The 288,358-nt window shown below is 35.5% G+C and overlaps 2 protein-coding genes across 3 annotated transcripts; both read right to left on the bottom strand.

The window, feature by feature from the left end:
- Window positions 1–21,917: 21,917 nt before the first annotated feature.
- Window positions 21,918–95,861, bottom strand: LOC145671151 (zinc finger matrin-type protein 3-like). The gene is made up of 7 exons (XM_081739975.1): window positions 95,448–95,861; window positions 76,393–76,767; window positions 69,466–69,578; window positions 62,872–63,018; window positions 42,880–43,049; window positions 34,263–34,376; window positions 21,918–23,168 (listed from the first exon to the last, which is right to left on the bottom strand). Exons 1-7 carry the CDS (start codon window positions 95,464–95,466, stop codon window positions 23,042–23,044), a joined length of 1,065 nt encoding a protein of 354 aa, XP_081596101.1. The 5' UTR covers window positions 95,467–95,861; the 3' UTR covers window positions 21,918–23,041.
- A 37,609-nt stretch (window positions 95,862–133,470) lies between these two features.
- Window positions 133,471–286,077, bottom strand: LOC145671150 (polyamine-transporting ATPase 13A3-like). 2 transcript variants are annotated; one of them, XM_081739974.1, is made up of 24 exons: window positions 285,863–286,077; window positions 283,429–283,555; window positions 255,797–255,858; window positions 253,292–253,539; window positions 250,220–250,494; window positions 232,321–232,525; window positions 230,829–230,901; window positions 229,069–229,200; window positions 224,642–224,772; window positions 210,235–210,417; window positions 207,234–207,422; window positions 203,705–203,914; window positions 201,261–201,347; window positions 198,843–198,932; window positions 194,541–194,694; window positions 187,830–187,957; window positions 174,179–174,296; window positions 166,244–166,413; window positions 157,095–157,325; window positions 154,620–154,826; window positions 152,997–153,220; window positions 146,884–147,032; window positions 145,996–146,180; window positions 133,471–144,737 (listed from the first exon to the last, which is right to left on the bottom strand). In XM_081739974.1, the coding sequence occupies exons 3-24, from the start codon at window positions 255,828–255,830 to the stop codon at window positions 144,579–144,581; spliced, it is 3,582 nt and encodes a 1,193-aa protein (XP_081596100.1). In that variant the 5' UTR covers window positions 255,831–255,858; window positions 283,429–283,555; window positions 285,863–286,077; the 3' UTR covers window positions 133,471–144,578. The 2 variants fall into 2 exon arrangements, with proteins under 2 accessions (XP_081596100.1, XP_081596099.1); XM_081739973.1 differs by lacking the exon at window positions 283,429–283,555.
- Window positions 286,078–288,358: the final 2,281 nt, after the last annotated feature.

The raw sequence follows: 288,358 nt of genomic DNA, 5'->3' as shown, positions 1-288,358 counted from the left end.
AAATTCATTAAATAGTGAAACATTCAGTAAAGATGATGTTTTGGGGATGTTTTTCCCTACAGTGGGCCAAGAGCATTTGTCTCTATGGAAGAGATTATTAACAGTAACAAATACACCAATGTGCTATAATCAAGAGTGGTTCCAGAACTCAAATAATCAACGGGATGGATCTGCCATTTCCCAGCAAGACTGAGCGAAACAATTTTTCGAAGAGGAGGAGGTAGAAGTTCTGGACTAGCCTGGAAACTCACTGGATAGAAATCCGATCGAAAATTTGTCGTCTGTTTGCAATAAAATCAGGAGAGGATTGAACAAAATAAAATAAAAATCCGTTCTAAATAAAGTTTGGTGTCATAATGATGCACCAAGAGAAACGTGCAAAAAATTTGTAGATTCAGTACCACAGAGATTACAAATGTTAATTCATGGCAAAGCTGTACATAAAAAATGATAAAACTCTGCTAAGTACATGTTAATATGTGTTATGTATATGATCCTCAGCATAAAATGTAGTTGATTTCACTAATTCGCACAATGATGTATGTACTTGCATAGCATCAACAATAATTTTTCTAATTGTATTTTCTTCTTTACAACAACCAATCGTTTTTTTTTTATTTACATTGTCGTCGCTCTGAAGTTAGGAAGAAGTATCACCAGATGTACATTTAAGTGTAACATACCGTACATTTATGAAGTACAAAATCCATGACGCGATTCCACATTCTTCGTGAATGTGTCAGAAAATGTTGCAATTCTCTACGAATAGATAAACGAAACGAGAAAAATATCTTTTCTCTTACCTACATCTAAATAGAACATGATGTAACAAAACATAAATAAATAATAAATAAAATAGTTTCCTCAATTTTTCTTACAATATCTAGTTCAACATCACAGGCTGATTTGTAATTTAACGTTCCTTTTAAGCACCAAAGTTATATAAGGCGTAGATTGGGGCCGCGATGGCTCGGTGGTAGAGCATTCACTTCTGGTGTGTGGGGTCCCTGGTTCGATTCTAGCTCCTGCAAAGTGGGCTTTGTAGTGAACAAACACTGCGTGCATGGGTTTTCTCGAGGTTATCCCACTCTCTTCATTCCACCATTATCAGTCTTCCTTCGTCTCGGTGCATAACCGTCGGACGTTAAACTATATATATAAGAGACACGTAGATTGACAGCTTAATGTGAAATCCGACCACGTACATCTACGAGGAATCGAACCTGTCTCTCGCACCAAAGGTGTGTATACTTAACAAAAAGCCACTAGAGAGCTAGCAACCGTTATAAGTGTTCATTACTATAATATAACAAAAAAAGGGATAGAAATAATAGACAGTAAAGAAGGGGAAAGAAAGAAAGACAGAAAAGTTTCATAGTTTACTAGTGCAGATGGATACAATAGATCGAAGTTGAAGGAGGGGGACAAGAAAGAAAGAAAGTAAAACAAGAAATAGAAGAAAGGAAAAGGCGATCTGGAATAGAAAGAATAGGAGAAAAAACAAGTCTTGAAGAAGCTATTGAAGAAAGGAGGAGTAAGAACATACAGGAAAGGGAGTAGGAGAATATTAGATTTATTGAAAAGGACGAGAAGAGAAATCGAGATTCAACTAAGTGACGAAGGAGTAGTACATGCAAAGAATGCGAAATGAATTATATAGGAGAAACAAGGACAATAAGTTAGAAGAAAGGATTAAACAATACAAGGACAACGTTAGATTAGAGAGTGGCAATAACACAGTGTATAAGCATGTGAGAGAAACAGGACGAGAAATAGATTGAGAAGGTGTGAAGGAATTGGAAAGGGAAAGAATTAGCATTATAAGGAAATAGAAAGAGGCGGAATAAACGACGAGGAAAGAAACTGATGAGTTGGAATAATGGGCTAAATACCCATGTTTTATGGAGAATAAAAAAAGATAACACAGGAGTGTTAAAGTGTAGGCCCTACGTGGAGTAGCATAGGCGTCCAAGTAAAAATGTACATTTTTAAAAGTAAAAGTTACATCATTAAGAATCGAGCTCTGTATGCAATTAAAGTCGTTACGAAAGAAAGAATGGATCTCATTGGTTGAAAAATATAAGGCAAAATAAACAATAATTGTACAGTGTGTCCAATATACAATGCAACCCGGAGTTTGGGATAGTAGAACTTTTGAACCGAAAGCAGTACACAAATAATACTTATACCAAAATGAAGCCTTGTTCATGCATATATTTTTAAACTAGGAAGCAACGATTGAAGAACACTAGGAACCACACAGTATTGCCAGATGTAACCAAAGGTGTAAATCATTTTTTTTTTTTTAAGTCACGTAAATTGACTCATAACTCATACGTATAGATGTTCTGTCGTTAATTTTCAGTTTGTATAGTTGGAGTAGCTTGGAAACTATGGAATGGAAAAAAGAATTTTTCATTTCCACCGATAACTAATCGGATGAGGCCTCTGTAAGGGATTACTAGGGAAAACTTGGTTTTCATGAATTAACATTCTGAATTGGCAATAGTGCTGATGTTTCAGTGCATCAAAAGGTGAGTTAAGATCTGTCTACATTATGCAATTCCTGAAAACAATGAAAAAGAAACTTTGAAATTATCATGATAAAACTTTTACTTACATGCACCCGGCAACATTGCTATTCATCATGAACTGAATTGTCAGTTCTACAGCAGATTCTGGAAGTGCCCCCGTTTTGATTCAGGGACATTCCATGTGAAATCAACCAATGAAATAGCAAAATCTGACCTGACGATCTTAAATTTTTGTAAAAATTGGTGCACAGCTTTATTACAATAAGAGATGAAAAAATCCCAAATATTACCTCTCTCCTCCTGAAAGTGTCTCCATACAGGGTGTTCAAAAATGAAAAAAAAAACAAAAAAAAACCGGCATTTTTTCAGTTACAGTGATTATTAAAAATTGTCATAAAATGGTTAATATGTGCACTAGAGACGTAGAACAAACACCATTGGAAAGCTTAAAGATTGCTCTACAAGTTGTACTATATTGAAAAAAGCCTGTAAAATAAAAATAACATTTCAAAAATTCAAATTAAGATTTGAATTTTGAATTTCGCATAGAAATGTCCCTCTGAATTTGTTCAAAATTGTTCACATTGTAGTCTCATATGTGTACTAAAACACCACAAAGTTGCATTTTGGGCACAATTGGTCTCTTGATTTCACCTTGCATTGTTATAACGATTCACCTCTCATACTCCATAACTGCTAATCACCTTTTAACTATTTCTGTGATGGCGAATGTGCATTTGAGAGAATAGTAGACGCCTATGGCATCTCACTTACTGGAGCAATGGTTGGTGCGAAAGAGAAACCAATATAGAATTAATTTCCAACAATATATATATTATATTATGTATACCCTATGTATTATTAGTATCTCATTTCGTAGTTTTAAGTATTATTTTCATTTAGGTATCGATATATATACGTTTTATTATTCCAAAATACACATGGAATACTGATGTTCACCTCTTGGTTCATAACAATTGTTATAATATCTGTTTCAATTCCAACAAATCTCACGTTGACTAAAGTGTTTCCAAGCTTCTAATAATGTTAAGGATTATGTGACGTTGTTGTTTTAATACTTCTAATGTTATATTTTAGACTATGTGGTTGAATAATCTAAATCTTCCATACCATTTGTCTATTTTACGATTTACGTAATTTTGTGTTATGTAACTTGGTACCATTAATGACACACAGTCTTTCACTTCCATTCTTTCGTGTTCTCTGTCTGGCATCTTACCCATATGCCGTGACGATCACTCTTCACTTCCCCCTTGCTTTAGTGCTTCCCTGGATCTGTGAGTGTTTACCAGTGTTTCAATATACAGGGTGTTCCGAAAAGACTAGCCTGAAATTAATTATTGGTGTCCATTTCAGGATCACTCAGTAGCATGTTTTTAAGTGGAGGAGTGTAACGTGAATAGAGACTAGAATGAAATTTTTTTATTGTTTATTAAAAACAATTGATTGAAAATATACCTAGAAAGAATTCACGGAAACAATCCTCTTAATTTCAACAAACATAGTGTAGTGAAAGGGAAAGCAAGAACTATTTCTGACAATAGAAAGGTAGACCTGTGACGAGATAAACAAGGACTTCCTGATTGACGTCACAGAGAATAACAATTTTGTGGTTAAGAAAGTCCAAGAATAGAGAACAGGAAGATAGAAGAGAAAAACAAACTGTGTATAAAAACACTAGTAAAAATTTACTAGGGGTTCAGTTCGTTCAGTTGGTCAGTAAATCATTATCGGACGAAGATATACGAGTCGCGGTATCCGTACGCTGTACACGCGTAGACTTTGTCCGTCTATCCTTTCAACTGTTGGATGTACTTGGAAACATGTAAGTTGGGATTGCTCTTTATTTGTTTCTTGTCATGCATAAGATTAATACCAGAGGTAACATAGATCCTAAACTAATTCCTCAAGCACCTTAGGCCCATGTGCCAGGACTGTAATTTTAATTTAACATTGTTATCTAATTAATTTGCATATGAAATTAATCCAAGGTTTTGAATACTCATGTCCAAAACTATTTTGACTTAATGGTTCAAACTAATGTTATTTATTTAGATAATGGACTGGAGAAATAGATATAATTTCATTGTAAATGATTGTCAATGTTTAATGAGCTTGTTGGTCCAAGGTATTGTGCCGACATTCGCGTCGTGCCTTATGTAGAAATTGATTTTAGTTGTGAGGGCCAACTAAGCTCACCCTTTCAATTCATTATAAATAAATGATAGACTAGATTCCTAGTATCTTTATTTACCAGTAGTAATAATGAAAATCCCCGCTCTCTCTCGCGTGACATGGTAATTCACTTAATATAGTGATCTATTCACCAGTAATGATCACATTTATATTTATATCCATGTTAATAGTATTTATTTTTATGTAATAAAGCATTGCACGATATTGACCATGTGAATATCTGGGTTCAAATCGATAACCATTTGCCTGGAGCTATTTACCTGCAGCATTAAAGGAATTTATATTTAATTTCATTTGTTTCTAGATGTATTCATTTGAATTTACACAATTATCCACCTTTTGAGTTATTTAGAGAGATATTACGTTTCCAAACAGTACTTAATACAGGTCATTATTCTTGTTAGTCAGTATGGATGTTTCTAAATTTATGTTGGCTAAATTGATACATGTTATTTTCATTTCTTTGTTTCAGGATTGCTATTACAGAACATATTATGAAAGGGAGGGATATATGTTCCTCCCTTTCACAATATTTGTATCAAATGTGTTATGAAACACATTGACACTGCTCACAATCACTTTAGTCCGGTAGCCAAAGGGGTAAAATTTAGTGAACCTGGAATTGCGGTACGCCCAAAGTTTTTTTTGCTGTTTCTTACTGATTTGAGTGTGTTAAGCGAGAATCTGCTGGGTGTCACTCTGTCATTGTTGGGCAAACTGAGTTAATGGCGCCTGAAATTGGGGTTCTCTTTAAATCATGCTACGCCATGTATTTTTAGGCATTTCCTTCAATATCTTGGAAACCATTCATCCTAGAACAACAAAATTCGGTATGTAGATGAATAGTAATGTCGTTAATATTACCCCATCTCCGGTTTAAAAGAATACAATAAAAAAAATGACAGCAGTGTTGCCAGGTTCAAAACTAAATGTTAACGTTTATTATTTTATTTATTTGTGAACCTGAATTGTCGTACACCCAAAGTTCTTTTGCTGTATCTTATTGATTTGAATGTACTAAGCAAGAATCTGTCCGATGCCACTCTGTTATTGGTGAGCAGATTGCGGTACGAGCCCCTGATATCAGGGTACTTATTATATCCACTCCACGCTACTGATTATAGACATTTCCTTCAATATTTCGGGAATTATTCAACAATTAACATGCCAACTGAAAATCCAGACACAGTAATGACAACGATGATGGAGGTGAAATGACTCAACTGAGGAAGCAGGTCAGCAGCATGTAGTTTTCACAGCTGATCAGGCTCTGTATCTAATTGCTGTTGATATCATGTGGTCTTACCCTGAGGAGTTAAAGAATTTCACTCTTAGACTTGGTGGAATGCATACCCTAATGAGCTTTGTGGGATGTGTTGGGATTCTCATAGCAAATAGTGGGATTGAAGAAATGTTGTCATGTACATTTGGAGGTGTTCATTCAATGTTGTCGGGAAAGAAATTTCCACAGAACGTAAGAGCGTTACGAATATTAGCAGAAGAAATACTTAGACCGCAAGTATTAAGTTTATCTATCAGTGATGAAAGATTACTTCTGGAATACCTTTTATGCAAAGCAGACATGAGCAAGACATGTAGGCTGTGGGTGAATTGCCTAGTGAAGCCTGTTCTAATAGTGATGTTGTTTGTGCGAGCTGAACGAGAGGCTTATTTTCCATTACATTTGTATGCTGTGAAGGAAATGATTCCATACTTATTAGCAGCAAAACATTTCAACAATTCTAGATACTGCCTTTATTATTACTCCTCGATGTGCAACATTGATAGTAATGAATTGGAGAGGTTTTTAAAAGGAGAACGTGTTGCACGACACAGACAAGGTATATGGAACGCTCTTTCGAGTGATATGTTTATTGAAACTACCCTCATGAGATACGGGAAGAGTCAGATAGAGGGCTTACTGGTGTTACTCTAAACGAAAACATGGTTGCAACTTGGCCACTAAGTCTTCACATTTACACCCAGCTGCAGAAAAACATTGAAGAACTACGAAATGATAAAGACCTCCAATTACTTTTTCTATATCACAAAGAAGAAAATGAACCCAGAAAGGAAAAGGACAACGAAGACAGAAAGAGAATTCGAGAAAAACTACTTCAGTGCACCGATCCCTTGGATTCATTGCATCCTCCTCCTGAAATTATCAATATCGTAACTGGACGAGTTGCAGCTGCATTGGTAAACGTTCGTGATGCTGTAGCAATAGGAGAAAAGCAAATGATTGAATTCCAAAGATCATGGCCTGAAGGTTTTCACAGGCCCATCTCAAACAAAATCATAACCATGGACTCACTGAAGAGAAATGCAAACATTGACGGGGTTTCTGTTTATGATACCAATGTCATATACCAACGTGTGTTTGGTTTGTTGTGTTCCAGATCAGTAGATGTTCCGACTGTCCTTAGGCATGAACTAGCACCACTTCCAACTGCATTATTTAATGATGATGGATCTATGAGATCCACATCTAAAGCAGTCTTAAAATCAAGTTTAGTAGTTGAACTCTCTAATCTTGTTTGAGCTCGTCCCAGTGCTTATGTAATAGACGTTCTGCAATTCTCTGGGTGATACCCTGGCCATCAAATGGAACCGTTTTAGAATTTGTGAAAAAGTACGCAGAATATATCAACGCTCTCCTACAAGCTGCTGATGTATATCTTGTATTTCATAGATACAACGACAATAGCATCAAAAGTTGCACACGGGCACAACGATGTGTAAAAGTCAGCAGACAATATCAACCGAGAATGAATACTCCCCTTCCACCACAAAAAGTTATTCTTACAGTTTCTGAAAACAAGACTCAAGTAATTCAACACATATGCAACTATTTGTGTGATTGGAGAGAGTCTTTCCCTACTCTTCAGAAGTTGATAGTCCCTGGGCCTGATATACCCCTATCGATGTAGCTCCAGATGGAACAATTCCACTTCCAGGTCTAAGTAATGAAAATGGGGAAGCAGACGTTATTATTGTTCATCAAGCTATGCTATTAGCTAGAACTTCTGCTTCTGATATCACGGTTATATCCGATTATACAAATGTATTTCCTCCATCATCATTATGTATTTCCTCCCCCTCCTCCATCATTATGATGAAATTGTTGAAGGTAGTTAAGTCTTTATGCAATCTGCGATTAGCCAAGGACAGCGATTGATATTTCAGCATCAAAGGAGAAGTCGTTAGATATCATTAAACATTTGCTAGCAGCTCACGCATTAATGGGATGCGACACTGTTGAAAGTATTTATGGAATAGGAAAGGAAAGGCACTTCTCGTTTTAAAAGAATACAAGCTGCCCAATCTAGAAAATCCTGCCGCAGAACTCGACACAGTCGTGCACGAAGCTTCGGAATTTATTGCAGCATGGTATGAGCTTGAGCGTCAGAACATGTCTCAGGTACGGTACTCTGTGTGGGCCAAGAAAGTAGGTAGTTCAAAGATGACATCCTTACATTTAAGAGCTCTTCCACCAGCTCATGAAGCTTTCATTCAACACACCAAAAGAGCCCACTTACAATGTGCTATCTGGAAGAATGACATACAACAAAGACCTCCAGATATGGATCCACTTCAAAATGGTTGGCTTCGAGACGATATAAATAAGTTCTTGGTTCCAGTTATGCTTCCAGATACTTCGGTTGTAGCTCCAGATGATGTGTTACGAATGATTCACTGTTCATGTTCACAAGAAAGAAGTGTTTTACTGCTAAATGTAGTTGCTCTGCAAACAAGATAGGCTGTACAATGTTCTGTGCATGTGGCGGTAGTAATGAATGTGACAATCAAGGATGTTATAAAATAGAGGATCTGCCTATGTGTATCTTCATCCTTTTAAATTAATGAAGCCAAAAACTAACCGAGTATCGACAAGTCTGATTGGCTACTCTCGTTTTCGCCATCGTCTGATTGGATACTTTCGTTTCCGCCATGATTGTTGGCTCAAAACATTGCGATCTTATTGGGCGGAGTGGGCAGAGTAGGGGTGGTGAAAGTGTGACGTATGGCTTCAATATTTTGTTGTAAGAGCAGATCCTCTATTTTATAAGATCCTTGTTGACAATCCACTCACGAGAACAGTGGAAGATAATTTCAGTGATTCTAATGAAGAAAATGATAGTGAGCAAAAATAGTTCATTGTACATGAAACGAGTGCAAAGGAAGTTCTGATCGTGTATATTTTACATTTTGTGTTTTATTGTTTAATAATAATATTCTTTTTTGAAAAAGTCAACGTCATACTTCTGGAAGGAATATGAAATGAAAGGACGCTACCAAATTAAGGTTAATTGCTATATATGAGATCTTGAACTAGATTGGTGCATTTAACAGTGAGATTTAGATATTTCAATAAAGGATCTTCTTACTTTTCACCCAGTAGCATCACTCAAATTTATGTAGTATTGCTATAGTCTGAATGTACTTTTCTTTTGTTTTCTTCTGTACAAATAGTATAAAGGTATACCCATAGTTTTTCCTTTACTCCTCCCATATTTTTCCTTCCCTAAAAGTAAATAAAGAAATAAACGTAAACCTTTATTTTGAACCTGGCAACACTGCTGGCAGTTACTGTATTTCTTTTTTCAAATTGGGGATGGGGTTAATGTTAATAATTTTGTTATTCCCTACGTTCGAAATTTGGTTGTTCTAGGATAAATGGTTCCCGAGATATTGAAGGAAATGTCTGTGAACAGTAGCGTAGCGTGAATCTAATGACACTGATATCAGGGCCCATACCTGAATTTAACCAACAATGACCGAGTTGTACCCGACAGATTCTTGCTTAGCATACTCAAATCAGTAAGATACAGCAAAGGAACTTTAGGCGTACGACAATTCAGGTTCAAAAGTAAATAAAATAATAAATAAATAAAATAATAAACGTTAACATTTAGTTTTGAACCTGGCGACACTGCTAACAGTTACTGTATTTTTTCAAATAGGGAATAAGGTAATGTTAACGACATTGATATTCACTTACGTACCGAATTTTGTTGTTCTAGGATGAATGGTAACGTGGGTTCCTGCCACCACGGCATGGCGCGTCCTCAGGTTGCGGATCGAGGAGAAGGCCTCTAGATATAGAGGTTAGCTGCGAATATACTGAATAAGCAGTCGCGGACAGACGACTAGGAGTGGTCCTCCAGCTTGAGGGTTTGGGTAAGGCTAACACCCTCATCCTGTAAAAAAAAGGTACTTGTTGAGAAACATTCACAAAAGCCTCGGACAAGGACTGATAACTTGGCACGACATCAGCAAAAGAAAATGGACATGAGATTTGGAACATGGAATATTAGAAGTCTTTATAGGGCAGGCGCGTTAACATCTGTAACGAGTGAGTTAGAGAAATATAGGATGAACTTAGTAGGAGTTCAGGAAGTTAGGTGGGAAGGAAATGGATCTGAGAATTCCGGAAATTTTACGTTCTTTTACGGGGAAGGAAATAAAAATCACCAGTTAGAAACAGGGTTTTTCGTTCACAAACGAATATTACCAGCAATTAAACGGGTTGAATTTGTTACTGACAGACTTTCTTTTATTACTCTTAAGGGACGGTGGTGTGATATTATTGTTTTAAATGTACATGCTCCAACTGAAGATAAGGGTGACGATATAAAAGACAGTTTTTACGAAGAAGTGGAACGGATATTTGACCAACTCCCGCGATACCATATGAAGATTCTATTAGGGGATTTCAATGCGAAGGTAGGACGAGAGGATATTTTCAAACCGATTATAGGGAACGAAAGTTTGCATAAGGAAAGTAATGACAACGGTGTTAGACTCGTGAACTTTGCAACATCCAAAAACCTAATCGTGAAGAGTACAAAATTCCCACATCGCGACGTTCATAAATACACTTGGACATCACCAGACGGAAAAACACATAATCAAATTAATCACGTTTTAGTAGATAGAAGAAGACAATCTAGCATAATTGACGTCCGGTCGTTTAGAGGGGCTGATTATGACACTGATCACTACCTGGTAGTAGCGATAATACGGGAGAGATTATCGTTGAATAAAGGTAATATTCAATGTCCAAAAACGGAGAGATTTAATTTAAAGAAATTAGAAGAGAGCCAGGTAAGAGAGGAATACCAGACTGAAGTTTCGCATAGACTCTCGGTTTTAGAAGACTCAGAGTGCACTAGTGTTGAGGATACTTGGATTGAAATTAGAGATAGCATTAAAAGTTCAGCAATAGAAAAATTGGGACACGCGGAAATACGTAGGAACAAACCATGGTTCGACCAAGAATGCATTAAACTAGCAGAGAAGAGAAAACAGGCAAAATTACGGTGGCTACAAAATCCGAATGAAATAACTACACAAAATTTCGCAGATATCAGGTGGGAAACTTCCAAAACTTTTAGAACAAAGAAACGGGATTTTTTGAAAGCTAAAATTAAGGAACTTGAAGATAATAGTAAAAATAAAAATATTCGGGACATGTATAAGGGGATCAGCGAATTTAAGAAAGGCTATCAACCTCGTGCTTATCTATTAAAGAAATCTGACGGTACAGTTCTCACTGATACGGATAGCCTCTTAAATAGATGGAAAGATTTCTTTGACGATTTGCTGAACACGCAGCCAAAAACTAATGTGCGTGGAGAAAAGGAGATACACACCGCAGAACCGTATATTCCAGAACCCAATAGAATAGAAGTGGAAGCCGCTATAAAGAAATTGAAGAAACACAAATCTCCGGGTGTAGATGAAATTCCGGCTGAGTTAATTTTAGCTGGAGGCGAAAAATTGTGGAACAAGATACACAAACTCATTCTCCCTATCTGGAACAAGGAAGAATTGCCACAAGAGTGGAAAGAATCAATCATTGTTCCAATTCACAAGAAAGGCGACAAAACTGACTGTAATAATTATCGAGGCATTTCTCTTCTGTCAACATCCTATAAAATCCTTTCAAATATTCTGTTAGCAAGATCGACCCCATACACAGATGAAATTATTGGAGATTATCAGTGCGGATATAGACGAAATCGATCAACTATCGACCAAATATTTACCATTCGCCAAATACTCGAAAATAAGTGGGAATACAATACCCCGGTATATCAACTATTGATTGATTTTAGAAAGGCTTACGACTCGGTTAGGAGAGAAACATTATACAACGTTCTTACAGAACTTGGAATACCGAGAAAGCTAATTAGATTAATTAAGATATGTTTAACTGAATCCCAAAGTAAAGTCCGGATAGGAAAATTTTTGTCCACGAGCTTCCACGTCGAAAATGGCCTGAAACAAGGAGATGCGTTGTCGCCATTATTATTTAACTTTGTGCTGGAATACGCCATAAGGAAAATCAAGGATAGCAACCAGGGCCTAGAGTTGAACGGCATTCACCAGGTTATGGCATATGCTGATGATGTAAATTTAATAGGGGATGATAGAAGAACAGTAGAAATAAATGCAGAGATCTTATTAAACGCTTGCAGGGACATGGGTTTAGAAGTAAATGCAGAGAAAACTAAATACATGGAAGTGCGTCGGGACCGTAATACGGCAAATTGTGGAGGCGTTAAAATATTAAATAATGCTTTTGATAAAGTGGATACTTTCAAATATTTAGGATCAATATTAACAGACGAAAATCATATTCACGAAGAAATTAAATGTCGATTAAAAGCAGGGAATTCGTGTTACTATTCGGTTCAAAATCTCTTGTCGTCGCGAATTCTGTCGAGGAATTTGAAGCTTAAAATATATAAAACGATAATCATGCCTGTTGTTCTGTATGGTTGCGAAACATGGTCGCTTACTCTGAGGGAAGAACATAGACTGAAAGTATTTGAGAACAGGATCCTAAGAAGAATATTCGGACCCAAGAGGAACGAGAATGGGGAATGGCGGAATCTTCATAACGAGGAACTACATAGTTTATACGGTTTACCCAACATTGTTAGGGTCGTCAAGTCTAGGAGGCTTAGGTGGGCAGGTCATGTAGCTAGAATGGAAGAAAGTAGAAACGCTTTCAAAGTCTTGACTGGTAGACCCATAGGAAAACGACCATTAGGAAGACCTAGACGCAGATGGGAGGATAATATTAAGATGGATCTCGCAGAGATAGGAATACAAAGTAGAAACTGGATGCAATTAGCTAAGGATAGAAGTCAGTGGAGAGCTTTTGTGAACGCGGCACTGAACCTCCGGGTTCCATAGGCCATAGAGTTAGTTAGTTAGTTAGTTAGTTTAGGATGAATGGTTTCCGAGATATTGAAGGAAATGTCTAAAAATAGTGGCGTAGCATGATCTAATGAGACCACCAATTTCAGGTGCCAATATCTCAGTTTGCCCAAGAATGACAGAGTGGCACCCGGCCGATTCTTGCTTAGCACACTCAAATCAGTAAGAAACAGTAAAAAAAAAACTTTGGGCATACGACAATTCCAGGTTCAATGGTCTGGTTACCAGACTACTTCACACACTTTCAGCACAAACAATTAGTCAATAAATTCTTTTTCCTAATTCAATTATCCACTTCCACATATCAGTGACAGCAATCCTGAAACAAAGGAATGAAAATAACATGAATAAATGTAACCAATATAAATTTAGAAACATCCATACTGACTAACAAGAATAATGACTTGTATTGATTACTGTTTGGAAACGTAATACCTCTCTAAGTAACTCAAAAGATGGATACTTGTGTAAATTCAAATGAATACATCTAGAAACAAATGAAATTGAATATAAATTCCCTTGATGATGCAGGTAAATAACTCCAGGCAAATCGTAATCGATCTGAACCCAGATATTCTCATGGTCAATATCGTGCAATGCTTGGTTTATGTTGAATTTTGAATCGGATCCCATTGAGTGCCCAAAATGCAACTTTATGGTGTTTTAGTATACATATGAGACTACGATGTAAACAATTTTGGACAAATTCAGAGGGACATTTCTATGCCAAATTCAAAATTCAAATCTTAATTTGAATTTTTGAAGTGCTGTTTTTTATTTTACATGTTTTTTCAATATACAGTAGTACAACTTGTAGAGCAATCTTTAAGCTTTCCAATGGTGTTTGTTTCACGTATATAGTCCACATATTAACCATTTTATGACAATTTTTAATAATCACTGTAACTGAAAAAATGCGATTTTTTGACATTTTTGAACATGTATGAGACACTTTCAGGGGGGCAGAGATAATATTTGGGGTTTTTTCATCTCCCACTGTAATATAGCTGTACACCGATTTTTACAAAGATCTGAGATGGTCAACTCTGATGACTTGTTGATTTGACATGGAATATCCCTTCAATGAGTAGCAGCGTTGCCAGGTGCATGTAAGTTAAAGTTTTATCACGATAATTTCAAAGTTCCTTTTCACTGTTTACAGGAATTGCATAATGTAGACAGATCCTTAACTCACCTTTTGATGCACTGAAACATCAGCACTATTGCCAATTCAGAATGTTAATTTATGAAAACCAAGTTTTCCCTAGTAACCGCTCACAGAGGCCTCATCCGGTTAGTTATCGGTGGAAATGAAAAATTCTTTTTTCCATCCCATAGTTTCCAAGCTACTCCAACTATACAAACTAAAAATTAACGACAGAACATCTATACGTATGAGTTATGAGTCAATTTACGTGACTTGTAAAAAAAAAAAAAAAAAAAAAAAAAAAAAGATTTACACCTTCTGTTACGTCTGGCAACACTGTGGTTCCTAGTGTACTTCAATCGTTGCTTCCTAGTTTAAAAATATATGCATGAACAAGGCTTCATTTTGGTATAACCATTATTTGAGTACCGCTTCCGGTTCAAATGATCTACTATCCCAAACTACGGGTTGCATTGTATATTGGACACCCTGTAGTTCAAAATGTACTAAATTATGAATGACAATATGCTATATGTGAAAGTTGCGAATTATTTGAAGATATAGTTACTCATGGAAGATAGAAATTACATTGTGAAAAATTCGATCTTAGAGCCAAGTAAAAATTTTGACATTTATACGAAGATTGAATGGCAGAAAATGAGGTTGCGCATGGTGAGTAAGAGTTATAAACTGTAACTTCTGTTTTCATTTGCTTCAGCTTTCGAGCATTAGGATAGTCAATATTAAGACTTTAAAAGTTTCCCTGGCTTTTTCCAAGTCAGTCCAGATTTTATATCAAACCAAATCCTCTATATTGCAAATTCAATGATATACAAAGAGTGGAAAATGAATGACTGGATTGAGATTCATACCCGGGTCTCCGGCTTACGATATCGATGCGTTATAATCAGTTATTTAATTCACTTTTCATATATAATACGAATTCAACCTGAGTGTTCCGTAGTGCAGACACTGGGGTTTCCAAGCACAACACAAGTTTGTGCTATACTTAGCAGCGTAGTGGTAGACGGTAAATACAATATTTCCTTAATATCATCAGTGCGAAATGTTATACTCCATTTTTTTTTTTTTTTTTAAATAAAAAGCTTGCCAAATATTTATTAAAACCTTAACACAAATAAATAAATAAATAAAATAAAAAGCAACTGAATCATCCAACATAAAATTGTCCCTAGCTTCACAACAACAAACTGGAATTTCTTCATTTTACACATGGAAATAATAACACATTTAATAGTCCCGATTTCACGTCTTGTTTTATTTCCAGTAATTATGGATTAAATCTGAGAATTATATCTTCTACCTTCCGCTCCTACTTAACGTTTACTACATCCTTGATGTTATAATACAGCTTTTACTAGAACTACTGTTTTAGTGATCACATCAGGGCATAATCGAGTTTCCTCGAAGCTATATGGTCAGCACTTGGGTTCGATTCCCCGGGACACACATTGTTCGGATTTCATATTGAGCTGTAGGCTCAGAAGTTTCACAGCCTCGGTGCTGAATGAGATGTTACACTTAAAAATTATCCACGGCATACTGCCAGATCAAAATTATCACTATTCTGTTCAATTTTTAATTTCGCTTACAAGATTACGACACTCAGTCGGAAACAAATATGCAATTTAAAGTAATACTAATAAATGCATATTACTTTTGTAACAGCAACTTCCTACCGTTCCTGGGCTTAGATTAGATTTGGTTTGATTTTAGCTCGGCTCTTTTAGCAGCAAGACTATATGAGATGTGGACCTACAGCTTAACGTGAGATCCGAACCACATGAGCTCCTGTCAAGAATCGAATTCAGGTCTTCCAAGCTAAAGGCGCTTACGTTAACCGCTTAACCACGAGGGAGTTCTTACCTACCTACCTTTTCTAGACCTTCTACTAAGTAGATAATAAGTTTGTTTCTGAAATCAATTTGAGCCTGTTTTCTTGTAACATATTTACTTAGTTACTTTTTTTTTTTAATACAGTTCCTTCATCTTACATAAATTTGACATGATTTCTTTTTCCGAATTGCATAATTTCTTTTGTCACTGAGTTTTCTGTCATGTCTCCAGTAACACACGATATAAAAGACTAATAAATTTCCATTTTAAGAAAATAAAATAAAAACCTTTGAATTAGTATATTTTTCACGTATATCAATCAGTTTCTCAGTTCCTTTGACCAGCCTCATATTCTACATTTCCCATATGTATGTCTTCATATGTTCTCTCTTCTATCTGATTCAGAAATGTATTTATTTCATTTCTTGTATGCAATAAACTTTATTGCTTCACACCACGTACCTTTTGGATGAGTTGAGGAAAGATGAGGAACAATATCCGTGTTGTTGAATGTAGTTATTACTATTTGTTTAAAATTATAAACTTGTTCCTATTATATTATTATTATTATTATTATTATTATTATTATTTCAAAATTAGTTTGTGGTGTAAAGCTCACGCGGAGGTTAAAATAAAAAGTGTAACAGGTATTCTTGCCTCATTTACCTTTTCGCCATTGACGATTTTGAAACTCTTACTGCTTCCATTTTCGAAGCTATTCTCCGATGCACCATCGTCTGGTTTCACTGACACCGTTAGAAACTCTTACTGCGTAAATCTTTATAAAAAATTGCAACGTTTCATAGAAAATTCTGCTGGCATAAGAGGAGAATCTTTAAACATATATACGAAGCTTTGCACTACCAGATATCATACCTATTTAGAAACCAATATGAATTGTGTGTAATTCAGATTCCAACATTCAAAATTCATTTCAAGATTTTACTGAAGGCTCTTCAGAAATTTTGGGATTTTGCTTCGACCCCTCGCTGAATTATGAATGTTTTAACTAACTTGGAAATGTAGTTAAAACGAGTTGATTCTCCTCATCTCACCATGTCTACGAGAAATTTCTCAAAGACTTGATTTATCATACGAATTAATTTCAGATAGTCAACATATGGCTTTCTTTCATTGTTTTCCTCTCCATACACTTTGTACAAAAGAAAATGACAAATCTGATGTCTTCCCCTCACAATACAAGACAGTGCGATCTATGGAGTAAGTTCTTTGCTGTTCTTTCTATTTTGGAAAGGCATTTTTTTGCAGAGGTGTAGCAACATTATTAAGTGGGTGAGATTTTGTTACATTTGTGGTCATACGTCCAATGTAATTTTTAAGCCGGGATAGTGGAGATAGTGTTCTGATATGCCCGGCTCGCGAGAGTGAGTGACTGTAAATAGAATACTTCCCTAATGTTAGTTCTTTAGCCCTACTGATGGGTCAAATCACTCATACTGTACTGAATGTTTCCTTACACCATACATAGTTCGTCACTTGATAGAAAATGTCGGAAGAGAGAAATTATTCTAGAAGCTTTCCCACCAGAAATCGAACTGAGACCTGAGCCTCACGCACCAAAGGCACGTGCGCTAGCCACTAGACTATCAATAAATGCTCCTCAGTTCTTTCTGTTTCAACCATGAAGTTGCAAAGAAGCAAATAAAAAGTGAATGCTACGTGAAAGTGAGAGATGAAAAAAAAAAAAAAATCACTAAAGCTTCTTGGACTAAAAACATTGTTGAAGGAAACTAAACCTAGCTAAAAATATACCACTTACCAGCATTTACATCAAATGACAACTGTTCAACAAGGAACCAATATTGTGAAAAGAAACTCGTACAAACATTGTAATTCATTTTCAACAGAGGAATTATTTAAATATCTTTCCGTTCACTACACTTATTCCACAGATGGATAATTACTTCCTCTCTTGTTCTGATTCAAATTCCGAACTTCGAGGCAAGAATTCATTATTCAAGACCTTAAAACAACATTCACACTAACACACGTACAAACCACAAAAAAAGCCTTACCTTAATGGTTCCAAACTAGTATCGACAGTCAACATACAATTTTGAAATGATTAACGATATTACACGTTATTAATTTTATTTTACAGCAATTGTAGCAAATAAAAGGTCTTGAAGCATCACTTCGAGGCAAGTGTAACCTTGTATACGTTTAATAATAAAAATGACCATAAAACCTTAGGCTGACCTGCACGACACTCACATACAGAATAAATTTATAAATCGAATCCACTTCTGCTACGTCTACGATTTCCATGCCAACATCTACATCTTTGAATTTTGAGATGAAGAAGCAAAGTTATGAGAGTGATGACTAGTCACTCACTAAGCAATCAATTCCCAATAGAGCATATTGGAATTACACAACTGGTCACGACACAGATTGAAACCTTCCAATCCTGAGTTGGCGATTTATTTCTAATATCATTCTCCGCATAGCTTACGGAAATAGATTTGCACCCATGGATATTGTAAAATTTCTTGGGTAGAGCAAATATAGTACTCGGGATTTGGACTTTTCCCATTACCTTTTTATTATAAAAAGTTCCTCTAATACAGAAGCATGTACAATAATAGTTTCCTTTAAATACTTTAGGTTAGAGTGTGGTAGGAACCCGATGACCGGGCGTCGTGAGAGAGAGAAGGAACCCAATGACCGTGCGTCTTAGGGCTTTAGGATTGGGTGTCTCTCAATTGACCAAGCTTCGTGAGAGGGTAGGATAGCCCAATGGCCGGGCGCCTTAGGGCTTTAGGTAGTTTGATCAACCTCTGGAGATTGATACTGGTCGAGGCGTGCAGCTCCCTTTTATCCTGAAGTGTCGGCTTCCTTCGGTAATCCTCGTCCTTCCGACTGTTGGCGACTCCTCTTCGGGACCGTCGTCTGCTTGTTTTTATTTACTATTAACACGTGTAGTTCACACATGGTTAATGCATGACGTGTAGACATGCGGAACCTTACAATATTTTCCTATATGAGCCAAGGGGAAGTTTAATCACGATCGACTGACCGATTACAATCAGAAAACTTGGCTGGGTGGTTAACTGGAAGTTTACAATGTCCCGTTCAGCACCGAGGCTATAAGAGACTTGGGTCTACAGCTTAATATGAGATTCGAACCACAGGAGCTTTTACCACAAATTGAACCCCAGTCCCGCGCCAAAGCGCATACTCTAATCATAGCAACGGAGTTCTTCCATCGAGATCTGCCAAATTCTATGCTGCCAGAAGGATCACCGTTGCAGGAAAAAAAAACGTACATTGTTAATGTGTGACTTTAGTTACGTTATTCGTAGATATAAGAATTTCCATTACTGTCAGCACCGTGAACCCAAGACTATGAAGCCCCATAGAAGAATATTGCAGTGAGTACTTCTATAATAGTTTTATGCCTACAACGGCTTAAGTGCCTTGAGTTTATGCCTACAACTCACTGAGCTTGTATCTTTATCCTAACCTACTCTGCAATTACTTGTAATTGACGGGATTTGATTAGGCTTTTAACTCCTGCTCGGAACTAGGAGACTTTCCTGTTTTTCCTTTTTCTTTCTTTCTCTCTCTCCCTCCCCCTCTCCTATTTTCATCGATCACTTCTTCCTGTGTATCCTCATTGTACGTTCAGCTTCCTTACTCATATATGAGGCGTTAGAAGTCAAACCGATTAACTCCACTTTTGGTTGTTTTTTAGTTCTACACATTTTTGATTTGGAAAAGATGCATTCTTTTCAAAGGTAAAATTGACTAACTCACAGTTTAACTATTTGCCACTAGAATGTGTGAACGTTCTGATCATTCTCATATAAATACATTGTATCTAAATTACTAAAATGCTTACTACTGAAAAATCTTGTTTGATGGCGTTAATCGGTTTGGCATCTGAACGGCTCATATGTCTTTCATCAAATTAGCTGCAGAACTTCGATATTTTAAATTGAATGCATGCATTTAGTTTTATTACTGGAGGAATTCAATGAACTTAAAGGATCGGAACACACTATGGATTCTTAACCTCTTGTTTATCCCTTCTAGTGCTTACCTCTGGTGTGTGGGGTCTTTGGTTCGAACCCCGGCTAAGTAAGTTTGTGGTGGACAACATTGTGTCCGTAGGGGAGTTTCTCGAGGTACTTCCGTTTCCTCCCACACTCTCATTCCACTAATTATTTCATCATCATTCACTTGCCTTAATCATCCGTCTCCCTTAGCCTAACGGGTATAATCGTGGGACGTTAGACTGAGATTTCATTTCCTTTCCTTTTTTCCCCTTTAATCCACTAACTCATAAAGTAAAGGGTACTGACTTATTCCATATTTTCTCAATCTTCTTGCTACCCTCATTCTTCCTCCCTTTCCCTCTGAAAAGGAAAACTGTTCCTTTTTATTTAGATTCTGTAGACTTATCTATCAGAATTGGTCTGCTACTTTTGCTGTGTTTTGACATGTGTTCTCTTCGGCTAAGCTCTTTGATAGATATGCTATTGTTCTTGATTGTATCGTTTATGGTTCATTACAATTTGCCACATACGTTGTATGAACATCTCTTTGGCTACGATATACCGTTCGAAACGCATAAATATATTCCTACTTTGTTAACATTGAAAAGAGGAAAATATAACATTGAAAAATACGAGCAAATGGATCTAGCATGGAATATTCCAAAATTCGTTGCATTGAAATTGATTTTAAGTATCAAAAATTCTCTTAAGAATACGAAAAAGCAAGAAAGTAATAAAAGTAATAATAATAAATAGGAAAGATGATGGCCAAGACTCTTAAAGCCCTAGTTATTGAAATAATGGGGAAAAAATCGCTCAGAGAATGTAGTTAGTAGGACAGGATGTTTTAGGGCTTTAAGATCTTTAGTTTGAGTGCTGATTTCCATAAGAAGATGCAAAAAATTATCTAGTTATCAGCAACTGAACAAAGGTTTTTGAAGTAAATAGTAATACTAGCAGTAACTAGATAAAATAGTTTTTATTTTGCATAGATCTTTATTTAATCTTATGACTGATCAAAAAAATACACAATCTTTAACACAGTTATAAATAAAGGAACAGTTAAAAATGAATACTGTTAACATTATTTCCCCCCTATCACAATGACATCATGTTTCCTTATGAGAATTCAAGCACGAAATACTATTCTACAATAGCATAAAGGCATTTTGTAGACGTGACTTCAGTCCATAATTCAGTTTTGCACAGTTGCAAGCAAAATTTTTAAAACTACATCATTTGTTTTCACACCTTCATCAACATGATGTCCCTTTTTTTACTTTTTTTTCTTCTTTCTTAAATAAAAGATCTTAACCGAACGTAACATTTTGATACAAAATAATCCAACTCTGGGAATAAAGCAAAATAATTATTGCTTGAGAAATTCAGAGAAACTTCTGTACGATTAACGTTTCTGCTATACTTTCATTTAAATATTTTTTTTAAATTTCTTTTTTTTTTATACATATTTCATAATGGTTGTAATTATTCACTGTAAAATCGATACTACATTACCGAATTCAAAGTCATCATTACACATCACATAGAAACTAGTAATACAATACCACGTTAAATATATTATCGTCTGCAACATAAAATCCTTTCACTTCAGTAATATATATTTATAGTGAAATATATATATATAATGAAAATATTCTAACATTTTTAATATTTTTGTAAAAAAAAAATGCATATCTACAAAAATGATAACATGAAATTTCTCTTGTTCTGAGTGACAAATGAATGGATTAGTTTCAGATACAAAACTGTACTAAAGTAACAAAAAGAAAACAAAGCAACAACTAAACTAACCGATAAAACAAAATTTACAGATACGAAACTCTCTAAAGCATGACAATTGTAAAAACTAAATCATAGAAGTGTGAAAATAATGCTTTACTTAAAAAAAAAAAAAAAAAAAAAAAAAAAATGGCAAGCTTGCAACATTTAGTTCCTTTAGTTCGTGCCTACTATCACAACTGAGAAAATCAGTACAGTAACATCTATTTGCTACATATGTATGTGTATGTAGGTATGTGTGTGTACATTTTTAAACTTATGTCTGTTAAAATATCGTATTTCAGTACCTATTTCTACAATTTTTGAATCAATTTGCTTTACAACCCCAAACACTCTCGATAGACAGTTGAATAGGATTGTAAAAAAAAAATATATATATATGAAACTATTAGAAGGAACAAATGTATACATTGCATGGACTAAGTTTGCACTATTTCACAGTTACTATTCAGAATTGGGAACACATCTATTTTTAAAAGCTTTTTTTAAATTTTAAATTAACATTTCCATCTCCTTGTATGAAGCAGCACTCCACAGCCAATGCTGTTCTTGACCATCATCATCATGATTTTTTTTAAAAAAAGTAACAAACAAAACTACAAAAAATATTCCACGTTCGTACACCACAACGTGTTTCTCCATGTTACAATGAACTTATATATTCCTTTACTGATATTTACCACCACACTTAAAATACATAAAACATGTAATCCAAGAAAACCGTAAATGTACATTTGACAAAATAGCACTCACGGTTATTTAAGTGGAAAACATGAATTTTAAATCTTAAGTCACAATAGATATATTACTAGTTTCGCCAAGGTACACCACTGATGTTCAAAAGAGTGGAAACAGAGAATAAACAACTTTCACAAAAGAGAGAGTGGCTTATCCACATGTTAAAATTATGGTGCACAAAACTTTTCCAGTCCTAAAATATGCGAAATGTTATGAATCCCCATTTCAAAAGATACCGGAGAAAGATATGAAGTATCACCTCATAGCCTTAAAGAGGAAAAACGAACTACATCCTTCCCGCTCATGATTGAATAAGTCACTTCAATATTAAGATGGAGTTAAAATGACTATATAATTATTTTAGGACCAGAAACAGTACCAGCAACTGGTGTGCATAGATCAAGAGTGAGCTGATCATCATCAAGATCGTATAATCACATGTAATCTACTTTTTTTTTCGTAAGCTTCTCAAGCTTCCCCAAGTACGAAAGTCTTCAATTGGGCTTACCTGTGGTTCCATCCTTCTTCGCTTTCATAGCTTTGTTATGTTTAGCACCGTTGAAATGCATGTCTAGTTGTTCCTGTGAAGTAGCTCCAACTTTACATAGATCACAATAAAACCTACAAAAAAAAAAATTATATATTAGATTGCGTAACTGTAATCAAGACACTTGTGAATTCTACTTAATACGGAGGTGGGGAGTACATCACGACAATCAAAAACTGTACTAAAAATGTGTTATATACAACTGAAAGAGTATCCATACTGGATATTTTGTTCGTAGGAATTATGAAAGAAAACCCAAGCAACCCTGTGGCATACATATGTATTACTGCACATATTACAAAAACTCATCTCATTATGATAAACCCTTAAAATATATTACGGCAACCCAATAATTTCTAAAAATATGCAAATGCGAACGGAAAATGCAAACTGTGGAAGAAAGCCTAATACCAGTACTTTATTCTCTGGCTCTGTGTGTTGCACTGGATGAACACGGGGCGCAGGAAAACAGTTGTGAGTCAATCGTGGTGTAAAACGGAAGTGATCAGAATGGAACAGCGATCGTACATCAAAGTGGTCGTTCTCCGGGAGAGAAATGCGAGTGTCATCAAAAATTGGTAGAAGCGTTACAGAAAAATGCTCTGCCATATCGAACTGTCACAAGATGGGGAGCAGCTTTTCAGTGAGGATGCCAAGCAACCAGTGACATGGAACGGTCAGGCCGACCTGTGAGAGATGTGTCACATGCCGTGTTGGAACATTTGTTGTAGAACGAAAAACGATGGACTCTGCGTGAATTAGAGACGAAAATTAGGATTGAGAAGTACATCGTTCATAAAATTTTGACGCAAGATCTGAACTTACATAAAATTGCATCGAAATGAGTTCCCACATGCTTTCATGACACATATGAAATGGATTCAAAAAAGGACATGATATGCAGTTTGTTCCGATCACCTACAGCCTTATGAGAACATAGGCAACCAATTTCTTTTCAAGATTATCGCCATGGACGAATTCTAGGCCAGAGCATATGGACCTAAGTTGAAATCGCAGCTCTCAAAGTGGAGACATCCAGGATCACTAAGTGGGGAGATGTTTCGGAAGAATCCCTCGCCGCCCACACCATTGATGGTGATTGTAGCATATGACACATATGACACATCGCGGGTACTTGTTTGTCATGTTCCGTTCTTCATGGCACCACAGTATTACAAAGACTTCCTGCAGCGACATCTAGGACGTACCGTTACAGAGATGCGTCTAGATCTACAGCTTAATGCAATCATATTCCACAATAATGCAAAGCCACACAAGACAGCTAGTGTACGGGACCTATTGTGCCGATGGCGATGGGAAGATTTGAAGCACCCAGCATATTCAACGGATTCCCTACCGTATTATTTTGACCTCATCTCCAAGGTGAAGAAACCACAGCGTGGTAGGCGATACGTAACCCACCTGGACATTGAAAATGCTATGCAACAGATTAATTGCTTCAGGAATGGTGCAGAGGATTGTGCTGTCGATGGTATTCGACGTCTTCCACATCGATGCCAGCGTGCTGTAGACGTGCAGGAGAATATTTTGAGGGTTTATCATAAGCAGACAAGTTTTTTTTTTTTTTTTTTTTTTTTTTTTTTTTTTTTTTTTAAATCATTGATGGCAGTGTGCTGTGGAGAGTGTGGGAGATTATTTTGAAGGTTTATCATAATGAGACGAGTTTTTATAACATGTGCATTGATTAAAACATATGTATGTCACAGGGTTGCTTGGGTTTTCTTTCATGATTCCTGCCAACAAAATATCCATTATGGATAATCTTTCAGTTGTATAGAACACATTTTAATACATACTTCAATTGTCGAAATATTACTGGGTTGCCGTGACTAAATTCTCAACCCTCATAGTTCATCTGAACAACTTTCATTATACTATCACTACAGACATTTCAATATAGCCCTCCCCGCTGGTCTAGTGGCTAACGCGTGAGATTTCTTGCATCTACAGGGTTTTCCATGAACCAAAGCACTCAAATATGCATTTTCAACATTCAATCTATATTAAAAATTTTATGGTGTGATTGAATAAAATAACATTTTGTATACCACCCTGTAAATTAAGAAATATCCTTCTTAATATTTATTTTAATATTTTATTACAATAATTATTTTTGTAAATAGTTACAACATATTATATCCTCACAAAATATTTTTCCTCACCTGAACTTTGACAATACTGACAAAGCGAAAATTCGTTGTTTAATACGATTTTTTGAAGGGAGAAATACCTGAGGAAAAGGAATGCTCGAAAAAAAAAAATGCCAAATTATCGGACTATTACATCAAGAACTGTGGTCCTTTGAAAGTATATTCCTATGATAGTCTATGCTTCCATTAGGCGGCTTATTACTATGCTTCGTACAATCTGTACTGTACAATGGAAGAAAATGACAACTGTAAAAACAATTTGTACTTTTTTTAATGGCTGAAGGGAACAATATTATCTTTATTTAGAACTAAAACTAACGCAAATGATTCGCTATTTGCTTAGAAATGAGGCACTGTAATCTATATAGCACTAAAACGCATATCAGAAACACAATTTAGTTTCACCGTCAGAAATTAAAATATTCAATGAACAAAATGATTCATTAGTACTATTACTAGAAGTGTCAGAACGATGCTTCTCATCGTCCGTGAGGAACAAGGTATACTTGGGACACAAATTATATCTTCGAGAAAAAAAAATATATAAAGATTAGAAGACGGATCATACTTCAGGGTTCCCACAAAAAAGTGACGATGTATTTTCCTGACACAAATTCTTGTTTTTCCTTATATAAATTTTTTAATATAAATGGGAAGATAAGGGGGTAAGTTCTATCATACACTTTTTCAACGGCCTTCTTCATTCCCATAGCCGTCCAACACACTTCTTTACTTGTTATGTTCAATATGAGTAATTGTTATTTACACAAAATTTAGCATGTAAGTATATAATAATATATGTATGATATAGTAACACATACTTTGACATTGCAAATTAGACACTTTTTCGCTTGAGAAAACAATAAAAAGCAATATAATATGCAGTCAAAAATATATTGTCAGCTCTCCCTGAGACCTATTATTATCAGTCCTAAAATGAAATGAAATGAAATCTTTAAGTTTTACATTCCACGGCTATGACGTCTACGCTAAACGAGACGGTGATGATGAGAAATGAACGAAATGGTGGAATGAACCAAGTGGGACGAAACGGGAGAACCCCGAGAAAACTCACGCATACGGTGTTTCTCCATCACAAAGTTCACCTGGCACAAGCTGGGATCGAACCAAGAACCCCATGAAACAGAGGTGAACGCTCTACCATTAAGCCATCGTGGTCCACTATCAGTCGTAAAATTGCCAACTCTAAGACATGTTAATCCTTGTATTTACTTTTTTAAAATAGAGTTTTGTTTTGCTTTTAGTTCTTCAATTTGTTCTACGAGAGCGTCTTGTTCTTGTTTGTAACATAATTTTATTTGTATCTTTTTTTGCTTCCACTTGCTTATTTTCAGCACTTAGTTTTCTTTTTTCACCTTTGAGTTTACTTTCTTCTGCACTTTTGATTCGTTTCTGTTTAAGATATTCATCATAGCGCCTCCGAACTGAACGAACTGAGAGAAGCATTCTTCGATCAACAGGAAAAGATTCTACAACTCCATAATACATAATTGCATCGTGCACCTGCCTCTGCGCTACCACAGATTCTTCGATTTGGTTTCCTACAATAAATGTCTCATTGACTAACAAGGAACCCTAGGTATCTATCAGAGCCCGATTTTCATGAAACTTTGTATATAGGGAGAGTACCTCGGGAAACTCGCACAGCCAAAATTGTAGCTGCAGAGTCCAAGACGTTGGAACACTAGGGCCCGAGAAAGATCAAAAGTGGAACGTCAGGTCATTAAGGACATGGTGAGAAAATGCATGTTTTTCTTTAAAACTAATCAATGTAACGACACGAAATGAGCATACATGGATACGAGATGATCGATATGATCTGTTAAAAGTTATAAAAAGAATATCCGCCATCTTGAAATATTCCATGTTGAAACTGGTGCGATTGGTGTAAATGAGAAGAGGGTCACCCGATGCATTAATTTGAACGTAAATAGCCACAAAAACCTGTTGGTGAAGTCTGTTGTGGGATTATTCCTGTGCTTCTGGTAGAGTGGTTTACGTACAAGATAAGCAAAGCGTATCCTGTGACACTCGAGCAAATGGAGGGTATGGAGCGCTATAGGACTGATATGACGTTCTGATTTCTGTTCGAATTAATTTAAGTCTAATAAAATGTTACAAATTTATTTATTTATTTATTTATTGAACTAATTCCCAGATACAGCATAACTTTGCCATTTTACACAGGGACATGCTAACAAAAGAAAGAAAAAAACAAGACAACAATAACAATAACAATAACATAGAAAAAAGAGTGTAAAAGACAACCATAATATTATTATGAAGATTGAACCCGCCATATCAGCAAATCCACACCAATTACATGTTGACTCTGACACAAATGATGTAGTGCTAAAATTATATTTCACTCGGTTTTCTAGTTCCACTGATCCCACTCATAGCGCTCCATAATCTGCATCTGCTCAAGTGTCATAAGATACACTTTGCTTATCTTGTACCTAAACCACTCTACCAGAAGCACAGGAATAATGTAGTCCCACAACAGACTTCACCAACAGGTTTTTGTGGCTATTTACGTTCAAATTAATGCATCGGGTGACCCTCTTCTCATTTGCACCAATCGCACCAGTTTCAACATGGAATTTTTCAAGATGGCGGATATTCTTTTTATAACTTTTAACAGATCATATCGACCATCTCGTATCCATGTATGTTCATTTCGTGTCGTTACATTGATTAGTTTTAAAGAAAAACATGCATTTTCTCACCATGTCTTTAATGTCCTGACGTTCCACTTTTGATCTTTCTCGGGCCCTAGTGTCCCAACGTCTTGGACTCTGCAGCTACAATTTTGGCTGTGCGAGTTTCCTGAGGTACTCTCCCTATATACAAAGTTTCATGAAAATCGGGCTCTGATAGATACCTAGGGTTCCTTGTAAGAACTCCCCCTCCACTGAGAACATTGCCGTGGGATGAAATTAAACATTTTCACAGAATTCTACAAATCAGAATATTCTTGTTTCTTGAACATTACCTTTGCAAAGAAGTCATCTAACCTGTGCTGCCCATCTTCTCTTCGTATTCTCATGAGATCCCTGAATTTCAGAACAGAAAGACATAAATTGACACTTTGCTATCTCAGCTACAGAATCAGATATTCTGTTATGCTCATGCAGATATTGTAGGATGCATTTTATCCTAGTCTGAGCAAGTTCTGGATTGTTCTTTTGAAGCCTGGGGTCCAAGACTGACAGAGCACATATCAATTAGTACTTCGGAGGGTTCCTTTCCACAATTTTCTTGATTGTGCCCAGCAAAAATTTCGCCAGTCAAGGCTGAAAACTAGTTTATCTTTATCTGATGCTTTCAGTTCTTTCAGTAGTATTTCTGTCTTAAAACCGATGTCCACGAAGATGACAAGTGATACTTCGATTTCTGCTTTTACATGATCAATTATCCCCCTCTCTGTCTCACACACAATATATATATATATATATATATATATATATATATATATATATATATATATATATATATATATATATATATATATATATATATATATATATATATTGAATCACTTTCTTATATATCGAAAACGCAATAGTGCGGAAAAGTTGTCAATTAAATGTTGATAAAATACTATAAAAATTTCGTCGTTGAAATCGAATATCTTCGGGTGGCGAATCGCCAAAAAAGATTTTGTGTATTTATAGGGTATGCAAACCCGCCGTACACAAAACTCTTTTATGTTTCTACGGTAAATGAACAAAAGTATTGCCTGCATTTCTTAACTTAAGTAATATATAAAATTTAAGAAATATTTTCTGCATGGTTTAGGCACATTTTGAATCACAAAATAGCCAATTTGATCAAAATAACAATCTACGTAATACAAAATACATATTTTTTCTGCACCTTTCTGCTTGATTCAGTGAAACGACCTAGGACCTACGAGTAGGACGTGGGTGCAGATCGAGTCCCTTCCATGCCCACCCTACCATCCATACACGTATGTTTAAAATTAGATCTTTAGTTCTTTGTAGAGCGAAGTTTGCCTTTGTTTCTACTTTTGGGTTTGCAGATCGGGATTTTAGCTTAAGTTATTTTTGATCTTCCTGGTACGTATCGATATTTGAAGGTAGTGGGTGAAAAAGCGACAGAACTTTCTTGGTTACCTTTATATATACTGCAGCAGCTATACAAGAAATGTTATAGTTTGAACAGTTGTACATAAGAGGAAGTTATATACTTCAAGAAAACTCTCACATTGAAAATTCGAAAATTTTGACCCCAATCTCGTGCATTTCACCTTTATAAAATCTATAATAATTTGGAGGAGCAAAGTGATTGTTTTCTGTTTTCAATATTGCTATTCAAACAGTTATACTGTAATAAATATTTTTCATTGGTAAATATACTATAATAGATTTGATTCCTTCAAAATTCATTAGCATAAATACTGTAGAATATATTTTTGTTAGCACAATCTGGATTAAAACGAAAAATTATAAAATAAACTCTTTAAAAAAGTTTTAGAAAGATTTTATTCTATCTATCTGTTTATATGTGGTGCCTTCCATTTCAATTCAGACAAAAAAAAATAAATAAAATAAATAAATAAATAAATAAATAAATAAATAAAATTGTACCATCATCTCAGATATTGTTGAAACTTTTTTTTTTATAGCAACTAGATATGTTTTTAAGAGACCCATATTTTTTGTTTTGTCGAAAAAAAATTTCCCGCCAAGTAATGGGCCATCAAAGACGGGGAGTACAATTTATGAATTGTAGAAGACATGGAAAATGGTCAACTTCGGAGCCTCACCATTCGGCTATGGAGACAGGTAGAGTTATAATTCTTGTTGTGGTATGTACATAGGGATATAAATAAACTATATTTTATTATAGTTTGGTTTGCGCATATCTTTTTGTACATAAATTAATAAATGAACGTCAGTTTATCTGAAAAGTCGAAGTTTGAGAACTTTTTCGAGCAATTCCGATTCGAATTTTAAAATTCTGTTTTCATGGTTGGTAAGATCTAGTTGCCCGCTTTCTGAAAAAGATTTTGTATCGTTCTGTGTGCAACCGTTTTTAAGTTCTGTAATTTTGTCAGATGGTTCAAGTTTACATAAATAATAAACACACCAAATACCATTCTCGACCAATGCTTCATGAATTAACTACAGCCTTTTGAAGTTAGCAAAGTTCCGTTAACTTTGATGTCACAATTGGCAACACTGGAAACAATTTGATGATGTTTGCGGTTCACATTCATTAAATAACGAACAAAAGTGTTTTCTTGACTGCTTTTTATTATTTTGATCAAAAATGCTCTCTGAAATAGTAAAATCCTCCGTTTTCTTAAACCGAAGTAATCTCAGATGGAAATTACGATTACGAAACGCACAAATTTTAAGTTCACTTACTTAAAATGCTCCTCGGAAACAAAATTTCACTGATTTTATTTTCACATGAACCAACCATTTGCTTGTTTGGTGTCTTCTTCTCTAACAGCATGTAATCGTGCAGATGTTCCAATAGATGTTGGTGCACTCACAACTCGTAGCACATTGTCGATAGTAACAAACCACTTATTTTTACTTCTCTTATGCAGTACCGTGCAGTGGGGAGGGTGAGTGGGGCGACGGCCCCGGGAGCCGAAGTAAAGGGGGCGCAAAATTCGGGAGAAAAACTGAAAAAACTGGGTAAAAATTACTTGGAATATATTTATTGGGTCGACATCGTATACTCTCACCCCGAGCGCTGATTTTTTATAGCTCGGCACTGTTCTTATGCTCTTCTGGAAACCTGTACCCTGCTGAAGGTCCACGTAGAAGCATAAACAGCATTTCAACTTCACGTAATTCATGATTTATTCATAATATTTCTGCTACCCATTACTGGTTGTTATATATACATGTAACATAAGTTTCCTTTTCCAGACTTCTTAAATCTACACTTTGAATTGCAGAAGCTCGATTTTGGGGGAAGCATAAAGTTAGTTCATGGTGACCTGTTACTGCCATAAAAACTTCGCCATTTTCCGAAAGCCAAAAGTAACTTCGTTACCAGTTACCAGTCGCTCACTTTTTTTTTTTTTTTTTTTTTTTTTTTTTTTTGAAATTGTCGAATTTAGTTCCACGAATTCTTCTGCAATTTTAATAATATGTGTGTGTTTTTGCTAAGATTATGCTGCGTTGCCACATTCTTTACAACCCCTCCCCAATGCCGTCGCAAAGACTCTTGCATGGCCGGTTTCACTGAAAAAACATTGTTTTATCGGACCTGTCTGCATCTCGAACATTTGAAAGCGATTTTTAAAGAGGGATGCAGCACCATTAAAAATTACTGACATGGTTTGGGAAATTATAGACACTTATTTTCACGTATTCGAATCTTTTGCTATAACATATATTTTCGCTTTTCTTCGAATATTTTTAGATTCTTGCCTACGGCTATGAGTACCTGAGCCAAATTGTGTGTTTTGTCGTCGCTTATTACACCAAAACTATCAGTTGTTTCATAATAATATACCATTGCCGTAAAGACGGAAATTTGCTCATTTTCCCGATGATAACTCTGAATTTCATTTTGCAGAATAACAGTCCAGTTTTCAGCGTTCACATGAAGTAAAATAGAATTTGTATCTTGAAATTTTATACGATGCTTTTCGGTAGCAATTAATTCTATTTGGATTTTCTTGACGTAGTCATGAATTACAATTCTTACAGTTAAACCAGCAACGTGCGATACGAAAACAGTACAACAACAGTACGAAAACAGCAACGTACGATAAAACATATGTAACACTTTCATTTTCATCACGATCAATAATTAAAGACTCCACACTTATTCCTTCCACTCCAGGATATTCACCACATTCTTGAAGAAGACAGCTGTCATTTTCTACGGATCATACTACTAAAGAAAATAGTCACTCATGACAGATTCAATACAGGCTGTATCTATAATTTGTTGAGACGTAGTAGCAGCTCAACTTGCACAATACAGATACACACTTCCCTCGCAGGTTGCGGACTGACCCACTTTGGTCGAATACTATAAAATTTCGAATGACCCATTCTTCTGGGATTGTTCTGTTTAAAACGTTCGTAAATTTCTTTGATGGAACGCGTAAGAAAACGTTTCGATTTTTTTTAACTTTTGTCTATTTTCGATCACTGTAATGACATCGCACTTATTGGGACTTTGTCTGGAGCATTCCAAATCATCATTGAGGTAATAATTCGGGCTTTTTAAAGATTTAAAATTTGTGTTTCGTAATCCTAATTTCCACCTCAGATCACCGGTTTAAGAAAACGGAGGAGTAGGGGGGAGGCTCATTTTACTATTTCAGAGAGCATTTTTGATCAAAATAATAAAAACAGTCAGGAAAAACTTTTATTCTTCATTTAATGAATGTGAATCACAATCATCAAATTGTTGCACTTTTATTGTTTCCAATGATGCCAACTGTGACATCAAAGTTAACGAAACTTCGCTGTAGTTAATTCATGAAGCATTGGTCGAAAATGGTATTTGGTGTATTTATTATTCATGTAAAGTTGAACCATCTGACAAAATTTCAGAATTTTAAAGTATGGTGTTTTCGAGAAAATGCCGCCCAAAAATGGCGATTTTTGAAAATTTTACAATTCCTAGAATTTTTTGCGACAAAACGGTTGCACACAGAAGCGATTCGAAATATTTTTCGGAAAGCGAGTAACTAGGTCTTACCAACCGTGAAAACAGAATTTTAAAATTCGAACCGGAAGTGCTCGAAAAAAACAAATTCGCGAACTTCGACTCTTCAGATAAACTGACGTTCATTTGTTAATTTTTGTACAAAAAGATAAGCATGCGCAAACCAAACTATAATAAAATATAGTTTATTTATATCCCTATGTACATACCACAACAAGAATTATAACTCTACCTGTCTCCATATCTGAATGGTGGGGCTCCGAAGTTGACCATTTTCCGTGTCTTCTACAATTCATAAATTGTGCTCCCCGTCTTTGACGTCCCATTACTTGGCGGAATTTTTTTTTTTTTTTTTTTTTTTTTTGACAAAACAAAAAAGTATGGGTATCTTAAAAGCATATCTAGTTGCTATAAAAAAAAAAAAAAGTTTCAACATCTGAGATGGTGATGGTACATGCTCTGCCTGAATTGAAATGGAAGGCACCATGTATATATTCTATTGTACGTACTGTATACAATTGGGTGTATGTGAATGTTGCAGCATAACTATGGAACGCCTGGACGAATTTCAACCAAACTTGGTACAATATGATTTAAAATCTGAAAAAAAGATCTAGGGAGGAAAGACACTTGTAGGATCCCTAATGGGTGGGAAGGAGATGACATGTAAAAATAATCGAAAACAACCTATATTAGCCGAATCCACAGTTTCCGGGTCGATGAGGTTAATAATGACACTCTTATGCCGTTGAAATCCAACTTCAGCCTCCATCGGCATGGGGGTAAGAGAGGTGAAAAATAAAATATCAGTATGACTACGATTAGTGTCGAATCCATAGTTTTCGTGATCGCTAAGTTAATTTGTGATAATCCCGATGACATTTAAGTCCTGTGATCTCGTGCTCTATAGTTTCCTCAAATTTCACTTCTATGGAGGGCAATTTCTAAAATGTCTTAATTTCCATTTTGGGTGCATAAAATTGCGCACAGTGAAGCAATGTTTCTAAAATTTAAAATGAATTTTGAACATTGTTAGCGCTTGGATCAACCTCCGTTTTTATCATTTCACTTTGATTAAAATGGATTCAGGGGGAGGGAGGGAGGGGTTCAAATTTCTCGCACATAATTACATAAACGTATTTTTCCCATGCGAGGAACGGACATTATATATAGAACCAAACCAAATTCATATTTATTTGATTTATTCAGCTAAAGTACAGGGGCCTTTATATAGGGGTGCGTGCCCAGCTTTTTAACAAGACTATACATATAGGAACATTTAGTATAGATAATCATACTTACCTTCCTTTTAAAACGACTGGAGGCCCCTCTTCTGGGGGTATTTCTTTCAGAAATGCTCTACCAATGCCAAACCTACCCGAAGGATCAAACTTTCCCGTGGGGTCAGTAGGAGGACTGCAAAAACACACAATAAACGTTATTACACCCTCTAATAACGAATTTGAAACAAAATAAACAACAACAACAATCAAAAAAAAAAAAAAAAGAAAAGAAAAGAAAAGAAAAAGAAAAGAAAAGAAGAAATCAAGATCTGACACATTTGCATCTTTTTACAGTTTTCAAGAAGAATAAGAAACATAAACTAAAACTTTGGCGCACTACAGTACACGAAAAGTTATAGCCTATCAGAAGGGTATTAAAGTGTAACTCCAACGTCATTATTTCTAGATTTCTACTATATCGAAGTCCCTACTTCTTAATTCAGAGTTTTTCAACTGCCTTACGATATTGGGTCAGTACATAACTTTCATCTTCCCATACACTAAAAGCATTTGGTTACACGGGACAACACTATTAACACAAAATGCAAAATGAAAATTTAACGATTGACACTTTTTTTGACGTTTCATCCGTGTTTTATTTGATTTCCGTTTCCAAAACCATTCTGCTTACTCTTTTGTAGCTATTATAACTGTTAATCTATTCCTTACAGATTTTTCTATCGCATATGTACGCTCTGAGTGTCGTATTTGTGTCATGCTTCTCTACCTCATTTCTGGCAATGCTTTCCGCGCTTGATATTAATAATTATATCGGGTTGTTGTAGGTGAAATCTCCAATTTTGCGTTATCTGTTCAATACAATTACAATGTAGTGCTTTAAACAATCATTTATAAATTTTATTCTAGCTTCGGTTAACCTTGCACGATTAGCTGAACACTCAAATCACTAAAAGGGGGCCGCGGTGGCTCAGTGATAGAGCGTTCATCTCTGGCGTTAGGGGTTCCGGGTTGGATCCCAGCCCCCCGTTAAGTGAACGTTGTGGCATCACGTGGGACGTAAAAGTCAAAAATTTCATTTTTTCATTTTCAAATCACTAAAAATGACATGACTATATTCAATAAAAAATCCCTTCGTCTCCTTGCCCTTCCTGGAGATATGTATGTATGGAAGTGATGTATCGCCATAATATAAATTAATTCTCTTTCACACACACAGATTGTGGCAGTTCCAAGATTTAAGAAAACTGAAATCTTTCCAGTTACAGCAGTGTATATTGAAAAAACTGAATTGAAGGGTTTACTGTAAAATCACCACAACCTCCCCCCTTTAATACGCCATTGATTTGAATAATAAATTATACGAATTTTAAACGGCATGTTTATTATCATGATAATGATTTAGCATAAGAAAATCAGAACACACATACGTATATATAGTCATAACAGAAGTTGCTTTACTGTGTAAACAAAACACCGAAGCGGTCATGTCCCCTGAAAATGGTGCATGGCTTCAAGCTCTACCATCACCTTCTCTGGGCCTACATTTATCCAATGAAAGCTTCCGTGTATCCGTCGCTCTACGGTTGGGAGCAGATATATGTGAACCACACCATTGCCCCAATTGCAACACCTTAGTACATAAAAAAGGAATACACGGTTTGTCGTGCAAAAGCAGCGCCGGCAGACATCCACGTCACTCAAGTGTGAATGATATAATATTAAGAGCTTTAATATCTGCGAGGCTTCCAGCAGTGAGGGAACCGAATGGATGTAGCCGTTCAAACGGAAAAAGACCTGATGATATGACATTAGTACCATGGAAAAAAGGGAAGGCATTGATTTGGGATTTCACATGTTCAGATACTTATGCCCCCTCCAACCTTCAATATTCCTCAGTATAAATTGGACTCTTAGCTGCTCGAAGAGCAAAAGAAAACAGGAATAAATATAGTAATCTACTCGATAACTATTGCTTGTACTGCAATAGCAATTGAGTCTAGCGGTTCTTGGGAAGGCGGCGGCCTCAAATTTATAAATGAAATCGGCCACCGTCTATCAATTAAATCAGAAGATACTCACGCAAAATCTTTCCTGATTTAACGCATTAGCATAGCCATTCAACGTAGGAACGTGTCGGCTATTATGGGAACATTACTCACCGGTAAAGGGCTAGAAGAGGTCTTTCTTCTGTGATTGCAGAGCAGGGAGGTTTTGAGTGAAAACAATCATTCGTGCAACAATTTATGTAACAATCGAGCAAGGAGTAGGAAGAAACAGCGCACAGTCCACAAGTTTATATGAAAAATTACGGCAGAATGCTGTACCTTACGTCAAGACAGTGACATAACATGACCTGTTGGAGCCATTGAAAGCAGAAAATTTAGTATTACCTACCAAACAGTATGGGAACAAAGGTGTGTATGCGAGCTGTGGTTTCTTGGAAAATATCTCCGATCATGCTGAACGGGTAGCAATTCGAGGAGTCATGTATGTTAGGAAGCTTTCTGAGGCCAGCAAAGCGAAACAAGAGGCACGTAGAACAGGTGAATAAGAAAGTAGAGAGACAGAGAAGAGTTTAAGCGTTTTTGATGTTAGTAAAATTGTAAATCATGAAAAATTACAATAATTAATTCATACTATTATTTTTTTTAAAAAATGTACCAAATTCACAATATGATGTAACTCAAAGTGGCGACCTTTCGAAAATTAAAATACTGAATAACTTAACAAAAACACCGAAGACAGGTACTGAATTATGTGATCAAGCTATCAATCGTTATTCTCATCATCGTCGTGTTTCACGCATTCAGTGCACTTCTTTTCAAACCAAAATATAATACATTACTGCACTGAAATTACGCTGTTATATTTAGCTGTTTTGAGTTTTCCAGTTCAGTTTGCTTATCTAATACTGTATGTACACTACAATGGTCTCGATTGCCGCTGTTTGACACGTGCGCTAATAGTACTAAAGCTCAATTCACACGTATCTGAAATTTCTTGTTGCTTCAATCCTTCAAACACCTTAAAATAATTTATCTATTTATTAGGCAGCAAACAGCATGTACAGCCACAGGTGCGCCCGGTCAGCAAGTACATGACACATACAACTAAACTCATATATACAATGTCACAGAATATGTTTGAAAACAGGCGAACTACACTTGCAACACATAAGCTGCACATGTACTCGAAATCACAAAAATTAACATACAATAAACTTAGAAATGACCACATGCTGGGAGAAAATATGACACAACATAAATAAAAACTCATATTAACTAAGAGAAAATAAGATTATGCAGTATTTGACCAGAAAAAAACTTAAAACCTAGAAGATAAAGAAAGGATGACATAAGAAAAAAGAAGAAAGAGATGGTAAAAATTCAGAACTAACAACCCTTACAAAGAAAAAAAAAATTCAAATGGAACCACACTAAATTAACTAGGTAACATTGAAGCTTTTTTAATCAACTTATACCTCAGAAAGTCCATCTGTTTGTGCATAAGCTTCTGTTTCTTCATCAACCTGACAATAAGTTCGTCTCGATCTTGTCGTTGTTCCGGCAAAAAAGTGTTCTTCGTGGCTTCCCTAGAACTGCACTTGGTATTCCTTCTATCAGCAGTCTTCCGTCTTTCCCATGTTCCTCTTGGGATATTCAGCCACTTCACACAACCATGTTTAAATCGCTTCTTTTCTTCATATTGATCAGACGTAGACGCTTATTGAACTTTATCTTTTGCCCTCTCAGTCACTTCCAGCCTTTCTTCCCTGCACTTGGTCATCTCCTCGTCGCTTTTATCGAGAAATAAAAAAGTCTGATAAACCGTAGTGTGCATCCTCCTCAGATTGTGGTTGTTCGTCTTCCATTTCACAAAATATTTGATCTAACTGTATTCGAGTAGCCATCTTCTTTCCTTGTTCTTCATTTTTTTTTTTTCAATGATGTTGACGACCCTTTAATATGTTCATCCATTCTATTAGATTGTGCAAGATTCTTACTTTCTTCTACTACGCCTAAGTGGTTGGAATCTCTTCTTGATTTGGATCGCGCTGTACTATTGATTGAGTTAGTGTCTCGCTTCTAGGTAGCTGGCGTTTCAGGCAGAAAACAACCGACTTCACGATCCTTGATATAGTTTTGATATTTAACAGCTGGATTAACTCTTTTGGCTAGACACGCTCGAGCCAGATGACCAAAAACTAAGCAACGATGACATCTTGTACTTTTGGTAGGGCAAACTTTGCTTCCATATGCTCTACTACACCTTTTGCATACATAAGCTGTTGCAATGTTCGATATAATATATCAAGTAGCTGCATCCTTGATTCTCGTTTGAGACACCATGCTTGGACATTATTATCTGTTTTAGGATCGAAACTTCTTTTATAATGCTATCTGCACGTCTCGTTGCTCCAGTTCCGCTGCCATCCATCTTTTCGTAACAATATAAGGACTTGATTTATATTCTTCTTCACATGATGCTGAGAACGTAGCTTCGTTTCTGTGCGACTGCACCATTTGTTAATCTATTTGATTCTTTAAAAAAAGTAGAATTGGTTCTATAATCTTTTGCTTACAAAAAGTGTATGACTTTTGTGACACTACCAAAACTCTTCTATAGCCACAGAACACATTATCTTGCTTAATCTATTTATTCTCAATCTATATCTTGACTATCTTCTGAATCTCTTAACTCTATATCATTCATAAATTTACTATCTTAACACATCTTCCAATATTAATCGTATTTCTAACATTCATAATCTTTTGTGTAATCTTGAATTACAAGATCAAACTATCTTCAAAACTGTATCTTATATGCATTTTATTTGCACAGCTTCTCTCTCATTTTACCTAGTAACAGTCAGTGTCCCATTCGTAAGCTCTTTGTATCATTCTCATATTCCAACAGTTCCAAATCACCGTACCATATTCCAAATGAGAACAAACATTACAGAAGTTGAGAATTTTGCAAGTACTAATATTTGAAAAATTAAGGCAAAGCCATTTAACCTTCATAAATTTGTCTGGCCTTAGAAGTGATTACCTGTAAATGTTTTTGAAATATTAATTTTTATCTAATATTATTCCGAAATCTTTAACGTTAAATTCCAAATTCAATTTCCTACTTACCTATTATATATTTAGAACACGAAGATCAGCTTTTCTCTCTCGTGGACAGTTTTCTTCCGCATACCATACTACTTTTTTTTTTTTTTTTTTTTTTTTTTTTAATGCCACTCCTGTGGCCCGTGCGTAAATACGGACCTGTATATGGCTATCTAATATATCATATACTGCTTTAGAAACATCAATAATTTCATTTCATATGTTAACCAATGGTTTTATAGTCCGACAGGGTAACTAAATTCTATTACGTAGGGAACATATTCTTCACTTTATTTTCATCATTCTCTCTTGCACTGAACAAATGACTTGACAAATGTTAGTACTATATTTTATTTGTTGAACCTGGAGGTTCCCAGCACCAAGCTTACCTCCACAAAACATTGATCTTATTTTACATTTTACCTCCAAAGGACACACCATAGGTGTACAAAAACTTAACACAAACAAAATAACCTAACAACTCAAATTTTAACCACTCTCACACCAAATCACATGAAATATATCTTTACACCAATTCTTTCGATATAATATATTAGCAGTATTCCAACAAATAACGGGGTAACACACACACTTCTGCTAATATAAGTAACAAATATACGTAACAATCTCACGAAGCATTTTCTTACACTGTCTGAATAACATGCTACAAGCGCTTGGAAATGCGAAAAATGATTTTTTTTTTTAATTTTTACAAATAAGTTTTAAATAAATAGTTTGAATTATTAGGTTATACTTTCAATGAAGTAAACAATACAGTAAACAAAAGGAAAAAATAACGATAGGATAATATAGTATATTAATAGGATTCTATTTTATATACAAGGTTAGCATAAATGATTCATTCATTTTGAGAAGGCTATATTTTAAAAGTATTACACGTACACACATAAAGATATATAAAAAAAAACCACAAACTCACAAAGTTTGTATTGTGTAGCAGCAAGAGTCCACTGTCTTTCTGATCAGGTGTGGCACTGTGGCAGTGCGAGGTTAGTACCTGTCGTAAATGGAGGGAGAGCAAGAAAAAAGACATCGAGTATCGTCTGGATGTGTGTCGCGTCAGAGCACATATTGGCGAACATTTGTACAGGGTGTGACAACTTGGTGAGTTTGTGGTTCTTTTCATGTACAGATGGTGATCAGAAAAATGGAAACACCTCTAGTTGGCAACACGTCAGATGTATGGGTTGGCAGTGGTGTCGTGGCGTCCGCAGCGCCGGACCGCTGGTGGTGGTGTGTTAGGTCGGTCTCCATACTACGTCAGGCGCAGTGGAACAGCAGTGTCCAGTTGCTGCAGGAGACGGAGGTAGTGTAAAATGGGAGACCTCTCAGATTTTCAAAGAGGGCAAATTGTTGGTGCGCGGTTATGTGGAGGGAGTGTGACGGCAGTGGCTACTGTGTTAGGTGTGTCGCGTGGGACAGTGTCGAAGGTGATGACGGCCTAGACAACACACGGGAAAACCACATCGGGAAAGCGGAACAGTGGGCGGAAGAAAATCATGAGTGACAGGTCACGCCGGGTATTAAAGCGCATTGTCACGCAGAACCGTCGTGCCACTGCGGAGCAAGTGACGGAGGAACTCAATCAGTACCTCCCCCACCCTGTTTCGACAATCACAGTCCGCCGCGAATTATATGACATGAACTTACGGGGTCGTGCTGCACGGGCCAAACCGCTCATCAGAGACCATAACGCTTTCGCACGCCGCAAATGGTGCCGCGACCATGCAACTTGGACCGTTGAGGACTGGAAACGTGTGATATGGTCGGATGAGTCATCCTTCACCCTATTCCCAACCACGGGCCGTGTTTATGTGTGGAGAACGCCCAAAGAAGCTTATGATCTGCAGTGTTTCCGCCCAACTGTGAAACATGGATGCGGCTCGGTGATGCTGTGGGCCGCCATATCATGGTTTTCATTGGGTCCTGTGGTCACACTTAGCGGACGAATCACTGCCAACGATTATGTCGCAATTTTAGGAGACCACTTGCATCCTATGGTCCGGATGTTGTTCCCAGACAATGACGCCATCTTCCAGGATGATAATGCACCCATTCGCACAGCTGGCGTTGTTGCAGCGTGGTTTGAGGAACATCGGGATGAAGTTCAACACCTCCCCTGGCCCGCCCAATCCCCAGATCTCAACATAATTGAAGATCTGTGGTCCGTCTTGGAAACACGACTCCGGCGACGATTTCCACCTCCATCCTCTCTCACAGAACTGGCCGATGCCCTGCACGAGGAATGGTGTAAAATTCCACTTGCTACCATTCACGACCTCTATACCTCCATCCCACGTCACATCAAGGCTGTTCTGAAGGCGAAAGGTGGCCCCACACCATATTAATCTGGTAAGTTGCAATTTCGTTCAGGCGTTTCCATTTTTCTGATCACCATCTGTATCTTTCATGTGTATATGTGTAATACTTTTGAAAATATAGCCTTTTCAAAATGAATGAATCATTTATGTTAGCCCTGTATTGTTAGTAGAGTATGCACTAAGACCACTTGGACTAACCATGGAGCATGCTACATCAAATACCAACTGGAAATTATTTACTACGTCCCATCTCGCTTTCCGAGAAATTTGTTAGAATACGTTAGTTCTCTATGCAAATTCATGGTCACATAAGCTTACACTCTTCTTATCAGTGATATACAAGGGGTGAAAATAAACAGCAAATTTAATAAAGTTGTGAGATTTTAAATTAGCAGTTATCATTATGAATTTGTTACACCTCTATGAATCAAAAGGACTTTTCTTTTTAATGTTCTAATTCCCTTTTCTTCATACTAGTATTTTATGTGGCAATTATCTTTGTTTCTGATATTCTATTGCGCTGAGCACCTGTAGTTCTTCAAAACCATAATAATATATGCGTTTCTGAGCTTGCAGGCTGACTGAAACTTCACATTCCAAGAAACACTACAATAGTTGCTTGGATTAATAAAGGCAAGTGGTTAACATGGGGAATCACAGCAGATTCCCCAGAATACAAAACGAGAACAGTAGTACTAGCGTTTGTCTCTTTATATTTAATGAAATTTACGTATTGAAATAAAAAATTAAACATTACGAGCTAGCGTAATGAACTATCAACACGAGTTGAGCTGTTTGAGTTTAACATCCCTTTCAGCAGCGAGGCTATATGAGGCGTAGACCTACTGATTAACGTCGAATCCGAACAACATGAGCTCCACCGGGAACCGAACCCGGGTCTCCCACGCCAAAGGTGCGCAGCTAACCGCTTAGCCATGAAGGAGCTCAACTATCGACATGAATTTTCTTCTATTTACATTGCTTTAATTTTTCTATTTATTTTAAAATCTTGAAATATCAGCCCTAAACCAGCTCTAATAAGAAATGTTCACTGTATACAATAGTTACAGTTTTTATAATCACCAAAATTATTTATTACAGAATTCTGTTAAAAGTTTTAGAGTAAATTTACAAAAATTCTACTTCCAGGTGAGTTGATTTGTTTGGTTAAACTAGAACTACATCAAACGTACATAATTATCTTTTTCTAGATACTTACAATCTCTGCCACTTCCCCGTATGCTTGTTATAGTAGCCTGTTCTAAGAGGGGTCAAACCATTGATGACCCTTTGATGATTTCGACCCATGTAATGCTGTTGAGCATGGAGAGTTGACGTAAAAGATAAATCACAACATTTACAGTACAGATCTTCAGGATCACTCGGTTGCTGGAATTAACAAAAAAATTAACTTCATTTCCTGTACTAGATTCCAACAAAATAATACAAATTAACTCACCAAATTATATTTTTTAAAAAGATTATCCTTATGCACATTATTTATTTCCTTTTTCAATATTTCACATCCGTTTAGTGCTTGAAGTATTTTTCAGGGACGAATTTCTAAGAAAAAAAAATCTTGTATTTCTTATTGCATTGCATTATAGATTTATTCTTCTTCATGCCGGTAAGTAAGCCTTCTTCATGCCGGTAACTCGTATTCCTAAACTTGTAAACATTAAGATATTTATAAGAGAGAAAAAAAATTAAAAATAATACACAAGAGCCAGTACAAACAGCCGTTGAGAATGTTCGCTAATTTTGATTTTGTAATTTCCAATTACCGAAATTTCTGGTTTTATTTTGTTCATATAGCTTGTTAATTCTGAATCCTCCTGAAAATCTTATCTGTAATAAGTATGGTCACACTTAATAATATAATACCATTACTTGTCCAGACTACCTTTACTACGTGTCTAACAAGCTCTACATAAAGGTAACCAAGAAAGCTCTGTCTCTTTTTTACCCACCACCTTCAAATATCGATGTGCCATCTAAGACGTATCTGCAAGATCAAAACTAGTCCCCATCAGCTTCGGCGACCTTCTGCCTACGTTCTGGAAGGCCATGGATTCCATCGCGGCAGAACTTGGTGAGCCGTGAAGCGAAGAAGGTATCAAGTGCATTTTGCACCTCTTCTAGGGATTTGAACTGGCATCCTCGAAAGTGATTCTTCAAAGAAGGGAACAGGTGATAATCGGACGGTGCAATGTCCGGGGAATATGACGGATTCAATAGTTTCCCATTCAAGGCGAGAATGGTGTTCCGGGGTCATTCTAGCCACGTGGGGCTTAGCGTTGTTCCGTAACAGGAGGACCCCTTTGCGATTCAGAAGTGCTGGCTCCAGAGTTTTGAGTTTGTCTTGAACACGGCTCAACCGCTGACAGTACATAGCTGCATTAATGCTCTGACCAGCTGGTATCAGTTCCCGATGCTACGTGGAGCTTCGTATAGGAGCCACTTCTCATCACATGTTAACACCCTGCCCAGATATGGGTCCTTCTTCAGACAAGACAGCAACGAAACACAGGTGTCTGCTCGTGTTGCCTTCTGATCTGGAGTCAAATCTTGTGGGACTCATCGACCCAACTTGTAGTGCTTCCCAAGTTGATGGAGGTACTGCCGAATGGTTTCTTCACTTACACTGAATTGTAGTCCAAGTTCCTCACATGTCTGGCCATTGTTCACCTCAATTGCTGCCTGAAGATCTTCATTTTTTACATATGTTGGTCTTCCGGCACGTGGTACGTCTTCGAGTGTTTCGTCACCGTCATTAAACTTGTTAAACCACCGCCGCACTGTCCGTGTAGTCACGACACCTACACCAAAGGCCTGGCATATCTTTCGCCCCGCTGCAGCGGCGTATGACCCCAGTTTGAACTCGTACATCATACATGCCCTAATGACACTCTGTGGAGGTACCATGTTCACTCTGTCCTTACGCAAGTTCACGGTGTAACTGAACTGCCACAACCAGGTAGTACGTTGGATATACCCACACCAACAACTAACCTTCACCTTATCTCCGTTCGCATTAAACTCACGATGTGAGGGGCAACTGAACACAGACCTTCACAAAAAGCGACAGAACTTTGTTGGTTATCTTTATAGAAACATAAATTTCGGTAACTGGCAACAATGAAGTAACAAAATTCAAAAATAGTGGATGTTCTTTACTACTGTGTAATAGTTCTTGTTATTTTTTCCCCACTTATGAGTACCTTAATATGTACAAGTTTAGGACTATATAACTGGCAGAATCTTAAAAACCTTAGTGGGTGGTAATCGGAACTGTCCGAAGAATCATATATCCTCTTACTAGTGACATTGTAAATTAACTTATGTTCAACGACGTTGCCATAGCTTTGGTCCCCATTACACTGTGATTAATGGCTTACACATGTGGGCTCTTTCTTTCTATATAGAGAAGGGAGAAATAAACAAATACTGACCAACTTGCCTGCATATATAGAGATCATTCCTTCTCAATGGAAAAAGAAATATTCTGTTGAAAGCAGGTTGAAAGTGTCAAATAACAAAGCAACATCAAGCATTCGGAGTTTCCAGACTACTTTTTTCTTCGCCAAAACATTTGAGACATTCCATTCCTTGTTCATGTGACGGAGATCAGCTTTTGCTCACCCCCTATTTTCGCCGAGAGTTGTCGTCCAGTTCGAATTTTATTCCTCTCCAAAGGAAGAAGGAAGATTTTTCGACTCAAAGTGTCAAATAACAAAACAACACAAACCATTCGGAGTTTCCACGCTACTTTTTTTTTCTTTCTCGCCAAAACCTTTCTCAAGTGACAGAAAGGAATACGCACTCCTCTGGTCGAGAATTGTCAGCTAGCTAGAATTTCTTGGCAACACCGAATTTCGGAGAAAATATCTGTTTCACTACCATGTACTAGGAGGAGAAGGCTAATAGGTCAATTTTCCATACCTCCCCCCAAGGTTTTTAAGATGTTTCAAAAAGTCTACAAGCTAAATTCGTACTTACCTACATGAAGAAGAATAAAACTAATATAACGCAAAACAGTATTCTAAGATTTTTTTTAAGAAAATCGTTCCTAAAAAAATTTAAAAACTTTCAACAGTAAAAGAAAGCGAAATACTGGGGAGAAAGAAAAACAAATAACGCACATAAAGGATTAATTCTTATTTATTTAATTATAAAATAAATGTATAAAACACATAAAATGTATGATGTACCAGGAAGCGAATGACAAATTACGAGACACTAAATTCTTGAAACTATACGAAATTACAATCCCTTATATCGAACTAATATTATTGGTGTATGTACATGATGTCTGTGTAATCGAGTTATAATTACTAACTACTTGATACATAGTATCTATCTCTAATCCTAACTGTTAATCCTTTCTCCAGTTTTTCTTTGATCTTCGTGAATTACGTGGGAAAGAAGATGACCATTCCTATTCTTACTCTTCTGCTTTTAGCACCATTTCATCTATTAGGTACGTGAAATATAATCTGCGTTTAAAAAAATTACTCAGACAAGACGCTGTATTGTATCTTCAAAAGACTATAACGAATACAGGTTCCGCATATGATCTGAACTCGAATGATGTGGTGACTAATGATGTGAGGTGGAAAATTTTCCGCTATATTTTTCGTTTAACACAAATATCAGTGATCAAATATCAATTCCTCATTACCCATAAAATTGACTGAATTCATGTATAGAAATGTTAAAAAGTAAAAGATCGTTTAAAGAATCTGAAAAGTTTCATGGCTCAGAAAATTTCCAGTACTATGTAGGAACAAGTGAAACAATTTTTCATGAATCAGAATTTTCTGTCGTGTATGGAAAAATTGGAAATCTCTTTATGACTCGGAAAATTCTTATCATTTTGAAGCAAAAAGTAAAACAACTTTTTGTGAATCGGAAAGTTTTATTCCTTTGTAGAAACAAGTGAAAGGAATTGTCATGGATCGGAAAATTTTCATTACGATGTAGAAACAAGTGGAAAAACTTTTCATAGGCTGGACAATTTTGAATATTATGTATAGTGATGGTAGGGACGGCTGGAAGTTTTGTACCTAGGTATAATCACTATCTTAGAGCAGATATTTTGTACTGTAAAATTACCAATATTTTGTACTAAAAAATGTATTAAAAATAATAACTGTTCGATATAGCAAGCATATATAACAAAAAAGAAATATATTTTTTATTTTCTAAATTGAAATGAAATTACTTGTTACTTTTAGAACGCAGCGCTAATAGCGCAGATATTTAAGTTACTTTTATTACTTGTATAGTTTATTAAGTTACTATACAAGTTTCTCTTTTGAATGAATATACGAATAAATAAATGTTTATTTCCTGAAAATGTTTGGTATTTGTTTTTATGAGTTACTTAGCTTTGAACATCCGAAGAAACTGCTTCAAACATCCTATACACTAATGATGCAAGACCACACCAGTTATGATTATCACTGTGATTAAGGATACTGTATTGGGTATCCATATGTGATAAAACTGTAATGGAAATGGCATGTAACCATTTTTTGCAGTGACAATTAAATTATAGCCAACTGCTAAGTGAAGTCATATATTTAATATGGTTGGAATGTACAAAAAAGAAAATAAGCAGTTCGACGTTCTGTTGAGGTTTTTCTTTTCTTAAGTTGTATTTACTATGAATATATATATATATATAACGATCAGTGGCGGCGGTTGGACGTTAAAAGTGGGGGGGCAAGACATGATCTGAATATTTGCATATAAATGTTAGTTTTCCTGCTTGTTTCTAATATTTTGTTTGACAAAAGGTTGTATAGCTAATAGGATACTATCTTTTTCAGTTAAAATACCGTATATAGTATTTCATATTTTATTAAGTAAATTTACAAGAGCAAGAGCAACGCCAGTAGGTAGTGCCCCTTTGTACTCTTAAACAACAAAAGTGTAAGAAGAGTTTTGATTCCTTGCTCATGAACATCTTAAAATTCTGTCTAGAAAACTGTGTGATCAGATTATTGAATAACAAATTTGCGAAACAAATAAATAGAAAGGATAATATTAATCATAGTAATAAATAATGCAAAACAGGGATTAATGAACAACTTAATTTTTAATTCCACACATGCTATTAAATATAAAGTCATATTGAAACAGGGATTAATGAACAACTTAATTTTTAATTCCACACATGCTATTAAATGTATGTTATTACTCTTAGGAAATGAAAGAGTAAATACTACAAGCATATGCTCCGACATTTAAAAAAATATTTGCTTTTGCAACTTCCCGAAGCATGTTCGTTGCCATCAGGTGCAGTTTTCAATTTCAGGGAGCACATCAAAACACAATATTTACACGGAATGTACTTGAACCTGAACCCACAAAGTGGGGGTGATGTATATATTTCCTGAAAGCTTGGGTCAAGGTAAGATCAAAACCGGTTACCAAAATTGGGGAGCTCTCAACCATTTCGCTTGAGGGCAGCACGTTACTAATTTTTATTAACCTTTGGCGCGGGAGACCCGGGTTCGATTCCCGGCGGGAGCTCATGGGTTCGGATTCCACGTTAATCACTAGGTCCACGTCTCATATAGCCTCGCTGCTGACAAGGGAAGTTAAACTCAAAATCAACTCATTTTTATTAACACCTTTAAGCATGTCTTGAAAGTCCGTTGCAACCCCGAAAAATCTGAAACGGTAAGACAGATATGAAAACAGAAAAACATGTCTTTCATCATTTCAAAAGTATAACGTATCAAAGTAAAATAAATTTCCCAGGATGCCCCGCATGGTCCCAGATGGGGTACAACTCAAAATTTTTAAATGGAAAGGGGGATCAACGTGCATATCGTATGAAAGTTGGTGTTAAATAAAAGAAGATAAATCAAGTCGCGACTCTCTACGGTAAGCCTGTGCAAAATAGCGGTGGGTCAAAATGTATTAACACAATCTTCATTGCAAAGTCTATGGCCTCTCGTATGTATCTGAAACGGTGGAATAGGTGTAGAAATAAAAACACGGATATATATATATGTTCCAGGATCCCAGACGGGGTCAAACTCAAAATGTTGAAATAGGAAGGGGTTCAAATTGAGTATCGTATGAAAGCTTATGTTAAGTGAAAGAAGAGAAAAGAAGTCTCGACTCTTGATGAAAAAGTCTATTGCCACTTCTATTAAACTGAAACGGTGAGACAGGTGTAAAAACAAAACAAAACAAAACAAAAACTAGAATGTATCAAAGGAAAAAGAAATATCCCAGTTTCAACTGCAGGCTCCCAAACGGGGTCCAACTCAAAAGTTTTAAGTGCCAAGGGGAGTAAATAAGCACATCATGTGAAAGCTCGTGTTAAATGATACAAAATTGTGAACAAGTCTCAATTGTCGATAAGCATTGCAAAATGGCACAAGTCATTTCCTTTGATACATTCTAATTTTTCTTTTGTTTTGTTTTTGCGCCTGTCTCACCACCTCAGATTAATAGGAGTGGCAATAGCCTTTTTCATCAAGAGTCGAGACTTCTTTTCTCTTCTTTCACTTAACATAAGCTTTCATACGATACTCAATTTGAACCCCTTTCTATTTCAACATTTTGAGTTTGATCCCGTCTGGGATCCTGGAACATACATACATACATATATATATATATATATATATATATATATATATATATATATATATATATATATATATATATATATATATATATATATATATATATATTTACTTTGAATCATTATACTTTTGAAATAATGACATCTTGTTTTTGTTTCTACATCTATTCCACCGTTTCAGATACATACGAGTGGCCATAGACTTTGCAATAAAGATTGTATTGATATTTTGAGCCACTGCTATTTTGCACAGGCTTATCGTAGAGAGTCGTGACTTGATTTATCTTCTTTTATTTAACACCAACTTTCATACGATATGCAAGTTGACCCCCCTTTTCCATTTAAAAATTTTGAGTTGTACCCCATCTGGGACCTTGCGGGGGACCCTGGGACAATTTATTTTACTTTGATACGTTATACTTTTGAAATGATGAAAGACATGTTGTCCCATTATTTCAGATTTTTCGGGGTTGCAACGGACTTTTAAGACACGCTTAAAAGTGTTAATAAAAATTAGTAACGTGCTGTCCTCAAGCGGAATGCTTGAGAGCTCCCTAATTTTGGTAACCGGTTTTGATCTTACCTTGACCTAAGCTTTCAGGAAATATATACATCACCCCCACTTTGTGGGTTCAGGTTCAAGTACATTCCGTGTTAGAATCACTCCATACTCCATTTATATAAAATAACACTAAAACCTAGAATTATGTTGAATTCACTAAATTTAATTCTATATACACTCGTACACCCCTAACACACAACTTTACTCATATATTGCACTACAAAACAATGGAAAAGATAGAAGTTGTTTCTTATTACGCTTTTTCCCCTTACTTTAGAAAGAAGAAAAGACATTTTAGGAACTGTCAATTTTTGTGCAATTAAAAAATAACTTGTGAAATAGGCCCTACTTTTTTGCATAATGTTCTTTCGATTAGCTTCAAAGCGGCTCACTAACATATCGAGCCCTTGTAAGAAGAAATGAAAGTATGCTGAAATTGTGCTCCAATAGGTTATTTTTTGGGGTTATTTTCTGTAGCGATTAAAACGCAATTCATGTAGTTTTCTTTACTCCACGGGAAGATAACCAATACAAGATACCAAGACAACCGTACTCACGGAACGGCAAATATATGGCACCATTTTTTTCTATGAACCAGTAAATACATACAAAAACTTTACTTTTCTAAATGAAACTATATACATTAATGGGTTACTTCAAAAAAGTGCGGGGGCAACTGCCCCCCTTTGCGCCCCCTAATCGCCGCCCATGATAACGATCAACCTTTGTATTTTGTAATATATATGTTTCAAATACAGTGAACGGTCAGTCTGTTTTAGAAGTTTGAAATGTGATAACAATAAATTGTTATAATCAAAACGTCACTAAATATTTTTAAACAGATATTTTTGTAAAATGTATGTGCTAATGTGTTGTGTTTGTGTTAATAGTGGAAAGATGCAAATTGGGCCAGGAATTGACTATATACACAATTGATATTTAAATATATATATATATATATATATATATATATATATATATATATATATATATATATATATGATTTCATCCTTAAACAAGAAGAAAAGTAAAGCTTAAAATACAATATAGTCCAAATGGTTTTAATTTTTTTGTGAAAAAAAAATTAAACTGTGTAAAAACTGGTTTTCTACGTGATGTACATTACGTGAAATTTTCATAAAAATCGTAACGAGTAAATCATTTTGCAAACTCTGAGTTACTGTGTCGGAATTTCACATTAGTGCACTTTAGTAATAGAGGTGATATTTATGCAACTGTACCTGTGATCATTATAACTTTCCAGTAATCATTTCAATATTACAGTTTAAAAAGTTTCAGTGAAGAACTTCATAAAAAGTAAAAACTGTTAATTAATCAAAAAACACCGTAAACTGTGAGTAGTATGAACTTACAAGTCAATTAGTTTGTGTAAATGTGAAAGACCCCCCACAAAGAAAAACATTAACATTGGAGTACCGTACATAGATAGACTTTGATCCTGTAGTACTCAGAACTATAGAGACAGTGGTAAGAAGTAGTATACATTATAGTAAGATCCCGACTTACGCGAACTCGGAGTTACGCGGTTCTTTATTTTTTCGTTTGCCAATACTACCACCCGCCATTTTCAGTGTTTCTCTTGCTGTGATATGCATTGGTCGCATTTCACGAGAACTCGAAATAACCTTTTTTGAGTAACTCATTTCCAGTTACATGAAAAATTGAAAAAAAAAAGTTTCTGTATTTGTTCATTGTTACTTGCTAAACTCTGCATTTTTTTTAACGCTCTGTATTAATATATATTAAAAGAACTTCAATTATATTAAATATTTTTCTTCAAAACTAGTGCTTTTGTTAATCCTGGTCCCAATTAAACAAAATGTATATGTATGTATACGGAGAGCTGCACTCCGGCTCACGGAAATTCGATTTACGCGATTTTCGTTAGATTCACCTCTCGTGTAACTTCAGGGTGTTAATGTATAGTAATAAAAGCATGTAGAAGCGAAAACCATGTGCACTTATATAAAGGAAACTTTTTTTTTTTTTTTTTTTTTTTTAGTGCAAACTAAGGAAATAATAAATTGTGTGCATATATAGAAAATCATTAGTAGTGACTACCAATAAGTGTAAGTAAGAGGAACCATATTGTGTATATTGGAACATGTTGCCTCATATAGATAACTAGTAAAATCTAGTGACAAATTAGATCACACTGACATTCCGTCACGTATACAATTTATATTAGATAAAAAAATGTACGTCTCTACAACTTATCAAACCCTATACGGTAGTATGAGTTTATACTTGTACAAATTATTTTTATACAAATTATTGCTTCCCAGAAGGAAGTTTGAAAAAAAAAGTGAAAGTAAGAGTATAATATTCTACACATAGGTTCTCAAAAGGTGAGATAAAGGGGACATTGGAAATTTATGATTTAAGGTACCTTCTTCTACTTTACAATAACATAATGAAGAATTAAAATGTTTAATTTGGAAAAGTTTTGAGTTGTGTAAGGATTGTGTTGAGCCTTAGTCTGATCAAATTCCCTGCGCCAGCTCTGCTCTAGGATTAAAAAATAAATAAATAAATAAAAATTAAAAAAAAAAAAACATTCAATTATCGAAGATTATATCATACTTATCAAACAATAATATTTACCAGAGTCTGCACGGTTTATTTTTCTCCTTGTAAATATAATGTATCTAACTAGGTCCGTAAGAGAATGAAAATTGTGGTGTGCAGGATTTTAATATTAGTGTTTACGCATCTACACATAAAAAATACATATCTCAAACTGTGCACAAAAAAAAAAAAAAAACCTTCAGTGAAAGATTGTAAAAATGAAGTTAATCAGGGTGGTGGTTGAATTTTATGTTGCTCGATAAAAACCAAAGCCTGTGTTAGAAATAACTTTCTTCATGTGCATCATACCAATCGAGAATGTCTGACGAAGTACTGCTACTTAACCAGACTGAACACTTTTTATAATAAAATCATTTCAATTCAAAAAATACCAAATAAGTTACGGATATGCCTCTTTCAAGATTGGTCACAGATAAAACATTAGATTCCAAATGTAATGTTATTAAATCTTTCACCAGCTTATTGCTTCAGTGGCGGAAGTACAATATAATACTAAATCTTTAGTTTACGTCCATCGATGTCTAGAAAAACAGAAGTAGTTACCTCTTGCGAAAGTTGAAAGTACTGAAAAAAAAAAAAAAAAAGTTATCTCCCGGAAACCAGCCATACCACGCTCCAAAAGAATGCGTCCTAATGGGTGTTCTATACAAGACGCCGAAGTTTAATTAACTGCATTTTTTTCTCTCGAAGTTGGCAAACCTGTTTTACCACTGATATTTCCTCTGTCATTCTCATTAATGTAGCTTCAATTATTTTGACTCGTTTGGTCATGGACAATTTACGATAGAGCAACGTGTTTTTACTCTGATGACATCTGTGAGGAATGGCCAGTAAGGTCATGTAATCTTATATCCTGTGATTTCTTCTTACAGAGGTTCGTGAAATTACAAGTGTACATCAACGAACCACACACTCTTTTGGAAACAATGAAATGAAATCTAAGTTTTACGTCCCATGAATATGCCGGCTAGGTTAAAGGATCAGTGATAATGAGAAGTGAGAGAAATGGTGGCATGAAGAAAGTAGAAAGAAACGGGAGAACCCGGAGAAAACCCATTCACACGGTATTTGTCCACCACAAAGTTCAGTTGGCGTGAGCTGGGATCGTACTTTTTTGGAACTGAAGGCGAAAATCATGTGCGTCATAGGGAAAGACATCTACGAGAGTGATAATAATTTTGTGGAGAGCAGGACTCATAGTGGTCTGGTCTCTTCTAAATAGTTGAAAAGTGACCAAAGTCTCATCAAAAAATAACTTTAAACCTTCACGCAAACTTCGGTATAAATTGAATTACATTTTTTCCCCAGAAAAAAAAAAGCTGGGTTATAGCTGAAATACATGCTAACATTAAAAATTATTTTACTTAAGTTTGTAAGCTAATAAAAAAAAGTGGATTACTTGTATTTAGAGGTTCATTACTAATTACATACTTTGCATGGTTTTATATTTCAACTTTGATTGGATGACAAAGCCAAATTCTTCTATTTTGATTAGGTCCAATAATACAAAATTAAAGTAATGTAATTAACACATACCATCTAGATTACCGTTAACTGGTAATAAATTTTTTTCTTGTATCGTGGCTGACATAAATCTTTGACCAGGTAATGGCGACTGCTTTGAAACAAATGCAGAGTATAAGAATTAAATCTGTCATATTTGTAGTTTCGTGTGGAGAACAAACAAACTTGTGAACCAAAGGTTTAAGAACAACTCATGTTATTAATATAAACTACGCCGAAGATTATTCACTTATATCATCATGAAAGAAACACGAAAGACTTTTGAAACGAAGAAAAATAACATACAACTTTGCAAGCGGAGACAAAGAAATCTAACGTAACCAAACTAAAGACGAGTCATTTACAGCGTAGTGATCATGGTTCAGTGGTCAAGGCGCTTGGCCAGTAATCTGGAGGTTCTTGGATCGAATCCACGTCAAGCTTTTTTTTTTTTTTTTTTTTTTTTTAACTTAAAGAATTTTGATGGCGATTGATCGGCGATAACATACGTTTTATTATATACGGATATTTGAATACTCGGATGTTTCAATACTTGAACTATCAAATCTTCAGGAATAATAATAATAATAATAATAATAATAATAATAATAATAATAATAATAATAATAATAATAATAATTTCGTAGAAGATTAAAAATTAAAAACTTATTATCGCTCAGGTCATACCATTACAAGCAGAAACGTGACATTAGGCAAAAATATTTCGGTTCTGTTTAATGTTGCCCATGAGAAGAGGAATTTCTCATCTCGATTCTAAAACAAACCAAACAAAATCGGGATGAGACTTAAATTTTACATTCGAGACGGGAGAAGGCTAACTCAAATTATCGTCTTGCTTTGGACATGAGAATCGAGACGAGACGAAAAGTATCGTAAACATTTCTCATCTTATCTCAATTCTCGAAATAGTGTATGTCACTCTTTAAGTAAATATTGCTCTATAGACTGAATCTTATACGCTATTTTGTTATTTTGTATTCCAGAGCTCACTGAATTATTGTCTCTGTATATATTTTTACAGCAAAGCTTTTATAATTACATCTGAATATTCTACAAGTTTGTTTGTTATATCCCTTACTGTTCAATGATATTCAGTTATTTTTATGTTATTTTCCTTTAAAAATGAAGGTCCTTACATACTTTCTACATGAAACTTTAGTGGAAAGCTTTAGTTTAAATTTGGGTAGTTGCAGAGATGTCTCTTGAAGGTACGGTACCCCTTCCCCGAAATCCCTAGGTTTATGTAAGTTTTGCCAAATTTTAGGGCAACTTTAAAACTTTTAATACCATTATTATTATTACTGAATATTTGAGACCTCAATATTACCTCCTATTCCAATGCAAATAAGCATACTGAAATTAAGAGAAATGAAAAGAAATTTTTTGGACCCTCTATAAGATGAATTGCCTTATAAGAGATACTTTGGAAAGAAAAGAGGAGAGAAAAGTAGGTCAGCTACTGCACAATATGAAAATCGAACCTTCGGATGCCTTAACAGAAACTAAGTAGGATTTGTCTTCATCACGACATATAGTAACACCCTTTCCTTGGGTAAAAGACATTGGATTATGTATGCGTTATATTGATATTTTAACAAAATATACAAACAAATATATAAAAAGAATAGTTTCTATTTAAAAATTTTGGTTGAACGAATATATGGAATGTGTTGAAAATGACGAACAAAAATAATATTATTTCTAGTAAGAGTGGAAGAACTTACAAACAATTCCACAATGACGTTTCAGACAAATTTATGACTCATACTAGGCCTTAAGGATAACCCATTTATATTCATGAATTGTTTGCGAAACATGCGAAGTTTTTAGACAGTAGGAATCGAGATTGTAGACAGTGATATCATGTTGTTAGTTTTTCCCCTGAGAAGGAAGTCGTTTCAACTCTAACTTGTAAGAACGAGAGAAATTGACTATTTTTCATGTTATTATACATCAGAAATATCAACATTCTAAATTATAATTTTTTTCTCAATATCCTAGGAGAGAATCAAACAGCAGACCCCTAACTCACGAAACGAATGCTCAAGGCCGCTCTTTTAAATACGAGTCAAGAAACACTCATCTATGTAGCAAATTGCAAACGTTTACGATTCCAATATTTTAATAACGATGAAACACTGATTTCGTTCATGATAAAAAAAATAAAGTCCAGAGAATTCAAGTTTAAATTTTTAAAAAGACCGAAAGTATTTCCGTAACTTATCTCTATTATATTCGGTTATTCTCGTTTTACAGGTATTTCCAGTAACCTTGAACGACAGGAACACGAACAGAGATACATCAAGGACATTTAATATTTCAAAGGCTCTCCCACCGGGAATCGAAACTGATATTCCGCATACTGAACTATCTGATGGGTGGGGTGCCGGGTTCGCTCCCAAGTCAAGTAAGCTTAGACGGACAACATCGTGCTCGTGGGTTTTCTCGGGACACTCCCACTTTCTCATTCCACCAATTTGTCCATCAGAATTCACTTGCTTCAATCATAGTCTTTCTCAACCTAACAGGCATAATCATTGGACATTAAACGTAAAGATTTCATTTTCAAGCTGTTAACCCAAACCAATCTGAATCGAAAAAATGAGTTGTATTTTCTATTGCTCATTAACATTTTTTCACAAAAAATGTAGAAAAAAACAAGGGGAATCGTAATTCCATTTAAAAGTGAAAGAGCACACTCATAATACCTTAACCTAAAACGAAACCATTACATATCGTTTGGAACTTTTCCAAAATATATACGGATATTTTGAAAAGTGCCAATCAGAGTTGGAGTGGGTCAGTGGGTCGAGTTTTCTGAGTGTCAGTGGGTCGTTGGTCAATAGCATGACCCACTGCGACTCACCACCCACCATGACCCACTCTGCTCACTGCATTGTAGACAGCATCTTCCGAACAGCATGTTTCTTTTAACACTAGATCCTAGTCATAGAAACTACAAACATCTTTCTGATTGGTTGCAGTTTGCGATTGTCCAAACCAGGCCCGTAACCAGAGAGGGCTTAGGGTCTGACTCCCTAAACTTTTCGTGGCACCTCCAGACCTCAACACAGAAAACCCAATTTAGATATGTGTAAGAGAATTTTTAATCACTTGTTCCTCCTAACATATTCACGGCCCCTCTAAACCTCTGTGGTTGGTTGCGGGCTTGGTCCAAACCTTCTGGTGTATGTATTGTGTATTATAGTTGTAATAGAAGAAAATTGTCACTTTGTTGATTTTGAAGAAGATAATTGAAGCAGTGGAAGTTAAATTTATATCATGACAGTCAAGGTGGAACAAAACGAGCCCTGCGGGGCTTCTAATCCATTCCTACTACTACTACTACTACTACTTCTTCTTATACAGTGGAATCGTATAGCAAAACTGCACACGTAACGTAAGTAAATCACTTTATCAAGTATTATTTTTTATGAAAGAAGAAAAAATTCCTTGGCCCGGGTTTGAGCCCACGCCAAAAGCAATTATAATTACTAGCGCATTGCGCTAGTACGCACGGCAGCGAAGACCGCCAATAACAGTTATTTGATTTCTGCTGTATTTATATATACTACGTAGCGAGAAACTGATAAGGGCACCTAACAATCTCCTATGAGTAGGGTCGAGCATGATCTAAAAATATGCTTCTGAACACTGGTGAATTTGTCTACGGTTTAATTTCAAGGCTTCCATTTCCCTTTTTCATTTGTTTCTGTTTACTTACCTGAGATGAGTAGCACTAGGTAAAAAAAGAACTTGAGGCATTCTTGGATATAGATATTTGTAATTGTTATAATAACAATAGGACTTATACTACTTCTTGGTTTTCGAGACTATGAGTTTTTAGAGGAGCTAACTACAAGAAAACATACATTATTGAATCACTATAATATATAAATTATTATATAGAAAAATGAAGTAACTATGTGTGCCTAATCATTACGGCCAAATGCAGTCAAATGAAACGAATTTTGGTATATAGTTAGGCCTTAATTCAAACTGTAATGCTATCTAATTGCTTTCATTATAATAATATCCTAAGGTATAGTGGGGATCCGAATTTTTGCGAAAACAAATTATCTTACAAGCCGTTCAACTTATGGAGCTGAAATTCAATGTATTAACTCTTTATTGAAAATGAACAGAACGTCTTCTAGCATTTTTAAACTTCTCCTTTATGGGGAGGGGCAGCACTTTCTCTATATGGAAAATTGATAGTGGGTTAGTTTGTAAAAATAATCGAAAACGATCGATATAAGTTGAGACACAAACAACACAGTGCTTCGCATCTTATATCAATATGTGCTTACCATCAGGGGCGGATCCAGGACGAACTTCTGCGGGGGCGGTGGGTTGTAATACTGCTACTTAGACCTACTTTTAAGAGTTACGAACTCTGGGTTTTATTTATACATAAAATAAGAAAGTTTCTTCTTCTGAGGGGCGATCGCCCCCTGGATCTGCCCCTGCTTACCATGCGCTTTCTACTATAATAATTGCTGAAGCTTGTTTATTATATGGAGCGCTTAGAGCACAGGGCAATCAACCCATAGAGTTGTGAGAAAAATAGACATAAAATTTGTAACGTACGCTTCTGCATGTTGGTACTCTGACCTTGATTTGGGACTTTAAAAATTTCATCCGTTTTTCCACTGAAAACTATCGATAATTCAACAAGGAAATAACTAGACCATGATAATTTAATTGAAATTCATGAAATTGAAATTGAAGTTTAAATAGAAATTGAAGTTGATTGAAATTGAAGTTTACCCATGAAAACACTTTACCATTTTATATCGTAAAGGTCAGCGGTGCTTAAGCGATTGACGGTAGAAATTCAACCTCCGATTAGTTAGAATTTCACAACCTGGTTGTATTACAAGTGTAAACTCTTTAGTTGGTAAAGAGGCCCTGGATCATGTGTCAGAGTTGATGACGATGTGTTTTGGTGGGTCAGTGGTTCATGGTGGATGGTGCATCGGAGTGGGTCATCGTGGGTGCTGCTGGGTCAGTGGGTCACGGTGGGTGGTGGATCAGTGGGTCGTGGGTCGTTCACTGACAAACGCCATATCTGGGTTAACTGGTTTGGGTTCGGTTTAGACCTGAAACAGAATGTGTCAGTTTATTTCAGAGAACGAACCGTAATTTGTTTGTTTTGTTTGAAAACAGACACTATATTGCCACTTTTCAGAATATATTTTGGAAAAGTTCCAAACGATATGTAATGGTTTCGTTTTAAATTAAGGTATTATGAGTCTGCTCTTTCACTTTTAAATGGAATTACGATTCCCCTTGTTTTTTTCTACATTTTTTGTGAAAAAATGTTAATGAGCAATAGAAAATACAACTCATTTTTTCGATTCGGATTGGTTTGGGTTAACAGCTTGAAAATGAAATCTTTACGTTTAATGTCCAATGATTATGCCTGTTAGGTTGAGGAAGACTATGATTGAAGCAAGTGAATTCTGATGGACAAATTGGTGGAATGAGAAAGTGGGAGTGTCCCGAGAAAACCCACGAGCACAATGTTGTCCGTCTCAAGCTTACTTGACTTGGGAACGAACCAGGTACCCCACCCATCAGATAGTTTAGTAGGCGGGATCTCAGTTTCGATTCCCGGTGAGAGAGCCTTTGAAATATTAAATGTCTTTTTAAATTTAAACTTGAATTCTCTGGACTATAGCATTTTCTCATGACCGAAACCAGTGTTTCATCGTTATTAAAATATTGGAATCGTAAACGTTTGCAATTTGCTACATAGACGTGTATTTCTTGACTCTTACTTAAAGAGCAGTCAGAGTAGTGTCTTGCGCATTTGTTTCGTGAGTTAAAGGTCCGCTGTTTGATTCTCTTCGAGGATATTCAGAAAAATTTTATAATTTAGAATGTTGATATTTCTGATGTATAATAACATGAAAAATAGTCAATTTCTCTCGTTCTTACAAGTTACGAGTTGAAACGACTTCCTTCACAGGGGAAAAACTAACAACATGACGTCACAGTCTACAATCTCGATTCCTACTGTCTAAAAACTTCGCGTGTTTCGCAAACAATTCATGAATACAAATGGGTTATCCTTAAGGCCTAGTATGAGTCATAAATTTGTCTGAAACGTCATTGTGGAATTGTTTCTAACACGGGAGGGCCCCAGAAGTTGTCGCTAATATCTGATTGCCGTATAGCACATCTGATAGAGCATCATGAGAAATGAACATAAACAAAATTTAAGGTGCTATGGACCAGAAGGATAGAAACTAGGGGGCTTCAAATTTCGAATATACAAAAAAAATGTATCATGGAATTATGTACGTTTTAAGTAAATATCTTGAAAACCGTTCAAGCAATCAAAACAAAAGTTGCACAATATAATGAGAACAAAATGCCCTATCGAAAACTACAAACAGTATTGCCATAGGTGAAGCAGTGTTGCCAACTCAGCATAAAATATTGTATGAAATAGCACCATTGTGTGTCATCGTCGATCAAAATTCCTAAAGTGAAAAAAATGCCCGACGTGGATTCGATCCAAGAACCGCCGGATTACCGGCCACGAGCCTCGACCAGTGAACCGCGATCACTACACTGTAAATGATTCGTCTTTAGTCTGGTTACGTTAGATTTCTTTGTCTCCGCTTGCAAAGTTGTGTGTTATTTTTCTTCGTTTTAAAAAGTCTTTCGTATTTCTTTTATGATGATATAAGTTAATAATCTTCGGCAAAGTTTATATTAATAACATGAGTTGTTCTTAAACCTTTGGTTCACAAGTTTGTTTGTTCTCCACACGAAACTACAGATATGACAGATTTAATTCTCATACTCTGCATTTGTTTCAAAGCAGTCGCCATTACCTGGTCAAAGACTTATGTCCGCCATGATACAATTAGTTTGTTCCAAATTTTGTCTTGGTACTACATGATGGGTAATTATCTATTCGGCCACTGCAAAGACTTCCTGAGAAATTGTCAAGTAAAGTAACTGTTACTCATCACTCAGTAAATCCAAGTCAATATTGAGGGGAAGAATTTTTGCCAGATTTGTAATATATGAGAGAGACTCAAATGGTTTCACATTTCCTGGATGAAGACAAGTATTTAATTTCTACGGAAATTTCAATGGTTTTCACTGTGTGTTTACATACTGCCACGTAGTGTAACTTTACATTTTTATTGAAACTAAGCAAACCCTTCTTCTTCCAGCTGCTGAATGCTAAGCTTGCTCTCCACACTCCACTTCACCAACAGGTAACATATTTTCCTCACAGTACTTTTATCTGGTTCAGTCAAAGACGTAACAGCTTCTTTCTTTACAAATCGCAAAAACAAAACCTTAGCAACAGTTGAAGTTTACAGTACAGAACATGTACAAGGGGCTCCTCCTGAAGCAGTTCTGTGAAATTCTTGAAAAGTTTTGCATTTGAGATGACAAATTTTTTACTGCGCTTTAGTTGATGAGTTTCAAAATTTTAGAAATTGACTTGTATTTTCCAATAGCCATGAGGTTTGATTTCTTTAAAGGAAGAAACTTGAGAAAATATATCTGCAGAGCACTGAGGAGTTCAAGAACTCTTTCACATGATTTTCAAGTGTAAGCAACTTTGAACTCACATGTTTGATAAATCTAAGTTTAGGCAGTCCTAATTTACTGGCAATCTTAGTGAAATCTTCCCACTTTGATTGTCAACCCTTGAAAAAATAGTGCACATCGATGACATAACTCATTTCAATTTCAAATTCTTGGAGTCCGTATGAACTTTGTGTATGTTACATGTTCATATATCACGCAAACATCTTTTCCTAAATGTTTTCATGTTCTCATTTATCATTCTGTGAACCTTTTTTTATTGGTATTTGGTCCATCACTACCTAACATCAAGAGTTTCTTTCTGGAAAAGTTTGCTGATTTGATTATTTTAGTTTAGCGTCCCTTTCAGCAGCGAGGGTATATAAGACGTGGACCTACAATTTAACGTGGAATCCAAATCACATGAGCTCCCGCCGGGAATCGAACCCCGGTCTCCCACGCCAAAGGCGCGTACGCAATGGAAAGGTTTGCATTGTCTATTGCTAGATTTGTGTGTTTCACAAGTTGTTCTATTGTGGTTCTTCCTGGGTAAAATGTCTCCAAACGGGCAGTTTCAATACAAAAAAATGACTTTACCACCCGAAAAAGGTAACATTTTGCGACAAACTTGAAATAAAGTAACTTTAGGTTAAAAAAAAAGAAAAATGACTCGCTATGAACCCTGGGAGAGTATAAATGCATACAAACTCAGTGAGGGTGGACATGTTTGACATTATATTTCATATGCAAATGGAAGACATTACTGATTACATATATAGTATATGTAAAATAGCTATTTTCGTGAAACTTTGCTTTCTTTTATTATTATTATTAATTTTCAAATTCGGCTCCTATATTAAACACCTTATACAAACCATAGCTCCTTTCCATCGACTGGATATATATGGAAAAATCTTTCTATTTTAAGTCAAAATAAATGCAACGAGAATGGCCGATTATGTCCGTTCTACGCTTTCTTTCAACAACAACCAGAAAAGGTTCTTATAACATTATGCAATCACCATAAAACTTGTTCTCACCACTTCAGTAGAAGTTTTAGTACGTAAGCTTGAAATTGTACCGAACAAGAAAAAGTTATAGCTTTGGTACACAAATGAAAACACAGGGACTTTAACAGGAACATGAGTGGCAATGGATTTAATATTTAACATTTCAAAAAAAAAAAAAAAAAAAAAAAAAAAAAAATATATATATATATATATATATATATATATATATATATATATATATATATATTACTATTTCACACACTCAAAACCACAATACTGCACTGTGCTGAAATATTTATCATTATATGAATGTTAAGTTCTAATATTAAAAGAGTATACCTTCGCTGGCTTTGGGACAGGCTCCGTATGAAGTTTCTTCGGTAGTGGTTCCCCGTGTTCTTTGGACCAAGATACTAAAAACGATCGTACTTTCTTCATATGCTGTTTCCCGTTGTAATGCATCTTAGCTTGAACGGTAGAATTCATCTATGTAAAACAAGAAGAAAAAAAAAAGTAATGATATGAACACTTGTTTTTTTTAAATAGATTTGAAAATAATGATACTTCTAGCAAGACTAGCTTTAATAACAGAGAAAATTTAGAATATTTTATGAATTCCAACGACAATTACACTAGTTAAGAAATTTAAACTTTTTGTTTGTTACATGAGAAAAATCACCTGATCTTAAAGGAACTTTTTGCGCTGAATTCGAATATGCACTCGGTTTCTCTCCATCACGTACAGTTTTCCCGTAACAGAGGGATTTTCGGGAAATTCCCTCAAAAATTTCCCTTTTTCAGATATTTTATTCCCCTAGCTCCTGTCCCCTTACATATAGTAACATAGAAATTATACCTAAGTATACCTTGATTTATATTTAATAAACCCTAAAAGTTTCGTAAAAATCGCTTTGTTCTTTCTAGAGAAATAAATATATTTGTATGTATACTGTGTGCACTGTTTATTGCACCTGATAGTAATGCTTTCAGATCTCCTGAGTTGGGGTAAAAACGATTTGCTTTATTACTACAAACACAGACATAAAAATGAATATTTACAATAGTCAACAACACACTTGTATTGCTCTCTGTAAATTAGAAACGTGTATAAAAATAGAATGTACTTCCAACGTATATTTATTTTTAACGTACAGTATATGTATATCTTAATACATATATATACAATTCTCCAAGTTTTTTCGTTTTGTTCATGAAATGGTATCAATATTTGTTATCAAATGTCGAATCAACTTCCACTTTCCGAGCCCCCTACAAACTGGGAAGAGATATGGCCAAAAGACTCTGATGATGATCATGACCTTGATGAACCATCGACATCAACATGTACATCCAAGGATCCAACGTTCATCCCTGACTGTGTTCGCGAGCCACATTTCATCCGGCAATGTGAACTTAATGACCTAGTCCGTGATTTGCACCTGACAAAACAAGAGGCGGAACTTCTGGGATCAAGGCTCCAGCAGTGGAACTTATTGGATGCAGAAACGAACATATCAGTGTACAGGAAAAGGCATGTTCAATTTTCAAGCTAATTCTCAATGCAAGATAATGTGTGCGTATGTACGGATATAAATGGGTTGATGGCGGAGCTAGGAATTCCTTACGTTCCAGAAGAATGAAGGTTATTTATCGACGCATCAAAGGTCAGCCTTAAAGCTGTCCTTTTACATAATGGAAATAAAAAACCTTCTATACCACTTGCGCACTCAGTGAAGATTACGGAAACCTATGACACCATTTCAACTTTGCTAAATCTTATAAATTACAAGGACCATTGTTGGCAAATATGTTGTGATCTCAAGGTAGTTGGTATTTTATTAGGACTGCAGTGCGGTTACACGAAGTACCAATGTTTTTTTATGTTTATGGGATAGCCGAGCTGATGACAAACATTATGAAGTGAAGGAATGGGAACCTAGAGTGAATTACGTACCTGGAGAATGCAACGTCAAATACGCTCCTTTGGTAGATCCTAATAAGATATTACTACCGCCACTTCATATCAAGTTAGGACTTATGAAAAACTTTGTCAAAGCCATGGACACATCTGGTGAAGGTTTCAAGTATTTGCGAGATAAGTTCCCTAACCTGAGTGATGCTAAGATTTCAGCGGGAGTGTTTATTGGTCCCCAAATTAGGAAATTAATGCTTGATGATAGCTTTGACAGCAAGTTAAACAGTGCTGAGCTAGCTGCCTGGACAGCATTTAAGTGTGTTGTGCGCAACTTTCTGGGCAATAACAAAGCTGAGAGTTACACAGAAATCGTACAGGACATGATACAGAAATACAAAGAGTTGGGTTGTAGGATGTCTTTAAAAATCTACTTTTTGCACTCCCACCTCAGCTTCTTTCCTGCTAACCTAGGTGCTCTCAGCGACGAACAGGGGGAAAGATTCCACCAAGATATAATGGCAATGGAGAAAAGGTACCAGGGACGATGAGATCCTTCAATGATGGGGGACTATTGTTGGGGTCTTGTTAGAGAATGCAACATTTCTTACAAAAGAAGGAAGTAGTGTACGTTTTTGTAACCCAATGGAAGTTTCATATATTGTGATAGTTTTGATTGTCTGTTCATGACCTTTTGGTACATTTGTATTATTGTTTATTGTAAATTGTCACACTTGTAAATTATATTGTATTATATTTTATATATGTGTTTGTGGTAATAAAGCAAAACGTTTTACCTCAACTTAAGAGATCTGAAAGCATTACTATAAGGTGCAATAAACAGTACACACAGTATACATACAAACATATTTATTTCTCTAGAAAGAATAAAGCGATTATTACGAAACTTGGAGGGTTTGTTAAGTATGAATCAAAGTATACTTAGGTATAATTTCTATGTTAGTATATGCAAGGGGACAAGATCTTGGGGTGTAAAATAAACGAAAAGGGAAACTTTGAGGGATTTTCCCGAAAATCCCTCTGTTACGGGAAAATCGTACGTGATGGAGAGAAACCGAGTGTATATTCGAATTCAGCGCAAAAAGTTCCTTTAAGAACAGGTATTTCCTTTCATGTAACAAAACCTTTGTTAACTAGTGTTATTTAAAAATGTAAACAATAGTTTGGTAAGTAAGGCGTCCATTGCGAGAGAGATTTATGCCACTCGCAAATAAGCTCCCACCAGGAATCAAACACAAACATTCCGCGCTAAAGGCGCATAGGCTATAAAGGAAGTAAATTCACTCTGTATGTTTCACTAAAACTTTAAGGCGCATAGAACTTTTAAATTATACTCATTATCCTGATTGTTCGTTTTTCTTTCTTCTCACCATGTCTTGCGCGCAACATCACAAAAGAGAGACGTGTATGATATTTGGAAATTTAAATTTTTAATGTAAACATACGAAACAATTTAAAATTAAGAACTAACTGGATTACACTTTAAAAACTAGTTTCCAAAACAGAGCTGGTGGTAATAATAATAATAATAATAATAATAATAATAATAATAATAATAATAATAATAATAATAATAAGGTAACCAAGAGGGTTCTGTCGCTTTTTGTGAAGGGTACGGAACGAGCCATTTCTGGACAAGGTGTTGACATGTGATGAGAAGTCGGTCCTGTACGAAGCTCCACGGCGCCGTCATCATTGCTTATCGTCCCATGAACCGGTTTCAAAATAGCCGAAACCAGCACTGCATCGGAAGGTCCTCCTGTGTGTTTGGTGGACTGCTCGCGGCATCGTGCATCGGGAACTGCGAACAGCTGGTCAGAGCATCAATACAACTATGTGCTGACAGCAGTTGAGTCGTGTTCAAGAAAATCTCAAAATTCTGGAGCCAGTACTTATCGGAAAGGGGTCTTCCTGTTACAGGACAACAATAAGCCCCACGTGGCTAAGATGACGCGGGACATCATTCTACGCCTTGAATGGGAAACACGATTGCATCCGCCACACTCCCCGGACATTGCACTGTCCGATTATCACCTGTTCCATTCCTTGGACAATCACCTTCGAGAACGTCAGTTCTAATCCCTAGTAGAGGTGCAAAATGCACTTGATACCTTCTTCGCTTCACGGCCCACCAAGTTCTACCGCGATGGAATCCACGGCCTTCCAGAACGTTGGCAGAAGGTCGTCGATGCTGAAGGGGACTACTTTTGATGTTCCAGGTACGTCTTAGGGACATATCAATGTTCGAAATTAGTGAATGAAAAAGCGACAGAACTTTTATGGTTATAGTTATAATAATAATAATAATAATAATAATAATAATAATAATAATAATAATAATAATAATAATAATAATAATAATAATAATAATAATAATAACTTTTGGTTTTTGTTGTAGAAGAAGAAGAAGAAGAAATCATCATCGAAATTCTATCCTTGTTTATGCGTACACTGTTCAAACAAGCATAATTTTACTAACTGTTGATAGCGAGAAGCGACATAAACATTACACACTTTCCTTAACTTCTTTCATGTTAATATACCAAATGACCATTTAAATATTTTAAGTTTAACGTCCCACGGTTATGCCGGTTAGACTAAAGGAGACAGTGATAATGAGAGATGAGTGAAATGGTGGAATGAAGAAAGTGGGAGTAAACGGGAGAACCCCGAGAAAACCCACGAGCACGGTGTTTGTCCACCACAAAGTCCACACGGCGCGAGCTGGGATCGACCCAAGGACCCCAAGCACCGGAGGTGAACGCTCTACCATTGAGCCACCGCGCCCCCCAATGACCATTTAAATACCACTTTTAATATTTGTCAGAATACCTGGTTTTCGATAAAGTAGAAGCCATGCATATTTTTGTTTCTAAATTTCTCATTAAACCACTTAAAATAACCACTTATCAACAACCTGCATTACTGGAATGCTTATTCTTGATACAAACATATCATTAAAACATTAAGACGTTCCAGAAAGGGAAAAAAACTTGTTTGTTTGTTTACTGAAATTTAGCGGCTTTATTTCTCTTTAGCAGTGAGGCTATATGAGACATGGACCTACAGTTTAAGTTGCAATCCGAACCGCCGTAATAAGATCAAATTTTTCAAGGCTCTTCCACCAGAAATCGAACTCAGGACTCCGTGAGAGCTAACAACTGGAACAGCAGGAAGGACAGAATATAAACTGGAATCTAGAAACTTCCAATGTACGTGTTGAGCAACAAAACCTACTGTATATCAAAACGAAGGCATACTGATGACAGTACGAGTCCAAGAAAGCACTCCACCGTGTACGAATTGTCTCAACGATAAACAAGTTTACCTATGAGTTGCGCACTCAACTACCTTTCCAGAATTACAATCTGCTTCATCTTGAGGGGGTAACGCTTATTCTTCAGTGCCTTGTTTAACGGATGAAAAACATAATAATCGCAGGCGAAAGATTTACTTTGGACGGTAGGTAATGCACAAAAGGGTCCTCCCTACTTAACAGCAGAAGTGCACTGATATCGCGAAACAATGCGAACATGACCTTGTGAGTTGAAGTAGACGAGTTTTCTTCCTTGGTCTTGCTAACGCAGGGTATTTTCATCCTCTTCGTTGTCACTCGAAATAGTACCACCAGGTTTCATCAGTAGTCACAGTTTACTCAAAAAAAAAAAAAAAAAGTCCATCTGTGTGGAATCATTTGAGATAATGCCACGTGTTTGAGAGTTCGCACGGCTTTATATTGTCGGTGAGGTGCCACGATACCCATTGGTCATGGACTTTATGTTCATTGGGTAAGATGTTGTGCATGTGTCAGACGATGTGGCCGATAGCCGTTGACAGCTCACGTATGGTTACATGGTAATGCTCCTTTATATTATATCCACAGCGGCAATCTTTTCTTGCTTGAGTACAGCCACCTGTGAGAGATCAGCTGTGTATACCCATCGACTCTGACATTTGGAATACCACTTGAACACTATGCTTTATGCCAAACGTGCTTTCCCGCGCACCGCTTGCAGTGAAAAGGTTTCATTTGCGGTTTGGAAGTATCCATGATACACCAATACTTTGCTTCAACTTTCTCCTCTACTCAGTGCAAGAGTGTCTCAGACTAATCAAGTTATGAGTTGTTACTACAAGGATCAAGGATCAATGTGTTTTTCTTTCTTCTCTTCGGAAGTGTTATTTGTCGTGGAATTACGAAATATGTGTAAATTTAGCTGTTATTTTCCATTCTTGCAATTCCAGTGTGTCTATCAAAATTTTTCTTTATTTCATGTACTTCTCTCCCTCTTACTTTAACCTCCATGCTAATTTCAGTCCATTCCCCTCCAAAAGATTTTATGTTTTCTTATATTCTAGGATAATGTGTTCTATTGTTCCGGTTTTTTTTTTTTTTTTTTTTAATATTTATAATTTATTTTCTTAAATGTTTTAATATTACACCTGTTTCAAGACACCTTGAACTGGCTTGGAATAGTGGACTACTACGTAAATTTTTGTCCTCGTAATACTTTTTAACTACATTTGTTACTTTTAGACTGCTCTTTTCTTATAGTATTTATGTGCTTTTTCTCTAATATTTTCTTCTGATTTTTTTCTAATTTTTTATAGTTCTCTCTTCTATGCCAACGGGTAGCTTGATTATATTTAATTCCAATACTCATATTCTTCTGAACCATTTTTCCGCAATATATATTGTAGCTTCTTATACTATTTTTTTGTTAATCTTAACACCAAGCTATACTGCTGCCATCTATTCAATTAAACAAACGTCAAATAATTTCAGGACGTTCAACATTTAATACATTTTCATTATACTTAAATCTAAATAACTTCTGAATAAATATGTAATACATATGATCAATACTTAGTTCATAGTTTTGAAATGAACTAGACATCATAATCGGTTATTTACCGTCTTTTACAATACAGACAATCAATACATAGGAAACACACTTTTAACTAATTAATGATATAAGAAAAGAAAGCAACATATTTACCTTTACTTCACACAAATCACAATGTAGTGGGCTAAATTTGTCCGTTAATTCTTTCGGCAATTTTTCATCCTTCAACTTCATCCCTTCAGCCTTCACATCACCATCACTACTTCCTGAAAACAACAAAAATTACGAGGAAAAGAACTATGTTAATATTCTATTATGACTTGCTAAAGAAAAACTGTGTGTATGTTAACGATGTTATGAGTTAATTCTGTCTGTAGAAATTAACCAGATTCCTCCTCTTTCATTCCTTTCACTTAAATTATATTTGCCTGCAACACTGCGGGGTGGGCCAAAGTCAGGTGACAATCCTGTAATAGAAAAGTCTGTTGGGTTAGAGGTTCACATTGGCTATAGGTGATAAGCAGGGGTAGAGGAACGTAAAAAACATACATGACCACAACGACAGCCATCTTGAAGCCCGCCATTTTGAATATCACTTTATTTTTTAAATTAGAAAGTAGGCATGCGGCACATGTTTTAAGACTGTTATTTGATCAAGAATACAATGCTACTTTCCATTTTGCTGTATCATTAACTGTAGATAAATTATGACCTATGTTATTTCTTTTTACACAATCACAACACATACTCGAAATGACCACCTTGTGCAACAGTGGTTCAGAGGACGGTTCATATCCAATGTCCTTCCAGCAGGATGGAGCCTCTCCCCATTACGGACTTAGTCTGCAGGAATACCTGGATCAACAGTCCCCTGGGAGATGGATCGAGCATTGAGGACCGGTGGAGTGGCCACCACGCTCTCCAGATCCCACGCCTCTCGACTTCTATCCATGGAGCACCTTAAGTCCATGACATAAGCCGTCAAGATTCGCAATTCACATCTCGTGCAGCGGATTGACCATGTATGTGTTTTTGTGCATCCAGAGACAATGGCACCACTGTTGCACAGGGTGGTAATTTCGAACATGTGTTTGATGGTATAAAAAGGCATAAAACAGGTCATAATTCATCAACGGTTAGTGATATAACAAAATGGAAAGTAGCATTGCATTCCTGATCAAAAATCCAGTCTTAAAACATGTGCCACATGCCTACTTTCTAATTTAAAAGTTTAAAATGATATTCAAAATGGCGGACTTTAAGATGAGGGTCGTGATGGTCACGTGTGTTTTTAAGGTTCCCCCTCATCATCTATGGCCAATCTGGACTTCTAGCCCAACAGACTTTTCTGTTACAGGACTGTCACCTGACTTTTGGCCCACCCTATATACCTACTGTCCATTCTCAACAACTGCATTAAAATGTCTCATTGTAATTACGTAGTACTCTCTTCTAACCAGCAGGAGCTGTGGCGGGTCCTGTAATTCACCACTTTTGGAGGAGAGATAGTGTGGCGGACAACTACCTACGCTGTGTTGGTTGATCTTGCATAATGATCTGTACATTCCCACTATCTACACCAAACTCAATTTCGGTCGTAGCTTCGAGCCTACGTTAATAGTAACATAAAACACACACAAATGCTGGTTGAAGCAAATGGTGGATAGTCGCTATGTTCGCTTCGATTAATGGACGAAATTATTAACAACAATGAGGCCAACGAGCGATATATTAAAATAAAAAAAGGCAGATCATTCGAAAATGCAGACTTACCAAAGAAGAGCGAGTAAGATAACAAGAATTTTAGGAATGATATTAAAAAAAGGGATCAAAAGATTGCGATCTTGGCCAATAATTAGTTTTTGTATCAGGGGCCACACAAGTTTTGAACGGTCCCTAATTTTTTTTTTTTTTTTTTTTTTTTTTTTTTTTTTTTTTTTTTTTTTTTTTAACGGAATAAACACATCATACTGAGTTAAGTGATAGTTTGGGCTTTTGATATGTAGTTCTCCAGCTATAAGACCTACAAGAAAACTTTCGACAGAATTATATTGGATCTTTTGATCCGAAAATGTGAAGAAACAGATATGAACATAGGTAGAGCAGACACGACTTATAAAAAGAAAAATTTCAAACCACGAAGACCAAAGTGCAATATACTAAATGTTAAAGAATAAAAGATAAAGTGAAATGGAAGGAATCTTTCAAAAGGCACTATAGAAGCGACGAGCACTTAAGGAACTAGTGAACATTGAAGAAATAAAAGAAGAGACAATAAGAGACTTCATGCTCAGATTCTAGTTCGACCAAGCATTATAAGACCTGAAACATAGAAAATGTATACACGAGATACCAGCAGAAATCATTCACAATACGGAACAGGAATTTTAGGACACGCAGTTTAAATTAACTGATTGTTTGGAGTTTAGTGTCCCTTTCAGTATTGACACAAAATAAGACGTGGGCCTAAGCTGAAGGTGGAATCCAAACCACCGTAATGCGCTCAAGTTTCAACATTCTTCCACTGAGAATCGAACCCAGGATGCCATGCATTCAAAAAGAAGCGCGCTTGCCATCATAGCAGCGGGTAGGACTCTATGTAAATTAATTAATATTTGTGAAGGAAGGAAAATACCTTATACACTTTTAGAAGAGCAAGATAGTGACAATATCAAAAACAACAAATGTTGGGAAATGCGAAAATCACAGAAAGATAAATCACCGATGCTTATCATTATTTTAACAAAGATAAGTTTCAATGGGAGACTGGATCCAAGACAGAGTAAGTACTGCAGAGGGTCAGTTAGGTTTCTGGAAGAACAAAATCTGACAAACAATAGTTAACTTACATAAAGAGCATTGAAAGAAGAAAGAATTCGAGTGTTATAATTCAACTTACGTAACATCTATGGACTTGGGGAAGGCATTTGATAATGTAGAATGGAACAAACTGTACAAAAGTTCTGAAGAAATCAAGTGTACACTATAAAGAGCGACGAATAATATAAAACAGAAGGCAGCAAAGAAATAGGAGAGAAGAAGCAATAATTCAGAGAGGAGCCACGCAAAGATACTCACAATCACCAATTCTGCTAAATCTCTACGTATGAAGAAGGAATCAAGGGCACTGACAGCCTAGAAATAACTGTACATGGGAAGACAATGCACGCACTGTGATTTTCGGATGTTGGAACAAAATTCAACAATCTTTGTGTCCTTTTCTTTTCCTTCCTTCTTTTTTTTTCTTTCTTTTTATTTTCTTGTAGTACGTTCATATTGCTTACTAGTAATACAATGCATGAAACTTTTTCGAAAAAAAATCATCAAATAAAAATTCATACAACGGCATTTTTTAAGAAATTCTTTTAAAACTTCGGTCACATGGTTCATCAGTAATATACGCCATAGCATTCCCTGACACGAGTCATGTGATGTAAACAATTTCTATGGAGGATTATTCTTGTTGAAAATTTTAATTTGGTCAATTTACTTTTTTTTTTCTCTTCGAAAAATGACTACCGGTATATTTATAGAAGAGTAGTTTAATACACCTATTTCGAATACTAGTATATGCAATACAGTATTGCCAGTTATGTTAAATATCTGGCAATCAATGCCCCAATTTCTATTTCTTAAGTTAAAAATCCCCAGCCTTTGTAGAAAAATTTTCTGCAAGTTCCTCCAATAAGTGAAACATGTTATTTTTGTTCAATTTAGACACAAGCGAACCAAATAATTTATTGTAATCAAATGATTGGAAACTTATTACGATTGAACAAGTTCAATAAAAATGGAACCTTAAATCCTTAAACGCAGAATTTTCAATGAATATTAATTCTTAATCAGGTGCCTGTAACTCTGAACAGAAACTTTTCCTGCAAAAAATATAAGTTCTGTTTTACATCCCAGGGCCGCGGTGGCTCAACGGTTCTGCCGTCTCCTAACACTTTCTTTATTCCACAATTTCAATCACATTCATGGTCACAGTCTTTTTTAGCCCACATGGCATAACTGTGGGAAGTAAATCTCAAAGATTTAATTCCATTTTCATTTTGTTTTGTATCACTACTAATAATAATATAAGAAACGCTCTAGAAATTGTCCACTAATTGATAATTGCATTGAAATCATGATTGGTTCAATGCAAGAGGAAACTATATATGTTTTACATGAAAGCCTTATAATTCATATCATCATAGTGAATGATCGCTGGCTATTTTAACAATGACTACACTATCCATTATTTCTATTCAATGATCTAAAGTTCCCCCTTTCAAGTTGGAAGAAGTTAAAATACTTCAATTATAATTAGTATCTCGCCACTACTGAAAACAAATTATTAAAATTCAATTCTTTAAGTATCTAATCAGGGCCTTGTTGCCGCGATTCCTCACAGTTACAGGAATAATGGCACAATAGAGCCGCCATTAATTACGAAGATTCAGAATACAATGAAACACTAATCTGTCATCTCAATTTCTTTATTTTCTAAGACTTTAGACATGAAAAGGATAAACGGATGATACGTCCGCATGCACAGAAGTTAAACATAATAGTCCTATTGTTAAAAAAATAATATATCATGTTGTAAACTGGAAGTTTAATGTTTCTAATTAAAGTACATAGCACATTATTAGTAGTGGTAGTCTTTATTTTAATTTCTGATAGAGCGTTCCCAGTTAGTGGAAAATTAATTAAAAGAATAAAGTTAGCACACATGCCATGGTTTAGGAAATACTCGACATTATACAAAACATTAGTTGAAAGGGAAGAATAGGTTTATCGGAAGTATTTGATCCCCTTCTCTCCCCCTCAGAATACTCATTTCAGTGTAAGTATAATGATATATTTGTAAGATACTCTATTTTTTGCATGAATTTTTGAACTCCCTACCCACTTAGAATACTTCCTTTAATCAAATTTCATGACAAAAATCCAGCTTGAGGTACGTACTATGTTAAAAAAAAAAAATCAAATGGATCATCGTTTTCTCGTGATATGATTACAAACAACAGAAAATGTCTATTTCAATGTGACGAAAAACAGATTTAAAATGTCTCCCTAAAACCCCTTAGAAAGGGAAATTTCAAAAATGCTGGGCACTTGTTGCTTATTTTTAAAGACGAGTTTATAGCGTCTCTCATATTCCTAATTTGAAGGACTCACGAGATACTCTTATTTTCCGCATAAATTTGATCTGCACATACTCCCTTAATCTAAATGGCATGGTAAAAAATTAACTCGATATTGGTACTATGTTCCCAAATTCATTGCGAACTGTTCAGCCATTTTCCCGTGAATGCAATCACAAAAAAGCAATGTCTCTTTCAATGAAGTTTAAAAATATAGAAAATTCCCCTTAAATTAAAAAAAAAAAAAAAAAAAAAAAAACGGTGAGACACTTGTGCATTTACTTGTAATGAGGAGTTTATGTACCAAGTTTCATCTTCCCATTTGACGGGCTCATGAGATACTAAATTTTTCACATATATCATGCCTCTCACTCTCCCTTCCTTACGATATGCATTTTAAACAAATTGACATGACAAAAATCTGGTTTATGGTTAAGTGATAATTACATTCCAAAATTCATTTCAAACGGTTTAAATAGTTTTTCCGTGATTGCATCACCCATAAGATCAGTTTCACTTTTATATATTCAATAAATTAATTGAAGCGAGCGTTAGTGATCGACTAATCGACTCGATTGGCATTTGTGTGTGTGTGTGTGTACGTCCAACTGTTCCACGATAACTTTCGTTACACTTAGCCAATTTTGATGATACTTTGTATGCGTCTTTCTTCCACTTGCAGACAGAAAAAAAAAAAAAATATATATATATATTGTTTGAGACTGCAAACCATCAAGTATAAGACGAGAAGGGGATAAAATTCACTCCATGTTGCAAGTTTATACATGAACATGGAAGATGATTTTTGAATATAACACGTAAAAATTATTCGATTATGGCAAAACTCAGGTATATTTTCTTTATGGTATTGTAAATGCCCCCACAGTTTGGAGTTAAAAATCTCCCTTCATTTCAAGAATGTGTTCCACGATAATTATCTTTTTTAAAAAAAAATCGGTATTGCCGTAATATGTAGCTTATTTTCATTGAGATTTCCTAATCATCCCTTACGCAGGGAGTTAAAATCAATAAAGAATGAAGTAGTGAATATATTTATTCTCCCCCCCCCCCTTCATTTCTTTTAGAATTCCACATTAAATTTTCTAAAATTCATTCAATTCTGATATAATTTAACGTCCCCACTCTTCTTTGACTCTTCCCTGATTTTCTTTGAGTATTCTCAGTAATCCCCTGAGCTTAGGATTAAAATCAGACAAGAATGAGCGGTGAATTCATCCTCCTTATGTGATATGGATTCCTCGTAAGATTTTATATATATGTTTTTTTAAAATATTTTTCGTAAAATATTACGATATTTATGGAACGTGGTGTATACTTTTTTTTGTATGCTTCACATTATTCTCACTACTTTAATTTAAAATCAGTCGAGAGCGAAAAAGTGAACCCTCTCCCCACACAAGGATTTAAAAAATTATATCTTACTATGATAACTTTCGTAAATATTATTCGATTATAACAGAACATGATGTATGTTTATTGAGGTTTTCACATAACTCCCACTCTTGCAGTTGTAGTCAATCAAATGTCAGAACTCACTTACGTCCCCTCTTCCCCTCCCCGACGATTTATATTAAAATTATAAGTTAAATTTCGTAAAAAAATAAAATTCTGTCGAATATAGTTTATTTTTTCTAAGAATTTCCAATCATCTCAGTTCCTTGAAGTTGAAATACGACAATAATATGAAAAAGCATATTCTCCCCAACTTTATATAACATATATACCCGAATATTTATTAAACACATTGATTTTTATTGAGCATCCTGTGTGTTTAGTCGGAGATTTGAGACTTCTTCTATAGTTTCGGCCTGAAATTAGTGAGAGGAAGGACCGTCGCTTCAACAATCCATAGCACCACTAGTTATTAAATAAACATAATAATCCTACTCAACAAATATAAGATTTTATATAAATAATTAATGCTTACTTTTCCTTTTATCAGTCTTATGATCTACTCCGTTGGACTGTGGGCCAGCCACAGCACTTTCACTTTTAGAATTCTCGCTTGCATCAGTATTTGCGACACCATTTCCACTGTCGCCACAGCTGCTACTTTCAGCTGGGGGTTCCGATTTGATTTGTACTCCCCCTTTCTGATCACCATCTTTATTATAGATCCCTTGGCCTCTCCAACCTTTGAATCCATCTGGCTTTTCATATCTAGGTCGCTGCGGCGGTCCAAGTACCCGAGGTCGAAATGGAGGATACGGAGCTGGAATAGGGCTTATCACTGCAGGAAGGGTGTACCTTGCAGGAGGTGGGGGTGGCGGTGGTGGAGCCATGAAAGGGTAGGGTCTTATACCTATTAAAAGAAAAGAAAAGAAACCCAATATTACTAGAATGCTACTGATTACAGATTGGTAACTACAATAAAAATGCAACTTTAGGATACGCACGATTACAAATATTCACTTTGACTATTCTTGGTATATGTATGTTCAGGGCTTGAAAAATCCACTGAACTGCTCGCCAGTGGCGAGTACTTTTTTACATTTGGCGAATAAAGTCCGATCAATCAAAAACGTAATTCAAGAATGAACAGCAGCTATTAGTCTTTTTTTACTATTATTATTTGCAAGACATGCCAATAAACAAAAAAAGAAAAAAAAAGTATTGATATGTTTACTGTGTCCCAAAGTGATTTTTGTTTATTTGTATAAACACTGTGACTGCAAAATGATCTGACTAGTAGATTTTTTGGTTGGCGAGCACTTGCAAGCAAAATTTTTCAAGCCCTGTGTATGTTATGTAGTAATTGACGAAATTTTCAATGCGAACTCTCATCTTCCTCAGCGGCGTTTTCTTAAAATATCTACAACTAACTCATCATACGACATGGCATTCATCGTTGTAATAAAGAAGTATCAAAACAAAAAATTTCTTTTAGTAATAAAAAAAAGACATACAAATACCTCATATTTAAAAGTAGAAGATTAGCACTGCTTATAGCCTCATGGTATTCAAGATATAGTACATGTGCATTATTCAAAAAAGTTTAGAGTATTATCAAAGTAAGTTTCACTGAGGTTCTAACAGTACAACTTTTGTTACTGATAATCTGGAGGGATATGTATATTTTTTTAGTACTAGACCGTTTTTGATTTGTTACTTCCATACAATAATGATGCCATACGATGTGATGAGTAGATGCTTTGAGGAAATACTACTGAGAGAAATTCTCATTGAAAACTTCGGCAATCACTAAATAACAGGCCAAGTATACCAAGATTAGTCCAAGTGACTACAGTGAAATAACTTTTTATTCAAGTAGTATATCCATAATACAACGTGGTTCACCCGTTCTTTGCCTCATGGTAACAAATAGTCCTACCATGTTTTCCAATTGTCAAGTAAACAAAAGAATCAACTGTCATGTAATGGAACTATTTTACTTTACGTTGCAAGATCTGTTCCACTTAAGAATCATTTTATTCCCTTTCTATATTTCATTCGCTGAGTTTGTTGCAGTCTCAATGAACTTCTGGGCAAATTTTATAGAGGAAGATTATGCAACCTAAGGTAAAGTAGTTTCATTATACTAGAACATATTGCGTAAAATGATATGAAATCATTGACGTTTTAAAAAATAACTTATGAATTGCAATTAACTGGTGAATTTGACATGTATTTGAGATCAAGGTTTACGCTTACCTCGTTAAAGAGCAAAATGCAAGGGTACATTCTCAATTAAATTATTTCCATTCTCATACAAAAATAAATAAACAAATAATAAAACTAATAATTGAATTGTTTTACTCGTGAAGTCATATATATATATATATATATATATATATATATATATATATATATATATATATATATATATATATATATATATATATATATATATATATATATATTACCAAAACAAAAATGTACTCTCCAATTAATGTTTTAGCACCTACCGTACAAGTTTGCAATTTGTCGGAATATACGATGTTATTTTTATTTCATTAGAAAATGGCTCACGAGTCAAAAATAGGATATCTGCCTAGACGTCTATTTCGTTTCTTAATTGAGAAATGTCTTATTTTAAGTTCCCCTTCATTTGGAGTAAGACTATATTAATTCTGCCCTTCTATTCTAGTTCTGATACTACGTACGCAAGAAAGTGCTAGTCGCGAACTCTTCTACCAACTTTGATGAGAGAGCAGACTGTCAACTCGTATCCTGAAAAAATAGGCAGTGTTGCGGTTCCAGAATACCGCATTGACCAGTGAGCTTTTACTTTGGCCCATTCTTTCTTCTTCAAACTTACGTAAGGTCAGAGCAAGAGACGGAATGGCTAGGATTTTAAGAGTACCTGAAAAGTACTGTTTCAATGCTCTACGAGTCTACTAGAATTAATATTTTATTTAGTACTTAAATGTTCACTATCAATATATTAATTAATTAACACTTTTAAAGTGCTATATTAAAATCTAAATTAAGGAACCCTAAGATATAGATATTGTGCACGCGAAAAGTTAATGAAGCTCTACAAACTGATTTTACTTTGCTGTATGCCGCAACCTTCTAGTAGTTCTGATGCTAATGAGTTAAACAAAAACGAAAGCAAACGCTTATTTTATTTTTAAATACTATATTTCAGACGACGGCTAATGAATTTCCATAAAATAAGAAATAAGTTTTTTGAAAGCAGTTAGTCCCACTACTGATAAAATGTTGAATTTCTCGCAAGATGCGAATATTGCACTTTTAAACTTAATGAATAAACATATCTTACCATAAATAATGCTTAACTTTACATTTTATTCGTCATCTGCGAAATAACTAATGTATTAATTCTTGAACAGTGAATTGGTGTGCATGCTATTGGGCACCTGTACACGAAAGGTCATAAGAACCAAACAGGAATATGCACGCAAGCGCCAGAATAACATTCACTCCACTCGAAACATATATTTAAATGGAAAATATATGTAAAGATCTAAACAAGATTTACAGAAAGATTCTCAAACCAAATTTCTCTGCATGATATCTAGCGCAGCTAACATGAGTTCGAGTAATTACAGCAACTTGTATTTTGATTGGAATGTTCATTATCAATAATAATTCATTTTAATGTTGCAAGCACAACAGAAATAATGGGGGGAAAAATACTTGGAGCATTACTTAGATTTAGACTGATAAAATACGTATAGAAAGTTGTTTCACGTTAATGTAACAAATTTGATCAGCAGGTAGCAGGACATGTGCAAATAACAAAGCGGTCAATGTATATAGATAATTCTGAAGTGTTGTGTTAAAAGGCATGAAATATAGTTAGAGAATACAGGAAGTGATTGGTCATATGACTCCAAAATTGCAGCCTTTTGGAAGAGCTACATTCATTTGTGCCCTTTCCGACATTGGTTATAGCCAACTAAATAAGTAGTGAATGAATAATATAAAATAAAATAAAATAATATTATTATTTTTGTGTGTCAAAGATAGAAAACAACGTACAGTTAATAACAAGAAAAACGGCCACTCTCGATGATGCTGGGCCTTTTAATAATGAGCACTGTACTTACTGAAGAGCCTGGAGTTACCCTGATATTTCTAAAACGGGAGTCCATGATGCGATGTGAGAACCCATCCACTCATACGGAAATAGCAAAGTTAGCAAACGTTCCCCGCAAGGGTAAATTGCATAACTGCCAGATCTGCAACTTGTAAGGATGTATAAGACCCGAGTTTAAATGTATCATGAAGCGGACGACGAACAGTCAAAAGCTGAGCGAACTCCAACTTGCAAGAAACCACTGAAAATTTAGTTACTCTACACGAAGCACAGATTTATTAGGATGTGATCAAAAGAGGAGCATCTATTACCCTGAACGTGATTCCACAGATTGCTCTGACTAGGTACGTAAATGTCCTGAGTTTTCCACGTCGTTTTACGGTTGTTGATGGTTACTGCACTAACAGAAAATTTTCTATACGCAGAATGGAGGAAAAAAAAAACTGATAATAAAACTTTCTATCTAAAGAATATTTTGAAGCCATTTTACCGCGATATTATACGTATTTCGTCCCAGTATAGCAGCGACACATCTCTCGTTGACACTCACATGGATCAAGTGTCCAGTCATAGGCAAAGTCAACAACCATGGAACGGATGGCACGGAAATTCATTCAATCTCTTACAGATATTGCTGTGAAATTTTCGGTGTTGAAACGAGCTTTGGACGTCAGCGGCCGCGCACACTCGATGCTCTTTGGAAAGTGTACCAGATTCTTCAACGCGGCTTCTTCAGTGGAAACTTAAATACACGGTAGTAGGTGCCAGGTAGCTTTCACATCGAGCGCAATCGCTGGTGGTGTTGCGTACTTCTTAAGGATATGGATGGCAACTTTGTCACTACTACTTACAAGCTCCTTCTTATACTATATATTATACTATATATATATATATACATCAGTACCTGTAAAAAAGAAAATTTTAAAAAAGCAGATCAAAAGGTCTCCCAGGTTTGACGCATATGCTTTAAACTAAACTTTAAATCCAATAGATGGTTCATAAACAACTAGAAGAGGAATCGTCCTACTGCTTCTAGAAAAAAAAAAAAAAATAGTCCACGAAAGGTTAATACCGTACTAAATTAAAAAGTTCACAAAATTATAACTGTAAAAAACTAAGAACCACAGGGATTGGCTACTATGAAGTACAATGGTGAGAGTATAATCTCGCTATTTTTCTTAATAAACGTTTAAATGCATTTTTTAACTGACTAACTGATATGCTCGTTCTTCGCACGGGGAGAATAAGGTTTATGGAAAATATTTGAAAGTAAAGAAATAAGTGAAATAAATAAGAAAGAGCAACGCCTTTGCCGTTGCCCATGACAATATGAAATACATAAATAACGAAGATTTCAGCCCCAGATGACACTCTCCTTGTTTAAATTTGAGTTTAAATTTCATCGGAAGTGTCATCAATCAACTTAGCAATCACGAAAAATATGGATTTCACATTCATATCAACAGTTTTCGATTATTTTTTCATGTCCCTTTTTCCCCCACCCCTAGGGAAGATAATGGGGGCTCAATTTGATCTTAAATGGCACCTTGAGTGTAACTATGCATCTCAGCGACCCCATAGACTATGGACTCGATACTAATATCGGTTGTTTTACATGTCCCTCTTCCCATCCTCTTAGGGATATCATACCGCAACAGTATTTCTTTTCAGATTATGTCATATCTGTACCAAGGTTTACTGAAATTGATCCAAGCGGTTCAGGGTTATGCTGGATCATACTCACATACATTTCTATACATATTCATTTACGACCCCTTGCCTCCCATAAAACGGGAACTTAAAAAACTCTACAACACAGGTTTGCTTACGTATTTAAAATAAAGAATTTATATACCAAGTTTCATCTTCCTAAGTCGATAGAATCATGAGGAAATATATATATGCCAGATTTCATCTTGAGATAATCAATTTTTTGCAAAATTTCGGCCCCACTTGCTCCCTCTTCCGACACACATTTTAATAAAGTAATGTGTTTATAACGTAATCTAGGTAATACGTATGTAGTAAAAATAATCAAAATCGTTGTAGCGCTATAGAGGAGTTCGCGGCCAAACATCGTTACATTCATTTTCATATATATATACTGTTGAAGTTTGTAAGAGAAGGAGTGGAAGTCTGAGGAAGACACAGTTATTGTGTTGAAACTGTTACGTGATACTGTTTTTTTTTTTTTTTTTTAACACATTATCACATAGCCTTGTTCAGTGTGTTATTGTGTATTAGAAAATATCTACACACACTTCCACAGAAGGTGAAAAAACATGATAAAGAAGAAACCTGACAGGTTGGAAGAGACATACAATAATGTTCAAATACAAATTATTATTTTATAATAGGCAAATTCAATGCAACATTAGGAAGAGGGAAGAATCTGGTTGGAGTAGCAGAAACTGTACAAAAAATAATGCAACGGCCCTCATGGTTTTGTTATTATCAACATAAATCATTCAAACTTTGTATAGTGACGAATAAGGCTTCCTTGTGCAGGTACTACAGCATTTTACCTTTCACTGCAGGTAAATAAACATAAATAATATGCTGCCACAGGGTTTTCTGGTGAAGAAGAACTGTGGTCTAGCTGAAATTAATAGGGGACTGGAAAAGCTGTATAGAGAGGAAACGCTCGACAAGAGCAATGAACAGTAGTGAAGACAAACCACGTAGTGGGAAATAACTGTGAACACTGAAGCAAACCTTCTGAGACTTGATGAATTGAGTCAAGGGGACAGATAAGTAACGATCCGAGAGTTGACTGTGGTCATAATACTATAAGAATAATGGCTGGTAAATTAAGGTATCATAAAGCGTGCATAAAATGAGTCTCCGAACAGATAACACCTGATTTAAAGTGGAGATGGGTGGAAATCTGCTCTGAACTTCTCCATGCATTTAAAGCCTTTCAAGACATTTTTCGCCAATATGGTGATGGGGGATGAAACATGAGCTTATGTGTATGATCCAGAAAGTAAAACTCAATCCTTGGAAAAATGACAACTTCTCCAAGGCCTAAGAAATTCAAGTCAAGGATCTGCACAAAATATTATTATTATTATTTATAGAGGGGAATTATTATTATTAGCATTTTAGAGCAAAGATGTACTTTGGACAGTGAGCGGTACATTGTGACTCTTAGGAAATTTAAAGCAGCCATTAGGTAGAAGAGACAAGGCAAAAATCTTTCGTATATCCATCTACACTAGTTTCGCGACGATGTAGGCCATCTCAAAATTTTGCTGATCAGTGGTGACTTATCCACCATACAGCCCGGATTTGCAAACTCTGACTTCCATCTGTCTTTTCCTACTAAGTACAATCTTCGGGGGAATCGATTCGGAGACGTAGATGAGATGAAAGTGATCATAAAGAAGTGGCTGAAGGAGCACACACCACAATTTTAGCAAACGGGGTTTTAGAATTGGGTTCAAAGTTGCCGCATTTGGATCACTGTGAATGAGAACTATATCACTGTGAATGAGAACTATGTTAAGTAGTATCATTTTCTTCAAACAGCCTTACTCTATAACAATGCAAAATTTGAATGATAATGTTGCATTACTTTCCGCACAGCTCTTGTACATAAGAGAAATGAAAACAGATACTTTTGGAACACTTTACAACAAGAATTAGGTAATTCACTTACGAACGTGAAGATACCTAGAACAAACGAACTGAATCAGATTGGACGTCCTACATCACTCAATGATCTGACAGGTTTTATATCGAATATTGATAATGCTTTTACTTATTTAAGCACCCTTATTGTTAATTTTCACCGCAAACTTTTTAGCGATCTGCTTGTCGCTTTCTTTAGAACGACTTCTTTAACCCGTTCGCTGCCACCTTGATTTCAATACTCCAACCCAATGTGCCACCTACACTTTTTTTTTTTTTTTGCATTAACCCTCATAATATGATGTGCATATCTGATTTTGGAGGCTGGTTTGCCAAATAAAAAAATGGCGGGAAAATGACGCCATTTGGCGTCACTTGCACATGACACAGTCTTTGGAGTATGAATATGCCACTTGACGCCAAATGGTGTCATGAGCATGTATTGTTTACTAGTACTTTCATATTTATTTGTTATATATTTTACGTGTTTCATTTATTTATTTACTTAACACTGATCGCTGTGCTTTCACTCTGCTCCTAACATAACCTAATAGAGGAGAGTCAGCGCTCTATTATTTTATCTCTGCAGATGTCGAGTAGCATATGTTCACTTCCTTTATTTAGAATATAGTAAACTAACCTAATCTGGCTGTGTAAATTCAATCTGATCCAACCTAATCCAACCTGACTAATCTAAACTAATGCGCTAACCTATTAGTATACCATATACTACGCTGGAAAACTAACATCAGAAAATGAGCATATGCAATACCAGTATCTTAAATGTTGTTTCTAAAGTTCAACTGAATTACACAGTAGTTGTTCAAAATGCACACTACAGAAAATAACCAGGTCAACACTGTGTGCCACAAGTGTATAAATACTCTATACATGTGTGTACCACTTTACAAAGAATGTCTACAATGAGAACTACCTCTTGGCGCCATATGGCGTCAAGTGGCAGCGAATGAGTTGAAGAATTTTACGAGAATCTGAAGGTTTTAGACTTTACAAAGGAAATATTGCGATAAAAAACGCCTCCAATGTATCGATTCTAGGTATGGCTTTCATAGTTATAAAGAGCATCACAAAATCCATTTATTAACTTTAGCTCACCAACAGAGATATCTCATTTCTCTCATTCAAATCTGGAAATAAAGCTCATACATTTATCAACGCACTCTCCGATAAATAATGATAAGAAAAACCCTACAAAGATAGACGAGTTTTGTGATACTCTCGAAGACACAAAAATTCCGCAACATCACACAAAAATTCTGGTTGGCGACAATGCCCAGGTAGGTACGGAGAGCAGATATAGGAAAGAGTGGAAGAGCACCCGGGATACAAAAGGATGAACAACAAAGAACAAAACAACATGGGTATTTCCTAACACGATGCTGGGGGAGTTCAATCTCAACCAGGCTGCAATAACGGCCAGAAATCGAAAGGAAATCCTGAACGTTAAGGCAAGGAAAAGCCTAAACATTGACAAGGATCATTACCTCTCGGAGATTAAAGTAAGACTCAAGCCAAACAGGCCAAAGCCGACAGCCAACAAGATACCCACAATTAATGCAGAAACTTTGAAATAGAACAAGATAGTACAGCGAAAACTTGTCTCAATTGGGAGAGAACAGAGTGTCAATGACCACAACAGCCAAAGGCTTGGGAAATTCTGCAAGGAAATGAAAATACAGATAGTGGAGTTAAAAGTGTGACGAAGCCCTCGACAGAAGACTACAGGTCTGGAAAAAGGTTGTATTCCAAGACTCAAGAAAATGGGAAGATTTCGAGGACGGAAGGAAGGAAGAAGGCAGCCAAGTTTATAAAAGAGAAACCATGAAAGAAACAAGATGGAAGAAGATTTTCCCTACCGGGATATCAGCCACCAAGTCTGTGTTTCAAATGGGAGGACGGTAGTCTAACGACGAACGAAGGAAAGTTGTCAACTTTTGGTTAACTATTTGAAAACACTGTTAAACTGCGAAAAGCCTATGGAAAGACTAGATACTCAAAATTTATCCCACGAAAACTCAGAATCCAAACCAACCCTGGAAGAAATCAAGCGTATAATCAACGTGATTAAAAATAATAAAGCATCAAGTGAAAACAGCATTATTATTCACGAAAATGTGGAAAACGGAAAAGATTCCGAAAGACTGAAATGTGCCCTCATACACTCACTTCACAAGAACGGCAACCGAACAGACATCGATAACTACAGAGGAATATCTCTACTTCCAATCACATTCAATATACTTTCCAAAGCCCTGCTGAAAATACTCAAAGAACAAGAAGACTATCTCATCAGTGAATACCAAGCTGGTTGTCGAGAAAGGGGGTCGTGACTACAACGATTATTCAACCTCAAAAGCATTCTAAAAGCACGAGCTCTGAGAAACCAGAACACCGCAGTAGTATTTGTAGACTTCAAGAAAGCGTATGGCTTGATCTACAGGCAACTTTAATTTAATATCCTGGAGGAGTTTGGAATTGATTAATAATAATAATAATAATAATAATAATAATAATAATAATAATAATAATAATAATAATAATAATAAAAATAAATACTTAAGCGACACCATTTCAAAAATCAAATTCTTCAGAAAAATCTTTGATCATTCTAGAATAAAAACAAGAGTAAGACAATGGGATGGCTTATTACAAATTTCCTTTAAGATTGTTTAGGAGGAAGATTTAGAAGTGGAAGGAATAAGGGAAACACATCTCGGGACAAAGGTCTGAACCTAGAAATTAAATGTTTGGCTTCGTTGATGATCTTACTCTTTTAGCTAAATACCGAAAATATGCCCAAAAAATGCTGAATAGTTTGCCTGAAATCGCTGAGAAAAATGGGTTGTCTCCTACGAGAAGACTGAGTACGTGGAATACAGACGCCAAGGAGAGACACCTGAAGATGAAGCATGGAAATATCACGATAACAGAGAAATTCAAGTATTTGGGAGAATAGATAAACCCAACGGACTGGGCACAAGCAAACAGGGCAAAAGCTAGAAAATTGGATCTGGCCTTCATGTTAACTCAGAACAGGCACAACAAATGAATAACATCCTACAAGAAGTTTAGACACTGCAGCTCAGTAATAAAAGGAGTGGTTCTCTATGCCTCTGAGTGTCTGACGCGAAATAAAATAGGAAACTGCAGGAACTAAAAATTAAGATTTAAAAAAAAAAAAAATGGAGAGGAAAATTCTAGGACCACAAAATACTGGTGGAACTTGGAAGAAAAGAAAGAACGAAGATCTTTATAGGTACATTGAAAAGATCACTATCACAATAGACAAGTGAAAATGAAATTATACGAAATCTTATGAGAATAGACCAGAACCGATTGACGAAGAAGATTTTCAAGTGCATCACAAGATTGAAGATCACACAACGAAATGGATAGAAGAGGTCAGAAAAGACGTAGTGCAGAGCAGACTTACAGTGGATGTGATCCATAACAGGACCGAGTTTAGAAGAGTTAACATCATGAAGACATCTAAGGAGAAACTGCATGAAAATAGGGCCAAACTAGTAATTTCCGAGGAGCAGAGAATGGCCAAGTGCGAAAGAATGAAGAGAAAAGGAAAAGATTGACTAAAAAGTCCTAGGTTCTGTGTGGTCCATAGCTGGTCAAATTCAGAAGGAATAAAATGTCTTTGTGCATGCAACGAGCAAATTTGTATGGAGGTGGTAGAAAAGGAAGAGTCAGTAGTCCGTATCATGTTAGCTGAAACGGACATCACATAGGGAGTATATCTGGTAATTCGTTTGATTAGTATATATTCACTTCTGTTTTACTTTAAGTTAAGCTCATTTATTTTGTATAATTACCAGATTTGTTTCGATCGAATCTTACTACTTTTTAATGGCCAGTATGTAGAAAAACGGTTCGTGAGCGCAAATCATGGTACACCTGATGTACGATTTCGCCAACAGTACGCGGACATAGTGCATCGCAGTTTAATTTACTACCATTGAGTAATAAATGCCCTATTTCAACCTCCTCTCAAGCTTTTGTGAGACTCTCGAAGACATAAGATCCAAAATTCCGCAACACCATAAAAATTCTAGTTGGCGACAATATACACATAGGTACGGAGAGCAGGGTATAGGATGAATTAATTTGCATATACGGAAATATCACCAAGCCATATATTTCAAGTGTTAATTTTATCTAGTTGTATAAGACCATACAAACTAAGAACAGCCTAGAATAGCTGTACACACTCGTCGTTGTCGGGTACTAATTCAGAGCCTACATAAAAAGAGAGGATGACTAATATCTATTTCAATGCTCGAGTATTTATTCTCTGCTGTTATGTAAACCTGCAGAACAAAGAAATACTGTTGGGTGCATATATGCAAGGCGTTCTTTGAAATAACCCGAGAATAAACGTGCACAAATCTTGGCCTTTCCGACCCTTCCTTCCGTACCAAAAATTGATAAAACGGTTCCGTGCACAATTAGAACTGGTAAAGATCTATATCTGTCTAACAAATTTGGTGGATCTAGTGGCTCCTGACTCCTACCACTGAGACAAGAAAAAAAGTTCTCTTCAACTTTCTGCTATCGGACATAGTTTCAGATCTACAAGGTGACGAAAGCGTGGGAAAATGACTTTCGGACACCAATAGTTCGGAAACTATCCAACATAAAGAGGGCGGGTAAAAAATTCACTGAAGAAGTCATACCTGCTCTATTGAATTTTGCATGTTTCACAATCCTACCGTGCACGCGCAAGGGATTCCCCAAAGGAACGTAGGGAGTCCCGGAAAATCTGCCAAATGAAACTTGGTCTAAATGGATATGAATTGATAGGCTTTCTACCAGGTAACAATAATTCATTTGTATTAAGTCGATATCTGGAACAAATACAAAAATGGCAGACACCTTCATGTCCGTTGTGTGGGGTTGCATAATTGCCAGGTACGGATGCTGGCCAACAGTGACGTTCTGAGTATTAAGTATAGCGAATTTGTACTCAAATGCTCTAGAAAGACATTTGGAGTGTCGGTAGAGCATAACAGATGAAGCAGGGTGATCACATGTGTGGAAACACTTAACGAAAAATGCCCAGAAATGCACTCATACTCAGTAAACGTGAGTTCAAAGCGTCGGAAATGAAAGGATTAGCGTCAAGAACATGAAAGACATTGCCAATTCACCAATAATATTCCCTCAAACCAATGCAATATGATGTGCACGGTTGCATACCAATAAGGATGCAACAACTGAGGCCAAGTTCAAATTGTGCCATTGGACTCACAAAGAAACTGGGTAAACTAAATGAATGTCACTAGTGGGATCGCATGATCGATATTGAAATGTGACCAATGTGTGTGTTGATATCAACATGTAGCTAATGAACAAATATCAACATGTCCCTCTACTGCTGGGACATCGTCCCACGTGCGAAAAATAGCAAAATAACTACTCGGGTCTTGAATCTGAGGCCGTGGGCTCCCAGTACGATTGGAAACTGCGACCACGCGAGCAAAAGCGAGTGTTCTAGCCCTGAGGTTCGAAGGAGCCTCACTTTCTCTGTATTCATTTCTTTGAGGAGTACCCACCTTGTTTGGCAAGCCCTCTTGTACAACCTCCCGACATACTTGTGTGTTTCATTTTGTTACTCCTACTGCACAGTTGTAAACAATCAGAGCTTTAAGACGTTTCTTCCTATTTTCATGTCGTTTTATTTTCCATGTGTATGGTGTTCCAGCTTTAGTGTTAAATGTGCCAAATCGGTTCATTTTCGTCTTTGTTTTGGCATGTGCACTGTGTGTAAGATACAAATTTCTGGAGGTATTTTCCTATATTTCGAGTACGTCATATGTCTCAGAAGACGTGGGACATGATACAAGTTTGTTATTTTCACGCTCCATCAGAATTTGAACCATGCGTTAAGAGATTTCTTTTCACATGTGTCGACTGTGGGACAATGTCCCAAACAAAGAGGGACATTGATACAATCGTGTTCTGGTTACGTTCTACCAAAAGGTGCACCAGATGTAATAGCAGAATGTACAACGTTATTTTCCTAGTTTTCGCACGTGAGACGGTGTACCAGCAGTAGTGCGACATGTTGATATTTGTCCATTAGCTACATGTTGATATCAACACACACATTGGTCACATTTCAATATCGATCATGCGATCCCACTAGTGACATTCATTTAGTTTACCCAGTTTCTTTGTGAGTCCAATGGCACAATTTGAACTTGGCCTCAGTTGTTGCATCCGTATTGGTATACAATCGTGCACATCATATTGCATTGGTTTGAGGGAGTATTATTGGTGAATTGGCAATGGCTTTCATGTTCTTGACGCTAATCCTTACATTTCCGACGCTTTGAACTCACGCTTACTGAGTATGAGTGCATTTCTGGGCATTTTTCGTTAAGTGTTTCCACACATGTGATCACCCTGCTTCATCTGTTATGCTCTACCGACACTCCAAATGTCTTTCTAGAGCATTTGAGTACAAATTCGCTATACTTAATACTCAGAACGTCACTGTTGGCCAGCATCCGTACCTGGCAATTATGCAACCACACACAACGGGCATGAAGGTGTCTGCCATTTTTGTATTTGTTCCAGATATCGACTTAATACAAATGAATTATTGTTACCTGGTAGAAAGCCTATCAATTCATATCCATTTAGACCAAGTTTCATTTGGCAGATTTTCCAGGACTCCCTACGTTCCTTTGGGGAATCCCTTGCGCGTGCACGGTAGGATTGTGAAACATGCAAAATTCAATAGAACAGATATGACTTCTTCAGTGAATCTTTTACTCGCCCTCTTTATGTTGGATAGTTTCCGAACTATTGGCGTCCGGCATGCCGAACTCGCGACCCTCTATTCATCCCAGAAAGTAACAAAAAATATGTAATTTACTTAATTATAAAATTGTATCGACATTACTGAACGAACTGTACCGAAAGTAGCAGGCCATTTATAGATCGAATTAATATAAATTCATTGTTCTAAAAATAAAGTTCAGTGATTTGAATATACTAGAATTTTACAAAAAGTTGTCTGTGTAGTTCCCAAAAACTCGCAAATTTGCATCTTACTTGACTTCCATATTCGGTAGTAGGATCAGTGTGAACAATTTTTCTTCCTTACGGAAAGTTCCCGAAAGATCGAGGCTAACATACATTCATCTGACATATGTTCTGAAACTCGCTAATGACAGCGGCAAAGAAAGTATAGGTGGAAACTTCCTATCTACTTATTACTCACATTTTCTTACTTTTAAAAGTACTACAGTATCAGATAAGATTTTATGTATTTCCTCACTCTTTAAATACAACATTAAGTATGAAAACGGTTTTTGTTTTTTGCGGCCCGCAGTATGTACACTGATGACTATTTGGCCCACCTTTGGACCCGTCAATGTGTAAGACTCAGTAACGAGTCTACCATAAAAGCCAATAGTAACACGAAACATGAAAACAAAGTGACAAAAGCACAAGGGTAAAATTAAAAACACAATGGGAAATTCAATTGCCTTATACCGGGGCTACGTAGCAAGGATAAAGGGCCGCTGTTGAGACCTAAGAAAAGGAAGTTGCGCCCACGATAGTTAAGTGGTTGAACGCCAGGGTGGATTGATTTAAATCACGATTTTAATCAAGATTTAAATCGCTTGATTTTTTAAATAAAAATCGTTGATTTAAATCAAAATCCGAAATAAATCAATTTAAAGTGAAAATAAGTAAAATCCCGTATCTGTTCTGTTATTTTGATTATGGAAGATAATAATCATAATAGAATGAGACTCAAATGTATGTAAGCAAAGTATGAAAACAACTATCATGCAGAGGATGATTAGGGAAAATCCCGCTTTGAACGGGTAACGGGCGAATCCTGCTTTCTTCTCTTCGTAACATACGGTTTTTAAAATCGTTAACTATTCCAACGGGGAAATCACCATGGACATTTAAGGCGAAAATTCTCTTGTGTCCACGTCTATTTGTTTCTATATAACAGGAGCGCATTTAGAGGGGTTCGATCTCCTCTCCTAAAAAAAATAAAATAAAACTAAGCGAAATTTATGTACTAAATACATAGAAGTTCCTCGGGATCATAATGGGGTAAATTTTGGATGTGTTAAAATATCGAATAATACTTTTGATAAAGTGAATACTTTCAAACATCTAGGATCAATATTAACAGATGAAAATCTTATTCACGAATAAATTAAATGTCGACTAAAAGCGGGGAATTCGTGTTATTCAGTTCAAAATCTCTTGTCGCGAATTTTGTCGAGGAATTTGAAGCTTAAAATATATCAAACGACAATCATGCCTGTTGCTCTGTATGGTTGCGAAACATGGTCGTTTACTATGAGGGAAGACCATAGACTGAAAGTATTTGAGAACAAGATCTTGAAACGAATATTCGGACTCAAGATTGATGAGAATGGGGAATAACGGAAACTTCATAACGAGGAACTGCATAATTTATACGGTTTACCAAACATTGTTAAGGTCATCAAGTCTAGGAGATTCAGGTAAGCAGGTCATGTAGCCAGGATGGAAGGAAGTAGTAACGCTTTCAAAGTCTTAACTGGAAAACCAACCGGAAAAAGATCATTAGGAAGACCTAGGCGCAGTTGGGAGGACTATATTAAGATGCATCTCGCAGAAATAGGAATACAAAGTAGAAACTGGATCCAATTGGCTAAGGATAGAAGTCAATGAATAGCTTTTGTAAACGTGGCATTGAACCTCCGGGTTCAATAGGCCATAGAGTTAGTTACTTAAATAAAAAAAATCAACAAAAATGATTTTTTTTAATCATGATTTTTTTCACCCTGTTGAACGCTAACCTTTTCCGCGTGGTGTGTCTGGTTCGATCCCAGCTCGGAAATAAATTCCGTTAATTCCCGCCAACTTATAAAACACATGTTAGGTTAGGTAAGTATAATTTAGATTAGGGTGTGTTCAGTTTATCATGATGTAAGCAATCGTGGAATTTTACCTTCTAGCTCGCGTCAAGGGGGCTTCGTGGTAGACAATAACAAGTGTGTTGATTTTATACTGGGTTCTATCGTTTCTACCCACTTTCTTCATTCCATCATTATAATTCACTTCATTATTACCGATTTCCTTAGCCTGGTGCATCAGAAATGGTTAAGATGCCGAAGATTTAGGGGGCCCACCTATTGAAGTCTATCCGACTCAGAATATCTTGGGCGAGTCCAAACATTGTGCTACAGCGTATGTATTTTTCTCTTATGCAAGATTACATGACAGCTATATTAGGTTAAGTGCTGGAGAGTAGGTCCAGAAATATGAAAAATACGTAAAATTTACAAGAAAAAAATAGTGAATCCGTTAAACAAGTTTAATGTGTTATTTTGAAATATTTAGATCTGCGTCTAGTTATTATTATTTTAAGTGGAGGCATGCTGATTGCTGACATCAAACGTTAGGGTGTATTGAGGCAGTTCCATGTGACAGATATAACATTTCGATTTTTAGTTTTATCATAACATATGTTGCTAGGAACAAGAGTTATTACGTTTCGTGGAGAGGCATGGTATACTGAAATTGAGCAGAAAATGTGATAAAGCCTTAAAAATAAATAAACAGTTACCGTACATATATAAATGTGATCATCGTAGTGATGGTGTGAACGTTACTGCAGTGAGTCTATTATGAAAGCAACAAACCAAATAGAAATTAATCAAGCGTTCTTCTTAGCGACATCCTAGTATACACGCATACCCACCAACGCTGACGCGCCTCAGGTCAAGTAGCATTCGTGCTTTTTAGTAGCTACCTAGAAAAGTTTTTTTTCTGCTGTAGTTTTTATTGCATGTGTCCGGATGCAGTATTTATTCGCGAAGCGATAATGTATTTCTAAAGGGCTTTTATTCCGAACTTGGTCGTCCGCCTGGTTTTCAATAAAAGGCGTAACAACTGCGAAAACTTAAAACCCATCAGTTTTTAGGACCGCTTTAAAAGGGTATAATAGAGCAAGGTAGAGTAGAGTAGAGAAAGGTAAGGATAAGTAGGGTAGGGCGTGTTAGCTTAGGGTTAGGAAAGTTTTGACACATTTTGTTAAAATTTATAGTGTAATTTCTCGTCTCTGCGTAAGGATACCAACTGGAGTGTCTGAACACCTGCAGCTATGTTTAGAATACAAATACTCGTTACTTTCCCATAATCTAGCCATGCAGTAATCTTGCACGAAGTAATTCCCTCCGCGGCATTTATTCCAAGTTGGTCATCCGCCTGGTTTTCGACAAAAAGCGTAATATTTGACAAAAATTTAAGAATAATAATTTTTAAGGGCGCTTTAAAAGGTTATAATAGAGTAGGGAAGGGTAGAGTGGAGTTCAATAGGGATAAGTAGGGTAGGGTATGGTCGGGTTAGGTTAGGATTAAGGAATATTGAACCCATTTTGTTAAAGATAATAGACTGTAATTTCTCGTCTCTGCATAAGGATCCCAACTACAGTGTCTTTGTACACCTGTAGCCATGTTTAGAATAAAAATGATCGTTAATTTCCTACAATCCAATCATGCGGTAACCTTGTGCGAAGTAGTTCCCTCTGTTTGCCAAATAGTTACATGATTATAACTAATTACAACTTAGGAAATAAACACAACTTCCGCTCTCCTTATAGCTATATTATCAAGCATATAAACAAGCAAATTATTCCGGTAAATTTTCAAAATATTGCTAGAAATGGACGACCAACTAGGGAACTTAACCCGAAAACAATACCGTACTGAAATCTGAATATGTTGGACTTACTCTGCGGACCTGATCTGATGATATATTTACTATAACAACAGGTACGGCGACTGCCTAAGACAGTTGGCATTACTACATACGCCATAATCTCCATGGGACGGTTCTAGAACACAGGTCCCCCCATAAAGGTTAGTAGCTAGGTTGGCTCCTTTCTGTACCAAAGTTTAATATTTAATTCACATAGTACCACCGAGCGAGCGTTTCCGAGTGAAGATGTGTTAAAGCAATGCAGGGCACGTTGGTTTCTGTCTTTATTACAGCTAAATGGAAAGCAGGATCTGTGTTCTAGAACCCTACTCTTCTGTACTAGATCTGCATTCGGCAAGTCTTTACTTTAGGCAAGGCAGTGACAATAACCGATTCATCTGAACGGGCTCCCTCAGTTACAGTTCCCAAGAACGAAAGACAGAAAATAACGTGCCCTGCGGGGCTCTAACCCGCCTTCACTCGCTAGCGCTCGCTTGGCAATACTATATATATTAGGAACGGCACCGACATTAGCGACGAATATCCATGTGAATAAGGAAAAACAAAGAATCAGTGACAACCCGTGAATAATATTAACAGTGACAGCATATCACTGCCTTGCCCAAAGTAGTTACCCTGCGCGGCATTCAAACAATGGTATTCTGCGATATTTTCTTTTATATTGCTACTTTACTGTAAGTTACTTACTTAGGGCCAGGCGTATGCTTAAAATCGATTTTGTATATCAATTCTTACATAAATATTACATCTCTTGGAAATTTAACACGTAAGGAAATACCAAAAAAGTTCCTTTAATATCAACTTTTCCTTCCGAGTTATTGGAGTTTACCTACAAAATTTCCATTTTTATGCTGGGGTATTCTCAACTTGCGCCAATATTCTGTGTAAAATATATCGCTTCATCGTATGTTTATAGTTTTTCTTACACTAACTACATGAACCATTGTTAGCTATATTTTTAAGTACAATACATTGGTAAGCTTTTTACTCCCTGAGTGTGAGGAGTATAACTATGGTATTATTTACGGATTATTTAAGTGTTGAAAGCATTTTTGACAGAACTCACCTGGCATTCTGGCAGCCATTCTTTAGATCTATATGTTTCGATTAATAATACACCCTCGACTCACTCTTACAGTCGGTACAACTTATAAATTATTATCTCATTCAAAAACAAATCCGGCATCCAATACAACCCACTCGAGCAGTTCTTTAGACACCAGATGAAACACAAGAGCCAGCTAGTGAATGAAGTTGACAAATATCGTCAACAGATGACAGCATTAATAATACCATTATAGAGACCCTAGGTGTTATATTTGTTTTTAGAAGGGTCTGTGATTCAACTTCCAATCATTCTGAAATTGTAGTAGCTATTCACTGTACTTCTAAAAATATAGAGGATTCAATATAATACAAAAAGGAGTTATTTTAAGCTAATAATAACTAGGAAAGTAACCCTAGTTACGCCTTAGGGGTTATTCACATCAACCACCAAAACAATCACCGTCTGACGTTTGCAAAATATCAGTTACAGTAGTGGCGACTCTTGAGGGAGATCAAATCAGTAGAAAAAAATACAACGTTGTAGCTACGAATTTAGGGAAAGAAACTTACCTAATGCTCGATGAGTTTTCTATTTATTTTGTGTAGTTTTCACTTACATCATAAAAGGGCTCTGCCGGCAAAAAGCGATGATTAAAAAAAGAAAATTGCTACTTTAATGAGATGAATCGCCATAACTTAATCTATTGTATCACTAATCTTTCTATTCTCTCTCTCTCTCTCTCTCTCTCTCTCTCTCTCTCTCTCTCTCTCTCTCTCTCTCTCGGAACTCGAAAATTATCTTATTTTTTGTTTAATAGTAAAAACTAAATTTTTGAGTTTTACGTCCCACGTTTATGCCGGCTAGGCTAAAGAAGACTGTGATGATGAGAAATGAATGAAATGGTGGAATGAAGAAAGTGGGAGAAAACGGAAGAACCCAGAGGAAACTCACGCACACGGTGTTTGTCCAACACAAAGTTCACTTGGATAAAAAAAAAAAAAAAAAAAAAAAGTAGTGTTCGAAAACCCATTACAAGTGTCGTTCCAAAATGTGTTCGAAGACTTCAAGCATAAAGAAATTAGATGATGATTTGTTTCTCTATCAGGTAGTTTCAGTGCTTTGAGAATAAAAAGAATTATGTGTTATTTGAAATAAAAAGTAAGGTGTTCGTTAATTTGTTTAAGTGTAGCGACTTTTTTTGAAGGACCAAGAATATGCGACATTGACATACAGTTTAAGGTGGAATCCAAACCACGGCTGTATCTAGCGGAGGTAGGGGCAACTGCCCTTTCCCCAATAAGTTCACAATGTTAGAGGAAGACCCATTCCAAAGTAAAATTTTCTTATTCCATACGATACGACAGGAACATGAATGTATAAATGAAGCATGGGAAAAAGTTTACCACATCACAAAAAATAATATATTAAATGAAATGAAAATTTGAATTGGGTTGGCTCAGTAAAATGTCTAGTATTAGGGCCAGGAACCATAAGAGAAGGTAGCCCAAAACTGTCCTTTGGACCATAAGCATCAAATTATATTGTTAACAGTCGTATACAAAGAGCTGTTATTGCGTGGTAAGGGGGAAAGAGCTATGTGATGATGTGTAATGTGATGTAGTAGGGTAGAGTGGGGTTACATACAGAAAATGGCAAATTAAGGAGGGTGTCATGTGACGTCAGAGGATGGGTGTTCAGAGCTCCCACATATGTGTAGAGTAGAGCATTCTGCTGCTTGGTGTTGAGAAGACACTGCTATAATAGCGTTCTCTCTTACTTTATTAGCTAAACTTAATACTACGGCATTGGTATTGTTTACGAAGTGACTTGGAAAATGGTGTACCGCACAGGATCGTAGACTATAAGATAATAACAACTATATGTAGCAAGAAGACCTGTGTGATATTACAAGTACAAGTGGTTTCACTTTCTCGTTATACAGGAAAAAAAACGGAATCAGATAATGAAGCATTAATTGCATACTTGAAAATTGGTAGTATTGCTTTAAAAGCTCACTATAGACTGTTCCCGCCTTATGCAGAGTCGTTTTGACGTTATGATTAGAGTCATACTAAAAGCCTGACTACTGCAGGGAACATATGTTAGTCGAACTCTTTAGTATGCCACTAATCACGCATCAAAACGACTCTGCATAAGGTCCTTCATGTTTCCATCAAACTTATGACATGGAATACTGCATCAAACTCTACCTCTCATTTGTGACACAGAAGATTGATCCAGTTTTGAAAAATGGCTATAAACAATAAAATATGAGAGTGGATGACAATAAAACGGATTGTGGTGGTTTGGATACTACCTTAAATTGTAGATTTAGTAGATTGCGTTAATGCAACATAAAATTCGCATTTTAGTTGGCGAGGTCACTATAGATGGTTCAATTTTTCCATACAGTATGACATCAAACTTTCCCTTTAATTCGAATTTGATCGTGAGTGGTAGATGTCGTAAGACGGGGTTACTGTGCACATCAGGGGTTACTTTGCACAAAATATGAAAAAAGTTTCACAGTCATCTGTCGATTAAACCATGAACTATAAAGAGGAAGTTTCAACTGCCACCGTAAGATAGAATATCTAACTGTATTTTGACTATAATGTTGGGGGTTAATATTAGTTCTAATTAACCGGAGGGTTTGTTGTTGTAGAGGTATGGAAAGCAGTCACTGTAAAGACCGCCAAAATTTGAGTTGAGTTGATTTTAGTTTAGCGTCCCTTTCAGCAGCGAGGCTATATGAGACGTGGACCTACTGATGAACGTGGAATCCGAACGACATGAGCTCCCGCCGGGAATCGAACCCGGGTCTCCCACGCCAAAGGCGCGTACGCTAACCGCTTAGCCACGGAGGAGCTGCCAAAATTTGAAAGATTCACCTTCAAGAATTTCCGTCAAAGTTAAGTCGGTTTCGTAGAATACTACTGTGTATAATGGGACCCTAAGCAATAGTTGAAATTGAAATGTGAAACGTTTTAAAGTCATAAAAAAAAGTAGAACTGGAAGAAGGCAGTTTCAGCCTCTAATCGGGGTTACTTTGTACAGGTCCAAAATACCACTTAGATAGGAAATTATTACTACTGGAACCTCCTGCATTCTAAATTTTAGGTAAATTTTCTATTGGGTAGATGCCGGAATGAAAATGAAATGAAATCTTTGAGTTTTACGTCCCACGGTTATGCCGGTTAGGCTAAAGGAGACGGTGATGATGAGTAATGAATGAAATGGTAGAATGAAGAAAGTGGGAGGAAACGGGAGAACCCCGAGAAAACCCACGCGCACGGTGTTTGTCCACCACAAAGTTCACTTGGCGGGGGCTGGGATCGAACCCGGGAGCCCAAGCACCAGAGGTGAACGCTCTACCACTGAGCCACCTGAGTTCCAGCAAGACAACGATCCCAAACATACTTCGTACATTGTTCGTAGTTGGCTCTTGTACAACTCACCCCATACCCTCCAAACCCCATCTCAGTATCAAGACCTCAAACCCATTGAACGTCTGTGGGATGAGCTGGAACGAAGAATAAGAAAACATCACATATTGACCAAACTACAATTAAAAAAACGACTGGATGAAGAATGTAATGACATTGGCATAGATGTAACACGAAAATGGACAAAGTCAATGAAATGCACACTGACTTGTGTGATTCAACGAAAGGGGCGGAATATAGGCTATTAAGATTGGTTCATATCATACAGGACTCTCTTTATTCTTTTGATACAAGTAATTCTTTCGTTGGTTTCAGTATTACATAATATTACCACTTATACAACAAACATGGTCCTGTGTGAATACTTATGTCCGTCAGTGTATGTGTTTTTTCCGTCTGGTGAGGTCCAAGTGTATTTACGAACGTCGCGATGTGGGAATTTTGTACTCTTCACGATAAGGTTTTTGGATTTTGCAAACTTCACGAGTCTAACACCGTTGTCATTACTTTCCTTATGCAGACTTTCGTTCCCTATGGTATCGCGGGAGTTGGTCCACTTCTTCGTAAAAACTTGGGGCATGTACATTTAAAACAATATCACACCACCGACCCTTAAAAGTAATAAAAGAAAGTCTATCATTAACAAATTCAACTCGTTTAATTGCTATTATTCGTTTGTGAACGACGGTTAGCGTACGCGCCTATGGCGCGGGAAAGCCGGGTTCGATTTCCGGCGGGAGCTCATGTGGTTCGGATTTCACGTTAATGAGTAGGTCCACGTCTCATACAGCCTCGCTGCTGAACGGGACGTTGAACTCAAAATCAACTCAACTCGTTTGTGAACAAAAAACTCTGTTCCTAATTGGTGATTACTATTTCCTTCCCCGTAAAAGAATGTAAAATTTCCGGAATTCACAGTTGCATTTCCTACCCACCTAACTTCCTGAACTCCTACTAGGTCCATCTTGTATTTCTCTAACTCACTCGTTATGGATTTTAACGCACCTACCCTATAAAGATTACTAATATTGCATGTTCCAAATCTTATGTCCATTTTCTTTTACTGAGGTCCTGCCAAGTTATCAGTCCTGGTCCGAGGCTTCTGTGAATATTTCTAAACAAGTTTTTTTTTTTTTTTTTTTTTTTTTTTTTTTTTTTTCAGGATGAGGTTGTTAGCCTTACCCAAACAACCAAGCTGGAAGACCACTTCCTTGTCGTCTATCAGCGACTGCTTATTCAGTATATTCGCAGCTAACCTCTATATCTAGAGGCCTTCTCCTCGATCCGCAACCTGAGGACGCGCCATGCCGTGGTGACAATGGTTCATCAAAATATAAAAGAACACAGCTGAGAATGCTCAAAGAGCATTGCCAGAACGAACTTAAAAAGAATGGAGAGATGGAGCGGGAAGAATAACTGTGATTGTTCCTAGATGTAAAAGTAAATCTTTTTATCCACACCTTCTCTTTCTCGCAAAAACTAGCAAAATAACATCTCTCTATGACTTACAGTTCTCGAGATGAGCTGCTTAAATATCTAGAAATTTAGAATGGCCAATATCAGGGGAACGGTGGGCAGTTGTCCAGTAGACAGCAGAGATGGAGTGGGTCAATGGGTCAAGTGGGTCAAGTTTTCTGAGTGGGTCAGTGGGTCGTGGGTCAACAGCATGTGACCCACTGTGACCCACCACCCACCGTGACCCACTGCGACCCACCGACTCAGTATGATCTATCGACCCTCTCTGCTCACTGCATTGTAGAGAGTATCTTCTGAAGACTGGTAAATTTGTCTCCGTTTTACTTTCAAGACCTTCATTTCGCTTTCTTTTCCACTTGTTTCTGTCTACTTACCTGAGGTGAGTATATCTAACCAAGTGAAAAAAGAACTTCAGGCACTTTTGGATATTGATGTTTTTAATAGTAATAATAGCAATAGGACTTACACTACAACTTGGCTTTCGAGACCTGTGGGTTTTTAGAACTAACTACTGGAAAAAATACATTATTGAATCACTGTAATATATAAATTATTTATAAAAAATTGAATGTAACTGTATGTGCCTGATCATCACGGTCAAATTGCAAAGTCAAATGAAATTACTTTTAGTATATAGTTAGGCCTTAATCCAAATTGGGATGTTATATTGCTTTTATTATAATGCATAATATCCTAAGAAGGTAGTGAGGATCCGAATTTTTGAAAAAAAAAAAAATGAGTATCTCGCAAGCCGTTAAACTTACGGAGCTGAAATTCAATGTATTAACTCTTTATTGAAAATAAACAGAGTGTGTGTTTTTAAAATTCTCCTTTATGGGGGGTACACTTTCTATATATCGAAAATTGGTAGTGAGTTGGTTTGTAAAAATGATCGAAAACGATCGATGTTATTTAAGAAAAAAAATCAGAAACAAAAAATACAATGCTTGGCTCCATATATCCATTGCTTTCTGCTATAATAATTGCTGAAGCTTATGTTTATTATATGGAGCGCTCACAGCACAGGGCAATCAACCCATAAAGTTGTGAGAAAAATAGGCATAAAATTTGTACTGTAAGCTTAATTACACGGAAATTTGAAGTTTGGATTGCACGCATAATTCTATGGAAAATTTTACACTTTTTTCCCCTTTACGTTGGTCTACTTACTTTGATTTGGAACTTTGAAATTTCATCCTTTTTTCCACTGAAAAGTATTGATAATTCAACAAGGAAATAATTATACTATGATAATTTAATTGAAATTCATCGTAATTTGGCACATGGCAAACAGCAGTGTGGTAATTAAAGTTGAAGAAGGAGGGAAATTCCCATTCACCTCTGAATACTTTCCAGAAACCTCGTTCCCTTTCGCTTTCTAGACGGGGGAGGGAACTTGGTAATGGTATCAAACCTTCATGTGTAATTACAAAAATTAAATTTATAAACAAATGAGAAATCATCAGTTTATCAGGCTTTAATTGATAATTTATTCACAAGATTCCCTATCAAAGGCGTGGTAGATGAAGTTTCTGTTCTACATGGGTCGACATTGCCAACTGACATGGTCGATATGGAAAAGATTTGTATGGTGATAGAGAGATGATACTTCTTGCTGAGTATTTCAAAACTGACCAAGAAAAATCGTTATCAGACTTAAGTCTAACAAGTAGATTGTCGATGAGAAGTTGCAGAAATCGGGCAGAAGTATTATCAATTTCCACGACAGAGTACGAACGGGGATTTCCCCTTATGAATTTACATGAATTTCCCCTTATGAATTTACAGTCATGATATTGATGACTGATATTAGAAACAGATTAAGTGCTCAAACATTGTCTAACTTGTTGCTCATCAATGTTAATGGCCCACTGCTAGACAAGCTCAAAGTAGACGAACTAGTTATTTCTTGGCTGAAGGATGGACATCATTCCACTGCGGATGATTTACCGCCAAAAAGTTGCCAACAGGAAATAAATCCGATTTCAGATTTGTTTTAAGGTGGAAAATTACGAGTTACGGTAAATGTATACTTGTATTACTAATGGCTTATTTGTGTTATTCAACTTTTTACCTAATTTTTAGTAAGTCTCTTCTTTGCTTTAGGTAAACTACTTTGAATAAATATTCATATTAATTGCAATTATGCATATTTGTAACTTAAATTTAACGTGGTGTTTTAGTGATTACACAAATTACAATTATGAGCATACTTTATGGAGATGCTCTCACATAGGGTACCCGAGCACCTTTATACACTATAAAAAAATGATTTTTCAAGTTTTTTGTGAGAAAAATACTGTGAACTGAGAAACCATAACCTTTTCCATATTGTACAGGGGTATTTTCCTGCGAATAGAAGTTTCTTGTGGAATGTGTTCAGAAATTAACACTGGCAAGAATACTCTCTTAGTACAAGTATATTTTAGGCACACACTAATTTCTCCCCACCTCGAACTGTTTCAATTTCCTTACTGATAAACACTTTACCATTTTATATCGTAAAGGTTAGATCCACCGTTATTGTAATAGAGTGGTGTTTGAGCGGTTGACTAGAAATTCAAACTCCGATTAGTGACAATTTCACAGTCTTGTTTTATTACAAGTGTAAACTCTTTAGTCAGTTCAGAAGAGGCCGTGGATCGTGTTCAGAGTTGATGACGATGGATTTTGGTAAGTCAGAGTAGGTCAAAGTGGATGAGAGTGGTTCATGGTAGGTGGTGGGTCACGGTGGGTGGTGGGTCAGAGTGGGTCACGGTGGGTGGTGGGTCAGTGGGTCGTGGGTCACGGTGGGTAGTGGGTCGTGGGTCAAGTTTTCATTGACCCACGCCAACTCTGGACAGTTAATTAGCGGGCACCGGTTACTATTTGGTACCAAAACGTTCACCATCTTCTTAGGTATTGATCAACACCAATATGGTCTCTGTGTGACTTACGGTTCTCGAGATTTTGCTCCTTAAATCTCCCGAAATCGAAACTATTTTTTGGCCAATATCACGGAATGGTAAGTGATAGAGAGATGTAAATCAATCCCTAATAGAATGTTAAACATTTTCGTACCGATATTAACTGATGGCCACTGGCCAAACCAGTGGCCAGTTGGACAGTGGCCACCAGTTACTATTTGGTACCAAAATATTTACCATCCTCTTAGGTACTTATCAATATCAATATCATCTCTCTACAACTTATGGTTCCTTAAATATCTAGAAATTGGCCATTTTGGGCCAATAACACGGGAACGGTAAGTCATAGAGAGATGATATTGGTATTAATCAATACCTAAGAGGATGGTAATCATTTTGGTACTGATATTAATTGGTGGCCACTGGCCAATTGGCCATTGGCCAAACCAGTGGCCACCGGTTATTATTTGGTACCAAAATATTTACCATCCTCTTAGATATTGATCAACACTAATATGACCTCTCTACGACTTACGGTTCCCGAGATATAGCTCCTTAAATCTCTGGAAGTCGGCCATTTTTGGCCAATATCTCGGAAACGGTAAGAGTGACGCAAAAAAAATTAATCACTTTCTCTGATAGTTTTTGATGCTCTATCGAATGCAGGATTCAAAATTTTAAAAAAATCGCAAATAACAGATAGACGGACAGACAGAGACATAGAGGATTCAGTAACGAACTTTTAAAGTTCGTTGAAAATGCTTTACTTTTCTTTCTTTCTGGACTTTTCTTTTCCTAGTATATGCCCAAGTGATAGAGTACAAAATGTTGATATACGTGAAAACTGCCCTGAAAAAAGTGCGCAAACGTCTGCTAGGGGAGAGCAGAGTAATGTAGATTAGGGTAGTTAGGTTAATGGGGTAAGTTAGGCTGGCAGAGTAGGTGGTTCAAATTTGCAATAGTTTGTAATATAAATGGTAATTTTACGGCTAAAATGAGTGAAAACATGAAGGAAGACTGTATAATAGGGTGGAGTGAAAAGAGGCCAAAAAAAATTTTTTTTTTCGAAATTCGATTTTGGATAGGGGGCAAAATTTGCATCATATTATAGTACTTTACCATGGAAAATTTCAATTCTCTAAAATCATTTTTAGCCGGGGCGCAATGGGCCCTAAGTATGATAGATTACGCAAATAAGTGAAAAGAGGCCACTTTTTTAAACATCTAAATTCGAATTTGGATATGGGGCGAAAGTTGCATCATATCGTAGTACATTACCATGGAAAATTTTAATCCTCTAAAATATTCTTAGCCGGGGGTCAATGGGCCTTAAGTTTCGTAGATTTTGTAAACAAATACTCGTTTGTTGTGTATTTGTGTAATTATTAGACAGCTTTTCGCTTGAAGTAGACTGTAATTTGAGGGTGTTAAGATTCGTTGTCGTGACGAGTTGAATTTCTAAGGCTACCGAAGTTCATATTCTGTGTTACAGGCTACATCAAGCCAGAATTCACCACTAAGAGGTGGCTGTCGTCGACTTCAATCCCACCCACCCGCCAACATTAGATTAAATGTTTCATAAGTTTCGTTCACGTCTTTCTGCAAAATACTGCGACTTTGTCTCAAAAGTAGGCATGTATTTTCTCGAGTCAATTTTGGAACTAATAAAGAAATCGCTCTCTCGTGCCCCACATACTGAAAGAAGTTTCACTAATTATTTCCACTAATCTTTCCACTACTTGCGTATGATATTTCAACTCAGGAATATCAATACATGTATTTTCTGAAGCGTGAATTTCTTGCAATTTTTCATCTGTCTCATGAGTCAGTATTAGCGTTCTGTTATGTTACACTCATTCCAGTTTATCATTTCGGTGTAATTATTAGTCCCGAAGTTTAATACTGGCACTTCGCAGGAACGAATTTCAGAAGGTTTACACTGCTTTTTGGTTTGGAATATTTTATCAGCAGCAAGGATTCGTGTAGTTGATCTGTCGACATCAATCATGGCAATGAGAATGTTTTGAGGATTCGCATAGAATGCATTTCTGGAAATTACTTTATTGACTGGAGTCTTGTATAGTTCTTGCAAACATCGCGGAAGTTTTATGGTCAGGAACAAATGTTTAGCTCCGTATTTGACGAAAGGTTTCAGTTTGATGTTGAACCACCCTGTTGCATATACTTTTACCACAAACTTTGATAGAGTTTTGAGCTCCTCTGAAGGATTTGGCATTGACACATATACCTATAGACGCAAAAGTCTGTAAGCCACTATTAACCAGCGAGCATGCCCAAGTTTCCCAGGTTTCTTAATCTGCTAGGCTTTTATCAGTCTCATCTTATTACAGATTGGAGTATTTCACACAAGTACCTCTGATCATAACTGAGATCAGGCACATTTAGGAGTGTAGGAGGTTCTGAAGAAATCTTTTAGAAGCCGTACACTGAATTTGTTTCACAATTCACAAATGATCTACCAATAGAGCCAAAGAAAGTTTAAGGGCCAGTACTTACACCATCGATTTCTTTTAGTAAATGACAAAGTGGTAGTTCAATGAACTGCAATAAGCATATGCATCACTGCAAGGGTCTCCCTAAATGGTTTTCGAGCACTCTAATCACTCTTCCTTTTGACCCAACATTAATATTAATGCCATCGCAGCCGATAGCTACCACATCTGATAGGTCCACATTATTTTCTTGTAATTCGCGGCAGATGAAACTAGCAATATTCTTTGCTGATGCTGACCCGGTCAAAGCATTTCCGGCATAGCCGAAAATTTGTTTCCCGGTTCTACGCGGATAGAACAATGTTCTTCTGTCTTCATATTTCTGACTTCCGGACATCGTGAGCGTTTGGTCTTTCTTCCAATCAAAATAGATGGCACGAGGTTTCACTTTATTAACAGTCTCTAGTTCTTACACTTTTACCATTTTTCACAACCTCTCTTTGAATTTTACTTCTGTCAATTATGTTTTGAGACTGCTCTAGACTCACATATTAAAAATCTTCCAAAACCGCCGTGGCAATTGCTGCAATTTTTCTTCTAGTCATGCCGGTTTTCTCCTTCACTTTTGCTAATGTTGGGACGAATTTTCTCATTTGTGTGCATCCAATCTGTGCTTGCTCTCTTGTTTTCTTCAAAGGATATTTCCAACTAAAATTGATCTCCTCCAGCTTCAGTGTGGAGATCTTGTTTCCGATAATGTAACTATAGTAGAGTATAATACTCTTTGGTTGAAAGCTTCACCATAAGATCGCTTTTTGGCTTTCCTTCGTTCTCTTTTCTTGAATTTCTTTATCCAAGTAATATCAACAATACCGAATATCATTTTTATTCACCACCCAGCAACACAACTAGGCTAGTTATCGCCCGGGGCAAGAACTTGGCTTAGCACCTCCCGACCAACCAAACCAAAAGGCTCCCCAATTATACCTGATGTTGGCATCAGACAGTAGTTCTCCTATTCCATTCTTTCTTCAAGTGGTAAAGCTTGATTTCACATAGTAGTACATATTTTAATTTTTAGTACAAGATAAAACACTAAACTACTTTGTAACTGATTGACAAATAATCTGAGAGCAGCATGCTTGACATATTCTTACAATCTTAACGAAATAACTGCAAATTTCAATGTTTTTGGAATTATATTAGGATGTGGATATGTGTAGAATGAATCAACAGTCTGTTGCTTTAGAAAAGAATATTTTATTTAATTATGAAAAACAATCAAGCTGTTGTTTTGAGTATACTCGAACATTTTACAAATCTCTTAAATCAACGTAAGTTAAATGGAAACACAGAAAGCTGGAACTAAAATTTAACCTTGCGGGCTCTTTTGCATGCAGAGGTTTTCATAATGTCCTCAAAACATAGCTTTGAAGATAACTTATGATTTATGGATATGATCCTAAGGTTGGTGAGTCGTTGTTGCCCTTTTAAGTTTCTGAGGTCATTTCTTTATGATCTTTAGTTTGTTAAAACTCCTTTCCTTGCTTTATAGTGAAAATAATAATTATTTGCCCAGTTTTGCGCTCCCCAATTCGGCGCCCTGGGCACAAGCCCCGTTTCCCCCTAGTTACGTCACTGTCACCACCAACCAAACTATTATACTATTAACAATACTGCCAAAAGTTCATTGTAGGATATCAGAAGACTTAATAAGACTTATTAAGACTCAGAAGCTTTTTTGTATGACAAACTCGCAAAATGCTTATAGTTGATCACTTTTCGTCTTATTATTCCCAAGTTTCAGGACCATTGCGCCCCGGCTAAAAATAATTTTAGAGAATTAAAAACTCATGTTGTTATCTATTGACAAAGGATGCATCTTTTGCCCTCTATCCACAATACAAATTAAAATCTACATTCAGCAAAGATTTGCTAAATAGTTACATAGTAAACGGAAATTGATTTGCAAAATCTCAAATTTAAAGCCCCTTGCGCCCCGGTTAAAAATTATTTTAGAGAATTGAAATTTTATATGGTAAAGTACTACGATATGATGCAACTTTTGCCCCCTATCCAAATTCGAATTTCGAAAAAAAATTTTTTTCGCTCCACCCTACTGTATAAGATATTAATTTCCGTTTCGGAGTACTTTTTACACCATGCACAAAGCTATATTTTGTGTTTACAAGTGTAGCGTTACTAGTTCGAAACCATTACAAGTGTTATAGGAACTCGTGTCACTGAAATGCAAATGTGACGTCACAGGATTAAGGAATCCTGGAAGCAAACCTGGTAAATGGTCAGATGAGTTGGGAAAGGATAATTATGAGTTTTAGTCCACTGGTCCTAATAGTTATTACTACAAAACTGCTAAAGAAAAAAAAACATGAAAATTAAAGGATTTATTCTCAACTATGAAAATTCAGTTAAGATTAATGAAGAAATATTTAAAAAGAAGATTGTGACAATGACCTCTCAAAAATTGCTCTTAATTATAATCAAATAACTAGGAACAAAACCACGAAAGATTTGATAAATAAATGAGTAGTAGAAAATGGATCGATCTGGATCAGACCTGGATCAGTTTTAGCCAACTCACAAGCCACTGGGAAAATGACCACCGTGCACCGTAAGCCCACGGTCTTTTACGACCTCCATTTTAGGGGTGAATTCGTTCCCGTTTATGACCACTTTTTAGGGGGTGTATTCGTTCTCTTTTATGAGCCCATTTTAGGGGGTGAACTCATTTTCCAACCCCTACGAACACACAGCAGAACATCGGACTACGTAACATAACGAACATACAGCAGAGCAGTTCCCTTTTATGAACACTTTTTCAGGGGTGACCTCGTTCTCTTTTACGACCTCCATTTTAGAGGGTGTATTCATTCTCTTTTATGAACATATTTTTCAACCCCTATTTTAACATAGGAGATAACACATAAGATTACGAACACATAGAAGAGAAGATAACACATAACACTATTTTAACATAGCAGATAACATATAAGATTACGAACACATAACATAGCAAGGGTGTACTCGTTCCTTTTATGACCATATTTTCCAACCCCTATTCTGAACATAGCAGATAACACATAGAAGAGCAGATAACACATAGCACTATTTTAACATAGTAGGTAACATAAGATTACGAACACATATAAGAGCAGAAGACTACATAACATAGCAGGCCTCCATTTTAGGGGTGAACTCGTTCTCTTTTATGAGCATATTTTTCAACCCCTATTTTAACATAACAGAAATGACATAAGCATGTCCTCAAACTACTGACCATCGTGAACAAAGGTCAAACTCGAAAACGAAACAACATATCGAGGTGCTGTTTCCACATTGAGTAATAGGTCATCAGGTACCACAAGTTCCAAAATAGTGGTCATCGAGGTCAAAGGTCAAAATACTTAAAACCCAATAACTCGAAAACGAAGCAACGTATTGAGGTGCTGTTTCCAAATCTAGTAATAGGTCATCAACTAGTGCAAGTTCCAAAATAGTGACCATCGAGGTCAAAGGTCAAAATACTTAAAACCTAATAACTCATAAACGGATCCACATATTGAGGTGCTGTTTCCAAATCTAGTAACTGGTCATCAACTACTACAAGTTTCAAAATAATGATCATCGAGGTCAAAGGTCAACATACTTAAAACCTAATAACACGAAAACTGAGCCACATATTGAGATGCTGTTTTCAAATCTAGTAACTGGTCATCATCTACTACAAGTTCCAAAAATAATGACCATCGAGGTCAAAGGTCAAAGTACTTAAAACCTAATTACTCGGAAATGGATCCACGTATTGAGGTGCTGTTTCCAAATCTGGTAATTGGTCATCAGGTACTACAAGTTTCAAAATAATGATCATCAAGGTCAAAGGTTAACATACTTAAAACCTAATAACACGAAAACTGAGCCACATATTGAGATGCTGTTTTCAAATCTAGTAACTGGTCATCATCTACTACAAGTTCCAAAAATAATGACCATCGAGGTCAAAGGTCAAAGTACTTAAAACCTAATTACTCGGAAATGGATCCACGTATTGAGGTGCTGTTTCCAAATCTGGTAATTGGTCATCAGGTACTACAAGTTTCAAAATAATGATCATCAAGGTCAAAGGTTAACATACTTAAAACCTAATAACACGAAAACTGAGCCACATATTGAGATGCTGTTTCCACATTTAGTAATCGACCACCAACTACTACAAGTTCCAAAAATAATGAATGCCCAATGAACCAACGAACGCGAATAACTCTTAAACAGAGCAACGTTTTGAGGTGCTGTTTCCAAATCTAGGAATACGTCATCAACTACTACATGTTCTGAAAACACTGACCATGGAGGTTAAAGGTCAAATATTTAAGCTTTAATAACTTTAAACAAAGCCTGTGTGACCTATTCAGTTTTGTACCAAGCAGAGAGAAGTGAAGAATGAAAAAATATGACTGGCTTACTTCGAGAAAGAAAGCAACGATATACATTTTAACTAGCTGCGTATTTTAAATCATTTTGTACTATTTAAATAAACAATCGGATAAATTTAACCGGCTCAGAAGTTCAATACTATTTTGTACTCTTGAGTGAGCTTTCCAAGGACCATTTTTTAAACTAACTCAGAATTTCATTTCATTTTGTAATACTCAAATTTGGATGAAGTGTTTAGTTTTGTACAAACCAGAAAAATTTGATTGGATTATTTCCTTAGGTACCAACTGGAAAAAGTGAAGGGCCATTATTCAAATAAACGAAGGAATAGAGTATTTAGTTTTTGTACGAACTAGAAAAAAAGAAGTGAAGTATGAATAAAATTTAGGTGGACTATTTTCTTTTGTACCAACTGGAAAAGAGAAGAAGAGCTACTTTAACTAGCTCATTATGTACTGTTTAAGGAAACGAAAATTGACTATTTAACTAGCTCAGAATTTATGTAAGAATAATTTCGATGTTCTACTTTTTATACCAACGAGAAAAAATGAACTAGCTGAATATACGAAATAATAAATTTAAGTGACCTATTCAATTTTGTACTACTCAAATAAACAATGGAGTATTTAGTTTTGCACCATTTTGGAGTATTCAAATAAACAAAGGAATTATAACTTGTGTCAACTCTAAAATTAATTAAACGAAGTAATGCATTTGAAAAACCGAAGTTGAGTATTTTATACCATTTTGTATTATTTCAACAAACAAAGGAATAAGCAAAACGAAGGCATAAATATGAGTGAGCTATTTAATTTTGTAGCTGAGTATTTTAACGAAAGAACAAAATTGTACTAACCAGAAAAAACCGAAGAAGGCCCATTTTAACTAACTGAGAATTTCTGTACCTTTTTGTACTATTTAAACAAACGATGGAGCAAATTTGAGTGACCTGTTTTTTGTACTAACCAGAAAAATCGAAGAAGGTACCTTTATACTAGCTCAATGAACGAAAGAACAAATTTCGATGTTCTACTTTTTATACCAACGAGAAAAAAATGAACTAGCTGAATATACGAAAGAATAAATTTAAGTGACCTATTCAATTTTGTACCAATGAGAAATTTCATTTTTAACTGGTTCAGAATTTTACTACTCAAATAAACAATGGAATATTGTACCATTTTGGAGTTTTCAAATAAACAAAGGACTTTTATTTTGTGTCAACTTCAACAAACAAAAGGAAAAGCAAAAAAGGATCATTTTAACTAGTCTAATAAACGAAGGCATAAATATGAGTGAGCTATTTAATTTTGTAGCAACCAGAGGATCATTTTATACCATTTTGTACTACTCAAATAAACGAAAGAATAAAATTGTAGTAACCAGAAAAAGCGAAGAAGCCCATTTTAACTAACTGAGAATTTCTGTACCTTTTTGTACTATTTAAACAAACGATGGAATAAATTTGAGTGGCCTGTTTTCTGTACTAACCAGAAAAAGCGAAGAAGGTCCAATTTAGCTAACAGTGTACTATTTAAACAAACGAAGGTCTCTTGAGTGAGATTTCCAATTTTGTAGCAAGAAGGACTATTTTCTAACTAACTCAGAATTTCATTTCATTTTGTAATACTCAAATTTGGATGGAGTATTTAGTTTTGTTCGAACCAGAAAAATTTGATTGGATTATTTCCTTATGTACCAACTGGAAAAAGTGAAGGGTCATTAATCAAATAAACGAAGGAATAAATTTGGGTAGAATATTTAGTTTTGTACCTAGCAAAATAAGAAAAAGAATTGAAGAACGAATAAAATTTGGATGGACTATTTTCTTATGTACCAACAAAAAAATGGAGCACCAGCGACAAAAAAGAAACCGAAGGAGGAATAAATTTGGGTGACCTAATCAGTTTTGTACTAAGCAGAAAAAAGCGAAGAATGTAAAATTTAAATAGCTCAGTATTTTTGTACTACTAAAATAAACGAAGGAATAAATTTAGGTGTTTTACAGAAGAAAACGGGGAAGGGCCATTTTATTTAATTTTGTAGTACTCAAAATATACAAAGATATAAATTTGTGTGACCCATTCAGTTTTGTACTAAGCAGAAAATTTGTTGGCTTTTTTTAGAAAGACCATTTTATCTTTTTGTGCTCTACAAATAAACAGAGGAAAAGCAAAGAGAGACCATTTTTAACTAGCTTAGAATTTATGTGCCTTTTGTAAAGAAGAAACAAATTTGAAGGAGGTTCATTTTAACTAATCCTGTTGCGAGTAGATCAATATGGCATTATTGCGACTTTCATTTTCGAATACATACGGATTAAGCCACTATGGCAAAAAATACTACTCTCTCCTTATGCTTATTTGGAGCAGACTTAAGAGGACCAAGCATTAGAAACCCGCTAGTAGGGCGTCGATTCAGTAATCCATATTGGAGTATACCTTTTATACAACAAAACAAGCTTCTTAGCCCCACTCCAGAAATTAGAAAACAAATTCTTTCTTCTACGGTCTTCGGCATGCATTTTAGACCAAGGGTAGCAAGATTAATATTAAATAACACTTCTGCTGGATAGAAATTCGATTCTCTCGATCTTCTGCTTTATCCGGCAACTCCAATAAGCATCTGTAAATATTCTTTGATGTGTAAAATTGGATCCACTCATCAGTATAGTGGTTAAAGATAATTGCTTCCCATCTCGCAATACCCTGTAAACGCTTGTCCGAACAATGAAGAAAATCAATTAGATAGTTGTAAATTTTAATGGAAGAATTACCTGTATTCTATCTAAGACAATCTACACCCACGGAATCATCGTTATTACAAATAGTGTTAATAGGCATGTTTTTCTATTGGCACATCCTAGTACTGCTTAATTATATCTCCCAAATACTGTACATCTCTTGCCCATTTAATTTAGCCTTAAATCTGAGAAATTGGATCGTATAAATGTGTTCGCAGAATGGCGGTGTAATTGTTATCTTTTCCTAATAACTCTCTTAGAGATCATTATTGCTGGTAGACTACAATACACCTTTAAAACCTATTCTCATTCGAAAAATAAACTGCACTATTACAGACTATTATAAGTGCAGTACAATACCACTATTAATTGGAAATTCTTGTTATCGAAGGCTACTCCAACTAAGCATAAGGAGAAAGTAGTATTTTTTTTTTGCCATAATGGATTATTCTGTATGTATAGCTTTATTGTGAGAAATACCATTTGTTATTCTTTTTCACCAAGTTTCCAAATACCGCGAGGTCCAACAGATAGGTATCAGGAGATACCGCAAAAAGGCCAGTTTTACCACATCGTGTAAAGCAACCAAGTAAATCTGCAATCTGGATACTTGGCCTGAACTCGCACACATGATTCCAAAACTTTAATAACTCATCCAAAGTGTCCTGCGTTCCCCCATAGCGAAAGAAGCGATAATATCTATCCATCAAATAATTCTCTACCACATCGTTATAGTGTGCATTATGCTCAACAAAACATGGCTGTATACCATTATGTAACCGAAAATATCTAATAGTAGACCATTACGTTGTACCACAGGGAAATGAAAAAACAGTAACTCACACAACCAAGTATGTGTTAAAGTTTTTAGTTGTTAATACAAAAGTAAAGAAGCCTTAGTGCAAAACTAAATATTCTACACCTTCTCGGTGGTACTAAATAGTACAAAATACTTAAATTGATACAATGGTACAAAACTAAATTCCTTCACTTTTCGCAGCTGGTACAAAAGAAAATATTCCATTCAAATTTTATTTATTCTTCACTCCTTTTTTCCCCGGTACAAAACTAAATTCCTTCGTTTATTTCAGTAGTGCATTTCCATACATTTGTTTAAACAGCACACGATAATATAATAAAATGGCATATCTTGTTCGTACATATGTCACTCAAATTCATTTATTCTTCCCTTTGACCTCTAAAATGATAATAATAATGATTAGAAAATTTAATTATCCATTTTTTCACACTCTCTCTTTATCTCTACTTAATTTTAAAAAAAACTATCGTTTCTACTACTACAGTATTTACCCATATGGAACTGTCTCAAAATTATCTATTCGTTTTCTTTTACTAGATGTGGATAATTTCCAAGTAAAGCTGCCGGATAAAGCAGAAGATCGAGAGAATCGAATTTCTATCCAGCAGAAGTGTTATTTAATATTAATCTTGCTGCCCTTGGTCTAAAATGCATGCCGAAGACCGTAGAAGAAAGAATTTGTTTTCTAATTTCTGGAGTGGGGCTAAGAAGCTTGTTTTGTTGTATAAAAGGTATACTCCAATATGGATTACTGAATCGACGCCCTACTAGCGGGTTTCTAATGCTTGGTCCTTTTAAGTCTGCTCCAAATAAGCATAAGGAGAGAGTAGTATTTTTTTGCCGTAGTGGCTTAATCCGTATGTATTCGAAAATGAAAGTCGCAATAATGCCATATTGATCTACTCGCAACAGGATTAGTTAAAATGAACCTCCTTCAAATTTGTTTCTTCGTTACAAAAGGCACATAAATTCTAAGCTAGTTAAAAATGGTCTCTCTTTGCTTTTCCTCTGTTTATTTGTAGAGCACAAAAAGATAAAATGGTCTTTCTAAAAAAGCCAACAAATTTTCTGCTTAGTACAAAACTGAATGGGTCACACAAATTTATATCTTTGTATATTTTGAGTACTACAAAATTAAATAAAATGGCCCTTCCCCGTTTTCTTCTGTAGAACACCTAAATTTATTCCTTCGTTTATTTTAGTAGTACAAAAATACTGAGCTATTTAAATTTTACATTCTTCGCTTTTTTCTGCTTAGTACAAAACTGATTAGGTCACCCAAATTTATTCCTCCTTCGGTTTCTTTTTTGTCGCCGGTGCTCCATTTTTTTGTTGGTACATAAGAAAATAGTCCATCCAAATTTTATTCGTTCTTCAATTCTTTTTCTTATTTTGCTAGGTACAAAACTAAATATTCTACCCAAATTTATTCCTTCGTTTATTTGATTAATGACCCTTCACTTTTTCCAGTTGGTACATAAGGAAATAATCCAATCAAATTTTTCTAATTCGAACAAAACTAAATACTCCATCCAAATTTGAGTATTACAAAATGAAATGAAATTCTGAGTTAGTTAGAAAATAGTCCTTCTTGCTACAAAATTGGAAATCTCACTCAAGAGACCTTCGTTTGTTTAAATAGTACACTGTTAGCTAAATTGGACCTTCTTCGCTTTTTCTGGTTAGTACAGAAAACAGGCCACTCAAATTTATTCCATCGTTTGTTTAAATAGTACAAAAAGGTACAGAAATTCTCAGTTAGTTAAAATGGGCCTTCTTCGCTTTTTCTGGTTACTACAATTTTATTCTTTCGTTTATTTGAGTAGTACAAAATGGTATAAAATGATCCTCTGGTTGCTACAAAATCAAATAGCTCACTCATATTTATGCCTTCGTTTATTAGACTAGTTAAAATGATCCTTTTTTGCTTTTCCTTTTGTTTGTTGAAGTTGACACAAAATAAAAGTCCTTTGTTTATTTGAAAACTCCAAAATGGTACAATATTCCATTGTTTATTTGAGTAGTAAAATTCTGAACCAGTTAAAAATGAAATTTCTCATTGGTACAAAATTGAATAGGTCACTTAAATTTATTCTTTCGTATATTCAGCTAGTTCATTTTTTTCTCGTTGGTATAAAAAGTAGAACATCGAAATTTGTTCTTTCGTTCATTGAGCTAGTATAAAGGTACCTTCTTCGATTTTTCTGGTTAGTACAAAACAGGCCGCTCAAATTTGCTCCATCGTTTGTTTAAATAGTACAAAAAGGTACAGAAATTCTAAGTTAGTTAAAATGGGCCTTCTTCGGTTTTTTCTGGTTAGTACAATTTTGTTCTTTCGTTAAAATACTCAGCTACAAAATTAAATAGCTCACTCATATTTATGCCTTCGTTTTGCTTATTCCTTTGTTTGTTGAAATAATACAAAATGGTATAAAATACTCAACTTCGGTTTTTCAAATGCATTACTTCGTTTAATTAATTTTAGAGTTGACACAAGTTATAATTCCTTTGTTTATTTGAATACTCCAAAATGGTGCAAAACTAAATACTCCATTGTTTATTTGAGTAGTACAAAATTGAATAGGTCACTTAAATTTATTATTTCGTATATTCAGCTAGTTCATTTTTTCTCGTTGGTATAAAAAGTAGAACATCGAAATTATTCTTACATAAATTCTGAGCTAGTTAAATAGTCAATTTTCGTTTCCTTAAACAGTACATAATGAGCTAGTTAAAGTAGCTCTTCTTCTCTTTTCCAGTTGGTACAAAAGAAAATAGTCCACCTAAATTTTATTCATACTTCACTTCTTTTTTTCTAGTTCGTACAAAAACTAAATACTCTATTCCTTCGTTTATTTGAATAATGGCCCTTCACTTTTTCCAGTTGGTACCTAAGGAAATAATCCAATCAAATTTTTCTGGTTTGTACAAAACTAAACACTTCATCCAAATTTGAGTATTACAAAATGAAATGAAATTCTGAGTTAGTTTAAAAAATGGTCCTTGGAAAGCTCACTCAAGAGTACAAAATAGTATTGAACTTCTGAGCCGGTTAAATTTATCCGATTGTTTATTTAAATAGTACAAAATGATTTAAAATACGCAGCTAGTTAAAATGTATATCGTTGCTTTCTTTCTCGAAGTAAGCCAGTCATATTTTTTCATTCTTCACTTCTCTCTGCTTGGTACAAAACTGAATAGGTCACACAGGCTTTGTTTAAAGTTATTAAAGCTTAAATATTTGACCTTTAACCTCCATGGTCAGTGTTTTCAGAACATGTAGTAGTTGATGACGTATTCCTAGATTTGGAAACAGCACCTCAAAACGTTGCTCTGTTTAAGAGTTATTCGCGTTCGTTGGTTCATTGGGCATTCATTATTTTTGGAACTTGTAGTAGTTGGTGGTCGATTACTAAATGTGGAAACAGCATCTCAATATGTGGCTCAGTTTTCGTGTTATTAGGTTTTAAGTATGTTAACCTTTGACCTTGATGATCATTATTTTGAAACTTGTAGTACCTGATGACCAATTACCAGATTTGGAAACAGCACCTCAATACGTGGATCCATTTCCGAGTAATTAGGTTTTAAGTACTTTGACCTTTGACCTCGATGGTCATTATTTTTGGAACTTGTAGTAGATGATGACCAGTTACTAGATTTGAAAACAGCATCTCAATATGTGGCTCAGTTTTCGTGTTATTAGGTTTTAAGTATGTTGACCTTTGACCTTGATGATCATTATTTTTGGAACTTGTAGTAGATGATGACCAGTTACTAGATTTGAAAACAGCATCTCAATATGTGGCTCAGTTTTCGTGTTATTAGGTTTTAAGTATGTTGACCTTTGACCTCGATGATCATTATTTTGAAACTTGTAGTAGTTGATGACCAGTTACTAGATTTGGAAACAGCACCTCAATATGTGGATCCGTTTATGAGTTATTAGGTTTTAAGTATTTTGACCTTTGACCTCGATGGTCACTATTTTGGAACTTGCACTAGTTGATGACCTATTACTAGATTTGGAAACAGCACCTCAATACGTTGCTTCGTTTTCGAGTTATTGGGTTTTAAGTATTTTGACCTTTGACCTCGATGACCACTATTTTGGAACTTGTGGTACCTGATGACCTATTACTCAATGTGGAAACACCACCTCAATATGTGGATCCATTTTCGAGTAATTAGGTTTTAAGTATGTTGACCTTTGACCTCGATGGCCACTATTTTGGAACTTGTGGTACCTGATGACCTATTACTCAATGTGGAAACAGCACCTGAGTATGTGGCTCCGTTTTCGAGTTTTGACATTTGACCTTGATGGTCAGTACTTTTTTGATGACCAATTGCTAAATGTGGAAACAGCACCTCGATATGTTGTTTCGTTTTCGAGTTTGACCTTTGTTCACGATGGTCAGTAGTTTGAGGACATGCTTATGTCATTTCTGCTATGTTAAAATGGTCAAATAAGGGTTGAAAAAGTAATCATAAAAGGGAACGCTCTAAAATGGAGGTCGTAAAAGAGAACGAATCTTATGTATTATCTGCTCTCCTATGTAATTTCATTAGGGGTGGAAAAAATGGTCATCAAAGAGAATGAATGAATACACCCTCTAAAATGATTATCTGTAGACCGTGGGTGTTCGATTGGAATCTTTGCTCGTTATGTTAAAATAAGGGTTGGAATGAGTTACGTATTCTTATGTCATTTCTGTTATGTTAAAATAGGGGTTGAAAAATATGCTCTTAAAGGAGAACGAGTTCACCCCTAAAATGGAGGCCTGCTATGTTATGTAGTCTTCTGCTCTTATATGTGTTCGTAATCTTATGTTATCTACTATGTTAAAATAGTGCTATGTATTATCTGTTGTGCTGTGTGTTCATAGTCTCAGTGTATTCTCTGTTATGTTAAAATAAGGGTTGGAAAAGGGAACGAGTTCACCCCTTAAAATGTGCTCATAAAAGAGAATGAGTTCAATTTGCTCTTCTGTATGTTCGTTATGTTACGTAGTCTGATGTTCTGCTGTTTGTTCATAGGGGTTGGAAAATACGCCATGTTCATTTATTAGCTATGTTATGTATTATCTGTTCTGCTGTATGTTCATAGTCTCATTGTATTCTATGCTATGTTAAAATAAGGGTTGGAAAAGGGAACGAGTTCACCCCTTAAAATGTGCTCATAAAAGAGAACGAGTTCAATTTGCTCTTCTGTATGTTCGTTATGTTACGTAGTCTGATGTTCTGCTGTTTGTTCATAGGGGTTGGAAAATATGCTCATAAAAGAGAATGAATACACCCCTAAAATGGAGGTGGTTGTGTTTGTTATCTGCTCATAGTCTCCATGTATTCTATGCTATGTTAAAATAGGGGTTGGAAAACGAGTTCATAAAAGAGAACGAATACATCCCTTGTGTGTTACGTATTCTTATGTATTATCTGTTCTGCTGTGTGTTACGTAGTGTTATGTGTTATCTTCTCTTCGCTGTGTTCGTAATTAAAATAGGGGTTGAAAAATATGCTCATAAAAGGGAACGAGTACACCCCTTAAAATGTGCTCATAAAAGAGAATGAGTTCAATTTGCTCTTCTGTATGTTCGTTATGTTACGTAGTCTGATGTTCTGCTGTTTGTTCATAGGGGTTGAAAAATATGCTCATAAAAGGGAATGAGTTCACCCCCCTAAAATGTGCTCGTAAAAGAGAACGAATACACCCCCTTAAAAGTGCTCATAAAAGGGAACAAATTCACCCCTAAAATGGAGGTCGTAAAAGACCGTGGGCTCACGGTGCATGGTGGTCATTTTCCCAGGGGCTTGTGAGTTGGCTAAAACTGAGCCAGATCGATCCATTTTCTACTACTTAAATGCGTAGTGAATTTTTACAAAAATGGATTATAATAAAAGTGTTAAAAGAATCTATGTGTGTATGTGTGTGTAGTGTAGTGTAGTGTAATTTTAGAATGTCATAAGTTCGTGATTATCTTTATTTTAAACATGGCTTTTAGACATGGTGTTTTAAATAGCGAGATTTATATAAAAGTTTTATGCGTTCAGTTCACGAAATAATGAAATGAAAAAGTGTTATTTCTTATAATAAATACAGGAAAGATATAGTCATATGAATAACAATCTTTTGAACCTAATCAAAGAGGAACCGAGAATTGAAATAAACCAAACAGAATTATTGAGTTTGATATTGATGTTGGTGATAGTTTCATACATTCTTATTATACATGTGGAAGTTTTGAAATTAGAAGAAGACATGCTGATTGAAAATATACTGCTGCCAATTACAAAACACCAGGTATTATTACAAAATTAGGGACAAACTTCAAATACAAACCACAACAACGAAAAAACTAAAATTATATCGTAATAATTACATAATGGAAAACATTCTGCACTCTTACCACAAGTCTTTGAAAGGTGCAAAATTTAATTAAAGGACCTGCACAATCCTTATAGAAATTGGATTTCGGTGAAATTGCTTGAGATCGTGATATGTTGTAAATATTGTGATCATGAGAAAATTTTCAATGGGCAAAACCACCAATCACTGACCATTTTGCCAATACGGGGACACATTTTTGAAAACAGCAGAAGATAACGACATTCTGGAATTTTGGTGGAATTGTATGAAACCCAGAAAAGGTTTAAATCTTCTCATCCTACCCAACAACCTCGAAAAGGGATAGAGAGAGTAGCGGCCAACACCATTTGAGCAAACATTCCGATGTTCATCTTGCGGGACAAAGGAAAGTCCTGAAAAGCCCTAGACAGGATGACCGTCCCGGGCCGAACCTCCCGAATGCGAACAAATTCTCTACCAACTGACCTACCAGTGCCCGGTAACCACAAATTAACACTTTCTCAGGATCATGACATTTACAACATATCACAGTTTCATTCTTTTTCACCAAACTCCAAAATATTTTATACCCGGCTGTTTTCAAAAATCTAGAGCTGTAGTGGCCAAACGGTCAATAATTGATTGTTGTGCACACTAAGACTTTTTCTCACGATGAGATTTTCTACAACATATTACAGTTTCATTTATTATCACCGAAATCCAGAACATCGTTATACTCGGCTGTTAAAAAAAAAGTAGCCCTGTAGTGGTTAAAACGGTTAGTGATTTTTGGTCATGCCCAGACTTTTTCTCAGGAAACATATCATGGTTTCAGTCTTTTCACCGCAATCCAGAATATTGGTATATTTGTGTGTTTTCCAGAAAGTGGCCCTGTAGTGGCCAAATGATCAATGATGGATGGTTGTCTCCATTGAGACTTTTTCTCAGGAACACAATATCTACAACATATCACAGTTTCAATTGATTCCACCGAAATCCAATTTCCATAAAGATTGTGCGCGGTTCTTTCTATTCGTATTAGAGAACAAACACCCCATCCAGATAGTAAAGTTCCAAGGACCGACAAGACGTTGCCACGTTGGATAGAAACAGCTGTGTGCTGTATTAGAAAAGATGTAAAACGAACTTCACCGGAAACGCAAGAAAAGCGTTTTCCTACCTCCCTCATAAATTCAAGGCTTTTTGCATCCCAAGCGTCACTAGTTTCTTTTCCAGGTCTTGAATAATTCGAGAAATGTTCTTATATACCTCTTGCTTTAAATAGCCTCATAGAAATGAATAGCAGTGTTACCGGGTGCATGTAAGTAAAAATTTTATCATGATAATTTCAAAGTTTGTCTTTCATTATTTTCAAGAATTGCATAATGTAGACAGATCCTTAACACATCTTTTGATGCACTGAAACATCAGCAGGATTGCCAATTCAGAGTGTTAATTTATGAAAACTACGATTTCCCTAGTTCTCCCTTATAGAGGCCTCATCCGATTAGTTATCGGTGAAAATGAAAAATTCTTTTTTCTGCTCCATATTTTGCAAGCTATCCAACTAAGCAAACTGAAAATTAATGACAGAACATTCACACGTATGAGTTATGAGCCAATTTACATGTTTTGAAAAAAAAAAAAAAGATTTACACCTTCGGTTGCATCTGGCAACACTTTGTGCTTCCTAGTGTACTTCAACCATTGCTTCCTAGTTTAAAAATATATGCATAAACAACACTTCATTTTTGTATAACCATTATTTGTGTATCACTTCAGTTTCAAAAGTTTTACTATCCCAAGCTCCGGGTTGCAATGCATACTGGACACCCTGTAGAAAGTATCGTGAAAAATAGGTTAAGCGAGAGATTAAAGGTTGAATGGGCTAAAATTGAGGGAAGTCGAGACAAGAACATTATAAATTAGATATTTAATTCAATAACAATTTAGTAAGTTCTTCGGAAGTGAGAGCAGCAGAAAAGTTAAGTCGTAAACCAAGAACAGATGCCTTCTCATTTATTTGCATTAGGGATAAAAGAACTACCTCGGGCGCTCGGGCTCACCATCAATCGTTCCATCGTCTAAGTACCAAATGCTTAATTCGGTGTCCAGTGATTTAACTAAAGACAATAGATATAACAAAAAATGTTGGGCCCAGGGGATCACCTTTTGTACACTTCTCTAAGAAGAAAGAGTGTTTCCGTCGCTGGGTTGAGCATAGCATTGATTAACATAAGAATAAATTGAAGGATAAGCATTCAGCGCTGCGACAAGCATAGTTCCAGTCCAACTTATTAAATGCGATACGAAAATCCAACTATACAATCGCCTTTAGGAAAAATTTTAAAATCAAAAAATGTGTTTAACGGAAGTAAAATAAAAAATCAAGTGAAGTTTTGACTTTCATAGCCATAAACAATTTTCATACTTTTCTACTTGACATTGTTTATCGATACTTCGTGACAGTTTTCATAAAATTATGGGCGGTTCAACAAAAAAAAGTTTAGTAAAGAAGTACAAAACACCAAACGCCTTATTCAGAGTCCTTTTGATGTATGACTAGCGTTATACTAAAGGCCAGACTACTGGAGGAAACATGTTAATCGAACTCTTTAGTACGGTACTAATCACGGGTCAGAATAACTCTGCATAAGGCCCCAAATATTTAACTTTTAAATAATTTCTTTCCATATTTGTTTTCTCAAATACAAATCAGCAAGCAGGCGCAAATATTAGATATTAACTTCGACAGCACTAAATAAATGTATGATTTCAAACCCATAAGCAAATCATTATGAACCTGGATGGTAAGGAATTGTTTGCCGGAGAACAGATGAAGAAATAGTATTTTGGTAAAACTTTTATCAGAATTTTGTTCTGATTTTGAAGATATTATGTGAAAGGAAGGATTAAAATATACATTTAAAAGAAGTGCGTCTCATGATAATGTGTCCTTGATCTGAAAAAGGTGATGGAACATTTGACAATGATCTGCTACATCTAGCCAAAGCTAAGATTAAAAATATGGAATTGAGAATACCTGTTGTTGATTATGTACCAAACTATACATAAGACCCAACGTGTTAAAATAAAATAAGATTTCCATTTCCTTCAACATATATCAATGCTTACAGAAATCAGTTAGTGATAAATTCTTGGAGTGTGATTTAACTACACAATTTATACATAATGGATTTAATATGCGAAATTTCGTAATCACATTTTTTCAGATCACTGTAAGGTTCAATATATTTACTTTAGAAATGGAAAAAATGAATTCTTTCCTTTAGAATCTTTAACTTGGATTTAGCAAACCATAAATATCTTAAAGCATGAGAGGTATACAATATATAAGAACTATAATTGGAAATACTGAAATGTATTATGTTCTCAAAAAAGTTTTTAGAATATATAATAACGTTTGTGATTAATAGATCAAACATAAATCTCTAAGAACAAGAGATAGAACGAATTTGAAACTGTTAATTTTGAAACCAATGTATCAGGTAAAACTTGTAACAATATTATGATTGGAAGAATTTTGAATATGATGTACAAAAAGACAGGATAATTGATATAATGTAATTAGGTTTCAGATTTTACAGTATTTAGATGTTACTTTTTATGATTAAACATAAATTCTATACAAGAAATGAACATTTCAAGTAACATTCGACGAGGGAATTTAACTATGCTAGTTAAGAATACGATATCGATATTAAATTTTATTAGAACTTATTAACTACAAACAAAAGAAAATTTAAGAGATCAAAATGTATTTATGTTACTATATTATCGATATTGCTTTCGGCTTCAAGAACATCTTCAACAACAACATCAACAACTACAGGTGATGGAAGTGGCCTAATTTTGAAATGACCCTTCCTCGTTTATTTGAGTGGTACAATATTTTTCTCGGTGATATATATATATATATATATATATATATATATATATATATATAAAACACAGAAAAATACTACAAAATGCCGTGCTACTTAAAATTCGAATTTGAAGATAATGTGCTACAGGTGATCGAAGAGGGCAAATTTTGAAATAGCCTTCCTCGTTTATTTGAAAAATGAAATGAAATGAAATCTTTGAGTTTTACGTCCCACGGTTATGCCGGTTAGGCTAAAGGAGACGGTGATAATGAGAAATGAGTGAAATGGTGGAATGAAGAAAGTGGGAGGAAACGGGAGAACCCCGAAAAAACCCACGCACACGGTGTTTGTCCACCACAAAGTTCACTTGGCGGGGGCTGGGATCGAACCCGGGACCCCAAGCACCAGAGGTGAACGCTCTACCACTGTCCACCGCGGCCCCCTCCTCGTTTATTTGAATAGTACAAAAAGTTTAAGAAATAGTACTGAAGATTGACCTTGCCACAATTCGAATATGAAGACGTCGCATTACAAGTTATCCAAATAATGGCCTCCCTCGTTTATTTGAACGGTATAATTTTTTTCTTGGTGATACAAAAGGTACAAAAATAGAAAATTCTATGATAGTTAAAATTCGAAATTGAAGATGTCGCACCACAACTAAAAGGATCCATCAATTTTTAAATGGTCCTCTTCGTTTATTTAAATGGTGCAAAAAAGGTTTAAATATAGCAAAATTCTGAGCTATTTAAAATTCGAATTTAAAAATGTCGCCCTGCAGGTGATGGAAGTGACCTAATTTTGAAATGGCCCTTTCTCTTTTATCTGAAATGTACAAATACTATAAAATACTATAAAATTTGGTGATACAAAAATACTATAAAATTCTTAGATACTTAAAATTCCAAATTGAAGATGTCGCAACACGGATTGTTGTGGCGGCCAAATTTTGAATTGTCCCTCCCTCGTTTATTTCAATGTTACATTTTTTTTTCTTCATAGTACAGAAATAATACAAAAATCTGAGGTACTTAAAATTTTAATTTGAAGATGTCGGACTACAGATAATGGAACTGGCCAAACTTTGAAAAATCTCTCCCTCGGTTTTTGAATGGTACAAACATTTTTCTTGATCCATAAAGGTACAAAAATAGTACAGAAGTTTGAGCTAGTAAAAAATTCGAATTAGATGTTGCACTATAGGTGTTCGAATTGATCAAATTTTGAAATGGCCTGCCTTCGTTTATTTGAATGGTACACATTCTTTTCTCGGTGGTACAAAATTCTGGGCTAGTTAAAATTCGATTTTGAAGATGTAGCAATGTGTCCAATAAATTTTGAAATGACCCCTCTGGTTTATTTCGAAAGGACATTTTTCTTAGTGGTGCAAAAAGATCAAAAATAGTACAATTTTCTGAGGTACTTAAAATTCGAATTTAAAGATGTATCATTGCACCACAGGTAATCTAAGTGCCCAAATTTTGAAATGACTCTCCCTCGTTTATTTAAACGGTACAAAAACTTTTTTGGTAGTACACAAGTGGTACAAAATTTTGAGCTACCGGTACTTATAATTCGAATTTGAATACGTGGCACTACAGGTGATAGAAGTAGCCAAAATTTTGCAATGCCCCTCCTTGATTTATTTGAATGGTGGTTTCGTTTATTTGTACAATTTTTTCTTCGTGTTTTCTTGGTGGTACAAAAAGGTACAAAAGCAGTACAAATTTCTAAGCTAGTGAAAATTCGAATTTGAAGCTACTACACTTCAACTAAATGGACCCCCTAAGTTTTGAAATGACGATGCTTCGTTTATTTGAATGGCAAATTTTCTTTGTGGTACAAAAAGATACAAAAAAATAGTATTAAATTTTGAGCTAGCTAAAATTCGAATTTGAAGAGAGCGCACTACTAGTGATGGAAGTGACCAAATTTTGAGATGGCCCTCTCTAGTTTATTTGAGTGCTACAAATTTGTTGTTTCTTGGTGGTACAAAAAGTACAAAAATAGTTCAAGATTTTAAAATTTTGAGCTAGTTAAAATTCGAATTTGAAGATGTCCAACTATGGTGATCAAAGTGGCTCACATTCCGCAATGTTCTTCCTTCGTTTATTTGAATGGTACAAAATTTTCCCTTAGTGGTACAAAATTCTGACCTCGTTAAAATTCGAATTTGAAGATGTCGCATCACAACTAAATGGGTCTATCAAATTTTGAAATGGTCCTCATTCGTTTATTTGAATTGTATAGAATTTTTTCTTCGTGGTGCAAAAAAAAGTACAAAAATAGTACAAACTTCTGAGCTAGTCAAAATTCAAATTTGAAGATGTCGCACTGTAGGTGAAAGAAGTTGCCAAATTTTGAAATGGATCTCCCTGTTTTATTTGAATGCTACAAATTTTTTCTTAGTGGTACAAGATTTTGAGCAAAGGAGGGCTGAAACTTGAATTTGAAGATGCCGCACTGCAGGTGATCGAAGTGGTCCAAATTTTGTTTCAGCCCTCCTTTGTTAATTTGAATGGTACATAATTTTTTGATGATACAAAAAGGTACAAAATTCTGAGCTACTTAAAATTCAAATTTGAAGATGTCGTATGTAAATAGACATATTTCAAAGACAGTGACATTCAAATCCGTTAGAAATATTTTTCTTCTTTTATCTTTTCTTTCTTTTAGTTTAACGTCCCATGATTATGCCCGTCAGACTAAGTGATACGGTGATTAAGGCAGGTGAATGATGAAAGAATTGATAGAATGAGAAGGGTGAGGAAACGGGACTACCCCGAGAAGACCCACAGACACGATGTTGTCCACCATAAACTTACTTGGCCAGGGAACGAACCAGGGACCCCACGCACCAGAGGTAAGCACTTTAGCACTGAGCCACCGTGCACTACTTTTGTCTTTTTCATTCTATTATAGATGCGAGAATTATGTTCGCTGTCTTTCCTTTCATTGAAAATGTACTTTTACGTATGGAAATGTAGGCAACAAAACCAGCATGTGTGTACATGTATACATAATTTTGATTATATCATTATGTTTTTCAATGAATATTACTTTTTCCTACGGTTAATAAAATTTCAACGTCTTATTACACTTGAATGAAGAAAAATACATCTACACAATGACTCCAAAAGACCCGGATGTAATATAAAAATTTCCTGAGACATCCGTACTTATCCTAGGGTCATGTATTGTACATCATTCTCTTCAGAATAAAACATCCTTTCAAACGGTATCACTCACATGACCCTATCGTGTTCCCAAGGAAGGAAATTTTAACGGAAATAGGATTATTTGTTTAAAAAAAATATCTGTTCTTGCCCTCTGGACCCTCCCCCTTGTGTTAACGCAGAGATCTGAAACAAATCTGAAAAATACTAAGGGGTAATACTGAATGTGTACAAAATTTCAGGCTTCCATCTGGAAAAGTAAGGTAAAAAATATTTACCAATGTGCTAAGAATATTCCCACAATAGCCCAGATTCCCGTATAAAATAGGAAATTTCCTGAGACATTCTTCTTTATCCTAGGATCATAGTTAGAATAGAAGTCTTTCAAAGGTACAATTCACATTCTCCATCATGTATCTGAGGCGGGAAAATCGCGAAAAAGAGATTTTGTTTTTAAAAAAATCCATTTTTGTTACCTTTTTGCCTCTCTGGACCCTCCTGTGTTAATGCAGAGATCTGAAACAAATCTGAGAAATACAAATCGGTGCACTGACTGACTGTGCAAAATTTCAATCTTCTAGGTGCAAAAGTAAGCTCACCTAAAATAATAAAAATAGGCTTAGCAAAAATATTTTTTAACTTATGACGTCATCACCTCGTGTCTTGATGCCAGAAGGCGTGTTCTACAATGCCTCTAGGTTAAAAAAAAACTAAGTAAAAAGTTTACTGGTACTTTTTTTTAAAATCGAATAATGAACACACTACCCTAGTACCTAAAAATTTGCACCAAAAATTTAAAAGGGTTAAAAATGGTCACCATCTTAACACCGGCTAATAACACCGATAGTATGTTAGGCTAGTTTTAGACGGAAGCATTTATCGTAGCAATCATCGATATCCTACCGTGTAAAGTAGCAAATGCTATAGCATTTCCCATGCCATGGCATATCCTATGGCATTTCTTGTCGATAGAACATGCTCTAGTTCGTAGCATTTCCCAGCATTTACGGTCCGATTGCAGCGCCGTGGTGTGTTAAAAGGAAGCGAAAGATTTTGTGCCGTAGAGTGATTATTATAATATTATTATAATAATCACTCTACGTTTTGTGCCAAATATCCACGCTATTTGTTTTGTGTGGGAAATTGAACTGTAGTAAAGAAAAATGTGTTGGAGTAGGAATATTATCATTATGCTGATTGAAAAATATGAGAAGTATCCTTGTTTGTACAAAGTTAAAAGTCCTTTGTTGTATCATAATAAGCATATGCGAGAAATGGCTTTAGAAGAAATAGCGCCAGAAATCTGTTTTTAGTTTCGGAGCCATAATTGCGCTCTTCTTCAGTGTTTTGTTTGCTACGTCGCGACAAGATGCTTATCAAAATGCTACCGTGTAAAAGAACCATATACTTTTGATGCCATAGCATATTATCCAAGATTTTTGGCTGCCATCTGCTACGATAAATGCTTCCGTCTAAAACTAGCCTTAGCTTTCTCTTGCGCTAACAGCTTTCCTTTCTTCCAGTATTGCCATATATACCAGTCGTGAAATCACGAAATTCTACCATGAAAAGGCAAAAAATATGTATATTATGAAAACTGAAGTAATAGAGCAGTTAACTATGCACAAAATTATAATATAGTTAACATTTATGACAGTCTTTCCTCCCATATCTCCACCTAGTTATGAAATTTAATATCAATCTCTTCGTCAACATTTTTCATTGTCATACAAGTAATTTTTAATCTATTTTGGGAAGTAACTGTCGACATCGCAAAGAATGTAACTCCAATCTAAAGTGTACTTACATACTGGTTTAACCTTTAATTTGCTACTTAATTTTTCCATCAAATTCTATGATTTCAAAAATCGTTACACTATGGCACTCAACCAAGGAAAACTCAATAGGCACCAAATAAACATAATTAACAGTGAAAATGTCTAACAGTTGGAACTGTGATACGTGTTACTCTTCCTACCTAGAAATATGCTTCTATCACGCAGAGTAATTTCAGTATCAAATTAAGTAATTTCCCAATTTATGGCCATTTCTATTAATTTTCTGCTTGACGAAAGCCTACAAATAACTTTAATTATTAATATTTTTTAAATGAGTTATCTTAGAAAGAAAAAAAAAACATGATTTGGATTTCATACTTTTTTACAGCAGAGCAGCAGACTGTTTCAACAACAGATAATCTGCAAAATCAGTAGATCTGACACCTTTCCTTTCCCCGAATCTTCCATTTTCTCTGACTTTTGTCAATTTGAAGGTGACACGTACACATTTTTAGGTAGGCTCTTACAGAAAATGTCCGAGGAGAAGGAGACAAATCAAAATATATAAGTGGGCTCCATCGGGATATTACTTGGTACAAGACGAGCCCTGCAGAAGAGTGGCGTAATAGTAAAGCCCCGGAATTGTGCCTTTAAAAAAAATAGGGGTTACAAAATTTATTTCTGCAGGCGGGAACTGCATAGTTCATTTTCTGGGTTCCAAGGTGGCTCAATGATAGACCACTCACCTCTGGTGCATGGGATCCCTGGATAAATCCCAAACAGTGCCAAGTGAGCTTTGTAGTAGACAAACAATGTGTACTTGAAAACGAAATGAAATATTTCAGTTTAACGTACGTTTATGTCCTTTAGGTTAAGGGAGACGATGATTAAGGCAAGAGAATGATGATGGAAGAATTGGTGGAACAAGAAAGTGGGAGGAAATGGGAGTACTCCGAGAAAACCGGATACGATGTTGTCCACTACAAACTTACTTGGCAGAGGATCGATCCAGGGATCCCACGAACCAGTTAAGGATTCTACCACTGAGCCACCGTGTCCCCAATGTGTACATGAGTTTCCTCAGGGTTTTCCTGTTTTTTTTTTTTTTTTTCACTATCATCCATCTCATTATCACTCTCTTCCTTAGCCTTGGTGCATAAACAGGGAGGCATAGTGGCTCATTTGTAGACCACTCACTTCTGGTACGTGGGATCCCTGGTTCGATCCCGTCCAAATTATTTTGTTGTGGACAACATAGTTTCCGCGGGTTTTCTCGTGTGTTCGCGTTTCCTCCCACATTTTCATTCCACCAATTTTTCCAACATTTACTTGCCTTAATTATCGTCTCCCTTAGCCTGACAGACATAGTCGTGGGCGTTAAACTGAAAAATTTCATTTTATTTGCAGCATAAATGTGAACGTTCAAGTAATGTCTCATCTGTATATATATATATATATATATATATATATATATATATATATATATATATATATATATATATATATATATATACAGGGTGTTAATGAACTATACCCACAAACTGTAAGAGCTAATTCCTCACATCAAAATAAGAGAAAAAGTTCATATGAACCTATGGCGAAAAGTGCATAATTTCAGAGCTAGGACTGTCCAAAATCTCGAAAACTTAAATTTCAACAGGCCCTATTTCGAATTTCAGAAACTGTGGATGGTGGTCGTTATCAGCGTAAAAGAAGCCACGCATACACCAAGTGCATATTTCATCAAATTTTAATAGGTGTACAGGGTATTCCCTACAGGATGTAATTCTCAGATATGCTCCCAATAGAATTTTCAGATACACCCTGATTTCAAGAAGCGTCCAGAGTAGGCAGGATGTAAGCCTTGACAACAATGGACATCCAATGCTTCCGAGGGAAGTCAGAAATGTTAGGAACCGGCAGATCCATGCTTTTTTTGTGTTCCGAATAACGTGTGATGCGATGCATTTCGTCACGGTATATTTCACATTTTCTTCACTTATAAGCGTGAGAGAAAACATCGCAGCATGCGTTTTCCCGAGTACGAGGCCGTGCTGCTGACGATCCTTAACACTTCCGACATCGCGCCAAAGGATTCCGCGTTCACTGCTATCAAAACTTATCGTTTGCCTACTTTGGAACAATCATAAAGTTAGATAGTATCTCAAAATTTGGTTGATGGCATGTCTGGGAATTTCACCCTGCAGGGAATGTCTGTGCACCAATTGAACATTAATGAAACGTGCAATTTCTGACTGCATATGCATGACTTCCTTTACGCTAATAAGGACCACCATCCACTGTTTCTCGAATTCTAAATAGGACCTCTTGAAATTTGGCTTTTTCGCGATTTTGGACAGCCGTTGCTCTGAAACTATGTACTTTTCTCCCACAGGTGCATATGAACTTTTTTCTCTTATTTTGACCTGAGGAATCATCTCTTACAGTTTGTCGGTATAGTTCATTAACCCCCTGTATATATATATATATATAGGGTGTCTTAAAAGTCCCTTGACATAGAGTAACTCTGTTGTTATCAGAATTATAACAAAATGTAAGAGGGAAAACCGTCTCCAAATATGATGTTTTCAATCTAAAGTGAAGGATTTTTTTTTTAATTGAACGAGCCGTTTTGGCAGTACAGTCTTTATGCCCTCAATGTTAAATCAAATGCAACGTTGTCATTTACCTGGACTCACAACCTAAGTAAATGAGGTTACTGTCTTTTAAGCTAACATGTCGATGGCCACTCCCCATTTCAAACAGTAACTTCATTCACTTATGTTGTGGGTCCAGGTAAATGGCAACGTTGCAATTTCATTTAACATTGGGCGCATAAAGAGTGCACAGCACAAACGGTTCGTCCGATTTAAAAAAGTTCCTTCACTTTAGAATGAAAACATAATATTTGGAGACAGTTTTCTCACTCACATTTTGTTGTAACTATGATAATAACAGAGTTACCATATGTCAGGCACTTGCCTTGGCAACTGGGTCGGAGAAAAAATACTTTCAAGGGCATTGGTGCCTATTGCGTGTAAATAAGTTACATCAGTAATATTATGGGAGTAAAGGAGCGCTAATTTCACTGCGCGCCGTTTACCTATAGAAATGAAATGAAATCTGTGAGTTTTACGTCCCACGGTTATGCCGGTTAGGCTAAAGGAGACTGTGATTATGAGAAATGAATAAAATGGTGAAATGAAGAAAGTGGGAGAAAACGGGAGAGCCCCGAGAAAACCCACGCACACGGTGTTTGTCCACCACAAAGTTCAGTTGGCGGGGGCTGGGATCGAACCCGGGACCCCAAGCACCAGAGGTGAACGCTCTACCACTGAGTTTACCTATAGAATTGGTAATATTTGTAATATTTCAAATTGCTATTGTTAATATTTCAAAAATTTGATATATTTCTGTTACATACAACAATTTTACAGCACAATTTTATATTACTCAATCTGATTATTTGCACGTTAATATACTTGGATACAAAAAAATTGAGAGATCTATGGATAGTTGATCAATAGCATAGGTCTAGAAAATATACTGTATGGTTTATTTAATACGTTACAAACTTACATCTGAGTACTCGATTCAGTAAGTTGTATTGAAAAAATGTTCTTATTTCACGTATCTACTTAAAATATTGTCCTGTAATACAATGCGAATGTAACTTAATAAAGCATTATTTTAAAATCTGAAATATAGATCTCTGACTTCATTTACTTTAATATATCTACTCATACATGAAATCCTTTTTGGTAATGTGAAACAAGAAAAAGCAACTTAAATATCATTAAAAATATATTAGATGGAGTATATACACTTTTATTGTTGTTTTAAATAATCCTTTGGCAATTTTCTTTGGAAAACTTATTATAAACATTCCAAACTCATAGATATACCAAGAAGTTCTGAAAGAAATATTTATGACAAGTTTAACTTTGTACGTTTTCTCAAATACAAATATATACTTATATTTTCTTTTAAAAGGTGAAACAATATTTAAAACACCAACTTCACCTGCATAAAACTTTAAATGATGTGGAAAATACACAGCATCCTACTATCTCAATAATATAAATATTTCTCTCATCTAGTAAGGAGTACATTAACACTAACAACGCTTCAAGCGTTAAAAAAAACTACACGAATACTTAATACAGTAAAAATAATTAATTACTTAGTGCTAAAATATGCTGAACAAGATAACTAAACTAAATTATACACTTGTGACACTATAGTTCCCGTCTAGCAGGCCTTTACAAAACACAAAAATATTTGTTTTATTTAATTTACATTAACATACTAAAAACAACTTCCTAAGCAGACTAAGAAATGAAAGACTACATTAACTAATTTAAAAGCCTTATATACGTATTTAGTTCAGTACACTTATATGTTCCTACATTTTCTGCCAGTTATATCAATATTATGCATCTAACATCAAAAAGCAAAATTATCTGCGTAGAACAAATAATTATGCAAGATCTTCAAAAAGGAATTCTTAGTAATGGCTTAATTCTATGTACATTTTATGGTTAATTATATATAATTCTGAATGTCGCAAAAGGTCCTTTTCTCTAGTATTTTTTTTTCTTTTATTCTTTCTGCATTCCGTCGAGGAATCATTCGAAACTTGCAAGTTAAGTGTGTCTATTTACAGTAATTTTCTTCGTTATTTTGTGCTGAAAACACTCATGGAAGTATTTTCAATGAACGTTACTGAATTTTCTATGTCTTTGTGTGTGTGTGTGTGTTATTTGCGAATTTTTCAATTTTGAGCTCTCTATTCGATGGAGTATCAAAAAATATCTGAGAAAGTGATGGAATTTTTCGCGACACCTTTACAGTTCCCAAAATATTGCCCAAAAAAGTTCCGATTTCGGGAGATTTAAGAAGTCATATTTCGGAACCGTAAGTCATAGAGAGATGATATTGGTATTGATAAACACCAATAGTGATTCAATACCAATACCAGTTATTGATTCAATAATTATTGCGTAATTAATTATTGATTAATTATTGATCTATTGAATTTAATCAAATTTAATATACAAATTCAAATAAATTTCGAAAAAATAACTCTTTTTTTAAGTTCGTTCTGGCAATGCTCTTTGAGTATTCTCAACTGGTTGATTTTGACTTTCATATGATCACGCTGAGATTTCTCTATGCGTATGTCCAAACTGTGAACTCGGCTTTTGGACTCAATTGATCTCGAGCTCAATACTTAAGCACAAACGCAGTAAGGGGACAGCGAATCAGAGCCTGAACCAAAGCCCGAGGGAGCGCGAATCCTATTGAGGTAGTGAACCCGAACTCTTTGCGAGCGCGTGTTAGATTGAACTAGCACGAGCCTTATTGAGGTTAGTAAGCGTAAGCGTCTTTGAAAATAATAAGCGTGATTCAGAATGAGCCCCAATTGTAAAATGGCTACCTCTTAAGAATACGAACCTCCTGAAGAGAAACACTTTGCTTTTAATCCTCGAACGGCTTGTCTATTGGAAGTAGAAGAAATAAAAAAGAATACTAGAGAAAGAATTCCAGACATTTATGTCAGACAGAAGAACCTATCTATATTGTATAATACGAAAACTTATTACTAGGCATTTTTTTCACATGTAAAAGAATGTAAATGAAATCGCATTAGCAACTCAAAAATCAATATATGCTTCTACTAAGTCGTTCAAATACATCAATTTTAAAGATCGATTTGTAAGCTGCATCAATGTAGAGCAATAGTAAGTGCAAATATTACATAATATTCATCACAAATATACATATTTCTTTAAGCAACAAAAATAAAACCTCTACACTCTCTAGTCTTTCATTCTCACAGCAGTGCAAATAGAAGAGAATTCCCTTGTCAACAATTTCTTAGTGATCTATCCGGAACAAGTGGAGTGGTCCTGTAATCCAGCGCTTTTGAAGGTGAAGTATTACAGTGGGGAATGGCCTATACTGTCGCACTCGCTAACTACATTGGATTCAAACCTTGATCTTAGTCCGGGGCCCACATTAATAGTAGTTCTGTCCTTCGTAACCTCTGTGTTCCATAAAGACGTAAAAAACACAAAAACCCAAAATCAAACTTAAGACTATACTCCAGCGAAGCTGCCTGTCCTCAAAGACAACTATCCCTATCTGGATAATAGAAATTGTAAGTGGTTATAACTAAAAAGATAATAATGATACGATTATGAAATTTGATCTACCACTTCCATTATATTTTTAACATAACGCAAAAACAACTAAATATAAACGTTGTATCAGTCAGAATATCACAGAAGATTTATGCTATACTCTACTTGTAGGCAATCTGCCACCTTTCCTCATTGGCTAAGGTCGATTGGATTACTCTGAAGACTACTCTATGGGCTGTGACTAGATCGTCATTTGAACTACCTGTCTCTCGGCAGAGATTCCATTTCTACTGAAAACTCTGGAAAATGCCTCGTTTTCCTGTGCTGAAACTGGTTTTAGCCGGATTTGTTTTCCCTGTGTGTGTGTATGTGCATGCGTGTGTGAGAAAGAGATGTGTAGTAGACAGACTGATAACGGCTGTCTGATATAGTGTGTACGACACGACCGTAGCACAGCAGGCGCATGACCCATATGGTGGAGTCAAACCCTTAGTTGTCTAAGGAACTAGTAGTGCAGCTATCGTCCTAGATTACCTAGCAATGAGAACTCGCCTTGGTTCAGATTTAGTTTTGAATGGATTAGTGTTGCTACTATTGAGGAGCTTTCGCGAATAATTTTCAACATGGGTTATTTCGTGGATTTGCTTTTGTTGAGAATTCACCTTTTTTTCATCATAAGAGGCTATATGAGACATAAGCCTGCAACTTACCCTGCCACCAAAGCTATATACAGACTGTATCAAAAGTATGGGGCTATAGGCAACTCCGTTACGAGTAAAGATAGGAAAAATATGGAAAGAGACGAAAGTTATTGGAAATAAGTGGTATTATGAAATTTTTCCAATCGCACCAGCCGTTTAGGCTCCACACTGATAAGATGCTCCACGTTAAATGGAAAAGCATCATTTCCAGTTCAACAGGCTGTTCAAATGGAACGAAAGGGTGCAAAAACTGACACGGGGAACGTACACATTCTTGTGTGACGAAATCTAGAACATTTCGAATCATTTTCTTAACAATGTGGTATTGTTTGTAAGGTGAGAGCCCAAGGGAACAGCCTGCTGGACTGGCAATGCTGTTTTATTTATTTATTTATTTATTTATTTAACACAGAAACCTTACCAGTATAGATCCCAAACGGATGATATGATTGGAACAAATTCACCATTTATATCGAAATCCACCGATTTCCAATAACCTTCCTCTCTTTCCATTTTCCCATATCTTTACTCGTAACAGAATTGACCTATGGACTTTTGATAGACCCGATATATATGGAAATCAAATTCGAGTCGCCTGCATTGGGAAAGTGAAAACGCAAACTATTTAGCCATAAGGGAACCCTTGTGTTGTTTCGGGATTCGCACTGGATTACAAGGAAATTTTAACAAAACCGTATTTTTTTCTCATTACTTAAAAACAAAGAATGATTTTTGAAATGGGCCAGAGAGATTTACTGCACCGGATACGAATAAGATTCTGACTTTTTTTTCTTTTTTTTTCAGAGGAGGTGGTTGTTGGAATTCGTCTATTGCAAAATAGAAGAAACTTCCAAGACGGAAAATTGAATTAAGTTTTCTTCAATTTTCTGAGATGCTTATCACTTTACTGAAGTCTCAGACCAGAACGACCAGAAAGACACCTTGGAAATTCAGATTAGGGCATGGAGTGAATAAAAAGGTTATAGTGAGCAAACAGAAGAAGTTATAGTCATTAAGAGTTTATGTAAGTTATAATTATTAATGCGAAATATGGTAAATAGTACTCAAAATTATCCATTCTCAAGCAGTGAAAGTCTGAGACCTAATCTAGCTCACTCTACAATGTTCTAGCTAACAAAATCAGTGTGTAAAACTTCTAAAAAATCTATGTACATCTTTAAAAAAATCCCAAGCAACACCTGGAATAGTTCTTCATTCTAGAGGAATGAACATTTTTAACTAAGGAGCAGTGAACTGTAAGACAAGAAAACCAGAAGGAATGGCATTGGGAAGAATACAATGATCACTTGTCATTCAGTTAAATGTGCGCATCCGCATCGCAACAGTCAGAGCAATTCATGGACACAGCAGTGCCTCAGGTTAATTGTGGTTGTATTATTATTTTGAGAGTTTGTCTAGAAATTTAAATAACATTCTCGACATACTTTCTCATCTCGGTTCACTGTGCATGTACTAACCGAATTCTAATTATAGATCTGAGGCGTTTTTACACTGGAAGTAACAAAGGAACATAACGAACTTGGAAGGAAAGTTGGTCACAACTTAAACGTTAATTCATACATATACATGCCTGCTGAATCAGTAATCTAAACTAGACAGGGGTGAATTCTTGTTACTAAATGTACTACTGATATACTGCTTTCAAAAAGTATGCATGTTCTTAAGAATGTAAGGTGATTACACTAACGCTAATATGATATACCAGTAAGTAACCGATATAATACAAAGGATTACCTGCACAGCAGCTTCTTGTAAGAAACAGTCATCAGAGTAATTAATTAAAAATAAATTAAGGAAACCATTATTCAGCTAATTACAATTAATTATAAATTAACTAACTAGAACTTACTTAAATCAAAAATTTAAAATATGATCAAGATAAATTATTAAATATATTAGAGCATTAATATATCTATAAATAAATCTTTAAATTGCACATCTGAAACAAAAATAAAGACTAAGCACTACAGCCTTTTTAAAATCATGCAATTTTTTTATATAATACATTTATTGTATATCATCTGCTTGTCAGATTTATTGACTTGAAAACAAGGTATCAAAAAAACTCTGGGTTTCATATTTACTCATGATAGCACACACATCATAGTAAAAGTAATTTTCAATCTAATTTAAATCTTAGCGTTTAAATGAAGCTTGCTAAGAGGTACACGTATGAAGAAAATGAACTCACAGACATCGTCAGGAAGATTTTAAAATATGATACACAAATTTCGTATTTGTATAAAGTTAAAATTTTCGGAACTTCTTCCTTCATTGTATGAGGCAGATATTTTAAAAATAATCACACACACGATTCAGTTAAACACTCCAGTAAAGCTGAATGGAGGCAATGACTTTCTGTAGAGAACCAAAATTATCACATTTTGTGATTTGATGGCAATTCCTTTGTGAATAGTACACAAGCTATCTTCTAACTTCTTTCCTGATTACAAGATACATTTTACACTGTTTCATTAGTTTTTATTTTATTTTATTTATTTATTTATTTATTTTTTTTTTAATCTGTGAAAATGTGCGGTAAGTAATTACTGTCAGGAAAATATTTCAAGCTGCGAAGTTGAGAGAAACATGCAGGCACCCAGCTCTGTTTACTCGTACAATTTTTAAAGGTGTTTCAACTTCTTTACCTTGTATCATGATTCACACTTTTGAGTTACGGTCAATACTCGTAGTTCCAACAATGATCACACTTTCGCTCCACCATGGTTTAAAAACATTGTTCTTTATTTTTAACTGATTCGGAACCACACGTAAATTACTGTAAAATAAAACTTCTAAAATACTGATTTCTAAAGCACTTTTTTGTGATGGTGAAAACATGGATATTTATATTGCAACAAAATTATCTTAATATACATAGGCTGCATGATTTAACATAGGCTTACACTTAAACAAAATATACTATCCAAAGACACATACCTAAGGAAAATTGCATTAATAGTTCAATATTTTTTCCATTTTTAGCTTAGCAACAATTAGACTACCAGCAACAAAAAAACAAAATGAAGACTGAACAGAAAATATTATGCTGTTATTTTCCATTCATACAAATACGTTATATGTATATATGTACATATATAAATTTACATAATCTGCATATATACAAACAGACAAATATTTATAAACATCTCACATTATGCTTCAACATACTTATAAAATTCTATATACAATTCTGAGATAAAAATATATAGAATTACACTTAATACTATGAATGACAAAATTATTATAAAGAATTGTGATTATGATACTAGAAGATATTACAATCTGCTTATTCACAATTATTGTTATTTAATAATGTACACGGCTTAAGTATAAAAATAACAATACTTCCAAATCTTAATTTTATTACTAAAACAAATACATCTAGCGTACAGATGCATCTAAAAAATCTCATTTGATTTTCATATACTATTTCTAGTACATGAGTTGATTTCGTCGTCTACATATTATGCTTAGCTGATTTAGAAATTAGAGTGTATATTTGCCAAACATTTTTATTTATGAGCGATCAAGATTCTACGTGAAGACGCTTTTATCTGTTCTGGCATCTCTCGATCTATTTAACAAATGTATATACATATTTCCTTTACATTCATAATTCAAAATAAAAATTGATTTTGCATTTTGCTGAGAGATATTTTGTTATCGAGTTTTAACTTCGGGCAACTTGTTTCTACACGTATCATTACTTCTTACGAAGTATCTGGGAACAAAATGTGTACCTACTATTATCGGTAATTAGGGATAATGTGACAGCTGAAAATAATCGCTAAATAATAATTCATAACGTGAAAATGTACGAAGGTGCGTAAAACCCAGTCTGGAGGTCATTAAATGATGAACACAGTCTTCATGCTTATAACTCTTATAAATAAACATAGAGAAGCAACATCTGACTATTACCAGTGATTAAGAGCTACGAATAAAGAAGTTAGATTTACTCCATGTAAGGTACGCCATATGGAGGAAACGCCTTTGTAACCAGTGTATTTCACATGGAGGAAAATCGAACATTAACATTCTCTTTTCACTTCTTAGTTAGATTTATTCCATGTACTAGACTCTTAGTTGGATTTGCTCTACGTATAGTATATGGAGAAACCAACTGTATACCTCATGTATTTTATATGGAGAAAATAGAACGTAACACACGCTTTGCACTTCTTACTTAAATATACTGCATTTATATTATCTGGAGGAAACAATTTTATATTTCACGTATTTTACATGTAGAAAACCGAACTTTAACATGCTTGGTATAGGGTATGTGGCTGGTGGACAAATTTAAAAAAGAAATACATGTAAACAACTAGGGTTTCTGATTAAGCACAATTTTACCCCACAGTTTACAAGCGGGGTGAATGCCTGGGTGCAATAATTAGTGTTTCTAATATTCAATGTACCATGTACCATTTTGTACAAAATGTTAATCATTCAATTGTTATGCAAGAATAGTTGGAGTCCGACTCCATGTTAAATAATAATAATAATAATAATAATAATAATAATAATAATAATAATAATAATAATAATAATAATAATAATAATAAACTGACTTTTTCTGTTTCAATTCTCTCCACGATATTGTTGGTTCTTAACAGGAATGACTGATATCTGTATACAGTGTATAAAAGAAGAAATTCTGACTGACTGAGCAATGCTTGGGCCAAACTGCTTAAGCTAGAAACTTGAAATTCAGAAGGGCTGCGGCAGCTCAGTGGTAGAGCGTTCACCTTTGGTGCATGAGGTCCCTGGTTCGATCTCAGCTCGCGCCAAGTGGATTTTCTTCCACTTTATTCATTCCACCGTTTTTTCATTCATCATAAATGTGGACGTAAAACTGAAAGATTTAATTTCATTTCATTTCCGAAATTTAGACAATACATAGAATTTGTGACGTAAGCTATTAAAATTATTCGAATATTCGTTTCAACATTCGAACAACTAATATCCGATTAATTATTCGAATAACGAATTTTGCTCGAATATTCGAAGAATTCATTGTTCGAGTTTTAACAGCAGTATGAGACACCACTAAAAATATTTTTTGGAAATTCGATGTAAAAGAGAGAAGGAAACTGGGAATGCAATTACTATAATAAGATATCCATATCTCGGAATTCCTTAAGGTATTATGAGGGATTATTATTTATGCTTTGTTTTTCTTAACTTGGTTTGTGGTATATTTTACAGTGTTTGATTGCTGTTAAATTACGAATATTATTCAACCCTTTTATTTTTATTGAGTTTACGCAACTATGAATATTAAAAGGTAGACAGAGCTATAGTTAATGGAACTAAGAGTCAGAAGAAGACAGGAAGAGAAGAAGGAAAAATAAATGAAAACGTTATATACAGGGTGTCCCATTTGAAACCGGTACTCCTCACTTTCATATCAGCACATAAAATATCTGCAGATATTTGAGTCGATCTATGCACAATTAACAAAAAATGAAAATGAATATGAGTATGGCGTCTTCCAACAGGATGGTGCCATCGCCTACGCATCTAACCAGAGTATGGCCCGTATCAGTGAAATGTTTCCCGAAAACAGGCTTGTCAGCAAAAACTTGTGGCTTTCGCGATCAGCAGACTTAACATCTTATTATTTTTTTATAGGTAGCTCTGACAGATAATGTATACGCTAATAACCCATAGGGGATAGACCAACTGAAAAACAGCATTGCAAACAAAATAAATAACATCTCTCCTGAAGAATTACAATATGTTTCTCAGAACATTTTATTACAAGCACAGAAATACCTGCATGTTGTTGGATGACACTTCAAGCGTTTGCTATAAACCGGAAAGTTTTACAAAGGACGTTTGCATAAGATATAATAATATAGTGACACATGCTTAACTTTCTTTTACTTACATATGAAATAATGTAAAATGTCTTTTACGTAAAGGCAGATAGACAGAGAGTCGTACCCGGTTTTATGTGGGACACTCTCTATAAAACTATTTTTCTAGAAAGACCTGTATTACAAAGTGCAATTGTACTTTGATTTTATTATTTTGTGTATATATAATGTATTTCAGTGCGAATGTATGCATTGGATTTTAAAATTTTAATAAAAGATAAAAGCAGATTAGAGAATTTCAGGCAGTTCCTAAGATGCTTTATTATTACCAGCTCTAGAAATATCTCCTTAAGCCTTTACGTATTAGAGAAACGAAATATTGATATTTGAACCTACTATTTAAAATGTGACACGCCGGTTTATATATATGTATATATTAAAAACAAGAAATTTTAGTATTTAGACTTTTCATTTAAAATAATTAAACAGATGTTTCAGTGTTTTTAGATGTCTGATCTAGGATGCAAGAAAAGATTATGGGGATGGTTCAGTAACATGTCTTATGAGGCGTTCGAATTTTGTGCGAGACTTCCGAGTTCAGACAAATTCTACATGAAAGATGAAACGAACAAGATGAACGCAATATATTTCCAGCAGTAACAAGGGGGCATTTGCTAGTGTTTATAATATATTTTCATACTTCACAAGAGATTGCAATTTTTTTTTTAAAAAAAAAAAAATAATATGCTACAATATACAGTACTTTTCTGGATTGGACAACTATTATAAAATACGCTAATCATGAAACACCTTCTGAATATCGACACTGGTAAGTAAGAGTCCTTCAGGGACTGCGGATCACACTATAAATTACAATGATCTAAAATAGATACCGTAAATACGCGCCTAATTTTCGCATCCCAATTTTGAAGGGCATTTTCTGTATATTTTATTTTCCTCGCGTAATTTGCGCACGCGAGGATTTGACAGTGATTTCTAAGGTAAGAAACTACATGACTTCTTAATCAATTTTTTAATGTTATTTTTCTACAAATTTAGAATTAGTTGTTTGTTGTCAATTCTTGCTACAAAGAAAATGTGTACCGGTATTTTCGTGTTATTTTGACTGGGGAAAAAAATTAGATGATGTTGACTGATGTGGCTAATTTTTTTTCCGCATAATTTACGCACCCTTGTTTCAAAACAACTTTTTCGTCTAAAAAAGTGCGAAAATTACGCGAGTAAATACGGTAGTTTTTTTTTTTTTTTTTTGAGAGAGAGAGAGAAGTTAATTATTGTTAAGGAATGCCTCTCTATATCATTTTTTTTTTTCATAATCTTCTGAAAACGCTAATGATTTCTGCCATGAACTTCGACTGTTTTTCAGTAAGCAAGCATTCAACACTCGGGCCTGAGATTTCCGAGAGAGATAAAAAAAAACTTATCTAAGTGATTGATATGAAATTTCTAGTTTAACGTTTTGTAATTATACAGCGAGGATAGGGGAGACGCTCTTTATGATAATGAATGAAATGGTGAAATGACGAAAGCAGGAGAAAACGGGATGTCTTCGAGAAAACCCACATACACACAGTTTGACCATTACAAAACCAACTTGGCGCAAGCCAGGATCGAACCAGTGATCTCACGCATCACAGGGAGCACTCGGGCAACTGAGCCACCGGGCCTGTTCTAGTTGATTAATTTTTTACCTTGTAAGTCTGGCTATTGAAATGAATGAGAATTTTAAAAGTACATTTTAGCGATTTTTATGTATATTTTTAAAAATGTTCTTGCTTTGTAAACAGGTTTATCGTACAACATAACAAGAACGAAGTGTTGGGAAGTAGCAAAGTATTATTTATAGAACAAATCAAGCAGAAACGACTACTAAACTCAAAATTTTAAATAACTGTTACCCTTAACATAATAAGTGGATTATTTTCCACATCAAACAATTGACTGATTTTTGAAATGGGTACCCTTTTTCTAAAAAAGTCAACTTCCTAGGGCTCCCACTGTCAACGCTTAGTCCGATTTATTAGTTCTGGTCCAATTATTAACAATTACACTTTCTTCTCTCTCAGCAAAGTGCAAAAATTATATCATGGGATGATATAATAATTTTATTCCGTTATCTACGTTAAATGTGTCTCTCATATGTTTTTAGTACCTGTATAAGGAAAACAAAGAAGTAAAACAGTCATAATTATTTTACTATCATTCTGACAACTTAAATTTAACTTCACGTCAACTTTTGGGTTTGCAATTTGAAACTTCCCCTGTCTAAAGTTTGAGAGACAAAGAGAGAGAGAGATTTGTTCGGTGGGATTGAGGAAAACCAATAACTAACTTTGACACTCAAAGTCGACAGTTTTTGGTTTTGAGGCAAGCAAAGTATCCCCATGTTATGCCGCTGAGAGGTACTGAGTTCATTTGGTGAAATAAATATTAAATGAATCTGTTTTGTTTCTTGACTTGCAGCTTACGAAGTAAATACGTTACTACTTAACACCATTTTCGGTCTACATGTTTTGGAAGGATTACAAATTGTTACGATGTATACCCTGTTATGTGCTGCTTATCAACTTCTGAACGAGTAACTGAATTTTATACAAGAATCACTGAATGTTCTCATGAAAAATCCCTGTTGAAGTAACACTTAAAAACTATGGTATGCCACTCAATAAACTTTACAATATAAAACGATGTGTTACAACGTATTAAACTAATATCAACTCATTATCACTAGTTATTATGGATTTATTTATTCATGCTCAAAAATATTTTTACTTATTCAGCAAACTTATATGTAACTTGAATCTCAGCCACTCATTATTAACTAGCAAATTAATATTTTAACTTATTTAAATTAAGAACTAAAGGAACTTTACTTATTGCTTAAAGGTTTAAAATGAAAGGCTACACTAAAAATGGAATGTTGATCGTTGAAGGTGAAATGATATGTCATATAACCGCATCAGAATAAATGGCCTCTCCAATTTTTAACCAGCTTGTATCTTCTGCAATTTGTCTGTCTATTATTTTGTATTTATTTTTGGGTTTAGTCTTCCTTGTAACACAATGACCACATTTTTTAAGGCACCAACTATCTGCTATAACCATCTGAAATAAATTTTAAAAAAAATTAATAGTATAATTATAACGATACGAATAATTGAACATCTCAAAGGAAAAATACATTTTACTGTGAACAAAGATTTACATACAAACTTCTGAATGGACAAATTATAAAAAATGAAAATATATACGTACTTACTATCTACATCTGAAATAATATAAACTGCGGTTTGAAGAGGACAAAAAGACAGAAATTAGTTGAGTTGAGTTGATTTTAGCTTAGCGTCCAGTTCAGCCGTGAGGCTATATGAGACGTGGACCTACTGATTAACGTGGAATCCGAACCACATGAGTTCCCGCAGGGAATCAAACCCGGGTCTCCCACAGATAGAAATTAGGATTTTGTAAAGAGATCTCGTAACATTTTTATGCAGGCTAAACTATAAATCTCGATGAGGTTATAGCAAAGAATAACGTTGGCATTAACCATGTTAATTTAGGATTTCTTTCAGATCGAAGAAAAATGTTTTAAGTAATTCATTTTTCTGATATCTTTCTAATACATGAAGTAGACTAGACGTCTAGAAATGTCGAGAAGGAAAATTCATGTATAACTAACGGAAATTGTGTGACTTGCATTTTTAAAATTAAGGGTGAATTATTCTGACCTAATGAGCTTTTCGTTCTCATTTCAATGTCAGGAATACACCATCGGAATTAATTATCTATAGCTTGATTGGGCATTTCAGACAAGTTGCAATAAGTGACTTGCCGGGAGAGAACATTCAGATTAAATTGGGGAATCGGTGCATGTATGCGGAAGAGTCTACGAACCACAAACATCAATAAGATTGTCTGGCCACGTAGGGATTCATCTGACGATATTAGTTTGAATTTTAAAACAGAACTTACATCTATAATTTTACAAAGTGAAATGGTGAAGGAGTTGAAACCGGATATCGGTAATACCTAACGTCTGCTACGCAGAAGGCCTCAAAGACTTCTATAATTACCATCGTATAATAATATCTATACAAGTATGTTTTTCGAGGTGTCTCAATTTCGACATTTAATAATGTGTCCAATACGTACTCTTTCTAATTTTAGTAGTTTTTATATCCTTGAAGTTTTTATTCAACATTACGTATAAGAAAACTTACTTAGTGTGTGAGCAACTGATTTTTAAAAGAAAAGAGTCCCTTTATTTACTATACTTCTATGACATTAAGAGAATAATTAATAAGTAACAGCTAACAAATAATATTTTTTATACGAATGACATTTTATTCACTGACTTACTTACCTCAACAAACAGAGATAAACATAGATTTATGACTGGTAGAGCAAGCAATGACAATCGAAAGCTAACTTTTTGCCATTTCCACGAATATTCCATGACTTCAAAGAAACTAGCCACAGGCTCAATAGGAAATATCATTATCAGAGTGGTACACAGAACTAGGGCAATTAAAGTTAGGAGAAACAAAACTGAAAAAAGAAGGAAAAAACACAGTTAAAGCAACTTCATTTAACACATGTAAAACTAACATTGTATCTTATCATACATTACAATTAGTACTAAAATCACCTTCCTCGAAGAAATCACAATGAATATTGTATTTCTAATTATAATTTAAATCTCACAAAATTAATTCTTGGTTTCATATAATAAAAGGATCTGAGAAAAACCAAGATAGATTACATTCATGTCTTTTCTGTCACTCAAGACACTGATTATAGTAATAACTTTTCATGAAATATAGAAGTTAAACCTGAGTTAACATTACGACAGTATATTTGATCACTCACTACATAACATTTAATTTTGGCTTTCAAGTGTGATTTACAATTTACGTAAGTTATAAAGTACTAAAATAACAAGAAAATGTAAACTGCTTATTTCGACAGGTGGCGTGAGATACTAGAAAGCTGTACCATATGAGACCGTAACTATGGATCTAGTGCTTCCCAGCGGAAGATAACATATCATTTAAACTCAGCGTGATTTAACTTGGTTTCTACTTATGGGTATTATTTTTATACTTAAAAGTATTTGGTAATAGAAAAAATAGGGGTTTACTAAACTGACTGATACACACACACACATTCTCTCTCTCACTCATTCATTCATTCTCATTCTCTCTCTCTCTCTCTCTCTCTCTCTCTCATATGTTCCTCTAATAAATCTTACCATTTGTATAAAAAGGTTTCCTATATGGTTTTCCTTTGGAGAATACAGCTGCTAATATCAGGTACTGATACGAACTTATACAAAACACAACAGTGTTTTCCCAACAAATAACTATCTCTTCATCTGGGTCAGGATCAATTGGCTCGAACCTGAAACATAAATACATTTATATTATCGTACTTCATAATGAAAACAATTTTACCTTCGAAGAAGTATCTTTTAGAACATTGGAAATCCGTTCAAGCGGAAAAATACTTAAACTTACTAAAACACAAACTAAACTCTAGATGAGTCAGAAAAAAAGGTATAACGGTACTTCGGGTTCGGTGTCAAGTTAAACTAAAATCTGGGATTCGAGCCAATGTGTTCAGGTGCGAAAATATCAAAACATGGAGATGATAATGGTTTATCCCCCGTGTACCATCGTCACTGACGAGGCCACTCGGTATAGTTACGGATGAACATTAAACTTCCTTGTTCAATTGTCTCAAATAACCTTGGCTCGGGTAATGATCATGTCTCTCATAACCTCGGGGAAAAACTCACAGAATTAAAATGTATTTAACTTGATCACTCAATGTTTGTCCAGCAAGCAAGCGCAATGTTGTACTATACTACATTAACTGAACAACACTCAAATCAATGTAAAATTCACATAATTCTATTCAAATCTTACCTGAGGCCTGTTGATCAATAAATCATTACGAACACATTTTAATATTAAATAGACGATAAATCACATAATAAGCACATCAATAACACCATGCATATCATTTGATGGATTTAACTTGGTTCACTTTTACTCTGTATATTTACTTCAATATGACTAAAGGAAAATTGATTAAAGTGGAAATGATCGATTTATTATGATATTTATAGCTTGCAAACACAAATATAATTTTACACTACAAGTTGGCACTAAGTGGGTATTATTATTTAATCCTTGGTCAACTATTACGGTCGAGATCCGCGCGCGATTGTAATTACCGGTCGCACTGTCCGCGTTACGCACATGATTTCGGTATGAAGAATTGATGATTAAAATGTAAACACAATCCACTTATTCTGTCATGGTGAGAACTTCCGGTTTCTTTCTTCTTTGGATAGTGTTTCCTTGTAGATGGCGATTCTGCTACAGGCAGGTGTTACGATCGCTTACTTCAATCAAACTTGCTTCACATTGCTTTTTGTTATATAAATTTTAAACTGGAAATGTCTCATTAAACATACTACTACATCTGTGCACACTGGATTAAGAGTGGAGTTGATCGAAGACAACTATTACGGTCATCGTTCTCCTCTCGGCTTCATATTCCCACTTCAAAACACACTACTAACTTTTATATCTTAGTATGAAACATTTGAAGACTCTACACCAGTTACGGAGTGAGAATAGTAAGAAAGGACAGGGGATGCCTTTAAGTTCCAAAATCTCACTGTCCGCGCTTTGTCTGAGCGTCAGTGTTCCCTTACACAATGAAGGCGTATGAATACACTATGAGAATGAAAGGTAGTTCCCACAAAACATTTAGTTTTTAGGGAGTTTCTTCACAAATAAAAATTAATTGATTAATTACCAGATTATTGAAAGAATATTAATCACATTTAAAGACTTGGCAATATGAATAAACATTATTTTTCACAAAATATGCAAATTATAGCATATAGCCCGCTTCTGCCTTTTAGTCTCGCAATTCAGCTTGCAAAGAGGTGGGGAAAAACTAAGCTGAACCGAATTCTTTTTCCAAATTAGGCCGTACGAAGAGAGAAGTGGGCGATCAACTACACACACACATAAAAACTTGTGAACGAGAAACTTCGCAGCATGGTAATTCCAGGAATTTTGTCCTGCTGCGCGGTGATTCTAAGAAGTGCTCTTCCATATACGAGGGTTGTTTAAAAGATGTATTACGATTTCGTTATAATCTAATAAAATATAATAAACGAAGTCTAAGAACTTGTTCTCTAAAACACTGGTTTCCAATCTTTTTTGACTGACGACACACTTCACTGAACACCCATGACATCGTGACACACGTACTTCATTCTTATTAATGTAGTACTAAGCATTGTTGCTACCGCTGAAGGCGTTCACTGCTACAATCTGTCTCTAAATAGATTTTAACATTATTAATACTTCATGATTTTTGAATTCTAAAATTTCGCCACACATCTTAGGGGACTGTGCGACACACCAGTTGGAAACCACCGCTCTACACCAAAAAAAACGTAATTGCCTTATTAATATTTTCGAAAATTTTACTTTACCGTGATATCATCAGCAACATGATAATGAAATTTTAGCATATCAGTCTACTAATGATTTGACTATACATGTGCTGTCAGCACTGCCAGACGAATGGGAATTCTTGTAGCGAATGTAAGTTCTACTATAGACAAATAAAAGAATAAACCGACAGTACTCAGACAGTAGTGTAGTGTGAAGTATCTGAAAGTGGCACTCATGAAGACATAGAAAAATAATTCAATTTTCACGGAAGTTGCATTCTAAGAGGCTAAAAATACAAACAGTTCTTTAACAACTTTCATCATCCTTTATATGATAAATGGAGGAACATATAACTTCCATCATCTGTTAAATGTTCCATGTATGTGTTAAAATGACTCGCAAGAACAAATACTGTGTTATGATTATGATTTAGGACAGGTATAAGAATATCTTGAAGAACGCGAAGACTCTTTCCGCGGCCGATCTTTTCTCTGATCATACCTTGTGCTAGCAGAAGTGGATATTCAACTGAAAAATGTAGGCAGAAGAGTAGGCGATATGTTATTGTATTCTGAAAAGTTGGAAAACGAGGAAAGGGTACGTGTAGATATTAGACGGTGGGATTGTATTAAAATTTACATGAAGCAAACTGCAGAAGAAGTAGTAGGTTGCCGCGAACACAAAACGGTTAAGAAACCATAGGTTACAAAACAGATGTTGCAGAAAATGAGGGGGAAAAAACGTGGAAACATGTTAATACAGAAGAGGGCAAAAAGATGTACAGAAAGTTAAACAAAGAGTTACTAACAGAGAGAGCAAAGGAAGAGTTTTACAAAAGAAAATGAGAGGACACAGAAGAATTAGAAAGAGTTGCGAAATATGAGGAAATGTACAGGGAAGTGGAATCTATGGAACTTCGGAGGAAACGAGGGGGGTATTACGATGACAATAGAAAATAAGAATGGGAAGATAGTCTGCTAAAGAAGTGAAGTCTTAGGAAGATGAAAAGAATATGTTGAGGACTTATATGAGAGCAGGGATAGATCTTGTGGCCTAGATGTTAAAGCAGAAAACGAAGTACGTGAGATAATAAAGGGTTTAGTATTCTTCGGGATGAGTTTGAAAAAGCTATGTCCGAAATTAGGAATGGAAAGGCAACTGGGATAGATAATGTACCAATCGAATTTATTAAGAACATGGAAGACTAGGGCAAGAAAGAACTGTTCCGACTCTGCAGTGAAATATATGAAACAGGAAAGTGCCTAAAAGACTTCCTGAAGATGACCATGGTACCGACGGCTAAGAAATCGAATCCAGAAAGATGTAAGAATTCTAGAACTATTATATCGCATGCAGTAAAACTCTTGCTTCGAATACTGAACAAAATGTCGTATGGAAGAACAAATGAAGTTGACGACGAACAGTTCGGGTTCAGCAGAGGTAAGGGCACAAGAGATGCAACTGCATTATTAAGGGTGATCAGTAAAAGGTTTATAGAGAAAAGGAAAGAGGTATATGATATTTATTGATCTAGAAAAGGCTTTTGATCACGTGGATTGGTAATTGTTGTTGGGAGTTCGAAAGAAGGTTGAGTTAGAATGGAAAGATCGAAGACTCATAAGAAACTTATATATGAACCAACAAGTAAGTGTTAGAACAGGGGAGAAAATGACAGAGGAGTGTGTAACTGGAAGGAGAGTTCGACAGTGATGCTGTCTATTGCTAACATTATTTAATATCTATTTAGAAGAGACAGTGAAAAAGAATATAATGATGATGGCATTTCAGTAGGAGGTAGAATGATTAGGTATATATACGGTTTGCAGGATGATATGGCGCTTGTTGCGGAATCTGAATAGAAAAATCAATAAGATGTCAGAAAACTTGAGGAAGGGCTATGAAGAATATGGGATAAAGTAAATGTTAGAAAGACAAAATAAATACTGACTGGAACGAAGCGGTCGGTGTCAAATATAGACGTAGGAGGGGAGAAAATAGAACAGGTGACTAGTTTTCGATATCTGGGCAGTATTATTAGTGATGATATGAAGTGCGAACGTGAAATGAAAGCAAGCATAGGAATGGCGAAAGAAGCCTGTAGGAGGAAGACAAGTCTATTTTATGGAACAAGACAAGTCTCTTTTGTGGAACACTGAATAAAGTTGAGAAAAAGACTCATAAAATGCTTCATGCACTGTATGGAGTAAACACATGATCCTTACTCAAAAATGATAGAAACTGTTGGAAGCTTTTGAAATGTGGGTGTGAAGAAGAATGAAAAAAAAACATTGGCTGGGTCGAGCGAAGAACAAATGAATGGGTGTTAGAAATGGTGGGGGAGGAAAGAACAATTTTAAATATTATTGAGAAGAGGAAGAGAAATGGTTGGGACATTGGCTAAGAACGAACTATATCATGAGGGACGTGCTAGAGGGTATGGTGGCAGGAAAGAGGAGGAGGGATGAAGGACGCTACAATTGATGGACGATATCAAAACAGAAAAATCATACGTGAAGAGGTTAGCTGAAGACTGTGGAGCAAGAAAGCTCCTAAGTTGCAGCAAGTGACTTGCCAATAATGGCGGAATACCTACGATGATGATAATTACGTATTTTAATTAAGGTTGATCACTATGCTAAACGCTGCTTGAATAGTGCAGCGTTGCCAGATAGTGTTGAGTGTTACTGACGCCAGATAATAAAGGAAGTAATGATGGAATTCTGTTTCGATAATTACTGGAGAAATTAGTTTTCGATCTTTCCCGCAGTTCACAGCTAAGTTCCGCTTCTCAAACTGCAACGCTAAAATCCAGGAATTTTCTTATTATGACTACCACAGTAAACGTTCAAATTTGGCAACAACTCATTATGGCGTTCTACGCAAGTTTCTTATCAAAATCTATTTCCTTTAACGTAAATTAATATTTAAATAAAATGTGAAACATAATATGGAAAACGGTCAAACAATATATCTATTTTGTAATAAGATCGTTACTCTAAAATACTTTACACACATAAATAAACATTTCATAAAACCGAGCACTTCTAGTAAGATCTAACAGTGAATGCCATCTTGTGTGCTCATTGTAAAACTAATCAAATATTTTCTTTTATTTGTTATATTTTTCGATATCAGAAGTCTCAACCAAATGAATCAGTATCTTGTGTTATAGCTGAAACATAACTCTATATTACAGTACAATATTTATAATGTGTAACGTTTCATTGTGCAGTAATTAAGTGAATGAGCTAAAATATGTATTGACTTCTGGGTGGTGATCCACCTTAAGTATATCAGCGTTCACTTTTTGCGAGATAATTAGTATTGCAAGTAGAACGTCAATAGTCGTTTAAGAGTAATGACAAAACCAACCAACCAACCAAACAAACAAACAAAAACAAAACAAATAAATAAATAAATAAATAAATAAATAAATAAATAAATAAATAAATAAATAAATAAATAAAGTGCAAATACATTCTCGTATAACGCAAGCTGACTGTTTTTCACTTTTCATGTGACGTCATATTCCTACCTAAACACTGCACAGTTCGTCGTCAAAAACACCGTTTCATATAAAACAATTGCATAATAATGGTAAATTCGAATACAATATTTTTCTTATACATTTTCGCATATATTATAATTGTCTAAAATAGAAAGTAGTAGTGCTGGTAGTAGTTCACGCGTACAATGAGGAATTTGGATTTCGTCAACACAATGCGCCAAACACATTAGGAAGTAGATGAGATTGGAAAAATGAACAACCAGCAACCACAATAACAGACAATCAAACAACCTATGATACTAATTCACGATTCATGATAAAATTCAATCAGTAACAACAAAGATATAATAATAATAATAAACTACGAATACTCACCACGATTGCATTGTAAGGAAGTAAAAAGCAGCAAGCTGAATAGCTGCCGTGATAATTATCTGCAAGAGGATTGGCACAACAACAACGGGAGAAACAAGGCTTCCCACCGGACGTTTTGGCACAAGTTTTTCTGATGCTTCAGTTCTTCCCATGACTACGGCTAAACTTGTAGTGATTACGAGATCAATGTACAGGAACTGCATGTTACCCAGATTCGTTTGTCGCTGGAAAATAAAGAAGTGTCGTATTTTCTAAATGGGTATTTTAACGATTAAATAATATTTTAAATATATACCTAGCTTTCATGGTAACAAACGCAAAAGATGAAATGCATTAAAAGAAAATATTGAAGATGCTTGTTGTCGAAATTAGACATGATTTATCAGAATGTGTTTTTACAATGAAAATATTTTTTATCATGTTTACTGGCTGTAACGCCTATAAAACAACTGCTGCATTAATATTTTCTTATAATATTAAAAATCATAAAATGGAATAGAATGGAATTTTTGAGTTTTACGTCCCACGGTTATGCCGATTAAGCTAAAGGAGACGGTGATGATGAGGAATGAATGAAATGGTGGAATGAAGAAAGTGGGAGGAAACGGGAGAACTCCGAGAAAACCCACGCACACGGCGTTTGTCCACTACAAAGTTCATTTGGCGGGAGCAGGGTTTGAAACCCGGGACCCCATGCACCAGAGGTGAACGCTCTACTTATAACATTAAAAATCATTAGGCATATTGTTAGTAGTGAAAACAGTAAAAATCTGAACAACTAACAGCTTAAAATGCGATGATGCATAAAATTTTATAACGTGCCAAACTTCGTTTTGGAAATCATGTTGGATACAGCACAAAAATTGGATACAATATTTAATGTCTCACGCTTGATAAGATTCTAACTGCCTTAAAAGCAAAGAAAAAATCGTTGAAAGAATGAACATTTACTGTTGCAGCAGCATACAGCAAGCGCATTTTGATATTTTGTTCTTTGCGATGTAGATGCTGGAAGGGTTGTTACCGCTTGAAAATTGGTGTTATCCATTTAGTTTATTATGAGTTTATAAAACTATAATACACTCATGCTTTTTGATAAAAATAAAATAAATAACAAAATACAATAGTACACCTTCAGCTATATTGTGATACAGCTCACAAAGGATTCTGGCTGGCCAGGGAACTTGTTAGTTTGGTGGCATGTGGCTAGTACGTTAGTTACTACAAACGAAGTACTCAAATTTATCTCGTAAATATAATTTTAAGTAGCTTCTGGTTTGTGTTTCAAGTAACTAAATACATGTAGAATGTCAATAACGAGAATAGGATTATCTTATTACTTAGTATAATCATATAGGATGTTAGATATTTTAAGTTCAGATATCAAATATAAAGCGTTGTAGTTACTTTATGCTACCATAGTGCAAGTTTGACTTTAGGTCGTGGTGATGAACCGGCATCGCTGTATTGGTTTTTTCACAGTACCATCACTTTCTTATTCTATTAACTATTTCAATATTCATATGTATCCTTCACCGTCTTTGTCAGCCTATAGGGTACAGATATTCGACGTTAAAAATTTTATATATTTCACACGGTACTTACAATTTAAATAATACTTACTGTGTAAAGTATAAGAACAGTCACAAACTGTACAATACTGTACAAAGCCATGTACTTAAATACTCCAAAACTTGTAACAAGGGAACAACGTCCTTCCTGAATAACACTTGGAACACAAGTAATGTTAGGGATTTTCGAAGTGAAAGGTGCAGCAACGGAAGCTTCCGTTTCGGAAAGAGATATACCAATATGAGCTGCTTTCAGTGCCTGAAATAATAATCATTGAATATGCTTATCTAATGTATTGTAAATAAGTGAAATATTCTGCATAACATGGGTTTGATTAAAAATAGTTATGTATTTTAAAATTAGATGTCTTCTTATCACATAAACAAAGGCAAATATATAAACAGAAACTATGTAGTTAATTGTCTTCGAAATACGAATATCTTAGTTTCGAAACAAGAACATTTATTCGCTTTAAGATACTACGAAGTTTAAAGTAAACATAATTATACAGTATAATTGAACTTCTGTAATACGATACATGCAAAGGTTGTTTCTTATCTATAATGATCATTTTGAGATATATCTACCTTACGAAATTCCATGTCATCACCACTAATAATGCTCTATTTGGTGACCCTGCATTCTGGGCTGTATTTCCAGACACAACAGATATGTTCAATTGAAACCAATCCTCTTCACAGAATTCCCACAGGCCGTGAATGTGCGGGATCCCCGCTGTATCAAGGATTGTTTAGGAACACCGAAGAAGCAAGTGCATTGCTGAGTTATCCAGAGATTTTATTGGAATATGGGTGAAAGGAATGGCATGGATACTAGTTTCTTCAAAAAGAAAGAAAAGAAAAGAAAAAGAAAAAGTTTTTTCTTTTCTTTTCTTTGCAGTAATTTGTTGAAGGAAGAGAACCATCGAACGAAAAGTAAGGCTGATTGTCTTGTCTTACGCGATCTGTCCCTCCCATATACACAACAGATGACATGATAATAAATTGGTGTTATGACATTAGTTCGGCAATAGTTGGAATTGTCCGTGGCATTTTTAGCGGCAAAGGTGTATGTTTTAATCCCATTGTGACAGAAACTAGTAACGGTCATAAACTACTTGCCACAACTTTCCCTACATCGACTGTACCATCTTCGGAAGTCCTGAACACTATGTTCTCTCTGGAAAACTACACGTGGCCTACTCCAATTATTTTTTTGAGGTACACATATGCCTCATCCAGTGTTTCCACCTGTCACCCGATAAATAGTGCTCGTAGAGTCGTTGAAATTAATGCAATATTCTGCAATGTGCATTAACCCTAGTTTCTGCACATGTGTTTTTCGAAGTTTCTTCAACCACAGCTCTCGAAGAATTTTAGTATTGCCTTGCAGGATGTTGTAATACCTCTTTGTGTACTCGCGTTCTTACCTGTGACAAGAGTCTGCATTTTTCGGAGTGTAGCTGATTTACGGCTCGTAGCAGGACGAGGATTGTCTTGTTATTTCCCATATAGGAACAGTTCCACTCGTCGCATTTCCTATTCCTTTTAACATACGTACTATGCTCTTCTTCGACATAGTGAATTCACGTTCCCTGTATATCTCGATTATGGCACAATAACAGTATTTGGAATCGGAAAGCGCCGTTATGTAACCTTTCCATTAGATGTTGATCTTCAGAGGCATCTGTTAACACAAATGTTTACCTTCATATAGCCTAAAAGGGACGCTAAACTAAAAAATCAACTAATTTTTACCAGACCTGTCACAGATAAACTAAGGTTCAATATATCTACAAACCGGTGATGTCATTCATTTCGCGCTAGGTGAAGCTACTATCATTTGTAAATATTGTCACTATAGATAAGAAACAACATCTGTATGTGTCTCACTTTGGATAGCACAAATTTCTATTCACTTAAAGATTACTACAAAGTCACAGTAAACATGAATTCTGCTTTGTTCGTCTGCGGAATTGCCGTGACTTTTTAAGTTCATGCATATGATTCTTAACGTCTTCAACATGTGATACACTGAGATAGATTTCTTTCTGAGATTTCTTCTTGAAATACTGATGGTGGGTTGAAGAGATTTCGTGAAAATAGTATCTAAAGGCAATCTGATATCATCTCTGATGAATATGACACGATTTTAAATGGCAACTTATTTAAACAAAATTAATTCAATTTTTCTTACTCGTACACACAAAATACAAAAATTTTCACAATAAATGCAAATTTAAGTATGTCATTTACTGAACAAGAAAAAGCTAATGTGAGCCATTTTCAAAATCCATAACATAATAAATAAATACAATAAAATTAATAAATCAAGCTATATTTAAGGCAGCTGATTTCATAATTACATGTTTAATAAAAATGTTTACATTTCATAATTTTTGTTCAGTATGTTTATTTCGCAATAAATCTGGTATAAGAACTGAATGAAGAAATAAATTTTACTTTTCAAATTTTCGCTAAAAAGAAATAAATTTTGAGACAAATTAACTTAAAATTTTATACTTACACCACAATCATTTGCACCGTCTCCACACATTCCAACAATATAATCTAAGTTTTGTAAGGAATCAACTAACTGAGTTTTTTGATCGGGACCCATACGAGCAAAGACGGTTCCCTTTGTCACTATATGTGGAATTAGGCGGGGAAAATGATGCCGTATGACACTCCATGATTTTCCATCTACAGCGAAATGGAAATTTGATTGTGAGTCATCTACCATAACTGCAATTTGTGCCTGCAAATAAATCAAACACATTAAAATTTTTAATTTGAACAGGCAATCAAGTACTGAAGTGAAGATGATTATATATCAAATTTTCCAGAAAAAAATTAGAGATGGTATGCACCTTTTCATTCCTTACCATTTCACGCAATCTTTCACGTCCATATTCAATTGGTGTCCTTACTTTTAACTATTTTTTTTTAAATCTTTTTTGTTCAATATTTTAACCAGATGATTTTATCTACGAATATTTCTTCCATCTTTGTTTCAAAAACCTCATTGTCATTTAATTAAGATGTTAAAACAACGTAATTTCGTTTTTACTTGCTGCAGCACTGCTCTTGGTATAGCTTGTTTTAGTTGTTCTGTCAAAATTTTAATACATATTTTCACAGATTATAATTCTACATGACTCCATCGAAAATGATCTTTTAATAATTGTTTACTTAGGAAAAACAGGAATAAAAACGGAAACACACGAACAAAATACAAAACGAACAATCCACAGAACGAACGATCTGTATACATAGAAACAAGCACGTTTTAATTTTTAATTTGTATTTAAAATGTCTGATAACGTCTTTTCAGGTGACATTTTTATTATGGCTTACTACTAGAGCGCTCATCATTGTAGAAACAGAGGACTGCACGAGGAATCAATAGGCACTTAGTATTTCAATCCTACACATGTAAAGAAGAGTAAAGAGCTTTCAAAACAAACTGCAGTTTATTTTTGTTTCATAATTGTACAAATGGCGACATACAAATCTACCGTAAAATTACAATAAATTACTACCTTACAATTACGTAAGGTCCTTACTAATATAGTACAACACTGCCAAGACACGTCCATTCCTACGATATTCCACATATAAGGTATATCGAAAAGTTCTGTGTGTTTTTGCAACATTAAATTCTACTCCCTTCCATATGAATAATTTCTGCATTAATATCATATGTCGTGTATTTTTATTGTATGAACACTGAATGATTTTAAAAATAGTAATGGATTTTTTCTACATTTCTTACGGGATCTGTGGCCGCAGAAAGCGTCTGTAGATAATATATTTGTGTAACCGTATGCTGTATGAGTTCCAGCACGGGGACAATACAACGAATGCCACTAAATCTGTTATGTTTGAGGTGGGATCAGCATCTGACCGTACATCTAATGCTTAAAGATGAACAACACTGTGGACATCCTTTCGTAACTGTTGATGTTGAGATGCATTTCTCACTACATCAGAAATTGCATAGAAGCTTGGTGTTGGTCAACAATCACTTTCTGACCATATCAGGCAATTCGGATTAGTGAAAAGGTACTCCGAATGGGTTCCACATGAACTGTCTGAGGAGAATCAACAGAAATGAACCATTTCTAGACCGTCTAGTAACTGATGATGAAAAATGGACCACCTATGAGAATTTGGTTAGCAAAAGAAATGAAATGAAATGAAATTTTTGAGTTTTACGTCCAACGGTTATGCTGGTTAGGCTAAAGGAGACGGTGATGATGAGAGATGAATGAAATGGTGGAATGAAGAAAGTGGGAGGAAACGGGAGAACCCCGAGAAAACCCACGCACACGGTGTTTGTCCACCACAAAGTTCACTTGGCGGGAGCAGGGTTTGAACCCGGGACCCCAAGCACCAGAGGTGAACGCTTTACCACTGAGCCACCGCGGCCCCTGGTTAGCAAAAGAACTTACTGTCAACCAGCATGAGCCGTACCCTCTACTTCAAAACAAGATTTAACTCGAAAAAAGAAATTGCTGCCAATATGGTGGATGTGAGAGAACCAATTCTCTACAAGCTACTAAAACCAAACGAGATAATTAATTCTGACTAGTACTGCTCTCAGTTTCAAGCCTTCAATGCAAAAATTAAAGACAAATGGACAACTGTAGAACAGGAAGGGTGTCATTCTATCGCATAATAATGCAAAACCTCATATTTCTTTAACAATCCAGAAGAAAATAACGGAATTTGGACGGGAAATTTTAAGTTACGTTCACCTGATATTTCTCCCACAGACCACCACCTTTTTCTGAATCATCAACATTTCTTAAATGAAGGAAGCAGGGAAGGAGGGGCAGATGATGAAAACTGCTGTGACAGTTTTTAGGCAATAGGTTCTATAAGATGCGACACTCTAGAGAAGAGGGATTGGAACACTGCAATCCAGATGGGAAAAGATTGTGAACGGCAGGAAAATTATGTGAAACAATAAAATAATTGTCAAGCTGAAAAATAACCTCGAATTCATAGGAGCTGCAAAACAGATAGAACTTTCCGGTAGACCTTATAATATGATTCTCTATATTACTACATAAAAATGATAATTTCAGATCTGTACAACAGCTTGCCTTGCTAAATTTAACCTTATTAAATCAGTGCAGTGTGAAGCCTTCTTTTGCTGCAATCACAGCCACTATACACCGTGACAGGCTGTGACAGTTGCTATGTTTAACAAATTAAATACTGTATATATAAGATCATTCTTTACTTATAACGATACATAGATATTTTTAAAAATAAACCCTACATCTTTTCCCTAGCGGTACATACAAGTCACCTGTTTACGCGGAGCTCTGTAAACCTTTCTTCATGTGGAATATCCATGACGATTACAAAGGAAACAAAATGACTTAAAGGAAAAGTGTTAAGAACATCCTAGTGTTCTTACACTAGCCTCGAAAGCCTAGAAATCTTATCTGCATCACGCACAGATAATCGATATTGGATTAAGTTACTTTTGATCTTCAGTGGGACTTGTCAAATCCTTCATTTTCACATAGGTAGAGAAATTGGGACATTACTTAAGCCGAGTAATTAACTTTTTAGAGTCCAGCCACAACAAAGCACAAAAATCACAGAGTACATTTTAAATTTTGCAGTTGTAAAGAAAGAAATGCCGTTTTCTTTAGAAGTTTAGCGTTTTGCTAGCGAAGGGAAGATTTACTTCAACTTTTTTAACTTATCACACACATGAGTATAGTGCTCGTTCATAGTCGACATACACACACACACATATTTATTCTTGATTGACTTCACGTTTTATTAGTATAGCTAACTAACTAAACTAACTCTATGGCCTATGGAACCCGGAGGTTCAATGCCGCGTTCCCAAAAGCTCTCCACTGACTTCTATCCTTAGCTAACTGCATCCAGTTTCTACTTTGTATTCCAATCTCTGCCAGATCCATCTTAATATTGTCCTCCCATCTGCGCCTAGGTTTTCCTAATGGTCGTTTTCCGATTGGTCTTCCAGTCAAGATTTAGAAAGCGTTTCTACTTTCTTCCATTCTAGCTACATGACCTGCCCACCTAAGCCTCCTAGACTTGACGATCCTAACAATGTTGGGTAAACCATATAAATTATGTAGTTCCTCGTTATGAAGTTTCCGCCATTCCCCATTCCCATTCCTCTTGGGTCCGAATATTCGTCTCAGGATCTTGTTCTCAAATACTTTCAGTTCATGTTCTTCCCTCAGAGTAAGTGACCATGTTTCGCAGCCATACAAAACAACAGGTATGATTATCGTTTTGTATATTTTAAGCTTCAAATTCCTCGACAGAATTCGCGACGACAAGAGATTTTGAACCGAATAGTAACACGAATTCCCTGCTTTTAATCGACATTTAATTTCTTCTTGAATATAATTTTCCTCTGTTAATATTGATCCTAGATATTTGAAACTATCCACTTTATCAAAAGTATTATTTAATATTTTAACGCATCCATAATTTGCTGTATTCCGGTCCCGACGCACTTTATGTATTTAGTTTTCTCTGCATTTACTTCTAAACCCATGTCCCTACAAGCGTTTAATAAGATATCTGCATTTCTTTCTATTGTTCTCCTATCATCCCCTATTAAATTTACATCATCAGCATATGCCATAACCTGGTGAATACCGTTCAATTGTAGGCCCTGGTTGCTATCTTTGATTTTCCATATAGCGTATTCCAGAACGAAGTTAAATAATAATGGCGACAACGCATCTCCTTGTTTCAGGCCATTTTCGACGCAAAAGCTCATGGACAAAAATTTTCCTACCCGGACTTTACTTTGGGATTCATTTAAACATATCTTAATTAATCTAATTAGCTTTCTCGGTATTCCAAGTTCTGTAAGAACGTTGTATAATGTTTCTCTCCTAACCGAGTCGTACGCCTTTCTAAAATCAATAAATAGTTGATGTACCGGGGTATTGTATTCCCACTTTTTTTTCGAGTATTTGGCGAATGGTAAATATTTGGTCGATAGTTGATCGATTTCGTCTAAATCCGCACTGATAATATCCAATAATTTCATCTGCGTATGGGGTCAGTCTTGCTAATAGAATATTTCAAAGGATTTTATAGGATGTTGACAGAAGAGAAATGCCTCGATAATTATTACAGTCAGTTTTGTCGCCTTTCTTGTGAATTGGAACAATGATTGATTCTTTCCACTCTTGTAGCAATTCTTCCTTGTTCCAGATAAAGAGAATGAGTTTGTGTATCTTGTTCCACAATTTTTCGCCTCCAGCTAAAATTAACTCAGCCGGAATTTCATCTACACCCGGAGATTTGTGTTTCTTTAATTTCTTTATAGTGGTTTCTACTTCTATTCGGTTGGGTTCTGGAATATACGGTTCTGCGGTGTTTATTTCTTTCCCTTCACGCACATTAGTTTTTGGTTGCGTGTTAAGCAAATCGTCAAAGAAATCTTTCCATCTATTTAAGATGCTATCCGTGTCAGTGAGAATTGTACCGTCAGATTTCTTTAATATATAAGCACGAGGTTGATAGCCTTTCTTAAATTCGTTAATTCCCTTATATATGTCCCGGATGTTTTTATTTTTGCTATTATCTTCAAGTTCCTTAATTTTAGCTTTTAGAAAATCGCGTTTCTTTGTTCTAAAAGTTTTGGAAGTTTCCCACCTGATATCTGCGAAATTTTGTGTAGTTATTTCATTCGGATTTTGTAGCCAGCGTAATTTTGCTTGTTTTCTCTTCTCTGCTAGTTTTATGCATTCCTGGTCGAACCATGGTTTGTTCCTACGTATTTCCGCGTGTCCCAATTTTTCTTTTGCTGAAATTTTAATGCTATCTCTAATTTCAATCCAGGTATCCTTAACACTAGTGCACTCCGAATCTTCTAAAACCGTGAATCTATTCGAAACTTCAATCTGGTATTCCTCTCTTACCTGGCTCTCTTTTAATTTCTTTAAATTGAATCTCTCCGTTTTCGGACAATGAATATTACTTTATTCAACGATAACCTCTCTCGTATTATCGCTGCTACCAGGTAGTGGTCAGTGTTACAATCAGCCCCTCTAAACGACCGGATATCAATTATGCTAGATTGCCTTCTTCTATCTACTAAAACGTGATCAATTTGATTATGTGTTTTCCCGTCTGGTGATGTCCAAGTGTATTTATGAATGTCGCGATGTGGGAATTTTGTACTCTTCACGATTAGGTTTTTGGATGTTGCAAAGTTCACGAGTCTAACACCGTTGTCATTAATTTCCTTATGCAGACTTTCGTTCCCTATAATCGGTTTGAAAATATCCTCTCGTCCTACCTTCGCATTGAAATCCCCTAATAGAATTTTCATATGGTCTCGCGGGAGTTGGTCAAATATCCGTTCCATTTCTTCGTAAAAACTATCTTTTATATCGTCATCCTTATCTTCAGTTGGGGCATTTACATTTAAAACAATAATATCGCACCAGCGTCCCTTAAGAGTAATAAAAGAAAGTCTGTCAGTAACAAATTCAACCCGTTTAATTGCTGGTAATATACGTTCATGAACGAAAAACCCTGTTCCTAACTGGTGATTTTTATTTCCTTCCCCGTAAAAGAACGTAAAATTTCCGGAATTCATAGATCCATTTCCATCCCACCTAACTTCCTGATCTCCTACTCGTTACGGATTTTAACGCACCTGCCCTATAAAGACTCCTAATATTCCATGTTCCAAATCTCATGTCCATTTTCTTTTGCTGAGGTCGTGCCAAGTTATCAGTCCTTGTCCGAGGCTTTTGTAAATATTTCTGAACAAGGTTTTTTTTTTTTTTTTTTTTTTTTTTTTTTTTTTTTTTTTAACAGGATGAGGTTGTTAGCCCTACCCAAACCCCCAGGCTGGAGGACCACTCCTAGTCGGCTATCCGCGATTGCTTATTCAGTATATTCGCAGCTAACATCTATATCTAGAGGCCTTCTTCTCGATCCGCAACCTGAGGACGCGCCATGCCGTGGTGACAGGAACCTACGTTACACGGTTTTATTATGCGATAGAATTATTATGCGATTATTATATAGCTTTATTAGTATAGCTAGATAAGAAAAATGCTTGACTAACACAGGCACCTTATAATGTCAGTAAAGAGTCAACCCTGTGCTAGCCAGACATACGTTAACTAATTTCAACCGAGCAAATCTCAATATATTAATTTATTTTAATTTTAACAATTATGCGATAGGGCATTAGAAAAAAAATTATGCGTTTTGTTTCAGGTGTAAACTTGGAGTAGTACGATTGTTAGAGAGCATGTTTTGATGTATGAAGGACAATTTAAATTTTTTTATTTTACTATCAATAAGAGCATCATTTTGGGATTGTACAGATAAATGTTTATTAAAAAGAAAGAAAGGAAGAAAATCACTTATAAACAAATATCGTAATCGAGAAAGGAAACTAATTTCAATGATGATTCTAGAGTTATTAAAATATCCTTTGCATGGCATCTGTAGCCAGTACTCGTCTTAACTTAAGACAGTAACAATCAAGATGTATAATAATTAAGTACAAGTATCAAAATTAGGTAAATAATAGCTGTAGCATTCCGTCAGAATAATTTCGTTGAAAAATATCTGTCCGTGTAAAAACATTATATAGAGAAACTTCATATATAAAGCCATTCGTCACAGACATTTTTTTAAAGAACAGTTAGCGAAATACAAGCTGTTTGATTTGTATGTTAACGAGCATTTCCGCATATCCATGGATATGAATATTATTAATCATATAAATATATATTGTGTAAGTTTGATATTTGATTTTATATATACATTATGTGATCAAAAGTATACGGACACCCCCAAAAACATACGTTTTTCATATTAGGTGCATTGTGTTGCCACCTACTGCCAGGTACTCATTATCAGCGACCTCAGTAGTCATTAGACATCGTGAGAAAGCAGAATGGGGCGCTCCGCGGAACGCACGGACTTCGAACGTGGTCAGGTGATTGGGTGTCACTTGTGTTAGAAGTCTGTACGCGAGATTTCCACACTCCTAAACATCCCTAGGTCCACTGTGCCTGATGTGATAGTGAAGTGGAAACGTGAAGGGACACGTACAGCACAAAAGTGTACAGGCTGGTCTCGTCTGTTGACCTGACAGAGACCGTCGACAGTTGAAGAGGGTGTAAAATGTAATAGGCAGACGTTTCCAGACCATAGGATGGAATTCCAGACCATCACACAGGAATTCCAAACTGTATTAGGATCCACTCCAAGTACTATGACAGTTAGGCGTGAGATGAGAAAACCTGAATTTCATGGTCGAGCGGCTGCTCATAAGCCACACATCACGCAGGTAAATGCCAAACGACGCCTCGCTTGGTGTAAGGGGCGTAAACATTGGACGATTGAAGAGTGGAAAAGCATTGTACGGAGTGACGAATCGCGGTACACAATGTGGCGATCCGATGGCAGGGTGTCAGTATGGAGAATGCCCGGTGAATGTCATCTGTCAGCGTGTGTATTGCCAACAGTAAAATTCGGAGGTGGTGGTGTTATGGTGTGGTCTTTTTTTTTTCTTGGAGGGGGCTTACACCCCTTGTTGTTTTGTGTAGCACTTTCACAGCGCAAGCCTACATTGATGTTTTAAGCACCTTGCTTCTCAGTGTTGAAGAACAATGCGGGGATGGCGATTGCATCTATTTCAGCACGATCGAGCACCTGTTCATACTGCACGGCCTGTGGCGGAGTGGTTACACGACCATATCCTTTCTGTTATGGACTGGCCTGCATAGAGTCCTGACTTGAATCCTATAGAACACCTTTGGAATGTTTTGGGACGCCGAATTCGTGCCAGGCCTCACCAACCTACATCGATACCTCTCCTCAGTTCAGCACTCCGTGAAGAATGGGCTGCCATTCCCCAAGAAACCCTCCAGCACCTGATTGAAAGTATGCCTGCAAGAGTGGAAGCTGTCATCAAGACTAAGGGTGGGCAACACCATATTGAATTCCAGCAGTACCGATGGAGAGTGCCACGAACTTGTAAGTCATTTTCAGCCACATGTCCGGATACTTTTGATCACATAGTATATATATATATATATATATATATATATATATATATATATATACAGGGTGGTAGGTAACTCCACCGAAAAACTTTGGGAGGCGGTTCCTTATACAAGATGAAAGAAAAAAGTTCTAATAAACATGGGTCGAAAAACGTCTCCTTTCAGAGTTATGAAGTATAGAAAATTCGAAATATCGCGTTTCAAAACGCCCTGGCTTAGAAACTATAGGGCCTATCCCAAGCGAAGACTTTTATTAAGACGACGTTTATTTCGACTCACCCTGGTACTTACTATTGTGTTCAAAACCGATGTAATATTTCCCTTGTTTCTATAGAAATCTCACTCAATTTGTTCTGTTAATTGTTTCCAATAGTAAATAACCTGAAGCGCGTTCATCTCCTTCTTTGTATGCTTAAAGCTGCATACAATAATTTCCCTTGTTGATCAGTCATCATTTCCCAGTTGTCATGAATGCAGTCAAAAGATATAGATAAAGTTAATGGAAAGTGCTGGCCACATCGACGAAAGCACTACATTTAACTCGAAATAACTGTTTATATCTAAATATTTCAATTTACCTAGTACGGTCAAAGTAAAATGATGAGACTATGATACTTACCATTTCACTGTTGTTTGATAGTAGCGGACGAGCAGATTCGACCAAGTGGAATTCGATCCTTGGTGGTTGTTTTTCGTCTGTGTTAAAACCTTTCACATGAATAACTCTGTCGAATGGCAATACCATACCACAATCTCTAGCAACACTAATTGCAGTAAGAATGTTGTCACCTACAAATTAACAACGTGCAAATGAGTGGCAAGTTATACATTAAAACTTTTTTTTTTTTTTTTAACTTGTATCTACTTGACTTGATACTCGTCAACTATCATTTTAAAAAGTTACTCTTCTAGACCGAATGTTATTAAACTTCCAACCACAAGAACGGCAAATACGTGGTAGCTGTACATGTAACAAGCCACCAAGATAGTTACAACTTAAGCAATGTATAAAGCTATAGTCACTCATTACATTCATTACATATTTTTATGTTCTGTTTATTTGCTTCGCCGAATATACCTTCTCAATCTTAATATACATGCAAACATACATATCTGAATTCCCAAGGCTCAAAAGCACCACTACTACAAACAATGTAGTACCAAACTGTATTATCTTTATCTCCCAAAAGTACACAGGAAAGTCAGAATATCAATCAACAAATTATTTCAGATTAACATAGGTTAGTTGTAGGTAATAAAATATTATCGCGTACTTACTATGACTTAACCATTAGCTTACTTCAACCTCAAATTATATTTCTCTATAAACTTGATTGTGCTTTCAACTGTAAGCATACATTCTGAACTTCGCTATCCGCACAATGTCCCTTATTTCACAAATTAAACCCCTACTTCAGTTATTATACTTCACTTTGTTTAGTATGATTTCAATACCAGAGCCATGTCGATCAAACCGACCTAGACTTGCTGTCATTATTTTTTTAAGAATACCTATCATGTTCTTATATTCTCATCTCAATGTTCTTTTCGTTGGCCTTCTCCGCTGGTCTAGAGATTATAACGTGTGCCATTGGTGCACGTAGTCTCGGATTTGATTCCCGATGGGAGAGCACAAAAATTTAATTTCACAATCATTCACTTTCATACGTACGTTTCCTTCAGCCGAAAAGGCATAACCGTGGGACACTAACCAAAATAATTTCATGACTGAAAAAACGATAAATTTCACACATCCGTTTTTTTATCAATGAGGAATTTACATACTGAATATCTCTTCCTGACTTAAGACAGCTCATGAGATTTTCAATTTTTCGCATAATTGATGACCCCATGGACATAATCTGATCTGATTAGGTGGTATGACGTCTCAGGGCGGGGGGTCGATGCCCTCTGAATTTTGACAGGAGTACTTTGGTGACCCCAAATTTTGGGATGGATGCATAGAATCACCCCAATTAAATTTTAGAAGTGGCCAAATTTAAAAATTTGGTATGATAGTAGTATAGAACCTGGCTACGTAACTCTGTAAGTTTGATTGGTCTACCTCATTCCCTTTTATGGGTCAGAAACCGCGAAAAATTCAAATTTGGAAGGTTTTTGACCTATTTCTTTTTCCCCTAAGATGAGGCCCCATGTTATACGGTTAAACAATTTTGTATAGGACTCTATTTTCTTTCGGGTCCGTGATGGCTCAGTGGTACAGCGTTCATCTCTGATGCGTGGAATATTTGATTCGATCTCAGCTCGCCCCAAATGGACTTTGTGGTGGACAAACACAGTGTACGTTGCCTTTTTCGGTGTTCTGTTTCCTCTCACTTTTTCATCCCACTATTTCATCACCGTCCCCTTTAGCCTACACGGCTTAATCGTGAGACGTAAAACTGAAAGATTTCATTTCCATTTTCTTTCATTTAAGAGATGTATACAATGATGCACACCTCTTAAATTTTGGGAGGGATACATAGAATCACTTTTTAAATTTAGGAATTGTCAAAAAAACAAAATTTAATAAATGTTCTCTAGGGCTTGTCTCCTATGTACCCCTATGTAGGGCTTGTCTCCTTCTACGGGTAAGAAACTCCCAAAAAATAGAATTTGGGTGGTTTGGTCTTAATTTGTCTTCTTTGATGAGCCTTTATCACGTTATATACCCATATAGTTTAGTACATGAATCGATTATCTTTCATAACACATAAGTACAATGATGCATCCTTCTTAAATTTTGGGAGGGGTGTGTGCGTTGGCCTACATTAAAGTTGGGAACTGTCAATACCTCTATAATTTAGTAAGATCACATCGTATCTTTCTACGATAAAAGCATATGGCTTAAAACACACATAAGTAACATTTATTACTTTGGTGGGAAATTTGAATTTGCGTGACGTGGGATTTTGAATGTAGTGTCACAAGATCCACTAAGATAACAGTTTGCTGCAACAGATGATAGTATATGAGTGTATTTGTTTCTTCTCTTAAATAGTGCAATGGCCATTGGGGTGAAAGACCTGGATTCGATCCTCGGCAGGAGTATATGAGATTCGGATCCCACGTAAGCTGTTGGTTCACATCTCATATAGCCTCGTTGCTGAAAGGGACGTTAAAATCAAATCAAATAGGCAAGGGTATTATAATACACCCTACATTGGGCCAACCTTAAATTTTGGAAATTGTTAAAACTATAAATTATTATAGGATTAACTACACTTATGTAAGTCTTGGGTAGTCCATATTGTTTCCTTCTGTAGGTTAAAAAAAAAAAAAAAATTCAAATTTAAATAAAAATTCGTAACTGTTCTCTAGGACTTCGGTATATACTTCTGTAAATTTGGACGGTTCATGTTGAGCTCTGCACGGGTATAACACTGCTAAAATTCAAACTTGGGAGGATTTTGACCTAATCTTTTATTACATAGATTGATTTTATTACATCATATGAACATACGGATGAGTATAGGACCTTATTTTCTTTCATAAGACAGTACTCCCTTAAAATCTGACAGATTCAAAGGCACAACCTTACATCTGGAATTTGTCAAAAAATAAAAGGTTGACAAATATTCTCTAGTAACAGTGTATACACCTTTGTAAATTTTGTAATTTAACTTGTGAACAAAGCTAAATTCTTTCGTTACATAGAACATAGCAGCCATCTGGATGGTTTAATATTTGATTCCATGTTAAATAGTTTTACACATTCAATGTAAAATTATTTAAAAGTATGAACCCAATATCTTTCATATAAATTTCATTAGATTCAACTTACCCTTTCTCCTTCTAGAAAATCTAGTGCATATGCAACAAATTTCACATAAAAACAATATCTCTGGCAACATTCTTGTATGTCTGCCGTCACTTGAACACAAGGTAATTAATTCGCAATCTTGCCGTCTGCACAAATATATTAGAACGCACAATACTTAAGAATCCGAGACAATTATCGTCATAAAACAAAAGCTCACCGTCGGAATGTATCCTGTGTCATGCTAATCCAGAAAGATGTTACCCATTTCCGAAAGATCCAGACATATTATCCTCTAACTTCCAAAAGGTCCATTCAAAGTTGCCTTTCCACGTATTTCCCAATCGCGACTCCTACTTATCCCACGTGTAGTTTCCATTCGAAAGACGTGTCCTATGCATATTAAACTTCTCGATCTTGCTATTCGTATAAATACATATAGCACTGTAAAGTTTCGTATGCATCCGTATTTACCTAATTGTAAGCCGACCTATTGAAAATGGCTTCGATTTAGAATCGATATCTTTAACACGATCGGTAGTACACGATTCTTTTCACCGACGCAATAGGAGAAAATTCCGAAAATGGCGCCAGAAACAGCCACAAGTAAGTTTTTGAAATTGTATAGATTTGGCATTGCCAAATCAGTCGATTTTCTTCTAACTGCAGTGGATTTGTAGAGACGCGATAGAAATGGTTGGTCGTGGGTTTACGACGTGTTCGACTTGAAATGCATTTGACGGCACAGAAGACCATACTTTGTGCGAAGGCAGTAACAAAGAAAAGAAATAAGTGAATATGAACCTGAATCATCTGATAGTGAGACTGAATCAACTTCTTTGTATGCTTTATTAATAAAGTTTATTATCCCGTTTGTTCATATATTCAGCAATATCCATAATGTATCAATAATGGAATAAAAACAGCATAATATCTGATTCAAAAGCACGTAGCCAGTAGCTATCATGTGCGTCTTCAATGAAGGTTGTCCCGATTCGATTCTCGGTGAGAGAGCAATAGCATTTTGAACGCATCACAGTGGTTTGGACTCCACCTTAATCTGCATGTCTCATACAGTTTCAGTGATGAACATTAAACTTCAACAAACAAAAGGACAAAAGCATGTACCCAACATTATTTACACACGGCACCTATAAAAGTAATGAAATTAGGGATTAACACAACTCTAATCTCTCTCTCTCTCTCTCGCGCGCGCGCGCATAATTAATTACTAGGATTAAACATTTTTCCATACACTAAATTTTATTCATCGTATCAAATTCCAAAGATAGAATCCATATGATTTCATTTCCTTTTTAAACGAATCTCTGAATAAACATTTCGAGTGCAACATTTTCTCTAACTTAAATATACTCACTGAACTTGTAATTTTTAAGGAGTTTGGTTTACTAAAACTTCTTTATATATTTATTCTGTCCACCCGGAAGACAAATAAATCTCAGGAGCTATTTGTTGTATCATTATCAAATATGGTCAGGATATAGAAGGAGAAAATTTAGGAACTTAGTTCGTTTCTGCAGGCGATATTCAAACCAGAAGTGGTAGTAATACACTATTTCTAGTTTTAACATTGATTACTATATAGAAAAGGGATAATATAGCGAGAAGCTTTTTTTTTTTTTTTTCAATGAATTAAGCGTCCCAAAGATATATTTTATACCCATTTTTAACTCTCTACTAACACTGGAAGTGTTGGAAATATACTACAAGTTCCTATGGCTCCTTCGGCTTCTATAATTCCTAGAAATATACTACAAGTGGTGGCAGAAATCAACCACTTCCGGTTTTGACTTGATCACCACACAATGAAAATCGTCATAGATAACAAGAAGCGATTTTCTCTAATCAATTAAATGTCCCAAGAATATATACAATCCCCACTTTAATCTACCTACTTAAAACCGAAAATGGAAGAAATCAACCACTTCCACTTTTAACGTTGATCGTTATAGAGTAAAAATGGTAGATAGGAACCAGTGATTTTCTGCAGTCAATTAAGCGTCTCAAGAATACATTTCATCTGCTACTTAGATCTGTAATACTGCTACTTAGAGCTACTTTTAACAGCTCCAAACTCTGGAATGCGTTTTATTTATATATAAAATAAGAAAGTTTCCTCTTCTGGGGGGAGGATTGCCCCCATCGTCCCCCTTGGATCCGCCCCTGTCCAATAAGTACAAAATAATTACTTTTATTAAAAACAGCTACGTAATAGTGTTATTTCGTTTACATATACAGTACATTCAGAAACGCTTTTTCAGTAGACTATTAATTATTGTTGGCAATGATCAAATACTTCCTAGTGACATAAAAATTAGTTTTTACCGATTTCTTGAAAACTAAGCATGGGAATTTACGCCCCAAGGAAGCCATTTTGTTTACTCGATGTCTTCTATCAATATATCATTTTTACACAATATTAGAGTTAAACAAAATTAAAATTTTTAAGTTAACAATAATTTTGGGCTATACCTTATTAATCATACTGTATACTGTTGTTCTGCTAGCATCATAATGGAAAGCTTGATGAAGGTACACTACAGTACCAGTTTAATTTTAATACGCAGCATGGTTATCGTACAGCATCAATTTTTAGCTTTTGCAAAAAAATAAGTTCTTGTAGATTTTCTCGAAAACTACGCATGGAGATTTACACTCACCCACGTTTTTTTTTCTTTTTTTTGCGCGCAGTGAGATTTATTGATTGATACATGTCATTTTTGGACATATTTTTCCCCAGTATATGTTAATAATATTGTAAAATTTTTACTTGTATTTTATGTTTAATTGATTTTTCCCAAACATCACTGATTATTCCTGTAGCTCAACAGATGAAATATTATGCTAATTTAACAAAATGTTTCCATATTGAGTATCATTAGGTTGCTTGCTTATAGAGTGCTGAAATTAGTCGATTTGTTTAGAATCCATTGAACTTAATTGTCCATTTCTTGATCTTTATTTTTTGGTTGGTTGGACTGGAATTTAGAGTCCCTTTCATCATCGAGACCTGGAGCGACATCTCAATGTGGGATCCGATCCATATTAGCTCCCGTCGGGAATTAAACTCGAAGACGCGTGCCCAAAAATATAACTACGAAGGAGCTCTGATTTCTACTGTAAAACAAATATTACTACATAATAGTAACTCAGCTATTTAAAATACCATTCGTCTTTTCCAGACATTCCCCACATACAAGAGACATTGATTAAATACATGAGCGTTATAAATATACCAGGGTGAGTCATATGTTCGTAGCGTTGGGTGGCCCCGCTCAATCGATGCGGAAAACCATGTGCAACATGTAGAACAGTTGAAGGTGGTGGTAGCAGAACGCGTGTCACGTGTCTTTCTTATCACAGCACTAACGGTGTGGGAGGAACTACTCATTGAATATATAGTTGACAGGACAATGGCTGAGGAGAAACTTGTGTGTCGTATGCTCCTGCGCCATTACTGGAAAAAGGAGCTGGATGCAGCAGCAGCAGTCAAGGAAATTTGTGTCGTAGAAGGTGAAGGTACTGTCCACAGCTAGAAAGTGGTTTCAACATTTTCGGGCTGGTGACACCAGCTTCGATGACAAACCCAAGTGTGAATGACCTGTGACGACGGATATCGATGACGACCTAAACGCTGTGGAAAGAAACCCAGGAGCCAGTACCCAACAGCTGGCAAATGAGGTCCAGTCATCACAAACCAGTGTCGTTCATCATCTGCATCAAGTTGGTTTTCGCTCCAGGCAACCGAGAATGGTTCCCCATAAGTTGACTTCAGTTTAAGCTTAACAACGTTTGACTCTGTGTGAAAAACTGCTTCGAAACCCCAATGATGACAGGTTTTGGCGGAGGATCATCACGAATGATGAAAAGTGGATTTTTCATTATCCTGACACCGGGGAAACAATCGTTTCGACCAGGTACCGAGGCGCAGCCTGTGGTTCGAAGAGGGCGTTTTGAAGAGAAGACTATGCGTTTGCGTGGTGAAATTTCGAGGGTCCCATGCACTGGGAGTTCGTTCCACATGGCCGTGCCGTAGATGGAACATTGTATGTTGAACAGCTGCAACGGGTATACGACATTGTTCGCCGTCGTTATCCAGCACTGGTGCACCGAAAGCGTCTTCTCCTCCAATTTGACAACGCTCCATGCCACAGGTCAAGAAGAGTCCGTCAGAAAATTGCGGGCATGAATGGCGTGGAAGTTTTACCATATACTCCTACATTCCCGACCTTTTGCTATCCGATTTTCATCTGTTTCGTTTCATGACACAATTCCATTTCGTGGATGATGTGAAACCGGGAATTATGAGTTCTTTGCTTAAGTCTGGTATCGTCAGAGACTTGTGCTACTTATGGAACGTTGGAAAAGGACTATACAGTGTGATGGGATGTACTTCGCCGAACAGGCGTCTGTGGTACAGGGGGAGCCGGGTGCTGAACATTACCCATGAACACGCTACGAACATACGACTCACCCTGGTACTTAACACAATGAGAAATGAAATAAATAAAAAGAAGCATATAACCAACAAGGTACCACAGTTGCTCTTCAGATTGAGAGATTCCTTTTCAACATTTCTAATATATGAAGCTACGATAACCTGTATAGCAACACTAAGAGAAAACTTACTAATATAAACAAATTTAAAAGATTTACTGCAGACAAAAGTAACTACTAAAAAATTTTAAAAAAAAATTATATACGCTCAACTACAAAAGTGATTCTATTCTACGTGCTTTACAAATTTAGTCCGGTTAACTAAATTAAACTTACCCGTTACCATTACAGCTCGAATTTGAGCCATACGCAGCTTTTGAATTACAGGAGTTGTTTCTGGTTTTAATGTATTTTGCATAACTAGAAGACCCAACAACGTAAGATCCTTTTCAATCTACAGAAAGAATAGCAAATTCAAAGCGTCAGTGGTTAGTTAAGAAAGTCTAGGCTCACACGTAAGTTTCAGAGGTTGATTATGTTATGAGATAAGTAATCGGGAAGAAAAGTGAAGTTGTTAGTTCTGGTAAACTTCAAAATACTCCTGGAATACAAGAGTATTCCAAGTACTGCTCAAGAACTGCTTTTCAGCAAAGTACAATTACTCCAGTAACATGAACGTCACTATTAGAACTATATGAGTCATTCTTAAAAGAAAAACCACAACAATACGTACAATCTGCTGCTGCTTAATTGTATATCAGCTCATATTATATATATATATATATATATATATATATATATATATAGGATGTCTCGAAAGTCCTTTGACGGGGTGTAACTGTTATTATCAAAGTTACAACAAAATGTAAGAGGGAAAACCGTCTTCAAATATGCTGTTTGAAATATAAAGTGAAAGAATTTTTTAAATCGGACGAGCCGTTTGGGTTGTACTCTTTATGCGCCCAATGATAAATGAAAATGCAACGTTGCCATTTACCTGAACCCACAACATAAGTGAATGAAGTTACTGTCTTTTACGCTAACGTGTTGATGGCCAGCCCCTATTTCATTTTTGGAGACGGTTTCCCCTTTTACATTTCGTAAGCTTTTCAGAATGGACAAAGTGGGTTCTTCCTTATAAGGATTTCTTTAATCGTTTAGAAAATCGAATCAAGCATTTACTTTCGCAGTGTTGTTATACTATTGGTAAGATGCCGTCTTTAGCTGTCTAAAGGGATAAATATCTCAAAATTATGTAATTTGGACTTAACGTGTTTTTCCATTGTACCCTTCATATAGATTTGAAATATGACATTTATTTTAATTTTAGGCTTTAATTTTAAGCTGTTTAATGAGAGATATAACAATAAATTGTATAAATTAAATATAAACTAGTTTTAATAAAGTTTAATTTAGAGTGTGAAATTAAGTGTTGGTTAGTGAATTGTTTTATGTACTGAGTTAAGTTTAGCACAAATATATATATATATATATATATATATATATATATATATATATATATATATATATTTTAAATATTAGGTTATTGATTATTGGTGATGAGAATTAATTTTTATGCTATAGGTTACTGTTTAGCTTAGATTTTCATAGAAATTTTGACAGATGGTAGTTAAATATTGTGGAAACTGAGTAATGATGTGATAGTATTTTTTAAAATAGTTTTTTCCTTGTACACTATACTGATTTTTTTTTTGTACTGTATTTGCGGCTATGATGAATATTATTTTATTTTTGAAAGATGTAAGTTTATGTTTGTTATAGTCTAAAAACTAAGTATGTTAACCCCAGAATATTGAACTTAAAACCCTTTAATGTTTTGTGGTCAATTAAGTAACAACTCATTATAAAATCTATTTACATAAATAATTCAACCATACTGCATAGGGATGTTTTTCGATATGTCCTTTGGTTCAGAAAATAACTACTACACCGTCTAAACTGTTTTGCCAACAGATGGTACTGCCTGCTTTCAAAGTAGCAGTTCTGGTGGTTACATTTGTAACCACCAGAACTGTTACTTTGAAAGCAGGCAGTACCATCTGTTGGCAAAACAGTGTAGGCGTGTAGTGGTTATTTTCTGAACCAAAGGACATATCGAAAAAACATCCATACGCAGTATGGTTGAATTATTAATGTAAATAGATTTTATAATGAGCTTTAAAGGCAATGGTTATTTAATCGACTACAAAACGTTAAAGGGTAATGTGGAAAGTAACCGTGCACATTATGCAATCCATACCTTTCTGCGCACTAGACCCAAAAATTTTGAATAAAAAGTTTTGCGCGTTAAAAGGCTAAGATATGTTTATGATGATGACGAACACAGATTTTGCGTTGTTTATTTATTATTTTTTTAAAATTATTACTAGACGTCATTTTAAAAATTATTTAAGATATTATATCAGAATTTCTGCTGAGGTAGATAATTTAAATGTTGTGGACGTGACGTAAAGCTACCTGCAGTTTGAAAACTTGGTTGAGTTTGGGTTTTGGAAGTTTTAGAACAAGCTTTGGAATTTAAGAAGTGAGAAATATATTTGTGTTAGCTTTTTATAGCTGTGCTAGCTATACATTTGAAATCGAGCATGTCCACAGTGTTAAAATATATTTATTTTAATTTTAGGTTTCAATTTGTGGGGTGCTTAGCGAGAGATACAACTATAGAATTTTATAAATTAATTTAAAAAGTGTTCTAATTGAGTTTAATTTAGAACGTAAACCTAAACGTCGGTTAGTAAATTGTTTTATGGACTAAGTTAAGTTTAGCACAAACAGATTTTATTGACACACACTTGGTTGGTTGATTGTTGGTGCTGAGTAACGATGGGCTACTACTTTTTACTAGTCTTTTTACAAGCTATGCTGATTTTTTTTTTATATATATATATATCGGCAGTAATGATTATAAGATGAATACTGTTTTATTTATGAAAGATATCAGTTTATATTTGCTATAGTTTAAAAACTAAGTTTGTTAAACACAGAATATTGAACTTTAAAAAAACGTCTATGGTGAGACGAACACACATCTTAACGTCATTTGTCTTTTTGAGTACCACCGAATGCTATTTTTAAAATTACTTAAGATTTTATATCAGGATTTTTGCTGAGGAAGATAATCTACATGCTCATGGACATGATGTAAACCTAAATATAGTCTGAGAACTACCGAATATTTTTAGAAACTCTAGAACAAATTTTGGAATTTAGGAAGTAAGAAATATGCTTGTGCCAGCTTTTTTAAATGAGTTTTTGTTATACTCAATATTATGACTGTAAATTTCAACATTTTGACAACTGCCACATGTCTACTAAGGATATACTAACGTTGTCTTAGAAATGGAATGCATATGCGAACAATATACAGAGGTTGTTTCCGATCTATAGTGACGATTTCAAACTGCACTTACTTTAAGCAAAACCATGGTGCTAACATCGAGAGTGCTCTATTTGGTGGTCCTGCATCTGGGCAGTTGCCCGACAGCAAAGTTTCCAGTGTAGGAGACTGGTACGCAGTGCAGTCATGTCACGCTGCAACTACTATTCCAGAAAGGCTTTCCATAGTCCTTCAACGGTGTGGGGTCTCCTGTGAGACAAGGTTCCTTTCAGGAGACAGAAGGCGCAAAAGTCCATCGGTGACGCATCAGGGGACTTCACTGGAATGTCTGATGAATGGAATGGCATAAATTCTAGTTTCTATTGCCATTTGTTGAAAAAAAAAGGCGGGTTGAGCGAGATGTGTGACCTGACTGACGCTTTGTCTTGATGAACCCACACACGATTCTTATCCCATCCGTAGAGATGGGGACGTCATGGCGATAAACGGGTGTCAAGACGTTTGCCTGATAATATTCCGAATTCACCTTCGTACTTTTGGATACATGATGTATGGTCAGCTTGCCCTGGTACGAGTATCCAGCAATGACAATGAAACCTGTGTAAAACTTTTCTTGCATTCAGTGAACCATCTCTGAAAGTCCCTCGCACCTGTCGATCGATAAAAACTTGCACGGCTTGTGACAGTCATCGAGATAAACATATACCTCGTCTAGTGTTACAACAAACTTACACTTTGCACCGGCCAGGTACGTCGTATACAGCTTTCGACAGTTGGTGCGACGTTCCTGGATGTGTTTTGGCAAGAGCTTGTGCACATGTCCCTTCCGTCGCTTTACCAACCTCAAATCGCGGTGAATGATGATGTGTCAACTGTTTTCAGTGATCTCTGTAGCCTATTTGCGATACTCTCTGTGTGGGTGGATTCTCCCTGGTGACCAGAGCCCCGACTTCCTGAATTCTAGCTCGTGTGCGACTAGTAGCAGGCCGAGGGTTGACTTGTTTCTGCCCCACAGTAATCATACTACGCCTCGTCTTATCTGCCCCTTTCAACACCTCTGATATACCAGTTATAGACACAATGAACCTATTCCTTGCACAGTTTGATAATGGCACACTGTAGTTCACGTCGGAAAGGGCAATTATGTAGCCCTCCCAATAGGCACTATTTTCGGCGGCATTTGTCCCGATATGCACTTACCACACTTGTCACGCACAGTCAATAGTCCAAGGTGACCACATGACTGACAGCTTTCTGCTCTTCCCAATTGGTGATGATGCGCAAGTTGTGTAATTTCGTCACCATAGATCAGAAACAACTTCTGTATTGTCTATGTATTGCGTAATCAACCTCTGAATTTCAATAAAATGGGCCTAAGTACATAGAAAATATTTACAAAGAAAATACAAACAAGCAAACTTAACCTACAAATAAGCAAACAAACCATCAACTGTATTTAGAATATAACTACCCAGTCAAGTTTTGGAGTTCACTACTATTAATTACAAATATACAAATACAATAACAAACTGTACATAGGAATTTACTAACACAGTATACACAACTACAAGAACATAGTAAGTTAGTAAACATTTAGAATGAAAAAAGAAGTAGAACAAGAACAAAGAAAAACCCAACATTTTAAGGAATATCATATTCATATTTCATGTGCAATAAGCACAAATGAAATAAAATATAAGTTTTTCCTTGTATCGAAAGAATAAAATTTAGTCTTCAGTCTACAACTGAGTTGACTTTTGTCTAGTGTTAATATTGTTGCTCTTGTTAGATTTTCCTCATGAAAGTCTTGGATTTCTTCATTATAAATTTTTACACTGCATGAATTGCTGATCTAATTATTGTGAATTTATTCCAAAAGTAAGCATTCTGTCATATTTTAAGCCATCTCAAATAGATATTTATTTAAGTTCGTGATGTCAACAGAAAGTGAACTGTAATTGTCATGTATAATCTGCAATTAATTTGCGAATTCTGTTTTCCTTTGTGAGTAGAAGTACACTAGTTTGGACAACAACGATTATTCTATGATTGGTGAAAATAAAGTCGGCGGAGGAATATATACATATAATACCAATATTAGAAATTAGTGGGTTAAAGTTAGTACAGAAGAATAATTTGACTCACTAACTCTGACATACATAACTTTGAGAATTCTAAATCAATTGTGTATTCTGGAAATGTGGTAATACAATTACACAGATTGTACAGTTCTGTACCACATGAAGACATCAGATGATAGTAAATTATTGTTCAGATACAAGTTATCTGAAAGTTGGCTTCTCAACTTGCTATTAGTACACTACAAAAAATGAAATGAAATATTTCAGTTTAACGTCCCACGATTATGCCTTTAGGCTAAGGAAGACGATGATGGAAAAATTGTTGTAATGATGGTGTGGGAGGAAGCGGGAGAACCCTAAGAAAACCCGCGGACATGATGATGTCCACCACAAACTTACTTGGCCAGGAATTGAACAAAGACCCCATGCATCAGATGTAAGAGCTCTAACACTGCGCCACCGTGTCCTCCTAGTAGACTACAGATTCTTGGGATGTTAACAGTAAAAAATCTTATAAAAAACGGAAATCGTGATCGTGACGGGGACAAATAACCTAAATGCTGGCGTACCCATTAAACCTCAATCAATCAATAAAAAACGGAAAATCCTCATGAAAGTCAAACAATGTATTTATGTGTATTTACGTTTTTAAACTGTACATATTCACAACGGGAAGTAATTGTATCTTACCAATGATAACTGTGTATTTACGCAATGGATGCGTGTTTAATTACAATGCGTGTTTATGTAATTACTTTCAGATCACACATTCGTCTTAACCAACTTATACAGTGTTAGCTGGTAAAAAGGATTCAGAAGAGAAAATTACATATCGGTTACAATTTCTGACGCTGATAGGATACATATGTGTTTCCACATCGAAAGTAGTTACACATCATGCAAATCCTAAAACATTTAATTGCCCACTAAATAAATAAATAAGTACATAACGTTAATGATATAGTAGGACTGATATGGACCTCCCCCTAAAAAGAAAATATGATTGCATAATATGTTTAATATGCATGAATCTAAGTAACGCAAACAGACTTGATGCTTGCTACATTATTCGTCATTTTATTTCAGATCAATAAAAATCAGGTATTTAAATGAATTGGAGATCCATTTTATTTGTTGTCGAAATTCCTTATTTTGATTTGATCTAGAAGATTTTGTATACTTTATCTTCTATCTTTTCGTACGTCTCTGACATTGGTTTCTGAATTTATGCTTTAAGTGAACCCGATGTCTTATAATCTGTAAACCAACTTGTGGCTCATGTAGCTATATGAGATCTACGTACATTAGCATGCCAGCAGCAACCATACAAGAAGCAAATTTACAAATACAAAAATGATTTAAAGATGATTTTACAGTCAAAGGCCAGCGAAATAAAACTCGGCAGATACCGGTGAAAGGAAAGCAATGCACTCATACGTCGATAATCTATACCAGCGTTTCTCAAACTGTGGTCCTTGAGATCTGCCCTTGTGGTCGTCTTAGAACGTTAATCCAAAAGAGACAGAAGAAATTAAAATTAAAGTGAACTATGCATCACAGACTATAGCTGGGAATCTCAGCGATTATAGATATAATAAAGATTATACAAATTCTAATAGCTTATACAGGGTGTTTCAAAACAACACCCACAATATTTGGGAGGTGATTCCTCACACCAAGATAAGACTAAAAGTATAGACCAAGCTGGGTTCACAAATGCTTCCTTTCGGAGTTATAGGTTGCCGGAAACATGAGAAAAAAAATGAACTGTAAAGGTCCATAGCACCAAAACTATGGGACCTACCGCAGCCGGGTCAAGACTTCATTTAGGAACTAGCATGTGCCCTATCCAAATATCCGAGTTTCAGAATCCTGTGGTACTTCCGCAACAATTTTTGTAGAGGTAGTTGGAGAGTACTTCAAATTATATGCCCGCAGCCCAACTCATTCTATAAAAATTGTTGCATGAGTACCGCAGGATTTTGAAACATGTATTTATGGGTAGCGCACGTATTAGTTCCTAAGTGAAGTCTTAACCCGACTACGGTAGGTCCCATAGTTATGGAGCTACGGACCTTTAAAGTTCATTTTTTTCATGTTTTCGGCAGCCTATAACTTCGAAAGGAAGCATTTGTGAACCCAAGTTGGTCTATACTTTTTGTCTTATCCTGGTGTCAGGAATCACCTCCCAAGCGTTGTCGGTGTTGTTTTGGAACATCCTGTATAGATGTATAGATAAATAACAAATGAATAAATTTATTATAAAATGTTACTGATACCCTTTAATTAAAAAGAGAAAATGATATATTCTTTTTTAATTTAACGTCCCACGTTTACGCTCTTTCGGCTAAAGGAGACGGATGATTATTATGCTTTCCCACCGAGAAACAAGCACGGAACCACGTACACGAAAGGGCGCGTGCTAACCCCTACACAAGCAATAAGGGATATATTACAAAAAGACTCACGCATATATTCTTCTATTAATCTATACTATATAATTGAAAGTGACTATGTTTGTGACTCTTAATCTCTTGAACCATCCGACCGATCTCGATCAAACTTTCAACATAGATAAGGTTCGAGCCTGGGATGTTTTCTTTATTTCACTTTTACAGTGGAACGAAGGGGAGGGGGAGGGGGAGATATATATGTTAAAAAATGTAAAAATAAATGTGACTGTCTTTGTGACTTCATCACGCTTAAACCACCCCACCGATCTTTAAAAAAATTCAACATACATGAGGTTCGGACCTGAGATGTTTTTTTATCATATCACTTTAACGGTAGAACTTAGAAGAGGGAAAGAGGAGGGGAGAAATCTATGAAAATAAATAAAACTTAATAACTCTTGAGTCACCAGACCTATCTTGATCAAACTTTCAACATTGATAAGGTTCGGGCCTGCGATGTTTTCGTTATTTCATTTTTACGGTGGAACCTAGGGGATGGGGATATATATATATATATATATATATATATATATATATATATATATATATATATATACTGTATATATATAAGGAATAAAAATATAAGTGACCGTCTTTGTGACTTCATCACGCTTTAACCACAGGACCGATCTTAACCAAATTTTCAATATGGATGAAGTTCGGACCTGGGGTGGTTTTTATCATATCACTGTGACGGTAGACCTTAGGGGAGAGGGAGGAGAGGGGACAAATATATAAAAATAAATAAAACAACTCTTGGAACACCCAACCGATCTCGATCAAATTTTCAACATAGATGACGTTCGGGCTTGGGATACTTTTTATCATTTAACTTTGACGGTGCAACGTAGGGGAGGGGGAGGGGAGATATATGTAAAAAAAAAAAAATAAAAATGAAAGTGACTGTCTATCGGCCGTGTGCACCAACGAAGTTCAACTGTTGAACGAGGATCATAGCCAAGTTCAGTGAAAATGTCTGTTGCACCAACAACGTTCAAGGATAAGTGTCGGTCAAATGGTGGATGAACTTGGTTTTAGCTTGAACGGCCGAATTTGGGGGTTTAAACTTCGTTGATCCAAGTCAGTCTGTTTACATTTAATAATGTCTTTGTATTTTTCCACTAATGAAATTACAATTTTCGTGATCGGAGAAATTTTCTGCTCGTGGTTTCATTATTTTTCCCTAGATATAATGTATATCAATAAAATGAAATAAATGTTCTGAAATTTTAGGAATACAGTTCTTTTTTAATTTTCAGGTAACGTCTGTTAACTAGCAAAAAGAAATAAGGAAGATATGTAGCTAGAAAACCTGCGAGACTGTAGCTTTACAATAAAGAACCCACTTGAAATAAACTAGTACTGTGCGGTTTTTTTTTTTTTTTTTTTTTTTTTTGACAAAATCAGGTCAGCATTTTTGACAATGTATTTTCTAAACAATTTTCCAGTAAAGGTAAACCTTAGGAGGGCATACAAGTTATGTCTATAAATACAGTATTTTCTTGTCAAAATTCCATGCAAACAGCGTAAAACATATCCAGTTATTCCTAGAGTGTTATCAACCAATTGCGTACAATTGTATAAGACACATAGAAACTTAGCTACTATAGTGAAAGCCACACGTCTCGAAACCACGCACCAAACTTCGCAAGCTACTCATTACAAGCTATTTTTGAACCTATTATGGTTTACGCCAAGGTGAAGCTGCTGGGCTATATTCGAGGTGCGTACGTAGTGAAGAGGCAAATTTGCGATGGTAGGTATACGTGTAAGCAAATTAAGGGTTCACTCCAGCAGACAGTTCTACCAAATAGAAAATTTATAGGTAAAAAACGACGTGAAATATTTTTCATGATGGAATGAAAGTGTGAATATAAGTAATTACCATCTATCACAGCATTGATAAAGAAATTATTGTATGTGTAAGTGCTCTTCCACTGTCCTCGTTTATGTATATACCCCGTCGCTGACGCGCCTGCTCCCTATGGACGCAACCGCTCGGGCCACCCTACTGCGCTCCTACTCTAAGTCGGTTAGATAGCATTCGTGCTTTTTAGTGGCCACCTAATATAACTTGGTTTGTGTTTTATACACAGTAGTTTTTATGTTATACGCCTACACTTTATTTATACGTTACTGAGCCCAGTAGCGTACCCAGGTATTTATTTCGGGGGGGGGTCCAAACTAAATATGAAGGTATTTTATATTAAAATTCCTAAAATTGCCCCTAAAATTAGGCAAAATTTTTAAAAAGTCGTAATTTCGGGGGGGGTCCGTACCCCCAGGTCCCCCCCCCTTGCGTACGTCCCTGACTGAGCCATCCTAGTCAATTCCCAAGTAGTCATGGTGCTCTTCATTTAGTGCATGCTATGCTAAAAGAAAGCTCTAATCTAACCTGAAAATGTAAAAAAGCGTCAGGATTTGGTAGAACCGTCTCCTCGAGTGATGAACAAATTAGTACAAAAAATACATACCAATCTGTAGTAGGTGATCACTACAAGCTAGTTTTGCATTATAATTGCATAATCATGAACAATACGTTTTAACGCTGTTTCTAAAATCACAGATTACTTACATGTGTAACGAATGTATTTTGAGAAATTGCACCGAAAATCAGGAAGGTGATATTTTCCACAGTGGTCTTTCCTTATGCACACACCACCATCGCTAATGTGCCTGCTTTTGGGAACAAAATCACGAGCGATCCCTCAAATTGTGCCCTGCTTCGAATCGGAATAAATACAAACTTAGGTTGTTTTGGCCATTTAGCACATATTCGTGCGTAGTTTTTGCACTTATTGTATTTATAACGTATAAGTTTGCAAGCATATTATAAATGTGTTCGTAGCTGGTGAACAGGTGAGAAACTAAAAATGCAGAAGTCGTTAGATCATAAATGGAAAGAATAAATGGTAGCGCTTTTCAACTTTACCTACGCTAACTAGGAATTGTAGGCAAACACCAACAGGGAAAAGGATGTAAAAGTCATTAGAATAACGTGTTCACGATGAAATATGAATAACTGTTGAATCTATTTTCCCCATCAGTGGATTCCAGAAGTTTTTTTTAAATTTTTTTTTTATTTTTTATTTTCTAGTAGTGGCGAATTTAAATATAGTGGGGATGAAATGTACTAGGAATCCACATTGAGGATGATAGGATGGTCCATGTTCCGTTAAGGGGGTCCAAAACTACACTGGGCCCCTTAAGCTAACCTGACCTAAGCTAACCTAACCTAACATAACGTTATATTATGTAATCAAACGAAAATAAATAGAAAGTGGTGGTGTCAAAGACACTGGACCCCCTTAACGGAACATTGACCGATAGGATATGGTCATGAGGAAATTTCATGGTTCTCGCGGAGAAGTTCCCCCGGTCAATTCATGAAATCACCATTGGTCCATTATAGATTCACATTATATTTGTTCTTTGTTATAAGTTTAGTGTAATCTTTATGGTGCAGTTTTACTATAGAGGCTACGGATCCATAGATTGTAAAATATATGGAAAAAATTGCAGACGTCATAATTTGTCCATTTTATGTCGAGAACAACGTGCAGTTTTACTATACGTATCCATAGTATAAGTAGTAGTAGGAAAGAGTGGGAAGCCCCTGGGTTCTGTTCTCGACATAAAATGGAAAAAATAAAGACTTCCCCATATTTCTCTATATATTTTGCAATCTGTGTATCCGTATAGTAAAACTGCACGGAGAACAGAACCCAACAAACTCCTGCGGGACCTCTAACCCTTTCCTACTACTACTAGTACTACAACTTATACTATGGATTCGTATAGTAAAACTACACGCTACAATCTAATCTAAAATCTACTACCAATATTGCAACACCAAGTATTACTCGCTTATTTTATTACAGGTATAATTTATTAGCCCATTCTTTGATTATCTATTCAGCAGAGAGGCACACAATCTCGAGAGTCGAGAACCCCGGCACACGGTATGCTTTCTTCAATTGTTACTTTGTTAAACGAAGGTTAAAGACAAAAGATGACAACCAATCAGAGTCGATTTTACAAATTGACCGAAGTTTACTTAAACGAGATTTACTGAACTTCGATTTTCAATGGTGCAACGAAATTCTGGGAACCACGTTTAAACTTGAAAGTTTAATGTTGAACGCGTTTAAGTAAACGCTCGTTTAAACTTCGTTGGTGCACACGGCTGTATGTGACTTCACTCTTGAACCACCTGACCGATCTCGATCAAATTTTCAACATAGATGAGGTTCGGGCCTGGGATAGTATTTATCTATTCACTTTGACGATAGAACTTAGGGGAGGAGGTAGGAGGGGGAGATACATAAAAATAAATAAAACTTAATAACTCTTGAACCACCGGACCGATCTCGATCAAACGTTCAACATAGATAAGGTTCGGGCCTGGGATGTTTTCATTTCACTTTTACAGTGCAACGAAGGGGAGGAGGGGATATATGTATGTATGTGTGTGTGTGTGTGTAAAAAAAAAAAAAGTAAAAATAAAAGTGACTGTCTTTGTGACTTCATCACGCTTAAACCACCCGACCGATCTTTAAAAAAAATCAACATACATGAGGTTAGGACCTGAGATGGTTTTTATCATATCATTTTGATGATGTAACTTAAAGGAGGGGAAAGACGTTTACAAATGATCGAAAACGACCGATATTAGTGTCGAATCTATAGTTTTTGAGGTCGCTGAGATGAACAGTGACACTTCAGATGCCATTTAAATCCAAACTGAGCCCCGCAAAAATTGTGGGAGGGGAGGGATATATATATATATATATATATATATATATATATATATATATATATATATATATATATATATAATCAAAATTACCAATATCAGTGTCGAATTCATACTTTTCGGGGTCGCTGGGATGAACAATGACACTTGCGATTCCGTGGCTCGTGACATGGGGAGGAGAGGGGATATATAAAAAATCATCGAAAATGACCAATATCAAGGAGAGCTTTAGTAATGGTAAAAAGTAACTGACTAACGAAACATATTACTATTTTTTCTTAATTTAACCCAGCGAAGCGGGTAATTGATGCTAGTACCACTATAAAAATGAAAAAAATGAAATGAAATCTTTAAGTTTTACGCCCCACGGTTATGCCGATTAGGCTAAAGGAGACGGTGACAATGCGAAATGAATGAAATGGTGAAATAAAGTGGGAGGGAACGGGAGAATCCCGACAAAACCCACGAGCACGGTGTTTGTCCACCACAAAGTCCACAAGGCGCGAGCTGGGATCGAACCAGGGACCCCAAGTACCGGAGGTGAACGCTCTACCACTGAGCCACCGCATCCCCCCTCCCCACTATAAAAATGAGTCAGTTATATTACATTAAAATTATATATAAATGTACTAATATTGGCCAAAAGAAAAATAAATGCTTAGGAAGAGTACAAGAGTATACCACAGAATATTATGACTAATAAAAGTAGTTCCACTTGAAAAATACTGTTCTACACGATTAGAAACAAAATTTTTCATTGTAACAACAGATGGTGCATAGATCTGTCGAAGAAATGTTTGGATGGGTGAGTGAAGCCAATGCTAGACTCTCTCCTGCATTTCTTGCTGAGACCAAAGATGTATCTCCAAATTTCTCTCCCAACTTTTTAAACACATAGGATTACAATGGAACAGGAGAGTTAAAACTTCCAATTGGAATCTTCGAGTTGCAGTCTGTGTACAGCTCACTGTATAGGGCCTAGAGTTATCGTGAAGTACGACGCCATCTCGCCTAACACACCTCTTGGTTTTCATCTCTTGCTGTAACGATGCAAGCGTGTTGGTGTGTTTATTGGCATTAATAGTCGCACTTATTGCGTGAAATTCAATTAAGAATAGATACTAAGTGACTGTTAATTTTACTGACTTCCACCGAGTTTCATTTGACTGATCCTTATATTTTCTACTAACTACAACTCAACAACATCAACGTAGTCTCGGGTATTTAATTTTCCTGTTTAGAAGCTACTACGCTAATCAACAAGAAGTACATAAACTAGAGGGTTATCCGTACTATTATTATATTTCGAAAAATATATGTAATGATGTATTTTACTTACTTGTTCTCGTTTTACCCGTTGTATTTGATGCCATGCAGTTCTGGTATCTAAGCGTTTGTGGGCCAAGGCTATCAGTCTAAAACCACTAGATGCATACTCCGTTAAAAGATCACTGAAGTTTTCAGGCACTGAAATGGATATATGTTTCTATAAGTACAACATTATAAGTCATTTTAGACATACTCAATCACATATTTTACTTGTATCAAAAGGAACTGCTAAAAGCGCTTTCTTATGACTACGTGGATAGTAGCACAGCAGACCCGAGTTTGATTCCAAGTGAAAGTACACATGGTTGGGATTCCATATTAAGCTGAAAGTCCATGTATTATGCAGCCTTATTGATACAAGAAAAAGACATATGGAAGTTCTGGGAACAACTTGTCAAAGTGGGTACGATAATAACGATAGAAGGAAGATAGAAAAGAAAATAAGACGCTGAAAAGAACAGAAGATGGAAAAGAAGAAAGAGGAAACGCAAGATAGTACAGAAGAGTTCAAGAAAACTTCTGAGATGAAGATTTTGTTGGAAAAAGAAGCAACACAGACCTTCACGAAAGGAAGGAAAAAAAATCGAAAATATTCAAAACGACAGTAAAGAGGGGAAAGAGATTGATAAGCAGATGGAAAGTGTTATTTATAGAGTCAACTGCAAGGACTACAATATGGGTACATGGGTAAGGCAAAGAGGTTAAAGACTGAAACAACAAAAGGACGTCATGAGATTGAGAAGGAAACGTAAAAGCAATCATATACATATACAAGCAGTGATGCTTTCAGAAGATATTCTCAGGAAAAATTTCAATATACAGGGGATTAAATAATAGCGCGAAATACTGAAAACCACGTTGAGCATGATCAGAGATATGAACCTCAGGGAGTATTTTGTAGCTCCTTAACAGAAATTTCTTCCGGGTCACCTCTTGAAATCACCACTGTATATAAGACACTCAACATTAAATAGGCTGGATAGATTGGGGGGCAAAAGCGGTAATTTTGGAACTGGAAGGAAGAAAAAAAGTCAGAAAATGGAAAGAGGCAAGATTAATCAGAGAAGCATATAATGGGAAAAGGTACTTATTGGAGAGGAGAGAAAGAAATAGAGGTAGAAGGAAATAGCTAACAAAGGACGAATGATGCGCCGATGTCTTCAGTTGATTTAAGTTTATTCAGCTGCTTTCGAACATGACTGACAGGTACAAGAGTTACTCTTTAATTGATTTCTGTACAGAAAGTGATTGTTTTAACTGGAAATGTTAGATGGTTGGCTCTATGAATAAGCGGCGTATTCGAATGGTCTGTATACACATGTGCAATTAGGAAACGAAACTGATTCGTTTGCTGCAAAGTTAGTTTCGGCACAGACGATTTTCGTAATGGTCAATTTTGCGTGTGACTTTGGCAATACTTGCAGAAATGTTCAGCTTGGCCGGTTGCCAATGTCTGAACGATGATTTGAAGAAAAGGAATTTGTAGACGCTCATAATCTTTCAGAGTATCGCTTCCAGCACTGAGTCTCTTATATCATTCAAAAAGATGGCAATGAGAAAGGCAATTGTCCCCATAAACCCTTTTCAACATCTCAAATGTTTCTATTGGAGTTTTCGTTAAGCATGCACAGTAACTTCATATTCACTCTTTGGTCCATAGCTGGAATGGTGACGAGGTGTCATATCATCATTCTATAGTTAGCCGCGTCATGCGCCACACTGGCGACGCCAAGCTGGAAATTTCTGCAAGTGTTTCCAAGTTCACGAGAAATATACACCACTACGAGAAACTTCTGTGATAACTAACTTCGCAGCACAAAAAAATCAGTCTCATTTTCTAATTGCCGCATTATATATAGGCTATGCTATTGTTCATGTATTTTTTGAACATTCTTGTGTCCGATTACGATATACGGAAACGTTACACTGTATACTGGCTTCTGTTAAGTATATGTAGGTTGTTTACAATTAAATAAGTTTAATGTAACATATCTACACTATCAAATAGTGGTTTAATAGAAGTTTCAATACTGAAAAAGGATGTGAAAGTTAAACATATACATAGAATATTCTACTTTTAATCTATCCTTTTATTCCTAACAAAACAATGCAAAACTTGAACGATTAAAATGAATAATTACTAAAATATGAGGTATCAATAATAAAAATATCCAATGGCCTGTCGTGTTGAGCTCCTTCCAAAGTTCTTTTTCAACTACACCTGGCGCATGCCGAAATAGTATTTAAAACTTTGGCTGACTTCCTTCTAAAATACTTTCCTATTTTTCATTGTTAGTGTTTTCAGTGTAAAATGATCTTTATCCGCTATATGGTATCAATTTATACAAACGTTCTCTTTATGTGAATTGCTTGGATTCTAATTTGAATTATGCATTTTTTATTACTTTTTTATTTTTATAACGGAGAATACAGAACATTTTATTATGTTAAAATGATCTTACTTAAAATATAGGTACCGTGTTGCCGATTATGCACATGAGTTATTACTCAGTTAAAATGTGTTCTAAGCCGCTGATTAATACTTAAAAGGAGTGTTTTCTAAGCCAACCATGCACAAACAACTGGAAATTTTCTATATGCATGTTATAGAACATTTCAGAATATTGCTGAAAAATATCTTTGAATATACAACAAATGAAAGTCTGCTTTGTCGTCCTTTATTACGATTATGCAATATAAGATTATATTGTTAGTGCGTACAGCTCATGCATTTAGACGAACAGTGTATACAATATGCGCAATAAAATTGGAAGAGTCCATTACGGAGTGATAAAAAAGAAAGGGATGTGTTGGTCAGTCGGTTATAAGCATTGAAACGGTGCGTATCGCGCGGTGTCGCGTGTAGATCGGTTTTGTCCGGTGTTGCCAATCGTACAGTGATGGCACCAGTACAAAGTAAACTCAAGGGTAAAGTGCTGCACAGCCAAATGCGGGAGGTTGTTGCGAACGTGTATAAGTTCATGAAAACGGAAGCTGAGCGGGGAGCTCTAACTATTAAATTAAGTTCTGTTTTAGAGAGAGTTTCCACAGCAACTGGCGTGTCCCTAAGTTCAGTACGTCGGACAAAAGATGAACTTGCAAGTATCGAGTCGGGTGCATCTGGGTCATTCACAACACCGCATAAAGAAAGGCCCAGAAAATCAAGGAAGGCGGAACTAGATGACTTCAATGAAACTGTTGTGCGTCGAACAGTAAATGATTTTCATATAATAGAAAAGCAAAGGCCAACCCTAAAAGAAGTCCACTCTAAATTAACCCAGTCCATAAATTTCGATGGCAGCCTGAACACACTTAGGAAGATACTCTTTACTCTTGGATTTAAATGGAGAAAAAAAAAAAACTAGAAACAATAGACACGTTTTAATTGAACAAAGCAATATCCGGACACAAAGAATTTCCTTTTTGCGAAGCATAAGGAAATACAGAAATGATTCTCGTCCTATTGGATAGGACAGGTACACATGGATGGGACAGGTACAAGCGTTGCACACATCACCTTATGGTTGGAGCGATGAATCATTACATGGATTGTTCTCCCCGATTTCGAAGGGGAAGATAATAATGATCATTCACGCCGGCAGCGAAGAAGGTTTTGTGCCAAACGCGTATGTAAGATTTAAATCTGGCCAGAAAACTGGGGATTATCATCATGATATGGATTATCAAAATTATGGAAAGTGGTTGAAAGAAAAATTAATTTCCAATTTACCCTCTCGAAAAAATGAAATGAAATGAAATCTTTAGTTTTACGTCCCACGGATATGCCGGTTAGGCTAAAGGAGATGGTGATTATGAGAAATGAATGAAACGGTGGAATGAAGAAAGTGGGAGGAAACGGGAGAACCCCGAGAAAACCCACGAGCACGGTTACCCCCTCGAAGTGTGGTCGTCATTGATAATGCTCCATACCATAATAAACAAATCAATCCTCCTCCCAATTTCAATTAAGCTCGAAAGACAATGGTATTCTGGCTTACTGATAAAGACATTCCTTTCAGTGAAGACATATTGAAACCACAGTTGTACGCAATAATCAAAGCAAATAAACCAGTTCATCGCACCTCCAAAATATATACTATTCTATCTGAACATGGCCACACAGTCCTCCGTTTGCCGCCTTATCATCCAGAATTAAACTCAATAGAATTGATCTGGGCAGATGCAAAAAACTGGATTGCAGAGAAGAACACAACCTTTATATTAGATGATATGATAAAGTTGGCAGTTGAGAAATTTGCGTCAATTTCAAAGGAAGAGTGGAAACGAAAGTGTGACCATGTTAAGGCTATTGAGGAAGCATATTTTAGAAGAGAGGGTTTGTTTGATCAAAGTATGGAAACAATAATCGTTAATGTTGGAGAAGACACTGATCCGGATATGAGTGACAGCGATAACAGCTTTACTGACAGTGGTGATGAGGGTGATGATGGGAGGGGGGGACTTCCGGTGTGACAATGTCGGGTATTCGTCCCATAGACGTAGACAGCGATAGTGAGTGAATAGTTCCAGTGTGGTATTTACAACTGTTATAACTGTGATGTGAGTTTTCTTCCTTGTGATTGTTTCAACTTTGTAACTGTGTGTGTTATTTGTCTTTTCACATTTTGGAATACAAAACAACTATATTTCTTTTGTAATCCAATAAAACCATAGTGAGTTGTGAGAAGAGAAAAATGTATGGAGGAAACAGCACTTTCTTAACAAGGTAAGTTTAATTGATTTTAACACTTATCTTTGTCATACGATAGTTTGCTGAAGTGTGGTTTTATTCAATTGAGATCAATTTATTTGTGCTATTGAGGCAACTTTGACTGAAGCCGGTGTGGTTGAATAGCATTTGCATAACTCAACCTTACTGCAGTTTCTCAACTTCTTTAAAGGTCGACACATTTTGGACACCCTCTATTGAAGTATGTCAATACTTCTGGGAGTCCTACCTAGCCGCGGTAGTCCAAGTGATATTGTTGCAGACTTCGGAGCGGCAACAGGGAGGTGCGTGGATTCCAATCCAGCTGCCGACCATCCTGAATGAAGGTTTTCCCCAGTCCCGCTAGGCAAATGCCGAGACTGTATCTTTATATTAGGACCTGACCCACAACCTTCCCACGCTCTGTCCCGGCCTGAGCCATAATTGTCTAAATGCAATAAAATAAATTTAAATTTTGGGAGCCGTATGGGAAATGTATGCTGTAACTTACTTTTTTATTTGGTTACTTCCTGTGAATAAAATAGAAGAGGACAAAAGTACTCTTCTACAGTACATTTTTAACTTCGTCTTTTTAAATTTACAACATAGAATCTGTTCTTCACCTAACACCGAAGACCATTTCTAACAGCCTCTTTTCTTTCTTCTGTGTCCAAGCATTAGTTACGGAAGTTATACTGTCGTTACGAAGGAATGAAAACCACTTAGTGTTATTATATGGTGGAATGATCGGGGTGGATGGAGAGGGAGATAGCCAAAATAGCCTCACGCGGTGTTGTTCCTGTTACAGCTTATCAACCAGGAAAAAAAAAAAAAAAATATGACGTAGTTGTCAGAACAAATGGCACCTTTGTATTTATGAAACACGTGTTCACGGATCAATTCCTTGAGTCATTTTTTTTTCTCTTCCGTCTTCCTATACAAGTAAACATTTCAAGTCTATTTAAAAAAAAATTTTTTTGTCGTTCATAATTTGATTTTCGTCTGTTATTTCAGTGCACAATTTTTTGACAATTTCTGCCCTAACAGAGTTGGTACCACTGCAGCCTCCCTTCTTGAAACAATCTTATCGCTCTCGCTACTTGCTCTTTCTCTTCGAACGTAACCCACATCACTATGCTGTTCGCTCCTCCTACGTTCCTTTCTCGCGCAGCTTACTGTTTACGTCTATTTGCATGAGCTGTACGTCCGTTACTCCACAAAATTAACTCTTGAACAATTTTTTGAATTCTGATATTTGCGATAGATAACTAGAGTGATTATCTCGATCGAGTTCGTTAATGAAGTTGCATCTTCATGGGTAACGGTGACTTCACAGTTATCCTTATCCCATTTTCTTCTATTGAAACACAGATGTATAATTGTAGAATGCTAGAAACCATACATTGCGCTGTTAGATGGCAGCAAACATCCTCCAGCGGTTGACATCTACCGGACGAAATTCAAACTTCTACTACGTAATCCTTTTTATTGTGTTTAGCAGAGTTTATTTCCTTTTTTAACTTTTCTGTAGTTGTTTTATACTTAAGATAGAGTTGATTTTAATTATCCCGAAATTCCTTCCAATACCCATTACTGTTTTGTTATCACCACAGTTCTGTAATTTAAATGCCCCTGTAAGAGATCCACAAAAGTTTTCCAAGTAGCAAAGGGTTAGTATTACACTAAGTTTGAAAGTTTGACAATAACTGACGGAACTTTTTCAGAACACATTTTACTATGTCAGTATATTATAATTCTAACTTTGGATCTGACGTAATCTTGTCAAGTTAAAATTGTGGTACGCATTTAACAACATAAAGGACATTATCCAGTTTTATATATTTAGAAGCTAATGCGGAATTTACATATTTAATTTATGAAAGATCGAGAGCAAAGTCTTGACAATATCTGAAAACAGATTAACTATTTACAGAGCTGAATGTAAATGGAGAACTTATAGATAAATTGTCCTTGACAGAATTTCAACATGTTAATATAAAGAAACGCGCTTACCAGTATCTGGTTTACACAATGACTGTATTTTCTCAGGCGCGCCTTTACAATAAACATCCATATGCCTCTTTCCTAAGACTCTTGTAATCACAGACATGCATTGAGCACTGGAACTAAACGGAAACTGCCTTATAATTCCAATTTCATAAGGTATCTGAAAAACAGAAAACAAGTTGTATGAAATCATATGGCCTTCGAAACAAAAACTGTACAAAACTAAGTTAACATTTTCTTTTTTTCTGTAATCACTTTGAATAAATCGTATATTGCCTATCTACTTAACAAAGAATCAATATAATACGGTCCATTTATTGTTCTAGAATATATTTGTAGTTATATACGAGGGGCGCGAAAGAGGAATGATAAGTTCTCGACCAGACCTCCTTCCGCACATATCAACCTGAAATCATTCATTGCATTTGAAACTTTGATATTTTGTAACTTTAAGTGCCAGCTGAGATAATCGTAGCATTAACGGTTTTCTTCTGTAGAAGTAATTAATTGAACTATGGCAATGTGGAATACACCAAAGAGAAGTTGTGAGGAGCCATATAAGTCGCTGAAGGAAGTCCATGGTTGCATGCTAGGCATATTGAGTGTATATCGTTCTTCATACTCCACTGTGAAGAAATGGTGCTCAAATTTTAAGCGTGGTGTTTTTCAACAGAAGATATTGAAAGGTGTAAGAGATCAGTGTCGGTGTCAACTCTGGAAAATGTGGATCAGATTTATGACCTGATTTTGAGTAACAGACGAATATCACTTCAAGGAATAGCTGAGATCTTGCACATATCTAAAGAACGTCTCTAGTCCATGATCAGTTGGACATGCACACAAACTTTTCGCGAAATAGGTACCCACATGTTTGAACGCCAATGAGAAACGCAAACGTGTGACATCATCTCAATTGATTTTGCGGTATTTTGCAAACTCCAAGGACGATGTTTTGAATCGGCTTGTTACTCAAGATGAAAGTTATTTCACTACTTCGATCCTGAAACCAAACAGCGAGTGGCGCCATTCAGAATCTCCAAGGTCAAAGAAATTCAAAGCACAGAGGTCCATAAGAAAGATGCTGCCTCAATATTCTGGGATAAGGATGGTGTTTTATCAGACTACTTTCCAAATTGACAAACCATCACAGAGTATTACTGCAGTCTTCTGGTTAAGTTAAAGGACACTATTAAAGACAAGCACCGGGGAAAGTTGAGAAGAAGTGTGTTGTTTCTGCAGAACAGTGCTCTCGTTTACAAGGCTGGAAGATTAGTAGATTTTCTGAAGGAGCTAGGGTTTCAATGCATTGACCACTCACCTTACTCGCCAGACCTCGCGCTTTAATTAATTTATTTATTTTTCTTTCTTTTCTAAAGGGTTATAGAAGCTGAAGCAACGATGTGCCAAGTGTGTTGTCCTTCGGGCAGAATGCACTGAATAGCCTGAAACTTTCGTACCTTTAGCTAAAGTCTTTCTGGGTCGGGCGGAGAACTAATCAGCCCTCCTCAAATATCTAAGGGATTACGAGTATCATTTTGCATATCAGACTATAACACAAACGCAAGTTTCGAAAAAAGCTAATCTTCAGCCATAAGTAACTTCTAAATCGTAAAGTTTTCGGAAAATACAGAAACTTCTAAAGACACTGCTCTCCAAAACAGTAAAATGACTACGTAAATAAACAAAAATCGAAATATGGAATATACTTTATATATTAAAGTGTCGCATTTATGACATAAATTGATTAACTTTGCTTGTAACAGCTTTTATACCCAATTCCTGAAGCATGTTGAAGAAAAGCTGTAACTTTGATAGGAAATTCCCTTTAAGTAAATACTGCTAATACTGGCACTTGATTGCAATCTTCTTAAATAATAATAATAATAATAATAATAATAATAATAATAATAATAATAATAATAATAATAATAATAATAATAATAATAATAATAATAATAATAATAATTTATTGATATTAGGAAATTACAGACTAATAGTTCATTTACAATTCCCAAAATACTACATAAATAATAAAACAATCATGCATACAATAGTATTAAAGAAAGAAAAAAACATATAAAAGCGGAATAATATTACATATTAAGTAAAACATAACTATAATAATAATAATAAATGCCGTCCATCTTTGTTTTAAAGATGATATTCTTGGATCTGCTAGCAGGAAATGTTAATATTTTGTGTTGAAATAAAGATCTCAATTTGATAAAGATAATTTATGTCTGTTGGATTTAATTTCATCTATGGAGATTTTATGTTTTTTCTACTAGCCCTGTCCATTTGTAATGTTAATGAGTCTTGTGTTACACTCAAATGACTTGAATGCTACTTATCTCTTTATTTCCCTGCGACTGTAATTCACACCCTAAACATTAAAAATAATAAAACAAAACTTGCAATATGTATTGATTTGCATTTCACAAGATCAAAGTAGACAGCTTCGAATTCAGAAGAAATAACATCATCGATATGGTCGCTATCGAAGTTTCTAGGGTCTAAAATAAATACAGCCATACAAAAAATATCATAGAACAGACAATCACCGTGTTTCTGTTAAATTCAACTGAATTAATTCCTTGTAAACAGCACCTATTCCAGATATTTAACACAATGGCACAATATCATATCACGGTAGAAACACAACTATATAATAAAAATAATAATTTGTATTTAAATTCTATCTTCATTTAGGACAATCTTATCAGCCTCTAACTTTCTCGAACTGTCTTATTTATATGAACAATAACTTCTGGCAATATTCTATTCCACTTCGAAAGAAGATGATTAACCAGAAAATCAGTCAAGTATTATAAATTAGTGCGAAAATATATATGTATGTATTTAATAATAAGGGAAACAGTCATTTCTGAAACAAAGATACTCTCCACTAATGAAAAGAGGATTCTGTTCTCAATTTACAAATTCGAGATTGAGGAAAGTAAGAATCCACAAAATATAAATGGAAATGGTTTTCCTATTGGAGCAGAGATGTAAGTGATAGACTTTTTATTATTATTATTATTATTATTATTATTATTATTATTATTATTATTATTATTATTATTATTATTATTATTATTATTATTATTATTAATCCTCATAATATGTTTACAGATACACAAAAATAAATCAGTACTTCGTTTTAAGTTTCACTGTAAACAATGTACTTCTGCAAAGTACTATTAAATATTTTGACATTTCGGTTGTGTATGGCGAATTATCTAATGCTAAATAAAATAACATTTTAGACAATATGCAGTTACGCTCAGAAATATTACTAATCATCTCGTTGACTTTAAATTTTGATTCTTGAAAGAGACTTCTTCAAGGAAGATAATCGATAACGAAAAACATAAATAAAAAGGAATGGTCTCAACGGAGAAGAGAAATGCAGAGACACATTGTCCTAAGTATTGCTACAGACCACTCGTCAAGTGAAGAAATAGCTCGCTGTGAAATGGCGAGGTCAGGTTGTTAGGTTCTTTTGTATTGTAAGGAAAAGTTGCTAACTTCTCAAATTATGTTTTTGTTGTGCCACTACTCGATGTAATTTTTAATCACTGTCTCCTACTTGATACTTATCCAACCTTTATCCATATTTAGTTTTGACTATCTGAAAAGGATAGGTGCTCAAAAACAAGCTTTTGGGTTTTATTTTTTGGTCCAAAAAGTTCTTGAGTTTATAAATACTTAGTTGTATTTCTTTAAATATTTCGAAAACCTTGAAACTGGTGTTCTGTTTTTGTGTCCCTAAAGCATTTCTTGACACGTTCTTTGAACACAGTTTCTCAAATTGTCATGCTTTCAGCCATACCTATATAGCCCTCCCAACAATTTCATTGTATCTCGTAGACCTTTGATTTTTCATTCGAATTAGTATAATAGCTCCTGAATTGGAGAATACTTCTGTCCAAAGTTTTAGGGAGTTTTTAATGTTACGCGTAGTCTTACTATGAAATTACATTAACTCAATGCAATCGTTAATACACGAAATACAGGTTAGCCAACCTATTTTTTCATGACCATCTCGATGCAAGTCTGTCAGTTCCCAAATTCCATTTTATCTTCCCATACCGATTTAATGAAGTGACTATAGGAATAAAACTTGAAGTAACTGAAATAAAAGCAAGATTTGTTCATTACTTCTTCCATATCCTGCTCAGTCAAGATATTTCCTTTGCATAATAGGAAAATATTTACTATAGGCATTTTTTTTTTCAAGTAACTCTTAAATCGTAATCATATATTAAAAATTTTCTTTTAAGAACCTGATGGAATAAACAATCTTACTTCCTCTACTTCCAAATCACCGTTGTTACTCGTTCCATCTAGACCGTCTCCACCTGTAGCTAATTGATCTTTACTAAGGATTTGTAGCTCCTGAAACAAATAAAATAAAAAAGTATCTATTACAAAACAAAAAATAAAAAGTATCTATTACGAAACAATTAATAATAACTATTCTATTATTATTGTTTATATATTTATTTTAGGTAAGATGACAAATAATTAAGTTTCAAATTGATTTTTCAACGTACTGAGGTATAAGAAAGAAAAGTACGAAGGCCTGTTCGAATGTAATTTAGTCATTTATAACGCAGTGTATCGTTTCTATAGTAAATTATACTTTTCAAGTACAGACGAGAGATAAATATCCATGTACTACATAAAATGTGTTGAATGAATTATAAGGAAACCCAATTAAAAGTTCTGCGTTACGAATAGTTATTTTATTTTATTTATTTATGAAATATTACATGTAACATATAGCCATTTTTTAATGAAATGTGTAGTACTGAGAAACGAAATCAAGACACTAAAATGTAATAATATACAACATTGAATACCAGAAAAATGAAGAAAGGCAGGAAGGAGTATTCTGCTTACAACGAACATTATAATGAAGGACAAAACGTAACTTCACAGCTCAATGACTCACTAGTAATATGAGATAAATTAATGCATTATTTTGGTAATCTCCAACATGGAGAATATTGTATGGTAGAAAATTTGCGTCAAACCTTGCTTTATATCAGAAATATGGTGCTACACATTGATTTTCAGAAAGCCATTTTAATTTGAATCCCTTCATTTTGTTTTGTGGGTTAATTCACACGCTCTTTTCCCAATAGGAATCAAATCCTAGAGACATTAACACTTTACTATGTTAATTACATAGCTATCTGGAAGCTCATTTCAGAATTGTCCTAAATGACCATTCTAAACTTCCTAATTTATTACAGATACTTACAATAACATACACCCTTAGTGAAGTAGCGATGATACAAAAATTACCTACGTTAGAATTTTAAATTAAATGCAGAGCTTTAAACAAAATTTTGGTGCGAAATCTTTAAAGTAAATCACTACAAATTTCAACTTTTCTCATCTTTCAGTCGTCACTGCAGGGTAAAAGAACTGACCAAACATATGTATTGGTTGAATCATCAAGAAACGGAAGGAAACAAGTAACTCGATGGATCTCTTGAACAAATAGTTGAAGCTGGTCTGCAACTTGTTCTTCTGTCACGCGATTCAATAGGACGCATGACACATATGATCATTTATTTACATTTCTTTCCTATTGTCTGGCAAATCCATTTTTCTTCTTTTACCTTGCTTAGGACGGATTATAAACATTCGACTTGATTAGAACACATGTATTTCTGTTTAAGTTTTAAATAATACATCTTCTCACGAAAATCTTAGCATTTTGTACATTTGATACTAAAACTAGCATATCTCCATGAAGAAGTGCGCTCTGATTCAATGAAATTTGTTCATTTACGTCCCACGATTATTTCCTGTACGCTAATACAGGGTGTCTACTAAAATTCCAAAATGAAATTTTGTGACTTTTTCGTGACCTTTTCTTCACCAAATCATAAAATTTCCTAACATTTTCAAGAGCAAATTTGAGTGCGAATTAGACCGACTTTTCATCCATGCGATAGAAACATATTTTGCTTGCGATTTGGTAGCGTCTAAAGCCGACCATAGACATTTTTGGTGGTGAATTTTGACGTTTTAAGAACGAAATTTTCCAATCTGTACTTACATTTGTGCAGTTAAAAAAAATCGTGACCCAAAAGCTAAGTTTCGTGACTCTTTCATGACTTTCATGACCGTTTTCTGATTTCGTGACATTCGTGACTTTCGTGACCGATAGACACCCTGTAAGAGGAACGGATGAATAATGGCAGTGAACGGTTACGAAAGAATTGGTGGAATGAGAATGTGGAAGTAAATCGGAGCACTTCGAGGAAACCTACAAACACGATATTGTCCACCACAAACTCACATGGATCCTCACACCCGAGGTGAGGACTCTCCTACCAAGTCACGTGCCTCCCATCTCTGAATTTAAAATTTAACCTTAGTGGTTATTCTAAAATTAGATTATTTTGTGTTATTAATGCCGCGTATACACATTTTACTAAAATTTTCATTTACATGTGATTCTAATTCCTGTGATAAGGTTAATTTATACCGAGATTTCGGCTAACAGATGTCATCGCTGCTTTTGTTTTCCTTTTTAAATCTTGGATGACTGAATTCTTGCCTCTCTTTTCACTTACCGAAATTTCAAGGAAGAAAAGGTGCTCATCCCAAGAAGTCTTGTCAGAAATTAGAATCACATGAAGTAAAATAGTACAGTTGGTTGACTGACATTTCATATTGTCATTTTATGAGATTTATAAAACTTACCTCTTGTACAATATTTTGACTAGGACGAACAACAGCTGGCATAAGAAGATCAAATCGTGAATTATCTTGAGCAGGCTCTTCGAATTCCTGTAAAATTTTATAGAATGAATATGAAGCAAAATCTTACAAATTCTCAACCATTTTACATTTTTACCTTAACCTACTTGCTATATCTTGTTTGAGTGTTCTACCCAAGGCGGATACACTCCTATTTACACTAACTTATAATGTAGTAGCTATGTGAGACTACTAAATTAGTAGAGGATGGCCAGTTTTCCCAGTGATTCAAAGAAGTATATGAAAACTAAAAATTAAAGGCCTGGAGTGGAGGAATAGGTTTAGAATAGATTACGGTTATTATACATATAAGAAATGCATAATTATAGCATGATTCACGGGTAGTCACTTACATATATCAATTACGATAGAAAGGAATCTGACATTTCCTATAGTACTACGTAAGAAGCCAGATTCTCTACTGGTTATTATTTCCTTGTATTGGTATGTACTTTAACCCATTCACAATTGTTCTTCATATGCAGTGAAGAAAAAGACATATATAAACCATCTCTTATAAAATCAAATCTGTTATTTTCTCTACTTATCTCTCTACATAAAAGAAGTCCTCACTGACTCAATAAACACTTAGATATTTGCCTTAAGCTAGACATTTGAAAAATGGGCTATACACAGGTTTTGTATAGTTAAGATGCCACAAAGAAAAAGATTCGACGTGGAAGGGGGTGAAATTGTTGCAATTATTATGATATGTCAATATTTCGAATTTCCCTATGTTACTCATACGAAAAAGAAAAATCTGTACAGGCGCTATAAACACCTGTAGAGGTGCAGATGCATTTGTTACATTTTCTGGGGACCTGTTTTATGTATGTTGCATGTATTGCACCTATTCCATGAAGAAAAACATGTGTTTTGATCTATAATTACCGGTTTTAAGACCTATTTTATAGTGAACGTACATGCGCTGTGCAGTATACTCGATACAATCAACGTATAGTGTGCATGTACAGACACTGGTTTTGCCTTCAACATGTAATAAAAGAAAGGGTAAGCAGCACTATACAGGCACTCAAAACATGTATTGTATTGTACATATTTACGTAGACATGTTGTAGGTTGCATGTACGGAACATATTTTTTTAATGAATACATGCACTCGGCAGAAAAGGATACCTATATTAATATCTGTTTTGTATTAACCGTACATTAACTATAATAGATCTTGTGAATAGCAACATACAGGCAATACACAGGCATATGTTTAACATCTGACAAAGAATAGTTGCACATGTGGTGGACAAACGATTTCCACAGTCCTGAAACATTTCGTGTAGAGATACGTATTTTAATATAAACATGCGAGACACTTACAGGTATTTTCATAATGCGCTGTACAGTGTATGTTCAGTAGCATCTACATAAACATGGTATATGTTATAAATACAGTCATATTTCTGCCATGGAGACATGGAACTCGACTGAAAAGTCTACTCAGATTGATATTGGTTTGTACCGTACATTAGGTGTACATAGATCTTGTGAACAGCAACGTATAGGCACATTTTTAATATTTGACAAAGTCTAGTTGCACACAATGTTGTACAAACAATTTCCACAGTTCCGAAACATTTCGATAAAACATTACGTATGTTTTATTGTAAATATGCGAGACACATACAGGTACTTTACAGGTATTCCCATAAAGCGCTGTATAGTGCACCTCTACATAGGCACGGTACATGATAGAAAGTACAGTGCATATTTCTGCCTTCGAAGGTGTCAGTATTCACCTCTGTGACCCGGAAAACTATGGATTCAACACTCATATTTGTTGCATTCGATTATTGTTACATGTTTCCCTTTCCTTTATCCTCTCCCCATGCCGAGGGAGGCTAATTTGGACTTCTATTGCATTTAAAGTGTCAATATCCATTTCAGTGACCCAGACATTAGGTACGTTTTCTTCCCTTAGTCTGAAGAAATAACGTTTACTTTTTACCGATATGACTTTCTTTAAAAGCTACCAATGATATCTCGTAGAACTGCGCAGAGGCATATTTAAGTGTTAACATGTGAGACATTTTTCAGGCACTTTAAATGTAACCAATATGTGATATACAGTACATTTTCCAGTAAAGGAAACATTCACCGCTTGGCATCACTGCCGTACGCTAATGATGCAACTGTATACTGATAGTGTGTTTTGTTCTTCCCATGTGAGGTCTGTGATGTGCGGTAGCAGTTTGCAAATATTCGATCATTTGTGCTTCTTTGATGAAAATGTCTATTGTTACATTCATTAGTTTTACCATAAATACTGTCCCAACTTTTGAGGGTGGCTGTACTTCCGCCCGTAAAAGCAAGCGACGTTAAGAGAGGTATCGTAAAGTGTAAAGAAAGCTTCAAACGTTTGTAGTACTTACCCAGTTTGTAGCTTCAAACATTTTCAGATCTAAAGGATCACCAGTTAGTACATCATGGATTCGAGTTAAGGAATGACAAGTTGCCATTGCTGCTATAATGGAGGATTTAGAAGAAAGTAATGAGACATCAGTAATCGGACTCTCGAACCCTCCATTTCTTTTATTGATAACACCCCATAAATCAAGACCTTCTTCCGTCAATGTACCAGTCTAAAAAGAAATAATAATATATTACTAGAAAAATTATAGGTAAACATATCTTTTGAAAAAGAAGGTATAATTCAGAAAAGAAAAAGGACGTTTTACCATATTCTATGTACTTGTTGGCAGAATTATTCTAACTTTTCTAAACTCTCATTATTAAAGAAATTATTATTTCTTATTAGAAATTATTTTCTCTTATTATTATTTCTTATTAAAATTATTAGTTCTTATTAAATAAACCAGAAGCAACACTTCACAATATTCTTAATTGCTTTTATTACAAAGAGTTAGTAAACGGTAGGGAATATGTACGGAAGAGCTGAATATCTACATATTGAGAACTAGCATCTTCTCAGGCCCGTCAAATTTCTGAGAAATGCCTCGTAAACTACGTAATTGATTAAGACTCAAAATAGCTGCTTTGCTAGTAGCGATTTTTCTTGTAAATAATTATGCAAAACTTATCAGTATCTGCATCTTGTTAAAACTGTCCTATTGATTTCGTTCAAGATATTAATGTGCTTGTTCTTTTGCTTCGATGGTTTTATTACTTATTAAGTTCGCGTCATAATGAGGATTAAAGCTACAGTGTAGGTTTTAATCTTTTAATTTCCTTACAAGTTTTATTTTGAACACCTTTCGCTTCAGTGACTCCTTAAAATTGCAGGAAATACAGGGAATCCAGAAGCTCTCTGTCATTTGTAAGAATATTTCCTAGCTATATATAAAACTACATGAACTGACATAAATTATCGAGCACTTCCTGTAGGGCTACAATGATTAAATTTGGCATGATGGTAGCTTTCCGGGACTAACCGACAGGAAAATTGCCAAAAGTGAATATTTTTAATTTTTAGGGGGTCTAAAGAGGGGATGAAAAATGTTCCCATGTTATTTAAATGGGCCTTCTTTTGGACTTATAATCTCATGTTTTAGGTAATTAAAATTGGAATAAAATCTTGAAATTCAGTATGCTTGTACGTTTTCTTAGCAGTACCTAAGTAAATCAGTAAAAATAAAAAATCCAACTTTAGAGTGGTTTTATAGAGAACTGAAAAATCTTTTCCATGTTATTTATATGGGGCACCTTTTATATCCAAAAATTATTGAGCACTTCCTGTAGGGCTACAATGGTTAAATTTGACATCATTGTAGCTTTTCGGCACAAACCCACACGAAAATTGCCAAAAGTGAATATTTTTAATTTTGAGGGTGTCTAGATTGGATGAAGAATTTCCCCATGTTATTTAAATGCGCCTATTTATGGACTTATAATCTCATGTTTTAGGTACTTAGAATTGGAATAAAATCTTGAAATTCGGTATGCTTGTACGTTTTCGTAAGCGTTACCTAAGTGAATCATCAGAAATAAAAATTTCCAACAGTAGAGTGCTTTTATGGGGAACTGAAAAATCTTCCCCATGTTATTTATATGTCTTCTACACCCCAAAATGTTTAGGCACTTCCGGCATGATTAGAATAATGAAATTTGACATGATTATAGCATCCCAGGATTAATCGACACGAAAATTGCCAAAAGTGAATATTTTTAATTTTTTAGGGGTCTAAAGGCGGATGAAGAAATTCCCATGTTATTTAAATGGGCGTTTTGTTGGGATACAAAATCTTATCTTTTAAATAGTTGAAATAGGAAAAGAAATGATAGAATTGTGGGTTCAAGAGATGCGAGGCCGCAGGCCGAGCAAAGACAGCGTGTGGACAGATTCAGGAAATATGAAGAGCAAGTTCACGAAATTCGCTGTTGATGCAAAGGGCGATAGATAAGAAATGCGAGGCCGTAGGCCGAACGAACTCGGGGGTCTGGGGGCAGAGCACCCAGCTAGTCAAAGGCTAGTCTCTATATCTAAAACTGGTTCTTTTTGGTAAAATTTGATGAAAAAAAAAACGTTCAATTTATGTTAATCCTAAACAGAGATAACTAGTAAACAAATTTTTAAAGAAAACTACATCCGTCTAGGATAGAAAATTTGAGAGACCAAACGAGAATAGGATATAAGGAAAATGTTTGGCCCATAATTATTAATTTAACAATAAAACTGATATCATTATGTCCGTATATTTATTCACTGATATAATTTCAAGAATTCTACTGTCCCCTTCATCTGTCGCGATGTATCCCAACGGTTATTTAGCGATGTATGCTAACGGAAGCTGACTTGTGAGCTTCTGACATAAGATTTTTCAACGTACATTATGACGGATGAAGGGACACAATAGATTGGTTGGTTGAGTGGACTGGAGTTTAGTCTCCCTTTAGCACCGAGGATATATGAGACGTGGAACTGTGATTATCATATTCTAATGAATACAAGAGTACACTTGCTCCAGCAGTAAGCGTAGGTATTTGCGCCAATATGTATTGCCAAACACACTCACAGGAATTATTAGGGGGTAAAAGAAACAAATATTTAGATAAGAGAAATCTATATGTTAAAAAAAAATGAAATTAAAATTACAAAATATTGAGCTGAGCGCTCCGATTACAGGTTAAATAAACGTTACACTTGTCCAAAGTACTTAGTGTTAGACACTCTTCCTTGTTTCTGCCAGCCTTGGTTATCCTTGGATCCGCCTCGTCTTCACATGGTTCTCTGCACTGACAATGGTCGCAGGAGATTTGTCTGCTGTTGTACTGCACTGGAATCAACAGATGAAGAATGACTTCTTGCTGGGTTCCAAGAAGACCGCACTGGTCATCCGTGCTACCCCCTGATGGCTGCTTCTGTAACTGATGCAACTGACAATAGAGACGTGAAGAAGCAGTTTTTTTAGTCTGCCGTCTACAGACCTAAAGCTTGTGGAATCCAAAACCAAATGAGCTTCCCTAGGGAATCGAACCCAACTCTCCCACACCCAAGGCGCGTATGCTAATCATATAGCCACGAGGGAACTCGAAGAAAATCGTAAATTTCTTGAAATTATACCACTGGATAAATACACAGGCGTAATAACAGTTTTATTGTTAAGAGAATAGGACACTTTACATTTCACACAATAAAAAGCGTGAATCCAGTTATTGATGACAAGCTTTGATTAATTTAGTAACATCTACGAATAAGAGTAAAGAGCAGTTCAAATGACAGTGGAATTTCTTTGGATATGCCTCCATATTTCAAAGAGACAATGTCTCAAGATGATATTATATTATTATATATTATTATTATTATTGCAGCTGCAACCATTAATCTTACTAGCAAACATGGTTTTGGTCATCAGGTTTATTATAACTAAACATTATTATGCTAGGATATTCGTAACAAAACACGGGCTAAACGTATAGATTAAATCCAAAGCTACAACTCACCTTATCGAAACAAATCAATTTCAATTTGCCACAGATGTTTATTCTTGGCGGAGATATACAGAAAATTCCTTTTTTCTGTAGACGATTTTGAGCATATACGGTACCAACAGTCATAGCTGCAGGTAAAGCAGGAGGAACTACAATTGTAATGATGTCCAACGTCCGTAACAAAATGGTTTCTACATCAGCCTGAAATTAAATTATTTAGATTAATACATTCAGCAAGTATTTTTACATATACAACAAAATTAGTGCATTCAGGATCCGTGTGACATAATAATAATGAAATCTGATAAATAAATAGTAGTAAGGCAGTCTGTCCGTTTGACTGACATACTCTTTCATGGTTAAGTCTTGTAAAATTTGTAAGATTTTAAATAAAATCTGGCGTGTGGTTTCTTTGTCTTACGAAAAAAGCCTATTGCTTGGGCGTGAAATCTATTTAAGATAAAACTTAAATAGGAAGGAAGAGTAGAAACCAAGTTCAAAGTTCACGCATACATACGGTAATATATATATATAAATTTTCCACTGTAAGTTTCGTAAAAAATATTTGATTTTGATGGAACATGATCTATAGTTTCTCATTTTGACTTGTCTATCATTCTAATTGCTTGGAACTGTAGTCGGTAAAAGACAAAGGGTTAAAAGAAGTCAACTCACCCCCAACTTAGGAGTTTCAGCACATAGATAATGCGATAAGAAAAATAATTTTTCCTACAATTTTCGTAAAAAACATTTACTTTTCATGCAATACATCTATTTCGAGACTTCTCAGTGATCCGTAAGTTAGGGTTGAATTGGTCAAGCATAAAAGGAACACATTCATTTTTAACTTGTTGAACGACATATTTCGTACAAATTTTACACTTTCATAAAATATAGCTCTTTAAAAATGTTTATTTTTAGATTTTGAATTACTTTTCAGAAAATTACTTAAATCACCTCCCAACTTTCAGAAAATGTTTCAGGCTAATATTCGTAGAAATAAATTAATAAATAAATAAATAAAAAAGAAACGACAAATAAAAATAAAATAAGTAAGAAAATAGCGTGTGATTCCCTTGGTACTCAAGAATTAGTATTATGGGTTTAGATTAAAATCGATTAAAGCTATGATTAAAATCATCCTACTTTTATTTATTTAATAGCTTGATTTAGTAGCATCTACTATCAAAACCTATTTGCTTCAATAATTCCTGTAACTATAAAGATGGTAAGTAAAGTAATAGGAACACTTGAAATTGAAAACATATTAGATATCTGGATTGGCAATAGTCAGGAGGCGACTGCTTCACCCGGCTGTAGGTAGTGGTGTGTTAGGCACAACTCCGTACTACATAAGGAGCAGTAGAACGACAGTCTGCAGTAAACTGTGCAGACGGAGATAATGTAATGGGCAACCTCTCTGATTTCCAAAGAGGGCAAATTATTAGTGACCGGTCATGCGGTGCGAGCGTGACAAATGGCAAGTGGCAAGTGTGTTAGGTGAGTCGCGAGAGAGAAGTGTCCAAGGTGATGACCGCCTACAAAACTCGGCCTACTGATGACGTCCTCTACCAAACTTCCGAGAGATATTTTCACCCTATTGCCCAGACCTTGAGATAACACTCTGTAGAATAACCGAGTTCACGCGACACTTCCACTTGAGTCTGACTCCTCTCTAGTCGTCTTATAGTTCTTCCATCCGTGACATCATTAATGTTTATTATTATTATTGTGTCTTTTTCCTACACATGCTAGCAATAAGATCAAAAGTACAGCTGTATGTACGTTGTATGTGACTTCTCATACACAACTACTGGTATTCAGCGCCGCCAAACTGTAAAAGCGGTAGCATCGGGAATCATGTGTGCTAATTGTGTGGCAAACTCGTCTTGGGATAAACTCAATGCATGTACGACTGCTATCAACAACAGTTTGTATGCAATTTCGCATTATTTTTAAATTCTGCAGATGAGTATATATATATTAGCATAGTTACATTTATATATAGACTGTATATTTATATTTTTAAAGTAGTATTAATTATAATTCCCTTAATTTTATTTTCGTATTAATAGAAGAAAAGACACATTTTTTTAAAAAATAATAAAAAGATTCCTAAGAATATTTTATAGAGTAGATGGGATAATAAGTTTCATAAAATGTCAGTCCTGGAAGAGAAAGTGAATTTTATGTCATTCTTCTTCTTCTTCTTCTTTATTATTATTATTATTATTATTATTATTATTATTATTATTATTATTATTATTATTATTATTATTATTATTATTGTAGCTCAACAACCCAATAACAAGAAACCACACTTTGAGCTCGCACCACTTCAGCATTCAGCTTAACGTCAATTACGTCGTCAATTCCTGTAAAGTTCATGTTTTGCTAGTAAGACTCCTCAACTCTTTTTCAGATCGAGCCGTAATTTTCTTCAGATATTACAGAAAACGTACGAAATTGTAACAGTACATATTTTTTCATACGCCTTCCTTTTTTTTTCTTTTAAAACAGTTTCCAGAAATCGCTTTTGTTTTTTCTTGAAAAAAAAAGGCAATGATTTTGTCATAAGAGCACAAAAAGAACAAATTTCAACACAAGTTACTGAAACAAATAACTTAACAATATATAACAATCCTGTGAGAGTATTATCATCGTCAAATAAAAATCATTTACTGCTTGCATTGTTTAATATTGTCATAGAGAATTATTAAATCAACACAAACAGATTTAAGTAATAATAATAATAATAATAATAATAATAATAATAATAATAATAATAATAATAATAATAATAATAATAATAATTATAATAATAATAATAATAATAATAATAATAATAATAATAATAATAATAATAATAATAATAATAATAATAATATAAAGAAGTTTTCTTTTGATAATACGTTGTACATCTCTGTCAGCAATAAAAATCTTGGGACTCATATTTCGAATTAAAAAACAAATTTAAAACCCCACGTACAGAAAAATAATTAAAAATACTTACACCTCTTATAATGTATATATAAAGACAATAGGCCATTCCACACGAAGCTATAGAAAACAGGAAGACAATAAATTTTACTGAGTCCCTGTAAAATTTGAATCCCATAGGTTTTGGGAAGAGTATGGACCTAATTAATTCTCCTTTCGCAGTAGAAAATCCTGTCCTAATTACAACTGCTAATACCTAGAAGAAAATAGACGACAATGTTAATAATGTTAGACCAAAACAAACAAAAACTTTCCAATGTTTATAAAATGTGGTACTTCATAATGGAAATTAAATTACAACTTTTCCTATTCAAAACTGCCTTTAATATTTCTGTCATATTTAACTCATTTACTTCTTGTTAATATTTTATACAAGATCTTCTGCAACCTTATTCTTAATGAAGCTCTTTTGAATTTATTTATTTATTTTAAATGTAAGGACTAATCTAATTTTTATACAGTATGACAGTTCATCTAAAGTAATTAACTCTAGATTTAGGAAGTTATGTAATGCCGGGATTGACTCTCGGTGTGGTCATGAGTTTTTAGTGCTGATTCAGCACCATGAGGGAATTAGGAAATTAAAATTTTATTAGACCGGAACTACCATGCCACTGCCGTGCTCTAAAGGACACCTATACCTCTGGATAATCAAAATTGTAATTGGTTGTAACTAAAAAGATAAGAACGATGGGATTATGAAATATTTTTAACATAATATAAAAATAACTATTGCTCTAATTTAATACATGTGAAATTTATATCAATCAGAATATCGCAGAAGACTTATGCTAATCTTGGCTTGCAGACGGTCTGCCTTCTTTCAAAGGCTAGGGCCGAGTGCGATTGCTCTGAAGACCACTCCATAAGCCATGCCTAGGCTGTCATTTGAGCTATCTGTCTCTCGGCAGAGGTCAGGTTTCTATTGAAAACTCGGGAAAATGCCTCGATATCCCTGGTTTCTTTTAAATACTAGCCAGCTTTGTTTTCCTTGAGTGTGTATATGTGTGTGAGAGATTGTGAGGGAAAGTTTTTGTTATTGCAGATTGAAGCCCACATCTGCATATGTGCCGCCAACTAAGATAAGGACTTCTAAGGTTTTTCCTACTGCCGCCAGACCGACGACGGCCATCTAACGCAGTATGATGAAGACGATGGCGAGTACAGCAGGGGCATAACCCATGTGGTCCAGCTAGAGCCTGAGTGAATTAGAAAATAGTGAACTCCAATGTAAGCTAAACACAGAGTTCCTGGAAACCTATGTGATTACCTTGCATCGCAAACTGAGCATAAACAATCTGGCAGCCATAACTCCTTAGTGAGCTGAAGTTCTAAAGAATGTAGCATTTACAGGGTGGAAAGCTTTCGGCTACTTTGTTTCGGATAAGCACACCACCCCCCTTAAAAAAATGAAACGTTAGCTTGGTTTATATTTTTGCGACCTCTGACGTAAGTACTTATCAGGGTTGTCCCCACTTTTTTCATCTTTTTAAAAGTATTGTGGGAATCAAAAAGGAATAGTAAAAATTCTCTGCATAATTATTTTGTATTGAAAATACTACTTTAGTAAAATAGTTTGTTCTCAATACTTAAAAGAATACGTCTTGAAATCAATTATGAGAACATATTCTTTCATAACGAATTGAACAATAACGAAGGTCATCTCGAAATTATCCTGGTTAAATAAATTACTAGAAAATTACAGAGAAATGCTTGTTCTTTGGCTTTTGCAATATTTTGGTAATAGTGAAAAGCGAGGACAAAGCTCATACGCACTTTTGAATGTCAAAAATGAAAACAGTTTAAGAGATTTTTCGTTATCACGCATACCGTGGTACGTTCGACTAGCGAGCACATGTCTCACAGATAAACCACTTGTCTCAGATGAAAAGGACTATGGATCACAGAATACTTCGAATTAGTTATGAGCTCCAAGGGTTATATGTAGAACATGAGCAAATATGAAGAACATCTCAAAAATACCCACTATTTTACTGAGAAGTATTTATTAGAAAAGTACCGAGATAAATGATTATTCTTTGGTTCTGTAAATATTTAACAAAAGAAACGAAAAAGGAGGAGAAAAGCCAATAATCACCTTGTTGTAATACTTATTTGTTCTGAGGAAAATAAAATGGAAGAAAAGAGGTTTCTCAATGTTTGAGCTTTATCATTTCATTCACGGTTCATCAACTAGCAATACGGATGACGTAAGTGATAGCAGGTTTCAGCTGATATGCGGACGGTGCTAACATCTAGGTGAAACTACCTTGTGGTCTGGGTTCCATCTGTGCGTCAGTTAAATCTTACAAGTAATGTGTGAAGAATCTAATCATCGAATAAAAAGGAAATGTATTAACTCAGTAGCAGGAGTAAAACGAAGGAGAACCATTGTGAAAAGTTTGTATACATTATGGACATTTTGACCTACCATTTAGAAATGGAAGTATTACTATAATAAATAAAATAAAAAAACTTCGATATGTAGAAATCTTTATATTATTTTCCTTATTCTATTTTGACTACATGAAAAAGATTTTGGGATCAGAATGGAATTTTATGTTAACACACTGCAAAAGAATAATTTATGTACTAATTTACATATTTGAAATCCGGACGAAAATTACTTTACAGAAAAAAGCTTGAAATTGCCCATAAGGCCTGTATTTCCTGTTTTGCTTTAGCTTTCGTATTTTATATACACCAAGTAATTTTATTATTTGCTTTCCATATAAGGATTTAATAGTACTATGCACCTAAACACTCTAGAAACACTACTGTACGATACATCTTTGTATTTTTTTGCCATATAGATGCAACAATCTTTAAATAGCCTTGAAGTGACGGCCCGTACAGAGACGTGTATTTTAAGTAAAGGAGTTCACTCAAGCGTAGCGTGTGGAGATTAATTTCTCTGTATCGAAGTCAACTAGTGAATCGGACAAATATTTGGCGTACCTTTAGAAGTGTTGAAAACCAATTACATCCCAGGAACATAAGTGTGAGAACTCAAGAAAATACTGAGAAGTTACTGAGCTATGTTTCACAGCTCTAAGCGTTCACCAAGGAGCAATACTGCTAACACAAAGAACTACATATGACATCTAAGTTATTTTCTTCACTTCTAGCCGTATGGAATCCAACTGTTCACAAACTGGTGGGCGAGAAAGTATAAGTAACTCACCACTAAGTAAAATAGAATGAATGCTCTTCAAAAGTGTTCTGGAAGAATTTGCGTACACAAAATACAAATGACTGTACGAAACTGCATTATACAATAGCCACCTCTATATGGCCAAATAAATTTGCAACGCTGCACTAAAGGCCAAGTTCCACAGCACACTGCCATTTGTCTATGAGCATTTGTGACAGATTGTCCTTTCTACGGTATTACTATGGAACTAAAAGTTTTCAATTTAATATTCCACGACTATTATCATGAAAAACCAACAAACACACGGCCAGCACCATGGAATAATGACATGAAATGTCAGGTGTCATGAATAGAGAGGAGTTCTGAGCAAATCAGTAAAGCGTATGACCATCTCGAGCACCAATCCATACTGCACATCTGTTTGTAATGCTGTCCGCGAGAGAGTTCATGAGTTCCAGGGGTATGTTGTCCCATTCTTCCCTTTGGACAGTTTTCAAGTCTTGAAAGGTCAAAGATAGTGGATTCCACTATGCAACTCATCGTCCAAGAGAATCCCAGACATGCTGAATGGAATTAAGATCAGAATACGGTGGCCAGTCCATGCGGTAGATATTCTCACCCTCCAGGGTCTCTTCAACTTAGGCGGTTGTGTGGACGAAGGTCGTCATCCATGAACATTATCATGTCTAGGCCCACTGCATCACGAAAAAGACAACATATCCTGTTATGATCTCATTGTAATACTGATTCCCGGTTACAGATCCACCAGCAAAAATGTACAGTGGTGTTCTTCTAATTTTCGTGATGCCTGCCCAGACCATAATATCAGTGCCCACCACACCTGTCCCATTCACGGATGTTCGGTGAATGGAAACATGTTCCTCTTTCTTGCCACACTAGTTGATGGCCAGAATCACTAAACACAGAACCATGGCTCATCAGAGAACATAACATTTACCCAGTTACCCTAATCCTAATCACCATGTGTTATACACCACTACCATCTGGCACAGTACTGGGTGGAGGATATTGGAACACTTGCACAGCCGTTCCTCTGGTCACAGCAACTTTCTTCAATCGGGAAATAACGTTTCCTGCTGCTCCCAACATACGTGCAACCTACATAACTAAAAGGCAACAAATAGCTCTTCCACGGTTACAAATGCTGAGATGAACCTATTGTGCTGTTTTTCAACAGACCAATTAGCTTGCCTTACAGTATTGTACTCACAACAGCGTCTGTCGTGCTTGGCCGTGTCGTTTGGCTGCAACCTTCTGACTCACAAGGGAAGCTATAAAAACTCATCGACGAGTATCGCATTGAAACTTGCACAAATGGAAGAACATGTTGAAAGATGGAAACATGCTTATTCCGACAATTCGCAACGTCGTCGAACAGGAAGTATAATAATCATTCCCCATATCCCCTGAAAGTTATGTACTCTAGTGATCATACATGCCTTGGATGGGATATGAATCTGATACACTGGAATATGTTTTCTCACGAAGACAAATGTTGCAAATTCAAGATAATAACAGTCGGTGGTGATTGTGACCTCTGGTACGTCATTGATGCGAATCGATGTGAAATGAAGCACGATATGCTATCGTTAGTTCCAAACGAACACGAGTGGAGAAAAAGGAAACGCTGATACCACAATGCAAAAATAGTTTTCTATATTTATTATTATTATGTGAAGAAGAAGAAGAAGACAATGGGCCCGTTCAGTAATAAAGATTTCGGTCCGTCTTGATTGTCCTCTAGCACTGCTATGAAGGGTTTAACATCCACAACCAACCACACTCAGCCCGAATTGGAAGCCGGGACCTTGGAATCGCTGGCTTGACGACTCAACCCACACGATCACCGCGTCGGCAAGAAGATGGAGAAGAAAACGAAGACAATAATAATAATAATAATAATAATAATAATAATAATAATAATAATAATAATAATAATAATAATAATAATAACCTAGTGGGTGACATCAGGATTTACAGCCAAATATAAACGGGGCTGGAGAGTTCTCTAGAACTTTTTCAGATGAAACCGGAAATGATATCTGAGCAGCAGAAAGAGGTCGAAGAGCTGGCCAAACCATATATAGAACGTTCGCTTTCCTGATATACAGTTTCAGAAACTCAAAGGCTCGGTCCCTCTCCCTCTAATACCACAAAACATCACCGAAATAACGACAGTGGACAACCCTCCCGTTGCTAAAACCTATTCATCAATGCTTGTACGACCTTGCCTATGTCTTCAAATTACCAAGAAAGGGATCGGATGGTCAGTGACTATTTTTCGTTTTTTTTTCTTTTCTTTATCAGTTCTCTTTAAAATCCTCTTCACAACACACTTTTCTTTTCTTTCCCGTAACTCAGATATAATAAACGTATTTGCCGCGAAACTAGAGCAATGTAACACAACAAGCATAAATGCTTCCCCTTAACACTGATTGAATACTATATCAATAGAACAAAAGCGCTAAGCGCTATATAAATAGTAACTTTTTACTGTAGCAAAATTAGAGAAATGTACAGTAAACAGGGACGGATATAGGCATGGGCCACATGGGCCCGGGACCAGGGCGGCAGATTTTGAGGGGCGGCAATTTAAAAAATAAAAACAATAGAATTATTGAAAATACATATTTCACCAACGACTCAATAAAATAAGCGAAAACCATTTTTAAATGGCCGTGACTACGATAATAATGTAGCAGATTAGTCGTAGTAAATATTGTCATAGTTCAGTTGGTTATTTATGGTGGTTTGACTGGTTATGATGTTTTGATCTGTTGAAAAGGACGGCAGTAGGCAGCTCGGCATTCGTACTTTTACAAATTGACGTGTATTTATTTATTTATTCAACAAATACCAGATAGAGCCTGCAGGTCATTTTATACTGGATATATAACAACAAGGGAAGGAAATAGAGAAAATCCCAGTTAAGATGGTCGGCGGTGACGATCGAACCCATGACCTTCCGAATGCGAACCCAAAGCTCTACCAACAGTGCTATTTCGCTCGGTTTGAAGCAGTATGGCCTACATTAGCATCATTTTTGCTTCGGAAAGAAAAGTCAGTTACATTTATTTAGATCACTGCTCTTAAAAATCTTACATCCTAACATAATTATTTCCCTTAAAGTGTTTTTATATACACTCATGTCCAAAATTATTGTTGCATATCGATATAAATATGTTGTTGTAGGAATATAATTTGATAACGAATTCGCCCGGTATTTCTTATAATGTCAGTATGTGTATAATCGGCAAAGATATGTATGTAGCAAATTTCATGTCAAAAGAGCAGTAAATAAGAACAATCAAACGAAAATGAAATTTTCTTGTCCATTTAGCAACATTTTGTTTTACTCATTCTAATTTTCGTATTCATAGCTCTTTTCCTATGACATTTTACCACAAATATTCATTTCCCGATTATAAAAATAGTGTCAGTATTAAAAGTACTCTGTAAAATAATTCAAAAGTACCCTGTAGTACCAAGTTATATTCTTACAAGAAGACAGTTATAGATATGGGACAATCATTTTGGACATGAATGTACACCAGCAACTAACTGTGCGGCGGAAAGATCATTTTCCACAATGTCAAGAATCAAAAACTATTTGAGATGTACTCTTTGTCAGAAGAAACTGGTTCATCTAACTGTTTTAGCCATCGAAAAATGACTTGACTTTAAACTTGATTTTGATTACGTCATTAATGGTTTTGCCAATGTGAAGCAAGACGTAAACAGTTTTGATACACAAAAGTTTCAGAAACGTCATTTTGTAAATTTTTAGGTACAATAATATAACTCTTTGTCATTTAAGACTGTTTTATATTTTGCCGTCTTTTACACCATGTAATGTTGTATAGGTTAGGCAAAAGCCAGGTAAGTTTTAATGAATCTACTCCAAATGCTGGCCAAATACAGGAATTAAAATATATTACATAAAACGAGTAATAAGAAATAAGAACAGTAATAACTAGTAATAGTAATAATCATAATTTAGTAGAAACGGTAAAAGTTGGATCCAGGATAATGGAAGTTTTGGAGAGCGATGCGATTCGTGTGGTTAGGGGTGGCAATTTCGCTAGGGCCCATGGGCGCAAAACATGGAGATCCGGCTCTGACTGTAATAGATGCACTCTGAAATTTTGATAAACACTGAATCTATTGCGTAACGTAGATCAAATACTATTATCAATATAGTAATAAATGCGTCTAATATAGTACTGTCCAAGAGACGAGACGAGAAATAAGATTTCCCTTTTCCACCTCGTAAATTTTGTAACTCGTATCTCCTCTCGCTTCTCGAAGATTTTGTTCTCTCATTTCTATTATCGAAAAAGGTATTCTCGTCTCATTTTGTGAATTCACATACAAAATTTATGTTCTGAATTTTTAGACTTCTAAATATGCTATGCATAAGTATCTGCAATCTGATAGAATGGCTGTGTCCTTCCATTCGTCTGTCGTCAAGTATCAGAGCAAAAATCGCAAGAGATATAAAGATGTAGTTTCTTGAAATCGATCCAGCGTCCCAGAAACAGGTTCTGTCTTCTGCACTAACTCTCTATTCAAATCAGAAGTGGTAAATTAACCATTTCCGGTTTCAGCATTTATTGGCATAGAACAAATATGGTAATATATAGCGACAAACAATTTTCTGCAATCGATTCAGGGTTTCAAGAGTATATAGGTCTAGTCACACCTTGCAACTCTCTATCGAAACCAGGAGTGGTTGAATTTGCTAGTACTTCTGGTTTCAATACTGATTTTCATGGAGCAAGAACTATAAAGGATATTGAGAAGCACTTTTTTTTTGTAACAGATTCAACGTTCCAAGAATAGGTTCTATACCCTCCCTTAACCCTGTATTCAAACCGGAAGTGGTTCAAAATAACGATTTTTGGTTTCACCATTTATTGTCATAGAACAAAAACAGTAAGGAATAGCGGGCAATGCTTTAATTTTTATTTTATTTTATTTATTTTTTTAATATGGACTTAGGAACAGGTTTTTCCTTTGATCTTATTCCTCTTTACAACTAGTAGTTGTAGATGTCGAATATTGTATTCGGATGGTTTGGAAGATATCCGTAGCTTCACATTGTGAAACAAAATTAAATTCAATTGTCTTAATTTCATCTAGAAGTTATCAGAATCCTTCAGTATAATGAGAGGTTCATGAAGGGAGTGATATAACAACATTCAAAGAAAAATAAACACACTGCTGAACAAGACTGCACTTATTTAATATAAAAACACATATATTAAATAAGTGCAGTCTTGTTCAGCAGTGTGTTTATTTTTCTGATTTTATTCGCAAGACGTTGACTATGATTGTGTGTCAACATTCAAAGCATATTTATAATTGGAGTAAGTAGGTTAATGACTGCATATCTTTTAAAAATTGATTAATGTTCCTCATTGTGTTCGTACTATCACTTTATGAATTTTATTTTTATGCTATGATTCATGTAACAATAAAACAGAGTTTGAGGAGTAAGTCTGGGATAAACTCGAGTTGCCCATCAGACTCGTGAAATTTATCGTCTCGTCTCCATTCTAGTCTCGAAAATGAGACGAGAATTGTCATATTTCTAATCTCATCTCGAATTTAAAAAGATAATTCTCAGCTCGTGGGCAACACTAGTTTAATACTGTACACCTTAACAATAAATTACGCTTAATTACCAGTGTAGGAAAGATGTAGAACTAAAAGCTACACTAGCAAAATCTCTTAAGAGTCTAGTGAAAATATACGTTTACGTGACCTCGTAATATAAAATAAAAAAGTTCCAGTAGCATTTGATGAAACATAAATTAGAAATGAACATCTGTGTGAATTCATGTTATCATGTTTTTGTCATAATTATGAAGGTTTGTTTCCTGGTGTGCACAATTTAAATTGCTTGTTTTTTAAAGTCATTATGGATTCAGTAGTTAATAAAAAAAAAACAACATACATACTCATTACAAACCTACTTAGGCAATCTGTAGGACAAACGCAATACTTAAATAATAATTGTCCCTTGCTAACCACTTTTCTATAGCAGTTTGGCAATCGTTTCCTTGTATACAAAATCTGTAAGTATTATGTTTTAATGCAGAGATTAAAAAAAAAAAAAAGACCAAGAAATAACAAAAAGGAAAATTTGGCAACACCAGAACTGTCACCCTCACCGACTTTCCTTCGACCAGCCACAAATAAGCCCTCATACTGAGTTTGGTGACATGCTCCACCACTCGCGGTTGTCGGCATCGGATAAGGATAGCGAACGTACTGTACTCTAAGTTGGCAGGCCATTATAAGCATGAATATATGTAGGTTGATCTCAATTCTGGATAGAAATCTCGGACCGGAAGTTTCAACGATAGTGTATATTTTCTATGTATTTCTAAATATTGTTTCTATTTCACGGGCAAAAGTCCTGTTTAAAAAGCGCAAGCTATTAAAAAGAAGAAGAAGAAAGTATATATGAAAAAATAATTTAAATATTTGTATTATATCGAGATATTTGTTGTTGTCGTTGCTATGACAACTTGTTTATCTGGTTGACATGGTAGTGTAGAAAGATATAGAACACAGAATCATAATGTTATAATTGGATGTATATTATTTTAATGTAACAAATAAGGTACATGTGGAAAAATATATAATCTAAAAGTGCATAACTGTGGTGCAATTCATTTGTGATCTCGTGAATTTTATAAGTATTCAAAATATATTTGAATCAGGGAAGGTAACGAAGAAATAACGTTACATATATGGTGCCGAAACCGTGGAACCTTGAGATTAGTCAGAAGTTTAGTAAACTATCTCAACATCACGGAATACATTTTACTACGTAATAAAAGAAAAATATATCGAAGAGATAAAATGAATGCCAGTACAGGAGTTGAAGACATTCATATTCCAGCAACTGAGAATTCATCGGACGTGATTGATTTTTTACAACAGCCTGGACAGCAGATGAATTTCATGACACAAAATTTGGATTCCAGATTGGAGCAAGTGACACAACAAATAGGACAGAGATGGATTCCAAATTGGATTCCAGACTGGAACAAGTAACCCTACAAATAGGACAGCAGAGGGATTCTAAATTGGAGCAAGTAACGCAGCAGATAAATACCAAACTAGAAATAAACGACAATAGGGTAGAACAAATTATCCATAGCTTTGCAGTGGTGAGAAGTACCATCGATGTACTAGAAACACAAGTCAATGAATATACAAATCAAATTCGGAGACTGCAAGAAGAGGTGTAGGCCATCAAAGAGAAAATCAGTATTGCAAAGTGTAATCCTGATCCTGCCCTCAACGTGGTGTATGAGGAACATAGGAGAAATGAATCAAGACTATGTGAAGAAGACAGCAACCCATCAGAAGGTTATTCTGAAAGGGAGGACACCATCTCTAATATTGAGGACGAGAAAATAAGACCACGTCGAAGGAACCATACCTACACAAAGCCAAGACATCTAAGTTATTTTAGTACTAAGTGTGATCGCGTAAAATTCAGTAAAATCAGATCTTTAACTAAATTCAGCGGTAGAACTGAGGACATCCCAGCGAGTACCTTTTTGGAAAAATTCGAAGAAGAATGTGATCTAATTGGTATAGATAAGGCTAATTTCCTTAAAATATTGCCATATATATAGTTACCACCTTGTTCGGTATGATATAAAGCGATCAAAGGTAGTCTGCGTAGTTATTCAGATTTTAAAAATGCGTTGTTAGCAAATTTTGAAAATGATTTTATGTTAGCAGACCAGGATGCTCAAATTAGAAACCGACGTTTTGATCGTAAAGTAGACAAAAGTATTACAGATTTTGTAATTTTAACATATAATGACTTGAAGCAGATCAATCCATATCAGCAAGAATCACGTATTATTGCATCAATAAGAATATTATTACCGTTTAGGCTACAGCAAGTATTGATCTCTTCGGAGTGTATTAATTTCAATCATTTAATTATTATAGTTCAAAATTATGAGAGTCAGTCTACATTGCAAGGTAATACTAACAGAAACCAAGCTAATCATATTTCTGTACGAAATATCATAGAGGATTGTAGTCGTAATACGAGAGGTAATGTTAGATTTTCTCATAATAGCAATACGACCGAACCTAATTTTAGAAGAAACAGAAATAATAATCGTACCGCTTTTAAGAGTAATGTAAACAATCGATCTAATTTTCCACGTACTCCCAGATTTCGTAGTAATTACATAGGTGGCAGAAATTTCCAAAATAGAAACCAAAGAACTGGTGAAGTAAATAGTATACAGGACTGTATTCAAGATTGTGCCATTCAATGTAACTTCATCGAATCTTTTGGTAATGTAACTTGAGCTAAAGTTATGGCGTCCGTCAAAGCATATCAAAAGTAAATGGACAATTAGTTGAAAAGTTAGTTCCTACAGAAGTTTTATCTAAGATCAATACAGATAATATCGAAGTTTCAGATTAACTCTTAAGGTAATAATTTCTTTGTTGTGTGATTATTTTTGTATAATATCGATTAGTTTTTGTTTTGTTTCACTTTGAATATTATGATGATTTCATTGTAATTTTTACTTCGTTCACATTGTATGCAATTACATCTATGCATCAATACAAATATTGTCTATCAAATTTATGCTAACTATGCCCGAATAAATGAAACAGGTTAAGTTGCATTTTAACTTACACCAACTTTATTGTTGTCAAATATAAATGGTGTTGAATTAAAGAATCTATTTAAGACCTAAAAATAATCAATCCACTTATCATATTTTGAATATGTCTTTCTTATCGATATTCTTATAGAATTAAAATAAAATTGATTTTTAGAAAAATATGAGAATGATATTGAGATAAGATGATGATAATATGTAATTTCATGAATTGTAATTTTCATATTATATAAAGGCTGTTCAAAAAGTAAGGTAACTGTGTATATGAAATGTTTAACGGTCCAAGATTATTTAATTGTAATCAATTTAAAGAAGTCCCGTAGTTCGAGAGCCATTATACAACGATAGTGTATATTTTCTATGTAATTCTAAATATTGTTCCTATTTTACGGGCAAAAGTGCTGTTTACAAGGCACAAGCTTTTAAGAAGAAGAAGAAAGTATGTATGAAAAAAAAAAATTAAATATTTGTATTATATCGAGATATTTCTTCTTGTCGTTGCTATGACAACTTGTTTATCTGGTTGACACGGTAATGTAGAAAGATATAGAACGAAGAACTATATTGTTATAATTGAATGTATATTATTTTATGTAACAAATAAGGTATATGTGGAAAAATATATAATCTAAAAGTGCATAACTGTGGTGCAATTCGTTTGTGATCTCGTGAACTTTATAAGTATTCAAAATATAATTGAATCAGGAAAGGTAACGAAGAAATAACGTTACAAAGTGATTGCAGGGCAGCCAGATTCACATATTCTGGGTCTCTAGGCCTAAGAATATATATAGGTTGACCCAACGTCCGAGTGGTCACTTCCAACTGGAATATATACTCTCCTGTTAATTTCAGGAACCGAAAGTGAGATCGGAAAATGGATTTCATATGTGGATTCCAGAGACGGCAACGAATATTTTGATCCCGATTTCGCCACTTCCGGCCGTACGTGACCTCTCGAAATCCAACCGGAATTGGCCAATCGGGATCGAATTATGTTCGTTGTCACATCTCCGTTCAATCATGCTTCCAAATATGCAACCCATTTTCCGATCTCACGCCCATTTCCGGAGATGAACAGGAGGGAGGTTACACATCAAGTGAATACAATAGGGAACCGTTACTCACTTACGTTCGCCGGGCCCGCTAATAAGAATATAGAATATGTAATAGCATGCGTGATATGTACTATTACTGGTCAGTCACAATGCATATGTGATAGTACGAAATTGTGTGAGGGAGAACTGAAAACAAAGTTCCCGGAATAGCTCTGTGGATAGAAAATATGCTCATTACGTAACGCTGAACATCATCGCCGACGGAATGCATAGCAAGACAGCAACGAAACTGTGCCAGTGTTCGTGCCTCTGCTGAATCCTGCTTCGAGGTCCTGCTATGTCAGCAAAACCAGAATCTTTGGCGATTCGCATTGTATCTCGGCACCGATGTGGAAGCGACGACATTTCAGCTTTAGCTTCATGTTCAGCTTCATGTACATGAGCTAAACATGGCGAGTAGGGCGGGTGCGGAAACGATAATTATCTTGTAGTCTGAGAAAAACTTACGAACAAAGAGCACTCGATGAAAAACGTAATTGTTGTTTGGCTGCTTGGTCTCAACAGCCAAACAACAATTATTCAAGAGTCCCGACTTCGAATACTGGCTGGGGTATGGTTATTTGTAGAGTTTTAAAAATTCATAGCAGTGCTAGAGGATGCTCAAGAAGGGCCGAAGTCCTTCGTTACTGAACGGGCCCAACAATACGTTTGTTGCCTTCTCATTATTATTATTATTTTCGCTCATATTATTATTATTATTATTATTATTATTAATAATAATAATAATAATAATAATAATAATAATAATAATAATAATCATCATCATCACCATCACCATCATCATCATCATCATCATCATCACCATCGAAAGCTATTTTTGCGTTTCTGTTTTAACGTGTCCCTTTTCTTTTTCGCGTATACATGTTCGTTTGGAACTAACGATCGCATGTCGTGTTCCATTTGACATCGATTCGCATCAGTGACGTACCAGAGATCACAATCACCACCGACTGTTATCATTTTGAGTTTGCAACATTTGTCTTCATGCGAAAACAGTTCCAGTGAATCCACATTCATATCCCATCCAAGGCATGTATGACCAGAGTATGGGCTATGGGGAACGATCACTATACTACCTGTTCGACGACGTTGTGAATCGTCGGAGTAAGCATGTTTCCATCTTTCAACATGTCCTTCCACTTGTGCAAGTTTCAATGCGATACTCGTCGAGGAGTTGGATAGCTTCCCTTGTCAGTCTGGGGTTTGTTCGTGAGCAGAACCTTGCATAGCTCGGTTGCCTCTCCTCTTGGATGCAATGGCTCACTAGTGCCCTCTACTGATATATTTATGCCACTATATACTCACGAAGCCGCGTTCTCAAAACTTATGACTGCAAATGTATTTCGTCCTTAGTAATTGTCAACCGTACATTATTCTACTTTTCTATACATGTTTTTCTTTTGGTTAAATTATAATATTTATTCGAAATGATCAATTTAATATAGCTACCTTGTTATTTCCATAATAACGTGTTTGAATAACATGTGTTCCACAAAACAACGTATGCCTTTTATGGACGTCAGGGCTATAAATTTCTTCTGTATGCGATGCTGGAGTTTTCGTGACTGGAACACTCTCACCTGTAAGCAGAAAATATATTTACATTTTTGGTACAAAGAATATGAACGCACACACCAAACTAAAGAAAATCACACTTTCTTCCCTAAAATATGAGTATCGTTATTTTTAGTAAGACTTCTTGATCTTCACTTTCATCATTAAGAAATTATTGGGGGTATTAAAAAAAAACTTTCAATGAGGAGATCTTTGTACACGCCTATGACGATGGTAATACTACTGTTTCGGATAAATAACTTTGTTTAATATTCATACCAGACTGTTAAACACTATTTAAATAACTACGTCCCGAAATAAGTTTCTAACGTTTCGGACAGCAGTATCTTTAAATTAAAATGGTTTTGGGTATGTGTGTTCGCCACGATTTCCTTCCTTTTTATGTTATGTACAAATTTCGTATCACGTACAAAGCAGTTTTCTCGATTTTCATGTCTAGGCAGACTGGGGAGTCAAAATTTAAAGTACGTATAGTACAGAGAACCATATTGTCTGTGAGGCAGGAAACACAACTGTTTTATTTGTGTTGTAGGTTGCACACTTTTCAGATCTTTGAATTCTTTTGCATTAGTCTTATTCTTCGCATAATCTGAGAACCAATAGGGGCAATGTCAAAGGCATTGCTCGTCGTTATATATTTCACAAATTTCTTTATTCTCATATATTTTGCATAAACCTTCTTCCTGTACGAAGAATGGACAACTCAACTAGTGTCTATACAAAATAGTTTTTTTCGTGGCTAAATGGCTAGCGACCTAGTGTTTGGTGCGATTTCCTGAGTACACTGATATGCGGATCGTATTTTAAATTGTTTCACGAAGCCTCTGTGCTGAAAAAGAACGTAAAACATTTTCATGGGTATAATCTGGACTGTGCTTCCGAATAAACTACTATTTTCGATTTCTATCACGTATTCGACCGTACTACAGTTATTACTACTGTAAGACAACTCTAGACTAATGTTCGAAACTTTCTTTTGGATTTATTTTATTGTCATCACGCCCTTCTACTGTATTTTTTCAGTATCTCCATCAACATACAACGACTTCAAATGGTTCCCCGAGTTACTCCAATCACATGCAATTCTTCACACGAACACAACTATTAAATATTCTTAATCCTCTATTAATTCTCATTTCTTCGCATACTCATCATTACTAACTATCACGATTCTCTACACCATATTTATTGTAATAGAAAGGTAGTTTGGGCAGTAAATGTTCTTTAATTGGTAACTATGGTATTGGGAAGGAAACGGAGATAAATAATTTAATAAGATTTTGTTGTTAATACTTTTGTTGTTGAATTAACCGTAAATTTCTCGGGAGTTTCTAAGAACTGAATCAAAGTTTGATACATTTCATATTGCTTGTTATGCGTACTTGTGAAGTGGATTAATTGAGCAGTTTTGTACCAGCGCTGACAAAAATATAGTTGAAGTCAAGAATCAACTTATGTTATATGGTGCTTATGTGTAGATTGTAGCTTTGGTGGCTAGTAAAATATTCCAACGTTAAGGGATAGGTAATCAACGCCCGATTAGCGAAATTGCATAGCTGTTGATGCGAACTGTACATTGACGCAGTCCACAATATTTTAAAACACTAACATGGATCAATCATTCTAAGAGTTCTTTCTCTGTTCTTTGCCAGCACAAACTAAATACTATAATAACAATATACACCTACCTTGTTCCCGGACAGAACAAAGATAACGGGTTGTGATGAGTCACAAATCAAGTAAATAAATAGTTACGATGTAATCATGCCAATAATTTAGTTAAATGTGTTGTGGATTAGCTCAGCAGCTCGCCTAAAATTCAGAAACCTTGCTTCAATCTTAGAATGAATGAGCGAAAAATATTTTGATTTTATGAACATTTCGGTATTTCAGAATCCAAATAATGAGAAATACGGTGATCATGTAATTGTGAAATCATAATACACAAGGGGGCGTGGTAGCCAGATACGCTTATGAATTGATCTACTACAAAGATTTATGCATATCATGTGATCGGAATCCAATAATACGTTCCCGATATCAGAGCACTGCCGTTTTCAAATTATTGACTTTTTTTAAAATTAAAATTCGGGTAAGGGAATATCGAGATGGTTTCTTGAGTTGTAACCAGACCATCTTTTTGTGCTAAGATTGATGGAAATTAAAATTTGAAATTAATGTAACCTTATGCTGCACTGGATTCAATAACTGGAGCTCTAATATAGATCCAATCAGGCATATTTTGTTAAGATTAATTAACACTTACCTTATATGTGCCCTGAAAATCCTAATTGGATGATTATATTCCTGGTATGATTTCGGTAACCAAGTGGCTGCTGAAGGCAACAGGATTGGTCGCCGAAATCATACCAGGAATACTATCATCTGATTAGGATTTCCATGGCACATAAGACGTGAGTGAGTTTTCTCTTAAAAATATTTTTACTTACAAAATAAGTATGTGCAATGACTAGGAAGTGTTATTACTAATTATAATTGAATAGCAAACCAAAAGCAATGTTAATGCAATAATGACTGAATTCCACTTCGACGACGACGACATCGACATCACCATCAATCATAATAATCATCATCATGAAGTTGGCGTTTTTTGTGTTTTACGGGCCTAGGTAATAGAAAGGTTATGACCTACTGTTGATGTGGACTCCGAACTACGACTGGAGATTGAATCTGATACAGTTGGCGAGTGCGCAGATCATTATTCAAGATCAATCCTTGCAGTATAGGCCGTTTCCACCACACTATTTCGCATTCAAGAGAGTTGGATTACAATACCACAGCACCAATCTCGGCTAAAACTTAATGAAGTCACAGCATGAACACTACAAGAACTAAGTTGTACCATCGTTACATGTACACGATTTAGTATTTACCACGGATAACCCAGATGTACAACTACTTCAAATACTAATATATATATATATATATAGCGTGTATATAAATTACTGTCATACTTTAAAGTGGTATTACGTCGCTTTGAATAACCGTATTTCAATCAACTTGGTCACATTTGAAAGAAAAACTCAAATATTTTTTTGTGCATGTCAACAATGGGCAACAATGTCAATAATTGACGGAATCAAACATAGAAAAAGTATAAATTCACTCATGTTTACTTTGTGATTAGTTGATATAGGTTCATTGTTGGATATTTAGCAGGAAGTTGCTGTTTCTGCTGAAGGTCACTTGGGAAGCTTTTATGTTTCTGTACTGTTATGCTGTAATGTGCTAATGTAAATTTATTTCCTTTCGTTGTGTTGTGTTGTCAATAAAGAATAAGTTTTAAGGAGTTATGGCGACCCCACAAGAACGGTGTGTTTTGGAATATCACAGCACACAGAGTCTAGTGCAGGTTCAGCGTGCTTTTAGGCGAAAACTTCAACATTAGGCTCCTACACACACTTTAATTTAACAAGATCGAGCACATCCTCACTGGCAGTTACATGTTCGGGAACATCTGAATGAGCAGCTTCCAAGAAGATGGATTGGACGTGCCGGAAATGATGATATCTTCTACAAGTGGCCGCCGAGTTCAACAACTATCTTGACGCCTGTGACTTCTTTTTATGGGGTTACGTAAACGATTGTGTCTATGTACCCTCACTGCCTCAAAACCTGCAAGAAGTTCAAGTTCGTATCAGTGCTGCCATCCAATCCATTTCATCAGCTATGTTGAAGTGTGTATGGTGTGAATGGAAATATCTCTTGATGTCTGCATCGCCACTCATGTGGCCCACATTCAATGTCTATGAGGCATAGAAAAAATATGAGTTTTTTCTTTCAAATGTGACCAATTTCATTTTAATACGATTATTCAAAGCGACATAATACCACTTTAAAATATGATAGTACTTTTATGGACATGCTGTGTATATATACATATATAGTTTAACGTCTCAATTATGCACTGACGCTCAAGGAGACGGTTATGATGATAATCAACGAAATGGTGGAATGAAAGAAGTCGGAGGGAATGGGAGAACCCACACCTAAAGTACTTTATAGAATAGATTACATTAGTATAAGCAAAGCCAATAACTAATAGTAATTGAGGCTATGGACTGAAAACTTTATTTATTCAACTTGGTTGTTTCAAAATGTTTAAACACATTTACTGAATCTAAAATAATAACAGCTTTTTAGAATACTACTACTTTAGAAGTGTAGTTAATTTGGCACTAATGCCACAAGAACGAAAATTCTACCAAGTACTTAAAATCTGTCCAAATAGCCGTTGTGCGTCTGAGTTGTCTGTGGTATTACACTTGTAATTTACTGACCTGTTAGCATGCTTTCATTGACAATGCAATTACCAGCTATTAAAACAGCATCGCAAGCCATTATACAACCTTCAGGTGGAAGAGAGATAACATCTCCAGGAACCAGACACGAACCATCCAGCTCTTCCTCAGCTAAAATGACAAAATACACATTACATATAAAATTTGTTTAAATTCTCTTTGTTATTGACTAAGAGTAATTTATACTTTTATTTATTTATTTATTTATTTTTATGATTAAGTACCAAAACCTTTCTGCTAAACATATTCGAATGCTGCTTTCCTAATCACAGTTCTATGTGCACGTGATTATCAAAATAATGGAAACACCTGTAGTTTGTAACAAGCTATCAGTGGTGTGGTAACCTGCGGATACTTGTTGATGTGTTTGATGATCGTCTCCAATATGTCAAGTGGGACAGAACGGAGGTGTGTGTCGAAGTGGCCAGACGGTGAAATGGAAGACCTCTCTGAGTTTCAAAGATGCCAAATTGTAAGTGTATCTACGGTGGCCAGTGTCTTAGGTGTACCGCGAGGAACAGTGTCCAAGGTGATGACGGCTTACAGGACTCGTGGCAAAACACCCGCGGAAGTAACAGAGGACGGAAGACAAACCTCAGTGACAGGGATCACTGAATATTGAAGAGAACTGTCACTACTGTAGAGTGAATGTGGCAAAAGTGACTGCGCATTTCAAAGCCTATTGCAACAATTACAGTCAGAAACGAGTTGCATAATCTGAACATCCACGATCAGACTGAAATTTCCAAACCACTGATCATCGCCAACACTTTAGCGCAAAGAAAATGGCGCCACACGCAACTGTGGCTGCGAAATGTATCAGGGGCTGCAATCCATCCAAGACTTTCAGCACAATACGGGAACAGTGTTTTGCCCGCAACAGTGTGTTACGAATGGATTGAAAAATTCAGAAATTGGTCGCACAAGTGTAACGCACGAGGAAAGAGACGGACGACCATCTACGGCTATAAATGATGATAACATTAAGCATGCATGTGACATGGCTCTGTTACACAGACGAGTGACTATTGACTATTGTGCCGAAAGCCTTTGATGGATTGTGGTCCCTGATACAGCTACCGACCACAAAAACCGGATCACTGCTTGTTGATCCTCTTTGGTGCAAACTTTTAATGGAACGGCCACGATCTATCTACAACAAGAGGAAGAAAAATGGAGGAATTACGATTAAACTTCCATAGGCTGAATACAACAGCATAACAATAAAACACACGGCAGTATGAACACTATGAGGGCAGAGGGCAGTATGAACAATGTAAGAAGAATTACGTCAAAATTTCTGATAATTTTTGACTTACCCTTGTATATATTTTCAGCATTTTCTAAAATTCTGCTCCTAGGGGCGAAGTTGGCAATTTTTGTAATATTGAAATTTTTCCTAATTTTATTCAAAAAGTGGTGAATTCGAGAATTTGCTTAAATTCGGGGTGTGAAGTTCGGTGTATAAACCTTTTAATTGAAAAAAACGAAATACATATTTAAATGTTTTCGAAAATGTCACTCATAAGTGGTAAGGGGTTCATTTTTATATTTAAATTTTAAATTTTGGGTTTTACACGTTATTTCGCTAATAATAATAACAATAATGTTACGATAAAATTATCATTTATCAAACCTAGTGTTAAAAATAATACATACTGATATTTTTTAAAGAACAGGTAATTCATAAAATAGCGCAAAAAAAGAACACTATTCGGAACTTTCATCTTAATACATACCTCCATTTTTGCGGCACACTCTTACGGTGTTGGATTTTGATGAAGCCACCATATTTTTCAAAGCTACACTTTGCTGAAATGAAAATGTAACTGTAATTAGAAATTCACAATACCAACAGCGCACATTACTAGTTCATCATGTACATACAATACTATAAGGTGACAAAGAAAGAAAAACATAACTATATAAGTCTCGATTTAGAAATAGAAAATAAAACCCGCCATTTTGTATATCACTGTTTCATTGAAAACTGGTCAACTTAAAACAAATTGCTAAATTACAGAAGAGTGATTCTGAAACCTTCTGTGTGGGAAATCAAGGCTCATGAAAATAAATTTGCTTTCATACATACAATACATTCATAAAATATGCTAACACGGGAATAGACACTCACTAACATTATACACTGAATGGTACAATGTTAGTGAGTGTCTATTCCCGTGTGATTTCATGTTTGACAAAAGATTTGTTTTTTACATATCTTAACCTTTTAATCAAATTTTTTACCCTTCCTTCACGTTTTTAAATTCTTTTTGGGTCTTTTACAGGCCGAAGAAGGAAGTAGCATTTTCCGAAAGCGCTACCTGTTACATGTAGAAGAAAATTCTGCTACATATTTTTTGCGGTGAGTGGTAGCCTTTTTGCTTTTTCTCATTGAACATTATTACCGCTCGCAATATTGTGATAGTTTATCTGATGTCTTCAGTTCTTTCAGTAGGTGTCCATTATGATAAGTCATACTTCGATCATACTTCGATCTCTACTTTTACATGATCAATTATCTCCCTTTCTGTCTCACACACAAATACACAGACACAGTACCTCACTCCCTCAGCACGAAATACCAACACTGTCATCATGAGAATACTGTATCATTGTAGTCCTCTTCATATGTGAATCTGTACAACTGATAGACAGGAAACAATGTTAGATTGAAAAAAAAAAAAAAAAAAAAGTGTTACACTTCCACATTTACGTTCCCTGACTTTCCATGACATTTCACGTAAAATGCATGATTTCCCTGACATGTTTTCATTTCCTTGACATCCCGATTTTCCAGAATTTGGGAATCCTAATATATAATAACCTGATGTAGTGCAATTTGAAAAAAATACAACTTTATGTTAGGTTGATAACACTGCTAACCTAATAACATTGTTTTGCATGTCAAACAAACCCCTCCCGTCGATATTTGCACAGTGGGGTGGACCATTTATGCGTTCTTTTTATATATTAGTTTACAAGTTACAAGAACGTGTCAAGGTAAATGGTCCACCCCATATACATATACATACATATTATATTATATTATATTATATATATATATTAGAGAGAGAGATAAATAGATAGACAGATAGATAGATATAGATATATTAACAAAAGGCATTAATGTTTTTAAAGTCCATTCGGACACCATTTTATTGTAAAATAGCAGAATACATTGAACCGTGTTACTATCAACAATATTAAATGTGTAGAGGTATAACGCACCTTTCTAGTTTCATACAAAGAGACACCAATAGAAACTCCTGAGAGAAAAAACACACATCCCGCGTAATAGTAATACTCATCCAAGGACCAAAGTATGATACTTCCTATCTGAAATATGTAAAATGGATGAAAGACTTCTTCAATGAATAATTTCGAATAAGATTTCACCTCAACGTCAATAGTATTTGTTCCATGTAATTTTAACCTGAAAAACAGAAAGAGAAATTAATTTACTTAGAGGAACAACTTTCCCTTCAATAATAATAATAATAATAATAATAATAATAATAATAATAATAATAATAATAATAATAATAATAATAATAATAATAATAATAATAATAAAGCTTCTATATAAACTTCTATTTTACAAGCCTTGATTACACGTTTGTGCTCAAAAATCAAGGGAAATTGAGATAGTATAGGTAATAGTCACAGTGTTACAACAGAATGTAGACATGCAAACACAACAAAAATAGTGTGTGCAATGACTATAATTGAAGCAAACTAGAGATGTGGGTCGGGTAAATACCCGGTGGGTAGGTAAATAAAAAATGGGTATTTACCCCTTTTGTATTTACCTACCCAAAAAATGGGTATTTTCCGAAAGTTAAATTATTTTGAAGTTTTAAAAATTGTTAACCATATCGGTGACCTTTTTTTAATATTTTCGGGTCTGTCGAGCGTGTTTTCTCATTCATTCACTATAAATATGCAAAATAATAACCAATTGACCCCGTTCATGTGCGATGCGGGTTTGCAGGCAATTTTGACCATGGCCCACACGCGATACAATTTTGGATATTATATGTTATTCTAGGTTACAACGATATCTAAAATCTTTTTTTTTTTTTTTTTTTTTTTTGAAATATTTTTCTCGTAGAACTTCATAGGTAAAGAGGAGATCAAATTATTGAATCGAGTGTTTTGAAAGAAGGAAATGGTGAGGATGAGCTGTTACAACTTTCAGACGAAGCCCTCGTGTACACCTATACATGCATCTAAGTTTGAACAACATCGATCAAGCCAATCTTGAGAAATAATTAACTTTTCCGAGTTTACGTCATTGCTCACGAACAAATCAGAGTCAGAGTTGAAACATGAGAAATTAATTTCTCCTGGGGGTACCTACATTACCACCCTCTTGTCGTCTCAAGATTGATCTCGGGCTATTTTACTATGCTTATCCACTTATGCCCTTTCTTCACCAAAGTGTGAACGGCTTTTAAACTTGGATTAGTTTCTCCAAGACTTAAACAATTAAGAAATCGTAGTATGACTTCAAGCCTTAGGTTGTCCAAACATAGAAATTGTATATAAACCCTCTTTGTTAAATCTTTGGGAGAGAGCTCCAGTTTTAAATGTAAAGTCTGCGATATGCCGCCGATTTTTAAGAACCCTATCAAGTTATTGTGTATTTTCATTTGAGAACAGAGTTTTGAGGCTCCTTCAATCCAACAATTTTTCCTGAAATGTGCAATTTTGAAATTTTAAAATTCTCAGAAATGTTTCACAGACAACTCAGACAACCGTCATATGAATAAAAGATAAACGGAATCTGGATCATGTATCTAAAGCATTACATATCAGAGGCTACAACTAATTGAATCAAGACGACCAAAATTATCAAAATCTTTCCGAGACGAACATTATGGAGGTTCAAGTTAATCATGAAAAGATGGTATCTTATGTCTACTAGTTTCCAACTTAAAAGAACATTTGTATTAATTTTAATGAAAGGAGAAAGTGAGTTTGATACAGTAGGTATAGTCGCATTTATTATACGAAAAAAAATACATCAATTTCCATCAAATATAGAGGCTTTTCTTGACTTTTTATGGCTTCTTAGGTTCAACGTTGCTATTTCGGATTTTTGATAGAATCTTAATATTGATGTTTCTTAAAACAAATGCCGACGTATGGAACCTGAATGAAGTCTTACAGGAAGCGTTGAAGGAAAGCATTGCCAAAGCGATCTTCGTTAGTGGGTGTCCCCTGTCACTTGTTGATCACCTTTTGTGGAATGAATTTTTTAAAAAGAAAATTCGTCCTTTGTATGCTCTCCCATCAATGTATCGCCTGGCTACGAGTTACTTGGATGCTCAATAGAATGAAATGCAAGGGGAAGTTAAAATGAAGTTAGTGGAATCAAGAAACCTATATTTGCAGTGTGACGGTTGGAGTAACTTAAGAAATGAATCTATTAGTTATTTCGTCATTTTAAAGCCTGAACCTGTTTTTGTTGATTTCGCGTTGTCGAAAGAAAATAAACACGATGCATATTACTTGTCGAAGAGATTATGAACGTTCTGTAAAAACATAACTTTGAAATTTTTTAAATAATCATAGAAGACAAAGCGTCCAACATGAGAGCAGCTTTTAAATTAGTAAAACAGAAGTATCCTAGTATAGTATCTTTGGGTTGTCTTGCCCATCTTCTCCATTTGCTTTGTTCTGACATCATCGGATGTCAATCGGTAAAGACATTACTGGGAAGCGTAATTGATGTTGTTAAACAATCAAACATAGTCATCACCCTGCAAGCAGGATTTACACAAAACTCAAGGGAGAAAAGGGTTACAATTTTGTTAAAGTTGCCTGAAAAAACAAGATGGGGAAACCATTTACAATGCCTCCAAAGTGTGCTTGTCAATAAAACTGGGCTTCAGACGCTTGAGTGAGTGAGGAATCGTCATTACCTTCACAAATCAAGAAAATACTTCTTGATGATGTATTTTGGATTTGTATTGATGTTACCTTATGCTCGGCATAATGCAACATGGCCCGGTACTTTTGGGACACCTAGTATATATAAAGAAATTTTATCTTTAGTGAAAATGTTAGAAAACATGTTTATTTCTTGTATTATGAAAAAACTAGGTCGCAAATTTTGCGTAATTTTATTCAGGTAAATAGTTTCAATACGTATTACATGAAAATACATGGTTAAATAAGTTTTACGTATTTAACCAAAAATATGACATTATTTTAGAAAATAAGTGTATATTTTAGCTTTCTTTATGGTTTTCATTTTATTTCTAGGGGTATTTTGGTATAGGGAATCTTCAAAAGAAAACTAAAATTTTTATTTCGTAATTTTCTTCAAAATTCCAAATTTAGAAAGTCAGCCATAATTTCTTCTTAGTGCGTCTCTTTGTTTCGGAGTAAACTATCTGTGATTGGATCATCCGCAATCACAGCTGTGGCTGAGATTTTCGGCTTTCTTTGATCTCAGCAGAAATCTTATCATCCTATAGTTACGTCACAATAATACTCCAATTAGGGATCATCTTCCCATTGTTCTTTGTCTTACATCAGAAGCAGCCATAGGAGATAGACGTGAAGTGTTCGACGTCTGTAATAATTTGTTAAAATTATTATTGTAAAACTGTGATACTCATTTGGAATGGTGATTCTTGCAAAATTCACGATCTAGAACAGTGAGAAATTATTGTGGTAGCAGATTAAGACAGTGGCGAAATAATAAAATCTCGAGTTTGGTGATTTAGCGTCGTGGAAGAAGAAGTGAGTTGGTAAGCCATATTGCAGAGGAATATGAACGGAGCTTTCGCAGCTATGTTCTGTTTTGGAACCACGACAAATGATTCTTTAGAGAATCACGTGGAATAAGATAGGTATAAATTTTGAACATTTTCTGCTCTAACTGTTTCGGCTCATCGTTGGATGAAAACCAAGTGAGTGAAACGAGAAATCAAGAAAACCTGTTTAGGCACGATAACCTCAAAGGTCATTGTTTTCTGGCAGAACAAACGAGTGTGGTTTTCCTGTGCATGTGTTAAATTCTAATTTGATGTGCTAATTGCCGTAAGTTTTTCCCCAAAATTGCATACATACGGATTCGGAATGTGACCGCGTGAATACACTCAATGGGGGGGAAGAAAATTAGAATCATCTTAACGAAGACGATTGTCATAACAACAAGAAATGTGTGTACCACACGCACATTTTCCCCAATGAAGAAATTTTAGATCCTCTGTTAACCTCAAAATTATTTAATTTATTTCGGAAATTTAGTACTGCTCGGAATAGTTTACAATTTGGCATGGTGCTTTTCTTTGTTTAAATCATTCTAAAGGTCATAGAATTTTGGAAACAAATGTCAGAATCACGGCTAATGGTTAGTACAAGGGTACATGAATTTGGATACCGATAAGAAGAGATTGTCGTCAATAGGTCAGATCTCCATTATTTATTCTGATACCCATCTAAAAAATTTTCAGATACAGTTTAAAGATTTATTAGTATAAATATTTCAGTAGTCTAAAAGTGGAAGAGAGAAAATTTCAGAGCGACACTTTCATGAATAGCCACTACGTCTTTGCCATAGTGTGGTAGCTAAAAGAAACATAATTTGTGAATGAAAAGGGTGCTCCATGTGTATGAGTTTTTTTTTATTCTTAGGTTAAGGTAGTATAGTTAGGTCAGGATAGGTTAGTTAGATTTAAGTATTGTGCAATTTTCCATTGAGTGTTTTACCTGTGCTAGTTGTCCAATGAGGTCCGAGCTTCAAGGGAGGTAGCGAAGAGAGCGTAAACCCTCTATGCCGGCCACAACTTTAGCGCACAGAGGTTTGAGCACCGGAATGAAAAATGAAAAAAAAAAAAAAAAAAAAAAAAGTAGCTAACCACAGGGAATTTGTAGACTGGCTTAGTGTAGATTTAATGTAATGTGTTTTGTTGATTTTCATTGTTTTGTGTCGTTATAATGTAAATGTCTACGAATATCGAGAATATTAATGAATATGTATATTTTAAGAATTTTCTTGAAAACTAAATGAAAAGTAAACAATGTTTCGGCTCTGAAGACTTAGAATATTTAATGTTATCCTCTTTTGTCTCAATTCAGATGGGTATATCCGTATAAGCAAATGTAAAGATTTTTTTTTTTTTTTTTATTTATTAGATTTCCTGTCAACTCTATTTTCAATGAATGATGTCAAATAAAAATTTACTAGCCGTGAAGTAACATCTTTCTTTTCAAGTACACAATATAGCATTTTAGTTTTAAGTAGTAAATTTGAGTACAGTTATGTTTGAAATGTATGTGAAGTATGAACAAGACAAAGAGCAGTACGTACACAATTATTTTACTGGTGAAATGAAATAGCTGTGAATCGAAGAAAGAGATTTTTCCTTAGTGTGACCGGGGCTGGAAACAACCGAGTCTGCAGAAATTCATTTTCTTTTTATCTTTTCTACTAGTTTTGATCAAAATCTCAGTTTGGATTTTTTTTTTCCTATTTATTATTATTTCCGTTCCGCTACAAAATTCTGTTTGGGATTTGTATGAGTTTTTTTTTTTTTTTTTTTTTTTTTAATTTTGATAGGGCCTTTACAGACAAAATTAAGATCTCCATGGTGCTCATTGCCAGCTCCACTCGTAGGTCGATGTCCTGTGTCGGTAGTTTGTGGTTCGCAACCTAGTTCACGATGGGATGCGGATGATGAACTGCAGGCCTGGATACCGGACTGAGAGCTGAGATGGAAAAGACTCTGGAATCTTCTCATTTGGGCAAAATTTGAGTTCTATTTTCCAGTGTTGGGGAAATTTCAATTGAATTAACAATTAACAATTAATCTGTAAATTTAATTGTTAATTGCAATTAACAATTGAAATAAGTAATGGTTAATTGTTAATTGCAGTTGGCCATTAAAAAAAGAGAATCAATTGCAATTGATCAATCGATTGAAAGTAATTGCAGTGGAAAGTAATTGCAATTGAATTCTGTAATTCAATTGCAATTGAAATTAATTGGCAATTGATTCAATTGCAATTGATTTCCACAGCAATTACTTTCAATTGATTGATCAATTGCAATTGATTTTCACTGATTAATTTTCAACGCTGTAGTTCAGAGAGGGCGTGGGGCAATGAAAACGTTAGCCACGACCAATTGACTCACCAACCGTCGTGACCCACGACCCACCGTGACCCACTCTGACCCACCACCCACCATAAACCACTCTTACCCACTGTGACCCACAGACCCACCAAAACTCTTGTCATCAACTCTGACCCATGATTCACGCCCTCTTCTCTACTGACTAAAGAGTTTAAACTTGTAATAAAGCAAGCCTATAAAATTATCACTCATCGGAGTTTGAATTCCTACGATCAATCGCTCAAGCACCGCACTAATACAATAACGGCGGATCTGACCTTTCTAATATAAATAAAATAGAGTTTGTTCGTGTGTCTGTCTGTCTATCTTTGTGCGGCCTGTGGTTGAGATGAGTGGACCGAAACTTTTCAAAATTTGGTCACGGGTAGCTTGGTCTAGGCCCCAGACTAGGACGAAGAGTTTTTTTTTTTTTTTTTTTTTCAATTGCTTACTCGGGGGTCTCCAGGGGACGTTTACCGGGACCGGCCTGGGGACCAGAAAAGTCGACCTAGAGTTACCAAATTTTGGTCAAAGATACCTTGGTCCAGGTCCCATGCCAAGGCAAAGCGTTTTCAATAAAATTCGAACCAGGGGGTCACAGGGGGGCGTTTACCGAGACATGTAAAAGTAGAACGATATCAGTGTCGATTTCATAGTTTTCCCGGTCGCTGAGATCAATGGTGAAACTCCGATCGCATTAACTTCCAAATTCACCGTATTCGGCTGCGGGCCGTGGGTCAACGGGGGGGGGGGGGGGGGGAAGGGGGATCGAAACGTAAAAGTAATCCAAAATAACCGATATTAGTGTCAAATCCATAGTTTTCGCAGTTGCTGATATCAATGGCGACACTACCATTAGCGATGACTTTCAAATTCATCCACCGTTGTATGCGGGCCTTGGGTCACCAGAGGGGGAAATTCCGAGACATGTAAAAATAATCGAAAATGACTGATGTTAATGTCAAATCCATAGTTTTCGGGATAGCTGAGCTCAATGGTGAAACTCAAGACCTCGTTTACTTTCATACTTAGCCCCCATCAGCTAAGAAAGGGGGGCATTATAAAGGGGATCACGAGACATGTAAAAATAATCCACAATGACCGATGTCAAATCCGTAGTTTTCGCGGTGTCTGAGATCAATGGTGATACTTTCATTAGCGATGATTTTTAAATTTAGCCACCATTGTATGCGGGCCGGGAGTCACCGGGGGTGGGGAATTGCGAGACATGTAAAAATAATGGAAAGTGACCGATATTAGTGTCAAATCCATAGTTTTCGCTGTCGCTGAGATGAATGGTGATATTTCCACAGGCGTTGACTTCCAAATACAACCTCCATTTGCTGTGGGCCAGAGGCATTTTTTTTTTTTTTTTTCAAAATTGGAACCAGAGGATTATAGGGACTTTTACCGGCATATGTAAAAAGTAGTAGAAAATGGCAGATGTTAGTGTCACATTCATAGTTTTCGCGGTATTGGTTGGGGGTTGGTGGGGGACAGATTTTTTTCACAATACGAACCAAGGGGGTCTGAGGAGGGGGTTCACCGGGACATGTGAATGTAGTAGAATTTGTGTCGAATCCATATTTATTGGGGTTGCACAGACGTATAGTGACACCCCCGATAGTATATACGTTCAAATTCAGCCCCATCGGCCTTCCCAATGAAAACACATGTACGTTGTTGGATATATATTTACACAAAATATATCCAATTTTAGAAATGTTTCTTAATAGTTCTCCCGTTGTTCAGTTCGTTTACATTGATATTTTATCTGATCCGTGCGAAGAACGGGCATAACAGCTAGTACGAAATGGTAAAGTGTTGTCATGGAACAAATTACAATGAATTCAATTATATAGATAATAATTATAATTATAATTAATAATTATTTCCTTGTTGAATTATAGATACTTTTCAGTGGAAAACTGAATAAAATTTAAAAGTCCCAAATCAACGTAAAGTAGACCAGCGTAAAGAAAAAATGTATAAAATTTTCCATATAATTAAGCTTACAAACTTAAATGGAAATTCAGCTTAATTACATGGAAATTTTTTGTGTCGTTTTGTGCGCCTATTTCCTCGTTTTCTGCGTCACCGGAAATGGGTCAATGTTATCCTACAAATATGGCGGAAGAAGTTAATGCTGTTCCGTCAGGAACGATTTCGAGGTCGTTTCGTTCACATCATCTTGTGCGTGTTTTCTACCGTTTTGTAAGCCTATTTCCACGTTTTGTGAATCAATGGTAGTGGGTCAAAATGGGCATTCAATGTGGGAAGAAAAACTCCACCAGTATCCACTCTCCCACCAGTATCGAATTTCAAGGTTGGTTTTTCGCATTGTTTAGTGCATGTTTTTACCGTTTCTGCGCATATTTTCACGTTTTGTAGGCCAACGAAAATGGGTCAAAGACGACCTACAAATATGGCAGAAAAAGACATATTCATTCCACTTTCAAGGTCCATTTTGACCTCTCCCACTGATGCACAAAGCGACACAAATCATGCATAAATACTGTGAAGGAAACGACCTCGACATTCGATGGTGACGGAACAGCATTAAGTTATTCCGCTATACTTGTAGGCCATTTTGACCCATTTTCGTTGTCGCACTAAAGTGGAAATAGAAGCACAAAACAGTACAAAGCAGGCACTATACGATGCGAAAGAAACGACCTCCAAATTCGATAGTGGCGTGACAATGGCTCTATTTCCTCACACATTGATGGACCATTTTGACGCATTTCTGGTGATGCTCAAAACGTGGAAAACGATGCGAAAGAACCAACCCCGAAATTCGATAGTGGCGGAACAGTGAGCCATTTAAGTCCCACTTTAAAGCCCCGTTTAACTCACCTCGGGTGATGCACAAGACGAGAAATAGGTGCAGAAAACTTTTAAAAAAAAAGGCACTAAACGATGCGAAAGTAACGATCTAGAAATTCGATAGTGTCGGAACAGTGGGTCATTTTCGTCACACCTTGGAGGCCCATTTTGACACATTTCTGGTGACGCGCAAAACGTGGAAATAAGGGCACGAAACATTCACTAGTCGATGCGAAAGGAAGGACCACGAAATTCAGTAGTGACGGAGAAGTGGGTCATTTTCGTTACACTTCGGAAGCCCATTTTGACACACTTCTGGTGACGCACAAAACGTACAAAACAGGCACTAAACGATGCGAAAGAACCGACCCCGAAATTTGATAGTGGCGGAACAGTGAGCCATTTAACTCCCACTTTAAAGGCCCGTTTAACTCACTTCCGGTGACGCACAAGACGAGGAAGTAGGTACAGAAAACTTTTTTAAAAAATAGGCACTAAACGATGCGAAAGAAACGACCTAGAAATTCGATAGTGTCGGAACAATGGGTCATTTTGGTCACACTTTGGAGGCCCATTTTGACATACTTCTGGTGACGCGCAAAACATGGAAATAAGGGCACGAAACGGCACGAAACATTCACTAGTCGATGCGAAAGGAAGAACCACGAAATTTGGTAGTGGCGGAGAAGTGGGTCATTTTCGTCCCACATTCGAGGCCCATTTTGACCGTCTTCCAGTGACGCACAAAACGTCGAAATACGCGCACAAAAGGGTACGCGATGTGAAATTAACGACCTCGAAATTCGATAGTGGCGGAGCAGTGGGTCATTTTCGTCCCATCTTGGAAGCCCATTTTGACCCACTTCTGGTGACGCACAAAACGTGGAAATGGGGGCACGAAACAGCACGAAATATTTACTAGTCGATGCAAAAGAAAGGACCTCGAAATTCGGTAGTGGCGGAGAAGTGGGTCATTTTCGTCTTACCTTCGAGGCCCATTTTGACCGTCTTCCAGTGACACACAAAACGTCGAAATAGGCGCACAAAAGGGTACGCGGTGTCAAATTAACGACCTCGAGATTCAATAGTGGCGGAACTCTTGGTCATTTTCGTCCCACCTTAAGGACTCATTTTAACCCATTTCCCATGACGCACAAAACGGAAGTAGACGCACAAAACGATGTGAAGGAAACGACCTCGAAATTCATTGGTGGCGGAAGAGCAATAATTTGTTCCGCCATATTTGTAGGCCCATTTTGACCCACTTCCGGTGATGCACAAAATGTGGGAATAGGCGCACAAAGCGACACAAAACACGCACAAAAGATGCAAAACAAAGTACCTCGAAATTCGTTGGTGGTGGAACAAGTTAATGACGCCGTGAGCACCAATATAAGTATATACTGTAGTTCTTACCAGGGGGCGCGGTGTGTTAGTGGTAGAGCGTTCACCTCCGGTGCTTGAGGTCCCTGGTTCGATCCCAGCTCGCGCAGTTTGGTGGACAAACACCGTGCTCGTGGATTTTCTCGGGGTTCTCCTGTTTCCTCCCACTTTCATTTCATTCATTTCCCATCATCACCGTCTCCTTTAGCCTGATCGGCATAAGCGTGGGACGTAAAACTAAAGATTTCATATCATTTTTGGTAGTTCTTACCATCAAGGCTGAGAACTGCACGGTCCAATTTTTTAGCCAAAGTAGAAGCCCAACCGTAATAGTGATGTCAACCGGCCCGGCTCGGTTCAACTGAGCGTACAGCTTGAGCTGGCTTGGTTGTGATTACCCATCGACTGGGCTCAATTGAGCCAATGGCTTGAACCGGCTCGATAAAAACGAGTTATCGACTCGGCTCGATTGGAACCAATGGCTCGAACCAGCTCCGTTGAAACGAGTCCATAGGCTGGGTTCGAGTCAGCTTAACTGAGCCAATGGCTCGAACCGGCTCGGTTGGGGTAAGCAATCAGCTCGGTTCGGTTCGGCTTGTGTGAGCCTTCGGCTCGAGCTGGCTCGGTTGGATGAGCTGTTGGCTCGGCTCACTTCTCGGTTCGGCTCGATAAGTGAATGAGCTGTGAGCGAGCCGCTTGAGTCGATGACAACCCTAAACCCGGGTCGAGCAGTTTTAAACATGTTTGGCTGGAGTCCCATAACTTCTAACAATTTTTGGCTCGAGCCCGAATACTTGCTCCTCCTGAACTCACACCAAGAACCTCGTGACCGATGTCCTTGCCTCCTGAAGATTTCTTGACTACCGAGATCGACAGTTAACTAATTTTTAGTATTCCGATACAAACCGCCTATATTCCATGTTTATACAGGTACACGGTGTTATAATAATAATTAGTTATAGTAGTAGTAGTAGTAGTATCATTGATAATTATATTGTCTATGTAGGATACTTGAAGATAGTAGTACTTGGAACTACACAAAGGATTTAGCTCGAATTGGCTCGACTCGACTGGAAACTCGATCCGAATTCGAGTCGAGTTGGGAGAAGTTTTTCGAGCCGAGATCTCGAGTCGAACTCAAAGATATCTGCTTCGAGTCGAGTCGAGTTTTAAAGAAAACTCGCTCGAACTCGCTCGTGCTCATTCCTATTGTATGCATGACGAGTATATAGAGTTCTTTCGAGGGGGATAGAAGCATAAACATAATATATTTAAAAAATACTTAGTTTCACGGCTTTCTTCCCAGGGGGGAAAGGGATGGTAGGTATCCAGCATTTCTTATAAGTACCTTATTTGAAATATGTAAAACAGTAACAAGTGGACAATACAATATACACACATCTTATCTTCAGTTTTAATTGCTGATTTCAATTGCAATTAACAATTACAATTAACAATTACAAGTTTCAATTGTCAATTGCAATTAACAATTGAATGTTTCAATTGCACCCTTTGCAATTGACAATTAACAATTAAAAGTTTCAATTGCCTGGTGACCAATTAACAATTAACAATTGACGAAAATTTAATTGCTAATTTTATGATTGAATTCAATTGCAATTGAAATTAATTGTCAATTACAAATTGAAATCGATTGCAATTGATTTTCAGAACAATTACTTTCAATTGATTGATCAATTGCAATTGATTTTGCCCAACACTGCTATTTTCCGAAGACGATTGGCTTGGTGAATGTGTCAGTGGCTGTTGATGGCAAGCCTACACGGGCCCAGTAGGTTCGTTATCACCAGTCGGTGATACATTTGTATAGTCCGTAATCTTAAGGAAAGTGAACATAATTCAAACACAAACACAGTTATTATTATTTTATTTTCTCTATTATTTTATATTTTATTTATTTTTTATTTACTTTTTTTAAAAAGTAAAATTGATAACATTGTAGCCATTTTGAAACCTATAGTAGATCTGATTAATTGCTTCGAGTAAAATGAGTATCAGATAGACACTTTGTACTCAAAATTCCAGAGCCTTCATCTAACTCTGACCGTACAGTTACCATCATCAATCCTTTCGAAAAGAGAAGAGCAATCAATGATGGAAAAAATTTAAACAAAGAAGTGAATCCAGCTTGGGTCCAATCAGGGTTGGCTGGTTTAAACCAAGGTTTAAACCAGCTGGTTTAAAAAACTGGTTTAAACCAAAAAAACGAAAAATGTTCGTAAAAGTGTAAGTGTTTGTAAAATCTTGATGAACACACATTTGTTGGTTATCACGTTTCACTCCCGTTTATTATTCGTATCATATTCAGACCTAAATTCCCCATTCATTACTCAAAAAGATTATACTGTATTACAAAAGCAACTCTTTTTATATGTTTATAAATGTTTGTTTTGTGATTTTTTTGTAGTTATTATTATTGTTGTGTAATTGCAATCAAAGAAAAATTCTAAATATTGTTTCGTTTGAATGTTTACTATTGATAAAATACATCGAAATGCCGTACTTTTTGTGTAGGGGGGAGGGGTCATACAGACCCCACGAGAGGCATTTAGTGAAATGAGAAGTATCTTTGGTATCTACTTATGTATAAATGAGTCCGAGCCAAAGTGGACTCAAATAATTCGTACCTTTATTCACTTTTCTTACTGATATGCAAATTAAGTCGTTGTATTTCTTTAATTTGGACCAATAAAAGTCGTTGTTAACTAACTTGAACTAAATTAGTTCTTCTGTACTCCGTAGTACTTTGAAATTGTCCATATGTAATTCTGTATAATGGTTTCATTTGTGCAACTGTTTATCTTTTTGTCCTCCTGAAATGACTCTTGACAGTTATATTAAGAAGCATGTAAAGATCAGTACAACGTATTTTTATTAGGATTCCTTCGTGAGTGAGTCGGCAGACGTATCGCATTTGTGGCCAATTAGTCCTGGTTCCGAGTTCAAATGGAGGACAATTTCTCTCGGATGTAACTCGAGAAGCAGTTTTTATTCCGCTTTAAGCTTATGTGACCCCTTGCAGCATAACCCGGCTATTGCATAATAACATCAAGGCGAAGCAAACTTATTTCTGTCCATATATGATATGAATATATAGAGCAAATTATTTAAACCAAATAAACCTGGTTTAAACAAAAAAAAACCGTTTTTTTTTTTTGTTTTTTTTTTAAATAAAAACCATGGTTTTTGCCAACCCTGGGTCCAATTCATCTTGCTGCATATCTCCTCAATCCCACTTTTCACGGCTGCAAATTGATCGCTGAAGAATTGCTGGATGGAGTAAACTTCTTTTGTGAAGTTGGAAAACAAATGGGATTGAATTCTGTTTTACTGAGATCACATTTGACTGACTATAGAGACAAGGAAGGAAATTGGGCAAGAAAGTTTTTGTGGGACGGAGTGGAGCAAATGAGCTCACTACTTTGGTAAAGACGGTTTCGAGACATCATAAAAATAGCTGATGTCGCCATTCGAATCCTTTGTGCTCCGGTTACATCTGCTGCCACAGAAAGAACTCTCTCTACATTTAGTAAAACAATAAATCGTTTATCATTGGAGAGGATAGGAAAACTAACATAACACATAAACTAATATAACCTTCTTATAACTGGAAGCTTTTGAATAAGAGATTGCCTGAAGTTTCACAGATGCAACACTCAGGACCAGTATCATCAAGGAACAAGTCACCAGCTGTTGGCATGGAACAGAACAAAACACCAGTGACATTGGAAGAGGATACAGAGAAATGGGTGACATAGAAGGAAATGAAGAAGCGAGTAATAGTGCTGTTGATATTGAAGAATTATGTGATGATTCCGACTCTGATCTTACGGTTGATTGTGAGTAGGACGGTAAAATTTGTGGTCGTTTTATAGTACTCCAAATATGATAGAGGTTAATTGCTGTTCTATATTGAATAATTTAAAGTATAAATATTACTGAGTTACTATACAGCTTAATGTTGTTTATCATATTAATATTTTAAATATGCTATTCCAACAAATTCTTTCACAAAGAAATAAATCCACAAAGAATTTTCCATAAATCTATTTATTGTTAGCGTTAAACTCCATTTAGTGAACACTTCTAAAAATCAGGAATTAGTTACTTAAGTGTTTTACGAAATGTTATTTCATATTTTATGGATAAGTTTCTTTCAACGGCATATTTAGTAAATAATTTAATCGACTAATTTATTAAAATTAATTACCTTGATTATTCTGCAACTTTCGTAATCGGTAAATGTGTAATTTTTTTAAGTTTCTAAGTATTTTCACGATTATTAGTTACTAAGAGATTTACTATGATATAACCATATCAACAACTTCGTTGTTACAGTGTAGTTTCTTAAACAGATTAATTTATTAATTCCGTAAACCAAGTGTAAAGCTTAAGAAACTTATTAGTCCAATTCTTTGCATACTCGACAATTCAGTACGTCTCATTGCCTATAGATAAAATACCAAAAATAACATTATTTTGCGTGAAGAAAGTAACCAGCCGTATCTTTAATATCAATTCAGTTTTTTTTTTAATTATTAAAACGGTTGTTTTCATCATTACTATTCAAAAATTTTTAAGGTAATGTTAACAACACACACATATATATATATATATATATATATATATATATATATATATATATATATATATATATATAAACTTGTTGTAAACTTTAGATTTTTAAAATAGGAAAGCAATTATTAATAATTCATTTTCCGCCATTAATAAATTTTTTAAACCAAACAAAAACGTATTTCTTTAGTAATAGAGATCCTGCTGTTACTTAAATACTTCCATTAGTGTGTTCATTGGTGATTTGAAAAACTGGAGAATGTATTGTAAGATAAAAGAAGATAAGCCAGATTGATAAAAATGGAGAAAGTTTCATGAGAGGCGAACCTAAGGAAGAACTTAAATTCCGTGTCACTAATACCATGAGCTGCTGGCAGACAGAATACTTAATAATAGTGTATGACTGGTTTGATGGTAACTGACTTCACTTTCTTTAGTCATCGTTAGGTTCTGTCATAAATTTTAAATTTTCGTGTTGGTTTGATCCACTACCAAATTCTACCGCGCAGTTGATTGGACGCATCAGGGGCACACCAAGGTAAGAATTCACAGGGTAGAATGGATAATTATTTTCCGCCGAAGATAAAAGAAAGAAATTTAGTGTAAGTAGAAAGAAAATTATGGTGAGTAGGTGAAAAATCCGACTGTATTATTTAATAAATATCAAATCCATTCTTTAATTACTAGAAAACATTATTAATTAGATGTTTATTTAGTGGTCCTGTTGCAGGAGATACAAATGACCATTATATTTTTCATTGACAACGATAAAATCTATTTATTGCTAATTGAAACATAAAATACCCACTAAAATACCCATTTTGGGTAAATACCCGCGTATTTACCCGCTGAAATAAATACCCAGGTATTTTACATCCATAAAGCAGGCACACAAATAAACACAATGTAATCAGCTGGAGCCAGTACAAGAAGCAAGATTTACCTAGGAGAAATCATGAGGTTTCATCCATGGCGTGGGTAAAAGATGTCAACAGCATGCATGATTACATTGCACTGCACTTACGTCGTATATCAGCGCCATTGAGATTATCCATCAACAATTGGGAAATGGTATCTCGTTCTTGCACTAACGCAACTGCAAGGAACTGAAAGCTCCAGGAGATAGATGACATTTTACAATTCTCCGAGGGCATCCCATGCACGCTCAACGGAACTTAAGTCAGAAGAATGGGCAGTCCAGGCTATCCGCCTGATATCCTCCAACCCAAAATCTCATCGGCCAAAAGCCGCTCGATGTGGATGTGTGCTGTCCATAAAACGGAAGTCAGAACCCTCTGCATTCCAAAAAAATGTTGTACGTACTCATAAAAGATTAGATCACGATATGTTGGCCGCTCTAACACATGTAAGACTGAACGTCTTCTCAACATGATTCTACTCCACATTGTAACACCATTACAGCTACAACATATCATTAACGAAACGTCAACCACAACACTTCAGTATGACAGAATATCGAACCAACAAAACTAATAGCTCTTCCGAAGAAAGCAGATACGCCAATTAAAAGTGAGATCTTTGAGTTTTACGTCCCACGGTTATGCCGGTGAGGCTAAAGGAGACGGTGATGATGAGAGATGAGTGAAATGGTGGAATGAAGAAAGTGGGAGGAAACGGGAGAACCCCGAGAAAACCCACGAGCACGGTGTTTGTCCACCACAAAGTTCACTTGGCGGGGGCTGGGATCGAACCCGGGACCCCAAGCACCAGAGGTGAACGCTCTACCACTGAGCCACCGCGCCCCCCACGCCAATTAAAAGTGTCCCATTTCGACGATCGAACTAACTTACTGGAGGGCTCACACATAATTCGCAAACAAGTACATCAGGTTTTCGGATAAATGGTTTTATTAATTCATCACATCTCTGGGATGTCTTTGGCGCAACAAGTTTAGCACTGAATTACAATACGTCAAGTTGTTAACTCTAAAGGAACTTCTCAATCGTGCCTGTGGTTTTATTATCACACTGTAGTTAAGACTAATCGATAACGCAGCAATAACTAGCAACCACTCCAGTAGATTCATAATCTTGTAATTCGCTATACAGAAGTACATTGTCATCTCACTAATCATCACAGCACCACTTCTGTACAATCTACTTTAACATTATTACACTAGCTTTTTATAGTTATACACAAATTTTCATTGTTACACTAACTTTTCATGTTTATAAAGTAATTCTCATTATTCATCTCATTTGTTGCGCCGTAGAAAGTTAGGAGGGTTACAACTTAAACTATTTATGTAAATACACACATGACTATTTCATATCAAGCAATTCGAGAGCTGCTTTAATAGTAGGTAACCTCTGACACAATAAGTTGGCATTTGTTCCGGATTGAAAACTCAATTAAACGTACCAAAATTTATCTTTAGTCCAATAAAATAAATATAACAAAATCTTATGTACACTTTGTTTGCTACAGTGTGTTTTGCTGAGAACTTTATTCTTTCTTGAATAAACGTCACGTTTGAATCAAAACAAATATTTTAAAATATGAAGATACAGATTCTATTCACCATTCAATAACAAAATTTACGGATTTATACTTCTACGTATGAAAGAAAATGCACGGCACACACATGGAGTAAGAGTATAGTAGTAAGATGCAAAGTTACAGTTTAGATTTACCTGTAATTTAGAACAGGGTTTCTTGAAATTAAGACAAAATTATATGAATAACTTATGCTGAAAACACATAAGAAGAATGGGTAAACTATTAACGTCCTTGTCTTTGGTGAGGAATAACGAAAGTTCGAGCCCTACATTAGACCGTAAGTCCATTTCTATAAACTTGATCTCCGTCGTGGTTAAGGGGTTATAGCGCACAAGCCTTTGGCGTGGGAGACCCGGGTTCGATTCCCGGGGGAAGTTCATGTGGTTTGGATCCCACGTTAAGCTTTAGCTCCACGTCTCATGTAGCCCCGCTACTGAAAGGGATGTTAAACTGGAAACCAAATCAAATCCACTTCCATATAGTATATGTGCTAAAAACAGATGTTAAATCCCACGCAAAACAAGCGAACATTAAGATTTAATTTTAAAATACACATTATGGACTAATTATTAAGAGGGAGCGAGAGTGAATATAGCTAGTATGGATTAAGAACTTCCTTTTGACATTCAAAATTATTATACTCCACTATAAATTACTGTCTCTTCTACTTACATAATTGATTGATCTTCTGATGAAAGGCCTTCCGCCATATCCCAAAAATTAGAAAGCTTTGTGTTGTTGTCATATGAAGTGAGTTTCGTGAAACTTTGGCGGCTGTTGTCCCATACATATTTTACTTTATGATGATAAAAATACTTGAATGTTCTCCTATTTTCTATAATGTTTGTGGTTTCGGATTCAACTGGAGTAAAAACGTATTCTTGAGGAAATCGTCCATTTATTGGAAGGGAACAAACTTCTTCCACAAAATACTGACCATGGATGTCCTACAAATATAAAATATTACAGGAAGATGAAGAATTAAAAACATACACATGCAGTAAATAAGTTAGTATACCACACTATTAGTATACTAACATAAATGGATCTGTTCATTTGAATTTCAATTCTCAAAACTTGTTAGTAAAATCCGAATTTCTTTCACAATCTGTACACAGATGAAGATATTGCAACGAGAATTGAAGCGAGATTGGCACGTTTGGTAAGAAATGTGATGATGTTCTACGAAGAGATCGAAGTGGACACTACCTGCGTCGAGATAACACTGACTGTCCATATTCTGAAATGTCCTTGCCAGTACGTCCGTTGTCACTACTGAAATTACTTCATTTATGTTTGCTTTCATGGTGTCTGTGCTTTGTGATTTGTTTGCGAAAGCGCAAACTCCATCTTTCAGATATCTCCCCAAAAATTAAACGAGTGGTGTCAATTCAGGCGAAGCTCATTTGAAATGATGTGGTCGCCAAACAAGGAATTTTCGTCTGCTACTACGTAATATATCTTTTCACACAGCTGGAATATCCAAAACTGATTTACAAAGACGCTCAAGATTTCCATGAAATGAAATAAAATCTTTCAGTTTTACGTCTCGCGCGTCATGCCGGCTAAAAGCAGACGGTGATGATGAGAAATGAATGAAATGCTCGAATAAAGAAAGTGGTAGGAAACGGGAGAACCCAGAGGAAACGCATGCACACGGTATTCGTGCACCACAAAGTTCACTTGGCGTGAACTGGGATCGAACCAGGGACGCCACGTACCAGGAGTGAAAGCTCTACCACTGAGCCACCGCGGCCCTATTGAAGATTTCCATATATGCAGCTGTTGTGATAGATATATTAAAGAAGATGAGATAAATTAAGTGCTATCTGGACATTCCACACCAAACACTGATATTCATTGAATAAAGCAACTCTTCATTATCACATTGGAATTTTCATTTGCTTATTCATAGAAATTTTGAGAATTAACGTATCCCTACATGTGAAAGTGATTAATTTACGGAAAATATATGTATTCTGAAGCAAAAATTATTATAGATCGCAATATGGGCACTTATAATCCAGTAATTCTCACCTTATTTGAATACTGTAAAAAACATTGTATCTAATAAACAAATTCTACATTCGTACACCATGATTTAAATGTTGAAGTTCACAATACTAATTATCGATAAAATGCTTTGACACATTCTTATTCTTTTCTCTCTCCAGCATATGATGACAGGTGTAAATAAAATCGTCAGTTTCACAAAATACTTACAACATTCATACTGTTACGCCCATGTATGTAGCGAAATACCAAAAGCGACCGTATTCTGGATTAAGGAAGAGCTTTATTTATCCTGCTAATCGATGTTGTCTAACAAGCAGAGGAACAAAATCTTGTCTGTTATCATTTTCCTTTATATATATTTTTTACTTTGAGCATAAATCCAATTGTAATTTATTGTAAATTTCCTGCAAGCTCCTCAGAAAGAAAAATATTCGAACATATGATGAAACAAAGGACATTCATAGCTCAATAAATCCGTCTGAACTGAACTACCAAATATTTTGCAATGTAGATTATGAATGAGAAGGCTTAATGGCACACATACACACGCCAACAATATACATAAAAGTAATATAGAATTCCATCGTCTCCCGTACCTTGCGGAGAAATTACTTTTAAAGGCCAAATGTTCCCTTCCTTTTTCAATTGGATTTACTGACTTAGTTCAGGCATGCAATAGCAAAAGATGTTGAGAAGAGAATGAAGATCACGTAGATGCTAAACAGAAAGAAATGACTTTATTATTAACAGTATAGGAATAGCGTTATAAGGATAAGTTACAAGATAGACAGGTGACCAACTTATAGAGTAGGGTCAATCTATATGAAGTGATCCAATGAGGGTTGTCTGGCCCTTTTTAATTATTAAATTCTTTTTATATACTATTACCATGCACATTAGCAGAAAAAAAAAGTGGCTTATAAAAATTGTAATCCCAGTCCCTTTGTGACTGGCGGCCATTTTTGTTGATCAGCGCGTTTTAATTAGCGACTTTGCAAACGTTAACGTAAATTTGCATACTTAAGGACTAAACTATTCAAAAACATTGTAAAAAACACAATTTCCTTCAGCGCTTTCTCCTCTTTATGGTAAATGGTAACTCGAGCAATATGACAACACTCAAAACGGAACAAAAATCTATGTAAACGAAATTATGTAGGAAAGAGCATATATCTGCCGAAACAGCAGGATAACACTAATATCTTTATCTCATACATGGTTGAATACAGTTCATAAACATGGGACCGCGGTAATTGAGTGATAGAGAGTTCACCTCTGGATCCCTAGTTTGATTCCAGCCCATGCCAAGTGAGTTTTGTGGTAAACAAACACCCTGTGCGTGTATTTTCACGGACTTCTCCCACTTTCTCCTATTTTCTTTATTGCACCATTTCATTGGTTTTTCTTTATTGCACCATTTCATTGGCGTACACGGCATATCCGTGGGACGTAAAAGTGAAAATTTGGATCCCAGTGCATATATGTATATACCTAAAAATATGGGTCAAGGCCACTGAGTGAAAACTGTCTTTATTTTTACGATATGTGTTTAATCTCATACGTTTATTCTTCTTTTATGCAGATGACATTTATAAACGATATTAGGAAAATTTAAAAAGTCAAGAAATGCAGCCCAAGCGATAGGAACAAATTAAAGCACGAGGATACGGTCGGTCACACACTGAAATCTAATTTTAAGTTTAAAAATTAAATGGAAAACTATCTTACCATCAAGACAACATACTCTGCTTCCATAAGCGGACACTTAACACAAGTGGCATATACGCTCCAATCTTTGTGCCAATATACTAGAAGATAAGGAAATCCTCCAAATATAATAGAGAAGAAATGAAATAGGAAACTTTTGCAGGTACTTCGTTTATATCCATAACATTCCAATTGTTCATCAGTTTTACTATTTAATTCTTGCACATGCAGAACTGTTTCATTGAGATTATCATATGGAACTTGTTGACCTGAAAGCAAACAGAACACATATACATGGATATACAATATCCCACCTTGCTTTTATCTTCTGTGTAATCTGCATTGAGTCAAAGATTGTAGAAAAAAAAAAAAAACTGTAATTCTCGTTTTACTTCATGGTCTATTTACATAATCCTTGATATAATCCATGAACGTTATTAAACAAATAAAACACAATAGACAGCAACATTACTTTTTAAACAAGAAGCAATAGTATATTTTGGAGCAGTGATAGCCAAACCATCGATCGCGAGCTCCTACTAGTTCGCGGGGACATTTTCGGTAGATCGCGTTAACGCCTGGGTTGGCTTGATTTCATATTTACTCGAAATGTAAGTTTATATGCAATAAATAAATGTAAGATTTCTTTTAAGTTGGTAGCACACAATAGGATTTAAAAACAGTACGGTAGCTCAGAAGCTTCAGAAGTTTGGCGACCACTATTTTAAAGGTAAGGTGCGACCACTGTAAGGTTCAACATTAAAACTTTTTCGTTCAGCTGATTTCTAATTACAAAATTGAAACATTCTTCATTAATAACCTATCCTTTTCAGTTTACCTATAAATGAATATATACAACGGGTTGCGGGAAGATGTAGTGGTAATGGCGTATGCCTAGAACACTTTTCCATATTCATATTTTGAATCTTTTTGCGATTTGTCCCCAAGGTTACATTGCCTGAAGGTACAGTAGTAGAATTGCAAATACATACACGGTCTTCTACTCCTTGGTCAAAGTAATGAGAGCAGGGCTGGATTTAATCTTTTGTCGCTCCTATACTGCCGAAAGGTGTCTGCCCCCTCTCATTCCACTTACAAAATTTTAACAACACAATAAAAATAAACTCTGGTGAGACAGTATAAAGGATCATGTGAAACGTGCAGTTATAAATGATTGGGCTTGCGTTTATAATAAGGATTACGAATAACTACGAGGCGCATTCGGGAAGTAACCTCCGATTGGTCACTGTGCGTAAAGCATTGGGGCAGCGCTACCATCTCTGCAAAGACGTGCGCGGCAGATCAGTCTGCATCCAGCCGTGGTAGAGTGAAGGTTATCTGATCACTAGTTCCACTTTTGTAGCGTCTCAAAATGTATGCTGCAATAGAAAACTCCAGAAAGTGGTGGTACGAGCTTTTATGTGTTTTCTTACGGCAAAACAATATTCGGTAGCAGCTGTTCATCGGGAACTTTGTGCCGTGTATGGACCAAGTGTGATGAGTGAAGGAATTGTTAGTGAATGGGTTCATTCATTTAAAAATGGACTAATAAACATTCATGACAAAGAGAGGAGTGGCAGGCCATCAGTGGTCACTGATGAACTCGTTCAGAAAATTGATGGAGAAGTTTGTGAAAATAGACGTCTCACAATCTCGGAGTTTTCCGATGAATTTCCACAAATACGAAGAAGTGGCTTGAATCTCAGCAGTTTGGTGATGATGATGAGTTCAAAGATGTGGTCACAGGCTGTTTCAAGGCACAAGCGGGAGATTTTGTGCTGATGGAATTTCTAAGCTGCTGCAGAGATATGATAAGTGTTTGAATGTTTACGGAAATTATGTTCAAAAATAGAGCAAAGAAGTAGTTTTAAGATGTATATAATAAATTCTTATTTACTTTGGTGTTTCTTTCTTAACCAATCGGAGGGTACTTTTCAAATCGCCCTCAAATATGTTTGCCTATATAATTATGTAACCAGTAACTCCGAAATGTTTAAAGGGTTGCAGATTATCGTTACGCGAAATGTACATTTTGGTATAAATTTTGGTATGGTGTTGTAAGGCGAATATACCAGGAGTGCCTCACGCGAGAGAGGCAGCAGCACCATAGTTACGCACATGTCCTTACGCAACTGTTCACTGCATATATAACGTTAAAATTCTACTTAAATCACCAATGATTGAAACCAATACACTTGTTAAGGGAATAAGCATTTGAAGAGCATACTATTATTATTCAACTTCTTCTTTTCTTGCTTATTTACTTTGCATCCTGACTTAATGCATACTATTATTATTCAACATTTACATTTTTTTGCTCCTGCTTATTTAGTTTGCATCCAACATGCGCCTGTAGCTCAGGCCTAGTGGTAAAAACCAGCCCTGAATGAGGGATGAGATGGTACGACCAAAGACCTCAATTACGTAGAAGCTAAAATTACAATACTGAATGATAAACATAAAGCAAAATCACTTGAAAATACAGTTTATTTTAGAAATAAAAATGAAATAATACAAACTCCATACCTTGAAACCTTCTCATTCTAACGGAATGTGACATTTCGTATCATACAGTCATCTGTTCATATCTGTAAAACAACAATAAAGAATATAAATACTCATCCAAAATTAATATTTCTTAATTTTTAACATTATCAATTAACATACAAATTAATAGTCATACTAGGAAGAAAAAAGGTATTACTTTAGTGCTGGGTTTCTCAACCTTCAAATCGGGAAGGGAGGTGAAAAAGACAAACGTAATTTAGACCTAGTACTGGAAAATGTATTTTTAAAAATTATTTTGAGTTTCTTATTTCGATAGACATATTTTTATCTCTATTGTGATTGTCAAATACAGCAGATTTAAAGAAAATTTTAAACAAATAAAGAATTGTTTAAAAATATGGAATAAAAGAAGAATGAAAATGGTGAAAAACTGCATATTGAAATATAATTCAAAATGAAGGCTAGTGTGAAACCTGAGCCTGGTGTGATTTCACTAGTTCGGCAATGTCTGCTTCAATTGGAAAGGGATTGGTGTAGTTTGGGGCAGGGACACTGGAATTATCCCTAATTCAAAATCCCCAGTGTTTTTTTCCTTGGGGGGGGGGGGTAACCCACATAAAAAATTCAAACTAAAACCAAAAGAATCTCACCTCCAAAAACATACTTCAAAACTTGGATTAAAATAATAACCTTAAGGTGCTTATAATTACTTTCTTCAATCGTGTTTCTTAGTACACGCATAGCTTCAGAATTGACTTGAAGTATGTATTTATCAAGAGATCAACATCAGAACAGAGTACCGTTTTTAAAAAAAAAGTGTTAGGAATCATGCGCAACACATTTTGTTCACATTCTATCGAATTCGCTGTAATAGTGTTCAACTAGAATCTACGAGAGTTGGAGAGTAAGTCACGGCAACCCAGTACTATTTCGACAATCGAAGGATGTATTAAAATGTGTTACATTCATCTGAAAGAGTATCCATAATAGATATTTTATTGGTAAAAATCATGAAAGGAAATCCAAGCAACCCTATGACATAAATGTATTAATGCATACGTTACAAAACTCGTCTCATTATGATGAACCCTGAAAATACGTCATGCCAACCAGTAATTTTTAACGACATGCAAATGTGGACGGAAAATTCAAACTGCGGAAGAAAGCCTGACACCAGTACTTTACCCTCTGGCTAATAGAGACTCTGTGTATTGTACTGGATGAGCACGGAGCGCTCAGAAAACAGTTGCTCGGGCTTTCTTTCATGATTCCTATCAACAAAATATCCGTCATGGATACTCTTTCAGTTGTATATAACACATTTTTAATACATCCTTCAATAGTCGAAGTATTATTAGGTTGCCATGACTTTCTCCCCAACCCTCGTGCTATACAAAAATGAAAAGGATCTTGTTGGTGATCGTATCATGGAGAAACGACTAAACCGTCTGAAATGAACTTTTGGATGTAGTTATCACGTATCTCAAACTCTTTTTTTTTTCCGTATTTTAATTAAAATGCGTATTGTAGGGGGAGGGAGAGAAGAGTCAAAAGCTATGCGAAAAATTGTGTATATCACGATCCTGTCAAGTTACAAAGATGAACCTTGGTATATAAACACCTCATTAAAAATAAGGGGAAACGTCCCTCACAGTTCTAGAAAGTTTCAGTTTTAAGAGAAGGAGGGCATTTCTATAATTTCTTAATTCACATTTACATCAGTGTTCGTGGTTGCGTCGCGGGGAAATGGTTGAATAGTTTGAAATGAGTTTTTGAACATAGTACCCACCTAAAGCTGAGATTTTATCATTAACTTTGCTTAAGGGCATATCTTAAAAGAAAGGGGGTTCAAAATTTATGCCAAAAATGGAATATCTTATGGCGTTTATAGCAGAGTGGAAACAAATCATAATTTTAAACATTTTTAATTTAAATCACTTCTTTCTCCTTGTATAGTACACGTTGCGAACTAAAGAAAAAACATTAGGAATCAGTATTAAATGTTAATTATGCCATTTAAGGTTAGTCTAAAGGGATGAAATAGTGTCGTCAGAAAGAAGTACAATTTTACGTTCGCAGGGGGCATAGCTTTCAGTTTTTACGAAATTTACAAAAATAGATGGCAGTGTTGTCGAACCCAATTTGGAAGATTGAGTTAGAAGTTTACCTCCCCTTCTTTATTTTTTTTCCTCGCGCAGGATGGGGCAGAAGGTGTGGGATGTCGTTTGTCTGCGACCTTCGTAGGAATTTTCTTTTTCGATACTTCCATCCCTCTAAGTAACCTAACACCACTGACCACTGTCTAGTAATCTGCAGCTTGTACGGAAGAGGAGTTTGAAGCTAATCGTTCCATTTCTGGTAAAGAACGCTGAATAGCGAAAATGCCGATTGCTGAGAACACTTTTTTTTTTCGGTATTTGCAGTATATTGCTTGTCTTTTTTCACGTGATACTGAACTTGCAATGAAATACATTTGCTCAGCACAGATTTAATAAAAGATTTCAGAAATGACAACTCAAATTGAACACAAGAACCCCCAGTGGCGTATACACAACGTTATAAAGAGGAGTTCAGGCACACAAGTTCATATCGTATACCATTGATCTGTGCAATGTATTAACGGGTAAAGTACAAAAATTTGAATTCTTTATCGAGCATAGGAATTTTTAAATGCGTTACTCCTTTAAACCTTCATGTACTATCGGTGTGGAGTCATAACGCTATTTGGCGATGAAGACAATATAAATTTTCCGGAAATTTTTCATCACTGATTCCACATTTCAATGCAATTATGAAAAAAAAAAAAAAAAAAAAAACACAAAAAAATTCATTTCTCACATTAGTGATCCCACAGATTTGAGAACGTTGTTTATCAAGTGAATTCCCTTTTTAAAAAAATGATTTTTAGTCTTGAAAGTTACTGTATTTTCAATTGAAATTTCCTTCACTAGGAAACAATCATGTATCTTTAGAATAAATTACTTATTGCATAAATTTTCTGAATCTTTTTCTTGTCAGTAATAATTCTAATTAGTATATTTTTAATAGCATGTGAAATTTCAAATTAGCATTACAAGGGGGTCCGCAGATCACTTCCCGAATGAACAGGGGGTCCGCGTTATCGGAAAGTTTAAGATTCTGGGCTAGTGCATAGATCAACATGAAAGATCGATCCTCACAGTGTATTCCATTACCCAACATAATCTCACGTCCAGGAAATATAAGGGAAACGAGACCCGTACTTTTTTTTTTTTTTTCGGATGAAGAAAACAAGTATAGTGAGATTTCTTGCTAAGTTTATTGTTATATATAAAAACTATACTCTTACATGTTAGAGAGTATATTTTTATATATGAACTCCCTTCCTATGCATTATGAGATGCAGAAAAAGATGAAAGGTGTAAATTCGATTTTTTTGTTTGTTTATTAAGAAAGCATGTAACGTAAATACATGCATGAAGCAACAGCGGTGGGCGTCAGTGTTGTTTTTATGGAGAAAGGAGCTGTTACAGTGTATCCATTTTTTTTTTCAAAGTAGTAATTTAGATACTATATGTCTACGCTATGTAAACACAAAATAGTCTATAAGCTATTGCTTATATGTTTAGCATAAGCGTCTTCGGCGCAGGAGACTCGAATTTGATTCCCGGTGGGAGCTCATATGGTTTGGATTCCACTTAAGCCGTAGATTAACGCCCCCTTAAAAAAAACTCTTCCAAAATATGTACCTACATCAACCACTGCGAGTAACTTTTGACTCAAGCATCGGTATACATCATACGATTCACCTAGTTGCGTAAAATGGAGTAATTTTTCATTTTACTCGCAATTTTGAATATATGTATGCACAGAATGATAATGTTGTTGCACGACTGTGTAAAAATAAATGCAACAAAAACAATATATCGGTATTTTCATATGTGTATGGAGCCTCTCCCTTTTTAAATTTCGATTCAAAACCAAAATCAATCCTTTGTTATTGACAGCTTTGAAAAAAATAGTTCGTTTCGAAACAATTCAATATATATTTACAAAATTAATTTGGCCAACTTCACACTGATCCCTCTTTTAGACTTCCAAACTATGCTGTGCATAAGGGGCGCTGTCGGTCTCTTGACAAGTATCAGAGCAAAAACAGCAAGAGATATCGTGATGCGAATTTTTGCAATCCATTCAGAATACTAAGGATAGTTGCCATCTCCTCCGTTAACTCTCTATTCAAACCGGAAGTGGTTAAAATGAGACACTTCCCGTTTCAACGTTTATCGCCATAGAACGAAAACGGTAACATACCGGTATATAGAAAAGCGGTATTTTGAAAACTATTTATCGTTTTAAGAGTAAGTTCCACTTGCTTCGTTAATTCTCTTTTAGTACTGGGAGTGATTCAAATTAGCTATTTCCGGTTTAGGTTTCAACTTTTTCACCATAGAACGAAAATGGTAACAGATAGCAAGAAACAATTTTTACAAACAATTCAGCATCTCAAGACAACATAATATGACTATCCACAACACTACCAAAACAAGAAGTGGTTCAAATTTACTATTATTTCCGGTTTCATTGTTTATGACCATTAACTTATGTCGGTAATAGATAGCCAAAAGCCTTTTTTTTTCTTTTTTTTTTCTTTTTTTTTTTTTTTTTTTTTTTTTGTAAACGATTGAGCGTCTCAAGACGACATGTTATGACTATCCACAAACTCTACCGAAACCGAAATTGACTAAAATATACTATTACTTCCGGTTTCAGTACTGATTTCCGTAAAGCGAAAACTGTAAATGCTATCAAGATGTGGTTTTTAGCAATTGATTCAGTGTCCCAAAAATAGGTTTGATTTTCTTCCTTAGGCCTCCATTCAATCCGAAAGTGGTTGAAATAAACGATTTTTAGTTTCAACCTTTATCGACATAGAATAAAAACGATAAGTAACAGCGACTAATGGCTTTTTGATATGAATTCAGCGTCCGAGTAACAGGTTCTATCTTTGATCTTATTACTCTATTGCAACAAGTACTTACAGATGCACTACTTCATGTTTGATTATTCAATTCACATAGTTTGGAAGTCTTAGTTCCACACTGTGAAACGATATTCACTTATTTTCAAAATTTCGATTCAAGGCCCAAGCATATCTTTATATATATATAAATAATATGTGTGTGTGTCTGTATAAAGTATCTATATACATATGTATTATGTAAAAATTTATTTTTATATTTTTCAAACAAACTATGGCTTTAGATTTTGAATTCGCCGAGTCGAGACGGCATTTTCTTCATATGAGTAGAGACAGACTTAAATTTCGACTTGTCTTGTGCGCGTTCCTAGTTTTGAATCAAATTTTGAAAATTGAGGATAGGGTGAAGTATGAGCTTTATTTTTTAAATATTTCGTTTTTGTTGGTGAAATAAATTATTTCTTCAAAAGAATCAATCACAAATAGAATACAAATGATTGATTTTGGCTTTGAATCGAAATTTATTAGGGGACAATTTCACACATGTGCATCTGACGTATTTCTAATTGTTTTGAGTGCTCTAACATATTTTAATGTGTTATAAAATTTGTTAGGGATGCGCACGAGACAAGATTTGTGGCTGTCTCGTCTCGAAAATTTGCTGTAAAAGTGATGTCTCGACTCGAAAAATGTATATTTCTCTATTGGAAGAGCCGTGTCTCGACTCGAATTTTGTCAGGAAAATCCTGTCTCGACTCGTCTTGTGTGCATCCCTAGAATTTGCACTGCCTATTGATTTTTGCCAGTCATCAACCGTTGCCAAACCCCTTGTGTTAACTACCGAAAGTTAGTTTCGACAATGCTGTATAACAGCGTTTCGCAACCTTTTTCAACTTGCGGCACACTACGGGTCTAACTTGAATTCTCACTGCACACTCATAGGTATTATTATTATTATTATTATTATTATTATTATTATTATTATTATTATTATTATTATTATTATTATTTGTAAATAGAAAATACCGTCGTATTTGTTTTCTTTGATTACTGACCTCCTTCTCACAAAGAATAAAGCTCAATCACTGGTTTTCCTCCATCGTAAATCATTATACTTACTTTTCATTCAAATTAAAAAATAGAAAACAATTCCAATGAAATATAGAACTCAGTCTTTTAAAAAATACGCTTTCTTTTTCGAAGAATGTATCCAACCTGTCACAAGGATGATCACTAAATTACGAACGAACAAACAAATCTCTTGTACTTTTAAAACAGAATTGCGGTAATTTGTATGAGTGTTTGCTTTGTCGAAAGGATATAATGAGATTTTAAAATTTGAAGTTACGAAATAATCTGAAACAATAAAGAAACAATAAAAATGGTCATAACAGTGATAATTAATACTTTTTTCAACATTAAAAATGAACAGATAAGTAACACAGTGTGAAACTTATAATTTATTAACATGGTTAATATACGTCAGAATTTTAAATATTAATAAAATTTTGTTTTCGAAATACAATCTATGTAGTAATAATGTATCTATAATAATATAGTACAATTACAGTATTTTTTCATTGTAGAGGTTCATAGTAATGTGAAATTTAAATACACATATTTCCTGTCTTGCAATTAGGTTCCTATATAATTAATAATTTTGTTTTCATTTCCTCGCGGCACACCAGCAGCCCATTCGCTGCACACCGGTTGGGAAACGCTGCTGTATAATATGGCTAGTTTCTACAATGCTGTTGTATAATCGTTATTCCAAAATGATGAATCAACTTACTTGAAGCAGCATATGATATGAAGAAGTGTCATAATTTTAGTAAGGTCGGGAACATATAACGCACTCTAATTTTTCAGAATTGAAATGGTAACAAAATGTTCGGCTTATATTACGGCCAATACGAGCCGTAATATCATAATGCGAGCTTGAGTTGTATATGATGAAAAAAGCAAAGATCAGGTAGAGAACGTCACTTGTTTTCTATATTTAATAACAAAGGTAATTATTGACAGCACACAAATTTGATTATCGCGGGTTCAGAAACCACAATAATTCTGTGGTAGAAATTCTACTTTGAAGACCAAGCCAAATAACGAGTTTGATACTAGACAGTGTATTTAAACATCGTTTGTTTGGAGAATGCGAGAACGAGTCTATATGAGACGTGTGGCTACATGCTTATCTGCATCCTAACTAGTGCTGTGCGATATTTCGCTATATTGATCCATCCATAAGATATTTTCGAATATCTAAACATCAATACCGAAATATTTACGAATCGATGTTTTCGGTATTTCATATTTTCAATATTTTCTTTTTTCTTTCTTTTTCTTTTTTTTTTCTTTTTTTTTTTTTTTTTGATATTTCAATATCTTTCCATATTTCTGTTTTTCGTTTTTCTTATAACATGTTTGATGTTGCCATATAGATAGTCTACCACATATGGAATAAGTCACGAATTTCGTGTAACATGACTCGGAAGAGACATTGCAATCAGACCCAGAAAAACCCATGACTGAGAAACCACGACCAATCATCCGGAGTGACCCGATGATTCGATAGAACCCAGAGATGGAAAGTCATATACATGAGAAGTGTGTGTGAGGCTACTAACGCAGTTCTAACAAACCTGATTCTCTCCTCTTTCATCGCCTTTCCACTAAATATAATTTTATTTTACGCTTGCTTGCTTCCTTGTGTCAAGTGTTACACTGAAAGATAACTACAACGCTTATAAGGGTACCAACATTCAAAATTACAAAGAAAAGATAAGTCACATGTTTGTCTTATGAGAGATCGTTAATGTTTAATCGATCTGTAAAGCTTCTTGTTTAGAACATAAAAAATACCGCTGAGGTTAATCAGTTTTTGTTAATTCTTTTTTGTATAGGCTATAATCAAAAACCACATGCTTGAATACGAATAAACATGAAATTATATTTGAAATATTCAAAACATGGAATATTGATTAAGAAATGTCACATCAAGTATCGGGTGCCTAGCTCAAGCAGTGAACATCATTAATGAAGTATAAATAAAATTTTTGCAGTAATTCTACAGAGCTATTTCGGTTGCTTCTCAGTCACCAGGTGTATCTGAGTTTCCGGATATGATTTGGTGTCCGGGTTCGTTCAGTCACCGAATCAGACCGAGTCTGAGAAGCGAACCCGGACCCGAATGACTCGGACAAAAGTCAAGACCCAAGTGGCCCATGTCCCATTCCATCACTGTTATATGCATAATCGAATAGTCCGATTTCTCAGTACTGCTTTAATTCAACAACACTTTTGGTTGCTTTCTGGATATTTTTTACTTTCCAGTAACGATAAGAGAAGAAAACATGGTGACTGTAATGGAAGTGAATGATCATGATAGAATTGGCGGAATGAGAATGTTTTTGGAAATGAAAAAGCCCCGAGAAAACTGCGGCTACAGTGTTTCCCCCCACAAATTTGCGTTGGCGGGATAAAACCAGGGATGCCTGAAACTAGAGGTGAGCGCTCTACCAGTGACCCATCGTATCGTCCTCCAAGCGACAAAGATTGATTGAAATTGGAAGTGATTACTTATCTTATTAAAATTTTATGATCTCAGTCTCTAAGCGTCTATATAGTTGGGAAAGTGAACAGATTCTTATACGAACAATACTCGAACAAAGAAAGGGCTTGGAAATTCAAAAGTGGAGAAGAGTAAAACATTTATTTTAGTTTGTCTTTTGATAATAATTGCACAAATTTGACATGTGTCCTCAAAGGAGCACATACAGCGCACAAAGGGACTACGATAAAAAGAGACGATTAAAAAAAAAAAAAAGTTGATGAGGCTAAGTACACTTCGAGAAATAAATGCATTTCATTCATTGTCAATTGCGAGTAATCTTGGGAAGATTAATAAATTAACTGATGATGCTTTTGAATACAAATAATCGTGCTTGAGGAAATTTCAGAAATATAATTAATAACTTTTTTAAATTAAAGATAACAAGCAAGTGTAAACAATCCTTGGTTTAGTTTTTTTTAAGTATTTAGTTAAATATTTTTACATAATTTCATAAGATCAGTATAGTGGTGTAAAGACAAAATAACTCGAATGTTTTTTTGCAATCAGAGGTGAGCGGTTTATCCAATCTAATCCAGTCCATTTACATGAGTTTTATGGATGCAGTAATAAGACATTGAAACAATATTGTTTCCCCTCAACAACACGCGGTGAGTTGTCATAGCATATAGCTGCATTTGCTCGCTTGAAAACCGTATTGATTGTATTTATCAAATTTGAAACCAAAATTTTCTAATCGCAGTTTCAGTTACATAATTATTCTAAATTGTTCATAAATGTTCCTGAGAAACCTTTGAGTGATTGGTATTTGTTTCCACATATAATGTGTAACAGAAAGGTGCGTGTGAATGTATAGTTATATTGTGTGTGTTTGGTGTTTAGAGAGAAACTCACAAGCCGGTCGTGTCCAGTGTCTTCAGAAGGATGTTGTCCCTCCCCTCAAGGACAGTGAAACGAATTGGAGGGAGAAACGAAATTGGACACTTGGAAAGAAAACAGATGTGAAAGAACGCGGGAGAAAACTGTGGGTTCGGTTAAACTGAACATGTCCATTATTATAATACCCAGAATAACCAAAACATTTTGCATAAATTAAGTTGGTTCACAACAATGGTTGGTTTACAAACTTACAACAATGGAAAGAATAAATTGTAGTAAAATTTTTCATATAAAAATTCATAGATCACTTGGTCCTGTACTAAATGACAGAATTTCAGAGACCTAGAACAAGCGATGACGCGAGAGGTATCTAATTCCTTTACAACAATTAAAAGCTTACAACAATGGAAAGAACAAAATATCGAAAAATTATTACGTTATGAATCATACACTACATTATGGTATACCAAATGCCGAAATTTCAGAATCTTAGAATAAATGATAACGGGAAAAGCATTGGATTCCTTCAACAATCAAAAGCTTACAACAATGGAAAGAACAAAATGCTGTAAAATTTTCGCCTTGAGTTTCATATATTACTTCATTTTGTACTCAGTGACAGAATTTCATCGCCCTTGTGCGAACGATAACGGGAAAGGGATCAGATTTCTCCACAACAATTAAAAGGTTACAACAATGGGAACGAAAATACATAATAAAATTTTCGCCTTCATATTCATACATTACTACATTCTTTGCTAAATGCTAGAATTTCAAAGTCTTAGAACAAGCAGTAACGCGAGAAGCATTGGATTACTCTCCAACAATTAAAAGCTTACAACAATGGAAAGAACAAAATTACAAAAAAATTTCAACTTGTGATTCGTACATTAGATCACGCTATACTAAATGCCAGAATTTCAGTGTCCTAGAACAAATGATAACGGGAGAAGTATAGGATTTCTCTGCAACAATTACAAGCTTGCAACAATGGAAAGAACAAAATTTCGAAAAATTGTCACCTTGGAACCTATAGACTACATCATGCTGTACTAAATACCAAAATTCCAGAGTCCTAGAACAAATGGTAAGGGGAGAGGCATTGAATTCCTCTGCAACAATTAGTTGAACTCAACAATGAACGAGTCAACAATTCGAAAATCTGCACGGAACAATTGCTGCGTATAGTCATTATCTTCAAACAGACTGACAGTGAAGAACATAGTTCAGTATTTGTAAAAGTTATTAGTCAATTTTGTAAATATTAATTAACATTGAAAAGATAGGGCAATAGCAACGCCATCTCTTATCACAGAAACAAACTTTTTGTGGCTTTAGACCATCCTTAAGTGAAACCTATTTGAATCCCAAACAATGTTTCTTAGGCATTAAAGGAAAAACTACAGCAACGTTTATCAACATAGCGCTTTTTTCACAAAACTTATTAATATTTGGCAGCGAAATTTTTTTTAAATCGGGCGGTCCATTACTAGCTTGCAGCATGAAATACGTACTATAAAATACATAAATTTCGTTAAAGTTATGTAAAACGTATAACACAGAGGTTCATCATTCAGAAAAAGAGTATCTGTGGTTCAAAATATTGTGGATAAAGAATGAAACATTAAAATATTGCAAATAAGTTAACTCAGGACGTTTCGCAGGACATTTTTAAAAAGAAGGGCATTCCTTGATTTTCTAGGCATTTTCGTAACACAATGTTTCTTAAGCATTAAAGGAAAAACTACAGCAACGTAACACGCAGGACAGCTCTTTAAAAAACAGTACTGTATTGCGAAACTCAGTACGTCTGGTCACCTTACTGTACTCTGTAACATGAATAAAACTAAATAAAAAAAAAGTAAAAATACAAGAAATTTTATATATTTGATACTTTATAGTTATACAACCTGGTTGTTTTACAATTATATTTTTGCTTCTGATTATTATCTTCCATAATCGAAATAAACGCACACACACAAGAAATTTCGTCCGAGTTCGAATCCTAGTGGGTACTAAAGTGGTTAGAAATCTACATTAATCTATTGGTTCCCAGCAGTGTTGAATTCAGACTTTATAGTCAGTGAGGCACTAAAAAGATTCAAGGGAGGCTCGAACACCATTACTTCATACACATACCTTAACTTACGTAACTTTTTATGCAATTCAGGCGGGCGACGCCAGAACAGTAACGGGATTTCACTTATTTTCACTTTAATTTATATCGGAATTTGATTTAAATTAATGATTTTTATTGAAAAAAATCGGGTGATTTAAATCTTGATTAAAAACGTGATAGACTGATTTAACTCAATCCACCCTGGTTTCTAGTATTACATTTTCATTGATATGAGTATGCTATGGGGGAGAGGAGGTCCAAATATTTTCCATGAACCAGGGTTGGCAAAAACCATGGTTTTTATTGAAAAACCCAAAAAATCGTTTTTTTTTTTTTGGGGGGGGATTATATCTTTTTTTTTGTTTGTTTGTTTGTTTGTTTAAATAATTTGCTCTATGTATTTATATCACATATGGACAGAAATAAGTTTGTTTCATCTTGGTGTTATTATTAAACAACCGGGTTATGCTGGAAGGGGTCACATAAGCTTAACCCATAATTAGTCGCATGCGGAATTTTGTTCCGCACTTTTACATTTTTCTTTTTGTTTTCCTTACTTTCGACCGTATGCTTTTGAACTTTTGTCTAGCTGTCTTTTAAAGTTTCATGATTAAACAACAATACATATTTGAATTGTTGCCCAAGCCACTAGTGAATATTTTGTTATTAATTTTGGAGTGATGCATTTTGCGGAACAAAGTTCCGCGCGCGACTAAATAAGTTACACTTTTTTTTCTCCTACAAATTTTACGCTTTCTTTCAGTTTATTGTTTCTAGCCGACAACAATTAAGCGATTCGGTGACTACAAAACATACCACAAGTAAGCGCCACCACCACTATTTTTTAAAATTTATTTTAAAGAATATATTTTCAGGTGCAGTTCATTTGTAAGCAACTGAATTTATAAGCGGTTCGTATGTGCATTGTGCGCTCTGAAAATAAATACATAGAGAAGAGAGTCAGTCTTTTCTTTCAAAATGGATCATCATGAACGTGATGCGGACAGAATTAGAAAAATGTTGCTGGAAGTTCTGGCTGAAGACGACAATTTAGATGTTCCGGATATGGAAGATGGCGATGAAGAAGATATCATTGAAGAAAGCGACCATATATCTGACAGTGAAGAATCAGCAGATGAAGGTGAAGTGTTGCCACAAGCAGATCATGTGGAACCACTCTCAAATACTACTTCAGAATATTTTGACCCATTTACCAGGAGTCAAAGGACATGCTAAAGAAGCGAAAACGCCGAGCGAATATTGGAGTTTGTTCTATAGTACGTCTATGCTGGAGAGAATCGTTGAATTTACAAACCAGTGGATTGAAACACATAGGGACGCTTATAGCAGAGAAAGAGATGCTCAAAATACTAATATAACAGGAGTAAAGGCCTTGCTGGGCCTTCTATATCTTGCAGGAGGACTGAAGTCATCTCATGCTAATCTGGACGATCTCTATGCAAAGGATGGGACTGAAATTGAATTCTTCCCAGCAACAATGTCTCTTAGAAGACTGACATTTCTCCTACAAGCTCTTCGTTTTGATAACAAAGTTGACAGATACAAGAGAAGAAAGTTTGACAAGTTTGCACCTCTTCGAGATATTTTTCAAGAATTCAACTTGCACTGCAAAAATTGCTATTCTGTTGGGGAATATACCACAATTGACGAAATGCTTGAGCCTTTTCGAGGACGATGCAGTTTCCGTGTTTATATGAAGTCAAAACCAGCTAAGTATGGAATCAAAATATTTGCTTTGTGCAATGCAAGAGTATTTTATGCTTTCAACATGGAGGTATATGTTGGTCAGCAACCCGATGGACCATTTCAGAAGGACAATAGATCCCATCCGATAGTACTTAGGCTAGTAGATCCTATAACCGGAACAGGGAGAAATGTCACTACTGACAACTGGTTTAGTTCCATACCATTGGCTGAAGAACTACAAAAACGTGAACTGTCTCTAGTTGCCACTCTGTGGAAGAATAAAAGAGAAACCTCTGCAATATTTACTGAAGGCAAGCGACGTGAGGAATGCAGTAGTTTTGTTACGGTGAAAATATGACTCTCCTTTCGTATGTACCGAAGAAAAATCGAATGGTTACTCTTATCTCTTCCATGCACTTTTCTGATGTTATTGATGAATCTTCAGGAGAAGCCAAAAAGACAGGAATGTTAACTTTTTACAACGTAACAAAAGGAGGTGTAGATACGTTACACCAAATGAAAGCTACATATTCTGTATCTAGAAGAACTCATAGATGGCCACTAGCTGTCTTCTTTGCTTTGATGAATATCGCCGGTATAAACAGCTTCATAATTTTTCAGTCCAACACACAGAGTAACATGACCAGGAAAGATTTTCTGAAAGTCTTAGCTAAAGATCTTTGCTTGGACAACATGAAGGCAAGAGTAAGTATGCAATATCTCCCCAGAGAATTAAAATCAAATATCCGAAAGTATGCAGGAATACCAGAAGATCCATCTACTGTCTCTGATCCAGTTCCAATTTCAGGGCGTTGTGCTTTCTGCACGAGGAAAGAAAACAGCAAGATCAAATATTGTTGTGTCAAGTGTCAAAAATTTGCGTGCGGTGTGCATAAAGAAACTGTCACATATTGCAAAGAATGTGTTCATCAAGATAGAGTGGAGGAACTTGAAGACGATGATATGTAAGTACTATGGATATGTAAACCGAGAGGCAAAAGCATAATTTATATGAACATTTCAAAATACATAAAAACTATATTTCTTATCAGGTCTAACTATACATGTTATTATTCTTGTTATTTGAGAAAAAGGCAGAATAGTTTCTTCATTCTTTAGGAATTTATGTCTAACGTATTTTTATATTAGTTTAGGTCTTCAATAGCATAAAATAAATATTTATTTTATTAATATTAAAACAAATATTTTAACCTAAAATTAAATAAAAATTAAAAAAAAAAAAAACAAATATTACACGAGTTTTACTATGTAGTTATTATGCGGAACAAAATTCCGCACGCGACTAATTAAGTAACTTTTTTTCACGCGACTAATTAAGGGTTAAAGCGGAATCCAAATCGTTTCCCGACTTACATCCGAGAGAAATTGTCCTCCATTTGAACTCGAAACCGGGACTAATTGGCCACAAGTATGATACGTCTGCCGACTCACTCACGAAGGACTCCTAATAAAAATACGTTGTACTGATCTTTACATATTTGTTAATATAATTGCCAAGAGTCATTTCAGAAGGACAAAAAGATAAACAGTTGCACAAGTGAAACCATTATACAGAATTACATATAGACAATTTCAAAATACTGAAGAGTACAGAAGAACTAATTTAGTCCAAGCGGGTTTACTACGAATTTTATTAGTCCAAGAAATAAAACGATTTAATTTGCATATCAGTAAGAAAAGTGAATAAAGATACGAATTGACTCCACTTTGGTTCTGACCCATTTATACATAAATAGATACGAAAGATACTTCTGATTTAAATAAATGCCTCTCGTGGGGTTTGTATGCCCCCCCCCCCGGAAATAAAGTACAGCATTTCGATGTATTTTATCAATAGTAAACATTATTAAAACGAAACAATATTTAGAATTTTTCTTTGATTGCAATTGCATAACAATAATAACACTATTAAAAAATCAAAAAAGAAACATTCATAAACTTATATTTTAAAAAAGTTGCTTTTGTAGTATAATCTCTCTGAGTAATGAATGGGGAATTTAGGTGTGAATATAATACGAATAATATACGGGAGTGAAACGTGATAACCCACAAATGTATGTTCATCAATATTTTACAAACACTTACACTTTTATGAACATTTTTTTTTGGGTTTAAACCAGTTTTTTTTTTTTTTTTAAAAAAACAGCTGGCTTAAACCAGACAACCCTGCCATGAACATAATTTTTCCCGTGCAAAGAACGCGCATTTCAGCTAATCTGGAATACAAAACAATGTGTCTACATTCCTTCTGTTTTCATAGTACATACTCGCGTATTAGTACAGATAATAAAATGTATTTTTCCATATGTCAGTTAATTACAAATCGAAAACTTAGAGGAGAAAAAATTACTAAAAGTGTGTATATATATATATCTAATTTTTTAACATTAACGGCAATCAGATCGTAAAAGCCCCAATTCTTTTTGCGTATCTTGTAGAGTATGATGTGTAATACAATTTTTGAATGTTACAAAGTTCCTTTACTCGTAAATAGAGATGCAAAAAAGCCGGCCTTTTTGAATCGATGGTTTTTTTCACATAAAAAGCCGGCTTTTTTGGGAAAAAACGAGAATTTTGGAAATTTTGGCTTGTTTCATTTTCATGATTTTTCTATCTTTCTTATAGTAAGATAGCTTTCTTATAGTATATTCTATAGTTAGATAAAATTCCATGACCTAAATGCCATATTTCGCTCTGAAATTCACCATCAAGATGGATGGAGCACATGTTTTACGAATTAAAGCTAACATAAAGAATGTAGTATTTGAGGGCAATTTTAGAGGATATTTAACTTTTGAGTTATCGACATTTTTTTCTTCTCTAGATCATTATAGGTTGTCATCCGTGTTTCATTTCTAAGAGCTTAGTACTCTAGCTTCTAGCGCAAAAGTTAAACTTATGTTTCTCTATATATCCGTCAAAGCGTACGTTTTTCAATATATGCGTCAAACCGTACTTCCACATTTCTGTTATACTGTAGCTGTGCAACGATTTAGCAGTAATTTTCCGGATACAATCTTGAACAATAATTTATACAAATAATCAGTAGCGGGTTGAGAAAAGTACTTTGGGAGGAGTTTCTCTGATTATTTCGTTTTCTAAAATGTCCTAATTTTATTTGGGACATTGAGCTTGAAGCTTATGAGTACAGACATAATATTTCGTTTCGTTTATATATTTAGCGATAATCTTCCGAATACAACCTTGAAGATCATTTTATACTGAGAATCAGTGGCGGATTTAAAAGAGTATTTTGGGAGGTTTTTTTCTTACTAATGTTTATTTTTCTAAACATTCGCAATTTTTATTTGACGGGAGCTTAAAGTTTATGAGTAAACGTATAACTAATAGATATTTCCTTTGTTTTAGACATTCCGTAATTTTGGGGAACAGGCTTCAGTCCGAAAGATCGCCCCTCTAACCTTCGCAAAACTGTCACTGCTGGTAATTAGTAATAATAACGATTTAAAAACAATAAGAAAGGAAGTCGGCCAACTCACAGTACACGCACTATTTCTACTTCACAGATGGAATGAAGAAAAGCTTTGTCAGAATGGTCGAATGCTGGATTGAATCCCGAACTTCCTGATAGAAGCGCAAAAGCTCCACTCAGTCATGTTTGTTGTGCAGTTGTATTTATCTTAACTTAAATATATTCCGTATTCCTTTTTTTTTTTTTTTTTTTTTTTTTTTTGGTGGTGGTGGGGTGGGGAGAGTTCGGTAATGATATGAAGCAGGGTTGGCTGGTTTAAACCGGCTGTTAAAAAAAAAAAAAAAAAAAAACTGGTTTAAACCAAAAAAAAAAAGAACGAAAATGCTTTAAATCGTGTGAATTTCATGGTGACGTTTTCACATATCATAGCAACCGCATTACGTTTATCTACTTTTCACCTTTTAATCAAGGGGTCCCGTGTTCAATTCTCAGTCGAACCACAACTCATCTTTCAAGTGTAAACCAAGTAGCGATTCGAGGTGTCCCTCTAAGCGAAAGTCTTCTCCGTGATAACCTTGGCATTTCATAAGGATGTTAAGCCTAAACATACGAAATGAAACCAAATTATATATTTCTACTTGAATGAATGCCTGTTGTTTTATAAAGAAGCCAAGGTTGCTTAAATATATTGATAGAAATTGGCAAAATTTATCAACTGCCTACGTAGCTTCCAACATCAGCTTGGATTTGACTTGGTTTTTATTTTATTGAATGATATCTACATACCATGTTTGTAATTTAATACCTCAGTTTTAGTGTGGTGATTATGATATGTTGACCTTAAAATTTTACATACAAATACATTTAAAGTAATAGCAGGGTTTTCCCAATGGCTAAGGCGGGAGTTTCCCGATTTGTATATAATTCTGTATAATGTTTTTACTTGTGTAACTGTTTATCTTTTTGTCCTTCGAAATGACTCTTGACAATTATATTAACAAGTAGGCCTATGTAAAGATCAGTACAACGTATTTTTATCAGGAACATTAGCTTGGATTGGACTTTCAATGACATATACGTACTAAATTTGTAATTTAATACCTCAGTTTTAGCGTACTGATTATGATACGTTGAGCTTTAAATTTTACATGCAAAGCAATAACAGGATTTTTCCGTTATTGTTTTACATTTAGAGTAATGACGGGATTTTCCCGATGGCTAGGGCGGGAGTTTCCCAATTTAAGAAATTTACTGACCGGACTTCTTTAATCTTATGTGACCTCTTCCAGCATAACCCCGTTGTTGCATAATAACACCACGGCGAAACAAACTTATTTCTGTCAATATGTAATATAAATACATAAAGCAAAATATCTAACCCCCCCAAAAACCTGGTTTAAGCCAAAAAAGCCTAGTTTAAACTCCCCCCCCCCCAAAAAAAAACGAGTTTTTGGCATTTTCAAAAACAACTATGGTTCTTCCCAACCCTGCTTACTTTTGTATATAGGGGGTTAAAAAATCTTCTTATATGCATTGGTTAATCCTTTGGGATTCATAATGTAAATATGTTGAGAAGTAAAATTGTTTGTAATATCTTTTCGAAATTCATGGTTTATTTTCGAGGTTTTATATTATCATCGGCATCAACCACTAATTAAATGACTTTTTGTGTTATAGAGAAGCGAAACAAAATCTGATTTATCAATTTAAAGCAGAATTTTGAATTAAAGCAGAATTTTGAAAAAAAGCCCAAAATTTCCCAAGCAAAAAAGCGAAGCAGAAAAAACCGAGTTTTTTTTCAAAAAAGCCGGTTTTTTTCCGAGCCCTTGCATCTCTACATGGTAAGATATACATGGAAATCACCAATAGACGGCGGAAGATATCAGATAGACTACGTTATGATTCAGGACAGGTATCGGAATAGCTTAAAGAACGCGAAGACCCTTCCCGGGGCTGATATTTTCTCTGATCATAATCTTGTGCTGGCCGAAGTAGATATTCAACTGAAAAATGTAGGCAGAAGAAAAGTAGGTAACAAAGTGTTGAATACTGAAAAGTTGAAAAACGAGGAAATTAGAAATCTTTTCGCTGAAAAATTCGAAGAAAAATGTTCAAACGAGGAAAGGATAGGCGCAGGTAGTAACGCACGGTGGGAACATATTAAACGTTGCTTACAGCAGGCTGCAGAAGAAGCAGTAGGTTACCGCGAACACAAAACTGCTAAGAAACCATGGGTTACAGAGCAGATGTTGCAGAAAATGAGGGAGAGGAAGATGTGGAAACAGGTTGATACAGAAGAGGGCAGAAAGATGTACAGAAAGTTAAATAATGAATTACGAAGAGAAACAGAGAAAGCGAGGGAAGAGTTTTACAAAAGAAAATGCGAGGACATAGAATAATTAGAAAGAGTTGGGAAATATGAGGAAATGTACAAGGAGGTGAAATCTATGGAATTTCGGAGGAAACAAGGGAGTATCATGATGGCAGTAGAAAATAAGAATGGGAAGGTAGTCAGCGAGAGAAATGAGGTCATATGAAGGTGGAAAGAATACGTTGAAGACTTATATGAGAGTAGGGATAGACCGTGTAGCCTAAATGTTGAAGTGGAAAATGAAGTAGGCGAGGATGATAAAGGATTTAGTATACTTCGGAATGAGTTTGAAAAGGCTATATCTGAGATTAGGAATGGAAAGGCAACAGGAATAGATAACATACCAATTGAATTCATTAAAAATATAGGAGACAAGGGAAAGAAAGAATTGTGGCGACTATGCAATGAAATATATGAAACAGGAGAATGGCCAAGAGACTTTCTGAAAACGATCATGATACCGATGGCTAAGAAATCGAACCCAAAGAGATGTGAGGATTATAGAACTATTAGTCTCATATCTCATGCAGCTAAAATTCTGCTCCGAATACTGAACAGGTTATATGGAAGAACAAATAAAGATGTTGAGGAAGAGCAGTTCGGGTTCAGAAGAGGCAAGGGCACAAGAGATGCTATTGGATTATTAAGGGTGATCGGTGAAAGATTTATAGAAAAAGGGAAAGAGGTGTATGTTGTATTTATTGATCTAGAAAAGGCTTTTGACCGCGTGAATTGGGAATTGTTGTTGGGAGTTCTAACAAAGATAGGGTTGGAATGGAAAGATAGAAGACTCATAAGAAACTTATACATGAACCAACAAGTAAGTGTTAGAATAGGGGAAGAACTGACGGAAGAGAGTACAATTGGAAGGGGAGTTCGACAAGGATGCTGCCTCTCGCCAACACTATTTAATGTCTATCTAGAAGAGATAGTAAAAAAGAGCCTACATGATGATGATGGCATTTCGGTAGGAGGTAGAATGATTAGATGCATAAGATTTGCAGACGATATGGCCCTTGTTGCAGAATCTGAAAAGAAAATCAATAAAATGTTAGAAAAAATGAGAAGGGGCTTTGAAGAATATGGGATGAAAATAAATGTTAGAAAGACAAAAGCCATGGTGATTGGAACGAAGGGGACTGTGTCAAATATAAAAGTAGGAGGGGAGAAAATAGAACAAGTGAATAGTTTTCGATACCTGGGCAGTGTTCTTAGTAATGACATGAAATGCGAACGTGAAATAAAAGCAAGGATAGGAATGGCGAAAGAAGCCTTTAAAAGAAAGAAAAGTCTGTTTTGTGGGACCTTGAACAAAGAGTTGAGAAAAAGACTCATAAAATGCTTCGTGTGGAGTGTTGTGCTGTATGGGGCGGAAACGTGGACATTGCGTAAGGGTGACGAAAATCGACTGGAAGCCTTCGAAATGTGGGTGTGGAGAAGAATGGAAAGAGTTAGTTGGGTCGAGCGGAAAACGAATGAGAGAGTGTTAGAAATGGTGGGTGAGAAAAGAACACTTTTAGATATTATTAGGAAGAGGAAGAGAAACTTGTTGGGACATTGCATAAGAAGAGATTGTATCATGAGGGACGTCCTAGAGGGTATGGTGGCGGGAAAGAGAGGGAGGGGGCGAAAGAGACTACAATTAATGGATGATATTAAAACAGAAAGATCATACGCGAAGACGAAAAGGTTAGCGGAGGATCGTGGAGCATGGAAGCTTCTTAGCTGCGACAAGTGACCTGCCAATAAAGGCAGAATACCTATGATGATGATGATTGCATCTCTACTCGTAAAATCTATTGCAAGGAGGGATGTCATTGGCAATTGGAAATGAGATTAATATATATATATATATATATATATATATATATATATATATATATATATATATATATATAGTCACAATGTATATAGTAGTAGCAAAGTAACAAGATAGGTTCATTTATGTATAAGGTATGCTGTAGTATTGGTATAATGATATTTCAAATTACTGTAATGTATAAAAGTATGAATTATGTTCAACAAATGTGTGTAATATATGTACTGCATCAATTAACCATGACGAATCCCATGTACTATCGGAAAAGTATTTCCAACTTTGTACAGAATGGAGGATAAATAAAATGAAATGAAATGAAAATGAAATATATAACATTTCAGTTTTTTCCAAAATATGAACTTTAAAAAGAAAAACAACATCCACTTACTAAAGCTCTTTTTATCCCTGACTCCTGAACTTGAGGTACTATTCTAGTATTTGTTTAGTGTAGTTTGAGGAAAACTAAAGGAATCTTCAGTCAGAACAGCTGGCTCAGAGATTTGAATCCTGGATGTAATAGGGATTTTATTCCTATTCTATATTATACAGAATTACCCACCTATTTGTTACTCTATAAAACTCCCTACTTCCTTCTTTCTAGAAATTGAAATATAAGCGAGTATTAATGGTACAAAGCATGTCCCATTAAACCTGGATGGGGATTCACGAATTCCCCTGCGCGACATTTTTTTCTTTTTCTCTTTTCTTTCTTTTATTGTTTAGTTCAAAGTCTCATGATTATGCACCGAGGCTAAGGAAGATGATGACGATAAGATAGATGATAGTGGTGGCATCACAATGGGAAAACCCGGAGAAATTTCATCCACACGGCGTTTGTTCACCACGAAGCCCATGTGGCAGAAGCTGGGACCGAACCAAGAACCTATGCCAGAGATGGACCACCGTGGTCCCACAAGGAAATTCCAGTTTTAGTATAACCGCCACCAGGTTATAGAAGTATTTTTTGTGGAAGCTCTGTATATTTTGTAAAGACAGTGATTATTTTTTCGATTTATACCTTATTCTGCGACGCAAATAAGTTCTTTCTACGGTGGGAATTGCATCTTTCGCACGCAACTGGACAAAGAAGTCTTTAATCGTTTTTTCATATATATATTTAAAACACTGCTTTGTGGTGAGAACATTTCAGTAAGCGACGAACCTTCTCAGTGTTTCTCCTTGACTTATTAATATCCACAGTATATATTCTGCAGTTATTTGAAACTGAACTAAGTGCTTTTTTTAATCGTTTATGGAAATATTGCAGTAGATTAGAGCAGATCAGAGTAGACCAGGTGCAGAAGCATCAGATCGTCACCAGCCACATCGCTTTACCAGTTCGTTATCTGTACTTTCGCACGCCCGAGTTAACGCAATGTCTTGTGCGTCGTGGGCAGTGGACTAATATTAACGTCAACTCTTTTTTATGTTGTATTTGCATGTACATACAGGCGATTTAACCTGAATGCTTTTAAGAATGAACTGCCAACATTGATTAATGGACCAATGCAGTTCGCATCTCGAACCTTTGGTTCGGGGAGTGTTACTCCACGTTTCGAGGTAGCAACTACGCACGTCGCGTCGAACATCAAGTATAATATTGTGCTAAGGGGCATAAGCTATTAGCCGTTGAAGGACGTTTCCTTACGGCTAGCCCCAATCAAAAAGTCCCAGGTTCATATACCTAGTGCGATAAAGTTATAAACTCGCCCTCCAACATCAGCATTCCACTTTGGAGACTATTTAATTTTGCTGAAGACTCATGTCGACTCTTGAGGACTGTTTGGAGCAGCAACTAGATTACTACGAGGGATTAACTTGGCGACACTTCCCCCAGTGCTAATCCCCCAAGTGCATCAATGGTGTGAGAAAAGCATTTATAGTGAAATCTCAATTATAATCTTCTATATACATACATACATCAAAGTGGTAAGGACTACAATATAGTGAAAAGTAAAGTGTGATTTTAATAAAGCAAATAATTATACATAATCAGTGTTAAGTGTTGTGATCGTTTCTCTTCGTTATTTTTCTTTTTAATAGTATTCTAATAAATAAGTATAGTGTCATTTAACCCAGTGTGTTTTCGTTGTGTGTGTGAGTGATGTTTGTGTACGTTATGGTCTGGATGATCATCTGATCGTCCGTGAGGTTTTCGAGACGAGACATGCGAACTTCTCGGCGCCTAATGCTCATCTTATCATTGAGACCGACGAGCAATTTGGGAACAATTTTGTAATCCCTTCTTGGAGATGTCCTTCAACGTCCTACCCAGGTAAGTCCAGGTCTCAGGAGAATATTCATTGGCAGGATCACGGAGGACAACGGAGGACAGACTACGACCAGGCGATTACAGTTTCACGTGCACAATAGAATATGAATGCTTAAATTGTATTTTAAGTAGGATTATAGCTTTTAATATACGAACAAAATTTATATTTATAAAATTCAATTTTGTCCAACACAAAGCAATTTTACCCAATAAAACCCACTAGGCTGGATTTTTAAAAAAATATTCTGATCTTTTCACAACAATGGTTTGGGATTATTAATTATGTTTTATATGTGTGTATGATTCACACACATACAGAATCGTAAGCAATAAGTAGCGATAGTCAAAAAAATTACTACTTATGGGGGGTCGCTGGGATGAGAATGTGAGGAAAGGCAGGCCATGGTATGTAATAGGTTGAGAAAGTCTGCTTGGTGCTTAGGAAAAAATTGTTAAAACTGGTGGAAACTTTTATTTGATGTAACTTAAGACTATAATTAGCATGCAAGAGGTTTTGTCTTCAGCTTCACACCTAAAACGAAAGTGTTGCCTTCTACAAGCATGAACGAAAACACCCAGAAGGAAGAAGGCCCGGATGTGATCATGGTGAATCCCCAATAAAACTGAAGTTCCTATCAAAATGCTCTGCTCACAGATAAAGAATACTAAGCAAAGAGTAAACCAAGCTAAGGTTGAAATGAAATTTAAAAAAAAAAAAAAAAAAAAGCACCACCTGATTCTTCTTATTATTACCGGTACTCAAGTCTCTGCAAAATAAAGCCGAAGATCTTGTGTAGCTGACAAAGAGTGAAGATCAAATTAAATGTAAGTTCATCGACAACAGTGAAAATATTAATCTTAACGAAGTATTTCATTCACGCAATGGCAGAGAAGAGCTTCTGAATTTTACGTTTCGGACTATATGACCAGAAAAGCACTACAGCTGTCAGAAACCAAGTGAATCTTGCGTTTACCAAGTTGCAAGGATGACGTCAACTTGCTGAAGACATAACAGAAAACGGCAACGCATTTTCGATAATGACTACAATAGACTCGGATACATTTTTGATATACTTCTGGACAAGAAAACCTACATTCCCTTGAAGACGTTAAGTTCAAAATATTGAAATCTATATCCTCACGTCCCTCGGGAAATTAATTTTGTCCTCATTCTCTTACAGAGTTAAATGTATATTCTATAGCAGAAATAGACCTGCTGAGCACTGTCGCCAAGTAAATATAAAAATGTCATGTGAAAAACAACCATAAAAGATGAAAAAAAAAGGACAAAAGTGAAAAACCGGCATACTGCATGTTCAAGCCTGTAAAGGGTGGACCGTCACTAAAACAATAAAAGAATCAAACGGATGAGGTTCGAAGTCAAGTCTTCTTGGTGTAGTGGATTGCTCGTACCAAAGGCGACAGCATTAGTGACTACGCTACACGGGGACATGGCTACTAAATTGTATCAATACCAACTAAAATACTCGTTCCTCGCACGGACAGAATAGGTTTATAGAAAACTATTTGAATCAACGTGTAGTTAAAAATGAATTTCAGATGCTGCACTTGTTAATCTTGAAAAAAGTTCGTTGGGACAAGTTTTACAGATGACCATCTGAAAATGCAAGCTTACATTTCGTTCAAAGTCACTCAAATAATAGTATAACTGTCACCAAGTTATATAAGTAATTTTTGTGGACGCTCTGTATATTTTGAACAGACAGAAATCATTCTTCAATTTATACTTTATATTTGTGACGCAAATAATTTCTTTTCTTCGGTGGAAATTGCTAATAATTCAACTTCTCTCATACGAATCAAGAACTAAAGAGTCTTTCATCGTTCACTCATACATATATGTGAAAAGTTGTTTTGCCGTGAGAAAATTTTAACGAGTAACAAAGGCCACATTCATTATCTGAACTACATATATGACAATCGTATTTCTCTTATTTCGATCCTCAGTGTTTCTTCCTTACTCATTAATATGCAAACGCTACGTTCTATAGTTATTTGGGACTGAACTAAGTGCTTTCTTCAATTATTTATGGAAATACTGCAGCAGGCCAAAGCAGACTGTCAGTGTGTGAACGACTGACCGGTGCCAACCATATCGTTCAGCCAGTTTTATCTAGAAGTTTTCACGGTTAGTTATCTTGTTATTCTGCATCGCTGCCAGTGAACTATGGATTAACGCAAATCCTTTCGACATTTAATTTGCATATCCATACAGGTAGCTTAACCTAATTACATTTTAAAATGAACTGTCAATATTGACCAGTCGGTCAATCAAGCTTACACCTGGAACACCTGAACTCTACCAGTTTTCTCCACGCGTCGATGTAGCGAATACGTTCGTGAAATTCGCCATACAAGTAAGTAAACGGGAACACGTCTCATAGCCGATCAAGGACTGGTACCACGGCTAGCTCCCACTTACTGAAGTCCCGGGTCCGCAAACCCAGTGCGTATAAGTAGAAACGGGTCCTCCAATGTCCTAATTCTACATTGTGACTACCTGAATGTGTTCTACTGGATATGGACTTTTCTCGCAGCAGCCAGGAACTTACGTCGTGGAATTACTTTAGTGTTACCCCCGTGTTAACCCCCACGTCCATTAGTCAGTGGTGTGAAAAAAGTGCTTATGGTGAACCCCCAAATCTATTTCATCCACACACATATGTGATACAAAAGTAAAGGGCTATTAACTTCATGAAATGTGAAGTGTAATTTTGTTTGTGGAAACAGTCAAGTGTCTACACCCATATCAGTGTATAGTGTTGTGACTATTTTTCCTCTACGTTTTTCTTTTTTTCTTTCTTTTTTTTTCATTTAATAAATAAGCATAATATTATTCTATTTAATGTGTTTTCGTTGCATGTGTGAATGATATTTTTGTGTGTCATGATCTGAGTGATCATCTGGATGTCCGTGAGGATTTCGAGACGAGACATCCGAACCTCTCGGCGCTTGATGTTGAGACCTGAGAGCGACTCGGGAAAAGTTCTATAATCCATTTTTGGACATGTTCTTTGATGTCTTAACCAGATAAGTTCAGATCTCCTGAAAGTACTCGTTGGTGGGACAGCAAGGGGGCAGATCCGGAAAGCGGCAACAATAGAAAATGAAATCTTTAAGTTTTACGTCCCACGCTTATGCCGGTTAGGCTAAAGGAGACGCTGATAATGAGAGATGAGTGAAATGGTGGAATGAAGAAAGTGGGAGGAAACGGGAGATCCCCGAGAAAACCCACGAGCACGGTGTTTGTCCACCACAAAGTCCACACGGCGCGAGCTGGGATCGAACTAGGGACCCCAAGCACCTGAGGTGAACGCTCTACCACTGAGCCCCCGCGCCCTCCGCGGTAACAATAGAATCCTTTCAATAATGAACGCATGACCTACAATACTTTGTATATCGTCCTCTATAATGTTAGCTCTTATATCCATATATTAAAATTTGGGCTTACATTTACATTAGCATCATGGTTGGTATTCTTATGAATACACGAAAAATGGCACTATGGTATTGGCTTACAACCTATTGTTCAAGTAGTAGTAATTATACGGGTAAAATAAATGAGTGCACATGAAAGGGAGGTGTATAAAATGTTAATTTAACTTTCATTAGCGTTGTATTTTCGCAAAATTTAGGGAAGCTGTAGGTACTTTATGCTTAAATGATGAAGGTCACATATATATGACACTTTGTAGTACTAGAAAGTCGGATTGTGCGAGCGGTTCCGGGTTCGTTTCCCGGTGAGGCCAATCGATCGAAAAAGCATAAAAAGCTTTTCCAGGCCAGCCATCCTGAATGAGGTTTTCCTGGCTTTTCTCATTTACCAGGCAAATGCCGGGGAGATACCTAACATATAGGTCCCAGGATGCTTCTTTCCTTTTCCAATCCTTTCTTCCTTTCCTATTTTTGGATAGTGTGTTCGCTGAGGGACGTCATTCCTTAAACGAGACGGCTAACATGGCCATAAAAGTCGAAAGCCCAGAAATCTAAATCCTAGAAAGTTGGATTACTATTGATATTTGTGAATACTAATCATGGAAGTGTATTCTTATCAGAAAATTCATTATGTCTGTGTTACACATTAGAAAACTACGATGCAAGTGCATACCAATAGTACGCCGAATGCTATGTTTACAATAGTGTTTTAAATACATAGTGTCAAATTTACCAGTATATCTATAGGTACCTGATTGAAAGAATAGGGTAACGTTTAAACTGTGAAAATGTATATTAAGAATGGCAGATCTTTACGAGATAGTTTGCAATATCAAAATAAAGTGAGAAACAATTAGCGGCTATTTATTTTTTATACGCGCAAATAGTAAATATACTAGAAGCTCAGTATGGAAGCAGAGGTGAAAACAAAGAATTCTTCAACAACGAGGTAAGTCTGCATAAAGTGTTCATAAACAAGAATTTGTGTAAGATCTAAGGTAAAAATTGAAAAAGTTGTGATCAGTGCTACGGGCATACTCACCATAACCATCGTGCCGCAGAATTTGTCCAAGGTGTTAACACTTATGTTAGTTAAGGCTAGGTTTCATATTTGTGGATCTTCTCCTCGGCACTTCATCCTTCACAATCGCTAATGCACTTGCTCCCTGCTATAAATACACCCCTGTTAAAACTCACCAGCTTTGCTCAGCCCTTAACCGGAATAGACTCAATCCTTTTTGTAGCTAGCACATGTTGTGCATGTTCTTTGATATGAATAATTGTTTGTATGACACATCAATTTGTAGGCATATTATCAATCTGCGCGTTCTAAAACAAAAGTTACAAATTCGCTAATTTCTGTTAATATTAGCTTAAGTATGATATTTTCCATTAGCACCTACCTTCATCTAAACACACACACACACACACACAAAAAAAAAAAAAAAAAAAAAAAGAATAATACTCTAGATTGAAATATAGTATTAAAGCAAGAGAAGTTACGTAAAATAATTTTATGAAGTGGAAAACAGCACGTAAAACTGCATACTACTTTCAACCATAAAAACAATTATATTAGAAATTGATGCAAAGAAGCTAATCCTGTTTTATATACATACTCAAGATTACAAACTTGCCTGTTCCCTAAAAAAGCATATGCCCTCCTGCTTAGTCCTGCCTTGACGCGGACTAAATGCAATACAATAGATATACCACATTGACCTGACACCTAGTCTTTATTCAAGGCGCTGCTATCGGCTGAAGGAATTCCACTCTCTTTAGCTAAGGCTCTATCGCTTAGCAACAGGCACATATAAGATCTCCAGTGTTGTTATTTTTTTACAAAATATAGCTGAGCGATACAACAACCGAAAGGGGTTAGAAGCCCCGCAGGTTTCGTTGTTTTCTACCTTTATCACAACTAAGACAAAATCAAGGTACTCTATTCTGGAGCATGAAACGAGTTGGGAGAGATTCTAAATGCCATCCCACTTGGATAACAATGACACTTTCGACAGCAGATCAATTCGACACCAACTGCCAATGTGAATATAAACTGTAACTATATCGTAATTTGATTACTTTCAATAAATGTCGATTTAATTTCATGTGATTTACAAGATGATTGTCTTAGGAACTTCGCTATAAATCTTAGGCAGATTATAGCCTATCATTACTCAAGCAGATGGTTCTACCAAATTTTGACAGATGACTTAGATTTTCGCGTTACGTTAGATTACCGAGCAGACTGATCTTTAAATTTTCTTTTTGGTAGAACCATCTGCTCGACTAAACCTTAATACGTGTCTTTCATTAAACAATGCAACTATTTAACATCATTATTATTACTTGATTCGGTCATTTATTACACAATTAAAGGAGTATGTTCAGTACAAGGGGTCCGGAAGCACGTAAAAAGCACAAAATTTACAGGAAAAATGAATGATACAAGTACTTCGACGTAACATAATGTAACCAAATCTAACCTAACCTAACAAACTAACCTAAGCTAAGCTAATACTAGTAGAAATAAGCGAAATTCTATCATTTTTTGGAAAATTATGCGGGACACCTAGGCATTTATTCCGAAGTTGGGCGTCCGCTTTCCCTACGTTGTTTCGCTGTTATCTCCTTTGCACACTTTCTGCAATTTGTTATTAGGTTCATTCATCCGTGCTCTTCACAAACTTTTAACAGATTTTGCTCATTATCAACGTATTGCTTCACAAATGTTAAAACTGTTCATTGCCCTTGTACATTAGCCATGTTGATAACATAAATGCTCGTTTCTTTAACACAATGCTACAGTTCGGTTACCTTGCGCCAAGTAGTTCCCTCCGCTCGCCGTATAGTTCCATGTTTACAACCGCTTATATATAAAACAAATAAACGTATTTTTCGAGACTCTTATATATTATCAAGCACACAAACGATCAAATTATCCATATCTTTCCTGTAAATTTTAAAAATTTTGCTGGAAACGGACGCAAAACTTTAGAACTTAACCCGACACCTACACTAAAATAAACTAAACTAACTCAATCCAACCTAAAATAACCTAACCTAAACTAACTGAATGTGAACAGAAATTATTAAAATTGTACCTTTTTATATATATATATAGAGAGAGAGAAAAGAGCTGGACTCCTTCTGCCATCATAGGCCCAATTAAAATTCATAGCTGAGCTGAATTATGTATTTTTCAGGAAGATTTCTGGACGCCTTTTTTAAATGCATTTTGTGTGCCTTTTTGGTTAAGCACACTAATAATAATGAAATTTCAGTATACGGTACCCATGCTCTTATTTGTTATGTAAATTTAAAATATTTTTGTGTGTGCTTTTTAATTATATATAACACCTGTCATTTAGTTTTTTTAACAGCTTAAATCAGGTTTTGCAATAAGGATTTGAAGAAAACATACATAAACTGTATTGCACTCAATAAACTACATTCATTTGACAAATTATACTTACGGTGATGTCGAATTGTTAAAAATACTTCGGTTTCATCAATATCTATACATATATCATCTAATATCCATCCTTTTATTATCTGAAAATGTCAAACACAAAACCAATATATCTTTTGTTTGTACTACCAGGGACACATTCCGAAAACGGGAAAACTATCAGTATCAGCTGATGAATGGTAATAGGTTGTGTTTAGATGACAAAGATATGTTTCTGAGCAAACTCGAAAAAGTGCTATATTTCTATTCATAATAATTACACGATAGATGGACCCATTCAGTAACGATTTACGTCAAACCAACGCAAACTATGTGATAGTGGCAGTAGGTTTTGTAAAAAAAAAAAAAAAAAAGTTTTGTATATTCTTTCGCGTTGTGTTGCGTTGTAGTATGCAGAACTCTGCGAAGACTGATACGGAATGTTATCCTTCAAGATCAAACATACGAGTCGTCCAGACCAGTGGCGGCGTTTGGACCTTAAAAGTGGGGGGGCAAGACATGATCTGAATATTTGTATATCAATGTTAAATACAAATTTCCCTCGTTGAAACTACATGCATTAATAGGCCATTTCAGAAAAGTGGAGGCAACTGCCCCCCTTTGCCCCCCCTAATCGCCGCCCATGGTCCAGACTCTTTTCCCTTTTCAACAAATCCAACAAAAGACAAGTGTAGGATCTGCATGTTTTGTAGGACTAGGAATATTTCTGTGTATTCATGTCAAAAACACTCCCCCAGTTCTCAAATATTTCCAGTTCTACAAAACTCATCGATCCTACAATTCTTCTCGGTTTTCTGGGATTTGATATAAATAGACAAGAGTTGTTTTGGAACTGGAGTACCGTATGATTTTAAGTGAATAAGTTCCTTTTCATCCTTTTGTCATATGTAGTTTACACGTACTTACCATCGGCGAAGCGCTTGGTCCCTACGGACGCACCTTCGATGCCCCTGTCCGCTCTTGCCCTGACTTTGTTAGATAACATTCGTGCTTTTACTGACTACCGAGCATAAGTTGGTTCGTGTTTTATACGTAGCACCCCTAAAGTGAATATGCATTCAATTATGCAATTCCTCCCTTAAGACAGTGATGTCAGTCGGTGGGAAATTTCCCATAAAACGGAAAATTCTGAACATTGACGGGAATTTTACTTTAAAATACGCTGAAAACGGAACATTCTGGCATCCTCAACTTTTCTAGAGTAAGACCTGGAATATTGAGTTCTTTTGTGGTAAAAGTACACATAACAAACACAAAAAAGACTTGAACCATCAAGCTAATTAAAGCATTTGCAAAATACCCGGCCTGTCGCTGCTTTTTTTTTTCTGGCAAAGAACAAGCAATATAAAGCAACAAAAAATCTATTAAGGCCAATACAATTGAATTAAGTGTTGTTTTGCCGAAGATAACATCCCTTTCAAACCACAGAAACAACGTAGTATTCATTTTAAAATATGTGTATATGGTACTTTTTTTTTAAATTTTGTTTTTGACCTTATCATACATAACTGTAAATAATAACTTTTTATACTACTAGATAGTGATGAGCGCAAGAGTCTTGGTCTTGCAGTTGTTGTAAGTCTTGCATGCAAGACCAAGACCAAGACCAAGACCAAGACGAAGACCAAGACTCTTGGGCAAGAGTCTTGCCAAAGTACTGGTACTACTTGAATTTTTTAATATAGAATTTTAAAAAAGGAGAAAAATCATTACATCTTTCACTTCGATAGTAATCTTTTACTTGAATTTTTTTGGCTTCAGTAAAATTGTCACTGGAGTGAATGTATTCCCAGTAGTTTTATGCAATCCGTGTGAGTCGATCTGCTCCTGTAGTATATAGCTACAGTATAACATTTCCTGAATTGGTTGTTCGCGTTAAGTCACACAGGTGTCATCTTGCGCCATGTAAGTTATTTTGGTGGACAAACATCGTGTGCGTGGTTTTTCTCAGGTTTTTACCGTTTCCTCCTACTTTCTTCATTCCGCCATTTCAGTCATATTTCATCATCACCGTCTCCCTTAGCCTTGGTGCATAGGTACGTTAAACTAGATACTCCATTTCATTTCAAAACATACCAGTGGTGTTCTTCTTCCAAGACTGAAGAGAATTGTAATATTGAACATCGGTAATTCCGTACACCATAGGTGCTGATTACATGGGTATGGCCTTGGCTCCGAGACTCAAGCATCCGTTGGAAATTTTTAATGTGTACTCATAAAATTAATATCAAAACAACATTTTCATGACGTTGACAAAAACTTAGTGCATCTGACCCCGCAAGTTTGATTTCATGGGCGGATGCTTATACGTTGAATAATTGTTTGTCAATACATCTTTTAGCCTCCTTAGGTACACGGCACATCGAGGATTGAGCGATATAACATTACACTACAACAGTAAATCTATATTATAACATTGAAAGTGACTATGTTTGTGACTCCTAATATCTTGAACCACAAGCTCGAGATCGATCAAATTTTCAATATAGATCAGGTTTGG

The sequence above is a fragment of the Thermobia domestica genome, chromosome 15 (genome assembly GCF_964235325.1).
Source record: "Thermobia domestica chromosome 15, izTheDome1.hap1.1, whole genome shotgun sequence".
Taxonomy (NCBI): domain Eukaryota; kingdom Metazoa; phylum Arthropoda; class Insecta; order Zygentoma; family Lepismatidae; genus Thermobia; species Thermobia domestica.
Note: the sequence above shows the minus strand (reverse complement) of the source record. Positions and strands in the feature narration are given on the sequence as shown.

What these genes read in the sequence shown, in the direction of transcription:
- LOC145671151 (XM_081739975.1), bottom strand. An exon ending in TAAGACTGATAAAAGGAAAA is followed by an intron (nt 69,579 to 76,392) that starts GTAAGCATTAAT and finishes TGTTGTTTTCAG; the next exon opens with GAAGTAGTGATGGTGATGTG. An exon ending in CTGTCCCAAAGCCAGCGAAG is followed by an intron (nt 43,050 to 62,871) that starts GTATACTCTTTT and finishes TGTTAATTCCAG; the next exon opens with CAACCGAGTGATCCTGAAGA.
- LOC145671150 (XM_081739974.1), bottom strand. Translation starts at nt 255,830, where the DNA reads ATGTCACATTCCGTTAGAATGAGAAGGTTTCAAG. An exon ending in ATATATACATTATAAGAGGT is followed by an intron (nt 207,423 to 210,234) that starts GTAAGTATTTTT and finishes ATTTAATTTCAG; the next exon opens with GCTGATGTAGAAACCATTTT. An exon ending in TGTTTGAAGCTACAAACTGG is followed by an intron (nt 201,348 to 203,704) that starts GTAAGTACTACA and finishes AAAATTTTACAG; the next exon opens with GAATTCGAAGAGCCTGCTCA.